Here is a 288,358-nt window from a genome sequence, read left to right as displayed (position 1 = left end):
TTCCTTCCCATGCTTTACCTATGCTTTGACGTTCCAAATTTTCTAGTAATTTTATTGATAAAACAAGTATAGAGAGAACAATTACTTAAAGAATATCAGTACTTCTCAACGAATAATATGTAACCGTTAATTTGTCGAGCAAATCTTCTAGTTTAATTTTTTGTTTGAATAAAATTTTTTATTAGTAGAGCCGTCAGTCAATAAAGCGATATATAACTTACTTCCTGCAAAAAACATAAATTTAAACACATTAAGAGAACAATTTGCAATGAAGATGGTAACATAGGAGCTACTAAACATATCTTATTTCTCTTACGACACGAAAACGGTCGTTCATGGAGTTGATCAATCTCCTTCATTTAAATGTACCAAACCTAAGCCTCGTCATTTATCTAAATTTATGCCCAATTATGGATTAAAATTTTGCTATTTAGATACCGAAGATATCAGGAATTTTTTCTGCAAAGTTATATAGATGCAAAAGTTTGCAGGATAATTGACGTGATTTTGGTTCGAGATTTTCATATTTTGTTGGATAAAGGCTCAGTGGCGCATTATTAGCTTCACGAAAGAGAGTGACCTACATAGATTATGATCGAAGACAATATAATGAAACAATACACTGATGAACGATATACAGAGAAAAAAGGAGAAGAAGCAAGCAGCCGTAAACAACAAAAGGGTGAATTAATATGAGAATATACCGACATACTATTAATTATTTTCGACGAAATGGATGAAGTGGTTACAGATATTATAAAAAAAATATCGCATTGAGAACGACGTTTTGTCCGAATATATGTCATCGTTCAAAAACTCCTTCACTGAATAAATAATTTAATATTTTATTACTCTATAAGTGTTTATTTAAATAATATATAAATAAACTATGTAAGTAATAAAAATAAGTAAAGTAAATAAGTATTATAAATAAGCTAAGTTTGTATATGAACTAATATAACATTTAATAAAATACTTGATCTTGGCGTTTGATCAGCCTTTGAAAGTTTCTTTAATTCTAATATCTTATTTATTGAAAAAGTTGACTTTAACACGCCTTTTTGAACATAAGATTCAATGAACATTATTTTAGGAAGTCTCGTTGTCTTCGTTAAGATTTGTACTATGAAATGAGCGGAGCCGATTTTCAAGAAAATTATATTTTTATATTTTTTAATCAGTTTTTCTAAAATTGAAAAGTATTTTTTCTTAATAAAATTTAAAAAATCGGTCAACAAATATAAAAAAATAATTTTTCTAAAAATCAGCTCAACTTATAATACTCGTATATCATAAGTCCTAATAAAGATGAGTCCTCTTAAAATGATTTCCGTTCGCTCTAACATTCACAAAGGTGTGGTAAAGTCAATTTTTTTCAAAAAATAAGATATTGCCCTTGAAGGAACATTCTAAGGCTACTAAATAAAATTTATTGGACTTACAATAAGAAAATAAAAGCTCATTCGAGTTCTTTAAAATGTAATAAGTTTTATAACGATATCTTTATCAGAACTACTATTATACATTGACAAAGAAAACTTTCAATATTTACTAGTAAATACGGGCTGGTAATAAGACATTTATAAAATAACCACATTATAAAAGTTAAGCAAAAAAATCAAAATACTAATTTTAAAAGGCTTTCAGAAGTATCTTAAAATTTTAATGGAAAAGAAATTGTGCTACATGTAAGGTATTTAATTAGTATAATTAATTTTCTATGACCTTTTCTATGTAATTTAATTAATTTTCTATGCTCAATTATTTGAGTTATAGCAAAGAGGTATAATCCATAGTGATCGTGTCAAATCTATTGACAGTGTTATTGGGGTTGGTAAAGTTGGTATTAGCTCCTCTGTCGGTAGTTGCCGCAAGCCGTCAGACTAGCTGGTAGTACAATGAACATATAAAGTACATTATTTTACGTAAATGATATCATCAACATTTGTATTAAAAACATAATATTGCAGTATAATTTTTCGATAATTTTGATTGTGATTGATGTCTCAATCATCTTCGTCAAAAATTGAATGTCATTATGCCGTAAATGAATAGGAGAGATTAATGTAAATATTTGGATTTTTGTAGGTTATAAACACAAATACAATAATACTGCTTGATTATGATGAGTTGTTGCGATTTGGAAATAGCACAGAATTTTGTAGAAATTTTAAAGATGACAAACGGTTGTTTGATATGAAACAGACTGTGACGGTAAAAGTCTTTTTTGCGCTACCGTCTCGATCACGCGGCTATCTACGAGGGCAGCACCTACCGGCCGGGAAAAGCGAAAAATGGAAACTCGATCCGATATGGGACGGAACGCGCGTGAAGGTTAAAGAACCAGTTGAGGATTAGTCACCCTAGAATTTAGAATCACAGAGGAGCCGGATCAACATACGCGAATACGGACATTTTAAAGAGTGCGGAAGCGGGACCATTGATAATTTCCGTTGTTGTTGCTGTCTGGAGTGATTGGTGATAACGCCATCGCAGGCCAACCATGAGGTCGCGGAATCCATCGGACAGGGTCAATACGACGACGGAGAAAACCCCGTTTCCAGTTAAGAAAAGCGGCAACCTGAGCTGTATCTTGAAAGGCGATACTAATCTGCTCCCCCTGATAGTGCGGCTATTTATATAAGGTAAGCTGGCCAGCTTCGCGTCACCATTTTGCGAGCATTCAAATGAATTACGCGAATGAGAGATTGTGAACGAATTGGCGATGCGTAAGATTGTCACGCGCGCCGTATGAACGTAAATGCGTGGGCCAAACGTATTGTAGATTACATAAAAAATAAACCAGCCTGTATATGATTGAAACATTAATCTATTGTTGTCATTGTTAGTAAGTTGATTGACTGACACCTGCCCTTCCTGCTCCCAGGTTAGCTAGCAAAATTTGATTATTTCAATCTCGCCGCGGGCATTCCGGTACGACTGCGCATTGTGCGAGACAATAAAAATAAAACGGAATTCCCGTTACAAGACATTAAAATGTAGTAGAACAAATAGTGTAACAAAATTTAACCTCGTTGCATTTTAAAAATAGAGTTAAAGCACATGGTTTGAAAAATCTGCCACATGAAATAAAAAGAAGCGTATTTATGAATGAAAAAATGTTGCATGTTACTGAGAAATACCGTATTAAAAATTATTGAAAAATTATGATAAACGACACATGAAAAACATGAATGTTTCTCTAGATTTTTGTTAAAAACCAAACAAATTGACTTAAGCGATGCGATGGAGTTAAAGAAAAATTTTTTGCAAACAAATAATTTGCTTTACGTAATTTTATTTTTATTTTATTTTTGTATTCGCGATTGTTTTTATATTTAGTTTCTTTTCTTTTCTTTTTTTATTTAGAGGTGACATCGGCGAACCGTTGTTTATTTTGTTTTTATGTTATTGATGTTTATTAATATAATTATGATTTATATATATATATATATATATATATATATATTGTGTAAAAACCTCGGCCTTGCGTTCGGGCGAGGGGAGTTGCGTGGGGTAACCCTCGGGTGCCTCCGGCTCCCGCGGCTTAGCGGGTTAGCGGGGGGTTGTGACAGGGTTGATAGCGATGTTCGCTAGCCCTATTCACGGCACTCTCCTTGCACGGATGTGGCAGCCGAGCATGGCTATGATTGACATAGCATTCACGCGCTCGTGTCGCTGCAGGGCCTGGAGAGGGGAGAGCGCGGCCGGCGGAGAATACGGTTGAAGGGAGAGCGAGAGAGAGAAGAGCGTGAGAAGGAATGAGAGAGGAAGAAGAAAAAGCGAAAACGAGAAAATCACGGCTTGCGCCGCGAAAAAAAGGGAGAGAAAGAGAGAGCCGAACTAACAAGTATTAATGAGCAGTTGAGGAGTGACGACTAATCAGGTCACGGCCCAGAAAAGATAGATTAACGGTGCACCGACCGAAAATGAGCAAGCGAAGGATCAGTTGGTGGAGTTTCGTGTATGGCGAATCTTCGGCTGCTTTATGTGGCCTTATCAGCCATCATCATTCGACGATCCAGAAGCAGATCCTGGTCACCAGCAGCCAACCAGCCGCCGCCGGTGATCCAGCGAGCCCCACTGCCTGCAGGACTGCGATTCCGCAGACGCCGACTCTCCACCAGCGAGCCGCGGGAGAGGATATATATACCCGGTGGGTCCGATCTCAGTATTTATTTCGCGGACTTTCTCTGTCGCACCAGCTCTCGTCCGGCGCAACGCCGCGAATTGATTAGTCGCATTTAATTAGTTGAGCGAATACGCTCCTAGCCGTCGCCTACTGTCGCGTCTTTATGGTTTGAGCGTGCGCGTTCACCATCTTAATTTGTAAGAAACTGTGTGTGTATCATTTTGATGGCGTAAATAAAGGGATCGCCTTTTGTAATTATTTCGATTTCTTCTCTTCACCTTCCCTATCCTCGCGGTAGATTCGCACCTGTGGAAGTCAGCGCCGGCTTCCTTCACCGAAACAGAACCCTTTAATAACTTGCAGGGGGCACAGCAGTGACGCATTCAGCTATGTTTGTAAGAATTTTTGCTCTCCCTTTGCAAAATAATAACATGAATAGATATTTAGGTACAATAAAATTAAAAATTTTCTAAGTACTACTGACATAGAATGTGGTATGACGTCCAAGAATTTATTATGTCATGCCAAAAGTACCAGAAGTAGAATATGGAACAGTAAACACCGAAACGGTTACTAAACAAGCGATTGGTGGAGGCAGTGGTTGCAACTAATGTGATTGAGTTGCCCCGTATAAGAAGCGGCTTAATTATTTAGTGATGTTCTAGGATTTGTTTAAAAAGTGGGTGGTGAGTGCCCTCTCTTAGTCCGGGTACAGGGAAGACCTTGGTGCAAGCGCTCGAAGAATGAATTCTTTTTTGACAGAAGGTTCTAACCTACCTTGTCAGTGATAATGGAAGAATGATTGCGTAGCAAATTTTGCAAACACGTTAGCCAAATGTAGGTTTGAGCAAGTGATCATCCTACCGTATTATCAACAAACTGATATTTGTAATCGAGCGATTAAGATACTCAAGATGATTACTTCAATATTCGTTGAGGATGATCATAGGAATTGAGATTAGCAACTTCACGAGTTTCACAATATGATTAATACGGCGACACGGTTGACCACCAAGGTGTTCCTAGCTTTTTTCAAGTTCGAGAACGACAATCCATGAAGAATTCACGTAAACAAATGGAGATGCACGGTTCCATGAGTTGGCTCTTGCCCGAGGCTTGAAAAGACTTAATCCAATGTCAAACTGCACTAACTTACCTTGTCGACCGTTGTGGTTTTCTTGTTATTATCAGTTTGTATTCACGGTTATCATCAGTTGCGTTCACGCAACCATTCAATCTAGTTCTAAAACTAGATTATTTCTAGTGTTTATTTTCGTATATTTCATTTTTCATTTATTACTTAATAAGTATTATCATTCATGGTTTTAGCTCCCCTACATAGTGACGACAAACACATAGTATGTGAGAGATTGTGAAGCCTCTTATCGTGTAATAGATTAGTTGCTTCGGAAGGGGGCTATAATCGGGTACTAACTCTTTAAATCGATTCCACCATTGTCCGCTTTCGATTGTTTCCACGTCCGGTACTAAACTGTGAGGATATGCATATGTAAACTTCTGGTCAAAAGTTTAAGATTACTATAAAGAATACAATGATGATCTATTGCTTTTGTCTACCCGAACAGAAATTTCTCAAAATTTTAAAGTTGAATGTGTGTGTATGCGTGTGTGTGTGTGTGTGTTAAAAATTTATATATAGAGATGTCAACTGAAACTTGCTTAATAAACAGAAAACAAATATTATCAGCAATCATGTTGTGAGTTATCCAGCAACATAATTCGACTTGTCATCAAACTATATCGTAGGGATAGGAGGATAGGATAAAGAGCCAAACATTTATACTTAAAGTTTGCCGAACAGTGACGTCATACATTGCTTGTCTTCGACAAACTGATTTAACAAGAAAATGGCTAAATTAGAGATTCATAGTAAAAAAAGAAGAAAAATGATGAGCTTTTTCAATCAGTGTATTCGCGTTATATGCGCTCCTTACCCAAATTGTTCTTTTGTACGCTATCTCTGCTATCGTCAGTAGAGATTTTACATCCTCAATCAATAGCCGAACACGTGTTCGAAAACTCTAGAAAACCCAACAAGTGTTACCGGGCGTATGACAAACAGGGCGCACGCTGGTATCATAAAAGCGAGGACTAGCCGATGATGGTGCCAGCTAATCGAGGGATCGTGTGAGAGAGAGAGTGAAGAAAGGTCCGAAGTCTCCGTGCGAACTGGGTGTAGGTAGGGTAGGACACCGTCCTCAAAGCTCTTGATTGGTCCCTGCATGAGACCCCGAACGAGGAACGGGAATTCCCGCGCTCTCGATACTGCAGAAAATCATAGGCAACCATTAGTTATCTCTGGAGAATGGACAAGTCTACTTCGCTCTCTCTCTCTGCGCCCGTTTTTTCTCGAACCAATCGTTCTAGACTCTTGGACCTGTGTATTAAGTTTGGTATGTGATTTTGTGTGTGTACGAATATGTATTTGTTCAACAAACTTCTGCGAAGCTGTATGATGGCGATGACGTACCTTGAGATCTAAAGACAAGTCTGCCTGCTACCTTGGGAGAGGACATGACGCATTCTCTGGGGTGTCCCTAACTACGCGGCTTTGCCTATTTTTTTTCTCGGCTACGACGTAGCGAGAGCTGATACCTTCCTAATCCATCGTGTGTGCGTGCGAACGTCACTCGGGTAAGCGTTAATCATTTGAATGGCCATTCAACTGCATATTTGTATAAGTTGATCGAGTCTTATTTGATTAGTCCCGTGATATTTCTCTGTTTTGCCTTTGTTCCTGTTTATTTTTATTATTTGATTGATTGTATTTTTATGATTGTTCAAATGTACAACAATGCATTTCTTATATAGCTGTTACCACAACAATTTTCCAAAAGAAAAAATGGAGATTGTTTCTCTTGACAAGTTATTTTTTAACAAAAATTATAAATTTACCTACGATTAATTATCAATAATATAAATTTGTAAAATAAATTATAGTAACACAATAATAATAAGTGAATATTAATAATAAATAACTTAGAACTTGAGAAGAAATTAAATATTACTTTCATCAAAGAGTCTGCTTTTACTTTTTATCATTGCACAGCATATTCTAGGCATTCTCTTAATAAGCTATTTCAGTGTAACTTCTGAAAGTTTCTTCCCTTTTCAAAATCTCATCTATTTTTACAAGATTATCAATATAGGAGCCTGCAAAATATCCCCACACCATTACCTTACCATTCCTCAAAGAAAAAATTTTAAGGAAAAAATATTTTATGTTTCATTAAAGCAATAAGAAAAAAATGTTTCAGGCCATAAAAAAAAAACATTTTTTATAACGTTTTTTGCTTTACTTTTTGTATAAGTGTTTGGAAAGAAAATATACATATACTGTGAGAGTTCATGATGACCAAATCACATAGTGTAATGGATTGGAAGGCTAAACTTTCAACGGAATAAAGATCTGCCATTATTGCCTTTCGGTATCATATACTTTTATACCAGGCTCTTTGTGATAAGTTAAGTGTATCTTACGGTGTAGTCTATTTAACAGTGAAAAGATTTAAACAAGGACTTTACATGTGGAATCATAGTCACGTAGACCGTCCTCGTAAAACTATTGCATAGCATGATTAAGATATTATTCTGCACAGTAAATTAGATAGTTTGAAGACGGTGCGATAACTAAGTAGTAAATTAATCCTCGTTAATCCTACTGTAGTTATGTCATCTTTAACTATTCAATGGCGTCTTGGAAGTGCTGGTTTTAATGGAAGTTCATATAGTAAGACATCTTTCTTGTGGGTAGATAACAAACGGAAGAGATGATTTTGTTAAAAAAGTACAAGGATTGGACGTTCTTCACTGAAGAGTCAAAATTTGTATTATTTTGGTCAAAGCACCGCATGTATGTACATCGTTAAGTACATGAAAAGATGAGTGCCCAATGTATAAATCCAACAGATCATGGAGAGATATATTTCTTCAGAGATGTCCATCCACTGTTAGATCCAGTATAGGAAGGTGGATTGATAAGTTTCCGGCGTGACCAAGAGATGGCGCCACTCGGCCTATCTTGAGGTGGCGTTCTATAGTACCATCCTTAGATAGCTTGTAGCTATAGTTTCAGCCCGATCGCCATGTTAGTTTAGGTTTGAGAGCACACTGAACAAGACGCGTCTGTATTTTTCTTAAAAATGGAAAAGCTGGAAAATCGTGCTGCCATCCAATACTTCTATTTGAAGGGGTTAAAGCCGAAGGAAATCAAAGAAGAGATGGACTCAACACTGAGAACATCCTCCCCATCATATTCAACCATTAACTAGTAGGTTTCCGAGTTTAAAAAGGGTCGTATGAGCACCTCTGATGAGCCTCGCTCAGGACGCTCTGTTAAGGTCACAACTCCAGATATGATCGAAAAAACCCATCAAATAGTGCTGGAAGACCGCAGATTAAAAATGCGTGAGATAGCTTGGACCTGTAAGATGTCATATGAATATGTGAAAAATATTTTGCACCAATATTTGCATATGGAAAAGCTCTGTGCAAAATGGGTGCCGCGTTTGCTAACAGTCGACCAAAAATTGATTCGAAAAAACATTTCTACCGCCAATTTGGCGTTGTATAAGCGTAATTCAAGCGAATTTTTGCGTCGATTCGTAACCGTTGACGAAACTTGGGTCCACCACTACACTCCTGAAACCAAAGAACAGTCTAAACAGGGAATTGGACCAGGGGAACCAACTCCAAAGAAGGCAAAAACAATTTTTTCGGCGAACAAGGTTATGGCTACTATTTTTTGGGATGCAAGAGGTATTGTATACATTGATTACCTTGAGAAGGGTAAAATAAAAATCACTGGTCAATACTACGCAGACTTATTGCAACGTTTGAGCCACGAGGTGAAAATTAAACGATCTCATCTGGCGAAGAAAAGAATCTTGTTTCATCACGATAACGCACCAGCGCACAAGTCAATCGTTGCGATGGCTAAAATAAACGATCTGAAGTTTTTTTTTTTTTTTTTTTTTTTTTAATTTATTAAACGGGCATAAACCCATATCAAGATACATATAAATATAATAATAAATATAAAATATAAACAAAAAGAAGTAAAATAAGAAATATAAAAAAAAAAAAAAAATAGAAGAATAATAATAGAATAATATGTAACGGGGGGGATATCTTGCAAAAATGGGAAATTTATTTATAAGCAAACTCCCTCAATGAAGAGCAAACCGCCGCTCCGTTAATCACGTATGTAAGTACGTGTATTCGCTTTAACGTCAGATGATTTCTCTTTGTTGTCTTCTATCAAACGGAGTTGAACTCACCTTAAGTCACATGTATCGTGACACTCGATGAGTTTGAAGTGTGAGCGACTTTACTCCTTCTCCGCTTAATCCCCTAGGCGTAATAGGATTAACACCTAAGCCTATTTCAATTTCTTAAACTATTAGGAAAATCATATGACGAAATCGGTGAATAAGTTAACAAAGTTTATTCATAAAAAATCTATACAGTCTTTGTCGGGCCGAAAGACTGACGCACGCGAATAGGATTTACAATTAAATAATTTTCCGGTGAGAAAGAGAGAGAGAGAAGATTCGAATATTGGCGCGATCTAACGCTCGGCGCGAATACAAAATTATCAACGCTAACGCGGCTGAGCAAAATAATAAATATATTTTGACACGCGATAATAAAGGGAGGGGCACCTACCCTGCGGTGCAATTACGGTGATCAGCCGTAATTGTTGATGTCAGCAAAATATCAACTGCCTCCGGTCCTAGGTTATCAGCTGTGCTGCCTCGTACCACCTATCAGCTGCAAATCTGCTGCTACCAAAACGCTGCTATCTGTAGGTCTCGTTGTTGCACTCACGCGCGTAATTATTATGGACCAGTAATTATTAGTCGGCGAGAAAAAACAGTGCAAATAACTTCGGCGATATCTACTTGTCACAACAGCTAAGACGTAACTGCTAATTTGAAAGATCGCGCGCCCCCTCTCTCTCTCAATACTTAGACCTAACGCGCGAAATTCAGAATCGCGAACGGTGCGATTAATTGAATCGACTACCGTTGCAAATAATAATAAAAGAATAATAAAAAAAGAAAAATAATAATAAAAAAATTTAACATGTAGATAATATACAAAATAATATACAAAATTTAACATGTAGATAGGGAGATGCAGCCAAGATAGGTGGGTAAAAGGGAAGAAATAAGTAAAGGTGTCACGTGACAGAAGAAAAGACAAAGATATAAGACACTAGCGAAACACCGCAGTATTCGCACGAACAAGCCTTTTAAAAGCGCCCAAGCAAACTGAGTGAACATCCAGCGGAGTTGACAAATTATTAATAATGAGGCATGATCGATCAATAATTGATAAATGGTTAAGATTCCACCTACGTGAACGGATGAAAAAGGTATGATTACGGGCACGAAGAGTGCGTGCTGGGACAATGTAGAGGATACGGTTAGAGAGTGAAATCGAATCGATGAAATTATGACATAATTTATAAATGAAAAATGCAGACTGGTAATTAATGAAGGATGTGATGGTACAAATATGAAATGAGTTTGCAATGGCAGAGTAGTCATGAGAGAAGGGATCCATACGTGGGCCGAATTTATTAGCTAAAAAACGCAGAAAACGATGCTGAACAGTCTCTAGCAACTTAGATTGCTGGTCAAAACGTGGAGCCCAAATAACTGACGCATACGTGAGACGAGAGCGAATGTTACCATTATAAAGAGCAATGAGGGAGGCCGGTCGCTTAAAGGCACGACATTGCCTAAACAGTAGAAAAAGTGACCGGGATGCCGTACGGCAGGACTGATTAATATGAGCGGTGAACGATAAACTCCGATCGAACAATACTCCCAGATCTTTAAACTCCGTCACCCGACAAATCGCAAGATCCATACAAAAATAGTCGAATATATACGACGCTGTACATCGAAAAAATGAAAGGACTGCACATTTATCCGTATTTAACAAGAGCCCATTAACTGAGCACCAATCAGAAAACCTCAGCAGATCCAGCTGTAACTCATCGGCATCATTCCTAGATGTAATAAGTTTAAAAATTTTAGCATCGTCAGCATAGAAAGAGATGAAGGAAGAACGAATAACAGAAAATGCATCATTCACAAATATAATGAAAAATAGTGGACCAAGGTGCGAGCCCTGCGGTACCCCTGAGGTAGCCAAATAAGATGAGGAGATGAATTTCAGGAGCTTAACAGAATAGGTGCTATGTGATAGGTATGAAGAGCACCAGGATAGAAGAGGGCCATGAATACCATAGAACGACAACTTAGCAGCCAGAAGTTGATGATTAACACAATCAAACGCACTGGTAAGATCAGTGTAAATCGTATCAACCTGCCGATCATCATCGAATGCGTCCGTAAGAAATTCAATGAACTCCGCAAGATTAGTAACCGTTGAACGGCGCGGAACAAAACCATGCTGGGAGACATTAATGACACGAAGAAGGAAACGAGAAAGTCGTATGGACACCAGATGATCACACAGTTTAGAAAGCACATTAAGCTTGGCAATTGGACGATAATTACAAACATTTCTCCTGTCACCACGCCTCTTATACACCGGAATGATAAAAGCTTGTTTCCAAGCAGTAGGAAAGGTACCGGATCGTAGAGATAAATTCATAATAGACATGATCGGTTGAGCTAAACAATTGGAACAATTTACAAAAAAAGTAGACGGGATTCCATCGGATCCGGCCGCAGATGACGGTTTCAGGCCAGCAAGGCCCTGAATTACCTCTTCAATATCAAGAGAAATGTCCGACAGCGTATTAGAATCAAACGTTAGCCCCTCGAAACCATTAAGTAGTGAAGTTGACGAAAAAACCGAAGGAAATCGCTCCGCAAACAAGTTGACAATATCCGGACCATCATGGGCATCGATACTATTATAATACATACTATCAGGATAGCCAGAGCCACAATCCTTAGGGTTAGCAAACCTCCAGAATTCTCCAGGATCAGACTCCAATGACTCCTCAACATCACAAATAAATCGGTTGTAATCGCGCAACGTCAGACGCTTGCAAATTATCCGGAAGTTCCTGAAGTCATGCAATGCCTGACCATCTCCTGAAGCCTTAAATATCCGGTGGGCAATCTTCTTCTGAGAAATGGCAGCTCTCAATTCGACTGACATCCAACTGGGGAATCTAGCAGTGAATGGGCCAGAAAGTGGAACGTTGCAGCTAATAATTTCGAATAATTTCCGGTAAAAACAATCAAGCGCCATGTCAACGTCCCACTCATGACCATCAAGGAGATCATTCCAATTTGTCGAAGCCAGAGCAGCGTTAATACTGCTATAATTAGCCTTTTTAAAGTTGAAGGAAGCAGAAGTATCAAATGGTAGAGAGCTCGGTGAAGCCACTGCAACACAGTTCAAATTAATAATGACAGGTTCGTGATGTCTGTCCGATGGTGCCAGAGGATCCAAAGCCGTGCAGAGAGACGCCGGAATACTACAAAATGCCAGATCAAGCGTATTTCCAGAGCAATTTGACGAACGAATCAACTGAGCGCACTTAAGAGAGCTCATACAACTCTCTAATCTAGATGCCGAATCACGAATAATCCTACTTGCCAGTGCATCAGATGAAAGCACACCATCACAAGCCGACCACATGAAGCGGGGAAGGTTGAAGTCACCCACAATTAGAACAGCACACTCAGGATATCTGGCAGCTGAATCCTCCAGAGAACAGCAAAAGGAATCCAAAGATGACTCGAATATCACTGGTGAGAGAGACGTAACTGGCGGTAGATAAGCAACGGAGAGAAGTAGCGGTGCACCATAGTCAAGCTTCAGAGTCACATGCTCCAGATCATAATTGAGGGTATGTACTGTTACAAAGGAGCATGCGCTCTCAATCCAAACGAGGATACCACCTCCCCTAGATTTGCCACTCCGAACCTTACAGCGATCCAATCTCACGAGCGAGTAGCCAGGAATCCTCAGCATAGCGTCCTCCACCGTGTCAAGTTTGAATTGATGCCGCACCCTCCCTACTCTCCAGACCTAGCCCCGACTGACTATTATCTGTTTCCTAATCTCAAAAAATGACTTGGCGCTAAGAGATTTAGGGACAAAAAAGAAGTAATCGAAGCTATAAATGGGTATTTTGAGGAGTTTGACGAATTAGTCTATAGAGATGGCATTACTAGACTAGAACACCGCTATGAGAAATGTATCAGCCTTGGAGGAGATTATGTTGAGAAATAGAAAAAAAAATTCTTAAAAACGTTGTTTTTCTTGGTCAGGCCGGAAACTTATCAATCTACCCTCGTAGATAGGAGGTAATTCGCTAAGCAAGAAATTAAACGAAATTTAAATAAAGATCGAAGAGAACTCCGACCATTTATTAAAGTCGATTCACTATCCGGGCTACGTGCAAGATTAGATTAAGAATGTTGTTTCTTACGGTTTAAGCGAGCCTATTTATATGATGAGTATGCGAATTTCTCCCCACCACCGGAATTATGAAAATCCACAATCAGCATTTTAAATTCGCTAGAAAACACATTTACAATTCAACTTTTTTATTTTTAATGCTTATAAAATGTTGAAATTTAATAAAAATAGAGTTTAAATGTTCTTAATGGAATGAATATTTGCTAATAACTTATACTTATGTTAGTAAACATAATTTTTATATGATATCAAGTTAAATTTTTTAGTTTCTTTAGAATTGTAAATTAATGATCTTATTAATAATTTTATTATATATAAAATAAATAAATTCATAGTGATAAAATATTAAACTCACATAATCATAGAGTTTTTTATAACACATTAAGATTTTCGTTAAGATTTTAAGTTCGAGACTTATTTACTTTGCAATCAATAATAAATTCCAATTCTCATTTTCTATAATATATTTTGTTAAATACTTTTTAATTTTTGTTTCATTAAGAATTTTGTATTAATAGTAATTCATTATTTCAATGGTTGATAATATTTGCAATAGACGTACTTAAAAGTACCCATTTGAATCATTCGTAAATTTGGTAAGTAAGTTTGATAGACCTTAAAATTTTTGTATTGATTTGTTTTGCTTGTGTTTATGATCTAGTCGTTCATGTTTATGATTTAATCGCTCTTGCGAAAGATGTTAAGCTCATATTTATATATTCGCGAATGAACGCTTAATCGATGCAGAGGCGAATTTGCGTGAATTTTAAACCGCAAAAAATTATATAAGACCGTTACACATGTCTTATTCCTTTAGGTACTTCAGTGACACATTTTGCACTTATTTATATATAATTTATTGAATTTTATTTTTTTTCAATCCTTGTTTACGTTTTGTAGAAAAATTAATTCTGTACTGACAAGGAAGGTACCCGAGGTGTACCTCACCGATTTTCTTGAAATTGTGATATGTTGTAGAACATCAAAAAATATTCGACGCGTATTTTTTTATACGTGCCCATAAGCCCATTTAAGGGGTGAAACCCACCCTTGAAGTTCACCCCTAAAAACAAATTTTTTTTAATTTCTCGAATACAATTCGTAATTTTTTACTGAAACAAAGTGGGTAACACTTGTTATTGAAAAGCACATATTTATGCATTGTTTTTAGTCATCAGACTCGTAACCCCCGTTTTTTATTAATGAAAAACTATATTTGATGACCATTTTTTTCACTATACACATTCCAAAATCTGTTAAATCTTGACAAAATTAATTTTTTTATGCACAATAATCAAAAATAAAGTTGACCTGTTCCGGCATTTTCAAAAAAAAAATCCCTTGAGGGGGTAAGCTACCCCTAACATTTATACTATTATATTTCATTATTCCATTACAATATCATGGTGTAAATCTCTTGGATACTATCAAAATTGTTACGTAGTTGATGTAGTTTGAAATTTTCTGAAATCAGCCCTTACAAATGAATTCATCCCTAAAACTCAATCTCAAGTATTATTTTTTCATTACTTGAAAATACCCTAGGACTATTCAGTGGCGTAAAACGTGTAATAATATTAGTTCACATCCTTGGTATTGAATTAGAATTCTTCACCCCACTAATGTATCAACCCCTATTTTTCAATAAAAAAATGACACCCTTTTCCATATGAAAATACTAGTTTCTTGAGTTTGACGAAAAAAATTTTGGCAGTATGCACAATATTCAAATACGAAATCGACTGTTCTCACCTTAATAAAAATAACCTATAATAAGGGGTGTACCAGCCCCACAGGAGATATTGTCGTATCTCTATGATTTTATTCTTTTTCCATGGGACTTTCAAAAGTAATAAAAAATTAATGATTCAAAGTACAAAAAAATTTTTAATTTAATATTTCAATAGTTTTGAGTTTTAATGTTACTTTTTATAATCCTGGCAATAATGATAATCATTAAAAAAATGTTTCAAGCATAATGATTTCTTACACCAAGAGCATCTTACAATTGCTGAGTTAGAGCAACCAGGAACTTCACAACGCTCATTACAATCATTACCAAAACTAAAATCTACGGGGTTATCAAACTTATCTGACTTTGATTCAACGTAGCCACTTTTATACCATGAATATTTGAATAGGTTATTGTATCGAGGAGATGACAATTGATTATGTACCAAGGATTGGAGTTTTATAATGTTATTTCTTTTATGAAGTTCTATATCCTCATTCATTAATGTTACACTGTCCTCGAAGCGACGGACGTAATTTTTCCACACTCGGAAGCCGAAAGCATCTAGTGGCTGAATTTTGCCTGTTGTTCCTTTTGGAATTATTTTTACATCAACAATTTTGTTTGGAGGTGCTACTTCCTTTACAGCATAAGGGCAATGCCCACTCCACGAATCAATTAATAAGACACTTGAATGCCCAACATTGGGAAAATACACATCCTTCAGCCATGTTTTGAAATGTTCTGTAACCATTGAAAAAACTCATTTTTATTCACATGACATAAGTTAAAAACTGTAATCACCAATAATAAATATCATACCTGAAGTCAGTTTGCCAGAAGCGGAAGGCATCACGTAAATATTTGATGGCTTGAATAATTTGGATTCTACTACCTGTTCAAAGGTTCCTTTACTTTCTTTTAAAACAATGAATAATGGGGAAAGCAGTCTCCTATCACCTGAAATGAGTGGTTGAATTGTGTAACTGTGAGTCGTCGAACTTACAGATTCTACAAGACATTCAATTTGCTTTTCGCCTTCAATAGCTAGTGTTCTTCCCGAGTGCATTTAAATTTGAAATCCACTCTGATCTGAATTGTAAATTGATTCCAAACCTTTGCTTTTAATTATTTTTTTCACATCTGAAACAAAATCATTAGCTGTTTTTTGTAAATATTCTCTCCCTTCAACAGTCTTTTTTGTTACGAATTTATTTATCTTTCTGCTGACTATTCTGTGAGCCTTTTTAAAATTTTGTAGCCAATGACGTGACGCTTTAAACCTTATATCTTCATGTCCAACGATTTTCTGAGCTTGTAATGCCCATTTTTGTAAATCTCTATCGTGAATTATATAACCGACATCGGAAGCCGACTGAAAATTATCTAATACAAATTTATTGATTCTTCCAATTTTTTCTTTATAAGTGCCTCCTTTATTCAAAGTATGCGCCCATAGTTTCAACTGTGTAATTGATTGGACTTTTCGAAATCTATGCTGCACAGTTTGCAGAGCGAGATTTTTCGTAACTCCGCTTCTCCAATAGTCCACAGCTTTTCGTTTGTAATCCCAAGATAGATCTTCTGTATCCGCTGTACATACTAGTGAGTGTTCATCAACATCCGCTGACCAGATTTTATCAATATCTTCAACAATATGCATTTCAGTATCCTTAAATGGTTCTTGAAAAGCTAATGTAGATTCCACAATGAATTCTGGATTCTCAAAGTTATTTATACAATCAAGTAATAGTTTTTCTATATTATCCTTCAAAGCAATTTCATCTTTAGTAATGGGACTTTCTTGTATATTCATAGCTTGAAAAGATAATAATAATAATTGTATAACATTTATAGGATTAATAGTCATTTTTCCAATACCTAGAAATAATAATTATTATTTGTTTTTTATATGATGAAATCCGAAGCGCATTAATTTGAATATTTTTTTACAAAGTCAGGCAATAATTTTTAATATCATTTAAATCAACATTACACTGACAATTACGTATCAATTTCATTTCTAATTTCTTCGAACGATAATTGAATATTGAAAATTCCAAAATTTCTTGTCCATCTTTGATCCCTCACCAATTCTGGAAAAAGACCACATAAAAATATGAAGTATTGCATTTTATAACTCTTTATAAGCTATATCTTAATCACTAATTAAAAAATTATTTTCGTCAAATACGATGTGAGTATGAAAATTTTTGAGCTTTTTTCTTCGGAAAAATATTTAATTCAAAAATGTAGAGTAAAAAAAATGATGAAAATAATTTTTTATGGTTTCTTTAGATAGGGCTTGTAAAGAGCTGTAAAATAGAGTACTTTCAATTTCTGTGCGTTTTTTGAAAAATGGCGAGGGCATGTATACAATATCTATCAATTACCGCGTTAAGAAATTTTACGCAAAAGGAAATTTTACTTACAATCAGGAAATAAGTATTGACCAAAAATTATATGGTAGAATTAATATGTACGAATTCCAAAATACTATGTTATACTTTGATGAAATTTGAAGTTTCAAAATTTGGTTGCACATTTATTGGATTCCAATGTAATTTCTTGTAAATTCAACAAACACTGCACTCACAATTAATATACTGATTCAAACGAGCTCGATGAAGCTCTGACTAAAGACTGATGATGAGAGGTAATATCGAGTATTCGAGTGTTGTTTTGGCGAGCTGATTGTGAGTTCAAGAGTGTGATCGCATCGTCGAAAAAGGTCTTATCTATCCAAAACATAGCAAGACGATAATTTAACCGTTGAGGTTTTTCCCACCGTCCGATCTCGACAACAACAACAAGAAAATGATAAATTTAATCTTATCTTGTTATTTTAAGCTGTTCACTTCTCTTAATTTGTTTTCCAAGCGTTTATACGTTTATTCTTCGTATGCATTTATTCGATAATTAGTTAGTTCTTCTTGCTTTGAATCATTAATTTTTTATTACTTTTGAAAGTCCCATAGAAAAAGAATAAAATCATAGAGATACGACAATATCTCCTGTGGGGCTGGTACACCCCTTATTATAGGTTATTTTTATTAAGGTGAGAACAGTCGATTTCTTATTTGAATATTGTGCATACTGCCAAAATTTTTTTCGTCAAACTCAAGAAACTAGTATTTTCATATGGAAAAGGGTGTCATTTTTTTATTGAAAAATAGGGGTTGATACATTAGTGGGGTGAAGAATTCTAATTCAATACAAAGGATGTGAACTAATATTATTACACGTTTTACGCCACTGAATAGTCCTAGGGTATTTTCAAGTAATGAAAAAATAATACTTGAGATTGAGTTTTAGGGATGAATTCATTTGTAAGGGCTGATTTCAGAAAATTTCAAACTACATCAACTACGTAACAATTTTGATAGTATCCAAGAGATTTACACCATGATATTGTAATGGAATAATGAAATATAATAGTATAAATGTTAGGGGTAGCTCACCCCCTCAAGGGATTTTTTTTTTTGAAAATGCCGGAACAGGTCAACTTTATTTTTGATTATTGTGCATAAAAAAATTAATTTTGTCAAGATTTAACAGATTTTGGAATGTGTATAGTGAAAAAAATGGTCATCAAATATAGTTTTTCATTAATAAAAAACGGGGGTTACGAGTCTGATGACTAAAAACAATGCATAAATATGTGCTTTTCAATAACAAGTGTTACCCACTTTGTTTCAGTATTTATTTTATATATAATAAAATTATTAATAAGATCATTAATTTACAATTCTAAAGAAACTAAAAAATTTAACTTGATATCATATAAAAATTATGTTTACTAACATAAGTATAAGTTATTAGCAAATATTCATTCCATTAAGAACATTTAAACTCTATTTTTATTAAATTTCAACATTTTATAAGCATTAAAAATAAAAAAGTTGAATTGTAAATGTGTTTTCTAGCGAATTTAAAATGCTGATTGTGGATTTTCATAATTCCGGTGGTGGGGAGAAATTCGCATACTCATCATATAAATAGGCTCGCTTAAACCGTAAGAAACAACATTCTTAATCTAATCTTGCACGTAGCCCGGATAATGAATCGACTTTAATAAATGGTCGGAGTTCTCTTCGATCTTTATTTAAATTTCGTTTAATTTCTTGCTTAGCGAATTACCTCCTATCTACGAGGGTAGATTGATAAGTTTCCGGCCTGACCAAGAAAAACAACGTTTTTAAGAATTTTTTTTTCTATTTCTCAACATAATCTCCTCCAAGGCTGATACATTTCTCATAGCGGTGTTCTAGTCTAGTAATGCCATCTCTATAGACTAATTCGTCAAGCTCCTCAAAATACCCATTTATAGCTTCGATTACTTCTTTTTTGTCCCTAAATCTCTTAGCGCCAAGTCATTTTTTGAGATTAGGAAACAGATAATAGTCAGTCGGGGCTAGGTCTGGAGAGTAGGGAGGGTGCGGCATCAATTCAAACTTGACACGGTGGAGGACGCTATGCTGAGGATTCCTGGCTACTCGCTCGTGAGATTGGATCGCTGTAAGGTTCGGAGTGGCAAATCTAGGGGAGGTGGTATCCTCGTTTGGATTGAGAGCGCATGCTCCTTTGTAACAGTACATACCCTCAATTATGATCTGGAGCATGTGACTCTGAAGCTTGACTATGGTGCACCGCTACTTCTCTCCGTTGCTTATCTACCGCCAGTTACGTCTCTCTCACCAGTGATATTCGAGTCATCTTTGGATTCCTTTTGCTGTTCTCTGGAGGATTCAGCTGCCAGATATCCTGAGTGTGCTGTTCTAATTGTGGGTGACTTCAACCTTCCCCGCTTCATGTGGTCGGCTTGTGATGGTGTGCTTTCATCTGATGCACTGGCAAGTAGGATTATTCGTGATTCGGCATCTAGATTAGAGAGTTGTACGAGCTCTCTTAAGTGCGCTCAGTTGATTCGTTCGTCAAATTGCTCTGGAAATACGCTTGATCTGGCATTTTGTAGTATTCCGGCGTCTCTCTGCACGGCTTTGGATCCTCTGGCACCATCGGACAGACATCACGAACCTGTCATTATTAATTTGAACTGTGTTGCAGTGGCTTCACCGAGCTCTCTACCATTTGATACTTCTGCTTCCTTCAACTTTAAAAAGGCTAATTATAGCAGTATTAACGCTGCTCTGGCTTCGACAAATTGGAATGATCTCCTTGATGGTCATGAGTGGGACGTTGACATGGCGCTTGATTGTTTTTACCGGAAATTATTCGAAATTATTAGCTGCAACGTTCCACTTTCTGGCCCATTCACTGCTAGATTCCCCAGTTGGATGTCAGTCGAATTGAGAGCTGCCATTTCTCAGAAGAAGATTGCCCACCGGATATTTAAGGCTTCAGGAGATGGTCAGGCATTGCATGACTTCAGGAACTTCCGGATAATTTGCAAGCGTCTGACGTTGCGCGATTACAACCGATTTATTTGTGATGTTGAGGAGTCATTGGAGTCTGATCCTGGAGAATTCTGGAGGTTTGCTAACCCTAAGGATTGTGGCTCTGGCTATCCTGATAGTATGTATTATAATAGTATCGATGCCCATGATGGTCCGGATATTGTCAACTTGTTTGCGGAGCGATTTCCTTCGGTTTTTTCGTCAACTTCACTACTTAATGGTTTCGAGGGGCTAACGTTTGATTCTAATACGCTGTCGGACATTTCTCTTGATATTGAAGAGGTAATTCAGGGCCTTGCTGGCCTGAAACCGTCATCTGCGGCCGGATCCGATGGAATCCCGTCTACTTTTTTTGTAAATTGTTCCAATTGTTTAGCTCAACCGATCATGTCTATTATGAATTTATCTCTACGATCCGGTACCTTTCCTACTGCTTGGAAACAAGCTTTTATCATTCCGGTGTATAAGAGGCGTGGTGACAGGAGAAATGTTTGTAATTATCGTCCAATTGCCAAGCTTAATGTGCTTTCTAAACTGTGTGATCATCTGGTGTCCATACGACTTTCTCGTTTCCTTCTTCGTGTCATTAATGTCTCCCAGCATGGTTTTGTTCCGCGCCGTTCAACGGTTACTAATCTTGCGGAGTTCATTGAATTTCTTACGGACGCATTCGATGATGATCGGCAGGTTGATACGATTTACACTGATCTTACCAGTGCGTTTGATTGTGTTAATCATCAACTTCTGGCTGCTAAGTTGTCGTTCTATGGTATTCATGGCCCTCTTCTATCCTGGTGCTCTTCATACCTATCACATAGCACCTATTCTGTTAAGCTCCTGAAATTCATCTCCTCATCTTATTTGGCTACCTCAGGGGTACCGCAGGGCTCGCACCTTGGTCCACTATTTTTCATTATATTTGTGAATGATGCATTTTCTGTTATTCGTTCTTCCTTCATCTCTTTCTATGCTGACGATGCTAAAATTTTTAAACTTATTACATCTAGGAATGATGCCGATGAGTTACAGCTGGATCTGCTGAGGTTTTCTGATTGGTGCTCAGTTAATGGGCTCTTGTTAAATACGGATAAATGTGCAGTCCTTTCATTTTCTCGATGTACAGCGTCGTATATATTCGACTATTTTTGTATGGATCTTGCGATTTGTCGGGTGACGGAGTTTAAAGATCTGGGAGTATTGTTCGATCGGAGTTTATCGTTCACCGCTCATATTAATCAGTCCTGCCGTACGGCATCCCGGTCACTTTTTCTACTGTTTAGGCAATGTCGTGCCTTTAAGCGACCGGCCTCCCTCATTGCTCTTTATAATGGTAACATTCGCTCTCGTCTCACGTATGCGTCAGTTATTTGGGCTCCACGTTTTGACCAGCAATCTAAGTTGCTAGAGACTGTTCAGCATCGTTTTCTGCGTTTTTTAGCTAATAAATTCGGCCCACGTATGGATCCCTTCTCTCATGACTACTCTGCCATTGCAAACTCATTTCATATTTGTACCATCACATCCTTCATTAATTACCAGTCTGCATTTTTCATTTATAAATTATGTCATAATTTCATCGATTCGATTTCACTCTCTAACCGTATCCTCTACATTGTCCCAGCACGCACTCTTCGTGCCCGTAATCATACCTTTTTCATCCGTTCACGTAGGTGGAATCTTAACCATTTATCAATTATTGATCGATCATGCCTCATTATTAATAATTTGTCAACTCCGCTGGATGTTCACTCAGTTTGCTTGGGCGCTTTTAAAAGGCTTGTTCGTGCGAATACTGCGGTGTTTCGCTAGTGTCTTATATCTTTGTCTTTTCTTCTGTCACGTGACACCTTTACTTATTTCTTCCCTTTTACCCACCTATCTTGGCTGCATCTCCCTATCTACATGTTAAATTTTGTATATTATTTTGTATATTATATACATGTTAAATTTTGTTATTATTATTTTTCTTTTTTTATTATTCTTTTATTATTATTATTCTATTATTATTCTTCTATTATTTTTTTTTTTTATATTTCTTATTTTACTAGATCATAGCCTTTAAGATTGATACTTTCGTTCCAATGTCTCCTTTTCCAACAGAGTTGAACTCACCTTAAGTCACCTGAATTGTGACACTCGATTTATCTTAGGTGTGAGTGACCTAATGTTTAGTCCAACTATTCCTTAGATAAAATCGGTTTAAAAAAATAACCGGTGATGGGTCCGTTAAACTAAAAGGGAACGAAATAATGTAATGCGGCAAATAAAATCAAGATCGTTTAACACTAAAAACCTACAGTCTCCGTTGGACCGAAAGACTTGCACACGCATATAGGATTTACATAGAGAAAGAGAGAGAGAGAGAGAGAGAGATAGAATTGAAAATTCTACTGTGAAAACTAACACTCGACGCGAATACATAAACGGTCGCGATTGACAAAATACTTTCGCTAGTATTTTGTCGCGCAGAAAAAGCGAGATGCACCTACCTTGCGGTGCAATTACGGGGAGTAGCCGTAATTGTTAGTCTGCAAAACTACAGGTGCTTACTACTACTTGCTGCGCTGCCTCGGTCACGAAGATCGCTGACAGTTGCACTTAATGCTGCAGTTCACTGCTGTTGTGATTCGCTGCGGCTTCTCTACTGCACCTCGTTACCACTCACGTACGTACAAATCCAGAGAAAAACTAATTTTCAGCCAACGGAAAACTAGCTTTCAGCAACAGGATGAAAATTTTGGCAGTTTCTCGAACAACAACTAAGGCTTCACTGAAAAATTTACCTTTCACGCGCCTCCTCTCTCTCTCTTAGTATCGCAAAACTGTTCTGTGTTATTGTTATGTGGGCAAAACTGTTGGACAGTTATTGCCAATGACTACGCAACGATGCACGCACATTATTACTGTAGCTTTTCGGAACATCAGCCTCAGTGTTTCCATCGGGAAAATTAACAGTTAGTCATGATTTGAGCTGTAAATAAATAAGAGTTCATATAATTTAGCGTCTTATCGATTTTCTGTTCTACTCTTCAACTGCTTGTGGCTTTTTTCTCTTTTTCTTTCGCGAATTCGTAGGTGTTGAAGTAGAGATTAGATTAGAGTAATTGATTAGACTTGCCTACACTCGCTCTCAAATAAAGACTTTTACTTTCATTACATTGATTGTCCTGTGATTTCACCTCCTCTGCAACTCCTGCATATCCGAAAGCATGGTACGTTCACTCCATACAGCACTCAGCGATTGGAGTATCTGCTTCCCTTGACCGCATAAATTAAATAATTAGTCACGTGAAGTAGCGGGCTAAATTTTACGAAAACGTTGATTTTTCCGTTACAATCTCATCATAGGTTGCTATGAAATATGGGCACTCATTTGTCAAGGAAATGAATTGTGGATTTATAAGCTTACATCTCTATCGTTTTGAGAAATTTTTTATAAAGAAAAGATAATTTTAATGAAAAAAATTAGTTTATTGGGTACATACTATAATTAGATAGAGAAATAAATATGAAATTTATAATTTAACAATAGCGTAAAATTTAAATTGCCCCTTGATTATTATTTGCCCTTTGGTTATTATTTTATTTAAAAAATCAACGAACAAAATAAAAGAATGTCAATTATTTTCCATACCTTTTGTAGTTACTAAAATATTTCTTTTTTGAGGACATAGATGAAATGCTCCATATATTATCGGATTCACTACACTGTTACTCATACCGAAAAAGAAAATACCTGTCTGCAAGTTTTCACTAAGCTGTAAACCAAAGAAAAATTTACTACTTTATTGTGAATAATATGTATTATATGTTATCAAATTCTTGAAACCATATTTAAAAAGTAACATAAGTATAGCTAACAACCACAGCCTCGTAAATCAAACTTTCTATAACCGATATGCAAATTGCATATCACTTCTTGGGATAAAATAGTTTGGTTTTTGTTTTTTTTTGATTTTTAAAAATTTTTCGTTTTAAATTATTTTTTAAATTATTCGTAATCACAAAGTTCTAATATTTAGCGGTATTTTATTATGCAATCTTCTGACGAGTAGGCATTTAAATGTTTCAGTTTTTTTCGTAAAATACAAAAAATAAAAACCATAAGCACATATATAAATAAAAAGATTGCATCAAAATTACTCTTTGCATTCATCTTCGCACGTGTGCTTCATTTTGGAACGTGTTTGGTGTATTAAAATACTGATTAGTTCCTACTAATCATTCTGTGATGAGCCAAAAACCGCGGTGTTGCACCTTTAAAAGACTTTATAGATAAGACAGAACAATTCGAGAGTAAGAATGTGATTTCATAAATAAATAAAGTTTTTAAATAGGGAAGATTTGTCGCCAATTATTTTTCACTGCAGTGGTAAGTAATATAGGGCAAGCAAACCTGGGCGAGCTGAACGGATAGAAATCGCTTATAATCAATGACGTGAAATAATGAACTTCAAGTGAGTAGTAAGACTAACTAAATTTTGGCTCGCAAATGCATGTTCTATACCACCTCGTCGAAGCTTACAAAATCATAGCTAAGATATCTGTTCAAATATTCAAATATTCATTGCTATGCGTAAACGCCGAGACATTAAACGGACGCCATATCAAGAGAAGAGTTGAGAGTACTTTTCTGTTAGTCACGATATTAGTGAGACCCAACGCTCGAATTGTTGATATTTAAGCAGATGAAAAAGAGAAAATAAGAAGTTTCTATCCAGGAGGCACGGAAGAATACCTATGGCCTTAAAAAGCAGGCTAGCTGTTACAAAAACCTGAAAGAGCCGAGGAGAAATGAGAGATAGCCAGGATAACATCATCAATGGTAATGGGCTTGAAAGCAAATTCCTCCTGTACCTCAAACTCCATGTCGACTATCTAGCTATCTATATCCTGAAGTGTTGAGACGGAAAATTCAGCGAAGTGGTCGTTTAGCTCATCCAGAATGAAACCATAAAGCTTCTACCCACTTAACTTTGGTAAAATACAGAGTTGTCGCATTTTCTTCCAAATATTTTTCTCTTCATCAAGAGCGCTAAGAAGATAGTTATAAAGAAAGTGAATGTGCTCTTTAAAAATTCGAAACTACAGTGAACATAGATGTACTGGTAAATTTAAACAAGATTTATAACAAGATATGTGACTAGAAATGAGAAATAAAAATGACCGGAGCTCAGCGTTACAAAACACCATGAAAATAAAATTAAACTTGGAAAAATAAGGATTCTTACGGAGTGATATTTACAAACGATCTACTTAATTAAAGTTCCAATGTTATTACAGATATACATTGCTAAATATGTTAAGATAACAACCACGAAGCTTTGTTTTGTCATAACGGCGCCGGTGTGTATTGCAAAAACAAGGATCATTTATCTTATAATTGCAAACTTGTAAATAAGAAAAAAGAACTTATACGTAAATTTTGCAATGCCTTGAAACGAATATTCCTCGTTTTTCGAATCGAATCGCGCGGGCGGTACGGCGTCGGCTCAAGGTTAACGAAGCGGCGTGATCGCGAAAGCGTAAGAGAAAGAGAAGAGAGAGAGAGAGGAACGGGACTCTCGTATACCGGGAATCTTTTCCTGTCCGTACGAGTTGTCACACTTAATTTTAAAACGAACAAAACATTCCATGATTTCGGCGTGGTGGCAGTTAGAGTGGACAAGATAAGGTAATTCGAGCGCAATATCCGCGCGTGACGAACAGTCAAAAAGCCTCTTTCGAATCGTTACGGCGAATTTCCCGTGCGATTTCGCGTATTGAGTTTTGTGTGACAATCTGCTAGTGAGACCGCGGCTCACTATCAAACACCAGAGTGGAACCCCAAGCTCAACAAGTTCGAGATCTAGCGCCATGCAGAGGACGAAGTCTTCACCGAGAGACGTCCATAATAGCGTGTCGCCGTCAGTAGTAGCAGCAAGCGCTAGGTGAGAAAGCTTTGTCAGGTTGCCAGCGGCAGAGCTAAGGTAGCGTTCGACTTGTGTTGTTTGCGAGCGAAAGCGTTCACGCGATTTTGCTTAGCTTTGCACATATTCTCTCTCTTGCACGTGCAGCGATTTCTTGATTGTGTGCGTCCAGCATGGCATTATCGCTATTGTTGAATCGTTTTGTAGCGGCCGCCCGACGGACGAAACGTATCTCTGAGCAGACAATTCAATAGAGCCGAGATGCTCAAATTCAAAAGCTAAAAGCTAGCTAGCCATCTTTTGCCTGACAATTTCCCGAACTCCCTCGCCGAACAAACTCACGAGCATCGAGTATATCGGTCGTGGTCGCATGAATTTTCGCGATCCTTCTCTTTTTAGCACTTGAACATCACCGGCTCCTCGACTTCTCGCGTTGGGAGAGCAATTAACGAGGTAGCAGCTGTATCGAAGAGCATCGCCGAGGCTCGAAGCCGGTTGAGCAGCAGGGCGACAAACCAGCATTTTCCCCGCGAGTGCGACCTTGCACGCGAACGCGGCACCCTTCGGGCACGAGTACATACTTGCGGTCATGTACACCGTGACGTTCCTTCGCCTAAATAGTCACTCCATTACAACCTAAAGACATGTTATTGATGGATAAAAAAATAAGTTAAAGGAAAATCATTGCTAATATTGCCACGTGATAAAATACACAGTTTTATAATGCCCATTTCTAATGGATTACGAAATGTATTGAGAAATATCCAGAAATCGATTATAAACACATATTTCTAAAAATATTATTCAATCAGTAGATTCCTGCAAAGTTTGCGACTCTATTAAACACACAATACGGATCTGCCGAAATATCACTTGCAAACGATTTATCTGGATTTTTGTTTTAATTTTTCAATTAAAAATTTTACATTTTACAAAACAAACATATACTTTAAACTATCACTTGAAATTATCTGATGAAAAGTTTACTTGAAATAGTCATATGTAAATTTCTTTTGAAATCTACGCATGGCAATTTTTTTTTCTAAGTGAACATTTTAGACTACAGATTTTTATGTTCACTTGCAATGTTTATATGGCAGGATTTTTAATAATGACGTTACAGGATCAAGGCAGATATAAATAATTATTTTATTTTTTTATTTTACCAAATATACGAGTAGTCTAGACCAACTAAATGTAATGACGAACAAATTTCCAGAGCCAATTTGATTCACAAAAATGTATTTGTATTCATTTAGGTAAGTCTATACAGTATAACGGGGTTAAATTTCTGCATGCTTGTATCTATGCCTCGATAGAGATATCGCACGTGTACCAGCTAATTCAAATGCTTAACTGAGGAGTATTAGAACTAAAGCGCGAAGAATTCGAAGACGAGCGATATTAACTAATCTAGAAGAGGGGAAGAAAGGGTAACAGTCAACCAACTAAATAACAAAAAAGGGAACGAAAGTAAATTATCGTTTTGATAGCACAGATTCGTTTAGTTCCGCTGTTCTTACAACGCATTTGGCCCGCGCATAAACATTTGCTCAAAATGTGCGACAGTGTTGCGCACCGCCATTTTCTTTGCCGTAGCTCATTCGAATTGTACACTCGCTCGCTTGCTCACTACCGATTTTGTAACGCTCACGCACGGCTTCGTGATGAGAGAGTTATAATATTACGTGTGGCTATTCGACATAATTATGACGCGAAGCTGGCCAGCTTACCTTAGTAATTCGTCGCGTTATTAGGGGGAATAATCTGTTGTGGTTTTCCGCTGCACAGTTCAGGTTGCCACTTTCGCCGTAAACGAGGCCTCCTCGACCGCCCTGCCACTTCCACCGGGTCGATTCGGCAACTTAGTAACCGGCCTACGATGGCGTATCGGCTATCCGGATGTAACGTTGTCAGCAGCGACGGGTCAGTTACAATTGATCAACTTCTATTTTTTTGTTTTCGAGGATATCACGCTCAAACACTGTCTGTTGCCGATGCCAGAGTTCACTCACTGATCCCTCTCTCTTCGCGTGCGTTCCGCCCCATCCCGGACCGAGTTCCCTTTTTCTTTCTTCCGGCCGACAGGTGTTGCCCTCGCGATCGAGACGGTAGCGCGAACTGGACGCTTACCGTCACAACAAAAATATTTATTTAATTAATCACTCATATAGTCATAAATATTAAAAGAATGTAATATATACGTGCTAAATTCAGTTGTCTTCGTAATTTTTCTATTTCTTGGATGTGGGTGTACTTGATAAGAAAATATAAAAGAAAATTTGTATGATAATAGATGAATTTGTCACTACTTTCCACTGTTGTGATCGACAGGGGAACCCTGAAATTTTTAAATGAAAGATCATGGCAGCAGAGACTGTAGGTATAGTTTTAGGTGTAACATGAATTTTTGTGAATTATTATTGAAATTTTAGTAAATATTTGTGCATTATACCAATTGTCCATTAAAAAATACGTCACGCTGAGAAAAAAAATTTGTAAAAATTATAAAGTCATGTATAAAAAAATTAAGCATACGCTAGTTGACCTCAAAAGCATGCTAATTGTAAATATTTTTCTTTATTATCCCTTAAAAAAAATGTCGTAATCTGATGGTAAGTTTCCGAGTTAGAGCAATTTTTTTTCCACGCGACCGATTTGAAGTGGCGCGTTCAGTTTTCGAGCGCATTCCTTCCACCACTGGGCGTTGAGGCCGCGTGGAAGCTGCGTCATAGTTTCCAATGTGTTTTCCATATAAATAAACACATTAATAAGTTTCAAGTGTAGGATATGTAATTTTAACATTGAAAATGTAGGTTAAAAATATTTTCATCTCTTAATCTCAATAATTAAACGCGCTGCAATTTTTTGAATCGTAACTTCGTTTCTAATTAAGCTATAAAATCCATTATAGGCTTAAACTATAATATGAATTATTTTAAATTGAAAAAATTTTATTACAAATTGCTGTGAAAAAATCCGGCAAAGATAAGAGGTTTTATACGTCGTTTAAAATTATTGCCTAATTGACATCACTTTCGCAATAAAAAATAAATAGAAATAACAATGTTTCTTATAGGATTCGGGAACTATAACTCAAAAGGAATCGGCCGAAACGCCGATGAGAATTGAACGATATTTATCAAAGAAAGTTATGGAAATTTGCAATTAAGCCTTTTTTATGTAAATAATATTATAGCTTATTCAATATTCAAAATTTTGAAAAATAAAAATTACACTTACTTCTATGAGAAGACCGCAATATTTGAACTTTTTTGAGTATAATTATCTTTTTTAATGGAAATGAAAAAAATATTGAAAAACATGTCATTTTTTATGGTTTTTTGTTAATAACTTATTATCTTATTTACCGATTTTAACAAGCAACGTCTTATTTGATTTGGATTTTTACTAGAAAAAAAGGGTTTGAATTATTTTTATCTAAATTCATAATCGGTTGAGATATTGTGATAAAACTAATTTTTCAATCAAAACGCATTATTTAAACAATCTTCCACACCTCTGCGATCGAGGATAAATTGACAATCTGTTGAGCATCATGAAATAAAATTGACTCTGAAAATAACATTGCAGAAATCTAGATTGCCTACATTAGAGGCCTACATTAAATAAAAACACTATTTATTTTTCAATATAATCCTCTTTTAACTCTATACATTTATTATAGCGGCGATCAAACTTTTTTATACCCTTTAAAAAGTAATTTTTATCAAACTACACAGAATGTCTATTTGTCCTACCAATTACCTTTTCATTGGATGAAAATCTAGTACGATACCATGTAATACTATGATTTATCAACGCGTAAGGAAAGGAATCGTATTCGATTCTTCTCACTAATCACATCCTAGACCAGTGCCCAAGCACCGTGTCACTAATTATTTTTAAGGGGAAGATGCCGGATTCGCTTCACTACAAATGTGACAATGAGCCTTGTCACGAAGTTGACGGGCTGGGTGTTAGCTCGAGAGGACAGGAATGACAGACACACACAGTAATGATTCTCAATCACCTTCGAATATGTTTATTCCGTTAATTCATACAAAAGTAGAGACGAGGCGGATTAACGCGTCGTTCTTAATGGCCGCGTGTCTTCGTCCGCGCGGAAGAATGTACGGGGTACGGTACAACAACAGCTTTGAAAGACGACGAAGGATGGATTTCGCCGTAATCGCCGTGCTCGCGTACGATCACGAGTACTTCGCCGTAGCGCCACATACTCGCGAATAAAAGAAGAGAAAGGGAGAGAGAGACGATCTGACCTGAAGAAGGCTGCTGGCTGGACTAATACTGCAGTTACTGGTAAGTTAATATCAGACTGGCTCGAAGTCTTCGTGCCTTGGACGATAATTTTTCCTCACCGTTCTACGTCTAGCGTCGTTCTCGTTCTTAGACCTTGTTGCTTGATGATCGGTGATTCTGGGAAACGATAGCTCTTTTCTCTAGCGCTTACACTCCTGACCGTCACGGTCGATACCCTCTGATCGAATGCCGAGCTCGAACTCTCTCTCTCCCCGCTACGCGCGTGACGGCTCGAGCAACGCCGGCGGCTTCGCTCTCGCTAGCGGATCGTCGTAGGTCGCTCGCGCACGTTCTCTCATCTTACGCGTCGTATCTTCTCTCTCTTTTCTCTACACTGCCACTCTTGCTTCCAATTAGTTCGCACTAACGATGCCAGTCACAGGTATTGATCCTGAATAAAAAAGCGTTGCAGGCATCGGTAATGGTTCATGGCGTTATCACGCTCGCCATGGCCACAGCGATCATCTCGCTCCTCTCCACGAGTGTCGAAAGTGAACGTCCTCATAAGGAGAAGGGAAGCAAAGTAATAAAAATAAAAAAAAACATATTCTTTCTCGCTAATACATGTCGAAGCTGCGCGTACTTCTGTTTACATTCAACCTTTATATTGATAAATATATACGCAGACATAGAGACAATCAAACAAACTAAAAAAAACAAAAAGATTTAACAAACAACACACTACTTACAACCACCGTACTACATTTAATTCTTGGAGGGTTTTGCTGCTGAGGGTTTTCCAAGATCGGGGCATCCTCGGCGGAGAGCGGATCGACTATCATCACCTATGACTCTAGTATGGGAGGGGTGCGGCGATGAGTCACCTCCTCATCCCTGCCGTCAGAACTTGATCTCTGGTGTTCTTCGTGAGCGTCGCGTCGCAACTGTACTATGATGGGGTCGTTTCCTGCCACATTTTCTCGCTGAGCGGCGAACGCTAGAGCGGTCTCTATCCGCGCACACTTCTTTTTTTCATCCTAACAGGCCTTCTTTTTCCTAGTAGGCTTCTCGTCAGTTCGGGCCATTCTTCAGTCGAGCGCGCCGGTTCAGCTATCGCCGTCGCTGTCACTATCACCTGCGGTTGATGAGCGTCGGGCAGGCCAGCCAGGTGTATGAACGGGATACTCAAGCTACGAGCCGCTTGTACTCAACTCATAATATAGGCTTGATATGCGATCACCCAGCTGTCGCAATTAACTGTTGCAGTTAAACCAGAGGTACGGTACGATGTCCCGCTCCGGGTCAAACGGCACCTGAGCCAAACTATGCAAGAAGGTGCCCGTTAGCCTGTTGCCCTTCACAGCCATCCACTATCTTGGCTTCTACGGTACAGCAGTACGAGCTGAGAATTGTGGTGGAGAAATCCGCAGCCTCGCTTGCCCGGTACACACAGGTATATACCGTTTGTCCTGGATATATCGCCGGGATCTTCTCTGTGAATTTCGCTAGCTCAGAGGCCTTCGCGGGCGCAGGCACCAAGGCGGGCTCACCAGCACGGCTGAACGGGAGCTCTGAATAAGACAGTCTCTTGTGGACCATCCCATTCCAGCTGGATGCCACATAGAAAGATGCCCAGAGTAGTTATCGCCCTATCAATGGTCCGCACCCAATGTCCCCAATGTCCTCCATGCAACAGAAGTTCCAGTTCCTCACGTCGTTCGGATGTCCGCTTTATGCCCACCTCTCGCTCAGCAACTCTTTCACCCTGATCGGAGTTCAGTGTCCGCCCGCACAGGCCTTTCCGGTCGTATTTCTTCGTCAATATTCCGTTGAGTTTCCTGCAGGACTGACGGCTTCGTTCAACCGCTGCCCGCCACCGAAATAGGCTTGCCTTCGAGGGTCTATTCTTACGTCCGACTCTTGAAATGGAGGCCACTTTTACACCCTTACCCTTCGGAGTCGACGAGTATATCAGGGTGCTGTCTGAGTTATCTTCTCCGGGCACCTCTGGCATGGTCTCCGTTGAGGCAGCTACAAGGCTCGACCTGCTATCCGTTCTTGCTCCTTCCTTGACCGAGCCACGTTGCGAGTTAACGCACTCCTGCGTCAAGCCAGAGGGAGTCGGGGAATAGGTTGCCGTCAATCTCTCTCGTACCACTGCTGTTCGCTCCTCCATTGATTCTTCATCATTCACTGGGGAGAACAAATTTTCCAAGAAGAAGTCCAGACCTCTGTGGCGCCGCCTTCTTCGTCCTGTATCTCTCTGGACCTCCGCAGTTTGACGCCAGAAAGAGAACCGCGGGTTCTGGGCCTGGAGATAAAGGGGCTTCCACTTCAACGGACCAGAAATGTGTTCCGCAGGCTTTACTGGGGCTAAAATCTTAGCTACTTTAGCGGGCTTTTGCGGGATCTCCTGCTCCTCAATAATATCCAAAAGCCGATTCGTAAATCCTTCTTCCGGGATTTTTGCTGGCACATGATATTCCGGCGCAGCTGCCAAATCAGTCGCACAAGTCGAAAGAGTCGCTTCAGGGTTTTCTGTTCGGAGGACAGCCCCAGCGGAAGGATCTATCGAACTCCGCAACAGGAGCTCCTCCAGCTCGACCTCTACTGCTACGCTGTCCACCTTCATTGCGAGGCATTCCTTGATAGTCAGGACTCCACCGGGGGTCATGAACTCCGGCTCAACACGGAAAACACGAAGCACAGAGAACTCGCCCACTATGATGATCAATACGGGTAAAATCAAGGATCTCGAGGATTCATTCTCCTCCTCCCGGGACTCTCCTCAAAAAGCACATTCTAAGGTGTCGCCCTGCGAGGAAGCGTTACTGGGAAAATTCTCGCTCGAGCGCGTCCGCCCAACTACTCGAAGTCAAACCATGTATATTTTTAAGTCCTTAACATGCACCATCGGAATCTGTCACTTGTCCTTCACTTCCAACTTGTATATGACGTCCGAAAGCTTATTAACAATTCCATACGAACCTCCGATCTCAGGCTCCAGGCTGAAATTTCGGTCCACCGCCGCGCTCGACAACGAATGGAACTTACGCCAAACCAAATCCCCTTTGCTAAACGTCGCATATCGGCGTTTTCTATTATATGCATTCTTCTGCCGTTCTTGAGCGCTCTCAATATGCCTACCCACTAAGTCTCGCAGAGCGTTTAACCGTTGTAGTCGATCTTGCAAAATCTCTGGACCCACCTTGATCACGGGCACTCTCCTCTCCACTTATCACCTTAGACTCAATCGCGGGTTACGTCCGAAGTTCAGGAATGCCGGGAAAACCTTTGTAGAGAACTGAGTACAGAACTGAACTTCTGTGATTGTTATCAACAAAAATAGCTATCATAGTCTCCAGTACCCTGTTCACTTGCTTTATCGGGTCGCTTTGTTGATGATAGAGGGAGAGGGGCAGAATACGTGTGTGCTGGAAAACCTTACTCTAATACGGTTTCGCGTTATCACTGACGAAATATTACGGTGTTTCCCATCGCAGCAATATTAACTGCTCGACGCGCGGGTGAGCGACTTTCCGTCCGCCGAACTCAATGGTTTAAGCTCTACCCATTTCGTGAATAGATCCTGAAAATCTACGATATACCGATAACGACTCTTGCTCCTCGGCAATTCCACCATGTCCGTCACGACCACCGCCCAACGACGTTCAACTAAGCACGTTCCCATCAAACCCTGGGGTGCTTGTTGATCGATCTTATACCGCTGGCACTCCTGGCACTGGTCGACGAAATTAATAATCGCCAATAATACTCGCGAGCCACGTGGTCATAAATTTTTTCCTGACCAAAATGCCCTGTGGACAACGCACAATGAGCGCCCTGTAACAATTTTTCTCCAAACTCGAGTGGAACCACGAGTCGCCAACTCTCTTCGCGATTGGTAACTGGGTCGAGCAAATGGTCTGTCATATACCGGTACAATACATTGTCCTCCACTTTCCAATTTCGATACTTCTCAGGCCGTTCGAGAACCTTTCGGTATCTTTGCAGGTACCAAAAGTCCTTGATAACCGAAAACTCATAGACCTCTGCCGCGTCCACGAATTGGCGCGAGAGTGCAAAGCACCATTCCTATGCACAATTTCGTAATCGAGCTATTGGAACTCCAGCACCCATCGCTCAAGTCGCCCTGAAAGGTCTCGGTTACCCAGAAGCCGGGTCAACGCGCTACGGTCTGTTACCACCACGAAATAGAACCCCTTAATATACGGCTTAAACTTTTTAACTGCAAAACGAAGCGCTAGAAACTCGATCTCATTAACCATATACCATATCATGCGGGTATAGCATGCAACTTGCATAACAAATCGGATGTTCACCAGCTTCCGTGAGCACATGCTCAACCGCTCGAACGCCTTCTGCTGCTCGTCGCCTCATATACACGGTTGCTCCTTTTTAATTCATTTCGTGAGAGTATCTTGGTATCGCTATCGTTTTCGATAAACCGCGCATACTATCCGACTATACCCAAAATCGACGTAACTGCTCTATATTTCTTGGCGTGGTAATCCAGAATTGGCTGAATCCTTTCCAGATCAGAGCTCAAGTCCTCGCAGTCCAATCGGTAACCAAGATAACTTCGGTTCAAAAAAAATTCGATTTTTCCAAGTTTATTTCAAGACCTACCTCTACTAACTTACGGAACACTCGACCCAACCAAGCCATGTGATCCTCGAAACTCGTATTCACTACCAACAAGACATCCATATACCAAAACATGTACGGCGAGTATTCCTGGCCAAATAAGGCGTCCATAAATCCCATGAATGTAGCGGAAGCATTCAGCAGACCGAACGGCTTTCTTTCTCTCGAACTCCCAAAGTCCCGATTCCGGTACCGTATAGTGCTTTCTACTTTCGTTCAACGGGATTTGCCAAAATACTCACCGTAAGTCGATCTTCGAGAAATAAAAACACCCCGCGTAGCCAGTCTAAAATCGAATCGAGGTTAGGCATCGGATCCCCATCGATTTTAGTCATTTTGTTCACCGGACAAAAGTCCAAGCAAAATGCCTTCCAAACGATCATCAGCGCGTTACTCCACTGACTGTCTGACGGTGTAATGATGCTTGCGTGCTACATCCGCATTGTTTCCTCCTGCGCAAAACTCAAATCGAAGGCGACATTCACCTGAGACGCGTCTTGATGGGCCCCGAGTTGCCGACGTCTATGATGTGTTTAATCAAGTTTGTCACAGGTGGCGCGGCTCCGGACTCCGGCACAATACTGTGCACAAGCACCAACACCTGCTCTCGCTGCGCATCATGGTATCCGGTTAGTCCAGCGCACTCCGCGAAGATATGCATCGACCTGTTCTCGTTACTTACGAACGAGATTCACGTTATCGAGCCTTCTAGCCTTCATTCGCATCTCTCGATACTAAATTCTTCCATCCATTGGTTTCAAAAATCGACCCCGAGTATAAGATCATGAGCACACCTGGTTGTAAAGGCTCCGCAAGTTCCGCCGATCTCCAGGTGCAGGTGCAAACCTCCAAGCACACCTGGTTCTGTTGAAATAAAGTATGAATGAAAAGTATTATTATTCCTTATAGAATAATTATTATTTAATATACACGGTGATTCTCAAACATTAGATGAAACTTATATCACTAGATTCGTCTTGAAAAATTATTTAAAATAAAATTATTTAAAAATTTTTTTGGTATTTAGGTAATGAGATAATAAACTTTAAAGAGTAGCCATTCAGCGGTCGGCTTTAGAATGTAGAACTCAGCTTGGCAAGCGCGGAGCGGAGTAAGAGCTGACATGCGAGCGCGGCAGTCAACTGAAAACGGTGCTCAACTACATTTACGCGCGTAATGAATTTTGCTTGCTAACTACAATTTTCAGTAATTCAACAATTACTTGAATTTATTTGAATTAATTTATTCGACATCAAGTAACGAACTAAGATGATGAATTTAAGTGAATTGAAAATACTAGCGTTTTTAAAAATTATGCTACATAGCGGAATACTACGCTATTCATATACAATTTGGAAAAATACCATATTTTTTCTTTTGCTATTTGCTGATGATTATAAAAATACTTTCAATAAATGGTTAAAAAATTTTAATTCTAAATATATTTTGTGTTATTTTTGATCATGATGTTTTAATAATAAAATAATGCACAAAAATAAACTGAAAAGCACAAGCTAATGAATGAAATTAAATTAAATGCACGATTTTGCTTTCTCGGTCGTGCGTAAATCGAGTCTTCGCGCACGGAACATCAAAAAAATACAAAAGCAGTACTTCAAACGAATATCATTTTTAGTTAGCAATATGACAATAGTACAAGTATAGCATACTATACTTTATTTACGCGTACGATTCACGCATATGTATAAATTATATGGTATGAATTGTGAGTAACTAACTAAAATTACAACTCGCTTTATTCTTGATACTGAGTTTATACTCTATCTACTGGTGAATGTGATAAATCTTCTAATACTTCAGTTTGTTAAAAACCTCATGCAAAAAGTCTTACTTTCTTTCGATTATCAGATTTATTTTGTGAAGACCTACTGTAAATCTATTATTTTTCTATTTTTAGGTTTTTCAACTAATTTCCGAGTTTTGTTTTTAATTAAACAGTCCATTTTTCTATTCATAGCATCTTTCATAAATCATTTTCGTGACTATTAATCGCTTCTTCGTACGTTGAAGGGCTGTCAGCACTTACAACATTTACATAAGTGTAATTTGAATTAACAAAACTTGCAGCATACCGATCAGGCATTTTTCTATCTCTTTCTGACCTTCTTAAAGTTAATATATTTTCATGGTTTAGGTTTGATATAGAGTTTTCGTCATTTATGTTACCATTGTTATTAACCCTTTGAAGCACAGTGTCCATCCCGATGGACACATTGATTTATTGCTTCTTTTGCCATTTTAGAACAACATTATGGATTTTAACAAGGTCTTTTGCATTCTTTCAGTTCATTAATAGTTCAAAAACATAATTTTGCAGTTGAAATCAATATATTGGGTTATTTTTTAATATTTTTAAATGAACAAAGAAGAAAAAAATTGAATTTTTGGGGAGAAATTCATTATTGACGCGAATAATGAGAGTATCCCTTTCAAATTTGGTATACAAAGGTTTTTGGGGTCGCTGAATAAGAATTTGACATCAGATTTCAAAAATTGTGTATCCAAGATGGCGGATCTAAAATGGCGGACAAGATTTCCTATATTGATACCAATACTCTAAAATTCATATCTAAAGGGTTTTAGGGGTCGCAGATAACGATTCTGATATCAGGTTTCCGAAATAATGCTTTCAAAATGGCGGATATGTATATTTTTATATTGGCTTGAATACTCTAAAGTGCCTCAATCTCAGTGATAATCAATATCATACTAGTTTTCTGAAATTCTGCAGCCAAGATGGCCAAAGGATATGATTGATGTACATGCTTATTTGCATGACTTGAAAATATAATATCTCAGAATAGTGGATACTTCTTTCACTCATTCTCGGCATTACCCGGAGCTTACGACGAGGACGTGATGAGTTCAAGCTCCATTTACGTTTTTTTTTGTATTTTTCATATTTTATATTTTTTTTGTATTTTTTATATTTTATATATTTTTTTTATTTTTTATATTTTATATTATTTTTTATTTTTTATATATTATTTTCTGCATTTTTTATGTTTCATTTTAGTCAATGAGTGTCAACAAATATATGGATGACTCCAGAAGCAAAGAGCCGATCATTATTTATTTTTCGTAGGTCGGGGGTTGAGGGCCTTTTGGCGATTTGTATGAGCACCAAACACTTTGTATTGAATGTATTCTCCATGGGGCTGAGGGCCATATATATATATATATATATATTTGTTTTTTTGAGAGATTCATTCACCTAATCAGAAAACAAAATACTAGAATATTTGAAACAGAATACTAAATTATATTATTAGATTTGTTATCAGTACGACCGAAAACCCTTAGAAATTACGTTTCATGAAAATGAAGTCCCTAAAAATGAAATTTGATATCCAAATTTTTGGATCCGCCATTTTAGATATATTATTTCGGAAATCTGATATCAGATTCGTTATCAGCGAGCCCTAAAAGCCTTTACATTGAATTTTGAAGTATTCAGGCCAATATAGAAAATAAATGCCTGTCCGCCATTTTGAATTCGCCATTTTGGATACATCATTTAGGAAACCTGATATCAGATTCGTTATCAGTGACCCCTAAAACTCATTAGTTATGAATTTTAAAGTTTTCAAGCGAATATAGAAAAAAATCTATGTCCGCCATTCTGAATCCGCCATCTTAGATGCAAAATTCGAACAATCTAATGTTAGATTCATGATCAGTGACCTCAAAAACCCCTATATATAAATTTTCATCTAAATATCCTGGAGAGAAAAATGTATGCTTCAAAGGGTTAACAACTTTTGACGATATTATTTGCGATAATTGTAAATCATACTAAAACGATCAATAACTACTTTTGTAAAGTTACATGTTTTAAAATTTAAGTATTACTGTTTATTCACTTATAAATTTAGAAAATTCATTTCTCATAATTGCGTAAACAATTCGAAGAGAGCTGTCCTGCGAAAATAGGCGGGAAAATCTGTGTATAAATATGCTGATTTTTGCACGGGCTAGCATTCACTCCTAACTTTGCAAAGTGAGCGCATGAAATTGAATAAACTTGGCTAATACCTAAGTTCTTCCTCTCATTGTAATTAACTAAGCAAATCCTCTCTTTTCCTATCGTAATTCGTGCTCGACTTATAGAACACTTCGCGCTATAAGAAACTTGGGCTGAATTACATTCTTCATAAGAAAGACTTAAGCTCTGCTTATGGGACAATTCGCACCATAAGAAACTAGGGTAAAGTCTGTCTTTTCCTTGAAATTTTATTTATATACTTAAATATATTATTTATTGCTTTATTTTAAAGTAATAATTAGATTCAGATGGAAAGAAACGAATTCTTACTCATTAACGCGACAGACCATGAGAGTACGAACTATAAAATAAATAATAAGTGATACGAACATCACATATCATTAAATAACCGAAATATGTACGTATGTAAATTCAAAATTTGTATATGTAGAACGCCATATAAAGATACAAATAACTTATTTGTACATGGATATTGTTGTACAGCGTTGTAAGCAAGAAAGAGAAATTTTGAAAAATGTACTTGCAATTGCTACTTAATCTCCCGATCAGCTTACCTATAATCTCATGAAAGGTCCCGAATACATGGCCGTGATAGCTGGAGAGGTGGTACATATAGTTAAATGCATACCTGTTGATGTAAAGATTCTACAAGATGAAGAATGTTACTATGAATTGACGGTGATACTATACATGGCAATCATACAAAGTTTTGATCTACCAAAACTCATTTTAAAAACCCAAGCGACAATAGTTGACTGTATTACATTGTTGGCTACATATTTTTATTTTTATGAAGACTGGTATAAGTTTTTGCCCAAAGCAGTAGAAGCAAAAGCCCCTACCACTCTCAAATCTTTTTCAGGGTTTACATGGAAATATTAGAACATTCCTTCACTAGCCACAAGTGGAATATATATAGAAAAGCATCTACAAAAATTAACGAAACATGTTTCCTTTGGAACCTGCCTTTACGTCCTGCAGTAATAAATGATAGAGCCCGAGAAATTCATGGACACACCAGAAAAGATTACGACGTAATAATTGGAAAAATGATGAACGAAAACGTAATGGAACAATTAGTTGTCAACACATGGAATAACATGTGAACGAAATTCAATCGTACTAATACAATCGTACTAATCATTCAAATCATCAAGAAACTCATAGACGTTTTTATTAACGGAACGACATTGCACATTATTTATGGATGGTCTTTACATTTGATTGGAGCTATACAGGGTGTCCTATTTTAAAGGAATCATCCCGGAAATTTTCGACGGTTGGCGTTGTACAAAAAAATTGTTCAGACAATAGTTGTTTGGGACAATGGGGGCAACCTTTCTGTGAAATCCGATTTGACCTTGAGATTCATTTTCAAGGTCATTTGAAGGTCAAAGTCATTTTTTGAATAGGAACCAATATTTTTGATCCCGGATTCGGAAAGAGCGGAAAATTCTACGTTTAGATAACGTATTATGTGTGGGGTGCAGTTAACCCCCCCCCTCGCCTAAGGTCATGTAGGGATCAAATTTATGATTTTCTTCATCTATGCACAGGGATGATCGGGCAAGGGTAAGGTTAATTATAATAACCCAATAACTCTAATACCCAATAACTCGAAAACCCCAATAACCCCAATAACCCAATAACCAAGAGATATTTTGACTAAGGACCCCCATTTTTTATCCCGGATTCGGAAAGAGCGGAAAATTGTAGATTCAGATAACGTATTATGTGTGGGGTGCGGTTAACCCCCCCCCCCTCGCCTAAGGTCATGTAGGGATCAAATTTATGATTTTCTTCATCTATGCACAGGAATGATCGGGCAAGAGTAAGGTTAATTGTAATAACCCAATAACTCGATAACCCAAATAACCCAATAATCCAATAACCCGATAACCCCAATAATTCAATAACCCCTATATCCCAAAAAATTGTAGAGTCAAACAACAGTGACCTTGAGCTTAAACTTCAGGTTGATTTTCAAAGTCGACTTCATGTATTCAAAGTCTTCATGAGAAGTGTCATTTTCCATTTTGTGAGATAACATGTTCTTTCTATTCTTTTTTCTGGTGTGATTCCGGACAAGCCTACAAAGTTTCAACTAAATTATTTAATAACACTTTTTTAGTATTGTTTATGACAATAGTGATTCGCGAACAGTCCTTCTCAGGATAGTTAAAATGTAATTTTCTTAGTCGACTTAAAAGGAAGGAATATACCGGATTATTCGAGAAACGAAATTGTTGATATTCTGAATTGGGGTTATCGAATTATTGGGGTTATCGGGTTATTGGATTATTGGGTTATTTGGGTTATCGAGTTATTGTGTTATTACAATTAACCTTACTCTTGCCCGATCATTCCTGTGCATAGATGACGCAAATCATAAATTTGACCCCTACATGACCTTAGGCGGGGGGGGGGGTTAACTGCACCCCACACGTAATACGTTATCTAAACGTAGAATTTTCCGCTCCTTCCGAATTCGGGATCAAAAATATGGGTTCCTATTCAAAAAATGACTTTGACCTTCAAATGACCTTGAAAATGAATCTCAAGGTCAAATCGGATTTCACAGAAAGGTTTCCCCCATTGTCCTAAACAACTGTTGTCTGAACAATTTTCTTGTACATCGCCAACCGTCGAAAATTTCGGGGTGGTTCCTTTAAAATGGGACACCCTTGTAGGGATCTACACACCCGACATACGCAAACTGGCGTTGCCGCTGCCGTAGCCGCCGAGCCGCCGTTGCGGTCGGCTACCGCAGCGTCACAGCCACTCGTCAGTACCGCTCTGCCCGCCGACTCGGCAGGTTGATCCTTGTACGCTACATACCTATCAGATAATAAAGTTGCTACCTCTTATATCTACTGCTGACTGTCGGTTAATCCTCAAGATCCTTTACCTCCTGGACGCACAATCGCTACATTTGTGACCCCGAAATTGAAGAAGCAGCCTTCAAAAACCTCGAGGCGAAAAATCCCCTCGAGACACAAGGAGCGGGAGAGTTATACACTTTCTCTGGGCGAGGCCCGCACGAACACTCGTGAGCGCTTTTCGGATCGCCGGCACACACAAAGCCGCGATCGACAGCGAAAGCTATTTCACACGGACCAACGGTGAAATGCCGGCGTGATGCCACTTCCCGAAGAGGGTACTCCCGACGCGAAGCCGCTACCCGAAGAGTTGAGGCGTGACGTCACCGTTGACTTTTCGCTCGACAACTCGACGTCGGAGCCGTGCCGATTTCATCAACGACGAGTTTCATCACAGCCCTGCTGCAGCAACGAGTAGCATAATCGCAGGCTGCAGCAGTAACAGTAACGAGCACAGACATTGTCTTCAAGGGAATCGGCATCAACTCCGAAAATCCAGCGAAGGTACGCACACGCCGCATGTGTCAAATGGCAAGCGTGCACCTACGCGCAAGCGAAAAAGCCCGCGCAAACGTGCACAACGCCCGCGTAAACATCCGATTCCGCGAATCAAACGACGGTTATACGCGCGGCAAAACACCTTCCACACTACTTTCGTAGAATTTGACTACTTTTGCAAACTTGAGCATTTTTATTTTTTCTCACACCGAGATTACAATTCTTTTTGAGTTCGAATTTTTTCATTTTTTCAAAAAAAAAGAAGAGGTTAGTTCGCGATCGCAGCGGCGTGTGATGGACAAACCATTAGTTTGCGTCATTGTGAGGCGTCTGTGAGCGCAGTAAGGGCAACTTGTCAGCTACTCACACGTATCGGCGTTCACTAGGTCGCGGGTCCACAGACAGTCCCGGACCACCCTCGATTGCACGATTCTCTCTCCTTTTCGATCACTTGTTCGAAACGGGCGACATGGCTGAGCAAGCACCGACTCGAGAGCAGTTCAATGACCTGCATAACCAACTCGCCGAAGCAACCGACGCTATCGCGGCATTACGCGCCTCACAACCACAACCACAGCAGCCCTCGGCACCCGCCAACGGAACGACAGTCTTTGCGAGCTATCGACAACCGAAGATCCCCGCATTTTCACGCGTGGATCCGAACACTTGGATCCTGCAAGCCGAAATCACCTTGCGCAATGCCGGCATCACCGCGTCCGCCACCAAGGTAGATTTTATCGCGGAAAAGCTTGACATCGAGGCGCTGTAGGTAGTTTCTGAACTCTTACAACAGAACCCGCGACTCAATGACCTTTATAACCTCGTAAAGGCAAAGCTTGTCGCAGCCTACAGTTCGTCGGCCGAAACTCGCTTGCGTCGCATGATGAAGGGTCAAGTTTCCACGACCGGTAAGCCGTCGGTCATCATCACGCGGCTGAAAGCTCTGAATACGGGCGCCAACGATGACATCATCCGCTCCATTTTTCTTGAGCAGCTTCCAGCCCCCTGCCGCGCAGCGCTAGCCGTATCAAATGTCACTGCCCTCGATACTTTGGGCACGATGGCCGACAAGTACGCAGAGTCAGCGGATGCGGACGCTAGCTACATCACAGCTGTGAACCGTCCAAAAAGCTCACCACCTCTCGCTAACCTCGAAAAGCAAATCGCTGATTTAACAACCCAAGTAGCAAAGCTGCAAGCTTGCTACAAAGCTGCCAACCGCGGTCGATCCCGGTCCCGTAGTCGTGGCTCATGGAACGCAAATAGTCAACAGTCTCCTACTTTGGAGCAGACTACAACACTTTGTCGCATCCACAAAAAGTACGGCGCGGAAGCTCGCAAATGCCACCCACCGTGCTCTTGGGGAAAAGATCACCCGCACGTCGCAGCCACCTGTGATAACAGTTTCTCCAATCGTTTCCACATCCAAGATCGCGCGTCGTGCCTGCATTTCCTCGTCGACACTGGTGCGGAAATTTCGCTATTACCAGTTCCGAACACAAACGCGACGCCCGGCCCACTCCGGTTGTTCGCGGCGAACAATACACACATCAAAACTTACAGCGAAAAGCAGCTCACGCTTGACCTTCGCTTGCAACGTCCCATCGTTTGGAAGTTCCACGTTGCAGCAGTCGCGGCTCCCATTATCGGAGCAGATCTGCTCAACCATCATGGTCTTGGCGTCGACCTTCGCAACCGTAGGCTGATCGACCCCATAAGAAAGGTGTCAAGCGATGGTTATCTCAAAGCATGTGACGTTCCTTCTGTCAGCGCGCTTGACCATAGCTGTCGTTTTGCGAAAATCGTGGCCGATTACCCAGGACTTTCGACCTCAACATCGCGGAAGCCTGTAACTTCGCAGGATATTTTTCACCATATCGAGACTACAGGCCCACCGGTTACCGAGCAAACCAGACGCCTCGATCCGGAAAAATACAAAGCCGCGCAAGACGAGTTTGACGAGCTTATCAAACAAGGCATTTGTCGTCAGTCTAAAAGTCCTTGGGCGAGTCCCATCCACATGGTGCGCAAAAAAGATGGTAAATGGCGTATTTGCGGTGATTATCGCCGGCTTAACGCTGCTATTCAACCTGACAAATTTTCCATATCCCACCTTCACGACTACTCCGTTAATCTCCACGGAAAAACCATTTTTTCAAGACTCGACCTCCACCGGGCGTACTACCAAATCCCCGTAGCTTCTACTAACGTGATCAAGACAGCGGTGACTACCCCTTTTGGTCTACTTGAGTACGTTTTCATGCCTTTCGGCCTTCGAAATGCCACCCAGTCGTTTCAACGACACATCAGACAAGTACTTCAAGGTTTAGATTTCGTTTTCCTTATCTTGACGATATTCTCATCTCCTCAGAAGATGCCAATGAGCATGAGAGACATTTGCGCATCGTTTTAGAGAGATTAGAGCTGGCAGGTTTAAAGCTCAACTTGACAAAGTGCGAATTTGGAAAAAGCGAACTCGTATTCCTTTCATACCTGATCAACAGCGAAGGCTCGAAGCCTACCGACGAAATGGTTCGCGCGATCGTCGAGTTTCCAAAACCAAAAACGATCTCCGCACTCCGGTCATTTTTGAGCCTCGTCAACTTCTACCGCCGTAACCTCCCGCACGCGGCCACCGTGCAAGCGCCGTTGTACGAATTTACACACAACGCGCGCAAAAACGACCAAAGGCCCGTCCAAAGCGTTCCAAAAGATCAAATCCGATCTCGTTAACGCTACGCTATTGAGCCATCCATCGGTTGACGCACCAATGCGCATCTTCACAGACGCATCGACCGAAAGTATGGACGTGAGTGCCGAACAGTTCATTAACAGAGTATGGCGACCATTTGGATCTTTCTCGCGTAAATTTAGTAAGGCTCAGCTCAATTACGACACGTACGATCGCGAGTTAACGGCCGTCCATGAAGGAGTCAAATACTTCAGGGATCATCTCGAAGGAAGGAAATTCAAGATTGTAACGGACCACAAACCCCTCGTTCACGCCTTCGTACAGCGCTCCGATAAGGTATCGCCGAGTCGTCGACGCCAATTCAACTACATCTCGCAGTTTACGACAGAAATGGAGTATATCGAAGGCTCCAAAAACGTCGTGGCCGACTGTCTTTCCCGAGTCGAGTCAGTCAATTCAGTTCGCCTTCCTCTCGAACTGGACATGCTTGAGTTAGCGAAAGCCCAAGCCGTAGACCCTGAAATCGAAGAACTTCGTAAAGATCCCACCAAACATTCTCTCAAACTCATCTTCCTCGAGTGGGGTCATGACCACAATCGCGTTTGCGTTGATCAGTCCGACACAGTACTCCGTCCTTTCATTCCCAAGCCTTTGCGTAAACGTGTGTTTGACCAGTTCCACTCGCTCGCACACGGCGGACCCAAAGTGACAGACCAAGTCATAAGACAACGTTACGTCTGGCCCGGAATGCACAAAGACATCAGGCTTTGGTGCAAAACATGCCTAGATTGTCAGGCATCAAAAGTGTCCCGCCACATCAAAAACAACTCAGCCCCATTCATTGCACCTGACGGTCGCTTTCAACACGTCCAGTTGGACCTGGTAGGACCGCTCTCACCATCTGAAGACTACGTTTATTGCCTCACGATGATTGATCGTTTCTCGCTCTGGACCGAAGCGGTACCGATCCGCGACAAAACAGCGCAGACGGTCACCCGAGCCTTTTATGACAATTGGGTAACCAGATTCGAAGCACCCGAACGAGTCACCACTGACCAGGGATCTGAGTTCGAGGTGCAACTCAATAAGGCACTCCTCTCCTTGATTGGTTGCGAGCGTATCTGCACGACAGCTTGGCACCCAAAAGCAAACGGTATGATAGAGCGTTGGCATCGCACGGTGAAAGCTGCTATCATTTGCCACAACGACGAAAACTGAGTCCGCACACTCTCGACGGTCCTCCCCGGATTACGCATACAAGTTCGAGAGGGTACAGGCGCTTCTCCCGCAGAGTACTTGTACGGCACAGTACTGCGTGTACCCGGAGAATTCTTCCTCGAGGAAGAGTTCAACTCCGACCCGCAAATTTTCGTCGAGAAATTCCGCGAGCACATGCGCAAGGTAAGGCCGATACCAGTAGCCCAGAAATACAAACCTCGCGCATTCTACTTCAAAGACCTGCACACTTGCAAGCACGTATTTTTGCGCACAGCTGCAGTCAAAAAGTCCCTCGAACGCCCTTATACCGGCCCTCACAAAATTCTCGAGCGCATCAATAATCTCGATTTTAAAATCGACGTCAATGGCTCTCCTAAAGTCGTGTCAACGGAACTGCTAAAGCCAGCAAGCCTTCCCACCGAATCGGAGACCGCGTTGACACCTGCATTTCTGCAAAAATCCGACACTGCTGCAAAAGCTCCCGGCAATGACTGCCACGTAACCCGATCGCTACTCATACACTCCTTTCCGAGTGCTTCAAAACAGCCTTCTCCACAACAGCTTACAGCAACCCAAACGATCCCTTCCAACGCAACGCAGCCACAAAGACTCAGCACCCAACCCGCCGCCCCGAGCAGCCCATCCGTGCGAGCACTTGCACCACCGCTACGATCGGCGTTGAAAACTTACCCTGCGAAGAAAACCGCACGTAAAACCGTTTCAATTGCGCATCCTTCTGCAAACGAGATTTTCTTCGTGCTTAGAAATAACTGCGCGCGTTATTATTAAGTCTATACATTGTACTTTTGTAAAACTCCCTTTTCAAAAAATATAAGAGCTTTCACCTCCGTACAAGCTTTTTCAGAGGGGGAACGTGTAGGGATCTACACACCCGACATACGCAAACTGGCGTTGCCGCTGCCGTAGCTGCCGAGCCGCCGTTGCGGTCGGCTACCGCAGCGTCACCGCCACTCGCCAATTCCGCTCTGCCCGCCGACTCGGCAGGTTGCTCCTTGTACGCTACATACCTATCAGATAATAAAGTTGTTACCTCTTATATCTACTGCTGACTGCCAGTTAATCCTCCAGATCCTCTACCTCCTGGACGCATAATCGCTACACCCTGTATAGAATAGTGTAACTACCTGGCAAGTGAGAAGAACTAGGATGGAAGTCATAGCTACGATTTTCTCTCTGTTCCCACTGGAAATAATTTCCATATGAAGCAATTAAAATCAACATAGCATACGGCATATGATTTAGGCCTATACTCCTTTTGTTTAGCTGTTGCTCTCAAATTAAAATCAAAAAGTCACAGTACATTAAGACACTAAAATATTGTAATTACTTTTAAGACTATCATAAGAAATTAAATAATATTTTATCGATCATTGTACTATAGTGCATATTTTTAACATAGGACTACAAAGTATAATTAAATAATAAGATAAAAGCTAACAATAGTCTAGATTAAACTGCAGGATAAACCAAATAATAGTATAACAATCAACTTTATAACTACTTAGATTAGTTTAGAGTTTTTATAAAATATTTTATAATAATTAGTCATGGAATTGCTGTATTTTCGCGTAATCTCAATTTATTATTGATTCTCAGTATTAAGTGACAATGTAAAATTACAATTAAGTATGTTGACTAAAATTTATTTGCGATAATTAACTTATAAACGATAGCGTCACTTTTGCTTTCAAAAATGACACTCTAAGAGCCGTCTTTGGAGAAAAGGGCACCAGTTTAGAAAGTACCGCCCTCTCTCTCTTTCTTTCTCTGAAAACTCACGCCCTCCGATCAATTATGTGTTCTGGTTCGTTCAAGAAAATTCTTCAACCAATGCGGAAAATCTCGACTTTGCCCCCCATGAGCCTGAAGAAGGGGATTTCCACCCAACCATCTACAAGTTATAAAAGCCTCTGTACAAGGTTCAAGGAAGTCGAGAAGTGAAGGAGTGAAGCAGTAAAAGAGTTCAAATAAGTCAAGCAAGTCAAGGGAAGAGTTCGTTCGTCAGTTCAAGAGTTTGTTTGGAAGTTCAGGAGTTCGAAAGTTCAGTAGCTCAGAAGTTAGAAGAAGAAGTAGAGAGGAATAGCCAGCCCGAAAGAAACTAGATAAGTTCCTAACTAGATCAGATCCTTCTCTGAAAATTCATTAAGCAAGAGTCTGGTGAATTTTCATGAGAGTCCCTTAAGAACACATTAAGCAAGAGTCTGCTGTGTTCGTAATAACATTTAGTTTTATATGAGGGTGGTCCGATAAGTACTTAGCCTCACCGCCCGATGGCGCCACTCTCGCAAAAAAAAATTCTATCATGTAATACAACCTTCTCGATGGTTACTGTCAAGATTTCAGCCGGATCGGAGTTGTAGTTTATTTTGAGAGCGTGTGAAAGCAAGTGTGTCCGTTGATTTTTGAAAAATGGAAAAAGAGCAGGATCGGTCGGTGATTCGATTCTTGTTTTTGGAAGGGAAATCGCGCAGCGAAATCAAAAAGCGCATGGATGCTGTGTACGATGACTCTTCTCCTTCGATGGCGACCGTCAAAAATTGGTTTAACGAGTTTCAACGTGGTCACACGTCGATTTTTGAAGAGCCACGTCCAGGTGCTCCGAAAACGGCTACCACGGAGGATAACGTGACAAAAATTCACGATCTCATATTGGCAGATCGACGATTGAAGGTGCGCGAGATAGCTAAGATCGTAGGCATCTCAAAAGACCGCGTGGGTCATATCCTGCATGAAATTTTGGGCATGAGAAAGCTGTCGGTGCGATGGGTGCCGCGTTTGCTCACTCCGGACAACAAGCGCAACCGTGAGACAACTTCAGAGCAATGTCTGACGCTGTTTAAGCGCAATCCGAAGGAGTTACTGCGTCGTTTCGTGACAGTCGACGAAACATGGATCCACAGGTATACACTAGAGACCAAGAAACATTCGAAACAGTGGACTTTACCCGGCGAAAGTGCTCCGAAGAAGGCGAAGACAGCCCCATTGGCCGGAAAGGTGATGGCCACCGTTTTCTGGGATTCACAAGGTGTGATCTACATCGACTACCTGGAGAGGGGCAAAACGGTCACAGGGCTGTATGATGCCGAATTATTGTCTTCCACCATGACAACGCACCGGCTCACACCTCCGCCGTCGCCATGGCCAAATTGGTCGAATTAGGCTACGAACTGCTGCCCCATCCACCGTATTCTCCAGATTTAGTCCCGTGCGACTTCTTTTTGTTTCCAAACTTGAAAAAGTCACTTGCCGGGCAGAAATTTGAGTTGAATGAGGAGGTAATCACTGCCACGGAAGCCTACTTTTCAGACCTCGAGGAAACGTATTTTTCAGACGGGTTAAATAAGTTGGAGCATCGCTGGGCCAAGTGTATCGAACTAAAAGGAGACTATGTTGAAAAATAAATCGCCACTTTTCCAAAATTTTCGTTTTTCTTTTGTAGGCTAAGTACTTATCGGACCACCCTCGTATATCACGTTAGCATACAGTTTTCTTTACGCAACAATATTGTTCATCCCGGCTAATGCGTTACGCGCAAGCCAAATCAGAGCGACCATGAGTCTACGTTTACTTCAAGCATACCTGAGAGTCACTCCGACGTCACAGATATATATTATAACGGGGTGTATATTTAATGTGCGTGCTACGCCGGGTACGGCTTGCGGGTTCGTTTTGTGAATGTGCGTGAATTGACTAGTAGGGATTCGAGAGGATCCATTCATTCGCGTTCTTATACCAAGACAGGATTGGTGGAGACATAATGTAACGCTGGTTACATTTGGGGATTAGATTTTATTATCTTAGCTTAGTAATGTGAAGGCTCTGCCCTCGAGGGCAGATGCTCTCAGGATCGATAGTCTGAAGGGAAGCCGGTCGCTCCCTCTTCACCCTCTTCATTAAGGCTAGGGCGGCCTCTAGCCTCCCATTCCAGCCTCTCCACCACTATCTGTGGGTGCTGTCAAACGCGGGGTAATGGCAGATGTTACATCCTTCCCATTGTGCCCGCGATATGGTTTCTCTTGGTAGTCCCCTCTCTCGTGGCGTTAATGTCAACCCGTCCCGACAGTTAGGTGCTGACCACAGTTAGTGTATGCGTTGTTCACACTTTTCCGTTTTGAGGGAGGCACAGCGTAATCAAACATTACCACCCCTCTCCCTGGGTGCCGAAGGTTGGCATAACCCACTGTCTTTTACTCCTTCGCTTTCAGATATACTTTGGAGATCCGGAAGTCAAGTTTGCTACGACATCCCTGACGCTCACAGGAAGTCGGAGCCTTATTAATCTAAGACGGCGACCTCCTCGAAAGGAGTACCGATCTTTTCAAGGTTCACGCTCAGAGAGAGCGGAACTAAAGGCTTGACCCGCGGTTTGGGCGCGACGGGACTCTAGTTGTCCCGACGTCTACCGCGTCGGAAGCGCGTGGCATACAAATCTTACGAGATTTACTTGACCTGGTACCACTACCCCGAAGAGGCCAACCCAAATTGGGATGTTAGAAGAGAGACCCAGCTAGGACAGCCAGAGGAAATTCCTAAGACGATCAACCAGCTAAGCCTCCCTTCCTGGGTTCGTTCAAAGCATCCCACCCTGCGTACCTATATTAAGGGATTGCTCCCACGACTCACAGGTCCCCCGCTTCGACATACCAGGGCACGTCTTCCGATTACTTTTCGGTCATTCCCACTCACGCTGGTGGGTATCCGTTATTCGAAAAGTTGTTTCCTCATTTTCGCCTCAATTTCGGATTTCATTTTCTATGGATAGGCTTTTATGACTCGCTGATGTTGATCTCTGCTCTTTCGATTAATATTTGCTGACTTTGGGTCAGGGTCGGGTTTTCGCTTAGCTGACAAGGCAGTTTTCAATATTCGTGCCAGACATGCCACTCATTCGAATCAATTTCCGAAGTTTAGGCTTAAATCAGGTGTTTAATTAACGTTCGAAATTAGCGTTCAAATTGTTATGTTGACCATCTGGCCTACGTTCTCATAGGAGAGCGTTGTGTCTTTTACCTACTGTCTCCTTGCGGAGATAGTGTTTTCAGCCCCACCACGTGAAGGTACACACATCCGCACCTGTGACGGCAAGTATTCTTTCAGTTCACATTGCATTCACTTCGAGTCGACTTGCATTTACTGCTTGTCGAGGGCAATCGGTGACGCACTTTGTACATCAGCATTTGCATGTGCCTGTACAGAAAGAGAAGTTTGTGACATTCTCTTCTAAAGCAACGAATTGTTTGTTTGAGAAATCTCAATTCTATGTTGAGGAAGACAATCATAATCCGCCGCTTTGACAAAAGATTTTTGCACAAAGTAACCTGGCCAGCCGCGAGGCTGGCCATAAGGTGAATTATGTGCATCGTCTATGTTTTTGCTAAGCGAATCGTAATTGAACTTCCTAAGAGCGTCCTGATTGCAACCGCCAGGTGCTGACCACAATGGCGGCTCGAGCAATGATTCCGCTGATGGGACCATCACAACGTTGATGTGGATCGGGCCCAGGACCTGGTTTACGTTGGTACCGCTGAAGTTCACCACGATGTTTACTCTCCCGCGACTTTGGTTTTGTGACACCGCCACCGTGGGCGTTGGCTCTTGTGTCGTCAGTAGTCGAAGTCGTTCGGGCGGTATCCTTCAGCCTCAAACACGTCGAATGCCTAGTGCACGGCGTATTGGAGATGACTGAGGGTGGTCCAGCCGATCTCTACCTCTTATAGGCCTCAGATAATTTCCGGTCACGATCGATGCTCGTTTCGAATAGATCAATCGCGGAGAAAATCAGGATGCCAGGTTGCGTTGAAGGCTTCATCGTCCATTTGAGTGAATATCGTGCAGGTTGGTGCGCGAGTTGGAATCGCCCCCGCGGGCGGCCCTCTTCAAGGGGTATCCGTACAGATGAAGACAGGGCCTGTGTCTTCTCGTCTCCAACCTTGTCGATCTGCACCGTTGATAAGCCCTCGTGGGCTCGTGACCGTTCTTGCTCCTCCTTTTTCTGAGTTTCGCTCACAAAGTGCAGGGCGGCGCGGACCACTCCATCAACGGCGAGACTTAAATCTAAAATGATCAGGGCGGCCGCCGCTTCTCGAATTGCTCTATCGCAATCTTCATCCTGCAATAAAACATTATATATGTCCTAGACATCAATAAACGAACTTTCACGATAAATATCGAAGGTGGGCGCCTTCTTGGCTGCCCAGTGCCTTCGTCGCTAGGAATGGAGGTGGAGTCCTTTTCGCCGGCCTCTCAGGGCCTCCGATCTCGGGGCGTCATGCAGTGATGATGAGTATTTTCAGGGGTCGCCCCCTTATTTTCCTCAAAACGGATGGTGGCGAACTTGGCGGATGTTGTAGATACGTTCCTCCTCGAACAGTTTGCACATTTTTGCGGGGTCGTCCGCGTAGACACCTCTCAACTCCAATCGCCGAAGTAGGAGTTATTACCTTTACCTTGTGTCTTTGGCGTTTCGTTCGTTTCGTCAGACGGAACTTTGTCGTGCAAATTATTGCGGGAACAGCGCGATCGCTTCAAATTTCTCTCAGAACTTTATGGAAACGCGTTCTTTTCGCTCTCGGCACAATTACCCTTGCTGGGCAACGATTCATTTGCTAGAGATGGGTCGCTCGTCACCTCTACTCCATCAATGGTTGGGGTAGTGCTATCCTGGGACATTCGAGTTGGGTCGATGTCTTCCGCTGGCGTGTCATCAGGACCATAATATGGTTTGAGGTCTTTGACATGTACCAATTCCTCAATTTCTTTCTGTTGGTTGGCGAGGCGGTAGGAGTTAGCTCTGAGTACCTCTACGATCACGTAAGGATCTGAAAAATTGGGTGCTAGCTTCACGGATATGCTTAGAACCGCGCTGGGTAGGACTCGATTTCTTTTCCACATCCAATCTCGTTCCTTAAATTCTGAGGCCCTTCCTCTAGCGTTGAAGTACCTCACCTGGCGCAACAATTCATCTAAGGCGATCTCTCGGGCCTCTTGTAGAGAGAAGCAATTGTTTTACATGTGTTTGTCCCATTACCTCAACCTGCTCAGGTCCTCGTCTTTAACCACGAGCTCGTTCTTCTCCCTTCGAAGGGTTTTAGGAGCTTCCGGCTGCCTGCGGTAGTTGAGCATAGTGAGAAGTTTCCGTAGAGCTATAGATAGCGGTATTCAGAGCAAACACGAACTCGGGTATGAACCGATCCCATTCTTTGTGATTCTCTTGAAGATATGACGTGATCATCGTCTTCAGCGCACGGTTAACTCTTTCCGTAGGGTTGGGTTGGATTGGCTAAGGTGTGTAAGTCGGTGTAAACATCCGGCTCATCCCTTACTCCCTCAGGTAACTGTCTACAATCTGGTTTTTGAACTCTCAGTGCCATTATCGGATAGGAAGACTTTGGGCGCTCCAAAGCGCATGATCACTCGTTCTCTGATTTCTTTCACAATTGTCTTACCGTTTGCGCTGCGTATGGAAACACATTCTACCCATCGCGTGAACAAATCGATGAAAGCTAGTACATATTCGTGTTCTCGAGGACTGCGAGGAAATGAACTGGCGATGTCGTCAGCTACTATCTGCCATGGTGTTGACAAAGTTCGGTCTTTCATCATCGCGCGAGGGAGCTGCTGTTCGACCTTGCACTGTTGGCATACTTGACACATCCTGACATACTCCTTGATGTCTTTATACATGCCTGGCTAATAGTGAGATCGAACGAATGTTTCCTCCCGTCCTAAATGGCGGGCTGTCTCAGTATAGTGATTCTCAAATAGAACCCTCTCACGGTCTTCAGGTGACACAGCTAACTTCCAGATATTCTCGTCGTCGTACTCTCCGTGGTGGTCACTAGTCAATTCCTATTATTCATCTTACAATTACTCGATAAGTTTACTATTACCTAAGATTACCTATTATTGCCATTCAGTCTTATTATACTTAATATTGAAACTACGGAAATTGCGTTGGGAAGTGTGAGTTACGTTGTTTCTGAGAAACACTACTCGAAGTCAGAGTTATACCAAACTCTAATTAATTCACGTTACACTAGCTTCTTTATGCTATAATTTCTTTGATTATAATTTATTTTTGAAAGAGACTTCGCTTTCTTTTGTAATTTTTAAAATAAGGAATTAATAATATAATATATAGTTTCAGTATGATTTCCAAGCTTTACGTCAACTAAAGCATATAACATTTCAATATCTATGAAAATTATGTAATTATTTTCGACGGAAATATATTTCGGTTTATTGTGAAGTATTTCAATATAGAAATAGTGATTATAGTTACAATTACAATGATTCATGCTTATCAATTGACATTATCATGAGTGAATTACACTCTTCCTTATTATAATAAAGTTATTGTCTTATTTTTTATTGATGATAATTGCGACGTGTTAGAAATATGTTTGAATACGTGTGTCATTTCATAGAATTGAAAATTAATATTATGTTCTATAATTTTAAATAGTTTTAATAAAAAGTAAAAATTTTCACATTTTATTGTAATGAATTCATATTTGATAAGACTTACATCTCGATCCGGATCCAAAAACATGAATATAATCATCATAATATAATATGGAGCCCACCACAGTAAGAAAACTATCACTATCACAACGCTAATACGCAGTGATTTAATTTTAGCTCTCTGCAATAATCTTTCACGACTCAAGTCTCCTCTATTATTGATTGTGTGGTTATACATTATTTTTGACTTAAAGACTCTTTCACTTCCTGTAAACCATGTTACAAAATGGTATTTATATATTCAAATCATATTTAATAATAATTTTAATTTTCAATAAGAACATAGTAATGATATCTATGATCTTTATAATGTTAGTTTTGTAACATGAAAATCAATTACTCAATAATGTCTGTGCTTATTTATTTGCTGCTGGTTTTTTTTGTTTGAATGAGACTCAACTATTTCGTTTAGAAAATTTACTTAAAATCATTTAGGTGGAGAGAGAGAAAGAGAGAGAGAACATACATAACATAAAAATTATACATACATACACTGCCGGTCAGTCACTTTTACTCCCCCTCGAGCAAAATTGCTTGAACTTGGAAGTTTCATATTTTTGGTCAGAATTAACGTACAGAGACGAGCGAAAACGCATTTGAAAACTCTTTCCAAGAGCTTTCGAATAGTATGCATCGGAAAATTTATGAAATCGGTTTTCTAATTTTTTCAATCGAATATTCATCAATGAAAATTCCGAAATTTTCAGTCTATCTTTGATAACTTGCCAATTCTAGGGAAAAAATCCCACAAAAATTTTAAGTACAGCATTTTCTTCCTTTTTCCAAACCCTATCCAAATCACTCGTCAAAAAATGTTGTCCATCAAATATGACCCTTGTATGAGAAATTTTCTTGAAAATTGACACGTTTTTTCAACTTTTTATAACTTTGTAAATAAACATCCTAGAAAAAAGTGTACATGAAAAAAAGTGTTTCTTTTTTCATGTAAAATACTGCAGAATTTTTTCAAATAAAAAGAAATATTTTTTTTATCCATCTTTCTATGGTCGGTCAAAAATAAAGTAAAATATTCATCCGCAACGTGAAATTGTCTTCTTGTAAAATAAAACTTATAGTTTTCAAAAACTTCTTGTTCCCATTTTTTTTCCTCACAAGAACGTTGTTTTTCAATTATTTTTCATCGCTGTTTTTATAGCCGGTGCAAAAAAAACTATATATTGTACAGGAAACGATAGTGAGTATACGTGTGTGTGTTCACACCCAGTAATCACAGGCTTATTTAGTAGGTACTCAACACGTTGTATACTCCGGTGTTTACAAATAAAGTTATATACGAACGCTCATCATATGAAATGTGGTATCTTCTTAAATATTTCTGTGTCTACGATTATGAGCAAACTAGTCGATCGCGAGCCTTTCAAGTGTGAACAACTGTTTGTGTAATGTGTAGTGAACATGGCAAAATCGAAGAAGTTGAAAATAGACAGGCGCACAGTGGCTTATAATATTAAAAATTTCTGTACATCTGGAAGTGTCGAAAATAGGCAACGTAAACCAAGAAGAAAAACTACTGCCAAAGAAGATGACTACATTTGTCGAACAAGTTTGCGTAATCGAAAAGTCACTGCCTCTGAACTTACCGCAGATGTCAACAAATATTTAGAAAAACCTGTAAGTGTGAGTCCGGTAAAGAGACGTTTGCGAGAGAAAGGACTTTTTGGTCGAGTTGCCGTTAAGAGGCCACTTCTACGATGTGTAAATAAAAAGAAACGCTTACAGTGGGCAAAAAGTCATAAAAATTGGACTATTACTGATTGGAAAAATGTACTGTGGTCTGAGGAGTCAAAATTTGAAACTTTGAAAGTAGAAAGAGAGTGTATGTAAGAAGACGGGTTGGTGAGAAATATACGTAATAGTGATTATTTAGTTCCAAGTGTGAAGCATGGCGGTGGTTTAGTTATGGTATGGGGTTATTTTGCTAGATTAAAAGTAGGCGATATTGTGAAAATTGATGGAATCTTAAAGAAAGAAAGTTACAAAAACATTCTACAAAGGCACGCTGTAACATCAGGAATTTAACTAGTGGGAGCACAATTTGTTAAAAGCAAGATAACGATCCAAAACATACATCCAATTTATGTAAAAATTATCTCTCAAATTTATAAAAAAAAAAAAAATTGAAAGTTATACAATGGACAGCCCAGTCGCCTCATTTGAATCCCATCGAACTGCTATGGGAAGAGCTCGTGGGATCGAGCAGTGAGAAAATCTTGCCCAAGCTCTGCAACTAATTTATGAGAAATTTTACAAAGAGAATGGAACAATCTCCAAGAAACCATATTGGACAAACTAGTCGCAAGGATGCCAAGAATATGCAAAGCTGTTATCAAGCATAAAGGAGGCCACTTTGATGAAAAAAAGTTTAATTGGTTTGATACAAGTTCTAATTATCGCAAGTTTATGTTTGTTAATTACAAAGTCACTATTATTACGTGTTATTGTTATAAGACGGTGCATTTATTTATTCTAATTTTATTTATTTCGAAGATATTTAGCAAAAAATTTGGTTCATCGTCCTTCCGTATTTGATTACTTTTGTCTATTTTTTGTTATCTATTTTTAAAATGTGTAGGGACGTAGTAAATCACAAAAAAACTAAAACGAAGCGTAAAAAAAAAAGTTAAATTCCTTTATTTTTTTAATGTGCTAAAAAACCGAAAAAAAATTTTTTCTCTATTTCTTTATTTTAACTTTATTTTCGTATTCTTGGACACAAAATGAAACTTTTTTCTCTATGGAATTTTTTTCCAAAACGTACGCAAGTCGAAGTAATTGAGGATTGGAAAAAAGGTTACTTTTTACAAAAAACGCCGTAACTCGTTTAAAAAACACCGGATGGAACCCCGCGGGAGCTCATTTTAAAGGGAAAGACATTACCCTCCGAACCCCTCCGGTCGATTTGCCCTCCACCGCCTGGTTCTAAATTGGCATTGATTTAAGTCGAGGTTAAAAAAATTGAAATTTTTATTATCAGTTTTTTTACTGTAAAAAACACATATTTTCATTTTTAAGTCTCTGCACGTCTTAAATGGAAGCTTTTGTAATTACCTTAAAATGCCCTGCGGTATTTTGTGATACGATGATTTCCGACCGAGATACAAAACTTTCAAGTTTGCCTAATTTTGAGGTAAGCATGGCAAAAGTGATTGACGGTCAGTGTATTTTTTAAATTAGAATCATGTTCTCTTCATCTACTTTTGATATGATGCTTTTCCGGTGTTTGTATCTCTTGATGTATTCATTGACAGTCATGTTTCTTCCGCCAAAATCTGTAAATAAGTTTGCAACTTATTTTAAAGACAGCCACTGAGTTTGAGTTGCTATATTTGCGAGTAGATATGGAACACCACTGCAATTGCTTATTTCTTCTTCCCGAATAGTCTCCAGTGGCTTACTATTAGTTGTCGGTTTATCTTAGCTTCAGGATTAAAAAAAATCGTCAATATCTAAGATCAATAACTCAATGTTCTGTGTACTTACTTGAATTATCTTTGAAATTATTCAATGTATATTCTTTCACGACGTTGAATTCGCTCGCTTCACTATTGATTTGTAGTTTATTAATTCCAAGATGAAATTGTTTGTCTTTTTGGGTATCTATTATCAAGTCCTGTTCGCCTAAAATGTCTCTAAAGTCACAAAATCAACCGTTATTTTCGAATTCGAATACATTGTTAAGATTAAGAGAAAAGTCTATTTTGCTCTCTTTTGTAACTTTCGAAGTTGCCCCAGTACGTATCTTTATACATAACGCTGCTAGGGAGGGCCTTGATAGCTTCGGACTCCTCTCATACTTAATGCGAGTGATAACAACCGACGAAACTATGATCAGACGAATCACCGCACATGTGTTGCAGGGATCTATCCTGTGCCTAGACTTCTGGAATATACTATATGACGCATTACTGAGACTCAAGATACCGATGGGGATGGTTCTAGTCACCTACGATGATGACGTAGTAGCAGTGATAACAGCACATACCCTGAAATTGTCAGAAATATTACTGAACTGCACGATGTTACAAATCAACAGATGAATTATTACACACGGACTAAGTCTGGCCCTGGCTAAACGGAACTGATCATTCTGACGGGGAGCATGGGTCAATGCCCTGGAGGGTAAGAAATACAACAGACAGGGAGCACTGAGGATCATGTGCGCCTATAGAATATTCGCAGCCGAGACTATTCTAGTATGGGGTAATTCCAATAGACCTGATCGCTAAGGAACGGAAACGCATATACGAACAAAACGTGGATGTGACGTGGACAAGCTGTGAAAGGTGACAGAAATAGAACAATGATGAACTGGAATGAACGATAGAGGACGAACACGGCTGGTGCGGAAACGAGATGTCTGATCAACAATCTGACACCGTGGATGAAAAAAAGATTTAGAGAAGTGAATTTTTTATGTGTGCGGTCGCTGGAATACGAAGAGACGAAGACTGGAGACGAAAATAGGCAGCATCATGCTCGAGAACATTGTAACAAAGTTGCTGCAAGGCAAGTATATGAGAGAAACAGCCGGAAGGATGTCTGGAAGTCGAGTGAATGACGAGAGAAAGTAAGCACGAATACGTATGAAAAATCGAATGAATGGAACGAGACAAAAGATATGATGAGCAGCCCAACCTGATGTGATTGATCACTCCGTCACATAGTCCATAGAGGATTTGCCTATTTTTTAACCACCAAAAAAAATTACTAATAACATTAAAGGGACAGTGTGTAAGATCTGTAATTAGCTATTCAGCTGTCACGTGCCACGAATCAACTGTTGAAAAACTGAGGTATCGTCGAATGCTTTGATTTTTAGACAAATTAAAATTGTTGACTTTGATAAACTGCATAGCTTATGTAACGCCAAAAAGTGACACATTTCAGAGCGTAATATTCGTAATATATGTTTCATATTACATGTATGTGTAAAGAGAATTCATAAACAAACGGTTCTAAGTTAAGGAACGACCTCTCGTCTAGGTTTGGTACCCGCTTTTATTTGCTCTCTTTTTTCAACGCTCGATGTGCTTCACATAGTTATTCTTCTATCTTCTAACTCATTGGTTTCGTGCTATTTCTATCTTTTACGATTTCGTTTAACTGATGTACTATACTCGTTCACTCTGTTTCTGTGTCTTTATAACTAGTAGACTATGCACACTCTATTCGCGTACTCTGTCCCTTTTTAACTGATTTACTCATTAACTACGTGCATTCTGTTCTAGCACTCAATCTCTCTCTTTGTCATTGGTTGCAAAAAGCAACAGCAATGCCATTAAAAATCGTATACTAACAGGTTTTGAACAGGATGTCACGGTGTTGACATCTTTGTTCAAATGCCAATCATGACATCAGGCTTTTAATGCTTTTATTTTTATAAATTCATCATGGCATGCTCTAAATCACTCGCGTTCCCGTTTTTCTACGAATAAATATTATTTTTATATATCTAATTCGGTATTCCAACCTTCACTCTACTCTAAATTTCTATCAGAAAACCCCGCAAATTTACTGTATCTTTCAATACGTGATTAATTAATTAATTCTTAAAATTAGTTCAACTAATTAATACGAATATACTCATGCTCTAATTCTATCGTTCATCTCGCATTCCAAATATTCAGGGAAAAATTACGACAGTCCATCAACTCTATCTTTCAATAAATCTAAAATTCTCTAGCTCTATATATTTTTACTTAATTATTATCTTCTACGATATTGTGTACGGGAAGTATGTCTCCGGTCAATAACCTATCGGAAGAAAACTCATAGTTGTAAGGTACGTGAATAAAAAAAAAGGTTGAAGAGATAAAGGCACTTTCCATTAATACAGCTGACAAATTTTTCTAAATAGAGACTAGAATGTGTCTCGTAGGATACTCACTGAGAGTCACAGCGAATGCGCTTGTTGCACAAAGTATACGTAATCGTACAAGCTATTTTAACACTTTGTATTTCGGTTGTAATTTTAATGAGTGCACCCAGTTGGTAAAAATTTGTTTTCCTATAGTGCCTCTATCAAAATAGAGTAGTACTTAGTTATTTTCTAAATAGTTGATATCCCTGTAGGTCATCCTAATACAGTGAAGTTGCTGATTAGGTATCCCAAGGGCTGACTCTGGTTTAGTCACTTTCGCTTCAATATAATTTTCTTTAGCTATTTTGGCTTGTAACGGAGAATCAAGGCCCGGCTGTTGCTCTCCGTTAAACTCTCGCAAAAGCCGCGCGCCGCGCCAAGCTGAGAGTGTGCGCAGGTTGAACACACTCTCATTGCTTGATTTTTCTGTTTGAGGTGCGACGGCGGCGACGATGAACAAGAGAGAGAGAGAGCACGAGACAGAAGATGACAGAGAGAGAAAGAGAAAGAGACAGAAGATAGAGGAAAGAGGAGAGAGTTGAGCACGCATCCTCGCGATGATTTTTTTGGTAGTTAAATCAACGCTGTTAAATAGGCCGTCACGCGCGTACCGTTTTGGAGAGCTTTTGTGTGTAAGTTTCCTGCTCCCTCGCCGATTGTTTGATAGTCATTGGATACGCGTCCGGTGAGAGGTATTCGAATGTTTTTATCTGTGACGTCGGCTGAGCGAGAGAGAGTGTTAGCAGCGTCAGCACAGTAACAGCAACAGCCACAACAATACTAATAAGACCAGTAATATCAACAACATCAACAGCACCAGCAATACTAGCAACATAGACACACACTCACGCATCAACACACACACACAGAAAGGAGTCCAGGGGAGCAGAAAAGGTCACCAAGCGAGGTCGGTGTTGTAAGCTCTCTTTCTTCTGTCTCTCTCTCTCTCTGTCTCCGTCGGCGCCAGCGAATCGGCTCGTAGCTGGCAGAACTATCAGCTACACAGTGGCTGCGAGTGTTATCGCATCGGTTTTTGTTTTATATATTCAGATTAGGCGACAAATCAGCGGCCAGATCTGCCACTAATTGATATCGCGTGCGCAAGAATTGTGTCGTTGCGAAGCATTTAGCGGTGGGATCACTTGTACATTGAATTTGTTTCTTTTACATTTTTTTCTTGCTTTGTTATTGTTGTTTTTGTTTCAAGTATATATTCTTTTTTAAGTTACGCCCATGTCACGATTCTTACTACCTGAGAGTCACTCCTGATCTCGAGTCCTGCCCTATATGTTTGACGCGTTTGCTCGGAGCGTCATTAAGTCGTGGGAACGTTCGCGCTTCCCTAATTTTCCCTATTTTTAAATAATTAGTGCGGATGGTCGCGAGCCACCCTAGTGGATAACAATTCATACCGTTACAGGCTTTTGTATCAAAAATCCTATAGATTTATCGTTAATTGAATTATTATTTGCTGTAGATTCTAGTCAGTACGTAGTATTTTTATGAATTATATATTTTTTAATCTTTTGTAAGCCATGTTATAATAGGTGTGTTCAAAAAGTAAGGTGAATTTTTATTTTTATGAAAAAATATTTATTTATTCATCAATATTTATGTTGTCCCCTTCAAAGTAAACCCCCTTATATATACGATAATATACTTGTGCCAACGTTTTTTCCAATCCTCGAAGCACTTCTGTTATAGCTTTCTCTTAAAGCCTTGAGTTCTTCAGCGATTTTTTCTTTATCTCCTGCATCGTTTCAAACCTCCGTCCTTTCATGGGTTTCTTAAGTTTTGGGAACAGGAAAAAGTTGCAGGGGGCCATATCCGGTGAATATGGTACCTGAGATATGATTGTGGTTTTGTTTTTGGCCAAAAAGTTCGACATAAGCAACGATGAGTGAGCAGGTGCATTATCGTGGTGCAAAGTCCATGAATTATTTTCCCACAATTCCGGACGTTTTTTTCGTATTAATAAACCACCCTCTCATACTAATAGTAAGAGAAATAGCAAGAAGATAAGAATAAGAGAAAACAGATAATAAATTAGAGCAGGCCCTGGAAATTTACGAAGTCTGTCCCAAAAGTATCTGACCTACGTTCATATCTTCGCACGGAGGGACTCAGGCGACCTCTGGAGGGTGGGAACGTCACCAGCAACTCTTACCCTTTTTGTCAGTAGCCTGAGATACTAACCAAACGCTTTAGTTCCCGCGTAATGTGTATTTGTTTACGTTTTTGCGTTCGTCACAATTCGTTTATTGCTAAAAATGGCAGAAAGCAGCGTAAGAACATAATGGTATAACTACAGATCAAAGGAAAATGAATCTGACCGGAAAAAATGTTAATCCGTACGTCTCAGTAATAACTAAGTTAGAACATAGACAGGAAGTGTAGCAAAAAATATCCAATGATTTACACGTCTCTTGACGAGCTTACCACGTTGGAAAACAAAAAAAGTTGTAAAAACTAAGCTGAAAGTTGTATGACGAGAGCGAGCATTGCGCTTGATCTCGTAAGTATTTTTCCCCATTTCTCCCTCTCTCGGCAAGGCATGGTGGCCAGCGTTGGGCGCATTTAGAATGCGCCTAATATGTGGCCTTTGTTTTTCAGCCGACGAAGTTCGCCGAGCAAGGCGAGCCGACCTGAAGCCGCTGGAGTGGACGACGCTAGGTGTGAGAAAGAGAGAGAGAGTGAGGGGCGTGCGTGCCCCACGCAGGATTAGGCAGGCGTGCGACGCGTAACAAATTACCGCTTTAGTCGCACGCCATCTAATAAGTAGGTCAAGTGGGGAAAAAGAAAGAAAAGTCATAGGAAGCTGTCGATTACAGTCAAGCGACTAGTAGGCAGGCAAAAGTCAATCAGCAGGGTAGAGTCAGCAGAGTCAGTCAGCCGAGTATGCATACGCCACCCCAAGGAACAAGGAGCTAAGTCGAAAGCTACGGAGACGAGGGAAAGCACGCCAAATACTAGTGCCCTCTACCAGCGAAGAACGCTACCGGGAAGAAGCCGGCTAGGAGTTTACCTAGTGACGGCCAGCAGCACCATCCGCAGGGCGCAGCCAGGCCTCCGCAACGTTCAGCACAGTAAAGGTCAAAGCCATTTTCTTTTATTCTTTCTCTCTCTCTCTTTGGCGATATGGCACATGTGTGTAAAGTCAACTAGGTGGCAAGGCGTTAAAAATGCGCCGGCTACCTGCTGATAATTACACGGCCAGCATAATAATGTAAGGTAGCGATCGGTCAAGGCGATCCTTTGCCAGGCGGTTTCGTTTAGCGTAATTAGACTAAGTCGGTTTGTCGCCAAGGCGGTTACCTGCCGGACGACACGTCCTGTTGATCGTTAAAATTTTGTGAAGGCGGGTAATTTTAGTTTATTTATCTCTCCATTTCTTTGTGTTGTATGCGATAATAATTCAGTTGCGTTCATGAGTATTTAAGGTTCATGTATTTGTGTTAATATAGTTAGATAAAATGATTTAATGGTTTTTTGAGACGCGATTGCAGTTTATTTCTTGATCCTTCCTTTATTTTCCCCGATTACTATGAACGAATGCGCCTCACTTGCACACCCAAAAATTAGTAACGATGCAATTTCGTTACATGGCATCCCTTTTGGGCCTAGTAATTGAGGTAATGGGAACGGAAACAGTCGATTAATGAATAACTAATTAATAAAATATTCTTTGTGTACTAAGGGAAAAGCACGCGCATAAAGAAAGAATTGCAATTTTCGTGTTTACTTTCCTATAAGTGTTTTGTCTCGAATTGCCAGTGGTCTTTTCTCGGTGGAGGAGACGGGTGACCGAGTATGCATCACTTATTCGCTTTGACACGGGACCCGAACTTAAGCATTGGAATTGGGCATATCTCAATTTTCTTTCTTAGGCTTAAGCCGCATGAACAAGAGCAGGCAACGCAGGTATTAAACGTCGCCGCTCCGCGTAGGCAAGCCCAGTCACTGGGCAGAGGCACGGGTGCGGCCGTTAACGAAAATGCGCTACCGTTGGGGGTCCAGCCACGTCGGCTGCTCGGTTGCATCGGATAGCGCGAACGAATGTGCGCACGAGCAGGAACGCCGAGACCAGGACGAAAGCAGCACTAGAGCGCTAGGCCAAATTTGGAAGACCCTTACTGCAGTATCGCTTTGGATTTATAGGCGCGAGGTTATACAGGGTATCACGGATGGTGCGAATGCAGTTTTTAGGGTAGAGAGTGAGGCGGTGCATATTAGAGCGGCTCAGGCCGAGCAGCAGGCTTCATTGCCGCCTCAGGCCCAGCCGCTTGGCGATCGCGCGGCGCTAAACGTGCCAGCGCTTGCGACTGAGTCACCGGCTCACGCGAGCGCACGAAACAATAGAGCAGGTAGTGCGTCCATCTACTCCGATTCAGATAGATCGGCGAGTACAAAATACCACGTGCCGAGGATAAATTCTTGGGTAAAAGATTGGGAGAGTGGGGTACGGACAGCTACTGTGAATGAAGCGCCGGTGCCAACCTCGTTAGGTAAAGCTCGGTAATCAATAAAGGTAGCGTAATCAGCGTAAAGCGGCCTAAGCAGAGACTAGCGGGAAAGATAAAGATTTTCGGGGTAAGCGATACGAGTACGTACCCGTCAGATACCGATAGTCACGATACGTGGACAGAGTGATCTCTTAAAAAAAAGGGAGAGAAACCGAGCAAAGAGAGCGGCCCTCCGCGAATAAAGTATATCAATGGTATACCCGCGGACTGGCTAAACGCACTCAATGCTTGTTTTCTCCGCTTTTCGAGTAAAGACGGTATGAACGTATTAAGTTTCCTATCGGGCTTAAGCGATTGCCAGCGTTATTACGGTATTCCCGACAAAGAGATGCTTATCGCGATAGGCACCACGTTCCGCGACAAAGCGCGTTCGTGGTGTGAAGTTAATCGCGGTATGTGGAAGACGATGAAAGTTTAAAAAAAGTTTTTCTAGTGAATTCTACCAGCGATTAAATAGAGAACAACTCTACGGTGAATTGTGTCAAAGAACACAGGGCGAATGTGAGAAAATAACGGACTATGTCGCGGCTTTCCAGACAATTTTGCCCCATTCCGATTCGTCGGTTTCGGTAAAATGTCAGCTAGCGATGATCATAGAGGGTCTACATTCAAGATTTAAGCGATATCTTGAAACTAAAACCTTCTCGGATCTAAATAGTTTTAAAGAAGCGGGTATGGCGCTCGAAGACCGCATGGCCGGTTGGAAAAGGTGGCAAAAGCCGCTGACGGTTGACATGACGTTAATTCCCGAATTGGCGTACGTAGACACGAAGAAGTTCCCCGGTAAACAAAAATCGGTAGAAACTGTTGACGGTTCAAACGACGCGATTGATGAAGTCCTAACAGTTAAACCTTCTAAAAAGAAAGCGCAACAGTAGAAGTTAGGTAAGAAGGGCAAGAAGGAAAACGGTGAAATTGTCGTGGCTATAGCAGATAGGCAACAGCCACAGGCGATGAACCAGCCTGCGAACGGAGCCGCGCCTGCTCATCAGAGCGCGTAGGCTTCGTGGGCCCCGGCTGCAGGTGTAACCCCTATCTTGGTTCCGCAGCAGCGTAATCAAAGAGGTAGCAATTCAATTAGGCCATTTACGGGAGCCTGTTTTAATTGCAACGCGTTAGGACATAGGAGGGCTCAATGCCCAGTAGCTCAGGTTAACTCGCGGGTAGTTGGCTATGTGGAGGTAACGACCACCCTCCAGCCGCCGATTTCTTCGGCGGCTGATGGAGAAAGGGCCTCAGGGATACGTACGGGCACCGCCGCCGAAAGGATAAAAGTGGAGCCAGTGGCGCCGGAACAAACAGCCCTTAGACCGGTACGACCTCTTCCGTCTTCCTCGGCGGCAGGCTCGGCCTCGCTCTCCGCATCCCTGTGTTGGGTGGACAAGACTGGATTTCATCTAGTTTGTGGTAGCTTCTTGCAGGTTCCCTGGGGCCCGGAGTTAGACGTGCCCTTGTCCCGCTGCTTTAATTGCAGAACAGGATCGCATTCAAAGTCGGCCTGAAGGGACCTGCCTCTTTCGCGTCCGGAATGTCAGAATTGCGGGCGACTCGGCGTCCTCGTCCTTGAGTGTCCGCGCTGCAGTGATGCCTTTAAGGTGGACCAGGCGCGCAGGGAGGTTAATAGAGGAGGAAAAGACTCGGGAGTGCCCCAGTGATCCGGTAGGACTCCAGGCTTCACAGTTGGAAACCTTGGAGCCGGAGGCAAGATATCCTGGAGCGAGGCCGGAAGTGGCTAGTTTTGAGTCCTCCGTCGGGGAGCCAGAGGCAAAGAAATGTCGACATTGGTGCGGTAAGAGATACCGGGAGAAGCTTGCGCGTAAATTGCTAGCGCTTGCCGCGAACGGAGCCAGCGCCGAAGTTCGGACGGAAAACGCGTCGTGAGTAGAAGTCGCGTCGCAGGCAGAAAACGTGTTGGTCTCTATAGGGACGTCCGATGTCAAGCCCTCTGGGGTTGTTAGGTCCGAGGCGACGGGGTCTGCAGGCTACCGACTCTCCACCTCCCTTATCCCAGCCGGAATGTTATTAAAAAAAAATACCAGACAAAATATCTCTAACTGCACCCTCCAAATATGCTAATAAATCAAAATGCTCCCTTATGGTTCATTAGAAAAAAAATTATGAATAATATGTCAATTACGGAATCTTTCAATAGCGATATCTTGAAAAACAATTGTTATCTTCAAAAAATAAATATCTGAAAAAAGGCAGGGTTCGGTTTGTATACATAACAATTTTACACGATTTGATTAAACACAAACTATTTGACTTTATTTATTAAACACGAAAATTATTTATTGAACACGATAAATAAAATATAAATTAAAAAAAAGTTAAATATTTTCCTACACGTAACTATTCGACACAAAATGAAATTGAAAATGTATTGATTTGAAATATTATACATGTAGAAATCATACATAATCAAAGTTTATTTGATTACAAAAGTGTTGAATTTTGAACACGTTTATTTGTTCATAATCAATTTAATATTCTACACGAATGAAATTTCGAATATTTTACATAATTCATTTTTCTACACATACTTTTTCAAATACATACATTGTAAAAGATTCTACACGTCACATTTGGATATTATCATATCAGATGAAAAACATGAACATTGTACACGTTTATGAATATTCACAAAATGTGTCAACTTTTATTAGACATAGCCTGTTATTAATTCTACATAACGAATGTTTTTAAAAATCTAGATAAATTCATTCTACACAATGAAAAATAAAATTTTATTTCGCAACAGTTATGTTTAAAGTTTCGACATGTACTGATTTGATTACCAGTAATAATATTCTACACGGTTGATTTATACACCAGAGTAAATCAGTTTTATTCTACACGAACAGTTTTTTATTTTACACAATGACTTTTTATTCTACACGATCAATTTTTATTCTACATAGTTGATTTTGTGTGATATGATAGCATACTTATATTATACACAAATGTTTTGTTATTCTACACGGTTAGTCTCACTCTTTCTCTTTATTGCAAAAAATCGAACGAATACTGTATTTCTCCAGGATGTTATGTACCTCTTCAAGTTTGTTTCCAGTGTCCTTTTAAGATTAAAAACCCCGTTTCATTTATTTCGAATAAACGTCAAGTATCGTTACAACAATTCACATTTTAAATATACTCGTCGGGCGAGTCATATTGCACTGACGCACAGTGTAGAGAATTGGACAAAAGTCCAGCCTCGACTCAATTCTCAACCGATTTAAGTAAATCAAAGTTCAAAATACTCAGAAGGACACCCGCTAACATACGTCACTGCTACATTTCACAATTTATTTATTTCCCACCCCTACAAACTACCCCTACCAATTTAACAATAGCCTAACCCGTCTGACCCTGGAAACAGTAAGTTCAATCGCAGATTTTTCTTGAAATAATTACATCCTATGCCATAACCGGGCTAACCTACTCACCCCTAACCCACCGAACTTCTATCAACTTACCCCCAACCCTTAGAAACCACCCCTACCAACCACAATCAGGCTAACTCATCTAACTCTTGGAAAAACTAGTGTGTCGCTTATTTTTTCTGAGATAATACAGCCTATATTATAAACGCGCTAACCTACTCATGCCTAACCCACCAAACTCCTATCAATGTACCCCCAACCCCTAGAAACCACCCCTACCAACCACAATCAGGCTAACTCATCTAACTCTTGGAAAAACTAGTGTGTCGCTTATTTTTTCCGAGATAATACAGCCTATATTATAAACGGGCTAACCCACTCATGCCTAACCCACCAAACTCCTATCAACTTACCCCCAACCCCTAGAAACCACCCCTACCAACCACAATCAGGCTAACTCATCTAACTCTTGGAAAAGCTAGTTTTGTCATTTATTTTGCTTTAAACAATTGAGTCTCACACCATAATCATAAGCGTGCTGATCCATCCACTCCCAACCCACCTTACCTTCATCTACTTACCCCTAATCCCTAGAAACTTTCCCTACTAAACCACAAGCAAACTAACCAACGTAACTCTAGCAATTAATCAGTTTAGTTCAGATTAGTTATTTATTTTCCTTGAAGCATAAACCCACAAATCCTATAACTCGTAAATCTTTAAATCCACAAACCGTAAAATCCATAAACGTTGTAACCCCGCAAACTCTTAAACTCGTCAAAGTACGTTTTTTGATAGTTATTCTTTTCTGTAAATATCATTTCTTCAAAATGAAGAAAATACTGATTTAGTACTATTTGATATTTCATATATGCATTTTATTCAAAGTGTAATTGCGTTTTATTTGAAGTTTCATTTGAATTACAGTTACACTTGGGTAACTTCGTAGCTGTAAAAAGCATATAAATTTTTATTCCTCTGTGACGGTGTAGGCCTGTCATGGCCTGCACCGTGTGCTTGCCTCCCTCTCCTTCTTAGGCAAAGGCGCACGGCCGGCATCAACCGCACGTTGTTATCACGTGCCTGATGCCTGCCCTTTTATTTTTCAGCAACGCACGAGAGTGGAAGGAGAAGCCGTGGACGCGACGACGCGATCGAGTATTGAGAGTGCGAGAGAGAGAGAAAGAGAGAGAAAAACTATAGTCTAAGTTGGGCTTGGCGCGCGGCACTTGTCGCGACCGGCATTGCCGCGTGCCGCCGATTAGGAGGCGAGTGGTAGGCGAAGGCGTGAGAAGCCGGCTCTCATGCACTCGCGACAGAGAGAGTTACGCGACGCACGCGAGAGAGAGTCGTACGAGAGTTGGTGACCATCGCTGCCTGCCCTTTGTTCGGGAAGAAGTCAGCATTCCTCAGCAGATCGGCCTGACGAGACTTCCTCTGCCAGCGACGCAGCAGTTGCCCTGCAAGAAGCTGTCATCGAGGCAACACCCGACAGCCTTTTCCTGCCAGGTCGCCGGCCACGCAGCAGCCAGGGGTTTTCCAGCCTAGCCGCCGGTGGGACATCTTCAAGGCTGCTAGTAACAGCGACGAATTTGGTCAGGTCACCGATTCCTCTCTCTATATATCTCTTCCTTTCCTCGGCGATTCTCACGGTTCGCGTTGCTACGCCAGGCTTTTCCGAGACGGCGTAGTTTTCGGCAGTGTGTAATTTAAGTAATTGTTTGAGCCGGTTAACGAGGTGACATGGCGCTAACGTGCCGCTCATCTCGTTTAGACTAAGTTTCGCGTGTTATTAGTAATAAGTGATTTGTATTCTCGTCGACACTCGAGGTAGTGCATTTGTAATAAACGGTTTGTCAACGAGTTGTGTGTGAAATCATTTGCCCGCTGTTCTCCTTCCTACTTTGCTTGGAGCGATATACCGCCTCCCTTGCCTTCCCCCTTTATAAATAATTGGTAATAGTAGTGAATATATCGGCGTTGCATGCCGACGCTATTACACCTCCTTTAGATTCTAAACCATTAAAAGTTAATTACCATTAAAATACATTTAAAACTATTCCTACAAATTTTGTAGATCTCAACATTTTTTGGTGCGTGCTATCCATACAACATTGTTTTTGAAATTTTAAATACATACTAGTTTTTGTAAGAAGATTGATCTATGTGCTGAACTAAATGTTTATACTATTTGAGAATTTGCTTCAATATTAGATGACAGTTTTAAAACTAAGTTTGTACCATACAGTAAAAAGTGATTTTTACTTATATTATATTGAACATACACCTACATATTTTATATTATAAGAATTTTTAATGATAATTCTGTACGCGTGTTTTTGTAATCTTAAAGCAATCGGAGTATGATTTAGTATTCGATGTACAACATGCAGTTTTTCGGTTTTTTAAAATAACTAAAAATTTTTGTTATTATATTAACCATTTAAAAATCATTAGAATTTTCGTTTGCACGTACATAAAAAAATAGTATTACAATCGGAATTTTTGACTATTTGTTTTCTTGAAAGACATTTAAACATATAAAGAATATTTTCTAATTTTCATGTATTGTATGTTTTCACTTATTGATATTTCCAATATACTCATTTCACATAAAGATTGAAGACATTGACATATATTAATTAATTTTTAAAATGTTATTACATTTAAAATATTCTGATTAATGTGAAACTATTTGGAACAGGACAGATGTTTGTGAATCTCATATTGATTTGCTTGTAAGTAGTTTGAAACGTAAATATTCATTTTCCAATTATAATGAAAATGAAGTACGAAAAAAATTGACTAGAACATTTATTTTCCAGTTTAAGCAAAAATGGGCATTAGCATCTCGTAGAAAAGATATTTTTACGACAAGGTTTAAAGATTTTCTAGAAAAAGAGATCTACATCTCTATTAATTTAGACAATGATTCTTCTACGAGTCAGTCAACATCATTTGATAATTCAAATTTATCTGCATCAAAGGGTAATCCGACTACAATGGGAAGGCCACGTGTATCTTATGAAGAAGGATCTTCAAAAACACGATATCGACGAGCTTTCGAGATAGCTAACATGTATACGAAAGCGGAACTAACTCTGGCATTAAAAATCAAGCTACAAGTAAGTACTACCGAGATTGTCTCTGATAATGAAGAGATATCTATCTCTGAATTAAATAATAAATCATTGGCTATGTTTTCAGACTTAGAGATGTCTTTTCGAAAATATGAAAAATTAAGATGTTACAATCAGATAATGTTTAATAATAAATTATATCCACGATATTTGACAATTGCTGAAGCTAAGAATGTATGCTACCCTGAACATGTAAATATAACTAATACTGGAGCAGAAGTTGATATTATCTCTCTTCTCGATCACACTTTACAACGGATTCTGGAGATGTTAAATGAAACAGAGCTACAAAATTGCAATAAAAATTTAGTTTTTTTAGGTAAGTATGGAATGGATGGAAGTTCAGGGCAGCAAACCACAAAGCAGCGTTTTATAAACGATCCTTCAGTTTCTAGTTCAAGTGAAAGTGAGAACAATACTTATTATCAACAAAATTTTTCTGATGAATCTGTATTTATTACAAATTTAGTTCCCATTGAAGTAAAGTCTGATGATGGTAAAATTTTGTGGCTTAATGAGAAACCTTCTTCTACGTTGTATTGTCGTCCCATCAGTTTCGAGTTTGTTAAGGAAAGCAACATTATTACAATGAACAACTATAAAAAAATTTTTAAATCATTGAGCAAAGTAAAACATTATATTTCAGAGTTTAAGGGTATGGAATTTAGTGTGACGTTTGACTTTAAGTGCAGCATGATAGATGGTAAAGTAGGCAACGTTTTAACAGATCAAAAATCCTCCAATTGTTGTAATATTTGTAATGTTGGACCCAAATATATGAATGAAATTGATTATATTTTAAAGCTTCACTGTCATACAAAGTTTTATAAATTTGGGTTTCCAATATTACATAGTTGGATTAGATTTATGGAGTATGTGCTGCATATTGCATATAATTCAGATTTCAAGCAGTGGTCAGCGTCAGGTTTAAATAAAGAATTGAAAAACAATCGTAAAAGATATATTCAGCAAGCTTTAAGAGAAAAAATTGGAATAACTGTTGATATCGTTAAGCAAGGTTCTGGTACAACAAATACTGGGAATGTAGCACGCACTTTTTTTTCTGAATATGAAGCTGTATCTGAAGTTATAGGTATTGACAAGGTTCGTTTGGACATGTTCAAGAAGTACTGTTTAGAAACAGCCAAAAAATGTTTACAAATTTATGGTTGGTATAAAATGCCACCAAGCGTGCATAAAATACTTATTCATGGTTGTGACATCATGGAAGCATTTCCAAAACCTATAGGCTTTTACTCAGAAGAAGCGCAGGAAGCCAATAACAAAGTTTTTCGAAAAGGTCGTAGTGCACACAGTAGGATGATGAACAGATTACAAACAAATGAAGATATAATGCATTATTTATTACTCATGTCAGATCCTTTGATCAGTTCATTAGGAATAATAGAAAGAAAAAATAATAAAGAACTAATTTCGGAAGCGAAAATATTTCTAAAAAATTAAAAAGAAATTATTTCTTTCTCCAATTAATTAATATTTTATAGTATTAGCTAAGATAACCTAAATTATAAATAAATATAAAAAAAGAAAAAAGAAATTAAAATAAAATAAAAAAAAGAAAAAAAAAATAAAAAATAAATAAAAAAAAGAAAACAAAAAAAAATTAAACAAAAAGAAAAAAAACCCTCTTTGAAGACTGATACCTTGCCGCGGTAAAGAGGCTTACATCGTATTATTATTAATCGATAACTAAAAGCAGTCATTGAAAACACAGGCTTACAAAAACAGTTATCTACACGAGACAAGTGCTTGGGCTACTTCTATGCTAAATCTAAATCTGATTTTAGAATTTCCCCTGCGCGTCCTATTTTTTGCAATGAAAATAATGAGGTGTATTAAGGGATATGCTTTTGTTTGATAATCATGATTCAGCATCACAAAAAAAAAACAAAGAAATTGTTTCCGTGACAAGATTATGTTATTCTCATGTTTTTGGAGTCGCTGAATCCAAATGAGATGTTAGCTTGTTGGTGAATTGGTAGAGGTGGTTTCTAAGGGTTGGGGGTAAGTTGATAGGAGTTTGGTGGGTTAGGCATGAGTGGGTTAGCCCGTTTATAATATAGGCTGTATTATCTCGGAAAAAATAAGCGACACACTAGTTTTTCCAAGAGTTAGATGAGTTAGCCTGATTGTGGTTGGTAGAGGTGATTTCTAAGGGTTGGGGGTAAGTTGATAGGAGTTTCGTGGGTTAGGGGTGAGTAGGTTAGCCCGTTTATAATATAGGCTGTATTATCTCAGAAAAAATAAGCGACACGTTAGTTTTTCCAAGAGTTAGATGAGTTAGCCTGATTGTGGTTGGTAGGGGTGGTTTCTAGGGGTTGGGGGTAAGTTGATAGGAGTTTGGTGGGTTAGGCATGAGTAGGTTAGCCCGTTTATAATATAGGCTGTATTATCTCAGAAAAAATAAGCGACACACTAGTTTTTCCAAGAGTTAGGTGAGTTAGCCTGTTTGTGGTTGGTAGGGGTGGTTTCTAGGGGTTGGAGGTAAGTTGATAGGAGTTTGGTGGGTTAGGGGTGAGTAGGTTAGCCCGTTTATAAATAAGCTGAATTATCTCAGAAAAAATAAGCGACACACTAGTTTTTCCAAGAGTTAGGTGAGTTAGCCTGATTGTGGTTGGTAGGGGTGGTTTCTAGGGGTTGGGGGTAAGTTGATAGGAGTTTGGTGGGTTAGGGGTGAGTAGGTTAGCCCGTTTATAATATAGGCTGTACTATCTCAGAAAAAATAAGCGACACACTAGTTTTTCCAAGAGTTAGATGAGTTAGCCTGATTGTGGTTGGTAGGGGTGGTTTCTAGGGGTTGGGGGTAAGTTGATAGGAGTTTGGTGGGTTAGGCATGAGTAGGTTAGCCCGTTTATAATATAGGCTGTATTATCTCAGAAAAAATAAGCGACACACTAGTTTTTCCAAGAGTTAGGTGAGTTAGCCTGATTGTGGTTGGTAGGGGTGGTTTCTAGGGGTTGGGGGTAAGTTGATAGGAGTTTGGTGGGTTAGGCATGAGTAGGTTAGCCCGTTTATAATATAGGCTGTATTATCTCAGAAAAAATAAGCGACACACTAGTTTTTCCAAGAGTTAGGTGAGTTAGCCTGTTTGTGGTTGGTAGGGGTGGTTTCTAGGGGTTGGAGGTAAGTTGATAGGAGTTTGGTGGGTTAGGGGTGAGTAGGTTAGCCCGTTTATAAATAAGCTGTATTATCTCAGAAAAAATAAGCGACACACTAGTTTTTCCAAGAGTTAGATGAGTTAGCCTGATTGTGGTTGGTAGGGGTGGTTTCTAGGGGTTGGGGGTAAGTTGATAGGAGTTTGGTGGGTTAGGCATGAGTAGGTTAGCCCGTTTATAATATAGGCTGTATTATCTCAGAAAAAATAAGCGACACACTAGTTTTTCCAAGAGTTAGATGAGTTAGCCTGATTGTGGTTGGTAGAGGTGATTTCTAAGGGTTGGGGGTAAGTTGATAGGAGTTTCGTGGGTTAGGGGTGAGTAGGTTAGCCCGTTTATAATATAGGCTGTATTATCTCAGAAAAAATAAGCGACACGTTAGTTTTTCCAAGAGTTAGATGAGTTAGCCTGATTGTGGTTGGTAGGGGTGGTTTCTAGGGGTTGGGGGTAAGTTGATAGGAGTTTGGTGGGTTAGGCATGAGTAGGTTAGCCCGTTTATAATATAGGCTGTATTATCTCAGAAAAAATAAGCGACACACTAGTTTTTCCAAGAGTTAGGTGAGTTAGCCTGTTTGTGGTTGGTAGGGGTGGTTTCTAGGGGTTGGAGGTAAGTTGATAGGAGTTTGGTGGGTTAGGGGTGAGTAGGTTAGCCCGTTTATAATATAGGCTGTATTATCTCAGAAAAAATAAGCGACACACTAGTTTTTCCAAGAGTTAGGTGAGTTAGCCTGTTTGTGGTTGGTAGGGGTGGTTTCTAGGGGTTGGAGGTAAGTTGATAGGAGTTTGGTGGGTTAGGGGTGAGTAGGTTAGCCCGTTTATAAATAAGCTGTATTATCTCAGAAAAAATAAGCGACACACTAGTTTTTCCAAGAGTTAGGTGAGTTAGCCTGATTGTGGTTGGTAGGGGTGGTTTCTAGGGGTTGGGGGTAAGTTGATAGGAGTTTGGTGGGTTAGGGGTGAGTAGGTTAGCCCGTTTATAATATAGGCTGTACTATCTCAGAAAAAATAAGCGACACACTAGTTTTTCCAAGAGTTAGATGAGTTAGCCTGATTGTGGTTGGTAGGGGTGGTTTCTAAGGGTTGGGGGTAAGTTGATAGAAGTTAGGTGGGTTAGGGGTTAGCCCGGTTATGGCATAGGATGTAATTATTTCAAGAAAAATCTGCGATTGAACTTACTGTTTCCAGGGTCAGACGGGTTAGGCTGTTGTTAAATTGGTAGGGGTAGTTTGTAGGGGTGGGGGATAAATAAATTGTGAAATGTAGCAGTGACGTATGTTAGCGGGTGTCCTTCTGAGTATTTTGAACTTTGATTTACTTAAATCGGTTGAGAATTGAGTCGAGGCTGGACTTTTGTCCAATTCTCTACACTGTGTGACGTAGCGGGCATCATAAAAATGTTCACGCTTACAATTTGACAGATAGTATTTTTGATAGAGACTGCAAGATCTTACAGCTGGTTATGTTTACAGTGAAGTCCCTTGACTACTTAGATCAGTGCAAATAAACATATAGTTCAACATACTCAATAAAGAATACACACTTAAATTGTATATTTCATGTATATTCCATGATCTTAAAGTATCATTCGTAGATCCTACATATCTTATCTGAACGTAGAATTTTCTGCTCTTTCTGAATCTGGGGTCAAAAATATACGTTCTTATTTTGAAAAACAAAGGTATACCTTGAAATAATCTTTAAAATCACATCCAAGGACGACGCTCAACTTCATTGTCAGTGGAGTCTTTGTGAACTATACAACTTTTATCTGAAATATTTTTCAAATGTCATCATTTAATAGTATACGTTTTTTATTTTAGAATGGCAGGTGAAAGTTTTGTACAATTACTTGAAAATGAATTATGAAGAAATGGAAAGAAAATTGAGAAATGGCACTCTTTCAATACCTGAGTTATCACTTTATAACTATCAGATATTGAAAGAGTTTCGAAGGTTACCCATGATTTTGTAATTACATTATATTTTTAATTTTTTTTACTGCAATTATCAATTTTATGTATTATCTTCAATTTTGCATGTAATATGAATATTTATAGTAAACAAATAAAATATATATAATCAGTTAATCAAAGCTTTCCTTAATTTTGTATTAAATTAATAACTTTAATGCAAAATCCTGTCTCGAAAATTTATTTGATTAAGTTATCATAACTGATTTTTGTCAACTAAAAAAATTATTTAAAATCTTCTTTTTTGTGTATTTATTTATTAAATTCAATGCATCATTCCACCTAGAACATGATAGCTTAGTGTATTATAAAACAAGTTTATGTGACAGAGTTTTTCTTCAGATTTAAGCATTTTTATCAGACATACACTATGATTTTGCACTATAGGTATGCACTAGCGTAATTAAGAGACCTATTGGTATCTTCTATAAAAAGTTCATGTATAAATTTTGGCCATAACCTTTGCAAGAGTATGCTCAGCACAATTAAATATTTTAATTGCTTTTTTTACTATGAAGCTGTCTTGCTTTTAGGAAATCCTTGTCCCTTACTATAGGTTATCCAGTTGAAAGACATATTATTTAATGGATTGTAATTGTAAATGTTGTTACCGCTCATGTTATAAAAGAGTTGCGTGCTGAAAATGATGAGTGAGTAATTATTATTGATATCGTTTTGTTTAACGGGTTATCTTAATTAGATGATGTAGATGAATCATTGATTCATTTCTGACTATTATTCTTGGCATGTTATGGTCATTTTCAAATCCAATCGCATGAAAATTATAATGTGCGGCATCAAAATGGATGTCTGTAAAGCTCGACGGCAATTCATGAATAAAGATTTCACATGAACCTGTTACAACGGCCAATTTTTCACGTAGTGAGTCTTTTGTAGTTTCAATGTTTAGAATAACACAGTTATTTTTCACCATTTACTGTGTACATTTATGTATATATTCTTTCATTTACGTATCTTAAATATACTGATCATGAAAAGCTTTAAACTAAGCTGGCATGTTACCATAGTAACATTATGATTAGTAAACTCGGAAAAAATGTTTCGATCTATTGAAATGATGATTGAAGTAGATGAGCTGAATTATAAATAGATGCACATAAGTATTAAAATCCTGCAGATAATTGATAAGAAGCTTGTATCTTTTGCTTTGTTGTTGAAATTTAAAGTATTAAAAGGCAGTTATATTAAAAGTGACAATTAAGGTGGCAACGATTGTGAAGATGGAAATTCACAATACTGGCAAGGGTCAGTCAGCCTACTAAGGCTCAAGAAATAGGAGGGTCCATATTTGGACTCAACCAACAGTGATGAATATAATTTGTGAACATAATGAATAGAATTTATTTACTTAGTGTAGTTTTATCCCGGATACAGTAAACGAAGTATAAGCTTTAACTGTCTTGTGACGCTTAAATTAAAGATGACTTAATGAATGGTTTGATAAATAGATAATAATGTAGATTTTTTATTTATTTTTTTTTTATTTATTTATTTGGATTATACATTAGGCATACAAATCTCGCATAGAAAGGAAAAGCCGTTTTTCCTTTTATATCACAATTTACACAATTGGAAAGCCGCTTATTCTACGCTGTTTGCATGCAATGAAGCAACTCGCCTCTTCTCCTGTCGAAGTCTGAATTATTCCGGGAAATAAATTTAAGATGGATAACAGGCATGTCCATTCCCTGAATTATACATACATCTTAATATTAATTATAACATATTTCGCTTCTATTATCAATCATCGTATGCTTGTACAAACACATTTTGAGCACTATAACTATAAAAAATGGCTTTGCTATTAGGTCTTATCTATGATTCTTCACTGAATTACGATATAAATTGTGCTGATAACCTTAACTTTCCAAAAACGCTCTTTACCTATTCTAACGTTAACGTCCACCTATACTATATTTTTCTTCATAACCATCAAATCCTGTTTCCTTATTAGAAATCTAAAATAATATATATGCACATAATATATATTTACTATACTGTAGACTGTATATATTTATGTGTATATTTATTCATTAACTTATTATCTTATCAGTAGATAAGCAATGTATGTTCTGGGACACAAAGGAGCCGACAAAGGATGCCGCCAATGTATAAGGATACGTGTATGTTCTGGGACACAAAGGAGCCGCCCGATGAAGGTGTGAAAGTAGTGACACCTTTTAATTAATGGTCAGACCCCATGGTGAGTGCCTAAAAGGGATTTGATGTACCTTTGACACCTTCCGCGTGCCAGTGGGCCCCATGCTGAGTGTTAAGGGGCATTTGATGTTGGTTTGACACCTCGCGCGCGCCGCCAATGTATAAGGATACGTGTATGTTCTGGGACAGAAAGGAGCCGCCCGATGAAGGTGTGAAGGTAGTGACACCTTTTAATCGCGATAAGGTGAGACCCCATGTCGAGTGTTGCATTTGATGTTCGTTCGACACCTCCCACGTGCCAGAGGGCCCTTCGAGGGGGCCAGTCCCCCCCCCCCCCCCCTTCGATAGTAGAACGCTTCACCCACCCACCCACCAACCCACCCACAGAGGTTGTTAAGGTAGGATGCTGTAGAAGTCGGTAGGGTGTTTGGTAAACTATATGCTTATGCTGGCTGAGTGAAGGACCCTCGGAGAGGGGGTAGCGTCTCTAGCTTGCTAGACGCGTACGCCGTATAGTGCGGATGCTGTTTTCACTCTCTCTCTCTCTCTCTCTCTCTCTCGCTCTATCCCTCTCTCTCGCTCTTCTTCAATAGTAGGGCGCTTCACCCACCCGCTCACTCACCTACAGAGGTTGTTAAGGTAGGATGCTGTAGAAGTCGGTAATAGTGCGGATGCTGTTTTCTCTCTCTCTCTCTCTCTCGATAGTAGGGTGCTTATACTAGCTGAGTGTGGACCCTTGGAGAGGGGGTAGCGTCTCTAGTTCGCTAGGCGCGTACGCCGTATAGTGAGGATGCTGTTCTCTCTCTCTCTCTCTCTCTCTCTCTCTCTCTCTATCCCTCTTTCTCACTCTCCTTCGATAGTAGGGCGCTTAAGCTGGCTGAGTGTGGGCCCTCGGAGAGGGGGTAGCGTCTCTAGCTTGCTAGACGCGTACGTCGTATAGTGTGGATGCCGTTCTCTCTCTCTCTCTCTCTCGCTCTCCTTCGATAGTAGGGCGCTTAGTAAGCTTATGCTAGCTGAGTGTGGGCCCTCGGAGAGGGGGTAGCGTCTCTAGCTTGCTAGACGCGTACGTCGTATAGTGTGGATGCCGTTCTCTCTCTCTCTCTCTCTCTCTCGCTCTCCTTCGATAGTAGGGCGCTTAGTAAGCTTATACTAGCTGAGTGTGGGCCCTCGGAGAGGGGGTAGCGTCTCTAGCTTGCTAGGCGCAGCCACCACCCACCCACCCACCTCCTACCTTTTGTCTGACTACTCCCTCTTCAACCTACAGCGCCGAAACCGCTGCTTTCAGCGCCACCATAGTGCTTAAAAGCCGTGCTCGATGGGAAAAGAGCGCAGTCTTTCGAGACAGCCCGCTTCACTAGCTTTCTTAGCAGTGACAAGCAGTAGTAGTAGTAGTAGTAGTAGTAGTAGTAGTAGTAGTAGTAGTAGTAGTAGTACTAGTAGTAGTAGTAGTATTACTAGTTGAACTACGTGCATTTTCATTACAATGGCTTCTATTGCTTATTTTGAAAATACAGTACGCGATTTATGGAAAGCCTATTACAACTCAGACGCTAATAAGGATGATTTTATTAGATGGAAAAATATAATAATTACCGCTTTGCATTCTCTTGAAGAATATATGTTACGGCCTAACTTAAGTAGAGCAATACGACAGAGATGTCAAACATGCGCTACTCATTTAAATTCAATCGAAATTAATTTAAATAATTCCATAAAAGTCGGAGGAAATGTTAATTCATTACGAGTCATTCCAAACCAAATTGAAGGGGATGGAGTTATTTGGCGTGAAATAAATTCAGCATTTGAAAAACGTATCATTACTGCATTCATAGCCAATCAAGAACATAGAGATATAAAGTCATTCTTAAAAGCAGCAAATAAATTATTACAACTACAAATACCAAAATATCTTTCAATTCATAATGCTCTAAAAATAAATATAGAAATGTCAGCTCAATTTACCGTAATAAAAGATAATGTAGAGGACATTCAAGTAAAGTATTTCAACACCGAAAATGTTTCTATTTATAAAACGACAGATCTTAAATTATGGTTTACAGAAAATATTGAAGATGTTATACTTAAAAATTTAGAAGAATTTCAAGAAAAAGATTCCGGTTGGACATTAAAAACTATCATCGGTATTACTGTTAATATAAATAAATTTAATCCTTTCAAACCTGGCTCATATATTCAACTACCAAAACAAATAGCAGATAAAAAAGCAATTATCAACGTTCAAAATACAGATAATGAATGTTTTAAATGGGCTGTGCTTGCCTGTCTTCATCCAGCTAGATTTCATAGCGAAAGAGTTCAAAATTATATGCCCTTTGCGAATGAATTGAAATTCGATGATATAAACTTTCCTGTTGAGGTAAAGAATATTCCTAAATTTGAAAAATTAGATAGTATTTCAATAAATCTATACATACTAAAAAAATACGGTTTGAAATTCGAAGTCTCACCATATTATATATCAACTTTAAAACAAGATAAGCATGTAAATCTTTTGTTACTACAAAGCGATTATATTGATGAGAATGAAACAGAAAAATCTAATAGATCAAATTACAGTGATAATTTCAAATTAAAATTCCACTATGTATGGATTAAAAACTTATCTGCTCTTGTTAGAAGTCAAGTAACGAAACATACTGCACAAATTTATCTCTGTGAATGCTGTCTCCACTATTTTAATAATAAAGAAAAATTGAATATTCATGAGACTGATTGTTCAAAATTAAATAAATATAGAGTTAATCTACCTAATTTTCCTCTTCTGAAATTTAATCATTATGATCGAAAAGAAATGGTTCCGTTTATTATCTATGCTGATTTAGAGTGCTTATTGAAACCAGTAAATAACGGACGATCCTTCCAAGACCATGAAGCCTTCAGTGTGGGGCTTTATATAAAATGTAGTTATGATGATTCCAAATCAGTCTTTAAGATGTATAGAAAAAAACTGAATGAAGAACAATCACCCGCACAATGGATTATCAAACAATTTCAGATTTTGTTAGATGAAATGAATCAAATATATAAGAATGCAATAGAAATGAATCTTTCATGGCGTAATCAAATGGATTTCAAGATGAGCAAAATGTGTCATATTTGTAGAAAATATTTTCAACCTGATGAAACAAGAGTCAGAGATCATTGTCATTTGACGGGTCGATTTAGAGGTGCTGCTCACGCATCCTGTAATTTAAATTATAAGAATCCTTATTTTATACCAGTTGTCTTCCATAACCTTACTGGATATGATTCTCATTTTATAATAAAAGAAATAGCTACTAGCTCTGATCTTGAGGGAAATGTGACTGTTTTAGCTGAAAACAAGGAAAGATATATAGCTTTCACAAAACATGTGGACGGTAGTACTATAAATTTTCGATTTATTGATTCGTTTCGTTTTATGCCATCATCTCTCGAAAAACTGTCTTCATATTTAACCAAACTAAATATCGTAGAGCATGAATTCAAGATAGATAAATATACAAAAACACAAATAGAATTATTGAAGAGAAAAGGCGTTTTTCCATATGAGTATGTTAACAGTTTTGAAAGATTAAAACAGACTCAATTACCACCTATCGAAGATTTTCATAGTCAATTGATAGATAGCAACATCTCTGAAGCTGACTATGAGCATGCTCAAAAAGTGTGGAATGCATTTAACATCATTGATTTAGGACAGTATTCTGATTTATATTTAAAAACTGACGTATTACTCTTGGCCGATATTTTTGAAAATTTTCGTAAAACGTGTATGGACGCGTATCAACTCGACCCGGCACACTATTATACTACTCCTGGATTAACATGGGATGCTATGTTAAAGTGTACAAAAATTGAGCTAGAACTTTTAACCGATATAGACATGGTTTTATTCATCCAAAAAGGCATTCGAGGAGGTATTAGTCAATGCTGTAATAGATACTCAAAAGCTAATAATCGATATATGGGCTCAGAATATAATGAAAAAGAACCTAGCAAGACTTTGATGTACTTTGACGTTAACAATTTATATGGATGGGCAATGACGCAATCATTACCATATAAAAATTTTAAGTGGGTCTCTAACATCGATGAGCCTCATTTTTTCAATGTTTCCGATAACAATGAAGTTGGATATATTTAGAAGTTGATCTAGAGTATCCAAAAGAACTACACGACGAACATAAGGACCTTCCACTTTGTCCTGAACACAACACACCACCTGGGTCAAGACAAAAAAAACTTTTAACAACACTGTATGATAAAGAACGATATGTCATTCATTATAGAGCGCTAAAGCAAGCTATTAAATACGGACTCAAAATAAAACAAATACACAGAGCACTTTAGTTTAATCAAAAGCCTTGGCTTAAAACTTATGTAGATTTGAATACAGAAAAAAGAAAACAAGCTAGAAATGAATTTGAAAAGTTATTCTATAAACTCATGATTAATGCAGTATACGGAAAGACTATGGAGGATGAAAGGAAACGAAAAGACGTTAAATTAATTAGTACATGGAGTGGTAGATATGGAGCAGAAGCACGGATCGCGCAACCCAACTTTCATAGTAGTTCAATCTTTGATGAAAATTTAGTAGCAATACAGTTATCATGGACGTCTATTAGTATTAAAAAACCAATATATTGTGGACTTTGTGTGCTAGATCTCTCAAAAACATTAGTATATGACTTCCACTATGGCTACATAAAAGAAAAACTACCTCATAAAGCAAAATTACTTTATACTGATACAGATAGCCTCGTATATGAATTTAAAGATGTTGATATATATGAAATAATGAAAGAAGATATCAATAAATTTGATACATCAGATTACTCAGAAAATAATCAGTTTAATATGCCGTTAGTTAATAAAAAGGTTCTCGGTATTATGAAAGATGAATGCAATGGTAATATTATGAGAGAATTCATTGGACTTCGAAGTAAAATGTATAGTATACTAATAGAAAACCATCAAGCAATAAAGAAAGCAAAAGGCGTAAAAACACATACTGTCATAAAAACAATAGATCATGAAGATTTTCGAAACTGTTTATTGGATTTAGAAATTATTAGGCGTGAGCAATGTAATATACGAAGTGTATTACATCAAGTAAGAACAGAAAGAGTGCAGAAAGTAGCACTAAGTCCATATGATGATAAACGATGTATATTCGATAAAAATCCTGATACACTTCCATGGGGTCATTACAAAACTATTGAAACGTCAAAGCTTAAAATCAAGAGTGCGGAAGAACGCAGGAAAAGAAAGATCATAGAAATGGAAGAAAATCCTCAAGAAAGTTGTAAGCTTCCTCTAACCTCCGACAGAAGTCTCTCAGAACAGAGTAGTATGAAAGAAAGTTGTAAGCTTCTTCCAACCTCCGACAGAAGTCGCTCAGAACAGAGTAGTAATAGTGGGGAGGAAGAAGGCTCAGTTAGGAAAAGACTAAGGATAGAATAGTGAGAGAGTGGGGACAACGGTAGAGTGGGGGACAACGGCAAACATGGCGACTGAAGTCTGAGGAGTATGGGCAATGGAATCATATGAGAAATTACTCAAGTGGGGATAAGGCGAAAAGAGAGGGAAATTACGGCGGCTCGAGTTCTCCGAGAGGGGACGCATGGTACAAAACGGAGAACACACCTCAGTCCGTCGCAGTTATTCAGCAGTAGGTTGAAGCAACAGCAGTAGTCTCTCTTCCTAGTTCTCCTATTAGACTTCTAGATTTTCTCTTAAAAGTAAGTTTCTTGTATACTAGTAGCTCTCTAACTATATATCCTAGTAGTATTAATTATTGATTGATTTTTTGTTATTGTAGAATGGACTTTTCATCAATTAATAGAATAGCCAAATCAGCATTTTTACCAAGAAAAACAATGACACAATTAGAGAATAATTGTACCTACATGATAACGAGATTAAGATGGCTTAATACTCGTTATGGATTTAGCGTAGTGATAACAATAGACGATGAATTTGAAGTATTTTTACCTAAGCGAGTAAGCTTAGCATTAGAAAAAGATGAAGCTATGCTGAAAAAATTATTCGAGACCGTGGAAAGAAAGGAGTTGTTTATTCACCATCGAGAAGGCTCGAATTTTGAATTTAAAAATTAATCTAGCATAATATGTAAATGTATAAATAGTAAATAAATTTATATTTAAAATTTTAATTATCTCTTTAATCCAAATTTAATTATTCCTTCAAATCCTTTTTTTTTTGGAGAGGTTGAAGTAATTCCTTATGCGTTCTTTCTGCTGAGTTTCGACTTAGTGTAAAGGTCTCATAAGCAATGTTAGTAGTGGAAGCACCTCACAGGTGAGAGCGATGGTTGGGGCTCTCACCATTCCCTAATAAAAAATAAGAAAGAGAGGGGGAGGGGGGGGGATTTCGGCGGCTTGAAAAGCGAAGTAGTGGGGTTATATTCTAAAATATCGATAAGATGTTAATAGGAATACCATTCTGTTCGAAGCATTGGTAAGAAGAAGAAGTAGTAGTAATAGTAGAAGCTTAGCCATGCCAGCTATAAGAGACAACAGGAGATCTCACTCCTCTTCTAAGCATGTATGGTTTGCGAAGAATGTTAAAATACATCATCTTCCATACGAAGAAAAAGACTCTAGAAAAGGTATTTGGGAGCAAATAGCACGAGATCACGAACGTTTCCAAAGACGTATTGCTGAATTGAATAAAGTTATATCACGAGTATTACTAAAGAAACGTATATTGATGATGAATAGAATGCTTGGTCCTATATTAGAAAATCATCACACTATATATATGTTAAATAAAATGGAAATCTAATTTAAAGTAGAGGGAGGCGGTTGTGGCGGCTCGAAAACCAAAGTAGTGGGGAAAGGTTTTAAAAGAGCTGTGAGCCTCGAAGAGCTTCATTCTGCCTCAAGAATCGAGTAGTAGCAGTAGTAGCAGTAGTAGCAGTAGTAGCAGCAGCAGTAGTAGCAGCAGCAGCAGCAGCAGTAGCAGCAGCAGCAGCAGCAGTAGTAACAGTACAAACAGTAGTGAGAGCAGTAGTAGTAGAAGTAGTAGTAGAAGTAGTATTAGAAGAAGAATACGTAACATTCTAGATTTCTTTACCTACAGCAAGATGAATTTTGAAATGTTGAATAACATTGGAATGAAGCTTTTCGATATACTTCCTGAAAAAAGTCATTATGAATTGCATGAAGATGAGAATTATCTAATAACATTCATGAGACAAGATGAATCTCGAATTATTCTTGAACTCGATTGTGAGTTCGAAATTGTTCTACCGGACCGAATGTCAAGAGCGATAATTCATCATTTGGATCTTTTTATTTATCTTTCTGATAGAGTACAAAAATATGCATTATTTATTCAATATTATGGATGTGATCGATTTCAATTTAATATTAAGTAAATGTATTTGTATATCTTATTAGTTCTCAATAAAGATTGTATTATATAAATTTATTTTCTGGAGAGGTAAATGAGTCATTAGTGTTTCTATCAAAGCAGGTTTCGACTTGTCTTAATGGACTCACTAGTGTCGAATATAAAAAATGGAAGTACCTCACAGGTAAGAGCGAAGGTTGGGGCTCTTATCCTTAAAATAAAAAAAAAAACAATGTAATATTTATAAATGAAAACAATTATTTATTTAAATACAAGCTAGATACATATAAATTTATATTTGTAATTCATTGTTGTATAGTCTCCTTATTTATCCAAGAATTGTGAGTATTATCAAAGCCAAGCCATTTTACATAGACTTCATTACCCCGTCTTCTGAGAATTTTTTCTACAAGATAAATATCAGGATACATAGCTTTCTGTAGTTCTTGCTCATAAAAACCCCCAACAATGGGATTTTCTTGATAATCTAGTAGGTGATATGTTACAGGTTTAGTTCTCGAAATACGATGAATAGTAAAAATTTCTGTAGACCAATTAGGCGTATATCCTTTTTCAAAAACGTGTTTAGACTTGCTTACTCGCACTTTATTTCCTACCTGGAATTTCGGTTTTTTGAAAAGACGTTGATCGTAAGAGAATCGTGTCAAGACCTGCATTTGATTTTCTTTAGTCACGTCTTTAGGCTTCATATTTATTGTACGGTGTTTTTGATTATTATAAGATTCTATTAAACTGGGGAGAAAGTCAATCCACTTATAATTTCCTATTAAACTAAATTTTTTCCACATAATATTTTTTAGTGTTCCATTGAAACGTTCACAAATTGATGCTTTAAGATTGCTATAAGTAGAATAAAGGTTTATTTTATATTTTTTCATTAAACTTTGAAAATTTGTATTGTAGAACTCTTTGCCTCTATCCACTTGGAGATTTTTAGGACTGCGTCCCTTTTTTAATACAGACTCCATTGCGTTAGTGACATCTGTAGCAGTTTTCTGTTTTACTGGAACTCCCCAAGCATATTTAGAGAACGTATCTATAATAGTTAACAGATAGCGAAAACCTTTATTCTCTCTAGAATAGTTTTGCATCTCAACAAGATCAGCTTGCCACGTCTCATCTATTCCGCGTATATCGACTTTTCCACGAGGATAGTTTCGACGTGCTGGTTTGTGTAACTCATCCACCACTCTTTGATGTTTCATTTTAAAGTTTTTTTTTTTTAATTTCAAACGGTCCAATATTTGTAAAAATGTCTAACGGTCCATTAGTTTTTTCTTTCACTTTCTCTTTCTGTTTCTCTTTATGATTACTAATATTATCTTTTTCTAACTTAGCAATAATTACTTGATGCTTTACTAATTCTAATCTTATTGTATCCAATGATTTTGAGAGATCATTTATCATACTCGTAAGCGTAGTAACGTTAGCTATAATAGTTTTTTGCAACGTTCGTAAGTTTACAGCATCGTTACTCTCCTGAGGATCGGCTATATAACAAATTCTTTTGTCATTCGCGTCGTATTGTCCGTCTATAGTGATATTATACCCTATACCAGGAGGACCTTGATTACCCTCCTTTTTTTTCAATGTACGTCCAAACACATCAACACTCATTTTATTACTGAGGAATATTTAGAATTGTCTTAATATATATAGCCAGCTTCACGTAATTCTTCAATGATTGAATGAATTTCATTAATATGACTAGGATTACCAGCGCTTTGTTCGGCGATAAGCAATCTCAATCGATCAACGAGCTCGTTTGGATCATCCCAATATACATAATCAAATAATGTTCCTTTTCTTGCTATTTTATAGTTAGGAAAAAGACCTCTTCCATCAATAGTCAATTTTCGCTTCTTAGCACTACCACTTAAAGATAAATTTGGACCAATATACTTTTTGAATTTATTTACATGCTTATTGCGATATTCTCCATTTGTTTCATATCTCTTACGATGAGCGTTAGTGATTTCAAGAATTTTTATATAATTTTCAATATCTGATGAACTGATTAATTTAGAATTAGGTTCTTTACGAAAGAGAAGTTCCATTAATCCAGATGTCTTGCTGAATGCTTTATCATTCACAGTCACATTATCGTTTTGGAAAGAAATTGGAGAATTGCCTATGACATATGTATTTTCATGCAAGCGAACGCCAAATGTCTTGTCTAAATTACTTTTCTGTTGCGGTTCATGCAATAGTCGAATATAGTTTCCTACAATCGAGTCATCCAATAGCTGTTTTTGTTGTTTTGAACTAACATTGTCTAAATTTATTGCGGTTCTATCAAGTGTTGATTCACTAGTCTTACTAAATTCATCTTCATCACCATCATCAGTAATAGACATAGCGGATTCAAATGTAGAATCAAGCGGATGTAATGTTGAATTTAAGTCATTAACAGTACTATTGAAATATCGAGATTTATAGGGAGTGTCAGCTGTTGTTTTTGACTTGAAAACTTTATCGAACGTAATTTTCTTCTCCTTGTTCGTTTCCTGTTCAGTATTATCGTTAGTTTTATCAATAGCTACCTCCACAAGTTTCTTCAATGGATCAACCATAGGTTTAAAAGTTTCATTCAATGTATTTTCTAAATCAGCTTTGTCACGTTTTATTAGTTGATACTTACGTCAGATGGCATCACGAGCCTCAGATAATTGCTCGAGCATCTTCTTTTCTTTTTCAAAATTAGCCATGTTGACGCTTGCAGTTTCTAAAGTTAAATAATCTTCATTCGTTCACTCCGTTATATTTATAGCAAAAGAATCGAATCCTTTTCTATACCGTCCATGATTGATTGGTCTATCTCTATCAATAACTATAAATCCATGATTATCGTCTCTCCAACATTTTGAACAAATTACTTTAAACTTCTCAAAAGTCATATCTGAGTTAACATGATCGTTATAAATATGTTTAATATTCACGTCATCTTGTCGAAACAAAACTAGTAAATTCACATTATCTCGAATGAGATGCTTCGGTATGCGAGCGTATGATTGACAGAGATAGAAACTATCTACCTTTTTATGTCTTCCCATACAGAAGAATGCTCTCACGTTGTCCTGCTTTTCAGTGGCTATATCGTCAAAAATCATGATGGAATTTGGATTAGCTTTATCCGGTGAAACAACTGCCTCATGCTCGCTGAAGGCATAATACTGTATACCATCAATCGGTTCCAATAAATCTTTTAAAAACTTATACTTTGGTTGATTGAGAGACTTTGAATAAACATAAATGTTTTCAAATCTAAGTCCATTAGGATGTGTGATTAGTGTTAGCAAACAGTTAGTTTTCCCACAGTTACTAGGACCACAGAAAACTGCTCGTATACTGTCAGGCAGTAGTTCACCATGTCTTTTTTCTCGTTTTTCCGTCTCAACCACATTATCAAAATTTATGACTTGCAACTTATGCGGTTGCTCTTTGAAGTCCATATTGTTTTCTAATCACCGATCGAAGGACGAATGAGACTACTAACTATAAAAAGACTGTTTATATATTTTTAGTTTCATTAAGACTTTGTCTTCTGATGAGGTATGATCATTTGTTACAAAAGAAAGACTGGTGGTGCTGGCTTAGTGAATAAGATCATTAATAACTTACCATTCGAAGCTCATTTGCCTGGTTATCAGTATTGCGGACCGGGAACTAAATTGAAAAAACGACTTGCTCGTGGTGATCCTGGAAAAAATCCGCTAGACGCTGCTTGTAAAGATCACGATATTGCTTATTCTCAAAATCGAGAGAACATTGAGGCGAGAAACGAAGCCGACAAAATTCTAGCTAAACAAGCCTGGGATAGAGTGCAAGCGAAAGATAGTAGTTTTGGTGAGAAAGTTGCTGCATTTGCTGTAGCCAACATAATGAAAGTTAAAAGTAAACTTGGTATGGGTGTTAAAATTTTAAAACGAGGAAAGAAACGAGGTAAGGGATTAAAAAATCGCCAACAACGACGACAGCGACGAAAGACACATGTAAAAAGGAAAAATCTATCAATTGCATTGAAAAAAATTATTAACGCTGCCTCGAGAAGTGTTGTTCCTAGTAATAAATCACTCTTTGTCATTCGTTCGGCTATAAAAGGCGCTAAAGAAGCTGTGAAGAAGGCTGGAGGAAGAAGAAAAATAAATGTTCCTCGTATTCTACCAATTCCTAGTAAAGTGGGTGGAGCTCTTCCTTTTTTAATTCCATTATTTGCCGCTTTGAGCGCTACTGGAGCTTTAGCTGGAGGAGCTGCTTCAATAGCAAAAGCCGTTAACAGTGCTAAGGCCGCTCAAAATGAATTGAAAGAGGCTCATAGACACAATAAAACTATGGAAGCTATTGCTATTGGTAAAGGACTTTATTTGAAACCACATCGTAAAGGTTATGGTCTTCATCTGAAACCATATTCAAGTGGAAAAGGTTTAAAAAAAAAAGCTCGAAATAACTTTACCTAATTGAGCACTGACAGATCATGATATAAGAAAATATGCTAAAATACTAAAAATTGCAAATTTTCGAGGTGTTTTTATGCGTGATGCTCTACCGACCGATGGGTTTCGATATCAAGAGACAGCTATTGTAAATTTGGATAATAAACGGGGGCCAGGTACTCATTGGGTAGCATATAAAAAGAAAGGCGATGAGGTTATGTATTTTGATAGTTTTGGTAATCTACAGCCGCCTATAGATCTATTGCTTTATCTCAAAGTTAATAGAATCATGTATAATTATATTAGATATCAAGATTTTAATACATATAATTGCGGCCATCTTTGTCTCAAATTTCTTTTAAACAAACTATAGAAAAGAGACTAGTATATAAAATACTCATGCAAAGAATGACTGTCATTTGATTTGAATCTGTCATGGAGAATACACTAACATTGAGTCTCTCGGGAACATCATCCGTACTCGAATCATATTATTTTCCACCGATCGAATTGATAGCAAACAAAAAATACGTTCTTGGTCTAGTTGAGCTATTGACATTTAATTCAATACCAAACATTGACGTTGGTTGTAATAAATTTTACATTGAAGGTCAAGAAGCTATCACTTTACCGACTGGTAGCTACGAAATAGAAGATATTGAAAACTTTCTCATAGACGAATTAGCACCTAAAGGTATATCGTTTAGCCTAAAACCAAATAATAATACTTTACGTAGTGTCATTCGGTGCAGTCAAAAAATACATTTTGAACCAGAAGATTCTATTGGATCAATTTTAGGCTTCACTAAACGCACGCTCGTTGAAAACGAAACACATAGTTCTGACTTACCCGTCACTATACTCAAAGTCAATGCTTTACGTGTAGAGTGTAATATTACTACAGGCTCTTACATAAACGATCGCAAAGTACATACTATACATGAATTTTTCCCAGCAGTCCCACCTGGATATAAGATTATAGAAGTTCCCTCTCACGTCATTTACCTTCCAGTCGCTGTGAGGAGCATTGATCATTTTCAAATTCGTATAGTTGATCAAGACGGAAACCTAGTTAACTTTCGAGGAGAAGTCATCACAGTGCGAGTGCATATAAAGACCATATCTTAGTAATGGGTATCATTTACAATATAAAGAGCGGCCGAGGCTATATTAAAAGACAAAAATGTCGAACAGCAATCAGTCAACAGCGAGCTATCAGACCGCTCACACCTCAGAACATTCAATTCCTGAAAAGCTTGAGACTAGAAGTCGTCGAAAATCGTGGAATAAAATATTGTGCATATTAGTGTATTGTATAAAACAACAACAACAACAACAATATGGAGGGAATTCTAGACATTCATTCAGCTGTCACTTTCGATGAGTCTATAGCTCATTATGAAGTTCATGCGCATCAGCCTTATTCGTTATCATATTTCAATAATAGCGATGAAATTCATATAGCAATTCAACATCAAGATTTATCTCTGCTTCCATCGCGCAGTATGATTCATATTTGTGGTAGGTTAACCAAGCCGGACGGTACTACGCCAGTGGAGAACACTTTATTAGTCAACAACGCCCTCTGTCATTTGTTCGAGGAAATACGATATGAAATAAATGCTATTGAAATTGATAAAGTGAAAAATGTAGGCTTAACAACTCTCATGAAAAATTGGCTTTCACTCAATCCATGTCAGAGCTCTATCGCTGAAAATGCCGGATGGAATGGTGATAACAATGAAGTTTTAATATGTAACGCTCAAGGTTTTTTTGATGTGACTATACCTCTCAGTATGTTGATGGGCTTTGCTGAAGATTATCGGAAAATTGTAGTCAATGTCAAGCATGAACTTATTCTCACAAGATCAAGAGATGATTTGAATGCTATTTTGTCTGCTCCAATTGGGAATCCTGCTGCTTCAGAAAAAACAAAAATTACTTTAACTAAGGTTGAATGGCTGATGCCATATGTGATGGTTGCAGACAAAGAAAAAATCAAATTACTCAATCAGATCGGACGAGATCGGGCAATTACAATGAGTTATCGTACTTGGGAAATGTATGAGTATCCAAAATTACCACGTACATCAAAGCATGTTTGGAGTGTTAAGACTTCCAATCAATTGGAAAAGCCTCGCTTTGTTATTTTAGCTTTTCAAACTAAACGTAAAAGTTCGGCGAGTGTTAATTCTAGTAATTTTGATCATTGTAATATTAGTAATGTGAAGCTATTCCTCAATTCACAATGCTATCCGTATGGAAATCTCAATTTGAATATCAATCAAAATCAGTATGCTGTTCTCTACGATATGTATACTAATTTTCAAAACTCTTATTATGGTAAAGAAAACGAGCCGTTACTCAATAAAAAAGATTTCATTAATAAAGTACCGCTAATAGTTATAGACTGCTCCAAACAAAATGAAACATTAAAAAGCGCGCCAGTCGATGTTCGCCTAGAATTTGAAACTCGGACTGATTTTCCTGAAGATACTGCAGCCTACTGCTTAATATTACACGATCGTATTGTACAATATAACCCGATTAGTGGTGATGTTAAAAAATTAGTTTGAAATTAACAAGACATTATGTAATCAATGTATACGATGCTTTTCAATAAAAAAGAAAATAAATTATATATATTGTTGGAATTTAATAAAAACTACCTATAACCATACTATATAGTGTCTATGACGCCCTATACTTTCGATTGGTGAGGTATGCTGACTATGGCGCCCTCTACTTTCGAATAGTAAGGTATAGGCTTTATATAGAACAAACACGTGCCTCTACTCTCATAACGGTTTTGGGAACTAGTAGAGTTCACATTAACTTCAGCATCTTTTCAAATGGATTTCGTAATAGATTTTCAAGGTTTTCAAAGTTTTAACGAGACTTTTGTTTGTAAAGAACTAGCATTTCTACCATTAGATATAGATACTGTTCCAACTGTGTTTTTCTTCGAACCACCATATCATTGGTTTCAACTTCCTATCAAGTATCGAAAAGTGAATCATTTCTTAGAAACGTGTCATCATGGTTTATTATGGAGATCCGGTCTTATTCCATATAAAAATTTAGCACGTGTACTAAACAATCATTTAAATAATTCTAGAAATATTTATGTAAAAGGATTAACAAAGAAACAATGGTTACAAAAAATTTTACCTGAAAAGTAAGTATTTTTATTTATTTATTTTTTTGTTAGAAATTAAAATCATTATTAATTAAAAATTTTTTCCTTTTTTAGAAAAATTTTAGAACTTGAAAGCGAGATGAGATGTCCGCCAATGAGCGCATTACCTTACCGATTAGAAACAATATGTACATATCATTATAATAAACCAGCTAACTTTGTATGTGCCGTTACGAATGCACAAAGATTGTTTTCATGGATAAAAGCTAGACTGAAGCAATCTGAAATGGAAGGTATTGATGAAGTGGACAATATTACCTATAAAAATTCAATTCAATATTTCAATATAGCGATGTCAACTACTGAAAATAAAGATTATAGACAGACTGTATTATATTCAATGTATAGTTGAATGAACAATAAATTAATAATTAAACGAAAATTCTATAAGTTTTATTAATTAATATTCGAATAAAATAATAATCGAGGTTGAAAGGTTCCCGAAATCTAATGAAAATACTATAGCGCTTGCTTAGAGAAAGAGAAAGAGAGCAGCATATAGCTTACCAAGCTATATGCTACCCTCTCTCCAAGGGCCCAAATACCCTACTATTAAAGGAGAGCGAGAGAGAGAGAGAGAGAGAGAGAGAGAGCAGCATCTACACTATACAGCGTATGCGTCTAGCTAGCTAGAGACGCTACCCCCTCTCCAAGGGCTATACGGCGCACCCTCCTAGCAAGCAGCAAGAGACGTTACCTCCTTTCCAAGGGCTATACTATGCACGCTCCTAGCAAGCAGCTAGAGACGCTACCCCCTCTCCGTGAGCCTAGACTCAGCCAGCATAAGCTTACTAACGAAGCACCCTACTATCGGAGGAGAGAGTGAGAGAGAGAGAGAGAGAGAGAGAGAGAGACACTTTGATTATATAATTTATTAATTTTTTTATTTATTTATATAATTATTTATTTACATGTATTTTTTAATTTTTTTTTTACCGTATGGTTTGGAAGGTTGTGTTGGCCTTCGAACCATTCCGGGATACATTATATTTACATATTCTATTTTTTTCATTTTTATTTTACTCTTGTTGGTGGCGGTGGTAGTGGTGGAGGTAGCGGTGGTAGTAGTGGTGGCGGCGGTGACTGTGGCAGCAGTGGTGGTGGTGAAGGCATTGGTGGTAGTGGTGGCGGTAGTACTGGTGGTGGTGGTGATGTCAGCGGCAGTAGACTTTACCCTTGTAAGGGTATTTTCAATACTACACAAGGACTCTTGAGCAACATCGTTTATCTGAAAAAAAATAATAATTTTTAAAATGTTAATTTTATATTTAATGATATGATTAATAAAAAAAATTATACCTTAAAAAATTTTTTTTTGGGGGGTAACGACGCAAAGGGATTTCTTCTTTTCCTCGCTGTTTCCACCATCACCTTTTCGGTTGCAGACTTTTCGGCTGCAGACTTTTCGGCGACAGCCTTTTCGATTGCAGCCTGTTCGGCTGCAGCTTTCTTGACTGCAGCCCTTTCAGTTGCAGCTTTTTCGGCTGCAGCTCTTTCGACTGCAGCTTTTTCGGCTGCAGCTTTCTTGACTGCAGCCCTTTCAGCTGCAGCTTTTTCGGCTGCAGCCCTTTGAAGAGCGGCTCTTTGGGCATCAGCCCGCTGTCTTGCCGAGCGCTCAGATAACTCCAATATCTGCTGCAACTAAAACCAAACAAATATTTATATATTTATATATTTATAAAAAGTAAAATTTATTACCTCGATCACTCCCTGCAGCAGCTGGCCAATCCTTAGTTTTTGAGCAGGATCAACCATGATTGAATGAAGCTGAAAAATACAATATATAAGACTATAATAATTAAAAATAAATATATAATAAAATTACTTACGACTGATAAAATTGATAATAATAGATGATAAAATGTTGCTGTCGGAATGCCCGCCAACAGGTTTGGAGGAGTCTAAAAAAAAAGATATATAAATTAAATTATAATATAAAGATTGATTTTTTTTTTACTTACATTCACCATAAATACGATCATAGCATTTAATGTTCGAATAATTTCCAACGAATTCATGATGCACTTTTTTAATCACTTAACTACTCACTTTTTAAGAAGTCTTCTCTTGGAGACCTAGTTTACTAATGAAAGATTTTCTGAAAATGAAGACGTTTTTATTTCGTTCCTCCCAAAAGTTTCCTACTCTCGAAGCTCCATTCAAAAATAGTGAAAGTATTGTTTTTAAACGGAAGAGGTAATAAATTTAGTTTTAGTTGCTCAGTATGCGATTCGTAATTAAGATACAAGATAACTTCAAAAGAAAAAAAGGTACAAGGGCATGTTGGAGGATGTTAGCGCAACTAAACAAGGCTAACTCAAAAACCTTATCTCTAAGGCAAAAAAAAGCAATAAAATGACTAACAGACGTCATTAAGATTACTCTATCTCCAATCACCTGCTGCGTACATACTTTCGATCGCATCTTCATTGAAAAAGGAACATCGAATGCGTTTTAACCCTCAGCATGAGGTAAAGCGTTATTGGAGAAAGTGCAAGCTGGTGTGGGTGGTCGAAAGTTTTCTAAATTATATGTGTGGTCCTGAAAAAGGATAGTGCACGCTGCTAGAACGCATCTTCATTTAAAAAGGAACATCGGTTATGCTTGAGACTCTTAGCAACGACTTCTACAGCAACCTACCTTAACAACCTCTGTAGGTGGGTGGGAGAGTGGGTGAAGTCAAAGGTACATCAAATGCCTTTTAGACACTCAGCATGGGGTCTCACTCTGTCGAAGGGGCCCCATAGCGCCCTACTATCGAAGGAGAGCGAGAGAGAGAGGGATAGAGAGAGAGAGAGAGAGAGAGAGAGTGAAAACAGCATCCTCACTATACGGCGTACGCGCCTAGCAAGCTAGAGACGCTACCCCCTCTCCGAGGGTCCTTCACTCAGCCAGCATAAGCATATAGTTTACCAAACACCCTACCGACTTCTACAGCATCCTACCTTAACAACCTCTGTGGGTGGGTGGGCGGGTGGGTGAAGCGCCCTACTATTGAAGAAGAGCGAGAGAGAGGGATAGAGCGAGAGAGAGAGAGAGAGAGAGTGAAAACAGCATCCGCACTATACGGCGTACGCGTCTAGCAAGCTAGAGACGCTACCCCCTCTCCGAGGGTCCTTCACTCAGCTAGCATAAGCATATAGTTTACCAAACACCCTACCGACTTCTACAGCATCCTACCTTAACAACCTCTGTGGGTGGGTTGGTGGGTGGGTGGGTGAAGCGTTCTACTATCGAAGGGGGGGGGGACTGGCCCCCTCGAAGGGCCCTCTGGCACGTGGGAGGTGTCGAACGAACATCAAATGCAACACTCGACATGGGGTCTCACCTTATCGCGATTAAAAGGTGTCACTACCTTCACACCTTCATCGGGCGGCTCCTTTCTGTCCCAGAACATACACGTATCCTTATACATTGGCGGCGCGCGCGAGGTGTCAAACCAACATCAAATGCCCCTTAACACTCAGCATGGGGCCCACTGGCACGCGGAAGGTGTCAAAGGTACATCAAATCCCTTTTAGGCACTCACCATGGGGTCTGACCATTAATTAAAAGGTGTCACTACCTTCACACCTTCATCGGGCGGCTCCTTTGTGTCCCAGAACATACACGTATCCTTATACATTGGCGGCATCCTTTGTCGGCTCCTTTGTGTCCCAGAACATACATTGCTTATCTACTCTTATCCATGAATTCATTTTAATATAGGAATAACGATGCTGAGGCTGGCAGGAAAACAGCCGGACTCTTGGCGGTATTTCCACGCAGGTTATATGTACTATAGAGACACTTCTAATTTGCGAAAGTATAGATGTGCTCGAAGGGATCAGTATCTATGCTCTGCGTATATTTATACACAAAATAAAATTTATGTCGAAAACGAAGTGATACAATTGATTAATGAACACACACATCCTAGCGATCCTAATTTATACTCAAGAGAAAAATTTGAGATTGACATCAAATTAAGAGCGAGAGAGCACGCCGATATCGATGAACCAAAAAATGTGTATGATTCCGTTCGTGCTCTTGATGAGTAAGTTATTAGAGTAATCTATAGGATTTTTTTTGGAAAATTCACTCTCAATACGTATAAAATTAACTGAAAAATCCAATTGTTAGAGCCATTCTTTTTTTTTGTTTCTTCCTTTTAGTCCACGAGATTATCAATAAAATGAATTAACAATAAACATTTTTATATGAAGACGTTTCATTGGATGATGACCGATCTCTTCCAATCTTTATTAAATATTAAAAAATACACATATATACAATAACTGTACAAAAAAAGCGTAGTATTATATTTAATCTAATCGATAGAGATTTACTGTTATCTGATAGATCTTTTCACTTTTTTAATATAGTGAAAAATATCTAAAGAGATAATGATTATCCGAATAAATTTATTGAGATAAGTATTTCTGATCACATTTGTAGACATAGATTCAATCATAATAAAAATAATAGTACTCATGATGGGGAAAAGCAATAAATACTAAGGTTCTTGCTTTACCTTTTCATAACAAATCTTATCAATGCAAATCAAGTTAGAAAAAATATATGATACATTTGTAATTTTGTTATATTTTGGTTTATGTATGCTGCACACATGGTCCATCTAATTCGGTATTGATAATTCTGTTTTGATTATTAGAGAGAGGATTGGGTATTCTTCTATTTTGTTTTTGATATATATGATTTTCAGCTTGACTAAGTGACTATTTTTATGGTTTGATTTGATCGCAATTCTATGAAAAGCAATAGAAAACCGAAAAAATGTATATTGGTAGGTAGCAATTATGATTAATTGTTGATATCTGTGTATTTTTTAAATATTTTATAAAGATCAGAAAAGATTGGTAATTATCCAACGAAACGTCATCATATAAACATGTTTGTTGACAGTTCAATTTATTGATAATCATAATCGTATGGACTAAAAGGAGGAAAAAGAAAAAAAGGATGACACTTAGAATCGGATATTCCAGTTAATTTTTATCTATATGAATTAAGTAAAGACCTTTTTTGAAAAGATACAACAAAAAATATGCTGATATCAGTAAGTTGAATTATAATATTGAAACGAAGCTCCTGTCCGAAGGTATTGGAAAAGGAGCTATACCGTAAAATTATAAGAGACCATCGTTCGCGCACCCCCAATTCACATTGTTATTCTAGATCAATTGTAACAATCATAACAAACTTACCTCTTACACCTTTGTTTCGACACATATTTGTCTAATTCAACTGAACTATTATGCTCTCTGTCTCTTTTTTCCGATACCAAAATTAACAAAAAATCTAAATATTCAAATTATTTGATGAAAATAGATATGCACCATTACAAGCTGATGACCATATTAGATATTATCCAAAATTCAAGCAAATAATTATACGTGTCTTTAATCAAACACTTCCGGGTACGCCGAACAATTTAGAGCAATTAAATGAAATGTTGATTGAATACCACCGAATAAACAATTTATACAGAGGAATAGCTGTAGCCACAGATACATCAAAATGTTTAATTTTCATCGATGATACGGCCTTGGAGGCGTTGAGGTTGATTTCTCAACTTTTCATAGATGGGACCTTCACAGTATGTATTAATATTATTGGAATAGTATGATAAATAATTATGACAAGAGACTTTTGGACATATGTTATGTATCATTTAGATATTATTTAATAATTCTAGTCGATATTCTTTTCGTTATCTTTCTTAGTACTTACTTTTGTTTGAAAAAACTATTTTTATGTGCCTTCGGTTTCGGTCCACTCATTTTTTATGAAAAAAATGAGTTAACTATAATATTTTTACACCCTTTCGATCCTGTGAAAAAATTAATATGTTCAATAATGATATACTAATACATTTATAGGTAATCCCTAGAAATTTAGGAATAGCGCAAGTGTACATAATAAGTTTTCGAAAGTTAGATACAGTAAGTTATTCAATTTATGTACTTACTTTAATGTTTAACTTTAATTGAATACTTAAAGAACTTTACAAAAATTCTCTCGATGCATAGCTATCCATCGTTACTGTTTGTTTATTTTTCATAGATAGCCTGTTCATCAACTTATATCAAATTGACAGCAACACTTTATTTCTGTCATAATTATCGCCAAGAAATCGAACTACTTTTCAGAATTTTCTTGTGATTGTCACTGATGAGGATAAGTGCAAGAATAATAATGTTACGTCACTCACTCAATCTCTGAACTATTTGCTCTTACATAACTGATTGTCTCTTTTTGTTCATTTCGAATGAGCATGCTTTTACTTTGCTATCAAACAAATCGCGACAAATTTTCCCGTCGTGGTCATATCTTTTAATCAGTTTAGTTAAGTATGTTAGTGTAATTTTGGTGGCTTCAAGAATGCAAGGCCGATATTTGTAGACTTCAAATAATATCCGTCGAGTTTTTTTTCAAAAATTGTTTTGAAAACTATGGAAGGTGAAAAAGTAGTTAAAATTCAAATAATATTGTTGATCAGCAAGTTTTTATTTTATTATTATCGTAGCCGTTCCATAGTCTTTGTTATATAGGTGGTTTTTGAAAATATATTAATTTCAAATCACTATTATTTCAGATCACACTCTTCAGTTTATCTATCATTTATTAATTTTGTATATGGTTGAACATATTCATCGTCAGTTCCACTGATACGTTAATATTATCATTTCTGTTATTTTTACTGATATTTTTATAATTCAAAGATACATTCGTATATCCATAATGCTCATTGCAAGCTAGATATATTGACAACCATATAGTAATTTATTTTCTCTGAAGTGTTTATCTTTTCAGGTTATGAATTTCTACTGATGGATATGTAATCTGCATTATTAATTAGAAATTCTTTTTTTATTTGCATTTATATGAACATCAATTCCCAAACAAATCGTCAAGACCTGAACTATCAATAGATACATATATTCAAGGTTTAACCTTGTTGTTGACAGGATTTTAATCGAATTTATTTTTCTATTATCTCTTGAATTAGTTTTTATAATAGTTACCTATAATCACACTGTTGGACACAGATGCTTGGTACAGAAATAAAGGCACAGGTTAGAGAAAACAAAATATTCATTAGATCGATCCGTCCAGGACTGAAACAAAGCTCTATTAGAGTAATGTCGTGTTGAGCATTCACGTAAGTTTACGTCCATCTTCACAGAAGAGATCGCAAGCACATACGCATGGCATCTCAACACGTACGTTTTAGAAAAATAAATATAGATTTTTGTTTCATCGAAATTTTTTAATCTGTAATTTTTCTGTTTGAAGAATTATAATTGAATATATTTATCAGTCGTATCAAATGAGGTTTTTTATTTGATAATTGAAGCTATATGTTGAATATTATCTATTGTCGTTACAATTCATTTTAGAACTAGATAAAACTTTTTTTTTATTATAGTTACTGATATAGTTCTAGAAATAAATCATATTTTTCACGTCAATGGTATATGTTTTTCGTTTATGATGCATTCAGGTTGCTTCTTGTTAAGTGGGTTAAGTTCAATTTCTTTATACATAAGTAAAAACACTTAACTTTTTATAAAGCTGAGTTTTTTACTTTTTTTCATTTTATGAAACTACTATAACTTTTATAGGGTTTTGCATCTATATTTTGTTTATGTTCATCAAGAACAGAAAGAATGTACGATGCAATGTGGGGAAAAATATTTGACATAATTCCAGAATTAAGAGATAATATCCGTTCCGTTATCTGTGATTTCGAACGAAGTCAGCTCAATAGTGTTATATCACACTTTCCAAATGTGACTATCACAGGCTGTTCATTCCATTACAGGCAAGTAAGTATACGAAAAAAATGTATAGGAATAGCTGCCAAATTATTCCATAAGCTAATGCTCTATCATAAGCTCGTATAGTCTTCGATTTCGGAACACTATTTATATACGGTCGTGGACTGCTTAAAATTGATTTTTCAATCGTGACTCTAAACATACATATGACTTACTACTGTGGGCAAAAAGTAAGGTGAATTTGTTTGTAAAATGAAAAATCTTTATTTATTCTTCTACATCAATGTCATCCCCTTCGAAGTAATCCCCTCCCGATAAAATACACTTATGCCAACGTTTTTTCCAATCCTCGAAACATGCCAAATAGTCCCTTTCCGGTATAGCCATCAGCGCCTTCTTCGATTCAGCTCTTATCTCCTCAATCGACTCGAAACGCGTTCCCCGGAGTGGTCTCTTAAGTTTTGGGAATAGCCAGAAGTCACACGGAGCCAAATCAGGCGAATACGGTGGTTGCGGAACGATATGCGTCGAATTTTTGGCGAAATGGTCACGAAGAACGAGTGCAGTGTGAGATGGTGCATTATCGTGATGCAAAAACCAAGAGTTGTTGGCCCATAATTCTGGTCTTTTTAGACGAATTACTTCACGCAAACGACGCATAACGCTCAAATAATATTCCTTATTAACAGTTTGGCCGGGTGGAAGGAATTCATAGTGCACCACACCACGAAAATCGAAGAAAACTGTCATCATGACCTTGATCTTTGAACGACTTTGAGGTGCTCTTTTCGGTCTGGCCTCGCCTTTAGCACGATATTCGCTTGATTGGTCGGTTGTTTCAGGGTCGTAAGCATAAATCCAAGTCTCATCTCCCGTAATCATGCATTTGAGCTTGTCCTGATAGTCAGAAAGCATTGTTTCACACACATCAACGCGGCGACTTTTTTGCAAGAAATTGAGCGTTTTCGGTACCAAACGAGATTTGACTTTTCGTAGGCCCAAATGGTCTTTCAAAATTGTTTTCACAGATCCTTCTGATATTCCGATCATATCAGTAAGGTTTCTAACAGTCAACCGACGATTTTCGAGCACTAATTCCTTCACTTTATTGACGTGTTGGTCATCTGTTGACGTCGATGGTCGTCCGGAGCGCTCCAAGTCATCAACACGTTCTCGACCCTCTTTGAAGTCTTTGTACCACTTATAAACATTTTTCTGCGACATGGTAGAATCACCAAAGGCCTTCCGCAACATCCTCAACGTTTCCGCAGCCGAAATTTCATTCGGCAAACAAAATTTGATGGCACTTCTTTGCTCAATTAAATCAGACATTGTAAAAATCGAAACATGCACTCTTGGTCGTTTGGTAAACACAAGCGTAAATATATTACTGATGATGACATTGACATGAAATTTGTCCCAGATGTCATTCGCAGTCCTACCAACTCAAGAAAAAAAGAACTAGCCCGAAATGTTAAGCCCGCGAAGTTTAAATTGAAAATTCACCTTACTTTTTGCCCACAGTAGTATATATATATTAAAATAAGACATCGTAGTTAATTTTTGTCATAAAAAGAACTGTAGTTGATCAATGACATTTATTTCACACGTTAAATATCTCGTAGTATTTTTATAAATATTACTTTATCAATATTTTAGAATCTTGCAAAGAAATGGGATAACTTTGATATAAACGTTCAGTACGACTATATCTTGGAAAATGCATATGCTCTGGTACACCTACCGTCAGATAAAATAGACGAAGGATACAGGCATATAGTATCTTTAATTGACCAAGCCGTTAATCCAAGATCTATTCAAGGCGAAAAATTACAATCTTTCGGAACGTATTTGCGGTAATGGTATACACTTTGCCTCTTTTTTATCTCTCTAATCGCTGCCTTAAATTCTGTGATTAGTCGAGTAATAATATTACGAAAACCATCTGTGATTTTTAAGTGAATCACTAAAGTACTGTAACATGCAACATTCCAATAGAATCTCAAAATCAGTTGTCAACGCATTAATTTGTAAATTATTTCTAGGACTACCTGGGTACCATTAGCAAATGTAATATCTGTTTACAATCAACCAATAAAAACAAATAATATTTCCGAAAATATAAACATGCACGCTCAAAAAATATTCGGAAAACATCCTAATATTTGGAAAATGATCAGTAAGTTTATTGGTAGAACAATAACTGAAATATAATATATCTAATGATTGCTTTTCTAGTCCTGTAACTGGTAATAATGTGTATGCTTGTGCGGGTGAGGTAATCGTCATCACTATTATTAATATGTGCGTCAGTCGATACTGCTTTATTGTGTGACGATCTTCATCCATCAGCAAATTCGATTATGCTCGTTACAGTACAATGATAGTATAAAAAATGTTCATATAACTTTGATATATTATAAGTAAATTCTTAGCTATAACATGTGTGATATGCCAAATACCTTTCTTTGAAAAAATTTCTTTGGTATTGATTATTTAAGCTACAATTACAATTGCATTACTAAAAGGTCAATAAATTTTATAGCAATTAACTAATTAGATAAATACATTTATAGAAAAACTTAAAGCGTATACAGCAAGTGTTGGAAAGGATATAAGAAATGCGATGAGAGGATTGAATGTCAAACCAAAAAGATCACTGGAATTAATTCAGTCTGATTTTGCTATTCGCCGTGCTGAACAGAATCTTGAATTAGGAAGGTCAGATAAATTTATGTACAAATTATTAATCAATACTGATTCATATTTTATTGACAATTAATAATACATTAACCTTACAAAATGTATATTCGACATCTCCTTGACGTTTTTCCTTTTAACCCTCGTCGGTCACACTTCAGTAGAATCGTATAACGGTCACACTGGGTGAGATTCACCGTCGAAAAAGTAATATTTTGCTTCGATAATGAGTTTTTTTATCTAAAAATAATTTGTATGCGTTTTTTAAGGATTATAAAAGATGTTTTATGAGTATCATTAATCAAAATTAATTTTTTATACATTAAAAAATTGTTTTTATTTAACATAACAAAAAAGTCATTTTTCTAATTAAAAAATTTATATCTTTTTACACAATTCATATAAAGCAAAAAAACCAATAGGAATCTACTCCTAAAACATAATAATTTCATTAAAAAATAATATAATATTGATTCTTTTAAAAAGTATAATTATTTTAAAGATTGAATGCACGAAAAATGTAGTTACATTGGGTGAATTTCACCCAACGATTTTTGAGGGTTAACTCTGGACAAATGCCAGACGCACAGAGAAGGGTCCTAAGCCACGCTAACTGTATAAAGGTATAAAGGGTACCTCAGACTAACAGTAGATGGCGCCTTAAGGGTATTTTCAAAGACTAAGGTATTTTCTGAGGAGTTAATAATTTTGTTTGGGTGAAATTTACCCACGGTGACCGATGAGGGTTAAATATAGAAGTTTATTATACAGTGCCGGTCAGCCACTTTTACCCCCCCACGGGCAAAATCAGTCTAACTTCAAAGTTTTATATCTCTGGTAGAAATTAACGTACAGAGACGTGCGTGCGTGCGTTTGAAAGGTTTTTCGGAGAGCTTTCAAATGATATGACTCACGGTTGCCATGGATTGTTTTTTAAAATTTTGCAATAATTATGCAAATCTGAAAATTCTGAAATTTTTTTATTATTTTTGACAATTAGCCAATTTTGGAAAAAAAATCGTACGAAAATTTAAAGTACACCATTTTTTAGCTATTACCAAGCCCTATCTGAATCACTCATCAAAAATTTATTTTCGTCAAATATGACGCGCGCACGGGCATTTTTTCCTGGAAGTGACAGTTTTTTTCAACATTTTTTATCTCCGTCAAATTGTAACAATCGAAAAAATTTTATAGGAGAAAAAATGTTTGGTTTTTCACGTAGAATACTGCAATAATTTTTTTTTTGGTTTTTCGAAAAATTTTTTTTTCGGTTTTTTTCAATTTTTTTTTCTCACAGTCGGTACGCTAAAAAGATGAGAAACCACAAAAAAAAATTTTTTTCCACCCATTCAATAATACTACATAACAAGTATCGTAAATTACATCAAAAAAAAAAATCTTTTTTTTTTCGACCTTGAAAAATAATTTAAACCGAAAAAAAAAATTTTTCGAAAAACCGAAAAAAAAATTATTGCAGTATTCTACGTGAAAAAACAAACATTTTTTCTCCTATAAATTTTTTTCGATTGTTACAATTTGACGGAGATAAAAAATGTTGAAAAAAACTGTCACTTCCAGGAAAAAATGCCCGTGCGTGCGTCATATTTGACGATAATAAATTTTTGATGAGTGATTCAGATAGGGCTTGGTAATAGCTAAAAAATGGTGTACTTCAAATTTTCGTACGATTTTTTCCAAAATTGGCTAATTGTCAAAAATAATAAAAAAATTTCAGAATTTTCAATTTTGCATAATTGTTGCAAAATTTAAAAAAACAATCGATGGCAACCGTGAGTCATATCATTTGAAAGCTCTCCGAAAGACTTTTCAAACGCACCCACGCGCGTCTCTGTACGTTAATTTCTACCAGAGATATAAAACTTTGAAGCTACCCTGCTATAAAAGTTCCATTGAAAACCATTGAAAAATTTCTGAATGGTTTTCAATCTTCGATCTGAACACTCCAAATGACCATTGAATATGATTCCTCATCCAACAAGAAATGTCAAGATATTAAATACTATTGGTTCCAATAATATAGATTACTATTGATTCCTAATCGAGATTAATCATTATCAATAGAAAAATATACTATGAAAGTAATGGTTTTCAATAGGATTCAATGAAATTTCTCATGTATGTTACCCAATCGATTTCAATGGTAAAATTCGTGGTCAAATCGAAGATTTGAAACCATTCGAATGCGATAATCAATTTGATTGAATTGATATCAATGGTTTGTTATTGCAACATTCAAGTCTCGTATCGTTGAATAATTTTCAATAGTTTTGAATATGAAAGTCCTAACATTTCAATCATATACGGAGTTTTTTCATTCATGACCTATATAAAATTATAATATCCAAAGCATAAGATACGATTCTTCAATTATAGTATCGAACAACTATTCAAATTTATAAAAAATCATTCAATCATGGAAATTTTTTCTTTCATCATCTAATGAAAAATTATAGAATAAAATTATATTTGATAAGTTTGTAGAATGAAGGATTATTCAAAACTATACAAACAACTTCTCAATAGAATACGATTGAGTTTTACTTGCATTTACCAATCATTAGATTTCATTAAAAAATATTCAATTGAAAATATTTGAAATTTTTTTGTTTGCCTTTCATAAGAAATTATAGAATACTATACCTCATTGAATGCGATTGGGTTATTTTTATATTGACCAATCATTAAGATTAAAAAAAAAAACTATTAAATGAAATATTGCTAAAGTTACAGTATTGCTTTTGCTCATATTGGCATATATGGAAAACCATTCTATAAGATATTATTGACCAACCGTGTAATTGGATAAAAATTAATATCCGTATAATATGATTCAATAAAATATGATTGGACAATTATTGTATCGAAAAATTATTAAAATTCATAGAAAGATATACAATAAAATATCATTGATTAATTATTTTATTGAACTGTGATTGATATTCATTCAATGCAATTGGATAGATTATCATTGAAACCATTCCTATACAAAGTATTATTCAGAAAGATTGAATTCTATTAAATTTAATGGTAAGTTTTACTATTAGTTATGCTTACCATGAAGTATTATTGAAAATCATTCAGTTTCAATCGTCATCGGAACATTGAACCATTCAGTTCATTGATTACCATTGAATATGAATGATCCCGAATAGGAATGAATGGAACTTTTTTAGCAGGGTAGACTGATTTTGCCCGTGGGGGGGGTAAAAGTGGCTGAGCGGCACTGTAGATTATAGGTTTTTTACAATACTTTTACACACACACTAAATTATTTATATAATATTGTTATATCGCTTCAAATAGTAATTTAAGATAAAATAAGTAATTAAACTGAACAATATCTTCACGTACGAAATAAACAGTTAAGTCTGTTGTAAGAAATATGCTTTTCATGAGGTTGGTTATAATTCCTTTTACAGATATGATGTTCAGGAATTTTTATTGACAGTAGCTGCGACTAGAAGACCACACTTTGCTAGAAGTAAGCTAAATTCAAAGTTAGAACTAATAGGGCATATGATAGAAAGTAGTGCTACTTATAACGGTTAATACATACAGACCGTGATTGTAAATGTAAAATCTTTTAATTGAATAAATTATTAGTCATTATGCAGAACCAGGAACGTAATACGATTAATAATATCATTAGCCTGGTAGATATGGATGACGTACCAGATTTAATACGTATCCTTCAGCACAACCCTGGTGCAGGTACAGTACTATTTCCCTTGATAAAATATACATTTCTAACAAAATAATTTGAGCATTCTTATGTGAATCTCATTTTAATTTCACTGTAGGTGGTGAATTTGAAAATGCCTATATACGTCGAAGGAGACGAAGAAACAATCTCGGGAGAGATCATAATCTGATGCCAGGTCCTGTACCGGAAGTACCACCGAGGGAACGAGTACGACGCGGAAGACGGATCGCAGCACCTCGTTCTAGAAACCGGGCTGCAATCATGAATGAAAATGTAAATATACTAATGTTGGGTGCAGTTGAAGTAATACTATGTATATTATACGATTGGATGAAAATTACTATACGATTGGATAAAAATATTAATTACAGCAAGCTGATGGAGCAATAGAAAACCCTGAACCAATGGCACATATTCCACGTCGGAGAGGAAGACCACGTCTTGTTCGTGCTGTTAATGAAAATCATGATCTGATAAGTTACTTATTAAATAACATTATTTGATAAATCTGCAAAAGGGTTTGGCCACTGCGCGCCAGGACCATCTTCTGTTGATATATTATAAGGGTTCAGCTCCGATCAAGAAAGATGGCATTGACTTCCACGGAGAAAACAACTCGCTATAGCTAGGAGAGTTATAATAAGGAAAATCGCGGTTCGCAATTACAAAAAGGAGGAATCTATTAAACAACGCCAACAAATGACAAATAAAATACTTATATTACTAGACTTTACATGGCGCGAGAGAGCGTATTTGCCCAACTCAAATAAGGGAAGTAAGTGAATTTGTAAGGTTATCATGATTGAGTGAAGGCTGACTCAAGTCACGGACGTGCGAGGAAAATACCACATACACATACACTGTCTGAAATCCATCATAAATATAGTTTTGTTCAAGAATCTTATTATTACGAAATAAATTTAAATATTTTAATTACAGCCAATAGCTGATGTTAACGTTGGACAGGGGCTGAATGAGGCACTCGGACAAGGTCAAATAGACGAACCGGAACTCCTTCCTGTTGAAGATGTAAATGACGATCAAGTAACTAAATTATTAAATTACACGATTCGATAAATTTATGATAAATATAATTCAAATCGTGAATTGTATTATTACGAAATAAATTTAAATATTTTAATTACAGCCAATAGCTGATGTTAACGTGAGGCAGGGGCTGAATGAGGCACCTGAACACGTAGATGAACCGATACGTCTCCCTATTACCGATTTAAATCATCATCAAGTAAGTGAATTGAATCAGATGTGAGTTAGCCATTTAAGCAACACATATATCAAGGACATAAATAAATATTTACATATAATCTTATTAATATAAATATCACATGTTTTTTATGAAAACAAGCTTTACTCATGTTCTACAACATAAAAACCATTGAAACGCTGCGGATGATGGAGAAATCACAGCCTTTGTCAACATAAAAAGCGCTATATACACGTAATGACTTGTTCAAGTTTGATTACAGTATACACCAACGCCAAAACATACTTTATCTAGCTTATTCAGCGCAACAATTCTCGCTGCCGAATTCTACGAGTTTTTATATCACATTTTCTCACTTAATTTATAATAATATGCATGTTGATTATATTAGTATATCCCTCTTCAATTCATATGATACACATTATCTTTTATAAAACTATATATCTATATAGGCTTTCGATGATGATATACTAGTGGACAGAAGACCTCAACCTGCACGTATACTAAAGGGTATAAATTATTCTTATATCTTATATTAAATTTATATCTTATATTTAATATTCTTATATTAAAAATATTATATTTTTGTTTATTTTCCATATTTATCTACACACTGACATTTTCACAAAGATAAACCTTGTACTATCGAAACGATAGTAATGTATAGTATCAATGTTTTTTATTATTTAAAATTATGAAAGAATAATATCTCAACAATATGTAAAAAGATGTTGTGAATATTGAAAAAGATTTTATTTTAAATCGTAAAAATGTACGTTACTAATATACACTATAATATCACATAATAATTTTTTTCATAATATTTTTTTAATTTCAATGAAATTTCTAATTATTACAATACTCTAATACTATATCTCTTTGAAAAAAGCTGCGAATTACATATTTTCATATTCTTGTAATAATTAATATTGAGTGCCAATTTTATTTTTTATTTATACAGATGGAGTTGATGGAGAAAGACCAAGGAAGAGGCGTCGTAGAGGAAAGGGCGGAAAGTCAGGTAGTAATATCATTACAACAACATTTATACATGTAAATGTTAAATTAAATAAATTTCTTGAAATAAAAAATTTAATTTAACTATACATGTATTGATCAGCGTTGTAAAAATTATATTACTAGGCATGCATATGTCATATTTAAAATAAGAGTAGAATATAGGCATATCTATAGAACTTTTGACATTTGAAGTTTCAAATAGAAGGTACACCTATGAATACAGAATTTAATTTAGCTTCTTTTTCGTTTCATTCAGCTTCATTAACCACAAAAAGATAAAGTAATTTATTTGTAAGGTTATATCAAGTGTTAACAGTGATATACTTAGCTTAAAGTATATCTATAAGCAGTTTTCATTGAATATAAAATAATAATAATGAAAGTTTTGGTTGATCGCACGACTGTCAGGAAGTCTAAAGAAGTTTATATTTAAATAAGAGGCGAGATAGAAAACGAGAAAGCACAAGGAAAAAATCAACACATGGAATAGACGCTTGAAAAATTATAAAGAAAAAACACAAAACTGAACATCGTTATTACGGATATAAAGGAAGATCTGATCTGGAAGAGGAAATAAGATGTAGAAGAGTGGCTGAAAGAAAAACTAAGGATAAGAGGCGAGATAGTATATGCAAGAAGAACAGAAGAAAGAAATGAATAAAAAGAGAGGAAAAATGAAAGAGAGTGTAAGGAAAATAAGATGATATAAATAATCAAATGCAAGTCGTAAGAGTAAAAAGAGGAAATCATTAAAGAAAAACATAATCTAGCAAGAAGAAAAGCAAGAGAGCTAAAATTAAAAGTGAAAGCAATAAAACAATGGCACAACGATGTCAAGACAGAAGAAGAAGAAACTAATTAAAAAAGATATAGGGGCATATCAAGAAGACTAAAAGAAAAGAAAAAAAGTAGGCTGCGAAGAAGGACAGAAAAAGAAGAATAAGAGTGACAAGATACCCTAAGGCAAGAAGTTGGTTCGATAAAGGGCAGTGCAGGAAAAACAAGATAGAATAGAAAACAAAGTAAAATTTGAAAAGACCGGCCGGTAAGATAATCAGAACAAGGAAGTGAAAGTATATACAACAAGGTGAAAGCAACGAACGAAAAATGGAAATCGAAGAATTAGAATGCAAGGTAAAGAGGAAAATAATGGAGAGAGACAGAAGAGAGATAAGAGAAGAAATTGAAGAGTGTCAGTATGACGAGTGAGGAAAGAAGAAAAAAAAAAGAAAAGAAAATTAATACAGAATTTTAAGTGCAATTTGAAAACAAAAGGAACATAAAGCAAATATGAGAAAGGGAAAGGAGCTACTGCGTGAGAGGAGTAGCCATAAGGATGAATGGGTAACGTATGAAGAGAGAAAAATAAGAGGAGAAATGCTGAGAATATAAGGAAGATTGAATGAAATAAGCGTACTAAAGTTAGAAGTACAAGTGGAAAATAAAAAGACAATAATAATGAGAGGGCAAAAGGAGAAAGGAAGATTTAGTAAGCAATGAAAAGAGAGGCGAAGGGCAAAAGAACTGGGAAGAAAGGAAAGAGATAGTACAGAAATGCGCATAAATAAATACACAAGACAACACAGATACGACACTTTCACATACTTACACAAATAAGTACACTCACACTCAAACTCGGAAATGCGAAAGACAACAAGAAACTTGTACACAATGAAGAATTGTAATTACAACTCAAAATAAAATATGTTACTAGAAGAATAAACATATATGTGTATGTGTATTTATTCTACTATACTTTATTCTACATATATATATATATATATATATATATATGTTTATTCTACTATATATATATATATATTATAACGGGGATTTAGCCCGGTTAGCCCCGTAAATATAAAAAAAAGAAATAACTAATGTTAAATGAGGAATGTCCGAGCGAAGTCTGGAGCCTCCTGGACTGTCCGTCTTCTCAGGTCCGGTGTTCGTCACGCCGGTGACAGGACAGCCGGATCCGCGCAGATTCGTAGTGTTGGCTGAAGAACGCAAAAGCCGAAGATTCGAAAGCGGGTGTAGGCGCGAAGGGGCGGAGCGTTTGAATAAGGCGTCGGGATACGATTAAATAAAAGAGACTCACGGTAAACAGTATTTTTAATCAGTAGAAGTTAACAAAGGTGGTCGGAAGGAGGGAGAGAGTACGCTGAGAGAACGGATAGAGAGAGAGTAAACCAACCAGCCGGTACTTACAATGACGGTGCTCGTCCTTTAGATACGCAAACGAGTCGCACAGTTTGCGTCAACGCACACGCACAAATTATCGGGCACCACGTGCACTCCGCGGCTCGTTTCCTCCTGACGAAATCCTGCTCTACCAGCTACAATACGCGAGCGTAGATCCTCTACTGGGCCAGGCGACGTCGCAATTCTTCTCTGGATAAAGGCCCAAGTTCCAAGATCGAAGAAGAGGGAAGCACCAGGTCACAACGAAGATGTGAGCAGGGAAAGTCGTTGAGACAATGGAATCTACCTGCCCGCTGACAAATCCGCACGATAGCCACTCTCTAGCGTGTTGCCTGCTCGGCTCTCGATTTCTTTCTGCTCTGCGTCTAGTCGATTAGTGCCCGCGGTCACTCGCTAAGGCGCGACTATGTCTCTCTCTCTCTCCGCGCCTCGCGGTCGCGCGCGGAAGTATCCCTGCGTACTCGCATCTCTTTCTCTCTCTTACCTTATATTCGAGCCGAAGGGTAATTACATATACAAATATTAATAATAAATGAATATAAACATAATAAATTCATAAATATATAGGATAAGTTCGGAGAAATATGTTATATTTACATATCATTACTAGGGAGAGAGAGATATAACGGGTTGGCAATCTCACTCGTTATAATATATATATATATATATATATATATATATATAATAAATTTTCTATGGATATGCCTATTTACAGAACTTTACGGTATGAAATTGTAATGTATATCTTTTAAATTTTATTAACATATAGATTTTGGTATGACTTAATCAAAGCATAATTAGAAAACACAATTGTACACTTAAGTTATTGAATAAGCTCGAGCTAATAATACATTTTAAGATTAAATTAAATTCATTGCCAGATGATAGTTACAAGCTATACAATTACAAGATAATTTACATCCATCTGGATAGAACTACTAACTTGATGGACACTTCGCCTAAGAACTTATTAAAAATACTAATTTTTCTAATTAATTTATCAATTTATCATTAATATATTTCCATACATTTTACTGTTCTTTTCACTACTATTTATTTCTATTTTTATTTGGGTATCCTTGATTACTTTATTGAAAACTTTCTTATGTTTCTTGTATTCTTCTTCGAATCTCTTATTAGTTGCCGTACTACACGATTTTTTATATAATTGTTCTTTGGGTTGGGTTAGGTTTACGAGAAATTATGATGTCATTAGTCATCTATGCTTTGCTCTATCTATTTGTTTTTTTGCTCTGCATAATATCGGTAACTACATTACTGATAACATCTTTGATCGTGTTAAATATCGCAGGATGCTATTTCAGGTTCATACGTTAATGATTCAATATTGTGGAACAATATTCCAATTCATTTTACAACCAAGAATTTTACAGTTTATTATAATTAATGTGTTTAAAATTAGTAATCTTATTAATTTTATTTCTGTCAATCTCTACATTGATAAGATAGTGATCAGAGTTAAGCATGTATTCATTTTAATAGGATTAACAGTGTTATTTGTTTTTCGAAAAATATATTATCACCACGTGATCTTTTATTTATGTTGTGAAAATTTCACCTCGTAATCTTATTAAAAAGTTACAAGTATAATGAATTTAATTTTCAGATCTAAGCTATTATATGATTCAGGGTTGACTCCATTTTTATCTACAAGGACGAAATCATGATTATCTTCCATCATTTCTGATCTTAATCACTTTCCCATCTCGTTTCTTGCTTTGTAATTCCAGTTTATTTGTCTTTGGTTTATTTGTTTGTGATGATGAATTAATGACAAATTTTGGCTTTTAACATTATTAGCTATTTTTGTCTCAGTGATATTGTAACTCACGTCATTTGAAACTATGCCACTCTACAACCGAGGAAAGTAGGTACTATAACTTTTACCCTTTAATCCGTTTGATTAATTCTTCTATTTATCCTGTGTTTTGGATAAACGTATTTACTTTATTAGAATCAAAGGAGTTTCTGATCTATGTGATGGGTCAAATGCTAGTGAATATAGAAGAACGTGTGAGCACGACCGTTTTCCTGGCATCGATATTCATGAGGTGACTATTGCCGTCCATCTTGTGATCGTCAAAGTATGCGAGCGCGACCGCGTTCCTACTTAGTCAATCATAATTTCGGTCGACAATTAATCACGTAAATTATAAGACTTTGAACTCGTACATTGAATTGTTATGATAGGAGTTTCTGATCTATGTGATGGGTCAAATGCTAGTGAATATAGAAGCACGTGTGAGCACGACCGTGTTCCTGGCATCGATATTCATGAGGTGACTATTACCGTCCATTTTGTGATCGTCAAAGTATGCGAGCGCGACCGCTTTCCTACTTAGTCAATCATAATTTCGGTCGACAATTAATCACGTAAATTATAAGACTTTGAACTCGTACATTGAATTGTTATGATAGGAGTTTCTGATCTATGTGATGGGTCAAATGCTAGTGAATATAGAAGCACGTGTGAGCACGACCGTGTTCCTGGCATCGATATTCATGAGGTGACTATTACCGTCCATTTTGTGATCGTCAAATTATGCGAGCGCGACCGCTTTCCTACTTAGTCAATCATAATGTCGGTCGGTAATCTTTCACATAACTTAATGATTATTGAATTTGGTGTTTAGAATTGTAGTAAAATAAGAACTGACATTTATAGTTTTCGTATGATTACATCTTATATATAATTAAAACGAATATGAATTATTTCATCGAAAATAATTTCGTTTGCCTCTCTTTGCTCCCAGATAGATATTTTTACTGCCTTGGTTGTAGTAATTATTTCGTTCACTCTACGATGAGTTGCGTCATCCTCACTCTTGTCCTAATTTCGCGTTTCCATTCTTGAAGGCAAATTGAACCAGCATGTAAAAGCGAGGTGGTCAGCGTTATACTACTGTAATACTTAAGCTGGCCATCTGACCTCTTGCAGTTAGGTGCCGTGTGTCCCGTGTCGTGGCACTCGTAGCAGCGATCATTTTTCGTCTTAATCACATATCATTAGCATCGCTTCACTTCTAGCACACTGTGAAGATCCATCTCTCTCTACTTCAGCTTGTCTTATCTATATTACAAGTTGATTATGTCTTATTCAAAATATTTCCGTCACGATTTGTAATCAGTTTGCTTTAAATAAAACACGTCTCTTTTCTCGTCTTCTATTAATTCAGATGCATTAGGTATATTATTATATTTTCTGATTAATTCTTCGAAATTGGTCCACCAGCTGAATGACGTATATTATTCATATCATGTCTTGATTTTTTGTTTCACGCCTCCAGGGCAGTAGTGTTCATTTCTCATCTCTTTCGTTCTCTTGTATTATTTTATTTATATTAATAATTTTTTACCTTCGACTAACTGATTTATTAAAATATCGCACGCATTGTACATTTCTTTTTCAATTGTTTCCACGTTCTTTTCATGATTTGTTTTTTGTACGGTGCTCGAATAACGGTTTATTAGATAGTTTGTAATCTCTTGGTATACTATTATCAGTATACGAAACATTTACTTTCGTAAGACTCGACTCATTCGATATAGATATATTTTATTGACGGCCATGTCTATTTCTTTATATAAACTACTAATTACTTTTTTTAAATCTTTCATCTATGTACTTTACAATTTCATCCTTGTAACAACTAGTACTCTTTTGGTTTCTTTTAAGGCCAATCTGAATCTTCTTCTCTAGATATTTTACTTTCCTTGGTATCGTCTTCCACTATTTTAACAAGAAGTCTTTCACCTCCGTCGTTTTATTTTTAACGAGATCACGTTTTTGTGATTCTATTTGATACATTGTATATATTTATTGTTTGTAATATTGTTGGATGGCGAGGCATGAAAAGTTTATCAAAGTATCCGTACTCGGACGGATCTAAGTGCTAAGTTAGCGTGCCGCGCAGGGCACTCGCGCATACAACAATAAGCGCTTACGCCTCTCTCCAAATCCATCAAATACACACGCATGGCATTTCAGCAAATATAGTATCAGTAAATGGATTTATTTATATTTTTTAGGCTTTTTATATGGTTTAGAGAAAACACAACTGAGCATATAACGTAAAGTTCTGTATTTTGCTAATTATTTAAGTACTAAAGTGTAAATATGTCATATGCAATGCCATCTCTTTTAATAACACAGCCACACAAAAAAAAAAAAAAGTGGCAAAACCCACAGACCAGACCATGCAGACTTTATGTTTTTGGGGTCGCTGAGTCCGAATCCGGGGTCAGTTTTGCCCCACCACGTCACAGTCAAGGGCAAATGAAGGTCAAATTTGCAAAAATGGAGAAAATCAATTTTCTCCAGTCTATATATACGTTTTTAGGGTCGCTGAATTCAAATCTGGGGTGACTTTTGTCCCACCCCCGCGAGGTCAAGGGCAAATGAAGGTCAAATTTGCAAAAATGGAGAAAATCAATTTTCTCCAGTCTATATATACGTTTTTAGGGTCGCTGAATTCAAATCTGGGGTTACTTTTGTCACACCACCTTGGTAGTGTAGTATTCATCAAAAACAAACAGAAAGTCATGCCATCTAATTTTTTCTGCTATACATTACGCGTTTCTCATCGAATGAACGGTGCAAAGGTTTTCTTTTACGTTTTTTTGCCGTTTTACAATCTCTTTTCAACATCCAACAGTAGTCAGCCAACATGCATGTATCCCATCTTCCTTGATAACGCTTTTCCATCACTTTCACATCCTGATGGAAACGTTCACCTTGTTCTTCACTATAATTACCACAGTTTTCAAGGAAACTATCCAAATGATTGTGTAGAAAATGTAATTTGTAATTCATGAGACAACCCATCACCCTAAAGCTCTCCACCATTTGAGATACAATTTCTTTGTAATTGGGGCTTCTACGATTACCCAAAAAGTTTGCGGTAACGTCCTTGAAGCTAAGCCATGCAGTTTGTTCGATGCTGGTCATGGAACTAATAAACTTATCATCAGCCATCATTTTTCTAATCTCTGGATCATCAAAGATACCTTCATTTAATTTCGCATCCGATTTACTTGGAAATTTGCTTTCCAAGTACTTGAAGCTCTGAGCATCTTTATCTAAAGCCTTGACGAATTGTTTCATGATACCAAATTTTATGTGCAATGGTGGAATGAGAACTTTTTTAGGGTCAACCAATGGGGTAGCTTTAACGTTGTGTTCTCCAACAGTTAGAGATTTTCTCTCAGGCCATTTATGATCAGTATAGTGCTTTGCTCGATCTCGACTATCCCATAAGCACAAGAAACATGGCGTCTTCGTAAAACCAGACTGCTGTCCTAACAATATTCCTGAAACTTTCAAATCACCACAAATACGCCATTGATCCTTGTCATATTTAATTTTTTGCAGTATAATTTTGAGATTACCGTATGTTTCCTTCATTGTGGTGGAGTGCGCTATAGGAACTGAGGCATAATAGTTGCTATTGTGCAGTAATACAGCTTTCAAACTTCTGTTTGAAGAATCTATGAACAATCTCCATTCTTCGTCTTTATACACATTAGGTTTAATTTCATTCATTAAACCTTTTACGTCTTTACGATATACTATTTTATCACCATCACGATTCATATCTTCAAAGTATGGTTCGAAACTTTTGCTTCTTTTTCTGTAAAAAGATACTCTAGTAGAACTTGCCAACTGATTCATATCTTTCAAACTAGGCTCTCTAACAAGGTCGTTCAGTTTACCTTGAGTTCATAACTTTATGTTATTTTTTTTTGATCCGCCGGAAGGAAAACATTGTCATCGTCATCATCGTCTTCTTTAGTTTCTCCATCGTTATCACTTTCGTAGAATTCAACCTTGAATCATCATCCGAGTCATCACTTCTATCCTCATCATTGCCGCCACTTACTTCGGCGTTATGTTCTCAACAATTTCAGATACTTCATAATTTGGGCTTCTGCTACCCCCCAAAAAGTTAAAAATCATATTTATTTCTTTCATATTTGTGAAATCGTACGTTCAACAATTTCCTAAATGCATTAGAGTTTTCTGTATCATGAGTAGAGAACTTTTTAGAAAACCAGCATGTATTTGCTAATTGTATAAATGTATGGTGACATGAATGAAAAGAATTCAAATATGAATTTTTCCTTCAAAGTTGCCTTAACCTGCTGCCTCGACAAAAACTGTGACGGTGACACTGCCCTAAATAGGGATGTGTGGGATGATCCGCTCATTAGTTTGTCGAGGTAACGATGCCAGTGGAAGCGCACTGCCTTGCAGGGGGGCGTTAGGGTGTGAGGATGAAGCTGTAGTGTGTCTGACGACGAGTTGACACTGTCCTCGTCAAAGTCGGAAAGCTCTTATACTTAGCCCTGGAGAGGTATAAGAGTTATCACCTCCGGGACAGCGGACTCACCTGCGATCGGACCAGGATCCCTAACGTGCGGGGTTATACTGTCAATCATGGAACATTTACCTTCTACTTCTCGTCATAATTGCGAAAAAAATCGTGATCTTTTTTGTTTCGTCTGTGGAGTATATACTCCTAAAAAATTTCGTCGTGATTTTAATGAACGCCTCAGAAAAATTCACAAATCATGTTTTCAATTAGAGACGGATGATATTATAAAAGAGTGGACTCCAGGTAGCATCTGCGAACGATGTCGTAAAATGCTTTGTAAATGGGAAAAGACAAAAAAACGTGATGATGTCATATTTATTAGTCCAATGGAATGGTATCAACCAGATGGAAGCGAAGATTGCTACTTCTGCAATACTGAAGTTTTAGGATTGAATAGTAAATCAAAAACAAAAGTGAATTACGCTAAAGTCACTTCTGTAAAAAAAGCTGTTGAAAAATCGAGTACCAATGAAGAGCTTTATGTGCTTGAGAAGTTATCCATTGAATCGGATACGAATGATGGAGATCATAATGACGAAGATTGTGACGACATAAGTGATGACAATAATGGCAATGCTACCAATGATGTAGGTGATGATTTAGAAGATGAATCCTATGAAAGTGATATTGATGGAAAAACTGATGATGATGATGAAGATGATGATATTTTCCTTCCAGCGGGCCAGAAAGACAAAAGCGTAAAGTTATGGTCTCAAGATAAACTGAACGACCTAGTTAGAGAGCTTAACTTACCTAAAGATGGAGCAGAACATTTAGCTTCAGCTTTGAAAGGCATGAATCAGTTGGCAAGTTCTACTAGAGTATCTTTTTACAGAAAAAGAAGCAAAAGTTTCGAACCATACTTTGAAGATATGAATCGTGATGGTGATAAAATAGTATATTGTAAAGACGTAAAAGGTTTAATGAATGAAATTAAACCTAATGTGTATAAAGACGAAGAATGGAGATTGTTCATAGATTCTTCAAACAGAAGTTTGAAAGCTGTATTACTGCACAATAGCAACTATTATGCCTCAGTTCCTATAGCGCACTCCACCACAATGAAGGAAACATACGGTAATCTCAAAATTATACTGCAAAAAATTAAATATGACAAGGATCAATGGCGTATTTGTGGTGATTTGAAAGTTTCAGGAATATTGTTAGGACAGCAGTCTGGTTTTACGAAGACGCCATGTTTCTTGTGCTTATGGGATAGTCGAGATCGAGCAAAGCACTATGCTGATCATAAATGGCCTGAGAGAAAATCTCTAACTGTTGGAGAACACAACGTTAAAGCTACCCCATTGGTTGACCCTAAAAAAGTTCTCATTCCACCATTGCACATAAAACTTGGTATCATGAAACAATTCGTCAAGGCTTTAGATAAAGATGCTCAGAGCTTCAAGTACTTGGAAAGCAAATTTCCAAGTAAATCGGATGCGAAATTAAAAGAAGGTATCTTTGATGGTCCAGAGATTAGAAAAATGATGGCTGATGATAAGTTTATTAGTTCCATGACCAGCATCGAACAAACTGCATGGCTTAGCTTCAAGGACGTTACCGCAAACTTTTTGGGTAATCGTAGAAGCCCTAATTACAAAGAAATTGTATCTCAAATGGTGGAGAGCTTTAGGGTGATGGGTTGTCTCATGAATTACAAATTACATTTTCTACACAATCATTTGGATAGTTTCCCTGAAAACTGTGGTGATTATAGTGAAGAACAAGGTGAACGTTTCCATCAAGATGTGAAAGTGATGGAAAAGCGATATCAAGGAAGATGGGATACATGCATGTTGGCTGACTACTGTTGGATGTTGAAAAGAGATTGTAAAACGGCAAATAAACGTAAAAGAAAACCTTTGCACCGTTCATTCGATGAGAAACGCGTAAGGTATAGCAGAAAAAATTAGATGGCATGACTTTCTGTTTGTTTTTGATGAATACTACACTACCAAGGTGGTGTGACAAAAGTAACCCCAGATTTGAATTCAGCGACCCCAAAAACGTATATATAGACTGGAGAAAATTGATTTTCTCCATTTTTGCAAATTTGACCTTCATTTGCCCTTGATCCCGCGGGGGTGGGACAAAAGTCACCCCAGATTTGAATTCAGCGACCCTAAAAACGTATATATAGACTGGAGAAAATTGATTTTCTCCATTTTTGCAAATTTGACCTTCATTTGCCCTTGACTGTGACGTGGTGGGGCAAAACTGACCCCGGATTCGGACTCAGCGACCCCAAAAACATAAAGTCTGCATGATCTGGTCTGTGGGTTTTGCCACTTTTTTTTTTGTGTGGCTGTGTAATTATAGAATGCGGAGTCTGCTATGTAAAAGGAAAAAGAATACAAAAATGTCGGCCATGCGGGCACAGATTTTGTACGATCTACCTTCTAAAAATAAGAAGGAGACTATGTCCTATGTGCAAGCAACCGCTTGAAAGTTACCTTCCTGAGCACATGATGGGCAGAGAAGAATATATCTTGAATCCAGTAAATTCAGATGATTCAGACGATTGAAAAACCAGATTATATATTTTTTTATATAAATCCACGTTAATAAAAAACAAAAAAATATATAATGATTTTTCTTTTGTTGATATTTTAATCTTTGTTGTGTGGTTTATAAATATCTAAATTATAATGTTGTGAAATATTTAAATATTTTTGACAGTTTAGCTCACGGTCAATTAGAATCGCACAAACGCATTACTAACAATCAACATTTACGATATACATACACATTTATTTATATATACTGCCTTCATTCTATTATATACATTATAAGCATATATACAAATATATAACTGTTGGGACTGGTATGGCTTATGATCTCTTGGAATAAAACGTAAAAGACGTAATAGTTTTTTTCGCTTAATACAACCGTCAATAAGTATATCGTGTAGAGAAAATAAAAAAATATTTAAAAACATGGCGACGCTAACAAAAGGTAAATCGTATGACTAAGAAAATGTATTATATTATATACTGTTCTCTCTAGATCTGACGATAAACGTTTATTTACTGTTTATTTGTATTGGTGAAGATCACAGGTAAGTTGTCACTGTCTGGTCTTGTTCGGCGATTTGTCGAATGTTCTCATTTACGTAGGCACTTGTTACTTCCTAGAAAAACAGTAAAAAAACTAATTTATATAGCACATAAACTTTATCACTTTAGTTATACCCTAGTTCTTTTTTGTGATTCTTTTGCATGAAGCTTAATTGTTATCTACAAGTATTACCTGAAAGTACTCCATATGAGTAGTACTTACAATTTCTTTTTCACAGAGATTTATCGAAATCAAAAAAATATGAATGATTTTTTCGTACGCAATTTTTCTGGGAGAAGCGAATCGACAATGAAAGCTTTTAACAATATTTGACTTTCAATAAACAATAAACATTAAACGTTATAATTGGGTGGCCAGATAAATTTATAAAATACACAGGAACTGTATTAATTAAAAAAACTGTTTATATTATATAAATAGATAAATAACGTCACGTGCATTTATAACAAACATAATACTTGTTTTTGTTATTTTTCTAACTCCTCCGTTATTTTAGATCAATATATTTGCAGAAATGTTTCTAGAATTTTAAAATTTCTTGCAGTTTGCCAAATGCAGTTTGAATTTGGAAATTTCAGGCAGCTTTGGAACGCTGTTGGTTTGGCAATGCTGATAGTTTCCTGCAGATAATCTGTTTATTAACAGACAAGCAGGAATCAACTCTGTTGATGTTCGCTCTTCTGTAGTTAATGAGAACTCGCATCTACTCGACAATAGCCATCTGACCATCATCTTTACACAAGAGTATACTACTACATTAACCTTAAACCTCTATTTCTCAGTATTCTTTTATTTAACCTATCCTGTGTTGTTCACACCGCGATTTTATCCCGAGAGACTTCTAATGGGAAGTTACGAGTTTATGTAAATATGGCAACTATGAAAAATCATCTGCTAACTAGGTACATATTTTAATGAAATTAAACAACATAATAATCAAAACAAATAAATTGTATGGCCAATATTTATATTTAAACATTGAAGAAGAGTTATATACTTATCTTCTGTCTCCGAAGCTAGATAATTATTAGTAAAAAAAATAAATTTATAATATATATAATACATTCAATTTAAAATACAGTGCCGGTCAGCCACTTTTACCCCCCCACGGGCAAAATCAGTCTAACTTCAAAGTTTTATATCTCTGGTAGAAATTAACGTACAGAGACGTGCGTGCGTGCGTTTGAAAGGTTTTTCGGAGAGCTTTCAAATGATATGACTTACGGTTGCCATCGATTGTTTTTTTAAATTTTGCGACAATTATGTAAAATTGAAAATTCTGAAATTTTTTTATTATTTTTGACAATTAGCCAATTTTGGAAAAAAAATCGTACGAAAATTTGAAGTACACCATTTTTTAGCTATTACCAAGCCCTATCTGAATCACTCATCAAAAATTTATTTTCGTCAAATATGACGCGCGCACGGGCATTTTTTCCTGGAAGTGACAGTTTTTTTCAACATTTTTTATCTCCGTCAAATTGTAACAATCGAAAAAAATTTTATAGGAGAAAAAATGTTTGTTTTTTCACGTAGAATACTGCAATAATTTTTTTTTCGGTTTTTCGAAAAATTTTTTTTTCGGTTTTTTTCAATTTTTTTTTCTCACAGTCGGTACGCTAAAAAGATCAGGAACCACAAAAAAAATTTTTTTTTTCACCCATTCAATAATACTACATAACAAGTATCGTAAATTACATAAAAAAAAAAATCTTTTTTTTTTCGACCTTGAAAAATAATTTAAACCGAAAAAAAAAATTTTTCGAAAAACCGAAAAAAAAATTATTGCAGTATTCTACGTGAAAAAACAAACATTTTTTCTCCTATAAATTTTTTTCGATTGTTACAATTTGACGGAGATAAAAAATGTTGAAAAAAACTGTCACTTCCAGGAAAAAATGCCCGTGCGCGCGTCATATTTGACGAAAATAAATTTTTGATGAGTGATTCAGATAGGGCTTGGTAATAGCTAAAAAATGGTGTACTTCAAATTTTCGTACGATTTTTTTTCCAAAATTGGCTAATTGTCAAAAATAATAAAAAAATTTCAGAATTTTCAATTTTGCATAATTGTTGCAAAATTTAAAAAAACAATCGATGGCAATCGTGAGTCATATCATTTGAAAGCTCTCCGAAAGACCTTTCAAATGCACCCACGCGCGTCTCTGTACGTTAATTTCTACCAGAGATATAAAACTTTGAAGTTAGACTGATTTTGTCCGGGGGGGGTAAAAGTGGCTGACCGGCACTGTATATATATACGTCAAATTGAAATAAAATATGACTTCTTTTTATAATAACAAGATATTATTGTTATATCAATGTATGACGAAAACAATAGTACAATTCTGATATAAATTGGAAATGGTAAATATCAATAGGACTATAACAAATTCTTGTTGAGAATCATTTTATTTTTTATAATTTAAGTTTTATAATGAACGATTTTGATTGTTTAAATAAGTAAAACCAACCCCGGGACTGCAATAATATATATAATTTATAAAGGTAGGTAATGTTCGTGGGCGGATGCCTGTCCTTGGATGGACTAACTCTTGGACTTGTGCTTCCGACAGGCGCAAAGCATGGATTGTTCCTCGGTGCTTTCGCTGTCAAAAACAATATTTATTTGCATTACTCTATTCACTGCAGCTATCAAAAATACTGTCAGTCAAATTGTAAGCGTGAACATTTTTATCATGCCCGCTACGTCAGTGCAATATGACTCGCCCGAGGAGTATATTTAAAATGTGAATTGTTGTAACGATACTTGACGTTTATTCGAAATAAATGAAACGGGGTTTTTAATCTTAAAAGGACACTGGAAACAAACTTGAATAAAACAACATACAAAGAGGTACATAATATCCTGGAGAAATACAGTATTCGTTCGATTTTTTGCAATAAAGAGAAAGAGTGAGACTAACCGTGTGGAATAACAAAACATTTGTGTATAATATAAGTATGCTATCATATCACACAAAATCAACTATGTAGAATAAAAATTGATCGTGTAGAATAAAAAGTCATCGTGTAAAATAAAAAACTGTTCGTGTAGAACAAAACTGATTTATTCTGGTGTATAAATCAACGTGTAGAATATTATTACTGGTAATCAAATCAGTACATGTCGAAACTTTAAACATAACTGATGCGAAATAAAATTTTATTTTTCATTGTGTAGAATGAATTTATCTAGATTTTTAAAAACATTCGTTATGTAGAATTAATAACAGGCTATGTCTAATAAAAGTTGACACATTTTGTGAATATTCATAAACGTGTACAATGTTCATGTTTTTCATCTGATATGATAATATCCAAATGTGACGTGTAGAATCTTTTACAATGTATGTATTTGAAAAAGTATGTGTAGAAAAATGAATTATGTAAAATATTCGAAATTTCATTCGTGTAGAATATTAAATTGATTATGTACAAATAAACGTGTTCATAAAGCAAGTAGCAACAGAAAATATTATTGTCGCCATACTTTTTTAAAATATTTTTCAGATAACGAGAAAGAGAATGTGGAATCGATAAATCTGTACTCCTGTTATTGTGCTTTGATAGGGTGTTATATTTTTAATTAATAAACTGTTGTTTATCAGAAATTCAAAATCGTCCAATCTTCCCGCCTAAATTTCGTAAATCACGCATGTGCACTGCTCATTACTATAGTATTAAGGAGAGAATCGGTTTTATCAATTACACAGGACCACAAATGGGAACCGGAAAAAGTCCTTCGGCAAAATTGATACCCTATATGTATTTCGACGCGCTGATTCCAAATCCGAGGTCCACATAACCCCAGCACGTCGTGTTCAAGGACATTTGAAGGTCAAACGCATTTACTACGGGAAAACATAAAATCTGACCACGGATTCGGAAAGAGCGGGAAATTTTACGTCCAAATATGTATTTTCTATTTTTTCCAACATGACCCTCCAAGGTCATCTGAGGGTCAAATGACTCACCGATAGATCAAATTCGTATTTCCCACATACATCATCACAACTAAAGACATGCGTACAAATGAGTCACGTATCTTTAGGTTTCTCGATGCGCTGAATCCAAATCCGAGGTCCACATAACCCCAGCACGTCGTGTTCAAGGACATTTGAAGGTCAAACGCATTTACTACGGAAAAACATAAAATCTGACCACGGATTCGGAAAGAGCGGGAAATTTTACGTCCAAATATGTATTTTCTATTTTTTCCAACATGACCCTCCAAGGTCATCTGAGGGTCAAATGACTCACCGATCGATAAAATTCATGTATTCCATATACATCATTACACTACAGATTTTTAACTATAATTTGGTCACGTATCTTTAGGTATTTCGACGCGCTAAATCAAAATCTGAGGATCCTCGGTCTCAAATTCAAATATGAGTTACGGTGAGAACTTAGTTCATGGTTGTGTTAGCTCTCTTTATGGTTTTCTCGCGCGGATATTGCCAATCGATTCCAGCAATTAAAATTCACCTAGCTTGATATATAGACTTGATTTCAGATAGTGATGTCGATCAAAAAGATTTACGAATGACGCGTTCTTCTGTCTCGAACTAAATCACTCAGCTCTTCTTGATTAAACCCATTAAATGTCTGGTCTTGCTCATCATCTTCTGTATCTTCCATTTTATCAGTGCAACCTTTTCTACTTGAACCCTCACAGACACAGGACTTTCAAAAGAACTTTCGGAACTATTAGCATCTAGATTGAAAGAAAAAAATTGTCTGGCTCCTGGTACTTCCATCACATTTTACCGAAATCGTGATCAACAATTTAGAAAATTTTTTTCGAAAGAATGCGATTTAGTTTATTGCAACGACGTTGCAGGACTGATAAATGAATTTGGAAACGTAGAGTATGAAGCTATTGATTGGCGTCTGTTTATTGATTCTTCTACGAGAAGCTTGAAAGCAGTTTTACTCCATAACGGTAACATATACGCCCCTATACCAATTGGTCATTCCATTGTCTTGAAAGAGGAATATAGTAATCTCGATTTACTGCTACGGAAATTGCATTATGATACTCACGGGTGGCAGTTGGTTGGAGATTTGAAAATAACAACAATTTTGTTGGGTCAACAAAGTGGCTTCACGAAATATCCATATTTCATTTGTGAATGGGATAGCCGTGCCCGAGATCAACACTATGTGAGAAAAGAATGGCCACTTCGACAAAATTTGACCCCAGGTAATAAAAATGTTTTACACGAAAGTCTTATACCTGCAAATAAAGTCATCCTCCCACCCTTGCATATTAAGCTTGGTTTGGTCAAACAGTTCATTAAAGCAATGAAAAATTCACAAGACGAAAGCAACGCTTTTATGTATCTCTTCGAGAAATTTCCAAAACTTTCGGAAGCAAAGATCAACGAAGAAGTCTTTGATGGTCCACAAATAAGAGAACTATTACGAGATGAAGAATTTGAAAGAAGAATGACGATAAAGGAACGCAACGCGTGGCAAAGCTTTAGAGAAGTTCAGCATAAATTTTTAGGAAATAATAAAGACGACGATTACGAAGATATAGTAAATGAGATGTTGGGTAATTACAAAATAATGGGTTGCTTGATGAATTTGAAAATTCATTTTCTTCATTCTCATCTTGATTACTTTCCTGAAAATTTAGGAGACTTTAGCGAGGAGCAAGGAGAGAGATTCCACCAAGACTTCAAAGACATCGAAAGAAGATATCAAGGCTATTGGGATGTGAACATGATGTCAGACTATTGTTGGTCTCTTAAAAGAGACACTACTACTCCACACAAAAGAAAAGCGCTCCGCAGATCGTTTGCTAATAAAAGAACGCGTCATTCGTAAATCTTTTTGATCGACATCACTATCTGAAATCAAGTCTATATATCAAGCTAGGTGAATTTTAATTGCTGGAATCGATTGGCAATATCCGCGCGAGAAAACCATAAAGAGAGCTAACACAACCATGAACTAAGTTCTCACCGTAACTCATATTTGAATTTGAGACCGAGGATCCTCAGATTTTGATTTAGCGCGTCGAAATACCTAAAGATACGTGACCAAATTATAGTTAAAAATCTGTAGTGTAATGATGTATATGGAATACATGAATTTTATCGATCGGTGAGTCATTTGACCCTCAGATGACCTTGGAGGGTCATGTTGGAAAAAATAGAAAATACATATTTGGACGTAAAATTTCCCGCTCTTTCCGAATCCGTGGTCAGATTTTATGTTTTCCCGTAGTAAATGCGTTTGACCTTCAAATGTCCTTGAACACGACGTGCTGGGGTTATGTGGACCTCGGATTTGGAATCAGCGCGTCGAAATACATATAGGGTATCAATTTTGCCGAAGGACTTTTTCCGGTTCCCATTTGTGGTCCTGTGTTATTTATTATTAGTATTAATATTTTTCGGAAAATAAAGTTGGCTCAATTAAGATCAGCCAAGGTACATTTTTTTCAAATATTTATTTTTTGAAGATAACAATTTTTTTTCAAGATATCGCTCTTGAAAGATTCTGTGATTGTCATATTATTCATAATTCTTTTTCTAATGAACCATAAGGGAGCAGTTTGATTTATTAGCATATTTGGAGGGTGCAGTTACAGAGATTTCGATTTGTATTTTTTTTTTTTTTTTTAATAACATTCCGGCTGGGGTAAGGGAGGTAAACTCTCCGGGGCTAATACCTCAACACCAACACTTGAAGAGCTTCAGGCACTAAGGCTCCGTTATTTGGAGGCCTTGTAAAGGAAAAACTGGTTACAAAGGTAGCTTTTATTTCTTTTATTTTGGCTGGAGTGACGATCGACGTCGCTGGGCATTGTTTCCTCGGTGGTGAAAGGTGTTCGGTTTTATTATCATTCAAGCTATGGTATATAATCAATAAGCGTTTTGCCTTTAGGTTTCTTGGATTGTTGTCCAATTAGAGATAAGGTTTTAGTTAAAGTAGACTAAGGCAATATTACGGTTTGATAATTTGATATGCGTTACGTGCTAGCTGCTGATTGCCTGTCGAGAGAGAGGGAGAGAGAAGAGGGGAAGGCCGTTTGCTCAGGTTCAAGCTTTGGCCTTGGAAGGGAATGTGATGAGAGTAGGCTGTTGCCTGTTTCTCGTCAGTTCCTCTGCCTGCCGCCTTTGCCCTCGGCAAGACTCAGTTATCAGTATTAGGCACACTTTTCTATGCGCCTAATATTGTACCTCTTTTTCAGCCACCATACGAGGGTCGTTTGAAAAGTCCGTGCAAAGTCAGAGAGATGGCGCTACTAGTGCATATCAAGGTTATTTTCAGTTAGTGGCATATCTTGAAAGAGCACACACCAAGTTTCAGCCAGATCGGCCAATTACTTTGCGTTTTACATTCGTTTCAATCAAAGAAATCGAGTCGTTGTAAAAAAATGGACGAAAAAGAATTTCGTGTATTGATTAAACATTACTTTTTCAAAGGCAAAACGCCTCAGGAGATTAAACAAAAGCTTGATTAACATTATGGTGATTGTGCACCTTCGATTAGAATGGTTTATAAGTGGTTTCAAAATTTTCGAAGTGGCCATATGAGCACAAGAGACGCTGAACGTTCTGGACGCCTTGTTGAGGTTACCACTTCAGAAATCATTGATAAAATCAATGATATGGTAATGGCTGACAGAAGAGTGAAGGTGTGTGAGATTTCTAGTACTGTAGGCATTTCGAGCGAACGGGTACGTAATATTTTGCACCAACATTTGGACATGAAAAAGCTATCCGCTAGATGGGTGCCGCGATTGCTCACAATTGACCATAAAAGAGATCATGTTTGCACCTCGTCCAGCAAAATCCGCACAACTTTAAGCGTCGTTTCGTCACTATGGATAAAATTGCTATAAATCACTATACTTCTGAAATCAAAGAATAGTCTAAGTAATAGGTTGCCAAGGGAGAATCTGCACCAAAAAAGGCAAAGACTATTCCTTCGGCCGGGAAGGTTATGGCGACTGTCTTTTGGGATTCGCAAGGAATGATCTTCATCAACTATCTGGAAAAGGGTAAAACCATTACAGGCGAATATTATTCATCGTTATTGGATCGTTTGAAAACCAAGTTGCTAGAGAAACGTCCACGATTGGCCCACAAAAAAGTCCTCTTCCACCACGACAATGCGCCAGCTCACGCCTCAGCAGTTGTGGCCGTAAAACTGATGGAGATAGGGTTCCAACTCGTTTCACATCCCCCCTATTCTCCAGGCTTGGCTCCGTCGGAATACTATTTGTTCCCTAATATGAAAAAATGGCTGGCGGAGAAAAGATTTTATTCAAACGGGGAGGTGATTGCAGAAACGAATGCCTATTTTACAGACTTGGACAAATCCTATTATTTGGATGGGATTAACAAACTAGAGCAGCGTTGGATGAAGTGTATAAGCCTAAAAGGAGACTATGTTGAAAAATAGAAAAGTATTGTTAAAAAAATCAAGTTTTTATTTTTGCACGGACTTTTCAAACGACTCTCGTAAATTACCAGGCCCGGTTACGATAGCCTAAGGAGAGCGAGACAGATTATTGCAGAAGGACAAACGTATGAAGACGCTGCAGTTGACGAAAGAGATAGATAGATAGAACAAACTTTATTTACTCCACGGTAAAAATTACAAAATTAGTTACAATACAAATGTAGTGTAACTAATAACAATAGTACAGTTATAACATGTCAGCAATTAAAGTCGTATGACATAAAATTTCCAGTAAGTCACATATCATAAAGTTTTGGTAGGTCACATACATAAAAATTAGAATAAGTCATACACATAAAATCAAAACCAGTCGTATAACATAAAAATTGATTAGTCATACAACATAAAATAAAATAAAACAAAGTAAAATCAGTCATATAACATACTAATTAACAGCCAACAGATGAGACGACGTGCTGTTCATTTGCTGATTTCTATCTAAAACTCCGGTGTTTGATGTTTTAAGTGCTGATTGCACAGTCAGGAGTTACATTAATCGAGGCTAAGTTTGCCGAGTCAAAAACACTAGTCGGCCCGTACGGCCACACCGTTGGCCACTCCACCCCGACCCTCCGGACCACTGTCTAGGCTCAGGATAGTGAGGCTCAGAGAGAGTGAGAACTAGAAAAGAGAGAGAGAGAGAGAACTAGAAAAGAGAGAGAGAGAGAAAGAGAGAGAGAGAGAGAGAGAGAGAAAGAGAGAGAGAGAGAGAGCAAGAGCGCTCGCGTGAGTGCACGCTAAGCGATTATAAGGCAGGCGGGCAACGCGCGACCAATTAGCGCTTCGTTGCACGTCGCCTAAAAATAGGCTAAGTAGGGGTAGTTTGGAGAAAGCGACTCTGCCCGTGCAGGAGTATTACGTGGCGTAAGTTAGTCATTCACTCTACGTCAACCAGCAATCGAGGTCAGTCGATCAAGGAATTAGTTCGCGTTGCCATCTTCTATCATTATTCCCTGGAAGAAGAGCCTACCATTCCGAGCGGCCCCACGCCCTGGCCTTCATCAGAGCGCGTACCACCTGCAGCAGCGACAACGATAACAGTTGGCCTGCCCTAGTTGCCATCTATGCCTTCAAAGGATCATCAAGGAGAAAAACAAAGGTCAGGTTATCTCTCTCCCGGTTATTCTCTTTCTGGCAGTGTTGTGCCGCCGCGAGAATTGTTAGTTAGCCAGGTGATCACTTACCGGCTACCTTTGTTTAATTCCTTTTCACCGGTAATTTGTATTGCGTGTTTCGTTTAGTTATGAGTGCGCGGTAGCCAGGCGATCACTTGCCGGCTACTTTACAAGTTTCTTTGTGTAGAATAAATCGCGTTATTATTCTGTTAAGTTACAGCATTTTATTAGGATAAGTCGCGTTTACTATTAAGATATTTAGATTTTGATTAGTTTCATATTGTAGACATATGAATTAGGTGTTCATAGTTAATTAGTTTTAAGCGCGCGTTTGTTTGAAATTATAAGATAATAAAATGTTTGTCATTTGGTATTAAATAAATTGATTTATTTTCCCGCCTATTCTTCTGATTACATCTAGAGCGAAAGCGCCTCTCTTACCTTCCCCTTTTAAAATAGGTAGCAGCACGTCAAAACTGTTACAGCATATTTACCAGTATATTCTAAAACTTCACCTACAGCACTATTTTTTAAACCTCCGCATCATTGGCTCAAACATCCTATCGAATATCAAAGTGTTAATAAATGGCTGGAATTACATCATCATGGTATTTATTTTTTATTATCGTTAATTAACATTGATTTTATTTCAAATATTTCACATATTTAATTTTATAGGTATATTTTGGAGAAATGGTATAATTTCATGTAATTTTTTAAATTTCACTATACGTAGTTATTTACATAATTGTAGAAATATTTCTAGTCACGGTGGCTCAGTGGGTAAGAGGTAGCGGGTTCGAGCCCCGGACATGTGAAGATTTTCAGAAATGAAATTTTCATATGTCTGCTACCGTGATTCCGATGGTTCGAATTCCACCATAAACTGTAGGTCCAATCATGATGCGGGTTAAACTTTATCCTCCTACACCATTTAAAAAATGATCGGGGAGGTAATTCTGCATATTCATAACTATAGGAAACCAAGACTAATGCGTTCAGGTAGTTATGGTAGTTTACCTCTGCAGCGTTCCACGTGGACGTAGTTCTTGAAGTAACAATAAAAATAACAATTTATATGAAAGGATTACAAAAGAAGCAAATGTTTAAAAAAATTATTTCTGAAAAGTAGGTTTAAATAATTTACAGTAGAATGTAAATATAAATTTGAATTTAATTTTTTGTTTTAATTACAGAATCATTGTAGATATCGAATTAAATTTGAATCATCATGCATATATCATAGACAAAATCGAGAGAATATAGTATGTGCTGCGGTAAATACACAAAAGATATACGATTAGATGATGGAAAGACAAAAACAAGCAACATGAAAAAGGGTCGATACTATACAGTCGAAAGATTTACAGACGATTACAATTTGTATAAAAATTCGACTGAATATTTTAAAACAGCTCTGTCGGATATTGAACATAAAGATTATTGACAAAGTGTACGAAAACTCAATGTATAATTAAAAATAATAAATATTAAATAAACTATAAAATGTGAACTTATTTAACTAATATTTAACTAATTACAATAATAAAATAGTCATGCATGGGAACAAGGTTCTCTCGTAATAGAGATGTTTAGGAAGAACATCTCAAAGAGGTGCCATCGAGCGACTGCGTTCGCAGTTTCTAGCATTCTCACGAAAACAGCTATGGTAGTAAGTGATACTCCCTCCGTGGAGAGAGAGAGAGAGAGAGAGAGCGAGAGAGAGCACGCATATCCTACTATAGCAGCGCATTCCCAAGCCAGAACTATATTCTCTTCCCTGCTCCTCCGCGCGCCGTGGTCGCAAGCCACGCTGAGCCAGAGCGAGAGATAGAGAGAGAGAGTGCGAGATCACGCGCTCCCCTCCTCCGCATGCTCAGGCCCTATACCAAATATATGTGTATAATTAATACACACAATAAGCATTCTCTAAGGTACATGTGGCATTGGCTATAGTGGTAGAGCGCTAGCCTGCCAACCCAGAGGACGCCGGTTCAATTCTCTAATCTGTCTCTTCATTTTTTTCACTTATCGCTTTCTATTCATTTTCAATGTAGCAACTAAATTATTAATAATATTTCTATTATTAGCAGGGTTCTACCTTGCGAAAAAAATATAAATAATTATTAACATTAATAATAATTAATATGGAAGGGTTAGGCCAGGGAACGAAAGGGCTAAGTCAGGAACCCCGGCAGATATTGCTAATAATAATTGTTAACATTAATAATTATTATTAACATGATAAGGTTAGACCAGGGGACCAAAGGATTACAGACCCCCCGCAGAGTGGCCTAAAACATACATTGCTATACTACTGCTGACAGAAGAGTGAAGGTGTGTAAGGTTGGTAGTATTTTAAGTATCTCAAGGGAACAGGTATGTAATATTTTGCACCAACATTTGGACATGAAAAAGTTATCCGCTAGATGGGTGCCGCGATTGATCACGATGGACCATAAAAGAGATCATGTTTGCATCTCGTCCAGCGATATCCGCACGACTTTAAGCGTCACTCGTCACTATGGATAAAATCGGTATAAATCACTATACTCATGAAATCAAAGAATAGTCTAAGTAATAGGTTGCCAAGGGAGAATCTGCACCAAAAAAGGCAAAGACAATTCCTTCGGCCGGGAAGGTTATGGCGACTGTCTTTTGGGATTCGCAAGGAATAATCTTCATCGACTATCTGGAAAAGGGTAAAACCATTACAGGCGAATATTATTCGTCGTTATTGGATCGTTTGAAAACCGAGTTACTAGAGAAACGTCCACGATTGGCCCACAAAAAATTAGCACCGCTACTTGCACTGCAATTCTTAAGAAAGTAATGTAACTACAACATCACCACTACTTTAATTGTACTATTGCAATTGCACTACAGTATGTAGCTACAGTAGTGCAAATACTGTAGCGGTAATACTTTCATTGTTGCTACTGTATTACAACTACAACAGTAGCGCCATTACATTACAATAGTTGCATTATTAGTACCACTACATTAAATTAATTGCATTATTAGTGCAACTATTATCTTTGTAGTAGCACTACTGTCATTTTTCAATGTTTATAAAACAATAAAATTTTTATTTTCATTAGATACTGTCTAGTTAAAGTGTATGAAAGAGAAAAAAAGATGAAAACATAAAATTTCATTTAAATCACATAATTTAATATCGTACTTTACGGGCATTTGGTTGCAAAAATCATGCATGTATCGAAAAATTTCAGTTTTTGATTGTAGTGTAACTACTTTATACTAGTAGTATCCCTACCTGTACAAAATTTTGTAGTGCGCTACATTATGTAGCGACACTATAGTAGTACAACTACATTATTTCAAAAAGTAGTACTGCTAAAATCAATTTTCTTTATAGTTGCACTACTCGTAGCCTTGCTACTCATGGAACAGATTATGTAGCGGTAGCGTAAGTCCGGACTTGCTTAACACTAACATATTCATTCGATTTTTTTATATTTGAATGAATAACATTTTGATTTTAATAGATTTTGTTGTATGAAAATTTATCAAAAACTGCTTCTTATTTTTGAAAAACTTATTCTCTCAATTTAGCTATTTGCTCATAAAAGTAAGAAGATGAATATGTTGATAATCAATCTTGTCTTGTTATCATTGTAATCAATTCTAACTGACAATAGCGATTAAATCTGAAATTATTCGTCAACTGATATCTTCTTGCAAGAAATCTTATGAATTGTTTAACAAAACTTTGTATAGTAATTGAAATTTTTATTCAATTATGAAATTTTTGTATTTCGATAAATAACTAATTATTTGCTACCAAATAAGCTTTTGTTTGTTTAAATAATATTTACTCATTGTTTGCTCGCATATCTTTCAGGCATCTAGTTTCTAAATTTAACAAATACTACAAATGAACACGATTCTCTTCTTTGTTTTCTAATTCTTCTAAATTTTCTTAATAATTTTCGTGTACTATTCTTGCATGAGTAGGATCATATATCATGATTGAATCATCCATGATTTTATTTTGTTGACTATAGATTTTTTCAAATCAATATTACTATAAATTAAAATTGGAGTGGGTTTCGACTCGCGGAAGAGAGTAGATGTGTCTTGACTGTGACTGCGAGTTTTGGTGAGAAAGTTTGAGAGGAAAAGTGTTTGAGGAGAGAGACAGAGGTGAAAAGAGCGTGGAGGAGGAAGAGAAGTGGAGTAGAGAGAGAGGCCTGGAGAAGAGCAGGAAAGAGCAGAGAGAGAGGAATAAAGAATAAAAGAAAAGTTAAGGTTAAGAGAGAAAATTAAGAAGCGGGAAAGGCAAGTAGAGAGGAGAGGCGGTAAGAAGTAAAGGCGGAGACAGAATAGGTAAGACAGGGAATAAAGGTTGTGTGAAAGATTTGTGACAACAGAATAATTAAGAGATAAAGGTGGAAGGATGAATAAGAGAGGAGGAAAAGAAAAAAAAAGTAAAGGTGGTGAGGGGGACAGAGAGCGGAGAGAGTCTGAGGGATAATATTAAAGGAGAAATGAGAGAGGCAAAAAGATACAAGAGTGAAAGTGGGGGGAGCGAGATGGAAGGGGAGGGGGGAGAAGGATTGCACAACACGATAAGAGAAGTGGGAAAAAATAATGGTGCAGAGGATATAATGGAAAAAATACGGGCAGATATAAGGAATTTAAGAGAGGTATGGGAGGAAGAAAGGAGAGAATGGACAGAATGTTTAAAGAAATGATGGAAAAAAATGGAAAGAATGGAGACAGAGGGGAAAAGAAGAGAAGAAAGATGGGAGAAAGAAATAGGAAAAGTGAGGAGAGAACAACAGAAAGAGAGAGAAGAAAGAAGGAGAGAGACGAAAGAAGAAAGGGAAAAAGCAGAAATTAGAGAAAAGAAACTGAAGGAAAATTGGGGAGTGAGGATGAACTAGTTGGAAGAAGCCTGCGTGAAATTAAAAGAAAGTATAGAAGGAGGAAACGAGAAGCAAAGAGGAACAGAAGTAGGTAATAAGGAAGAAATAGAATATTTGAGAGAAAAAATGGATAGAGAAAGTAGGTTAAACAATATAATAGTGACAGACTTAGAGGATGGGTTAAGATGGAAAAAGAAGAATGAGGTAGAGAACTGGTTAAGACAGGAATTAGAAATGAAAAGGGAGATAGTGAATCTGAGAAGAATAGGAGGGACAGCAGGGACGAATGATCGGAGAGAAAGAGGAAAAAAGATGTGACAAATTAGATGCGCTTCATGGGAACAAAAAGAAGGAATCATTAAGAGGAAAAAGAAGCTGGGGCAGAAAAAGATCTTTATAGATCAGGACTGTACGTGGAAGAAGAGGAAGATAAGAAGGAAGTAAGAAGGAAAGCGAGAGAAATAAAAGATAAAGGTAAAGTGGTAAAGATGTGTCATAACCGGTTGAAGTCAGAAGAAGAATGGTGGTGGTGCGAGAAAGAGGGAAAAATGGTAGGAAAAAGGGCGGAAGGATTTTGTAAACAATTGGGAAAAAAGAGATAGAGAGGAGGGAAGGGAGAGAGTGGGAAGAGAGGCAGTAAAGATATTATTCCGGAATGTGGCGGGAATTAGGAGCATGGAGGAAGACGATGGGAATATGTTAGAGAATTTGATATAATAGGGCTAACCGAAACCTAGGTGAAGAGGCAAGGGGCAAAAGCTGGGGTGAAGAAGCAACTGAAAGGGTATAACATAGAGTGGAGAGACTCAAGAAGAGAAGGAAGGAGACGGAGAGACATAGGGGGAGGAATAATGGCGGTAAGAGAGAGGAAAGGGATGAGTAAAGTAGAATGGAAGAAAGAAAAGACAAGTGCAGGAGCAATAAAAATAGGAGGGAGGAAATACATGATAGCAACAGTGTATATGCAACATGACAACAAGGAAAATTATGAATACTTAAGCGAAGAGATAGAGGAAAACAGAGGAAAAACAATAATTATAGGAGGAGACTTCAACGCAAGAACAGGAAATGAAGGGAGAGAATGGGAGACAGAAAAAAACCTAGAAGAAATAAAGGCCAAAGATAAAGTGTTAAATGCAGAGGGAGAAGAAATTATAAAATGGCTAGGGGAAATGGGCTTAGTGATAACGAATGGGAGAAAAGAAGGAGATGAAGAGGGAGAAATAACATATATAGGAACGAGAGGAATGTCAACGATAGACTATGTAGTAGGTAACGAGGAAGGTAATGAGGCAATAAAAAGGGTTTAAATAAAAGAGAGGGTAAAGTCGGGCCACTTACCTGTAGAAGTAGAATTGCGAGATAAAATAGCAGAAGAAAGAAAAGATGAGGAAGAAATAATGATAGACGACTGGAGTGAAGAAGGTATAAAAGATTATCAGAGATGGATAGACGCAATAGAGGTGTTAGGTCCTGAGACGTAAAATTAAATCATTTTGAGATCAACGGCAATCATGCGAATTGAAAGTAGCAAAATAAGCACAAAATGTATTTCACCTACTTTTTTTTATTTTACGAAACGCAAAAATTAATAAATCAAATTCAGCAGAAAACTCAATTGAGAAATTGAAACATCAACTTGATTACTCGACAACTAAATGTAAGTCAGTTAGCCAATATATAAAACAGCGTCTCAATTTTTTAGCGAGTTGATTCGCGACTCGCGACAATTCTACTGTACCAGTTGACTCTGCCACTCATTGAGTGAAATCCAATTATTAAATAAAGTGTTATTAAATATTATTAAATAAAGTGTATCAAGTTCATTTCTATAATTTCCATACGAAATATTCTCAATAATAAAGAAACCAATTTAAGAAGAAAATAATATAAAGGAACAAGGAGTAAGATAATAATTTATCAACATCTTCAACAATATATATATAACCCAGGTAAGTCCTGCCATTATACATATTATATCATAATCATACCGTGATAAAATAAATTTTACTCATATTAAACAAATACATGTCACGGCTACGGAGTCGCGATATAACAGAGGGAACAGAAAAATGGAAAGAGATAAAAAATAGAGTGAGGAATGCAGTCGTAAAAAAGAAGATAAGGGGAAAAAAAGGGATCGAAAAAATGCTGGTGGAGAGAAGAATGTAGGATAAAAAGGGCTAGAGTGATAGCAGAGTTAAATAAGGTAAGAACAGGGGAAGGAGACAGAGGTAAAAACTTAGAAGCAAAGAGAGAATACAGAGAGGAAATAAGAAAAGCGAAAGAAGCTGAGGGGAAAAGAGTGGCAGAAGAAATGAGAAAAGATAAGAAGCGAAGAAAATATAGGAAAAGAAGAATGGTTAAAGGACTTCAAGGGACAACTAGGAGTGAAAGAAAAGGAAGAAAGCAAAGGAGAAGAAGCCGAAGACAGCGAAGAAGAGGAAGGTGAAGAGGTCAAATTAAGAATAGTAAAAGAGGTAATAAGAAAAATGAAAAAGAAAACGGCGATAGGAGAAGATGGTATAGCGAATGAAGCGTAGATGGAAGGCACAGAAGGCTTGTTAAAAGATATGACAAAATGCCTAAACGGAATATGGAACGGAGAAGGATATCCGGAAGAATGGGGGAAGGGAATAATAGTACCTATATACAGGGTGTCCAAAAAGTAACGATACACCTGAGAAATTTTCTAAGCCGGTTATTTTTTTAACCGGGTGAAGGTTGTTCTTGAAGTAACTTTTTACGAGGAATCCGATGGTAACCTTGGATTTGTCCTTGAACCTCATTTTCAAGGATATTTTGAGGTCAACCTCATTTTTTTTAATGGGTACCCCTATTTTTTATGGCGGAATCGAAAAAAGTGAAGACTCTCACGTATGGATGAGTTGAGGTTTGAGGTTAATGATACCTCTAGGGGTCAGATGAAGGTTGAACTGTGGCTTTGTAATAGTACCGGGATTTTAGTGGTACAAAGAAGCAAATAAAGGTCATGGAAACCCCCATTTTCGACAGCGGCAATCGAAAGAGCGGAAAATTTCACATCCAAATATCTACTTAGATCATAAGTCAAGGGCGAACTTAAAGTTTAAGGTCAGTCGAAGGTCATCCAAACTTAAAGACGCCCTAAAATTTTTTAAAGTTTTTTTCATAATAGAGAAGGGTATTTATTTAGTAATTGCCCATCGGAGATCCGTGACCTTGAATTTAACCTTCAACCTCATTATCAAGGTTTTTTCAAGATCAATTTTTTTTACTTTTAGCGTTACCCAGGAACAACGACGTGGACGTAGTAAAATCTGTCCCTTTGGGGTGCTTTATTTTCGTGAGTTCCCCTCGCCTATCAGCAATGATTTTTTACGCTTATTTTCTTAATAACTTGATTAGCCGGTTAAACTTTTTAAGGTTACTATCCCATACCTATTCATTGAAAATCCACTAACAATTTCACTTGGTTCTATCCTTAGGAAATGTACTATGCCTAACTTTATCGTTTTGAGCTTATTCTTCGGGACAATTGCATTTTCAAAAATTAATATTTAAAAAAGCAACATATTTGAAAAGATTTTACCATTCGAAAATCTCCATAAAGCATTAGTGCATTAGTCGGACTGTAGTAGACCTTTTTTGTAAAAGTACTCAAATTATAATTTTCATTTTTTGAAAACATTTATTTGGGTTGCAAACTTTTTGTTTTTAATTCTGATTGATTTTTGAGTAAATTTCGATTCGCTGACTTAAAATGGAACGCCTCACTGAACGAGAAAGAATATCACTTCTTATGATGAGAGGCTGGGGTGGAGTAGAAAGATCTTACAGGGCAGTGAGAAATCTTTTTAATGAGACATTTCGGGTTAATAGAACTCCAATTGCTGTGTCTACTGTTCAGAATACTATTTCAAGGTTTGTAAATTTTGGCCATGTCAGAAATCTACCTAAGTCAGGCAGACCACGCTCAGCAACAAATGAAGAGAATTTATTAAATGTTCTATTATCATTCACTGAAAATCCACATAATTCCATCCGCAGAGTTGCTCAAGAGCATGACATAAGTACATCGTCCGTACATATCATTTTAAAAACAGCAAAATTCCATCAGTTTAAAGTACACCTGGTTCACAAGTTGAATGAAGACGATTTTGATCGTCGTGTTGAGTTTTGTGAAGATATGATGGCACGCATAATTGAAAATCCAAATCTTCCATCAAACATAGTTTTCTCTGATGAAGCAACTTTTCAACTTGACGGAACATTAAATCGACATAATTGCAGGTACTGGGCTGCGGAAAATCCACACTGGATGCGAGAAGATAAATCGCAATATCCGCTGAAGTTGAATGTTTGGGCTGGAATAGTGAATAATCGAATCATAGGGCCATTCTTTATTGATGGTAACTTAAACGCTCAAAATTATGAAGAGAGGTTTCGTAATCAAATAGTTCCAGCAATTAGAGAAATAGTCGGAGACAACTTCGAAAATACATGGTATCAGCAGGATGGTGCTGCAGCTCACTATGGACGAGACGTTCGAATTTACTTAGATGAGGTGTTTGATAATCGCTGGATAGGAAGGAGAGGCACAATTGAATGGCCAGCTAGGTCCCCCGATTTGACGCCTTTAGATTATTTCTATTGGGGTTATCTAAAGGATCGGGTATACAAAACTAAACCCCAAAACTTGGACGAATTACGTCAAAGGATCATAGACGAATCAGCTCTCATTCCCACTGAAATGATCCAAAATGCTGTTGATGCTTTTTACCACCGATTAGCTTACTGTCAAGAAGTGAACGGTGAACAATTCGAGCACTTAAAATAAGATGTGCTGATGTAAGATAAATCATACGTGAGAGGCCAGGGGAACTCACGAAAATCAAGCACCCCGATCGTGAGAGGCGAGGGAAACTCACGAAAATCAAGCACCCCGATCGTGAGAGGCGAGGGGAACTCACGAAAATAAAGCATCCCAAAGGGACAGATTTTACTACGACTACGTCGTTGTTCCTGGGTAACGCTAAAAGTAAAAAAAATTGATCTTGAAAAAACCTTGATAATGAGGTTGAAGGTTAAATTCAAGGTCACGGATCTCCGATGGGCAATTACTAAATAAATACCCTTCTCTATTATGAAAAAAACTTTAAAAAATTTTAGGGCGTCTTTAAGTTTGGATGACCTTCGACTGACCTTAAACTTTAAGTTCGCCCTTGACTTATGATCTAAGTAGATATTTGGATGTGAAATTTTCCGCTCTTTCGATTGCCGCTGTCGAAAATGGGGGTTTCCATGACCTTTATTTGCTTCCTTGTACCACTAAAATCCCGGTACTATTACAAAGCCACAGTTCGACCTTCATCTGACCCCTAGAGGACACATTAACCTCAAACTTCTACTCATCCATACGTGAGAGTCTTCACTTTTTTCGATTCCGCCATAAAAAATAGGGGTACCCATTAAAAAAAATGAGGTTGACCTCAAAATAACCTTGAAAATGAGGTGCAAGGTCAAATCCAAAGTTACCATCGGATTCCTCGTAAAAAGTTACTTCAAGAACAACCTTCACCCGGTTAAAAAAATAACCGGCTTAGAAAATTTCTCAGGTGTATTGTTACTTTTTGGACACCCTGTATAAGAAAGGGAGGAAAAAAGAAGTAGAAAATTATGGAGGACTAACGCTGATGGACACGGGATATAAAATATATGCGGAGATACTGAGGAAAAAGCTGGAAAGAGAACTAGAAGCTAATGAAACACTAAGCGATACGCAGATGGGATTCAGGAAGAAAAGAGGAACAATGGACGCAATATATGTATTAAAAACAATAATAGGGAAAGAAATAAGGGAAAAAGGAGGAAAACTGTTTGTATTCTTTGCCGACATAAAGGCCACTTTTGATAAGATAAAGAGGAAGAAAATATGGGAAATAATGAAAGAGAAAGGGATAAATAGAAAAATTAGGAAAAGAATAGAAGAAATATATAAGAAAACAGGGAGTAGGGTAAAAGTTGGAGAAGAAATAATTGGGGAGTTTGAGACTTTCAAAGGCGTAAGACAGGGGTGCCCTTTGAGCACCACGTTATTTAATCATGTCTTCGCCGACCTGGAAATCAAGATCAAACAAGTGCAAGAAGGAGGGGTAGTGATAGGAAGAAAGAAAATATGGACATTAGGATATGCAGATGATGTAGTGATGATGGCAAAAAGTAAGAGTGGAGTGAAAGCAATGTTGAAAAAATTAAAAAGGTACCTGGAAGAAAGGGGATTAGAGCTAAATGTAGGAAAATCAAAGATGATGAAATGCAGGAGAGGAGGATGAAGGGAAAAGAAAGAAGAATTTGAATGGGAAGGTGAGAAAATAAAGATGGTTAAAGAGTACAATTACTTGGAATATGTGATATGTAGAAATAACGGAAATAAAAAGCAGATAAAGAAGGTAGAAGGGAAAATAAATATGGGACTCAGAAGACTATGGGGGCTAGGAGAAAAACTATTTAAAAAAAATTGGTAGCTAAGGATGAATCTGTTCGATGCACTGGCGAAAAGCGTGATTATATATGGAGTAGAAATCTGGGGATGGAAGAGATATGAAGAAATAGAGAGATTACAACTAAAATGCATAAAGAGGGTATTGGGATTAAATAGAAACACGTTAAGTTACTTAATACGATGGGAAACAGGAAGACAAGAAATGAAAGAAACAGCATTAGCAAGAGTAATTACGTATGAAAATAAAATAAGATAAGAAAGAGATGGCTCAATAAAAAAAGAAGCATGGAGAGAATTAAAGAAAACGGAAAGAAATTCAAAGGATAAAAAGGGTTAGAAGGAGGAGAGAGAGAAAAGGCTTGAAAAAAGTAAAATATATAGAGAGAGGGAGGAGGGAGACGAAATGAGAGAAGAGTTTGAGGAAGAAATAAGAGAAGAGCTAAAGAACAAAGAAGAAAAAGAACTAGAAAAAAAGCTAGAAAAGTCAAGATATATAAACGAGTGGAAAGAACTAAAAGAAGAAATGAAAAAGTACAGATTATAAAGGAAATTCAAGGAGAGGGAAGAATAAAAGGCCTACAAATAAGGGAAAGGTTTGGGTTAGGTAATGAAACGAGAGGAGGCACGTGTTGAGAAAAAGAAGAAAATAAGAGATGCAGAATGTGCATGAAAGAAGAAAACTGGAAGCACATAGTAGAAAAATGTGTAAAAAGCAAAAAGGATGGGAAAGAATGGAAAAAAAATAATAATAGAAAGCAAAGAAAAGATAGCGTGCATGATGGAGCTAAAATGGAAAAGAAAAGACACGAAGAGGAGAAAGAAAAAGAAAAACAAGAAGACAAAATAATAAGACCCAAAGGACAGAAGGAAACAGAAGACAGAGACGTAAGACTCGCAGACACATCTATATACGCAAACATACACACAAACACACACACACATACAAACAGACACATACACACGTACACACACATACACACACACAAATCCGCCACCGCCGGTCCCAAGCCCGGGACCCTGCTACTCAAGAAGCAGGGAAGGAGGAGGGGGAGGAGTATCAACCTCGTTAAAAAACCAAGGCTCATCTGGCCCGGATGACAGCACCCTGTTAAAGGGTCCTCGTCCAGGGTAACGGACCCCCCAAGCTGAAGGTGTGAAGCGACCCGTGCCGATGTAGCCTGGTTGGCTCTCGGGGGTAACAGAGAGTCCCAAACGAAGCCTTGAGAGCACCTGGCGAAACTCCCTCGTATCTAGCCTTGTCCGACGCACGCGGGGCTCTGTGTGGGATCGACGACAACTTCCCTAGCTACTCGTGGGACCAACATGAAGAATAATCAATCAAATCAGAAAGAAAAAGACCGCAGTGAAGCTGATAAATGCTTCAAGAGCCTGGAGAGAAAGGTCAAAAAGCTGGTGGAGTTTATTCTAGAAAAGAAGAACCTCCACGCAGAACTGAAGACCAAGGCCAGAACGGCAGACTGTATGATAGAGGAGTACGTGAAGCTGCGCGTGCTCTCCTGCCAGGGGGCCAAAAGAAGTACAGAAAACCTGACGGTAAGGGACGATGAGACCCAAACATCGCCCATCTTTAGAGAAAAAGCGAAAAAGCGTGGAAATTTAGAGACGCAATCGCCGACGATCCCGCCAGCAACGAAGAAGGCCAAAAGCGACCAGGAAAAAACCCTGCTCACAAGGGAGAGCGAAGAAAGAAAGGAGATTGTCGAGAAAAAAGCCTCCGAATGGAAAGAGGTAAGAAGAAAGGGCAAAGCCAAGAAGAAAGAAGAGAAGAGAAAAGAGACCAATAAAAAAGAAGGCACTAGTGAGGGTAAAACCACTAAGACCACGAGCAGGAAGCCTCGCCCAGAAGCTATTAAGATCAAAGCACTGGGCGAGACTTCGTATGCCGACATCTTGAGGTCAAGGCAGCACCTAACATGAAGGAGATAGGTGAAAGAGTCACCCGAATACGGCGTACTAGAGCAGGAGAACTACTCCTCGAACTAGGGAAACCGGGAACCAAGTCCCCAAACATAGAAGAGATGGTCCTGGCCACACTTGAGGAGTCAGCAGAAGTTCACCTGAAGACCGATAAAGAAACCCTCAGGATCAAAGACATGGATGAGGCAACCACACCTGAGGAAGTGATAGAAGCTGTAGCTGCAGTTATCGGACCAGAGGCAGCTGCAAGTAGCAGAATAAAAATCAGAGGACTGTACAACGGCACACAAGCGGCACATATCCAGCTCCCGGTAGCAGCGGCCAGAAAGCTACTTGAAAACGGGAAGCTGAGAATAGGATGGGTGAACTGTAGAGTTCAGCCTTACACACCGACACAAAGATGCTACCGGTGCTTGGAGAATGGTCACATCGCAAAGGACTGCAAAAGCGATGAAGACCGCTCCAAGCAGTGTTTCAGGTGCAGAAAGGAGGGGTATAAGGCAGCGGACTGCACGGACGCAAAGACGGAGGGATCTCACGCTAAAAATGACTAAAGTCCTCCAAATCAACCTCAACCACTGTGCAGCGGCTCAGGACCTGCTGCACCAGTTGGTAAGGGAGGAAAAGGCCGACATCGTCATAGTTAGCGAAAAGTACCGTGATCTTGATGAGCCGAATTGGGTGAAAGATGCGACTGGTAGGGCGGCTGTCTGGGTATGCGGACACCTACACATATCGGCAAGGATGACCGATCCAACCTCAAACTTTACGTGGATAGAAGTGGCTGGCATGCGTATATATAGTTGCTATCTCCCACCTAGCGAAGAGATAAGCGAGCTTAAGAAATCCCTGGATGACATTGTTATCAGCGCAATGACATCACGCCTACCGGTGGTCATCGCAAGCGATTTTAATGCATGGGCCGTAAACTGGGGAAGCGCGAAAACAAATGCACTTCTAGAGGCGTTCGGAGTATTGGAGCTCGCGGTAGCCAATAGAGGAACGACCCCGACCTATTCCAAGGCGGGGAAATCGTCCATAGTGGATGTTACCTTCATAGATGCCAAACTATTGACGGAGGAGCTCAACTGGAGAGTCAGCGATCGGTACACGGGAGTAGTATAGCAATGTATGTTCCAGCACACCTGCGGGGGGTCTGTAACCCTTTGACCCCACCGGGCTTAACCCTTTGGACCCCCTGGCTATGTTAATAATAATTATTATTGTTAACAATTATTATTAACAATATTCGTGGGGGGTCCCTTGGTTTAACCCTTTGATTCCCTGGCCTCTATCCCTTCTATGTTAATTATTATTATTATTAATGTTAATAATGGTTTATAATTTTTGAGGAAGGTTTCTAGGGCTCCTAGTCCCTAGGGCTCCTAATCCCTAGGGACCCTATACCTAGTGCTCTTAGTCTAATTAAATTTAAATGTTTTTTCAAAGTTATAAATATATATATATTATTAATAATTTACTTGCTACATTGAGAATGAAACGAATATAGAAAATAGCGACGATTTTTTTTTGAAAAAAATGAAAAGACAGACCGGAGAATCGAACCGGAGTCCTCTGGGTTGGCAGGCTAGCGTTCTACCACTAGAGCCAATGCCACATGTACCTTACAGGATGCATATTGTGTATATTAGCTACACACGCATACATTTGGTATAGGGCCCGAGCGTGCGGAGGAGGAGGGGAGCGCATGCTGTCTATAGTTCTGGCCTGATGGGGATGCGCTACTATAGTAGTATTAAATGTATGCTCTCTCTCTCTAGCTCTGACTTAGCGTGGTCCACAGTGCGAGGAGGAGGGGAGCGCATGATCAGCTATGCTTATTAACTACCCTATTATCTTAAGTTAATTATGTCTATCATAAATGTAGGTCATAGCTGGTTTGAGGGTGATCAAGCTTCTCTACTACTTTCAGAAAGAGAGAGCATCTATGCTTACTACGTTCCCTCTTATCTTATGTTACCTATGACTATCGCAAATGTAAATCATAGACGGTTTAAGGATGGTCAAACAAAACTCATAGCGCGGACGCGTGACCTGCGTTTAATGTGTTTTTTGCGGATGACCATAAAGTCAGCGGGACGTCAAGATTTATAGTTTTTAGAAAGTGACAAACTTTCTAGCCTACATGGGGTGGGAAAGGGTACACTAAACGTCCTATCTCACTCAAACGTTTGTGTGTAGCGTTACATATATTGAAGAAAATTCGTACCTGATAATAGTGTGAGTGTTCGGTAGGATTTTCGTTGGTCAGTCTTAAAGGAAACTTCGAGCGGTTCACAGTGCAGGGCTAATTGTTTATTATTATTTAAACATTAGTAAGTTTTATTTGTGAACAAATTTTTGTTGGTGAAAAAGAAAAATGGAAAATATAGTTAGTGTTTGTCAGCTTATAGAAACCGTAAGTAAACATTTTAAAAATAAAAAATAATTTTTGTATATAATTTTAATAATTTTTATTTATAATTTATAGAGTACTAATGATATCCCACGCGAGCTGCTGTATCGGCTGCTCATTGTTATTTTCAACGCAGTAAGGTCTTTTTTATATTACTTAATATTTAATATTTGAATATTTATTTATTTATTTATTTTTAGTTGCTTAGGTGTGCAGGCAACGCACAACACGTTGCCCAACTGACTCAAATGATAGCGATTGTTCGTGATGTAAGTATATTAATATTATTATTTAATATACATGTACTTATACAGATTTTTCATTTTTCAGTGGATCAAACAAACAATGACGGAAAGACTGGTCGCACAACAATTAGCGTATCAGATTGAGAAGACTGTAGAAGAGCGAGTGAGGGCGCAGCTATGTCGCCAGAAGCGCGCAGAAATAATGAGGAAAAAACAAGAATTCTCACGATTGGAGCGCAAGAGAAAGGCTGAGCTGGCCAAGACGGTGCAGGATGAATTAGCAGCCAAAATAAAAAGAAGATTAGTTGCAGCAGAATCATCATCAGCATCGCCCTCAACTGCATCATCTTCAGTACCGGAGACGTTGTCATCTACGTCTGCGCCTGCAACATTATCGATGCCTTCGCTCGACATTTTACCTCATGATGAGGCAATTGATTTGTCTACTAAGGTAAGAAAACTATATTTTATAATAAATTTTATAATAAATATATAAAATATATTTATTATAAAATTTATATATTTCATTCGTTTATTTTAAACCAAATTAATTAATATTTTTAATATTTTACAGAGAACTATGCCGAAGAAGCCTCAAATCAAGAGTAGTGAGGCTATTCGGCGTAGAATCATTATGATTCCGGCTGAACCGACAACGAGAAAGCCGACTCGCCCCCTCAAGGTTGTAGGAACATATAAAAAGAAAGAAGACAAAATAAAATAATATTGTTTGTAATAATTAATATAAATTTTGAATAAAATAAATTAAAATAAATAAAATACTTAATTTTTTTAATTAGAGAGAGAGTGAGAGAACTAATGGTAGAGAGATAGAGAGAGGGAGAGAGAGAGAGAGAGAGACCTTCACATCATGAAGATCTTCACATCACCGCTAATTGGATCTGCCAGTGGGCCCTCCGACAGAGTACCTTCCCCAACCACCCATCCACCTACTCCACCCACCCACACCCGTCAACCTACTCTCACCCACCAACATTCACCTACATAGGTTGGTAAGGTAGGATGCTGTAGAAGTTGGTAGGGTATTTAGTAAGCTGTATGATGGTCTCTCTCCTTCTATAGTAGGGAGCATAGTAAGCTTATGCTGGCTAAGTTTGGGCCCTCGGAGAGGGGGTAGCGTCTCTAGCTTGCTAGGTGCGTACGCCGTTTAGTGTGGATGCTATTCTCTTTCTCTCTCTCTCTCTCTCTAGGATTATAGGTAGTTTGTATTAAATTCTAACAATATATAGTGTATATGTATATATATATATATATATATATATATATATATATATACAGGGTGGCCCATTTTAAGTGATCCACTCAGATATCTAGATTGGAGTGAGTTTTATCGAAAAAAGTTTCAGACAAAAGTTACTCAACTTTGAGGGGGCCATGTTTCTATGACCTTGGATTTGACCTTGGAGGTCATGTTCAAGGTCATTTCAAGGTCAACTTTGTTTTTTTAAATAGGAACCCCCATTTTTGACCCCGGATTCGGAAAGAGCGGGAAATTTTACGTCCAAAACGGTATTTTTAAATTTTTTTTCATGGCCTTGAGAAGGTTGATTTAAGGTCAAATGCTTGAAAAACTGCATAAAAGCGTTTTTTTAATTTTTAAGATATCGAAAAATGACCTCTACAAAATTTGTTCAGAACAGAGTAGGCCACCTAATGCACCAAAAACCTTTGACCTTTAACCTCATTTTGAAGGTCATTTCAAGGTCGAAGTGTTTTTTGTAATGGAAATCCCTCTTTTTAACCCCGGATACGCACATAGCGCGAAATCCGACGTTTGGATAAGGTATTGTGTTGAGTTCGACCTTGAAATGACCTTCAAAATGAGGTTAAAGGTCAAAGGTTTTTGGTGCATTGGGTGGCCCACTCTATTCTGAACAAATTTTGTAGAGGTCATTTTTCGATATCTTAAAAATTAAAAAAACGCTTTTAGGCAGTTTTTCAAGCATTTGACATTAAATCGACCTTCTCTAGGCCATGAAAAAAAATTTAAGAATACCGTTTTGGACGTAAAATTTCCCGCTCTTTCCGAATCCGGGGTCAAAAATGGGGGTTCCTATTTAAAAAAACAAAGTTGACCTTGAAATGACCTTGAACATGACCTCCAAGGTCAAATCCAAGGTCATAGAAACATGGCCCCCTCAAAGTTGAGTAACTTTTGTCTGAAACTTTTTTCGATAAAACTCACTCCAATCTAGATATCTGAGTGGATCACTTAAAATGGGCCACCCTGTATATATATATATATATATATAATTTTATTTTTTTATTGAAAAGCATTGTGTACATTGATTACATAATGTCTTGTTAATTTCAAACTAATTTTTTAACATCACGACTAATCGGGTTATATTGTACAATACGATCGTGTAATATTAAGCAGTAGGCTGCAGTATCTTCAGGAAAATCAGTCCGAGTTTCAAATTCTAGGCGAACATCGACTGGAGCGCTTTTTAATGTTTCATTTTGTTTGGAGCAGTCTATAACTATTAACGGCACTTTATTAATGAAATCTTTTTTATTGAGTAACGGCTCGTTTTCTTTACCATAATAAGCGTTTTGAAAATTAGTATACATATCGTAGAGAACAGCAAACTGATTTTGATTGATATTTAAATTGAGATTTCCATACGGATAGCATTGTGAATTGAGGAATAGCTTCACATTACTAATATTACAATGATCAAAATTACTAGAATTAACACTTGCTAAACTTTTACGTTTAGTTTGAAAAGCTAAAATAACAAAGCGAGGCTTTTCCAATTGATTGGAAGTCTTAACACTCCAAACATGCTTTGATGTACGAGGTAATTTTGGATACTCATACATTTCCCAAGTACGATAACTCATAGTAATTGCACGATCTCGTCCAATCTGATTGAGTAATTTGATTTTTTCTTTGTCTGCAACCATCACATATGGCATCAACCATTCAACCTTAGTTAAAGTAATTTTTGTTTTTTCTGAAGCAGCAGGATTCCCTATTGGAGCAGACAAAATAGCATTCAAATCATCTCTCGATCTTGTGAGAATAAGTTCATGCTTGACATTGACTACAATTTTCCGATAATCTTCAGCAAAGCCCAGTAACATACTGAGAGGGATAGTCACATCAAAAAAACCTTGAGCGTTACATATTAAAACTTCGTTGTTATCACCATTCCATCCAGCATTTTCAGCGATAGAGCTTTGACATGGATTGAGTGAAAGCCAATTTTTCATGAGGCTCGTTAAGCCTACATTTTTCACTTTATCAATTTCAATAGCATTTATTTCATATCGTATTTCCTCGAACAAATGACAGAGGGCATTGTTGACTAATAAAGTGTTCTCCACTGGAGTGGTACCGTCCGGCTTGGTCAACCTACCACAAATATGAATCATACTGCGCGATGGAAGCAGAGATAAATCTTGATGTTGAATTGCTATATGAATTTCATCACTATTATTGAAATATGATAATGAATAAGGCTGATGCGCATGAACTTCATAATGAGCTATAGATTCATCGAAAGCGACAGCTGAATGAATGTCTAGAATTCCCTCCATATTATTATTATTGTTGTTGTTGTTTTATACAACACACTAATATGCACAATATTTTCTTCCACGATTTTCGACGACTTCTAGTCTCAAGCTTTTCAGAAATTGAATGTTCTGAGGTGTGAGCGGTCTGATAGCTCGCTGTTGACTGGTTGCTGTTCGACATTTTTGTCTTTTAATATAGCCTCGGCCGCTCTTTATATTGTAAATGATACCCATTACTAAGATATGGTCTTTATATACACTCGCACTGTGATGACTTCTCCTCGAAAGTTAACTAGGTTTCCGTCTTGATCAACTATACGAATTTGAAAATGATCAATGCTCCTCACAGTGACTGGAAGGTAAATGACGTGAGAGGGAACTTCTATAATCTTATATCCAGGTGGGACTGCTGGGAAAAATTCATGTATAGTATGTACTTTGCGATCGTTTATGTAAGAGCCTGTAGTAATATTACACTCTACACGTAAAGCATTGACTTTGAGTATAGTGACGGGTAAGTCAGAACTATGTGTTTCGTTTTCAACGAGCGTGCGTTTAGTGAAGCCTAAAATTGATCCAATAGAATCTTCTGGTTCAAAATGTATTTTTTGACTGCACCGAATGACACTACGTAAAGTATTATTATTTGGTTTTAGGCTAAACGATATACCTTTAGGTGCTAATTCGTCTATGAGAAAGTTTTCAATATCTTCTATTTCGTAGCTACCAGTCGGTAAAGTGATAGCTTCTTGACCTTCAATGTAAAATTTATTACAACCAACGTCAATGTTTGGTATTGAATTAAATGTCAATAGCTCAACTAGACCAAGAACGTATTTTTTGTTTGCTATCAATTCGATCGGTGGAAAATAATATGATTCGAGTACGGATGATGTTCCCGACAGACTCAATGTTAGTGTATTCTCCATGACAGATTCAAATCAAATGACAGTCATTCTTTGCATGAGTATTTTATATACTAGTCGTCTTTTCTATAGTTTGTTTAAAAGAAATTTGAGACAAAGATGGCCGCAATTATATGTATTAAAATCTTGATATCTAATATAATTATACATGATTCTATTAATTTTGAGATAAAGCAATAGATCTATAGGCGGCTGTAGATTACCAAAACTATCAAAATACATAACCTCATCGCCTTTCTTTTTATATGCTACCCAATGAGTACCTGGCCCCCGTTTATTATCCAAATTTACAATAGCTGTCTCTTGATATCGAGGCCCATCGGTCGGTAGAGCATCACGCATAAAAACACCTCGAAAATTTGCAATTTTTAGTATTTTAGCATATTTTCTTATATCATGATCTGTCAGTGCTCAATTAGGTAAAGTTATTTCGAGCTTTTTTTTTTAAACCTTTTCCACTTGAATATGGTTTCAGATGAAGACCATAACCTTTACGATGTGGTTTCAAATAAAGTCCTTTACCAATAGCAATAGCTTCCATAGTTTTATTGTGTCTATGAGCCTCTTTCAATTCATTTTGAGCGGCCTTAGCACTGTTAACGGCTTTTGCTATTGAAGCAGCTCCTCCAGCTAAAGCTCCAGTGGCGCTCAAAGCGGCAAATAATGGAATTAAAAAAGGAAGAGCTCCACCCACTTTACTAGGAATTGGTAGAATACGAGGAATATTTATTTTTCTTCTTCCTCCAGCCTTCTTCACAGCTTCTTTAGCGCCTTTTATAGCCGAACGAATGACAAAGAGTGATTTATTACTAGGAACAACACTTCTCGAGGCAGCGTTAATAATTTTTTTCAATGCAATTGATAGATTTTTTCTTTTTACATGTGTCTTTCGTCGCTGTCGTCGTTGTTGGCGATTTTTTAATCCCTTACCTCGTTTCTTTCCTCGTTTTAAAATTTTAACACCCATACCAAGTTTACTTTTAACTTTCATTATGTTGGCTACAGCAAATGCAGCAACTTTCTCACCAAAACTACTATCTTTCGCTTGCACTCTATCCCAGGCTTGTTTAGCTAAAATTTTGTCGGCTTCGTTTCTCGCCTCAATGTTCTCTCGATTTTGAGAATAAGCAATATCGTGATCTTTACAAGCAGCGTCTAGCGGATTTTTTCCAGGATCACCACGAGCAAGTCGTTTTAGTTCCCGGTCCGCAATACTGATAACCAGGCAAATGAGCTTCGAATGGTAAGTTATTAATGATCTTATTCACTAAGCCAGCACCACCAGTCTTTCTTTTGTAACAAATGATCATACCTCATCAGAAGACAAAGTCTTAATGAAACTAAAAATATATAAACAGTCTTTTTATAGTTAGTAGTCTCATTCGTCCTTCGATCGGTGATTAGAAAACAATATGGACTTCAAAGAGCAACCGCATAAGTTGCAAGTCATAAATTTTGATAATGTGGTTGAGACGGAAAAACGAGAAAAAAGACATGGTGAACTACTGCCTGACAGTATACGAGCAGTTTTCTGTGGTCCTAGTAACTGTGGGAAAACTAACTGTTTGCTAACACTAATCACACATCCTAATGGACTTAGATTTGAAAACATTTATGTTTATTCAAAGTCTCTCAATCAACCAAAGTATAAGTTTTTAAAAGATTTATTGGAACCGATTGATGGTATACAGTATTATGCCTTCAGCGAGCATGAGGCAGTTGTTTCACCGGATAAAGCTAATCCAAATTCCATCATGATTTTTGACGATATAGCCACTGAAAAGCAGGACAACGTGAGAGCATTCTTCTGTATGGGAAGACATAAAAAGGTAGATAGTTTCTATCTCTGTCAATCATACGCTCGCATACCGAAGCATCTCATTCGAGATAATGTGAATTTACTAGTTTTGTTTCGACAAGATGACGTGAATATTAAACATATTTATAACGATCATGTTAACTCAGATATGACTTTTGAGAAGTTTAAAGTAATTTGTTCAAAATGTTGGAGAGACGATAATCATGGATTTATAGTTATTGATAGAGATACACCAATCAATCATGGACGGTATAGAAAAGGATTCGATTCTTTTGCTATAAATATAACGGAGTGAACGAATGAAGATTATTTAACTTTAGAAACTGCAAGCGTCAACATGGCTAATTTTGAAAAAGAAAAGAAGATGCTCAAGCAATTATCTGAGGCTCGTGATGCCATCAGACGTAAGTATCAACTAATAAAACGTGACAAAGCTGATTTAGAAAATACATTGAATGAAACTTTTAAACCTATGGTTGATCCATTGAAGAAACTTGTGGAGGTAGCTATTGATAAAACTAACGATAATACTGAACAGGAAACGAACAAGGAGAAGAAAATTACGTTCGATAAAGTTTTCAAGTCAAAAACAACAGCTGACACTCCCTATAAATCTCGATATTTCAATAGTACTGTTAATGACTTAAATTCAACATTACATCCGCTTGATTCTACATTTGAATCCGCTATGTCTATTACTGATGATGGTGATGAAGATGAATTTAGTAAGACTAGTGAATCAACACTTGATAGAACCGCAATAAATTTAGACAATGTTAGTTCAAAACAACAAAAACAGCTATTGGATGACTCGATTGTAGGAAACTATATTCGACTATTGCATGAACCGCAACAGAAAAGTAATTTAGACAAGACATTTGGCGTTCGCTTGCATGAAAATACATATGTCATAGGCAATTCTCCAATTTTTTTCCAAAACGATAATGTGACTGTGAATGATAAAGCATTCAGCAAGACATCTGGATTAATGGAACTTCTCTTTCGTAAAGAACCTAATTCTAAATTAATCAGTTCATCAGATATTGAAAATTATATAAAAATTCTTGAAATCACTAACGCTCATCGTAAGAGATATGAAACAAATGGAGAATATCGCAATAAGCATGTAAATAAATTCAAAAAGTATATTGGTCCAAATTTATCTTTAAGTGGTAGTGCTAAGAAGCGAAAATTGACTATTGATGGAAGAGGTCTTTTTCCTAACTATAAAATAGCAAGAAAAGGAACATTATTTGATTATGTATATTGGGATGATCCAAACGAGCTCGTTGATCGATTGAGATTGCTTATCGCCGAACAAACCGCTGGTAATCCTAGTCATATTAATGAAATTCATTCAATCATTGAAGAATTACGTGAAGCTGGCTATATATATTAAGACAATTCTAAATATTCCTCAGTAATAAAATGAGTGTTGATGTGTTTGGACGTACATTGAAAAAAAAGGAGGGTAATCAAGGTCCTCCTGATATAGGGTATAATATCACTAAAGACGGACAATACGACGCGAATGACAAAAGAATTTGTTATATAGCCGATCCTCAGGAGAGTAACGATGCTGTAAACTTACGAACGTTGCAAAAAACTATTATAGCTAACGTTACTACGCTTACGAGTATGATAAATGATCTCTCAAAATCATTGGATACAATAAGATTAGAATTAGTAAAGCATCAAGTAATTATTGCTAAGTTAGAAAAAGATAATATTAGTAATCTTAAAGAGAAACAGAAAGAGAAAGTGATAGAAAAAACTATTGGACCGTTAGACATTTTTACAAATATTGGACCGTTTGAAATTAAAAAAAAAAAACTTTAAAATGAAACATCAAAGAGTGGTGGATGAGTTACACAAACCAGCACGTCGAAACTATCCTCGTCGAAAAGTCGATATACGCGGAATAGATGAGACGTGGCAAGCTGATCTTGTTGAGATGCAAAACTATTCTAGAGAGAATAAAGGTTTTCGCTATCTATTAACTATTATAGATACGTTCTCTAAATATGCTTGGGGAGTTCCAGTAAAACAGAAAACTGCTACAGATGTCACTAACGCAATGGAGTCTGTATTAAAAAAGGGACGCATTCCTAAAAATCTCCAAGTGGATAGAGGCAAAGAGTTCTACAATACAAATTTTCAAAGTTTAATGAAAAAATATAAAATAAACCTTTATTCTACTTATAGCAATCTTAAGGCAACTATTTGTGAACGTTTCAATCGCACGCTAAAAAATGTCATGTGGAAAAAATTCAGTCTTCAAGGAAATTACAAATGGATCAACATTCTAGCTGATTTATTGAAATCTTACAATAATCGAAAACATCGTACGATAGATATGAAGCTAACAGACGTAACTAAAGAGAATGAAATGCAGGTGTTGAGACGATTCTCTTACGACCGACGTCTTTTCGTTAAGAGCCCTAAATTTCAAGTAGGCGATAAAGTACGTGTGAGCAAGTCTAAACACGTTTTCGAAAAAGGATACACTCCTAACTAGTCTACTGAGATTTTTACTATTCAACGAGTTGCGAAGACAAAGCCTATCACTTATCATTTAAGAGATTATAAAGGCAATCCAATTGTTGGAGGTTTTTACGAGCAAGAACTACAGAAAGCTATGTATCCTGATGTATATCTCATTGAAAAAGTTTTAAGGAAACGTGGTAATCAAGTATACGTTAAATGGTTGGGATTCGACAATTCACACAATTCATGGATAGATAAGACTTTATACATATGAAAGAATAAAGACGTTTATGTAAAGTAAATTTTATTCAAATAAATATCACAATAATAATAAATAATTTTTGTTTTATTTTAATGGTAAGAGCCCCAACCTTCGCTCTCACCTGTGAGATACTTCCATTTGAACATCATCACTTGTGAGTCCATTAGAACAAGTCGAAACCTGCTTTAGTAGAAACACCTGTGACTCATTTACCTCTCCACAATATATTTTATAATAAATTTATTGTACATACTTTATTGAAATAAAGATACATTGTTGTTACATTAAATAATAAATTGAAATCTACCAGCGCTATGATATTCAATCTGTAAACAATATTTTTGTACATGATCTGAAAGTAATATATAAAGATCATAATGTTTCATGATGGCTCTTGAAATTCGATCTGGTAAAATAAGTTGGAATTCACAATCGAGCTCGAGAATGATTCGATTGTTATCTTCTTCCTTAAAGTTTGTTACTAAATAACAACGATTTTCTTCAAGTTCATAATGATTTTTCTCCGGTAGTGGATCAAAGGGCTTCATAGCTATTTTATTTAACATTTCTAAGTCCATCTTGCTATCGAAGACTTGAGAATAGTGGAGAAGGAAGTGGATACTACTGGTAATGATTCTTCTAACAGAATGACGTTTTCCGAGCTCTTCTCTCTCTCTTAAGACCTTTACCCCACCTTCACTTTTTCTAGCCGGCACGGCCGCCTCCCTCCACTTGCTACTTCTTCCACCTCCACTTGCTACTTCTTCCACCTCCACTTGCTGCTTCTTCCACCTCCACTTAGATTTTTAGTTTGTTAAGTGTATATATTATACAATGATTTTTTAGTATAGGTTCAAGAATATGATTCATCATTATTATACGTTTTTTAAATAGTGCTCGCGATATTATACTACTTAGTTGCATAATACGACGTTGGAAACGTTCTCGATCTCGTGCAAGCTGCTCCCACACTCCTTTTCTCGAGTCTTTGTCTTCAATAGGAAGATGATGAATTTGAATATTATCTGAGAACCATACATACTTCGAAGCGCGAATGCTCTTCTTGTTTCTTCTAATAGGCGCCATGATGAACCACAAGAGGATAGTCTTGCTATAGCTATTTCTTCTCACTGAATGATGGTAAAGCAAACTATGCACTCTTCTTATAAATATATTAGAACTCGAATGACTGCCCTCTATCGGAACTTAAGGTTAATTATAGGAATAGTGAGAGCCCCAAACTTCGCTCTCACCTGTGAGGTACTTCCTTTCGAATCAACGCTCATGAGTCACCTTTACATTGAGATGAAATTCAATGGAAAGGGCTACATTAAGAACTTTTTTTTACCTCTCCACAAAAGGAAATAAGAGGATAGTTAAATAAAGGAAAAAAGACTATTTAATTAGATATATTTTTTTTTATTATTCATAGTGTAGCTATTTACATTAGTATTATAATACATTTAATTACTATTCGTTGAAAATACAATTATGTTTAAATTCGAAGTTTGAACCGACAATATGGTAAATAAATAATTCATCCTTCTCACTAGTCTGATGTAGGTTGTTCAACATTTCTTCATCTTTTTCGAGTACAATGTTAACCCTTTTAGGCAGGAACACATCAAATTCGTCGTCAACTGTAATAACAACGCTAAATCCATATTTCGTTGTTAATGATCTAACTTTTGTTACTTGGTATAACGTGTTTGATGTTAATTGGGACATCGCCTTCCAAGGAAGGAAAGTCGTCTTCGAAATTTTATTTATTGCTGAGAAATCCATTCTGTAAAATAAAAAATCAAACAATTATTTATTTATTTATTACTAAGGTATTAATAAACTAAAATTATTTAAACATCTTACTTGTTTCAATAGTTAGTGGAAGACGTATTAGAGGTAAGACTGTTGCTTGAGTGAGAGCTGAGCAACTGTTTGGAACAAGAGTGAGCTCTTAGTTTTATAAGTGGCATCCCCACTCTTAAAGCTCAAGCCACCGTCGCTGCTTCCCTCTCTTTCAGTCTCCCCTCTCTCATGATTCTTCATCTAAAACCATTCTCCCACTCTGTAGACTCGGATATCCATTGTTTCTCCCTCTCCATTACTAGTCATCAGCGCCATCTAGTAACTGTCGAAGGAGTAGAATTCTTTCGCTAGTGCTGCCCTCTAGAATTATTTTCTTCAAATCTGAATCTTTTCATATTACTATTTTGTTCTATCACTTCGTCTTCTTCTCTATACCTCTTTCTTCGTAGCTGTTCAACTCTTTCTTTCATTTCAGCAATTTCGAGAGTTTTATAATGCCCCCATGGAAGTGTGTCCGGATTATTATAAAAAATACATCGTTTATCATCATGAGGGCTTAGTGCTGTCTTTTCCTCTCTCTCTGTTAATACTTGATGTAATTTAGATCGAATATTACATTGAGTACGTTTAATAATTTCCATTTCGTTTAAACACCTTCGATAATCTGAATGAGTTATTGTATTTTTTACTGTATATTTTTTCACTCCTTTTGCCTTTTTCAAGGGATCCTTATTTATTATTTCAATACTGTATAGTTTACTTCGTAACCCAATGTACTCCCTCATAATAGCAGCATTGCACTCATCCTTCATAACACCAAGAACTTTTTTGTTAGCTAGAGGCATTCCAAATTGATTATCAGCAGGATAGTCCGATGTGTCAAATTTATCAATGTCTACTTTCATGATCTCATACATATCGACATCTTGAATTTCATAAATGAGGCTGTCAGTATCAGTATAAAGTAATTTACATTTTTCACCAATATGTTGCTTCATGTAACCATAATGAAAGTCATAGACTAATGTTTTTGAAAGATCTAATACACATAGACCGATGTATATAGGTTTTTTAATACTGATAGTTGTCCGCGATAATTGAATAGCAGCTAAATTTTCATGAAAGATGGAACTACTATGGAAATTTGGTTGGGCAATTCGAGCTTCAGCGCCATATCTACCACCCCATTGATTGATCAGTTTGACATCTTTTCGTTTTCTTTCGTCTTCCATTGTTTTTCCATATACTGCATTAATCATAAGCTTGTAAAATAATTTTTCAAACTCATTTTTAGCTTGCTTTCTTTTTTCAGTATTTAAATCAACATATGGTTTCAGCCATTGTTTTTGTTTGAATTCTAGCGCTCTATATATCTTTTTGAGTTTTAGTCCATATTTGAGAGCTTGTTTTAACGCTCTATAATGAATAACGTATCGTTCTTTATCATAAAGCGTTGTCAAAAGTTTTTTCTGTTTTGATCCGGGTGGTTTAGTATGTTCAGGACAAAGAGGTAGGTCTTTATGTTCATCATGCAGCTATTGTGGATACTCTAGATCTACTTCTAAAATATAGCCTACGTCGCTATCATCAGAGATATTGAAAAAATTTGACATATCCACATTTGAAACCCATTTGAAGCCCTCAAATGGTAGTGATTGAGTCATAGCCCAACCATAAAGGTTGTTTACGTCATAATACATTAAAAATTTGTTTGGCTCATCCTTATTGAATTCTTCACCCATATATTTATTGTTTGCTTTTGAAAATCTATTGCAGCATTGACTAATACCTCCACGAATACCTTTTTGAATGAATAAAACCATATCTATATCTGTTAATAGTTCAAGCTTCATATTTGTATATTTTAACATCGCGTCCCATGTTAATCCAGGAGTAGTGTAATAATGAGCAGGATCGAGATCATATGCATTCTTACAGGTTGATCGAAAATTCTCAAAAATATCAGCTAGTAAAAGTACATCAGTTTTCAGATAGAGATCAGAATACATTCCTAAATCTATTTTCTTCCAAATACTACCGAAAATATTCCATACGTTTTGAGCATGCTTATATTCTTCAGTAGGAATATCACTATCTGTCAATTGACTATGACATTTTTCAATAGATGGTAACTCTGTCTCAGTTAGTCTATTTAAATTTTCTATGTATTCATATGGGAAAACTCCTTTTCTTTTGAGTAAATTAATCTCTTCTAAAGTATAATTATCTTTCTGAAATTCTCTCTGTACAATATCTAGCTGAGGTCAATAGTATGCTAATTTATCTAGAGATGTAGGCATAAATCGAAAGGAATCAATGAAACGAAAGCTAATTCGACTGTTTGCAACTTCTTTTGTGAAGGATATGTATCGCTCCTTGTTTTCAGCGAGAACAGAGATCTTTCCTTCAAATTTTGAGTTAGTAGCAATTTCTGTTATAATAAAATGTGAGTCATAGCCTGTAAAGTTATGAAATACGACTGGTATGAAAGCAGCATTTTTATAATTCAAATTGCAATGAGTGTGAGCTGCACCTCTAAATTTTCCTGTTAAATGACAATGATCACGAACTCTTTTTTGGTTATCTTGAAAATATTGGTTGCAAATATGACATCTTCTTGCCGTTTGGAATGTCCGTTCATTAATAAATGATAAATCCATTTTTATTGCATTATTATATATCTTTTCTAACTCAATCACTAGGGACTTCAATTGCTTTATAAACCATGATGCTGGTGATTCATCTTCATTTAATTTTTTTCTATATGACTTATATATCGACTTACTATCATCATAACGGCATTTTATATATAATCCAATGCTATAGGCTTCATGTTCTTGGAAACTATGTCTCTTAACATTGAGATTTCTATTAGGATCTTCTATAGGTTTTAACAGACATTCAAAATCCGCGTATATAATAAATGGAACTTCCTCTTTATGTTTAAAATTTTTAAATTCTAAAGTAGCATCGTCAGGTAAATTAATCCGACACTTATTTATTTTGGAACAGTCAACTTCATGAGATTTCAAATTTTCCTTGTTAGTAAAATAATGAAGGCAACGTTCGCAAAGATAAATTTTTTCAGTATGTTGAGTAACTTGTCTACGAAGGAGAGCAGATAAAGTTTTAATCCATACGTAGTGAGTTTCTAATTTGAATTTTTCATCATCTATTGATATTTGTGGTCTATTAGTCTCATTTTCATCAATATATTCGTTTTGTATTAAGAGTAAGTTCACATGTTTAGTTTGTTTTAATTTCGTTATATAGCACGGTGAGACTTCATATTTCGATCCATATTTTTTTAGTATATATAAATTTACACTTATATTATTCAACTTTTCAAATTTAGGAATACTTTTTATTTTTACAGGGAAGCTTATACCATCAAAATTCAGTTCATTCTCATAGGGCTTGTACTTAATTACTCTGTTTGGATTTCTTGCAACTGGATGAAGGCATGAAAGTATAGCCCATTTAAAACATTCATTGTCTTCATTTTTTACATTAACACAGGCTCTTTTATTATCTATGCTTAACGGTAATGGTATATACGAGCATGGTTTAAGTGGATTATACTTATTTATATTAATAGTGAGACCGACAATAGTTTTTAACGACCAGCCTGAGTCTCTTTCTTGAAATTCTTCAATTTGTTTAAGTATAATATCTTTAACGTTATTTTGAAACCATCTATCAAGATCAGTAGTCTTATAAATGCAAACATTTTCTGTATTGAAATACTTGATTTGAATATCTTCTTCTTGATTTTTCTTTATGATAAATTGTGATGCCATTTCTGTATTTATTTTTAAGTTATTATGGATAGCAAGAAATTGAGGTATTTTAATTTGTAATAGTTGATTTGCGGCAACTAGAAATGTTTTTATATCTAAATGATGTTGATTAACTATACAGACTGTACTAATTCGATTTTCAAAGGCTGAATGAATTGGTCTCCAAACAACTCCATCTCCTGGAATTTCATCCTGAATAGCTGTTAATGGATGTATACTTCCGCCAACTTTTATAGTTTTACTTAAATTGACTTCAATAGAATTCAAATGACAAGCACAAGTTTGACACCTTTGTCGAAATGCTCTACTTAAATCAGATCGTTTCATAAAGTCATTAATTGAAATTATAGCATTAATTGTTAGATTTCTCCATCTAATACAATCGTCTATATCTAAATCGTCCGAATGATTATAAGCTTTCCACAAATTTTTAATTGTTTTTTCAAAATAGGCGATAGAAGTCATGTTGTTAGTCATCTAGTTTTTATTTTCTTGTAGAGTCACTTGTCTATAGTTGTATAAAGGATTATTATGATGAAAGGATGGAAAAGGTAGTGAACAGCTCTAAAATGAACTTGTTCTCAGTTGGTAATGAATATTGATTTGTTTAACAAATCAATAAGGATTCAACTAACTACTGAGGAACTACTTGCAAATGGCGTAAGGTAAGGCAAGCTTAGCTCGCAGGCTGTCTCGAGAGACTGCGCTCTTTTGCTAGGCCAAAGCTGCTTTTAAAGGTTAAGTGAGGGCGCTGTCAGCAAACTGAGGGCGCTGCCTACAAAGTGTGGGCGCTGTAGGCAGTATATGGAAGGGTTAGCTCAAACGAAAGAGTGGGGGTGAACCGACTGTAGCACCATCTAACTTATTAATTTAGTATTAAAGGGTTTATATATAGATCTTCAGAATAAAAATATAGTCATTATTGCTTTGAGATACGATTCAGCTCACATATCATAGAGAATGATGGACTATATTTTAGATATTCAAGGCTTTCAGAGTCTCAATAATACTTTTATTTGTAAGGAGTTTGCCTATTTACCAGTATGTTCTAATACTTCACCTACAGTACTACTTTTTAAACCTCCATATCATTGGCTCAAACTGTCTATTGAATATCAAAGTATTAATAAGTGGTTGGAATTACATCATCATGGTATTTATTTTAATTATCGTTAATTAACATTGATTTTATTTGAAATATTTAATATAATCAATTTTATAGGTATATTATGGAGAAATGGTATTTTACCATATAATTTTTTAAAATGTACTATACGTAGTCATTTACATAATTGTAGAAATATTTATGTGAAAGGATTACAAAAGAAGCAATGGCTTAAAAAAATTATTCCTGAAAAGTAGGTTCAAATAATATACAATAGTACAAAATTCTAAATTCGAATTTAATTAGTTTTTCTTTTTTTAATTACAGAAATATTTTAGATATCGAAACTGAAATGAGATGTCCGCGATTGGAAGATTTAAGTCTTAAATTTAAACCATCATGTATATATCATAGTCAGAATGGCGAAAATATAGTATGTGCTGCAGTAAATACACAAAAGATACACGATTGGATGATGGAAAGACAAAAACAAGCAAAATCAAAAGGGATCGACACAGTCGAAAGATTTACAGATGACTATAATTCATATAAAAATTCAAGTGAATATTTAAAAATAGCTATGTCAGACACTGAACATAAAGATTATAGACAAAGTATACTCTATTCAATGTATAATTAAAAATAATAAATATTAAATAAATAATAAATGTGTGCTTATTTAAATAGTAAAATAATCATAACGATTGTAAGAAAGGGTGAATGGATGGGAATAAGGTTCTCTCCTAGCAGAGATGTTTAGGAGGAACATCTCAAGGAGGTGTCAGTTGAGCGACTGCATTCGTAGTCTCTAGCATTCTCACGAAAACAGTTCCTTTCGTGGAGAGAGCACGTGTTGACTATAGACAGCATACGCTCCCCTCCGCACATCATGGTCCACGCTTAGCTAGAGCGTAGGAGAGAGAGAGAGACAGAGAGAGAAAGAGAGAGAGCGCACGTTTACTACTACTATAGTAGCGCATCCCCATCAGGCCAGAACTATAGACAGCATGCGCTCCCCTCCTCCTCGCACTGTGGACCACGCTAAGTCAGAGCTAGAGAGAGAGAGCATACATTTAATACTACTATAGTAGCGCATCCCCATCAGGCCAGAACTATAGACAGCATGCGCTCCCCTCCTCCTCCGCACGCTCGGGCCCTATACCAAATGTATGCGTGTGTAGCTAATATACACAATATGCATCCTGTAAGGTACATGTGGCATTGGCTCTAGTGGTAGAACGCTAGCCTGCCAACCCAGAGGACTCCGGTTCGATTCTCCGGTCTGTCTTTTCATTTTTTTCAAAAAAAAATCGTCGCTATTTTCTATATTCGTTTCATTCTCAATGTAGCAAGTAAATTATTAATAATATATATATATTTATAACTTTAAAAAAACATTTAAATTTAATTAGACTAAGAGCACTAGGTATAGGGTCCCTAGGGACTAGGAGCCCTAGGGACTAGGAGCCCTAGAAACCTTCCTCAAAAATTATAAACCATTATTAACATTAATAATAATAATAATTAACATAGAAGGGATAGAGGCCAGGGAATCAAAGGGTTAAACCAAGGGACCCCCCACGAATATTGTTAATAATAATTGTTAACAATAATAATTATTATTAACATAGCCAGGGGGTCCAAAGGGTTAAGCCCGGTGGGGTCAAAGGGTTACAGACCCCCCGCAGGTGTGCTGGAACATACATTGCTATACTACTCACGGGCAGTGACCATCAAGCCATAACGTACCGGCTCCAGTTGACCAAAAAAGCGGTATCCACCAGGACAACGGAAAACAAGAGGAGATGGGCACAAAATACCTTCAACAGAGAATCATTTCTCTACTCCCTTGAAGGAATATCAGTATTCGGAACTGCGGAGGAAAAGGCGCAGGGTCTCACACGAGCTCTCAACACTGCATGTGATGCATCCATGACTGTCAATAGCAACGCAAGGGGTAGATTACCGGTTTACTGGTGGAATGAAGACATCGCAAGCCTGAGGCATAAATGTCTTACAGCCAGAAGGCGCCATCAAAGAGCAAGGAACAAGCCCAACTTCCGAGTTCTGACCGAAAAATTTGAAGAGCTAAGATCACTGCTCAAGGTCACCATCAAAGCAGCTAAGAGACAGTGCTGGCGAGACTTCTGCGAGGAAGTAGATAAGGACCCCTGGGGCCGGCCGTATAAAACGGTCATGCGCAAGATCAAGCCCAGGAGTGGCGCACCACCATCTTGCCCATTATTCCTCGACAGAGTAGTGCGACATCTGTTCCCAAGACATCGGGAGAGACGCGAACAAACAGGCCTAATGGAAAGAGACGATGAAATCGAGTTTACACAAGTAACCCAAGCAGAACTGATAGTAGCCGTGAAGAAAATTCGAACCCGGAAAGCGCCAGGGCCGGATGGGATACCGGGAATTGCCATCAAGACGGCAGCACTGAACGCCCCGGAAATAATTCGCGATACATTTAGTGCGTGCCTGCGAGAAGGACATTTTCCAAACTCGTGGAAGCTGCAAAGACTTGTGCTGCTAGAAAACTGCTGGAAAGAGTAATCCATGCCAGATTGGAGGCAGCTATAGCCGAAGCAAGGGACCTGTCTGGAAACTAGTTCGGCTTCAGAAAAGGCCGTTCAACCTTAGGCGCTATTGGTCGAGTTGTGGACCTGGCCAAAGATGCCATTAGCGGAGGACGGAGCGCAAGACGCATGTGCGCTGTGATCGCATTAGACATCCGAAATGCGTTCAACTCGGCAAGATGGGACATCATTATGACAGCCATGGAAGGACTGAGGGTGCCGCTGTATTTGCGTAGAGCCCTATCGAGCTACTTAAGCAACCGAATCCTGCACTATAACACCGACGATGGCACACACTCATACAACATCACGGGAGGAGTGCCGCAGGGATCGGTGCTTGGCCCCTTGCTATGGAATGTCCTATATGACGGACTAATAAGACAGCAGTTGCCAAGGGGAATAGAGATAATAGCTTTTGCCGATGATGTAGCACTAGTGGTCACGGCAAAGAGCGTTGAGGAGATAGAATATATAGGAAACGTCTCCATCGAGGTGGTGGCTCGATGGCTAAAAGGACATGGGATCAGTCTCGCTGCGGAAAAGACGGAAGCGGTGCTCATCTCCCGCACGAAAGCTCGGAAGTACGCCACATTTACGGTGGAAAATAAGTGAGTACAGTCGACTGACACGGTGAGGTACCTGGGAGTTATACTAGATGCGCGGCTATCGTTTAAGGAACACCTCTCGAAAACAGGTGTCAAAGCCACTAACGTTGCTAGAGCGTTGGCAGGTATCATGCCAAACGTCGGGGGGCCAAAGCAACCACGCAGAACCCTCCTATCGTCGGTCGTAAGCTCGGTAATTCTCTACGGAGCTCCTATATGGGCGGATGCGCTAAGAAATAATACAAGCTACGGAGGGACATGTCGAAGAGCCTGCAGAGTAGCAACGCTACGAGTTGCCCGTGCATACCGAACTGTATCGGACATAGCAGTCTCGGTAATCGCTGGAATAGCGCCTATCGACCTACTAGCATGCGACAGAACAGAAATATACCGTGAAGGAGGTCGTAACGAAGAGAACAATGCTGATAGACATGTCCACAGTAAACGGTGGACGCAAAATTTAATGCGAGAATGGCAGAGAAAATGGGACAATGCAGTGAAAGATCGCTGGACTCATCGCATCATCCCGAACATTGACAAGTGGACAGGCAGGCGCCACGGACACCTCACCTTCCAACTGACACAGGTGCTCATCGGTCATGGCTGCTTCCGCATTTATCTCCAACACATCGGTGTATATGCGAGTGCCGAATGCCCAGCCTTTCCAGGCAATAACGAGGACGTAGAACATGTCTTATTTGTGTGTCCCCGCTTCGCTGAAGAGCGTATGCATTTCCGCACGGAGTGGAATGATCCAATGAGTCCCGAAGGGCTCGGAGCTTGCCTGCTCGGCTCGCCAGAGGGATAGGAAACGGTAGTGACCTTTGCCACGTCAGTGGTAAACCGGCTGACTGAAGTAAGAAAGGAGGAAGAGAGAAGACGCGACAGGTCTATCATGCATAGATAGAGCGAGGTGCCAGACTATGGGACTAAAAAGCGCTCCTAAGCTACCACAGAGTAGTTGGTAGAGCGCGGTTACCCCATCCGATGCAGAGGAACGTAGGCTCTGGGGTCACCTAAGTCCATAAGATAACAAGGCGCCAGCCTATCCAAAGCGCTCCCCTGCCTTTGCGGGAGAGCAAAGGACATTGGGTTGAGCCCAGACTCCCTCACCCGATGCAGAGGAACGTAGGTGTCGAGGTAGAGTCTGTCCAGAGGATGACCGGACGATGCCGTTGGAAGAAGACGTGTAAATCGATGCCGTAAGAAGAAGACGAGGCTAACATAGCCGAAGACGATGAAGATCGAAGAAAACGACACAGCCGAAAGGTAATGAAGAAGACAAGGCTAATATAGCAGAAGCCCCCCCGCGAAGTAATGCCTAGCGGCGGTTCCCGCGGGGGGATACAGGCAGGACATAGAGAGATGGGAGTTTAGTGGGTATACCATGCTTAGGGATTCCCACACAGGACGAGCCGGAAGGCCGTTACGTGCATAAAGCATTCTCCAACTCTCTTCAAAAAAAAAAAAATAAATAAATAAATAAAACACATACACACACACAAAACACAAGTACTAGCAACTACATAAGCGAGAGGAAGCAGGTATTGGATGTAGGAGCAAAAATGGAAAAGAAGAAGAATCGAAGAAGAAAAAGAAAAAGGAAAACAAGAAGACAAATTATAAGATACTAAAGAAAATAAGTGAGGTTGAGAAAAGGAAAGGCAGAGGGACCAATAGGAAATGAGAAAAAGGTGTCAAAGCCCTAACAAGGAAAAAGACAGATTAAATGATTAGCAAGAAAGAGAGCAAAAGCAAAGCAAAGGCAAAGGTGAAAAGATAAAAGAAAGTAACAAAGGAAGAAGTCGGAAAAAAATAAGCAAGAAAGAGAAAAAAAAGAGCGGAAAAGGCAGATCTCGGAGAAAGAGAAGAAGAGAAGATTAATCAATAGAAAAATGGGAAGAAAAGCTGAACAGACAGAAGCATAAGTCAGGGACGCAAGAATTGCAGACACACCTACAAACGTACACATATACACACACACATATGCATACACACACAAAACACAGACATTATCAATTACACAAACTGGACACGAGACACAATTGTAATATAAGAAGCGAAAGCCGAATGTAACATATAAGCTGTAAATAAATAAACTAACTAACTAACTATAAATTAAAATTGTTATTAATTAGCTCCTTGAAAATTTCTTTCTAAACAATATTTTTTTTTCATTAACGTTATTATTATTTTAAATAAAAATTTTTTTCAAATTTTTACTTCGTGATATAGCAACATAAATCATCCGTGAAAAAATAAAGATTCATGTATATGTAATCCAATACAATTAAAACTTTGACCTTGAGATTTAGTAATAATCATAGAAAAAGCAAGGACTACTATAAATTGTTTTCTGTATATCATAATTTTAATGGGAGAATTGAAGAATCACCTGTATTTGAAGTAGTTATGGTATTACCAACGATATTACCAACTTTATCACCAATTATAATTTCAGTTTCAATATTATAATTGTTTTAATTTTCAATCTTGTACCATTACACATGACATCGTCAACGCTTAAATTACATATGAACATTATAGTTTATCCTGTTTTAAATTCTAATTTATGTGGAGGTAAACGTTTACTATAATTATTAAGAATTTCAATAAAATAATTTAATTATATATCATTGTCAGTTTAATCCTGTATGTGTTACATAATCGATGCTATAGTAAGTCATAATTTCTCCATTAAATAATTGTAATACATGTTTATTAAGAATATTCACGTTATCATTATATGGACATAGTATTACGCGAGTTGTTTTTGAGATTAAGTTTCGTGAGTTGACCTCGACGAATTAAGATATATGTGTAAGAGTATATGGACTGGAGGATAAATAAAGAAAACTATTTGGATAAAAAATTATAAGGGATCGTAAATTTAACAAAGGAAGATGGGCATAAAAAACCTTCACTCGATGAGTGAAGGAAAAAGCCGAATACCAAAGGTTACAATAATTGAACTTAACTTAATGCACTTAGAAAACTATTACGTCTAGACGTTGCGCATGACAGTGAAAACTGAGACTTAATCCAGCGGGGTATAGCCCCGTGAAATAGAGGAGAGTACAGCGCTCAAACAATTCAATGATCACTCAAACCTCGCATGCGCAAGCAAATATAAACTTTAACAGACATTTAAGTAAAAGCGCGTCCGAGTAAACACTAACTTAGATTTTAATATCAGAACAAATAAACCGTATATCGCACTAACAGTGAGGCGGAGATGCCGTTGTTATTCCCGTAACAACTAGATAACAACTGACTTTCGAGAGACGAGCCTCTGCGCCAGACCCACGCACCGAATAGAAAAACCCGGGGAAAGGGAAGAAAGTCCGCCCACTCATTATCGAACGACCAATGAGGTCAGTGTCATCCAAAACTGGCCCCGTTGAGTGTATAGCCATTTCCTCGGACTGTCTCACAGCTGGACCCCACCGTAATTAAGCGGTTGGCTCCACGGCACGTGCGGGAAACCTCGTAGTGAAATACTTTCCCTGGTGTCTCTCACAACATCTGCGCGAAAGGCTTCTCGGGTCTCTTACGAAATCTGCGCTAAAGGCTTCTCGGGTCTCTTACAACATCTGCGCTAAAGGCTTCTCGGGTCTTATATCATAAATCCCTCGCGCACATGCCGGAGACGATCGAGATATAACCAAAACACGAGTTTCCCATTCATTACTATCTACTAATTTACATATTTTAGCACAGACATTTTTAGTTACCCATGAATTTGATATAGGAAAAATATCATATTCACCTTCACCTACTTTCAATAAAATATTTGATTGTCTTAGTACAAGAGTCTACATTCATGATCATATAAGGAGCGTCACGTCACAGACTTATAGATATAGATATAACAGTTTTTGTTATTTGTATAAAATATGTTAATTAGACGTAATTTTCATGTAACAAAGAATTTCTTATATAGATTTCAGTACATCGATTTAGATTATAATAATTCGAATTGCGTTCAATTATTAAATAATAATGAATTTTAATGTGCAAAGTTAATTTGTTTATTACACTATAAATATTAATTATTAGAAAAATGTGGATACTCCATATTTAAAATGAATATCTGAAAAACATGAGTAAGAATTGGTTTCATTAATAACAGTTTAATAATAACTGTTATTAATAAATAAATAATCAATAATTTATTTAAACATTAAGTTATATATAGAACGAAAGCGTTAATTTTATACATAATAATGATAGCATTATAATTTATAAATCTTAAATAATTAATCTAGTAGTTACATTATAAGATTATAGAAAAAACCGTTACAAATATAAAAATTTGTTATAACTCAAATGTTATTAACTAATTTGAGAATTTTTTTTTTTTAGAGATTGCTTCTAAAATTTATAAACGATAAAGTTATGTAGAAATTTAATATTGTTCTATTGTATATATTGTAATATTGCATTAATTAACTTTATTAGTTAATAACTTTTGACGATACTATTTGTGATAATTATAAATTACACTAAAACGACCAATAACTAATTTTGTAAAGTTTACATGTGTTAAAACTTTAGTATTAATGTTTATTTACTTGTAAATTAAGAAAATTCATTTCTCAAAATTTGCGAATATTTCTCGAAGATTCGAAAACTTCTCGAAGAGAACTCTCCTGCGAAAATAGGCGGGAAAATCTATGTATAAATACGCTGAATAATGCACAGGCTGGCATTCACTCCAAGCCTTGCAAAGTGAGCGCATGAGATTGAATAAACTTGACTAATACCTAAGTTCTTTCTCTCATTGTGATTAACTGAGCAATTCTTTTCCTTTCATATAATTCATGCTCAACTTATAGAACACTTCGCGTTATAAGAAACTTGGGCTGAATTATATCCTTTATAAAAAGACTTTAGCTCTGACAATTCGCACTATAAAAAACTAGGACAAAGTCCGAATTTCCTTGAAATTTACTTACATTTGTGTATACTAGATTTATTGGTTTTTTTCACATTAATTATTAGAGTAAATTTGAAAAGAAACGAATTCTTACTCATTAACGCGACAAGACCACGAGAGTACGAATTATTAATATATTATAAGTGATATGAACATCACAATAATAAATTCGGTACTTTGCCTGCAATCGTGCACAGAATTGAGGCAGATTTTATCATTTCAAGTCTACGGTATAGGTATTTTTTTATTTTTAAGCGACTGTGAAGGCTTAAAAAAGTTCATGGTTATATTTACTTAAAATATCAATTTGTTAGAAATTGGATGGTGAATTGGATTCTCGAAAATATAATTTGTTAGTTTTGGGCGTTATTAAAATAATATATTTTTTGCTGAGTAAATTGTAGGCAAGTAGTTACATTTTTATACTGTTGATCAAATTTGGCAATACCTGAGATTGAGTCATTTATAAATTTATGAAAAAGTCTTTTATTCTACTTTTTTAATGCATTAATATTGTGGCAAATCAAAAATAAAGTAAGTACAATTTCATATATGTAAGATGACACGAACAATATTTAAATAATTCAAATTTTTTAATCATAACATTCTAATTTATTAAGGTGGAAAATATGGAATAATTTCAATTCATTCTGTTTCAACTCAAATTTCTTAGAGCGCTAGCTTTTTTCTCGATATTCGTACGATTTCATATGCCGTCACGATCGTTTAATGGTTGTTTTATTTAAGCCAATACGCACCACCAAAAACGCACAAAACCTCATGTTATTTATACTACAGGAGAGTATACCGATATGGTATTGTGCCTTGGGTGGACTCGAAAGTATCGTCACTGTTTCGAGCACTTGCGGGAGAACATGCCAACAGCTGAGACTATCAGCAGAATAAAGCAGAGGTTATGGGTGACAGGGAGTGTTATCGTGACCAACCGAGATGGTGGGCGACCGAGGTAAATGAGGAATCGGCTCTATGAACTAATCGTCGAAACTTTTGAGAGGGACCCTACCACCAACTTACGGCGAGTCGCTACGGTAATCACGGATCCATAGACATCATTTAAACATACAGTATGGAACAACAGGTTATGAAGGACGATGGACAGCACACTTATCATTACAGACGCGTCCAAGAACTTCGTAAGTAAAAGATATAAATTTGCACTGATGAAAGAGAATGAAAGAGAGCGAAAGAGGTTCAAACAATGCCATTAGATGAATATTGTAACGTGCGAGTTTCATGTGCGAGTGAAATTCGCGCGCTTCCCGCTTCGAGTGAGGGCGACTCTGGCTCTGAAGTGAGAGGGGGATTCCACGATGTTGGGTTCTCGCGGCTGTTTTCCGGGCCCGGGTGTGGCCGAGCGAAGGAGGACAGAAGGAAGAGAGACTCGAAAGAGGACATTGGAGGTGAGCGAGCGGGTCAAGATTAGGAGTTCCCGTGTTGCCCTCCCGATAGTGTGACCAGTAGGCAGAGTCTGGAACGATCTTGGAACTTGCCATCACGTCGCTTAGAGACCGTCGGCGCGGAGCCCTCGAAGCCGGCATCGTCAGCAGGATCCCGCCCTATCAGGATTTGGTCGTTGGTGGCCACAGGAGGCCCCGCGCCGTCTACAAGGGTATCCGTAAAGCTCAAGAGATCCAGCCGGTCGGGACAGTGAGAGCGACGATTGGCACCGAAGGCAAGTTGATGGTGCATATTATCATCGTCCGAGAGTCTGTGCATTGTGAGGGATTCATTTATATGGTGAGGTAATCATCTCACTCTGGGGAGTGGCGTTTGAGGGCGAGAGTTTTTGTTATTTCCGCGTCTCCGCGACGAGGCGATCTGCGCGCGTGCGACAACCAATAGAATAGTGTCCGGGAGCTGTATGAAGTTGAACTGTAATAAAATTTAAACCTGAACGTAGGCAAGAGATTTTGCATTGAATTCTCCTAACCTGAACGGGGCTAGCGTTTGACGTACTCATGAACCGGGCATATCAAGATCGCTTGATCTTGAAAATAACAATGTATAGTAAAAAAACTTTACAATATGAAGTTTCGAATGTTCAAGATGACTGGAATAGTGGCGTTGAGGCGATTGAGATCTGTTTTTACTTACAACGTTATACCCATTAAATATCTTGCTATTGCCACTATTATGCGTAATACGGTAATAGAGTATGAAATATACTAAATATTTTAACGACTGTAATAACCGAAAAACCTATAATCCGGTAAAACAAGGAATAAAATGAATTTTATTCAAAAATTTTTTTATATATAAATAAAAAGCTGTTTTCAATAAATTTAATTATAAATTTAATACCAGGAGAGAACCAGGAGAGGAACTTAGAACCAGGAGATATAAAATTTAAGTTTCAAGAAGGATTATATTGGTTGTAGTTTTTGTGTGATAGAAATAATTTTCTCAGTAAATCAGATAATATGTACAACCTATTGACCCCAGAAAATGTTAATTTAATTCAATAGTAAAAAGCATAGATACTAATAACTCGATGACACAAAAATTAACTAATAAGCGAAGCGAGTAAATGGACATTGAAATTTAGTTCGACATTTAAACATATTTTTTCCAATGGATTTATACGCTCTTTACTAACATCTCACAAATTATAGACATAGTTTCTGCTTTCATTATAAGGTACCTTTATTAGAAATATGTTTTAAAATACCTAAGTAAGCAAAAATATTATAAAAATACAGTATTTTCAGAATGTTCATTCCAGAAACGTTTTATATCATAAAATCTTACATAATATGCATGTTATAGTATATGATGTGGAATAACATTCAAATTAGGGTATATAAATTTTAATTATTGGTCTATTCGGATGAAAAATTTTAACCAATTATACTTAGGCAAGAAACCCGGCAAGAATGAAAGTTATCTAAAATTTATATAAATTATTGGTTACTAGCATTTAACGTACAAGTTATACATATAATCATTATACAATTATTTTCATTTTTCCAAAATTATACGTATTCCAATATAATTGGAATATTTACATTAAAGTAATTGTGTTTTACATTAAAGTAATTGTGTTGTTCACTTAAATACTTAAATGATTATTTCAAAATTTATTTTTTAATATTCAGACGATATGGATGAAATGGTAAGATTTAAAAGTTAAATACATACTTGTGATACTTACAAAGAGCATTCGTGTTATTTTTAAGTTAATTTCATTTCGTTAACACGCAATAGAAACGCTGAAACATGGCACTGGCAAAGATATTAGAAATATTGAGTGAATCATTACTCGTCTGTAAGTTTTTACTTTTTTTGAAAGGTGTTTGGGATTGGGGGTGGGCTGATGTACTTGCAATAATATTAGTACACTGAAAATGTTAATAAATCGTAGCGCAGATGTTTCCTTTCAAAATGACAAAAATATGGCGGTTCTACACAAAACCATTGATTGCAAAAAGTTTAATTTTTACTGGTATAGACATAAATAAAAAGAATACCCTGAAATGGCAGGAAAAGTATAACTCATCTGAGAGAAAGTTGGTTCTCAGGTGTCAATTAATCATTGCACATGGATATATTTAGATCATATTTAGATCATCAGCAAGTTATAAAGATCAAAGAATTTTACAGTTTTTCCTGAGATGCCAAGAATGGAATGTAAATTGTTTAAACCAAGATGGTAATTCAGTTCTGCACCTGAAAAGAACACACAGATTTGTAAGAAGAAATGGTACCTCGATGTACTTGAACACATTCTCAAGGAAAATCCTATCAAGTTGGTACAAAATAAGAAAAGCCAATCTCCTCTTCATATTGCAGAAATTATAAAAGCATTTATGCAACTTTTTACTTTGTTAAAAGTTTTTATTTTTCTAGTGACGGTAAAGATTATTGTTTTTTTTGAGGGCCCTTAATCTATTCTAAGAATATTATGTAAATGTCTTTCGATCCTTTAGGCCATGGCTTTTTAACGCATGAAGAATCAGATACATGAAACCAGTTTGTCTCTTCGCGTAAAACATTGAAGTAATGTCCATGTTCCAAGTCTTTCCCACTATGGAAAATTGCACTTATTACTCTGAAACATTTATCACCGATAAAAAGTTTAGTCTTTGGTACTTCATTAATTCTAAATCTAGCTAATGTCGTTTTTTTGAAAATAATGGTAGTCTGATTATCAAAATTCTTTCGGGTTCAATACAAAGAGATACTTTATGTTGTTTTTCATATTTACATTTATTGTCACAATGTTCTTGAACATTACGCCATACATTAATATTCTCATTAATAATTTGTTGCAATGTATAAGCGTCATCAATTTCGGAGTTCAAATACAAGGTTAAAATATAATTTGATTGTGTAATAGGATCAGGTCTAAAATCACATCCCGGGCATCTAATTCCAATTGTTAGTTTATGATCAGTAAGTTTGCGTATTATTTCAAATTTTGTGCAAATATCTAATAAATAATCTGCAGCATCTTTTTGAATAAGCAGTGAATATTCAGTATTCAGATAATTTGCAAGTGGAACCAAATCAACTGATGTTTTTGAAATATATTTATTAAATATTTGTAAAAGGATGTCTTGCTGCTTACATTCAAGCAAACATTTTCTGATAAGTTGACAGTGAAAAAGACTTTGTATACATGATTTTGCATACGATAAGCTATTTTTATCTTTTAATGGTTGGATAAAGTCAGTCAATGGACGTTCAAGAATATTATTACGATTTTCGGCCTGAACCTGAAGGACATGACGCGAAACAGACCATATACTGTCAAATATCTTGTTATTTTTGTATGGATCCATGTCTGGTATATTATAAGTATTAAGATCTGGCCGATGTTCTTGTCTCAATCTATTATATTCTCATATAGCTGACTCGTCAGCTTTAATACTAGAAGGATCGAAATTAATTAAATGTAAACCTTCTAATTTAGTAATTCTAGATAAAGCTACATATGTTTGACCACAACTAAAAATGCTATTTCCTGCTTCTACAACAGCATTTTCTAAACTTAAACCTTGACTTTTATGAATAGTGATAGCATAACTAAGACAAAAAGGAAATTGTTCTCTAGTAATGAATACTTGATCCATTATTTGGAATTGGTATTCTAATCGTTTGATAGAATACTCTTGATTCGATTGAAGTTTAATGGTAACGCTATCTATCCCTGTTTTTCCTTTACTCACTGCAATAACTGTTGCTATAGTTCCATTAACTAATCCGATAGACACATCGATATTCCTTCGTATCATAATTTTGCAGCCTATTTTTATTGTGATCACTCGAGAAATACCACATGCGTTGTCATCATCTTGATTTAAAATTTTCAAAACCCTTTTTTCTAATCTTTTGGGGCATTTGTAACAATCATTGGCAATTAACTTTATCTCTTCTCCCTCCAGCTTATCCAACATGGTATTATTAAGTATCGAACACATATCTTTAGTCGGCATCAAGCACACTGTATTATTTGGCAAATTATTCAAATATTCGCACAGTTCATGAAGAGAAATTGAAGGAGTATCACTGGAACAAAGAATCTTTCTCTTTTGCAATATTTCTATATCAGAGTTGGCTAAATAACCCAATCTCAATTTACCTAAAATTTCTGAGTAAACTTTATCATTTTTCTGTCTCATATTTATAGTCCATTCCTCATATTCGAACAAAGTCCATAAATTAAATGACAACATGCCTTTAATATATTTTTCAATTTGCGATCTTGTTAGTGCAATGAAAGCGAAATCTTCTCGCACAGGTGGTAGTTGCAATAAATCACCAAATACTACAATATTTATTTTACCAAACCAACCGTCTTCTTTGTCCGATGTACAAAAAATCTCTGCCAGACGTAAATGAATATACATAAGGGGTATATTTGATATCATCGAAATCTCATCAATGATAATAAAGTCAACATCCTTTAAACTTTGTCGTAATCTTTTAAACGCATTATCGGATAGAGGTTTATATTTTGCTGTGCCTCCTTGCTCTACAGGTAATTGTAATAATCTGTGGATTGTCAGTTTCTGGATATTAAATGCTGCAATAACAGTTGGAGCAGCAACAGCGGTATTTTTGTTTCTCTTTAGTTTGTTCCATAAAACCAAATTTTCGATTAGGTAACTTTTACCAGTACCTCCAAATCCACTAATAAACATTCTTATGACTTTATTGCCAGATGATATTGCAGATGTAATTGTATTAAATATTCTCAATTGATCAGTATTGAAATTTTTGATAGATTGATCTATGTCAATATCGTCTTTTTTTCACAGACCTTTTCAATTAAATCTTGAACATCTGTTATAACTTGTAATGCATCAAGAGGATCAGCATTTTCCAGATGTTCTGATGTTTGGGTCTTTGCAAATTCTTGTTGCTCAATTAATTTATTAGCTTCATCCATGGCACTTTGAATCATCTGTATTTTATCATGATATTTAAGTGCTGCAGATAATTCATCTTTTATTTCAATAAAAGCATTATGATATGTGTCTTGTTTTCCTTTTAATTCCTCAGTTTTTCTCCAAGGTTTAAATAACATTAGTATAGAAAAATAATAGGGTTCAGGTTGTGTTTGAGGATTGTATTTCATATGAAGAATTAAACGTGCTTGTTTTCTTTTTCTACAATATAAATTTTCATCCATTTTATAATATTCAGCTTTGCGAATTGGCTTTTTTTTCCATATATCAAAAAATCTAGCAAAATCGTATAAACAGATAGTTTCTAACTCTTTAGAGCGCTTTGGACAGTACGTATCTACTAAATTATCACAAAAAATGTCAGTTGAATCTTAAGGCAATAGCTCCAACTCATCTTTCCGTTTTAATTTTCTCTTTTTCTCAAAACCAACATCAACCTATAGAAAAGTAGTATTTGGATCAGTTTCATGAAGTGGATGACCTAATAAAGTATCAGCAGCTTCGATAGCTCCACATTCTCTGTGAGTAAGTCCCCGTAGACCGACGGTCCGAAGCCTACTACCAAGAGATCTATTCAATGCTATATCAGTAAGATCAATATTACTTTTTTCACCTTTTGTTCCATAACATGTAATGTAATATGTCAAAAGAAATGTTGATTCGCCAATAAATTGAGCATCAGTATTTCCTTTCCATAAAACTAATATAGCAGGCATATAATCATTTGTAAATCGTTCATTGAAATTTCGAGGCAGATCATAAAGCCTACTATTATTTTTCAACTTTCTACGATTTGTTATAGCCATGATAACGGCGCGTAAAATAAACTCTTTTGTTATCTTTCGCGGAAATTCGAAACGATAAGTGCTCATAAAACCACTTCGTGTTTTAGTTTTACGCATACAGTAGTTATTATGTTTATTTTGTTGATATTCCATAACTCTACGATACATATCTGGAGATATATATTTATTAGGTATACGACATGTAATGTGTTGCATTATAGATGTCTTTACATCTTCATTCGAAGATATGCCGCATACTGGAGCATCTTTTATCCAAAAAATACAATGAAAATGAGGTAATCCTCGACCTTGATACTCACGAACATAAAGTAGTGCTCAATTTTTCCTATAGGTTTTGCGTCAGAAAACAAGTAAGCCATCATAGCTTTAAATTTTTTTTCGATAAAAATTGCAGCTGGCACAGGATAGTCCACGATGAGTTGACTATTAGATCTAGAATCATTATCCAATGATTGATAATTTCGTATGAATTCACCTAAATCAGGCCAGTTCCATTCTGCCGGACTTAACATTACGAAAAATGTTACTGGACCATATTCCTGCGTCATACAATTCAATTCTCTTCTTGGTCTTCGCCAGTATGCTTCAGTTCCCCTCAAGAGAGAAAATATAGAATAAAGATTTGACTCTAAAGCATTTTCATCCAATTGTTTTCTGAAATTTCCTGCAGTGTATTTGTAACGTGTATCCAAAACATGTAACATGTGATAAATTCCTGCATTGAGATTTCTCATATTGCTATCATGTAGATAGTAAAAAAGTAATTGTTTGCTTTTTCTAAATTGTGAATGTTTAGATGTTAATATATGCTTACTGAAGGGAAATGTATCAATTCATCACTTTCAAGCATTTCGTAAAGATGGTCACGCATATTTTCTTAAATATAATTTGTCGTTGTAGGGTTTTTGTTGAAAAATATAGATGTTGCAAATGCAATAGCCAAAACGCCGCAATCTTTATCATTAATTTGGTTTTGTACTTTTTGAAAAATAATTTTATTTCTGTTAAATTTTCTATTTCGTATAAAGTAAGGAAATAATTGTATCAAAAACTGTTCAATACAAGAATGCAAATCATTTTGATTAAGCGAATTAAAGATGTGTACAAATTGAGTATCGTAATAACAGCATATCCAATAGCCACCCACACATTTAGCACAATTATCATTGCAGCTATGTAATATTTGTAAGTGCACTGAATTTATAGGAACAGGCTCAATCCATTGTTTTTGTGGATCTTTCATAATTTTTTGAATGGCTAATGTGGTTCTCGGTTGAATTACTGGTGGATTTTTAATTGAACAATATTTCAAGAGATAATGAAATTTCTCTATGTGAGTGTCTATTAACAAGCATCCATTTCTTATAATTAATTTATCTGCACAACTCAATTTGTATTTAAAAATTGTCTTATCAAGTTTGAAAGTCATCATGCTAAGCCCAAGTTTTAATAAAATATTTTGGTTTATTTAACAAAACAAATTTTAGAATGCTTTTGAAAAATGAAGTTAAAAATGCAATAATTTAATTGTTATACTGCACAATTTTTTTATAAAACGTATGTTGTGGTTCAATGTTATGACTACGTTGTAGTTATTTACAATAAACAGTTGAATTTAAAACAATATGTATAAATAGTTAAATTTATAATTTAATAATTAATAATTAGTATAGGCGGTAATTATGTAGTATAACCGTGTGCAGTATGCATAAGTGCAATAGGTATATGTATACAGTGGTACAGTACAGGTGCAGTACAGGTAGAGTATAGGTACAGTAACGGTACAGTAAAGGTACAGTACAGGTACAGTAGTGGTACAGTGAAGGTACAATGTTGGTACATACAGGTACTGACCCCCCTTACCCTAGCCTGCAAAGTGTAATGGACAGTGAAAAAAAAAAATACCATTCAAAACATCTCTAATTGAACCCTCCAAAAATGCTCAATATTTTAATTGAACCCCTTCAGTTGTCCCAAAAAAAATTAAAAACTATGATGATTTTTTCGTTTTTTGCAACTGCGATATCTTTAGTAATACTTAATATTTTTGCAAAAGAAACAAGGCAAAAAATTGAACCTTTGCTCGTTTTAATTGCACCCCTCTCACTTTTTCAAAATTATTAATATATACCCTGCTATAAAAGTTCCATTGAAAACCATTGAAGAATTTCTGAATGGTTTTCAATCTTCGATCTGAACACTCCAAATGACCATTGAATATGATTCCTCATCCAACAAGAAATGTCAAAATATTAAATACTATTGGTTCCAATAATATAGATTACTATTGATTCCTAATCGAGATTAATCATTATCAATAGAAAAATATACTATTAAAGTAATGGTTTTCAATAGGATTCAATGAAATTTCTCATGTATGTTACCCAATCGATTTCAATGGTAAAATTCGTGGTCAAATCGAAGATTTGAAACCATTCGAATGCGATAATCAATTTGATTGAATTGATATCAATGGTTTGTTATTGCAACATTCAAGTCTCGTATCGTTGAATAATTTTCAATAGTTTTGAATATGAAAGTCCTAACATTTCAATAATATGCAATAGAAAATATCAATCTAATTGAATGGGTATTAATGGTCTTTTATCGCATGATCAACTTTTTTTCTGACGTTGAATAATTTTGAATAGTTTTTAATGTGAAGATCACATAAATCCATTTATTTACAATTGAAAAAAAATCGAATACCCATTAAAAATTATATTCGAATATGTTTTTACTTAAAAACTATTAAAATTGATAAAAGTCTATTCAATCAAATCATATACGGAGTTTTTTCATTCATGACCTATATAAAATTATAATATCCAAAGCATAAGATACGATTCTTCAATTATAGTATCGAACAACTATTCAAATTTATAAAAAATCATTCAATTATGGAAATTTTTTCTTTCATCATCTAATGAAAAATTATAGAATAAAATTATATTTGATAAGTTTGTAGAATGAAGGATTATTCAAAACTATACAAACAACTTCTCAATAGAATACGATTGAGTTTTACTTGCATTTACCAATCATTAGATTTCATTAAAAAATATTCAATTGAAAATATTTGAAATTTTTTTGTTTGCCTTTCATAAGAAATTATAGAATACTATACCTCATTGAATGCGATTGGGTTATTTTTATATTGATCAATCATTAAGATTAAAAAAAAAACTATTAAATGAAATATTGCTAAAGTTACAGTATTGCTTTTGCTCATATTGGCATATATGGAAAACCATTCTATAAAATATTATTGACCAACCGTGTAATTGGATAAAAATTAATATCCATATAATATGATTCAATAAAATATGATTGGACAATTATTGTATCGAAAAATTATTAAAATTCATAGAAAGATATACAATAAAATATCATTGATTAATTATTTTATTGAACTGTGATTGATATTCATTCAATGCAATTGGATAGATTATCATTGAAACCATTCCTATACAAAGTATTATTCAGAAAGATTGAATTCTATTAAATTTAATGGTAAGTTTTACTATTAGTTATGCTTACCATGAAGTATTATTGAAAATCATTCAGTTTCAATCGTCATCGGAACATTGAACCATTCAGTTCATTGATTACCATTGAATATGAATGATCCCGAATAGGAATGAATGGAACTTTTTTAGCAGGGTATGTCAAAAACAACAATCTAACTTTATTGTATGTTCTTTCCAAATAACCCAATAACCCAATAATCTATTTGAAAAGAACATACAATAAAGTTAGATTGTTGTTTTTGACATATATATTAATAATTTTGAAAAAGTGAGAGGGGTGCAATTAAAACGAGCAAAGGTTCAATTTTGTGCCTTGTTTCTTTTACAAAAATATTAAGTATTATAACGGGGGATCGTGCGAGTTGATCCCCGCGGTTATTTATCAAAGGATTGGCGACGAGAGGAATTGGGAACGACACGGTGCGGGCCTCGTCGAGAACTACTCGAAGTTCTGCCCGGTATCAGCAGCCTCGTCGTCCGTTGATCAGCGTGCTCGTCGCCGGGGTTCAGTGTGTGGAAAGCCCTTTTGGCTTTGTTGAGTCGGCGTGTTATTCGCGAGGGAAACGCGCAGGGAAAGGTAGAGGGCTGGGCGTGTGAAAAATAAGGCGTGAGTTAGAGAAAAGCAAAGTTTATATAAGCTGAGGTTTGAGATAACAAAGAAGCAGCGTAAGCGCGAGAGAGAATGCGGTGGCAAAAGCTGGGTGAGAGAGAGAGAATACGGGCTAGCACTTACAGGTAGGTCGCAGGCCCTGGAATCGCTCTCGGAGAAGCTGCGCTCGTCGCTCAAGGTCACGGTAGCCGGAGATCGCGGGATCGCACAAACTCACACAGTCCACGTTGGCACGAAGGTGACCGACGCGAGTGAAAAGCAGGAAGCAGGACGGAGTCGGTTGCGGAAAAGTCGAGTCGTCGCGGAGGCCTAACGGCCTAACGAAGCGCGCAGTACGGCTGTCCGGCAGCAATCAATATTCGACATCGGCAGCGGCTTTCTCTCTCTCTCTCCACGAATCTCGGCAAAAGTCAAGCACGCGGTGCGTAGCTAGTCTCTCTCTCTCTCTCTTTGTATATGTGCGACTCTCTGTCGCGCTTACCGCTATAGGAAGAAATACATAGTAATAAATATATATATGTATATGTGGTTATAATAGTTTGTAATGAAGGGAGAGAGAGACATAACGTTGGCTATGCACACGTTATAGTATTACTAAAGATATCGCAGTTACAAAAAACGAAAAAATTATCATAGTTTTTAATTTTTTTTGGGACAACTGAAGGGGTTCAATTAGAGAATTTAATGAGCATTTTTGGAGGGTTCAATTAGAGATGTTTCGAATGGTATTTTTTATTTTTACTGTCCATTATACTTTGCAGGCTAGGGTAAGGGAGGTCAGGTACTGGGGTAAGGTATATAAAATAAATTCAAAAAATTTCTGTTACAAATATATGTTTTTTAATTTATCTCAATAATACAATAAAGAAGTATAGAAAAAAATACTGTATTAAAAAAATAAGCAATCCGTAGATATAGTCCTAAGAATTCCTGAAAAAAAAGAAAAAATGTATAATTAAGTTGAAGAACAAATAAATATTTTATAAAATTGCTTATACTAAATTGATTTTAAAAAATGAAGACATTTTTTAATAAGAGATTAATAACAAATAGAAATTAATGAACACAGCAATATATATATACTAGTGGGGCTCCGCTTGGTTAATTAGTTGATAATAAAATAATAATGAAGTGATTATTCCTATATAAACATCATTTACTGTAATTGTAGTAATTGTAAAACTACAGTTTTTTTTTAATCTTTAAAATCAAAAATAATATCATTATAAATTTCTTTTTGTATGTAATGTTGAATTCCTATACCATAAAAGTATTTTTATTTCATAATGATTATATATAAATAATTTTCACTATTTTCAATAATAATACCTGAGTAATTATTGTTATCTTGGATAGGGCGGTAAATTGAACGATTTTGGAAAAATCGAAAATTTCTTGATATCTCATAGTATGAAAACTAATAATATTTGTTCCAAAATATATAAAAACTCAATATATAAATATCAAATTACGACACATACTTAAACGAAATATTTAATACCTATTTTGAACTGATAAATTGAGAATCTTTACATTTTTTATTTCAGTTATATTTGATTTCAATTTTGTGTATATTACTTTGGGAATATCGACCATATTATGCATAAAAACGTAGAACATAATGTGATTTTCAAGAGTACATGATAACAGTAACTGATTATTAAAATTTAGAATTTATCTGTCATATTGAGTAATGTCAGAAATAAAATAAAATTATATTTGTTTGAATGGAGCTTTAAGCAATTAGTATATACAACTTCAACGTACCTCTTATTAACATGTATCTTTGCGCATGCATCAATTTTGGTGGGACAATATTATTACCGGTGTCTTTATTGACATCAAAGATGTCTTTGATGATAAAATGGACCCAGTAATCCTTAATCTTAATCTAATTCTTAAAAATAAAAATTACATTTAAAATAATAAGATTGATATAATATTCAATTAAAATATGATGATTTACATACCACGTATACTTCAAAACAAAATAGTTTAGAGTATCCTTATAATAAGAACACTGGAATCTCTGAACAGCCTATATGTTTCTGGTTTACCAGATATATATAACCAGATATATATAATATGAGGATATGATGCTGGAAAAAACATCATAGAAATAATTAGTATGTCTAACACCAAAAACTGTAAAGAACTTTTTCAATTACATCAAACTTGAAATATACACTAAAAACCCCCAAACCAATGATAAATCCCTTGAAATTAAAAAACATATTTCACGCTTCTGCAATCACTCCTAAAATCCCTCTAAACAAGTCAAGTATCTTAGTTTATTGATAGATATATACCTTACTTGGAATAAACATGCTCAATATATAATCATTAGAGCAGACTATTAACATACTAAAAGCATTAACAGGTAAATGGTGGTATGGGCACCCTCAAAATCTACACATTAGTTATCAGAAGCCCGTTAGCATCGAATACAGTCTCTTTCTAATACACATCTCTACCATCTCAATTCCAAAATTGACATTATTTAAAATCAAGATTTAGGATATAGAACTTTAGGATATAGAATAGAACTTCTATCCCTCTATACGTTTTAGATAGTGAATCAAAAATATATAACCACTATGATTACCTCTCAGCCAAGTTTATACTATTAACAACTCTTCTTTAGGTGATAAAATCAATCAATAAAAATTATCTATATGCAGGTGAATTACCAAAACATCACATTATTTGGAATTGTCCTAACTAAACAGCTCAAGGAGACTTACTAAATTAAAAAACTACACAAACTATTAACACAAACTAACCCAAAAAAGCACAAATCAATAATAGAAGTTATAAAATAGCCTACGCACACCTCAGCAATACTACTAATCGAATTTTTTAAATAATTCTTGCCTAACAACATAACCTTTCAATCTCTGAATTTCGTCTCTAATCTTAAATACGCATGCATGTTGTCATATCAGCGTCTCAGATGGAGAACTACCGCCATCTAGTGAAAAGAAAAGATAATGGTATTGCTACCGAAAAACACTCAATTACGAATTAAAATTGTTTGAAATACAAAAACTAACTAAATATTCTTAATGTTGTTGTCAACCTTAAATTCTTAATGTTGTTGCCAACCTTAAATATAAATGTTTTTAAAAATAACCTTTTTTTTATATTACAATGTTTCTAATAAATATCAACGTCTGTTTTTAGAATTTTATTACATACCCTTGATTCAGTAGTACAAAGTTTCAGTGTTACAAGTTTTGCAAGTCTTATTTTTTTAATAAATTAAATACATTACATGTTTAACAAGTCTTAATTTTCTTTTATAATACAGTACGTAGTTTTACAAGTCTTAATTTTTTTTGTTTAACATAGTAAGTTTTACAAGTACTAGCTTTTTTATACACGTCTTCATTTTTCCATAATTATAGTACATAGCTTCTTATACATGCAGTGCATATCACATCAAATAAAGTAAATTGATACTACAATAACAGTACTCATCGATACCGAGTGGATACTTAATAGACTGGTAATCCTAATGCCAGTATTATCATCACAGACCTATGTATATGTATAATATCTTTATGTCACATAGTAACCAATATCAGTATTATCACAAACCTATATATTTGGTATATACATCTACAAGTCTTAATCTAATAGTCTTTAAGTACCACTAATATAATTCTTTGTGAATCAATACTGTCATAATATAAATAATACATAAGTTATTAAAATTAAATTATTCAAACTGTAATAATAAATATAAATAAGTTTTCGCATTCTAAAAAAGTATTATTTGAGACGTTTTCTTTATATAGCTAACTTTTTAGCTATAACGGTGCTGGTATCACCTTGTTTGGCACACCGTTTCAAAGGTTTATTTGCCTTGGAAACTTTATTTGTATCCATACAGTCTTCTTCCTTCAGTAATTTAAAACAGGAAATATCTGGACAGACCAACGTCAGAGGATCTAAAAATAAAAAATACGGATTGTCCACATATAAATTTTCAGACACACATAATTACTACTTGACATACAGAAATTTATTAAAAAAAGCTTACCAAATGTACTGACAGTCCCTGTCACCATAACGTAAGTCCCTTTGAAATGATCTACAGAGTCTTCAATTTTAAAAGATGTTATACGGACAGGCAATTTATGGATGCCTTCCGTAATTGAGCCTGTACCGAATCCTAAAGATCCATCTCTGTTATAAGCAGCGACAAGGATATCTAATCTATAAATTGTCTTGATGTAGGCTTTGACTGCTGAAAATTAAAAATATCATTGAACGTTAGTTTTATGAAATTAAGTTTATAAAAAAACGTACTTATTTTTCTAACAGCCTTTGGAATATCAATGAATTGTATCGTAGGAATTTCCACGTCCATTGGCACAGTGTAGATATGGTATCCTTTAAATTCTACTTTAGTTCCAGGTTGGATAATCAGTTCGTAATTTAGAACATTCTTTGCTTGCCTTTTAGTAACAACTTGCCCCTCAACTCCATCGATATAAAGTATCTAAAAAAAGTACATTTTTGAATTAATAATTATAATTTACAATTACTACATTAAAAAATAAATATATATATTATATATACCCGATTAGCAATTATCTCTCTCGCTAACTTATTGATTTGTATTGGGTCCCAAATTAATAACATTATATTGTACGTCCCATTAGTGATCAGGCACTTGAATAATTCAGTTTCTATTCCTCTTACTAGAACAGTACAACGCCCATAAACAGTTTTGATATAGCCAATAAATTCTCTGAAAATATAAAAAAAATCAATGGAACAACACAGCGTACACAGTCAATGAGAATTTTAGATTTATAACAAACAATAATACAGCGCACATAGTCAATGAGAATTTTAGAATGATGGATTTATGACAAAATTAAATAAAAGGAAGTGACTTACACATTCAAATTCTTTTCAGGTGATTCCATCAAGTAACCAACTTCCTCATCACTTGTATATGTTATTACTTGGTCAGAGTTCTCTTGCAATGACATTTTGAGTCCTGATGTTAGTCTATATTATATAAAAAAAATTAGTTTTTTAACTTATTGAAGATAAGAATTTTTCATTTTTAATGTGCATTAAAAAAAATATATATATATATATATTTTATATATTTCATTAATATCATAAAAATAATCATAAAAATATATATATATATTTATATATTTCATTTGATCAATTATTCAACAGGTTATCTACATAACCTGTTTATTCAAAATTTGTTCCCAGAAGTAACTATATTTTTTAATTATTATTTTTTAATTGCATGTAAATTTTACTGCTCTTGTTAATATTTATGTCGGTGGTAATTATTGATTGACAAGATTAATGTTGGGGGTCTACAAACGTAACATCACGGGCCACCCTCGTGTATTTTCTAACAACATTTCTATTTCTAACAAGTATCACTATACAATTCACTGCAATAATCAAATTTATATAAAAAACTGATACACGCGTACGTTACTTACCGTAATAGATATATTCTCCTGAAATATAAATATTCTATACTATATAAAAATAATCAACTAGCAGGAACAGAATATTATGCCGATGCCGATTGCACTGCCTGCATACATATAAAGAAGCGCGAACGCGATTTTTTTTGTAGTTACTATACACTATTGACACACATCTATACTTATATGCATGCACATACGTACCAGCGCTGATACGTACGTATACATACAAAGACAGACCGGACCTGCGCAGTAGAACAAAACTGAAAAATCTTAGTCTGAAAAATTGATGGCTGAAGAAGAATCAAAAGAACTGTACCATCTCATCATATTAAAATATTAAAAAAAGTAATATAAATAGATCTCATATGTAATTGTAAAAATATGATTTGGTTATTTGATTACGTTTACAAGAGTGAACAGAAAGAATATTGATTTGATGACAAATTTGACAAATTTTATGTACATTTAACATTTATGAACTTAAATTGTTGCGAAGTCATCGTGTATAGTGTCGCGTTTGAACCGACCTTCAGCATTCATGCCAAAGGTCGCTGCCGCGACCCTTGATGATGAATCATGGGTTTATGGTTATGATCCTAAAACAAAACAATAATCTTCACAGTGGAAGCATTCTGAATCGCCAAGACCAAAAAAAGCACGTCAAAGTCGGAGCAATGTTAAGTCAATGTTGATTGTTTTTTTCGATTGTGAAGGTGTTGTACATCACGAATATGCACCAACAGGTCAGATAATTAATAAAGAATACTACGTTTAAATTTTGAAACGTTTGCGTCATGCAGTAAGAACAGCCGCACTTTTGGGAAAGTGGTGACTGGCTTCTCCATCACGATAATGCGCCAGCGCATTCATCCAATCTTGTGCAGCAGTTTTTGAGCAAACACAATACCGCATTGCTTCGACAACCTCCATACAGTTCCGACATAGCCCCTTGTGACTTTTGGCTGTTTCCAAAACTAAAAAAAAACCACTCAAAGGACACCGATTCGATGACAAAACAACGGTTGAAAATAATGCGACGAGTGTACTTAAGGCTATCCCTAAAAGTGAGTTCCAGGACTGTTTTGAAAAGTGGAAACATTGATGGAACCGTGTTATTCAATCAAGTGGGGATTACTTTGAAGGATGCCACCCACCAGATGATAAAGAATATCGCTAGCACGAAAATATAAAGGTAGGCCCGATACTTTCCGGACAGACCTCGTACACCAGTGGAACGAGACTCCGATATAGCCAAAGCATTCCAATTTACTGATAAGAAGCGAATGGCTTACTCAATCAAATGCACTAGTTAGATCCATGTAGATAACATCCATCTGTTCAACAGCTATATCTAGAACATCAACCAGATTCTCAACAAATCCTGCCAGATTTTTTACTGTAGACAGAATAGAATAGAAGCCACGTTGAGCAGAGTTAATACCACAGAGAAAAAATGATAAAATATCAGTTGTAACCAGACCATTAAATAACTTGGAGGAAACGCACATCTTTACTATTGGACGATAGTTCATTACATCATTCTTATCACCCTTATTTCTCTACACAGAAATCGCTTCTGACTCCTTTCAGGCAACAGGAAATACACCCTGCGCAAGTGACTATATAGCAAGTATAAGGGTTCAACAAATACAATCTTAATCCGTGTAATAAAATACGCTGATAGATTATCAGGCCCTGGCTTTAAGGATTCACCAATACCATCCAGGCCTCTCACAATATCAAGCATACTAAGATTCATTGATAAAAGATAGTTATCATCAACTTTAAAACTCGGAGGACAGATACATAAGTTCGACGCCAAAAAAGCTGATAAGAAACGCTGCGCGAACAAATTTACAATATGCTAAGCACCGTCCACTACCTTATTACCGAGAGACATTGTTTGAGGATAAGTGGTCCCACCAATATTCCTCCTCGCAAAACGCCAAAAACTACCAGGGTCAGTGCGAAGAGGGTCCTCAGAGTTACTAACATATTTATAAAAGTCCGAACGCTGCAACCTCTTACATGACGAACGCAAGATACAAAACTCGATAAGAGCATCAACAATTCCACTTGACCTATAAAAAACATATGTAATCTTCTTTCTACGGATCATATCTCTCAAGTCATGCGACATCTAGGCTGGATACGTAGATATTATTTTCTTCATTCTCGGGGAATAACAACCAATCATCTTAAATAACTTGCCATAAAACAAATCAACATTAACATTCTACGGAACATGTTCATCTAAGAGTATACTCCAGTCCATCGCATTAATTGAACTCATGATGACCTCATTAGTGGCTAGCCGGAAGTTGGAAGAAGGTGGCATCACCCGTGCATTCCACACAATACTATGACATAATTCAAGTCTAGTATACAATAGATGAGGAGCATGGTGATCATCAGAAGAAGAGAATGTATCTAGTGAAGAAAGCATCAATATAGCACTATTACAAAAGACCAGATCCAGTGTATACTCAGCCAAGCCACTGAGAGCATTGGAGTGACCCCATACAGTAATGCAATTGCTCCGCATATGCACGAATAGTCGCATTTATTCTATAATTTTGCTCAAAACCCCGACCGGAGTTTTTGTGGCCACGTGCACAGAGGCAGATTAAAGTCACCCAGTATCATAATTGGTATATCAGAAGAAAAAAATAGATACTTTCCAAGGCATGACAATAAATATCCATAGATGTAGCAAAAAAGACAGCCGAAAGAGAACTAATTGGTGCAAATATGCAATTGATAGTAAGAGTTTGGAAGCGTAATCCAGCTGTAGAATCAGATACTCTAAATTAAAGGAAACATCCGATAACATATCATACGAGAACTGATTTTTTAACCAGATAAGCAATCCACCTTTCCGCACTGTTCCACTCTTCATAAAATCACAATCTTAACAAATATAACTATATCTTGAAATATGAAGGGCAGCGTCATGCACTGATAAAGACTTCCAACTTTGACTTAAGACTGCCTACTTTTTGATAATACTATGTGACAAGGCCTTGGCTGACACGGCCGACCCTGTCTGACTCGCTTTCTCTCCCGCGACTCACTCCTTCGCTGTGGCCATGGTGAGCGTGATAAAAATCAAGAACCATTACCGATGTCCACAACGCTTTATTTCAGGACCAATACCTGTAGTTGGCATCGTTAATGGGAGCCAATTGCGAGCGAGAGTGGCAGCGTTGAAAAGAGAGTGAAAAGATACGTTGCGTAAATGAGAGAACGAGCGCAAGTGACCCGCGGCGTTCCGCTCGCGAGAGCGAAGCCGCCGGCGTTGCTCGAGCTGGCATGCGCGCGGTGAAGAGAGAGAGAAGAGTTCGAGCTCGGCATTCGATCAGAGGGTATCGACGGTGACGGCCGAGAGCGCGCGCGCTAAAGAAGAGAGAGCCATTGATTCCCAAAATCGCTGATTGCAGAGCAGCAAGATCCAGGAATAAGGACGACACTAGGCATAGAGGGGCGAGGAAAGATTATCGTTCAGGGTACGGAGACTTCGAGCCAGCCTGCTATCAACCTGCCAGTAATTGCAGCATTAGTTCAGTCGGCAGCCTTCTTCAGGTCAGGCCGTCTCTCTCTTTCTGACCTTTTATTCGCGATTGTGTGAGACGACGGCGAAGTGCTCGCGATCGTTCGTGAGCACGGCGATTACGGCAAAGTCCATCCTTCGTCACCTGTCAAAACTGTTATTGTACCGTGCCTCCGTGCATTCTTCCGCATGAACGAAAGCATGCGGCCACAGAGAACGACGCGTAAATCCGCGTCGTCTTTATTTTTGTATGAGTTAACGGAATAAATATAATCGAAGATGATTGAGAGTCATTTCTGTGTGCTCCCGCCATTCCCGTCCTCTCGAGCTAACATCCAGCCCGTCAACTTCGTGACGAAGCCCATCGTCACATTTGCAGTGGAGTGAATAAGCCTGTCGCACTTTCCCCTTAAAAATAATTAGTAGCACGGCGCTTGAGTACTAGCCTAATGTATGGCTAGTGGGGATAATCGAGTACAATTCTTTCCCTTATGCGTTTAATAAATCGTAATCTTACGACTGAGCTCTACTAAAGAAGATGAAGTGGTTGCATTTATTGGTTTTCTTCAGAAGTAACTTTTCAAACGCCGTTTATTGTTCTTATCCTAAGATTTTTTTTCACCAGCACGCTGACGTGCATTCATTTCATCAATACATCTTTTCAGCTGCTCACGTTGTTTCATAGTCCGATCCGGACCACTCTTGACTCCTTTGATAACGATATTCCGACACATCATGTTGTAAAGACGCCATTGTTCAATAAATTCAACAAAATATATCACATACAATGTTGATAATATCGCAAGAAGCAAAAACACAAATTACATATTTAAAGCAAAACACAAATAAAAATAGTCACTATTAAAATTCACAATATGCAAATAAAGACAAAATTATTAGACAAAAAGTCAATAAATAATGTAAGCAATATTGTATCACCAATGAACAATTAAATAAAGTCCAAGATAAATTAAGACAATAAGGCATATTAGAGATATAGAATGAATTGAAATCACTAATTTCATAAAAATAAAGCGTACCGGTAGTTAAGTCATTTATTTTTCATTCTCGCTCATTAAATATTTACTTTAATAGTGTAATGCGGAGTATCGTGTGGTGTAGCCGCGAATTTGAAAATTACCTTATTTGTTTAATTAAGTTTAAATAGTTTGTAAAAAGAGCCTATACACTTAGGTAGACACATACAAAAAAACATAATCTTCTTTTGTACTTTTAACACACAACAGTTACATGTTTTTCTTTATTTAATAAATGGCTTATTTATTATCCCTAATATTGTCTTTCAACTTCCTTGGTCTATCTTGCTTATTTCTCATTGAACCTTGAGGCGGATATTATTTAAATTCGGAATCGTTTTAGACAAGATACGTTTACTCTCAATATTTAAATCCGATAATATGCTGTCGAAGTAATCTACGACCTAAAATAAAGAGGCTGTGTTAAACAAAGATTGGTTCTCGAGGATTTGATTATTTGCTTATCTTGATCCCATAGAGTAAATATACGAGATGTGTTCAAAAAGTAAGGTGACTTTTCAAATTTCACGGGCAACGTACTTTCGATTATCGATTTTATTGATTGTTATGTTGGTACACTCTTCCCGAACATCTGTACCAAGTTTCAAGAGTACAGCATTTTTTGTTTGGTTGTGAGAAGCGTAAAGGTTATAAGTGTTTTGCGTGCTCGGCGATTTCTTGCTATCGAAAAATATGGATCAAAGGATTTGCATCAAATTTTGTGTAAGAAATAAAATAAAGTGCTCCGAAACACTTGAAATGTTGACGGTGGCATACGGTGAAACTGTTCTGAGTAAAAAAAATATTTACAAGTGGTACAAACTCTTCTAAGATGGCCAGGAAGATGCCAATGACGAACCTCGCTCCGGACGCCCAAGCACGTCAACAACTGATGAAAACGTTCAAGCAGTGAAGAAAATTGTTCTGGAAAATCGTCGAATCACTATCAGAGAAGTTGCTAAGGATGTTGGTATATCGCTTGGCTCGTGCCATGAAATTTTTTCTAACGTTTTGGGCATGAAACGTGTGTCAGCGAAGTTTGTTCCGAAATTGCTAAATTTTGACTAAAAGAACCGTCGCATGAGCATCGCTAAAGAACTGTTGAATGACGTCAACGACGACCCAGATTTACTCAAAAGAGTCATAACTAGTGACGAATCATGGGTATATGGTTATGATATCGAAACCAAAGTCCAATCGTCCCAATGGAAGAGCCCAGATGAGCCAAGACCGAAAAAAGCATGCCAAGTTCGATCAAATGTCAAAGTTTTGTTCACTGTTTTCTTCGATTACCATGGCGTGGTGCATCAGGAGTTCTTACTATATGGACGTACGGTCAATAAACAGTATTATCTTGAAGTTATGCGCCGTTTGCGAGAAGCAATACGAAGAAAACGCCCAGAATTGTGGAAAAACAATTCATGGCTTTTGCATTACGATAATGCCCCTGCTTACTCATCTTTCCTTGTGAGAGATTTTTTGGACAAAAACAACACCACAATCATGCCTCAGCCGCCATATTCACCGGATTTGGCCCCATGTGACTTTTTCTTGTTCCTAAAACTAAAGAGACCTATGAAAGGACGGAGATTTGCAACGATTGAAGAGATAAAGACTGCATCGCTAGAAGAGCTCAAGGCTATACCGAAAAGTGCTTATGAGAAGTGCTTTGAGGATTGGAAAAATCATTGGCATAAGTGTATTGTATCTGAGGGGGATTACTTTGAAGGGGACAAGATAAATATTGATAAATAAATAAATATTTTTTCTTAAAAATACAAAGTCACCTTACTTTTTGAACACATCTCGTATTGTCGAAATTTGTCCTGAACTACGGATGACTATTCAACGGATTACTCGCGAATATTCTAATGCTTTATCTCAGAGTGCCACTCTGAGATTCAATTTATTTAATATTATAAAATAGTAGTGCCTGGCGTCCAACTTGATTTTATGATGATAGGAAACTGGTAGAGTCGCGTGCTTTCATCTATGGTTCAATATTTAAGGGGACCTATCAATCTGACAGTCCAAAAAAAATCGATTTTTCAAGAATTTTTTTCTCAGCAACTGCTGCATATAATCAAATGAACCTTTTTTCCTCTTAAAGGTATGATTCGAAGGAACAAAAAAAAATTTTTTTAATTTGATAAAATGTTTATTTATTTATTTATAAAATAATTAGGCAACATGGAAAAAAAAGTTGTTCGTTGGCGTGCATAATTCTGGCTGTTCTGGTCATCTGAAACAGAAATTTCAAAAAGTTTCTTAAATTGTTATGTAAATTGAAGGTAATGAACCTCTGAATAATTATTTTATAGAAAATTAACAAAATGGCGGCGTGTCTCGCAAAAGTGGAAAAAAAGGTCTTTTTTTTGTACGATTAATCGTGTGTAACTTTGGTTAGGTTCAAGCAAACATTTGTTAGAGATTCATTCCCTGCATTTTATAATTCTGAACATTTTCCAAACAGATTCAAGTCGATACGATCAACCGTTCTTGAGTTATCGTGCACGCCCGTTACAAAAAAGTGGTTTTGAGAAAAACGCGCGCTGGTAGCTCTCACTTTTGAAGCAGTAAAATCGGGTAATAAGGAAGAATTCGACCAAACCGACTGTGGGACATCAATTCTGGAGGTAAGTACTATCGAAAAATGCAAAAAAAAAATCGATTTTTTCAACCCGTCACATTGAAAGGTCTCCTTAAACAACTCGAACAATTTACTCGCGGTTCTCATCCTCACTGTACTGATATATATAAGCATATATCTGAACTAGCGCTTTAGTTTTGATAACACTATTCCTCATTTTCGGGTGTATGGCAGCTTGGCAGTAAGAAAAACTCAGAATGGATCATTACGAGTACAATAGTCTTATAAAGTTCTATGTCAAAAGCTATGTAGAACTATAAATGTTAAAGTTATATTAAAGTAAACGGACTGGAATATACTCCGAAACTTTTTCGATTTGAATTACCTTTAAAATAATATACTATACTTACGAGCAATAGTAATAACAGTAGAAACGTATGATGTGATTAAAATTAAAAGTGGTAGAATAAACATAAAAATTAGACTCAATGTAGTATACAACTGCTCTTGCCAAGACTCAGTGTAAAAACCATAAGTTACGCATTGCGAAAATTTTTCGACAAATGGTCCTTGAGCAACATGAAATATCACCACCTGGAATCATAAAAAAACTAAAGAATCATAGAGTACTCAGTAATGATATTATATCAATACTTAAAATAAGACAGTCGATTATCAGCAAATAGTCATAAATAGCATGATGAAATTATTTCAAATTTTAGCTTTCAAACACTTATTAGTATACAAGGTGGTTCTACTTAGATACTTTTTATTCTAAGTTTTATTCTTTCGTTTTAACTATACATCAATATCTTTAAAGAGTTTTAAGCAACAGAAACAAAAGATAAACAGCCCACGTATTATTCGAAGGTCTTCGCCATTTAGCAACACAAAATAAAGTAAAAACGTTATGCAGCGAGCAATAGTAGGGAAAAAGAGAATGAAAGTTGTTGAATTAAAAATTAGTAAGTTCGTTGCTCAAAAATAAGAAATGAAATAGCACGGCTGTTAAAGATTCTAGCAATAAAATCATTTAGGAAATAAATAGGCTATACGAATACACACTTATCCCCTATATTTCTTCGTTTCGGTTTGTCTAAATTTCTTGCATGTATGCAAAGTCTCTTGTTTCAATTTAAAAAAAAAAATACTTTTTAATATCACAAAATCACAACTGTCTGCAACAACCTGTTTACAAGGTACTAAAAAGATGTAGTTAGTAGTTGTGTTGCTGTCAACACTTGAATATCGACTGACTAATCGTAGCAGCTGACTACACGAGCATGACTGACTGTAGTTGTGTGAGGAGGTACAAGAGAGACGGAGGACGGGAAGAAACAAGAGAGGCTGAGAAAGGACAGTAACCAGAGAGACAGAACCAGGGAAAGGTCAAGAGAAATGAATAGAATCATCTTGAATTCACAGTTCTATCTGCTCATCACCCGCCACTATTCGCTGAACCGGCAGCGCGGGCCAGCGTATCGTTGCTATACCGCTCGAGCGTACGTATAGTCGACACTTTCTTTCTCCTACAAAAATCTAGCAGCTACTACACAGGCTCTGCATTGCATTCTAACTACACTGCTTTCCATACAGATACCTTCCACATAGAATAAAAGAAAGTCCACTTTAGATCTACACTTTACAATCCGGTGAGTATATCATCAGTAAATTATATCATAGTAGAGGCTTCTCTTTTGTATGCAGAATTGTACGCGTTCTGTTATGAGATCCTTGGTTATAAATCAAAATAAATGGTTGTCAAGTAATTTATCGTTATCTAAATCTGTACCAACGTATTCACTTTGCTTATTATAGGTTAGAATATTGCAGGTCTGCGAGCGCTCCTCTCACGAATGAACAACAAGAGTAAGAAATAGGAGACTACGCTATGCTACGCCCAATCGAGAGACCGGAATCTTTGCTAGAAAAAGCGTCTAGTTAAATTTCAGATCAGCAAGAGAACTTGTTCGCCACCCGGACCAGCACCTTCAACATAGACAAGGAGTGAGACCGAGAATGCAGTTCCAGTATCTAACAGTTTACTTTTCGGTGAGTCTGTAATTATATTTCTATCATTATCAGCCTTTTTCTTTATACCTCAGCTGTCGTGTACTTTCTCGAAACTTGTACATTCCTAATCTAGCCTCTCTCTCATATTTTACTCTAACTGTATGGAAAATTGATTGATTTTTCACTCTATTATATAATAGTAGGTCCACCATTGATAAATGGCCGATATAGTAGCGCGATATGTCGGCAACATATGGATCAATATTGTTTACCGACTGACGGTAAGGACGGAACTAAAGCTCGTATGGTAAGTAGCTTAGGATCTCCATAACTACTACTGCTATTATGCAACGACTCAGGGTTCCGCCTATAATTGAAAAATACTGGACTAGAACGAAGAACCTCGTGGATGGCAGTATTATAAGCAAAAGCAAATTCACCAATATGCTCATGCTACTTATTATACTTTTCAGCAATAAACGCCACAATCATAGTTTTCATCGTTCGATTTACTCGCTCTGTCGGATTGGATTTGAGGAAATAAGGAGCGCAAGTTCTATGACAGATACCACAAACTTATAAAAAATTACTAACTATGGTGTTCTAGAAAGGTGTGTGATTATCCGAGAAAAATCTATCAGGAATTTCAAAGCGTAAGAAAATTTCTCTGATGTAATGCTCTTTTAATAGTCTTAATATTGACTTTACGAATCGGAATGCACGTGATCCACCTAATGAATATATCCATGAAGATGAGCAGATGTTCTTAGCCTTGGGGCAATCTCGGGAAGGCATTATAGTGTCCACACAGATGATTTTCCATGAACGGGTGATCAGGTATTTGCCCATAAGTTCGGGAGGGGCATTTTACTCAACTTTAATTAGTTGGTAATCTAGACAGTTGCGAATAAAATGTGCGATGTCTTTATACAAGCTAGGCCAATAATAGCATAGGACTGCTCTTTTGTGGGTTTTGTAATCTATGTGGCCGGCCGTTGTCTCTTCGAGGCATTCGATAATGACCTCCTCGTCTTGTGTTCGCGGAACTACGAGCTTCCACGCATTATCGTCACCAATCAGATCGTCTACCAACGGGTCGGGTCGGTAAATAAACAAACGCCCGCCCGCAATTTTCTAGTAAGGGTACATTTTCGGGCTCTAGATGGTCAGCTTGTACCAGAAATTCTTAACGTTATCGTCGATGGCAAGAGAAGCTAAGAGCCAAAAGAGCTGTCCTCACCAGTCTTATACATGTATGATAGCGTATTGGGTACAATATTACCTTTACTCTTATGGTGCACGATATCAAATTCATAAGCCTAAAGGCGTAATAGCTGTTGACTGAGTTTGCCATTCGGGTTTTTTAGATTTTGTGACCACACTAGGCTATAGTGATCGCTTACTACAGTGAACCGGTAACCTTCAATGAATGTTCGAAACTTTTCGATCGATCAGATGACATCGAGGCATTCTCGCTCTGCCAATAATAGACGTTGTTTAGTAGCCGTTCAAACGTGACTAGCAAAGTACAAAACGCGATCCTCTCCGTCAATCTTTTATGAGTGATGTGAGAGGTTTGCAGAGTATATAGCATAGGTTTGCAGAAACTTTCTGTATCATGAGGTTATACCAACCCAACGGTGTAAATATCTTAAATTCCGTGGCGCCGGGAACTCCAAAATAACCTGAACTCTTTTAAAATCAGGATGACAGCCATATTTATTCACAAGTACGCCGAGATTTCGTAATTCAGACATACAGATCTTCGACTTTTCCTTGATTATGGTCAGATTTGCTACTTCTATTTTTCTCAAATTTATCGCGAACTGTATCACGTTATCGGCGAAAGTGTTAGTCGCGATAATCAGGTTACCTAGATAGGCGAAGGCATAAGGCTCCATTTCAGGCGTGAGCATTGCCCAAGAGCTACTGAATGACGTCAACGATGATCCAGATTTACTCAACAGGGTTATAACAGGTGACGAAACATGGGTATACGGTTATGACATCGAGACTAAGACTCAATCGTTCCAGTGGAGGTATTCTGGATCACCAAGACCAAAAAAAGCACGCCAAGTTCGATCAAATGTAAAGGTTTTGCTTACAGTTTTCTTTGATTGCAGGGGCGTGGTGCATCATGAGTTCTTGCCACAGGGTAGAACAGTAAATAAGGAATATTACCTGCAAGTTATGCGCAATTTGCGAGAAGCAATCCGCCAGAAACGTCCGAATTTGTGGAAAAATAAAAATTGGCTTTTGCACCATGATAACGCCCCTGCTCACACATCGTTGCTTGTGCGCGAATTTTTGGCTAAAACCAACACAGTAACGATGCCACAGGCACCGTATTCCCCAGATCTCGCCCCCTGTGACTTCTTCTTGTTCCCAAAACTGAAGAGGCCCATGAAAGGACGGCGTTTTGCCACGATTGAGGAGATAAAGACGGCATCGAAGGATGAACTAAACAAGATCACAAAAAATGATTTTTTGAAATGCTTTGAGGATTGGAAAAAGCGTTGGCACAAGTGCATTATATCCGAGGGGGATTACTTTGAAGGAGATAAAATAAAAATTGATGAATAAATAAATATTTTTTGAGAAAAATAAAAATTCACCTTACTTTTTGATCACACCTCGTATATGGGCCATTCTAATACTTTTCGAAAAAATCGTGCGCACTCATGTCACCGATTTTGACGCCAATTTTTTTACGTACTCTACATATAAAAATAAGACTACTTGAATTTTTTCAGATTTTTTAGCCCAATCTGGGGTCCCTAGAATTTATAGAAGCCCCAAAATTGAGCAAAGATTTAACGAAAAATGGTCATTTTCAGAGTGTCACAGAATCGCGAGTTTTTAAGTTTCAGAATCGCGCGATAGCTCATTCTCTTAGTCTTTCTGAGCAGTTTTCAATGGTTTATTTATAAATTAGTTTATCGAATCTAAAAGCTTCACAACAGCCAATAATGTAAAGCATACTTTATTCGAAATTTGCTGATCTTTGAAACCCTGTAGAATCGTCAATTTTTGAAATTTTCTTACGTATAAAAGCTCAATTTGTTCGTCTTGTTAAGACTAAAAAATTAAGCTGTCGCGCGTTTTTTTACGTTGAAAATTGACGAAAATACGTCCAGTCAAAGTAGATCAAAGGTACGAAAAATGACGATTTTAGCTAAATTCAGCCTCCTATAACTTTTTTGTCGCTACTTCAAATTGGCTGAAAATTCGACAGGATCTTTCCGAAACCTCCCCAAACAAAATTATATGAGTTTGGTTTTGTGTATCGGCCGTTTAATAATAGATCTATGCTATCATTTTCAGCCGTTTTATCGAATTCATGAAATCACGCATTAAACTATTCAATTGGGTATTGGTCGCAATTTATCTTTGACTTACCTATATTTTTAAGCTTCTCCCACGACGCAATTCAAACGTCCAATTCAATACTCATACGGCCCGCGTGCTAATAGTTGAATAAAAATTATATACGATAAAAATCATTTACTTTCAAGATAAAATTTATAGTAAATTATCAGAAATGTTCCATTTGGATTTTCCATAATATTGACATTTTAGTTTATATAAACTAATTAGGAGACATAGCATTTGGAATTTTTTGTGAAAAAAGTTGGATTACATACCTCTTTAAAAAATCTCATGACAAATTACGCATATAACATATAACGCTATTTAATCAAATTTTCCTAATAGATATATTCTAACAGTTTGAGTAAATTTACAAGATCGCTCGTAGATGGGCTAACAAATTGCAGTTGAGAAGCGATAGTTTTTAAAATACGATGTATATTTTTATAATATATCCAGTCATACTTTTAGAGCTAATTTTAAAGGCTTGCGCGCCGACACAAATGAGGCAATTGGTGGTTGGCTGACTGATCTTCTTTGTGTTAAATCTTGATTCACGACTTTGTTTTTATATTCCATAGGTTGCGTTCGATTTTGCTGGTGGGCAATTCTTGGCTATTTCAAACAGTTTAAAACTTCAAATCACCAATTTTGTTCAAAGTTGGTAGACTTGTTATCTATACAGAGGTCAACATCTGTGCAGAGTTTTAGATCAAAATATTGATAACGGGCCGACTTATCAACTGTTGAAAAAATATTGGACTTTTTTTTATTAATTCGGTTTCTCGGAGACTAATAAAGATATGGACATGATTCTTTTTTTAAAAGGCGCGGCAAGAGTTTCACTTTTAAAATGTAAATAATAAAATACCAAATCATTTATTTATGCCATTGTTATAAACAATTTTTTCAAAAAATCGACGATATCTCAAAAAACGATATTTTTTTTTTAAATTTTTGTACCATCGTGTTCCTTATAATTTTTGACATAAGAAACCGTTGAGAAAATCGAGTGCCCGCTATTAGGATTAAGATAGCACTAAAATGAACGGAAATTAAAGTAAAAAAAAACTTCATACTCTTCTGAATTTGAAATAAGACGCATAATTTAAAGGGTTTCTTTTGTAAAATTACTTGTAAATAACTTATTAAGAGTATTATGGTGTAGGTCCGATAAAAAAAAACATTTTTAATGCGGCCGCATTCTAAATATGCGTCGGTCTCAAGCCCGCTCAAACGCTGAGAGGAAATGTTTAATTTCAATATTATATCAGATTGTATAAAAAAATAGTGCTATCTTAATCCTAATAGCGGGCACTCGATTTTCTCAACGGTTTCTTATGTCAAAAATGATAAGGAACACGATGGTACAAAAATTAAAAAAAAAATATCGTTTTTTGAGATATCGTCGATTTTTTGAAAAAATTGTTTATAACAATGGCATAAATAAATGATTTGGTATTTTATTATTTACATTTTAAAAGTGAAACTCTTTCCGCGTCTTTTAAAAAAAGAATCATGTCCATATCTTTATTAGTCTTCGAGAAACCGAATTAATAAAAAAAAGTCCAATATTTTTTCAACAGTTGATAAGTCGGCCCGTTATCAATATTTTGATCTAAAACTCTGCACAGATGTTGACCTCTGTATAGATAACAAGTCTACCAACTTTGAACAAAATTGGTGATTTGATATTTTAAACTGTTTGAAATAGCCAAGAATTGCCCACCAGCAAAATCGAACGCAACCTATGGAATATAAAAACAAAGTCGTGAATCAAGATTTAACACAAAGAAGCGGCGCCATTGTCATCAGTCAGCCAACCACCAATTGCCTCATTTGCGTCGGCGCGCAAGCCTTTAAAATTAGCTCTAAAAGTATGACTGGATATATTATAAAAATATACATCGTATTTTAAAAACTATCGCTTCTCAACTGCAATTTGTTAGCCCATCTACGAGCGATCTTTTAAATTTACTCAAACTGTTAGAATATATCTATTAGGAAAATTTGATTAAATAGCGTTATATGTTATATGCGTAATTTGTCATGAGATTTTTTAAAGAGGTATGTAATCCAACTTTTTTCACAAAAAATTCCGAATGCTATGTCTCCTAATTAGTTTATATAAACTAAAATGTCAATATTATGGAAAATCCAAATGGAACATTTCTGATAATTTACTATAAATTTTATCTTGAAAGTAAATGATTTTTATCGTATATAATTTTTATTCAACTATTAGCACGCGGGCCGTATGAGTATTGAATTGGACGTTTGAATTGCGTCGTGTGCAGAAGCTTAAAAATATAGGTAAGTCAAAGATAAATTGCGACCAATACCCAATTGAATAGTTTAATGCGTGATTTCATGAATTCGATAAAATGGCTGAAAATGATAGCATAGATCTATTATTAAACGGCCGATACACAAAACCAAACTCATATAATTTTGTTTGGGGAGGTTTCGGAAAGATCCTGTCAAATTTTCAGCCAATTTGAAGTAGCGACAAAAAAGTTATAGGAGGCTGAATTTAGCTAAAATCGTCATTTTTCGTACCTTTGATCTACTTTGACTGGACGTATTTTCGTCAATTTTCAACGTAAAAAAACGCGCGTCAGCTTAATTTTTTAGTCTTAACAAGACGAACAAATTGAGCTTTTATACGTAAAAAAATTTCAAAAATTGACGATTCTACAGGGTTTCAAAGATCAGCAAATTTCGAATAAAGTATGCTTTACATTATTGGCTGTTGTGAAGCTTTTAGATTCGATAAACTAATTTATAAATAAACCATTGAAAACTGCTCAGAAAGACTAAGAGAATGAGCTATCACGCGGTTCTGAAACTTAAAAACTCGCGATTCTGTGACACTCTGAAAATGACCATTTTTGTTAAATCTTTGCTCAATTTTGGGGCTTCTATAAATTCTAGGGACCCCAGATTGGGCCAAAAAATCTGAAAAAATTCAAGTAGTCTTATTTTTATATGTAGAGTACGTAAAAAAATTGGCGTCAAAATCGGTGACATGAGTGCGCACGGTTTTTTCGAAAAGTATTAGAATGGCCCATATACGAGTACATATGGTTTATATATATGTATATATAAATGATATAAATAAATATAAGGGTGCATAATGGGAAAGAAAGAAACATAATAAGCTGATTTTCTTTCGTCTCAAACTCGTTACAATGTATATAATATTGTTAAAATATAAGGTGCGCCTCCTTTCGTACCTGTCATGCATCTTCTTACCTCCACCACCTCTGAGCGAAATATATAAAAGATGATCACATAAGAGACCGAGCAGTCAATCACTGCGCGTTAAGATCAAAAGCTTCATTTTCTATTAATAAAGTTTACTAGTGATTAACAATCAATATCGTAATTATTCCTCTGCCTGCCCCAAAATCCTAACATGGTACCAGGGCGTGGTTCGGAGTTATAGTGTGTTTAAGTGATTTGCAACAAGTGGCAGGCGAGCTGACTCGTGACAAAGAAAATAGCTCGATGAAATCCAACGGTGAGAGCTACAAATGCGAGGAAGAAGACATGAGTATGTTTGTTGATTCAGTAAGAGTGCCAAACGTGGTGAGCACTAAGGTGGTTCAAAATAGGTAAGTACATGTGTACGACAAGTAAGTTTGGTATAATATGGTGTGAGCACATATTAAGATAAAGGCGCGATGAAGGACGGATGAAATAAAGTTAACGTAATTTAAATTTTATGATCGCAAATTTTCATTAAATTTGATTGTTTACAAAGGTGATTTCGACTAAATAGTAAAGAATTAGATGCGAGCACTTTTTGCTTACGGTGTGATATAAAAGGGATAGCTGAAAAATTCAGTATTCGTGAAAAGCAATTTCGAAAATTTCTAAAACAAAGAGAGGTGTGCGCGTCGAGATAATTGCCGGCCGGTGAGTATGAGCACGTAGTACGTACTCATGAGAGAGAGAAAGAGAGAGAGAAACAGAGAGATTAGCAGCGTGCGCACTAAAGTAGACGAGAGAGTCAGAGAGATAGAAAAAGCTCGTCATGCTTTGCCTGGGCGATGGTGTATTTAAAAAAAGAGAATGAGAGAATCGGCGATATATTGAGCGGTATTTTTGAGTTGCTGCGCACACACTGATGTTTCATCAAATCGTCTAAATAAGTCAAATTGACGTATGCTCAGTCAACGATTACGTAACACAGAAAAATATGAATTTATAATAATGCTGCATTCATGTTCACAGCTGAAACGTCCTTGGAGAAAATCTGGATGCACCTTGAGAATTCGTTCAGCATGAACAAATTGGACAAAGGCGAGAACATATTTTTAACTGTGAAAAAGAAGGGTCTCAAAATTGAATATGAAAAAGGACAATTGTATGTAACTGGTGAGTTTCAAATAGATGTAAAGATATGAAAATGGGAGTAAAAGAGAAAGAGGGCTTGGTCTTGAACGTATAAATTTTCGTGGTAAATATAAATTGGATAGTAGAACCATTGCAATATACAGGGTGGTCCATTTTAATCGAGGTCCTCAAATTACTCCGTTCCTAAGCGTTATATAAAAAAAAAGTTCAGACAAAAGTTGCTCAATATTAAGGGGGACATCTTTTGGTGACCTTGGATTTGACCTTGGTTATGTCCCGTCAAGGTCATCACAAGGTCAATGTTTTTTTTAAATGGGAATCTCCATTTTTTATCATGGATTCGGATTCCTCGTGAAATTCTACGGTCAGATAACATAACATATCTGGGGTCAGGGTGACCCCCACCCTCAAATAACCCCCCCCCCCCAAATGTCATTTCAAAAATAACGTTGTTTTATTAATTTTAATCTTGATGTTTACTGCGGATTCAGATTCTACGTTAAATTCTACGTCCAGATGATGTTTAACGTACGGGGTCCCGATGACCCCCCATTAATCCCCGCCCCCTGAAAAGACGTTTAAAGGTGATCGTTATTTTCTAATGGTAACTCCTATTCTTATTACGCGTTTCCTCGTCTAATTCTACGTTAAGATAACGTGACATGTGTGTGTGTGCGGGGTAACCCACCCAAAGGTCATTTGAAGGTTAACGTTGTTGAATGGCACCACGATTTTTATCGTGGATGCAGATTCTACGTAAAATTCTACGTCCTGGTGACGATACAAGTGTGGGGTCCCAATGACCTTCCCCCCTCCTGTATTGTGTATGAGTATTTTTTTTACCGAAGAGGTAATGCATTGTAGAGATCCGCTCGATACTCCCCGTGTGTGGGACTCTCCATGACCATTAAATTCCCACTTCTTATGCTTCTGTGATGTTTTATTCCCCCCCTGCCCTTCCACCGTGTGTGTGTATGTTTGTGCATGTGCGTGTGTGTATTTTTTTTCTAAATTTCCCTAGCACTCCTGAAGCATTCTCCATTGCGACACTAACTAGGTTTCCTACTAGTGTGCTGGGCTGTTGTTGTGCGTACCATCACCTCTCCCGGATCCTAGTGACTGCTGTGAACTAGGCTGTGTATCTAAATTTTAATCTAAAGGGTTTGGGTTTTTAATTGAAGACGACGTTTTTATTCCCACGAGACACTGCTAGGCCTTGAGGGTCCATCCAGTCCGCCGACCTAGACAGGATAAGGCATTTCTTTGATCAACCGCCCTTGCCATCGACTCGGTGGGAAACCGTTTGCGGCCTTTCCGACCTTTCAGGTATGAGCACGGTTTGCTTTTACGCTCTTCCATAACGCAGTCTCGAAAAGACCACAATTGCTCGAGATCCCGAGTGCGCCAATACCCGTCATCGACGCAGCAAAGCTCACGTCCATGCCCTGGGACGTGTGTGTGTGCGTGCGTGTGTATTTGTGTGTGTGTGTGTGTGTGTGTGTATGTGATTACTTTATTTAGCTATTTAGTAAATGTTCAAAATTTCTTCCATTAGCAGCAATGCACAAATGAAGTCTTCTCTGAAATTGTCTCACCGTGCTCAACAAAATATTTCTGGGTATAGCAGCACACGCTTGTCGGATCCGATCCATCATATCCTCTCTTGTGGTTGGTGCTACTTAGTAAACTACGTTTTTTAGATATCCCCACAGATAGAAATCGGATGATGTCATATCTGGCGAACGAGCTGGCCATGCGACTGGCCCACGGCGACCAATCCATCTCTGAGGATATTCATTATCGAGGAAACCTCGGACTATGCCAGAAAAATGTGGTGGTGCTCCATCTAGTTGTATCCACATTCTCTGTCTAGTAGCTAGATCCACATTTTCTAGTAATCTAGGCAAATGATTGCGGAGAAACTCCAAGAAAATTTGTCCAGTTACGTTTCCATCAAAGAAATAAGGTCCAATCAAGTGACCATTCACAATTTCACACCAGACATTGATACTCCAGCGATGTTGATGATCTATCGGTCGATACCAGTGGGGGTTTTCATTTGACCAATAGTGTCAGTTATGCCGATTCAATTTACCATTACTTTTGAATGATGCTTCATCGGAAAAAAGTACGAATTGGAAAAAGTTTGGATCCAACTCAAACATTTGCAAGGCCCATTGACAAAACGAGTACGTTCTAACATATCATTAGGAGTTAAAGCTTGTGTGAGTGTAATATGATACGGGTGATATTTCATGACTCGTAAAATCTGAAGAACTGTGGTTCTTGGAATATGGCTTTCCCTGGCTATTTAACGCGAACTTATGTGAAGATTCATATGTACATGTGCTAGTATGACCAAAACTCGAACGTCATTTTCACCATAGTCATTGTGTTGGCGTTGGCGACGCAAATTTCCACCTTGTGCGCATAATTTTAGAGTCCTAATAGTATTGGCGTTAGGGTGACGTCTATTTTGGTATCTTTCTGCATAAAGTCTTTCAGCTGCGTTATAATTTCCCTGACACTCTCCCAAAACCAACAACATATCAACGATTTCAGCAGGAGTGTAGTCAACCATGTTCAGAATGGTAGTGTACAATGAACCCTGCAGTAAACAATAGTAATATAAAAATTTCGAATTTCTCACATAACAAAATTGTAATTACTTATAATTCTTTTTCTCTTTACTTACTTCTCACTCAAGTAAAAGCAAGTGAAAAATATTTTAGACAACTTAATCGTCTCGAATCGGCCGTAAATATCTTGAAAACCGTTGTGCCCAATATACCCTACAGTGAACACTAGGGCTCCGGGATTAAGAAATTTGAGATCAAGGACTTTGAAAATTAACGTTCTGGGCTTATCCTTATAGGTTATTGAGTTAGGGAGTAGAGGAATTGGGGGTACGGTATAAGGATTTAGGGTAATAGAGCTAAAGGATCAAGGAATTGAGGACTGTAAGACTGATGAACAAAATAAGAGGTCTTTTTTGGAAAATACCGTCAACCGTATAATGACTTCGGGAGGGGGGAGGGGTAAGAGGTCATAGGGATCCCACACTTGTGCCATCATAGCAGTACGTAGTATTTAACGAAGAATCTGAATCCACAGTGAAAATCGGGATTACCATTTAAATAAATGTCTTTGGGGTGAATTCAAGGGTGGGGGTCATCCCGATCCCAGACATATTAGGTTACCTGAACGTAGAATCAGACAAGGATTCCAAACCCGTAATAAAAATAGAAGTTACCATTAAAAAATAACGATCGCCTTTAAACTACTTTTCAGGGGGCGGGGATTAATGGGGGCGTGGGTCATCGGGTCCCCGAACGTTAAACATCATCTGGACGTAGAATCTAACGAAGAATCTGAATCCGCAGTGAAAATCGGGATTACCATTCAAAAAAATGTCTTTGGGGGGGATTTAAGGGTGGGGGGTCACCCCGCACACACACACATGTCACGTTATCTTAACGTAGAATTAGACGAGGAATCCAAACGCGTAATAAGAATAGGAGTTACCATTAAAAAATAACGATCACCTTTAAACGTCTTTTCAGGGGGCGGGGATTAATGGGGGGGTCATCGGGACCCCGTACGTTAAACATCATCTGGACGTAGAATTTAACGTAGAATCTGAATCCGCAGTAAACATCAAGATTAAAATTAATAAAACAACGTTATTTTTTAAATGACTTTGGGGGGGGGTTATTTGAGGGTGGGGGTTACCCCGACCCCAGACATGTTATGTTATCTGAACGTAGAATTTCACGAGGAATCCGAATCCATGATAAAAAATGGGGGTTCCCATTTAAAAAAAAACATTGACCTTGACGGGCCATGTCCAAGGTCGAATACAAGGTCACCAAAAGATGTCCCCCTTAATATTGAGCAACTTTTGTCTGAAAATATTTTCTTTTGAAACAGATATTATTTTCACATTTATAAATAAAAGATTCATTATTTTATCACAATATATTTGTTTTTCTTTAATGACTGTAAACTCTGTTGATTCACTGTAACCTACGTTAACTTGAATTACTCATTTTAAAGTAGTTATAAGTACTTCAGCGAAAATTTCATGTTCACAGCATTATTTGAGGTAAATAAAATAAATTCGCCTAATAATATTAACAATTCTTAAACAAAAAAAAAAAAATTTTTTATAGTCGGTCGATTTTTTATGAATTCACTATATACATTAGGAGCGTTTCCAACTACTATTATGCGATAACGCAAGCCAAGTGGATCGGTGATGTTGTTGCAGTTTTCTCTCATTCTCTCTGGAGGTTGCTTGAGATAATCTGTAGGACGTATTCCTCATTCGCTTCCAATTACGATACGCTTTACTGTTTAGAATTCGCCCGAGTCATTGTAACGTCGCCGCACCATTTGTAAGGCAGGTTATAATGCTTCCATCAATTATTATTATTTATTTGTATGTTACGCTACCTTTGTCGTTATTGTAATGTTGTATCGTTTATATTATTAAAGTTACACTACTTCCCAAGGTATTTTCATTGCCAATATCTTCATGCTCTTACTCTCTCTCTCTTTCATGCCATGAGATTTGATTTAATTAAACAAAAACAACAAAATAATAATAATCATAACCAAAAATACAGCCACGCTAGCGCAAATCTCGGCTTTACGATGAAAAGTTGTTTAAAACTTTGTCGATCTCGCAACTGGTTGACCTACTCACGTACTTACATATTACTTATGTATTTCAGCTAGATTGTGTCTTCAAATTAAAGAAACATATATATAGAAACGTATTCCTAAATTATGGGAACTAATATGATCTTTTTTCTCTCTAGAGAATTTATCATTATTTAAGTATATCGTCATCATCGCCAGCCTTGATCGTAAAGGTAAAAAATCTTCGTACATATTCTGTGTACATCATTTTGTAAAAAATGAATATATATTATACAGGGTGTCCCATTTTAATTTACCACCCCCTAAAACAGGTTAATAATTTGCTCTGAGAAAAAAATGTTTCAAATAAAATTTGTTGGGTTCGAAGGGGGGCATCTTTTGGTTATTTCAGCTGCGACCTTGAACATGACCTTCAAAGTCATTTGAAAGTCAAGACCAAATTTTCCTATGAAATATGCATATTTTATGGCGGATTCGGATTCTACTAAAAAAGAGAAACACTTTTTGTCTGAATCATTTTTTGATCATCAATAGGTAGGTAGCTCTCCCTTTAACTGAAAAGAGAATTTGTTCTAGAAATAAGATGTTTTAGATGAATGTTACTAGCTTCAAACAAAGACAGTTGCCTTAAGTGATCCAAAGGATCACTTAAGGCAAAACCTTCACGTCCAACCACTTAAGGCAAGACCCCTTCGTTCAGCTAGTCACGGAAATTTCAATGTCTCAAGTGCTCTATTAATTGCCCATTTTGTTGAATGCACATTTGTATTCTCTGCCGAAAACTTCTTTGGACATCTATTAATGTTTGTGGGGTTAACGCCTGGAATGCTGCAACAATTCTCTCCATCATATTTTGTGCCGTCGTCGGGGCTTCCGCGTAAACTCTCTGCTTCACGCCCCCCCACAGAAAGAAGTCCAATGGGGTCAAATCTGGCGATCGCGCAGGGAATTCACAGATTGGACTACCAATTCCAATCCAACTATTTAGGTATGTCGCGTTCAGAAATCTCCTGACAAGTAGTCGATGATGAGCGGGAGCACCATCTTGCTGGAACCACATGTCTCGCCTTATTTCTAGCGGAATGTTTTCTAGAAGAGGTGGAATTTGGTTCTCGAGAATATCTAAATAAAGCTCGCCGTTTAAATTACGGTCATAAAAAATTGGACCCACAACGTATTCCCCAACTATGCCCGCCTAAACATTAATTAACCACCGTCTTTGTGTACGGTGATCTCGCTGCCAATGTTGATTTTCTTCTGCATAATAATGCGCGTTATGAAGATTAACTCCTCCCATATTGTCGAACTTTGCCTCGTCTGTAAAGAGAGTCTGATCAAAGAAAAATGGATCTATGCGCATTCGTGTTTCCGCACATTGACAGAATCTAAGTCGCCTGGCAGGATCACCAGGCTCAATGGCATGTGTAAGGTGCAAGTGATATGGATGAAATCTAAAATGACGCAATACACGGGAAACTGTTGATCTGGGTACTCCATGCATTCGTTGAATTTGTCGCGTCGAAATATGAGGATCCTCGGCAATTACAGCACGAACCCCAAGCGCAATATGCTCTCTTGGGCCCGTCCGTCGCCTCTTCCTTCTTAAGTTACCTCCTTGAGCTCTTATCGTTAGAAGTTTAATATTCCTCCTAGTAGGATGACGAGCGTCCGGATACCTTTCAGCTTACAGCCTCGCTGCAGCCTTGTAATTGTCGTGACATTCTCCCAGAATCTTGATCATGTTAACTATCTCTACTGGCGTATAGTCAGCCATTATCTGTTGTAGGTAGATTTTTTAGGGAATATTTAATCTTAAATTAATAATTTAATTTTTATTTAATCTGAAATTCAGAAAGTCAATGAAAACCTAATGATGAGAAGCTTTGAGGAGCTGTAAGAATTTACAAGCCTTATCAATAGAACGATAACGAAGCAAAAAAATGTCTTTTAGCGAGAAATAAAGCATTTACGAGAAAAATATTCTAATTCTAATATTCTAATTCCTCGGATAAAATGTAATGGTTACCTGTAAATAAACATTTGACCTTCAAAAAATCTTGATGACCTTCAAATGACATTGATGGCTCTTAAGCAAGTTCGTGGTGAAGGTGACTACAGTATGTCCCTCATTGAATCTAGTAACATTCATCAAAATCATTCTTAACTGTGGGAAAAATTCTAACCTCAGTTTAAGGTAGAGATATCTAGTGATTTTTTCTACTTTTTTAAAGCCGTTTACAACAAAAATTTGGGATTTTTTCAAAAAATGATTCATACAAAAAGTGTTTTTCTTTTTTAGTAGAATCCGAATCCGCCATAAAATATGCACATTTCATATGAAAATTTGGTATTGACTTTCAAATGACCTTGAAGGTCATGTTCAAGGTCGCAGCTGAAATAGCCAAAAGATGCCCCCCTTTGAACCCAACAAATTTTATTTGAAACATTTTTTTCTCAGAGCAAATTATTAACCTGTTTTAGGGGGTGGTAAATTAAAATGGGACACCCTGTATATCATTTTTACAAGACTGTTTGAAACATTAATATCTATTTTTACAGATTAAGACGAACGTGTCAACAGAGATAATCGTGGTGAGCAAAAGATATAAAAAAAAATTTTTTCAAAGAGAAAACAAAAGAATAAAAAAGAAAACAGCAACATTAGCGATAGTATCTCATAGATGACACAGTGTCACTTATACCTGTAGTTAACGTTAATTTGAAAGGCAAAGTTACAACAACATAGAAAACTAATAAAGAAGATAATATCATGAAGATAGTAATAATTGTAATGCTGGTGATATTAATGTGAATTGTTAATGTATAACCATAAACTATAGTACCATATTTAAGGATCACGAGGATAACTACAGATACAGTGATTCTGAAGATGATCGAGATATTGTAAGAGAGAATTTAAATGAAAAGTCAGCTGAAATTATGTTACAGGAGTTTTGAAATATCTTTACAAAATGGGTACTTAATAATTGTATAAATCAAGCTGTAATGAAAAAATATTATAATCAAGTGCGGTTATAACATACATATGACATACAAAAAAAATACCATTGTTACATTTACCATTGGATCCGCATACACTTGTAAAATCTGATATAAAGTCTGAAATATATTTAATTATAGCTGGAGAATATTTTAACTTCGGTGTATTCAGTATTGTAAAAATTATTGTATAATATCCGTTAAAAGGAATTGAAAGTCAAAGTATAGATTTAATGACGGATATTGATGGAGCGCCAACAGGAATAGATACTCAAAAAATTTTTGGCCCATTCTAACATCGGATAAGACCGTGAATAAAGTATACATTATTGGTATAAATTGTATACAGTCTGAACCCGAAGATATTAATGAATTTTTGTTAAAGTTCGGGCCTTAGTCTCGTTGTCCACGGTGTTAAAATATCGGGGCTCGCATTTGCTGATGATCTGGTGCTTCTTATGAAGGACAGGGAGGAGGGGATGGAATTGATTGAACGCACATGGCGCTTCTTGGGGCGTATGGGGATGAAGTTAGCTCCGTATAATTACGTCAGCGTAAGTCAGACTATTGAAAGGCATGTTACATTTGCAGCCGTGTGTTACAGATGGTCTCTTATATGCAAGAAGGAGAGATGGTGGGCTGGGTGTTCTACAGCTGGAGAATCTAGTAAAGCATGCACGATACAAACATGGGCCAAATATGAACAAATCCATGGAACAGGTACTGAAAGGAATTGCAAATAGTACATTGTAGACGGAAGTTAGAACTATCGCTTTCTCTCTTGGCATCGCGTTTTCACCATCGATTGATGGCGTTAAGGCATCAAAAATAAAATATAAAAAGAATTTTGCTATAGAATGGGCGATCTCGTTTTCCAAGGAATACGTGAATTCATAGATACAAGTGTCTCAGCAATTTCTACCGGCTAAAACCGAATAGATTCTGTACAGCATTGCAAATCAGAATAATCTTCATCGACTATCTGGAAAAGGGTAAAACCATTACAGGTGAATATTATTCATCGTTATTAGATCGTTTGAAAACCGAGTTGCTAGAGAAACGTCCACGATTGGCCCACAAAAAAGTCCTCTTTCACCACGACAATGCGCCAGCTCACGCCTCAGCAGTTGTGGCCGCAAATCTGATGGAGATAGGGTTCCAACTCATTTTACATCCCCCTATTCTCCAGACTTGGCTCTGTCGGTTTACTATTTGTTCCCTAATATGAAAAAATGGCTGGCAGGGAAAAGATTTTATTCAAACGAGGAGGTGATTGCAGAAACGAATGCCTATTTTACAGACTTGGACAAATCCTATTATTTGGAAGGAATTAACAAACTAGAGCAGCGTTGGATGAAGTGTATAAGCCTAAAAGGAGACTATGTTGAAAAATAAAAAAGATTTATTAAAAAAAATCAAGCAGTTTTTATTTTTGCACGGACTTTTCAAATGACCCTTGTATATACAGTTGTTGGACTTTAACCTTCGTTAATTTACATCACGTCAACTATAAGAGCATTCGAAAGTCAAAGGTCACGTAAGGACGCAGCTGTATCAGCAGAAACGTGCAGAGGTGGCACAAAAAAATAAAAAATCCGCTCAATTAGAGCGAAAACGAAAAACTGACTTGGTTAAGGCAGAGCTGAAAGAACTTGCTGAGAAAGTGAAGCAGAAGCTTTCAAAGTTAAGCAAAGAGGTATCATCGAAGGTTGAATTGATTAAACAAGAAGAGTCTAGAAATATTCTCCAAATAGTTGGAATACCGCTGTCCTCATCGTCGTCGTCATCGACGTCGTTGACGCTGTCATTATCATCGTCGTGATCATCACCGTCTACATCATCAGCGAAGAATAATACAAGGCTAAAGGTAGTACAAGATGACACGCCGCTAGATCTGACTGTTACGGTAAGTGTTTATCATACTTAAGCAATAGTTAAAATAATATTAACATTAATCTCCTTTTTTACTGAAAACAAAAAATAAGAAGCAATGCTTATAGAGCATTGGAAATATTTCAAGTTAGCCAGGGTAACACGTTCGTTTCTGTTTTCCAATTTCGCGAATCGCGTGTCAGAAATAAGCCCAAATAGCGTCGTACTACAAATTATTTAAAAGGGGGAAAGTCCAAAAGGCGTATTTGCTGCGTCGCGAAAGGTGCCGCACAGTGGGAGATTTGGAAATTTTTTTGGACAAAATTGAATATCTTTTGATTGGAAAAAGATATCGACATCAATCTAAGGGCATTTTGAAGCTTAATTGGTGCTGAATAAAGGAAAACTATCAGCATTATCATTATATATATCTTTGACCTTTAAAAATAAGGTCAAAGTTGGCATTTTATGAAAAAATTTCATTCTTTCCAATTTTTAGCCTTCAAACGGATGATAATTTAATATAAATATATCGCATTTTTTTAGGATTTTGAACGAGAATTCCGAATCCGTTATCACAATTTCGATTAAGTATAGTAGTCATTGAGAAAAACGCGTCCGAAGCCAAGGAAAGCCCGGTTTTCCTTGTTATTTGTGGTTTATCTCCCTGCAAACTGTGGATATCGTCTTTAAAAAATATTGTATCACCATCAAATCTTTGAAAACAATTTATACGCTTATAAGCCAACTATTTTGATATTTTTATAATTACGAATGATATAAAAATTTTAATTCCCACTGTCAGAAATATAGAATGACACGTCTGATCCTACTATCAAACTTTATTTCATAATTATTCAGAATCTTAAAGACTTGGCTTTGCCAGCAGAACTATCGTTATAGTCCAAAATTTGAGCTTCATATAGATAAAACTTTTTATATTTAATAGTAACTTGATAATAACTTAACAATAACTAAAATAAATATGATTGCTATTTGACTGAATGGTCTACTTATTGAAGTAAATATATAACTTTTCTAAGCGTCTATCAAAATGGGAATCCCGAAAAGCACTCTGGATGGGATAATAGAATTGAAATCTACTATAACAAAGTAAAATCTAGAAGAGCACTACAAATGTGAAAGTAGAATAAAGAACTTTGAAAATAATTTCTCTTGATAATGTATTGTTGTAATAAAATAATTATATTTAATTATTATGGCGTACATTATAGTTGTCATTTTAGGTAATAGAATTCTTTATTTAGTATAGTCAATTAGTTAGAGAACAAGAGTCATGGAAAACCGGGGTTTCCTCGACTTTGCAAGTGCTTTTACCAATTAACAATATAGTTAAATGAAATTCTGACAATAAATTCGGGTTTCTCGTTCCTAATGAAATATATATTCGTTTTTCTCAATGACTACTATACTTAATCGAAATTCTGATAACGGATTCGGAATTCTCGTTCAAAATCCTAAAAAAATGCGATATATTTATATTAAATTATCATCCGTTTGAAGGCTAAAAATTGGAAAGAATGAAATTTTTTCATAAAATGCCAACTTTGACCTTATTTTTAAAGGTCAAAGATATATATAATGATAATGCTGATAGTTTTCCTTTATTCAGCACCAATTAAGCTTCAAAATGCCCTTGGATTGATGTCGATATCTTTTTCCAATCAAAAGATATTCAATTTTGTCCAAAAAAATTTCCAAATCTCCCACTGTGTGCCGCTGGGCTCCCGTCACCCGACAATCCTAAAAATTGCAACTATGGCTAATTAAGAGAGAAGACATAGATATGTGAAATAATTTCTTTTTATTCTCATTTACACCGTTTATTATTAAATCTTCCTAATTTACATATTCGATGCGATTTTACTTACGCATCAAGTGAAGGGCGGGCTAGCCTGTCCCGTGCGAATGAACGCACTGGAGATAAAGCGTCACCTTACATACTCTAACTATACTATTTTCATGGATGCGGTGCGAGTCAAACGAACGCACAGCCACTTGTCCGCGTCCTGCCGATACGATGCCGAGAGAGAAAAATCGAAGTGCGCACCAAAGAAAAGGGGTACCTGACCTTAAAGAGAGAGCGTCGTAGAAGGACGTCTGCGTCTATCGGCTCAGCTATTGTCCTTGAATCGCAGATGAAGGTGCCACAGGCGTTCTTGATCCTCTCTTTCGATATTCGGTGGAAAGACAGAGAGATAGATTAAATAGATTTCTTTGGCTTACGACTTCATTTTGCTTTCTTTTAGGCACGATCTGGTACTCTAATTGTAGCTGTCTCTTTGGCTTCTCAGTTTGTCACTTGCTTCTTGACGGCTTCTTGGTCCTCTTGGGTTCTTTTTGGTGGCTACACGAATGACTTTTTGGTCTCATACGGCCTGGGGATAGATGGGAGGCAAGTCTCTCTCTCTCGTTCCCTTATTTTGGGGAAGAGTGGAGCGGGAAGTCTCCTGCTAGTTGGCTTGCCAGGTTCTTTCAATTTTCCTTGGTTTGATTTCCGGGCTCTGATTGGAGCGGGGGTGTAGGAAAAATGTGGGCATGGGCATCGGAGTGCGGGCCTTGACTCAAGAGATGGCTCTTAGAGTATCCTTTGCGCGCATTAATGATGCTTATTATTTATAAATGTTTATGCGCAAGATTTTACAGTTATAATCTTAATCTTAACGATAATTATAAGCTATTTAATACTAAGGATAAAAATACAAACTAAATTCGTTGTAAAATACAGTTAACAAGAAATTGTTTATACAAAAATAATAGGGAGAGCTTGCAAACTCATAAGCTTGCTTACAAATCTTCACTACAAGTTATTGTTATCTTAAACATGAAATTTTTCTATTTATTAATCATATTGTTTTAATTAAATTGAATTTAAACGAAAACTATATTTCGAAATTTGCGCATTTCGATAGGATATTTATAGAATAATTTTTAACCTAATTTCCTAGGATATTAATCCGTCTAATCGCAGAAATCCCTATTCAAATAAAAAAATTCGGTTTTTCTTCTTTGTTTTCTAGTTAAACCAAGTCCCGGAGCGAGAATTCGATGAGAAGTTTTTGGGAGCCATAATTATTTGCTATATAATGTGTAAATTATATTTTTGAATTCAAACAATTTTTTATTTTTACTCCTTTCTAATGATAAATTTTTGAGCATCTTAAAAGAAGAAAAATTCGTTAGGAAAAGTACAGAACAGGATTTAGTCAGTTTTATGGTCCTATACTCTTATCGACATGTGTACGCTTACCAAATACGTGCATGGAGGCTGCATGCTCTGTGCATAAGAGCGAAGGAAAGGGACGGGCGAAGGAAAGTAAAAAGAGGGTGCCTAAGCCAGTACTAAGTTCGGTTTAGATTTTATTGCCACTTGGAAACTATATAGTAAACTTTTGGCTGTGACGCTCAACGTAATCCCTCGTTCTCACGGGCAAAAGATTCTTATTCCGTTCTTGGTTTTAATTCTAAGAAATAAAAAAAGTTTTACAATTAGAGTATTAGGCCCGCCGTCACATTCCCATACTAAAACGGTCACTTAAGGAGTGTAACGGGGAAGAGTAATCGTAATATAGTCACCGGGTTACACAGATTTAGGAAGATAATTTTTAAATTCGTTTACGCCTGATTGTACTTATCCTACAATCTTAACGAGGAAGCAGGCTGAATGATGTCTTGGCTGGTAGACATGGTACTTCTCTCGTAACCGCCGTATTTGGTTCACATTCTCCTCTTTGGAGTACCTTGTACTCGTTTTCAGCATTTAAGCAACTTGGTTTGTCTAAGGATTACTCCACGCCAGGAACTACCCTATCATTGGTTCTTGATACGAGATGAATGAGATAAGCAATTAGCCTGTTCCAAACAGCGCCGATCAGGTGACATGACCATCCATAGATGTTATGTAGGGCGATACCATTAATGAATACTTGGATGGCCTTTTTGATCATTTGTACGATGATTAATAGGGCTATCATCTAGCACTGAAAGTTTCGAAGGTCATGAATTTAGTCCACATTTTGTTCCAGACGCTATCCACCAGTTCTTCCACGGCGTTTTCGTTTAGTAGGCAACTAATGGTACCGTCGCTGTCCTTTACGACATGACCTCGTATTTCCCTTGCGACGTCGTTCATTACCGCCGATTGTTCAACAGGGAATATAATTCTGTTCAGTAATTCCTCGAGATCTTTTGTTGTGTAAATTCCATTGGTGACAAAGGTTGGAATATCTTGGTATTTCCAAGTCATTTGTGAGAATGGTTGCAGAATCGTTGGAACCTTTGTTCCTCGACCCGGGGCAAGAATTTGAACCAATCATCATTAACGTAGAAACAGGTAGTGTGACGGTAAACGTCTTATTAGCGCTAACAGCCCAACCATGCGGCTGCCGGCGAGGGCAAAATGGTTGGGGCGAAATGTAATGAGGGAATTCGGCACGAGACGTGACGGAACGCGCGCGTATGAAAACGAACCAGTGGAAGATTAGAACCCGCACACTCAGCTGCTGCTAATAAAGATCAGAGTTTTTCCCGAGTTTTCTTGGAGTGCTAAGAGGATTAGCTATCGATATCGCCTGACAGAGTCAACTGATAAGGATCGAGAGGAGCTGTGCCTGACCCAGACCAGAACGAGTGCGTGCTAGTGTGCGTGAGTGAGCAGTTTCGCCATCGAGGGCGAAACTGAAAACGCGAGATACCTCGTAACAAAGACTGAGTTTTCGGCAACTAGGGTGCGAACGTTTACTCTCGTGCTACCGTACAACTGCTAATAAGGTAAGCTGGCCAGCTTAATTCCGCGATTGCTATAATTGTTATTGACTAATCTTTCGTATTTCGTAAAAAGCGTGCATGTATTAACCCGGCGAATAATAAACGGTGATCGATCCGACACTGCATGTTATTGTCGTGCGCGCGTTTTGTAAACATAAATACGCGGGCCGAATACATTGTAGACTTGAGAGGGGCGGTTGCAATCACGACGCTCTCAGGAAGCTCGATTATAATCCGCTTAGCAAAAACATGGATGATGCATATAGTGCACCATATGGCCAGCCTCGCGGCTGGCCAGGTCACTTTGTGCAAAAATCTTTTGCCAAAGCGGCGGACAGTAATTGTCTTCCTTAGCAGAGAACGGAGACTCCTCAAACAAACAACTCATTGTTTTAGGAGAGGACGTCGAAAACTCCTCTCTTTTGTGTACGGGCATATACAAATGCTGAAGTACAAAATGCGTCACCGATTGCCCTCGACAAGCAACTAATGCTAGTCGACCCGAAGTGAATGCAATGTGTATTTGAACGAAGACTTGCAATCACATGTGCGGATGTGCGTACCTTTACGTGGTGGGGCTGAAAACGCTGTCTCTGTAAAGAAACAGTCGGCAAAACACACAACGCTTGCCCCAGGGCAATAGGCCAACCGGCCAAACAAAACAAACAACACGGACCATGACAATACGTGGTGAGGTGCGGCCTGTAAACGCCCAAACATTCAACGCGGAGTCTACCACACCCCAAGAGCTCAACTCGAGCCCAGAAAAGCCAAAATCCGGAAGTCACTTGAGGGGAAATCTCTTAGGATTGTGGTACCGCGCGCCCTCATAGAGGACGGGAGACCGCTCCGGGAGCTAGTTGCAGAGGACCAATGGTCCCGGCAATCCGAATTTAATTCGGGTAGATAATAAATTACTTCCTATCGACTGGCAATCGGTAGGTGCCACTACTGTGGGTAAAGAGTCGCGGCCGTGGTCATAGCAGCCACCCAAAGTTCTTTGCCTCGAGCTCCCGGAGTAAGGCCCGACACCAATTGTGCGAGAGAACAGTCCATTGGGCCGAGTAACTCTCAATGACTAGAACGCACTACGGATGTCAAAACCCTTAGGAAAAATATTTCCACAGAAGGGCAGTATCCTTTCTGCTAAGGAATTGTTTAAGCCCTAATAGCTAAAGCAATTTTGCAATTGAAAGCGAAATTAGTGGCTGTCAGCTCCCTTTGAAAGCGAAAACCATGCACTAAATGTCCATCAGATCCAGTGCTACTAATGGCGAACACAGGCTAAGATGATAGTAAAGGCGGAAACCCGACATGCTCACTCAAATGCTACTTTGGTTGCAATTCGTCTAACACCTAACCCGGACTTGACCAAACGAGGTTTGATTAAAAATCAAACCCAGCGTGAAATAAAAACACGCTGGTACACTCGTAATTAGTTTTAAGTTATATTATAATAAGTTTAGTTCTAAGCAGTTAACAGTAATTTAAGCAATAGCATAAGCAGTAGTACAGTAAATAGAAAATAGTTAAATAGTATTAAGTTGCGTTAAATAGAAATAAGAAAGTTACCAATTAAAGATTAAAAATCAAAATCAAAATGAAAGTTTAATTAAAAATTAAAAACAAGAAAATCCTTAAATCAAATCAAATCAAAATCAAAATCAAAACCAAAATCAAAATCAAAACAGATTAAAAGCTAGAAAAACAACTAACTAATCAATCAAATGTAAATAAAAGAGCCATGGGAAACCATGGAGAAACCCGAAAAGGTAACGAAGCTCAAGCTCAAGTCAACACGCACACGTCAAGTACTTACTGCTCGCACTCGAACACCACTCGCTTAATTGAACGCGCAAGTTAACGCCAGGACTAAAGTCGAAAGCCACCCTCCAAATCGCCAGCCGCGATTCCAAAGGAGGAAAAATATAACTAGACATTGCGTTGTACCTTGAAAGCGATATGGTCAACAATTCTAGGTATAACAAGGCGAGGAAACGTAAGCAGGAGGCGACCGTTGAGAAACCAGAGCACTGCTCTAATACTCCGGTGCCAACTCAGTTTCCCTCGCAACCAAACAATCTTGACGAAAGCGAAGACGATTGCCCACCAGTTAAGAGGTTCAAGTTGAACGCACAACAAAACCCTGAACTGGGCCTGAAACTGAGGATCATACAATTGAACCTCAACAAAAGGCAAGTAGCCAACGATGAGCTGGGAGAAATCTTGACAAACAGAAATCTTGATATACAAGTGGCACTGGTGCAAGAACCATATCACTGGAATAACGCGATTTCAGGTATGGGCAGCATCGCAGCTATTCATCGAGCCAAAAAGGGCGAAAAGATTCAAGCTACGATACTTTACTATCCGCACAAAGTCACCGCTACCAAGATTTCTAATCTGTGTGACTCCCATTGTGTTTGCGCACAAATAGTCGGAGCCTTTGGTGAAATTTATTTCATAAGCATCTACTGCCAGTTCAGCCACAGCAGGAAGACCTATCTTGACAAACTAGCTGAGATTCTAAAGCAATTGAAAGGCAAAAGAGTCTTAGTTGGAATGGATGCAAATGCCAAGTCAAAGATCTGGTCTAACACACAGGACAAGAATGGAATAGTTATTGAAGAATTCATAGACCAATTTGGGCTAATAGTGGCCAACAGGAGGGACCAACTTCCAACGTGCCGTAGTGCGAGGGGTGAGACGGACATCGATGTAACCTTACACACATCTAATCTGTCAAATCTCTTGACTAGCTGGGCGGTGAAAGAATGGACCACCAGTGACCACAGGCCCATAGTGATTGAACTGGATTTTGCCTCACAACCAGCCAGACTCATACGAACCAAAGAAATATTAGAACCAAGGTTTAACATGAGAAAAGCTGATTGGGAGAAATTCGGGAGACTTTGTAAATTCGAGAAAGAGAACCTTTCTAAACTCCCCTTGGAAACCTCTAAAGACATTGAAACATATTTCAAAATTTGAAGAGGTTCTGATAAGGGCAGCAAAGGACTCTATTCCATCAAAAATAAGAAGAACGCGCTCTCAACCCTGGTGGAATCCTGATTTGCGAAGTAAGAAGCGAGCGATACAAAGACAACAAAAAATCGCTGCTCTGAAAAACAAGGAAGGACCGAATATAAAACAAAGAAAAACCCTCCAGAGAATTAAGGGAATTACCCTCCTTGAAAAATTAAGTCAAATGAATTCCCAATATGCAACGGCTATTAAAAGAGCCAAAAGCAATAGCTGGCGAGACTTCTGCACTATTGAAAGCGAAAAGAACGCTTGGGCGTATCCATACAAACAAGCATCCAACGAAGTCAGAATCTCAAAAGCAATGTGCACGGTTATCTGTAATGGTTCAGTTACAAAAGACTGGAAAGAAACAAGCATGGCTCTACTAGAAGGATTAATGCCTGATGACGACCCAAGCTGCGAAAACGATGCACATGCAGAAATTCGCAGATATATGCGGGAGGTTCCAACAACCGGCGACGCAATGCCTTTCCTAACAAGGGAAGTCGAAATGGCCCTTAGAGCGAACAAGGCAGGGAAATCACCAGGCAAAGATAAAATAGAGTCAGAGATGCTTGTAAACGCAAAACCATTACACCAGGAACTGACGCGACTTTTCAACGCCTGCTTAAAATGCGGAGTGTTCCCCAGAAGATGGAAAAGTGGAATGCTAATCACGTTACTCAAAGGGGTTGAAAAACCCGAGAACGAGATTAAATCATATAGACCCGTATGTCTACTCCCTATAGCGGGGAAGACACTCGAGAGGCTTGTGATTCAAAGAATATCTAACATTCTTAACAGCTCGGACTGGTCTTCGGAAGATCAATTTGGCTTTAAGGCAAATTGATCTACAGAGGACGCCATTAGAAGACTACATGAAATAGTAGAAGAGGCAGAATCTGATCCGTCAACCAAGTACGTAGCCGCTATTCCACTAGACGTCTCAGGAGCATTCGACGCCTTATGGTGGCCAAGCCTGCTTTCCCAATTGAAAGAAAGAAATTGCCCGAAGAACATCTACAAGCTCCTCCAGAGCTACTTCAGTGATCGAGAGGTGGGCATATATGCTCACTTCGAAGAAACACTGAAAACAGTGACGAAGGGGTGCCCACAGGGTTCAGTATTTGGACCAGTAGGCTGGAATGTCATCTTTGACAAACCACTCCGGGCAATCAGGGACGCACGATACGAAGTACTAGCCTACGCAGACGATGTACTTCCTATCATTAAGGCGAAAACACGCATTGATCTTGAAAGACAAGCCCAAGAAATCATTAAAATAATGACGAACTGGTGCAAGTCTGACAAAATGAAGTTGACAGTAAAAAAGTCAGCACTAATATGGCTTAAAGGTCAGCTAAGCGAGAATAGGAACCCTACAGTCAAAATTGGGAAAGACAACATTAGAACGCACAAAACAGTCAAGTACCTAGGAATCACAATCTCGAAGGGCTTCCGATTGGAAGAACATATTCGAAACGTAGTTCAAGACTGTAATAACACCTATTTCAAGCTAAGTAAAATAGCAAAAGCGAACTGGGGCCTAAAATTCAATTCCATGAAAAAGATATATAATGGCTTCCTATTATCGAAAGTTACATATGCCGCTGCGGGCTGGTGGCAAAGAACTAACATCAAACAACAATCTGCTTTAGAAAGATTGCAGCGATCAGTTCTTTGCAGAACACTCAAAGCCTACAAATCGATCTCTCATGAAGCGGCGCATGTACTAGCAGCCTCTCGACCAATAGCTTTAGAGCTCAACGCGAGAGTTGCAAAGTACTGCGTCAGGAAAGGGAAGTCGATTAAAATGCACGGCATCCGAATTAAATCCGAAGAACTTCGATCGGGCAGACTAAAAATCTCGAAAGCCATACAACTCATCAACGATGAAATCGAAAGGGTATGGCAGGAGAGATGGCAGTCAGCCACAAATGGCAGGAGAACGTACTGCTACTTCCCAGTAATCAAGGACAGATTAAAGAAGAGGTGGCTAAATCCCAATCACTACACAGTCCAGTTTATGACTGGACATGGCGCTTTTAAGTCATACCTCCACAAAAGAGGACTATGCGAAGACCAACTGTGTAGCTGCGGTGAAATAGAAAGCGAAAGTCATATTCTCTTTAACTGCGAAGATATAAGGGAACTAAGGAAGCCATTAATAGAGGCTGTCGAAAAGGAGGGTCATACATGGCCTTGCCCGGAAACGGCCCTAGTATCTAGCAGGAAAATCTACAAAGTCTTTGAAGACTTTGCTAGAAAAGTCATAGAGCCCAGAGAGGGAGCACCTATAACAAAGAGAAAGCGCAGAAAAATAGTCACGAACTATGATAGAAAGACGCCGCCTCTTACAAGGTCCCTAACCAAAGGACAAAAACTCCCACAATAACCTAATTTTTGAAATTTTGAACCCAGACAAGCTTATAAAGCTTGAAATTTTTGAACGATAATTTTTGAACATCAACTTCAGAACTAAATTCTGAAGCTTGAATACTCGAACACAAATTGCCCCATTTGACCCAACGACGGAGTTTTGAACCGAATGCGTAGCATGACCGGCAAGAATACTGAAAACTGCCTGGGGAATCGCCTTGTCGGCTAGACGAAACCCTGCCCTGACATAACAAGTCAAAAACCAAATCGAAACAGCAAATATCAGTATCAGCCAAGTCATAAAACCATTCTTTAGAAAGCGAGATCTGATCTTGGGACAAACGGCGCAATAACAACCTTTCGAATGACGGATACCCACCAGCGTGAGCGGGGATGACCGAAACGCAATGGGAAGATGTGCCTCGGTACGTCGAAGCGATGGACCTGTGAGTCGTGGGAGAAATCCCTTAATACAGGTACGCAGGGTGGGATGTTTTTCGAACGCGAGCCCAGGAGGTGGTTGATCGTCTTAGGAATTTCCTCTGGCTGTCCTAGCTGAGTTTCTCTTCTGACATCCCAACTTGGGTTGGCCTCTGCGGGGTAGTGGTACCAGGTCAAGTAAATCTCGTAAGATTTGTATGCTGCGTGCTTCCGACGCAGTAGACGTTGGGGCAACTAGAGTCCCGTCGCGCCCAAACCGAGGGTCAAGCCTTTAGTTCCGCTCTCCTTGAGCGTTGAACCTTGAAAAGATCGGTACTCCTCTCGAAGAGGTCGCCGTCTTAGATGAAAAAGGTTCCGACTCACTGTGTGCGTCAGGGATGTCGCAGCAAACTTGACTTCCGGATCTCCAAAAATGTTTGAAAGCGAAGGAGTGAAAGACAGTGGGCCATGCCAACCTATTGGTGCCCAGTGAGAAGGGTGGTAATGTTTGATTACGCTGTGCCTCCCTCAAATCGGAAAGGTATGACAACACACAAACACTAACTGTAGACTTGAGAGGAAATAAACGCTCTCGCATGTGATATTAACCGTAATTCTGATATTATCATTTTGTGTTAGTAGAAAGTTGGTTGACTGACACCCGTTCCCTCGTGCTCTCCGATTTTTGAATTTGAACGTGTAGATAATCCCGTGCGCTCTTCGATGCGATCGCGCGCAGAATTAATTAAACGGATAGCTACCCCGTTACAGTAGGTAATAATGCGTTGCAATAGATAATGGTGCCATGATTCTTCAGAATATGAGTTTTAGAGTTCATAAAACTAGTCTAGTTGTTATGAGTGACTGAGTGACCTTGAGCTCAACGTAACATTCATCCCCATCAGCAATCTTGATGTCCGCGGGAAGTCATTTAACAATATGTACCACCTCACCAGCAAGCACAGCCATATAACTCGATTCGTTCATAAGATTGCAAGCGAATTGATCAGGAGAGAACCTAGCAATAGCAAGAGAATTCATTAAAATCTTTCGTTTCTGTCTACAACAATGAAGAACTATATCATGATACAAGTTATTAATTTCTTCAAATATATCTAAATTGGTAAGTGTTACTCCCTGAATACTGGAAAAATTCACATGGTAATTCGTTTCGAATATAAACAATTTAAAGTTTTCAGTCTCCTGTAGCTCATATCCACAAATATATCGTATACCTTTAGCTACTAAAGTAAAAGTAATATTCTAGGTAGTAAGGGAATAAATCATTTGACCATTTTTGTCTGTAATCTTATTGACCATACCCTCATACAGTTTGCCATAACGGTAAAAATTACATAAGTCTTGAAGTAATCGTTTCCAAAAGGAATCTACCCAGTGTTCATATAGTTAATTTACATTTGACTCCCGATCGTAAATACATCGGGTCGTCGTTTAGGTTAATCGTCGCTACATGTTCTGGCAAGGTTATTTTAACGGAACCTTGTACTACTAAATTGTCCCAGTTTCCATATGCATCTGAATAATGTGATCCCTGACATTTACCGTTAGTTTGGAATTGTCCTCCTAGGGTTATGGGTCGTATAGTAGTTTGATTAACCTTTATATCGCGGAATACATTAATATCTTCGGTTTCTATTCAATAAGTCCCTTGTTTGTATAGATTTAGACAAGTATCGTAATTAACATCTACAAAACATTCATGATCTCTAGTATTCAGATCAGCTATTTTGAATCAAATTAGAGGCTAATGATGGTTATTGGTCTACTATACGAGGTGTGTTCAAAAAGTAAGGTGACTTTTCAAATTTCACGGGCAACGTACTTTCAATTATTCGATTTTTTTGTTTTGTTATGTTGGTACACTCTTCCAGAACATTTGTACCAAGTTTCAAGTGTATAGCATTTTTTGTTTGGTTGTGAGAGGCGTAAAGGTTATAAGTGTTTTGCGTGCTCGGCGATTTCTTGCTATCGAAAAATATGGATCAAAGGATTTGCATCAAATTTTGTGTAAAAAATAAAATAAAGTGCTTCGAAACACTTGAAATGTTGACGGTGGCATACGGTGAAACTGTTCTGAGTAAAAAAAATGTTTACAAGTGGTACAAACTCTTCCAAGATAGCCGGGAAGATGCCAATGACGAGCCTCGCTCTGGACGCCCAAGCACGTCAACAACTGATGAAAACGTTCAAGCAGCGAAGAAAATTGTTCTGGAAAATCGTCGAATCACTATCAGAGAAGTTGCTGAGGATGTTGGTATATCGCTTGGCTCGTGCCATGAAATTTTTTCTAACGTTTTGGGCATGAGACGTGTGTCAGCGAAGTTTGTTCCCAAATTGCTAAATTTTGACCAAAAGAACCGTCGCATGAGCATCGCTCAAGAACTGTTGAATGACGTCAACGACGAACCAGATTTACTCAAAAGGGTCATAACTGGTGACGAATCATGGTTATGATATCGAAACCAAAGTCCAATCGTCCCAATGGAAGAGCCCAGATGAGCCAAGACCGAAAAAAGCACGCCAAGTTCGATCAAATGTCAAAGTTTTGCTCACTGTTTTCTTCGATTGCCATGGCGTGATGCATCAGGAGTTCTTACCATATGGACGTACGGTCAATAAACTTTATTATCTTGAAGTTATGCGCCGTTTGCGAGAAGCAATACGAAGAAAACGCCCATAATTGTGGAAAAACAATTCATGGCTTTTGCATCACGATAATGCCCCTGCTCACTTATCTTTGCTTGTGAGAGATTTTTTGGCCAAAAACAACACCACAATCATACCTCAGCCACCATATTCACCGGATTTGGCCCCATGTAACTTTTTCTTGTTCCCAAAACTAAAGAGACCTATAAAAGGACGGAGATTTGCAACGATTGAAGAGATAAAGATTGCATCGCTGGAAGAGCTCAAGGCTATATCGAAAAGTGCTTATGAGAAATGCTTTGAGGATTGGAAAACCCGTTGGCATAAGTGTATTGTATCTGAGGGGGATTACTTTGAAGGGGACAACATAAATATTGATAAATAAATAAATATTTTTTCTTAAAAATACAAAGTCACCTTACTTTTTGAACACACCTCGTAGATATGAGCCGCTTATTTTGAAAGTGGCCTAACTCCATTCATCTTCAAATCGAGATATTGAAAGTTTAGGCTATTTTCAAACTACACGGCTGAGTTATTCAATTAATTCGGAAAACTTATGTGTAAAAAATGTATTATTTTCTCTGAATATAAGCAATCTGAAGTCTGTCACTGATAAATAACATGAAGTTGTACATGTAACCATTGTAAGCGGCAGAAAATTGAAAAACGGAGTTAGGTCACTTTCAAAATAAACGGCTCATATACGATTTTAAATCTTTTATGCTTTGTACGATCGCTAAAGCTTCCTTTTTGTAAACCTCGTAGTTTAACTCCGGGCCACGGAAGGCTCTCGAAAAGTAAGCTATAAGGCGATCGGATCCCATGGGTCCCTGGGATAAAATTCCAGCTATAGCTATACCGGAGGCATCGGTTCGTATATTATAGCCTTTGTAACGGAGCATTGCAAAGCATCTGCTTTAGTTCAAAGAAAGCTTTCTCGGTTTTGTCATTTCATTCAAATTCAGTATCTTTACGTAATAGTTTGGTGTGAGATTTAGCTGTTTTGGCAAAATCCTTTATAAATCGTCGATAGTAACTTGCTAGTCCTAAGAATTAACGAACTCCCTTTACCTTTTTAGGCCGGGGAAAGTTCTTTACGGGTTCTACTTTCTTTAGGTAGACTTTTAAGCCTTGTTCGCTAATAATATGTCTGAGATAATTCACTCGGTGTTTTAGACATTTGCACTTCGAGATTTAAAACTTTAAGTCTGATTTTCTCAATCTTTCTACTAATTTTCTGAATTTGTGATCATATACTTCAATCGTAATGAACACGTAAATGACAATATTATCCAAATATATGAATAAGTCTCTCCCTTGTAATCCTCTCAATAGATTATTCATTAATCTTTGAAAAGTTGCGGGAGCATTTTTCAATCCAAATGGCATTCTTATAAATTCGTAGTGTCCAAACGGCGTGCTAAAAGCCGTCTTGGTGGAATGTTTAGGATGAATTTGAACAATGATAATAGCCCATGGCGATATCAGGCACGGTATAAAACCTAGCGCCTCCCACTTCATCAAAAATATTGTTAATATTTAGGATCGGGTAGGAGTCTCTTCATTGAGTTCTCGTAAATCGAGTACCGTCCTGCTCTTATCGTATGTGGCTTTATGCACTATCAAGATTGTACTATTATACGGCGAATTGGATTTTTTTTATAATTCCAGCTTGTAATAATTTCTCAACGTGGTAATTTAATTTATCTTTCATAGCGCGAGGAAACTGATATTGTTTAAAATTAATTGGCTTTTGAGATTTTGATGAATCTCATGCATAACCAAATCGATTCCGGGAAGCTCGTCTCCAGGAGGATAGAAAACGTCTTTAACTTCATTTACTAGGTTAGTAACATAGTCTTCCTCTTTTTTATTCATATAACTCATGTCCAAATACTCTTCTAAACTTGTCTCGATTTCGTTATTTTCTTCGAGAATAAGATCAGCTAGATTATTTTCTTTTGAGTTCACAAACTCTTCTACATTAAGATCTTCGAATATTTCTTTTTGCATAATATTATGAGTATGGTGGATAGCTAAACTATTCTATTTTTGTTTTATCAATATTTTCGTGATATCAATATTTTCAATATTGATTCATTCAGTGGTATAAGCTCACTCAACACTTTGTCGAAATCAAAGTCAGAGCTTATACCCGTGGTCTGAGTTTCATATTTAGGTTTCATTCTACCATCATTTTCCAATATCATAGGTACAAAATATCCATTTGCGAAGACTGAACTGTATTTGAAATCAATTATGGCTCCTGAATTTTCGAAAAACAAAGAACTTAAGATTTCTTTATGTGGTATTTCAAAATTTTTCGGGTATCATCATTTTTATTGCCAGGGGCAGTAAATGTACTTTAATTAGGTTCACTTCTCAACCTGTGTTGTGGAGTAAAAAATATTGTACTGTGTCATTCGGTGGATTTCGCACTCTAATTCTAGGTATGATTTTTTTCTTTTGGGTTAAAGCATTATGAACGGAGCAAAATCCCACATGAACATAATCGTCCGCTTCTCGAAATGTAATCCTGTGAGTTTGACCAGAAGTTTCTTGTCTTGGTAATTTATTTCGATTTCATTTTTTGAAAAATATCCTGCGCCTAACAAGGCTTCACAAGGTATGGTCAAGTTATTACTAACGAAATAAAATTTTGTAAGGGCTCCGAATACTGATATTTATAGGAGCCTATGATAGGAACGGATTCAGGACCGACTCCCACAAGCAGGCGGCATTCAGATTTAGAATTATCGACATGAACTAGATTATTCCTCGTTACCCTAATCTTCATGATGTGAACTTCAGACCTTGTGTCTATCATTAGTTGAAACTTTATGTCGTCTTAAAGGTTCGCATTTATCACTGCTACTTTTGTGGAAACATTTAGCTCATTTATTACGGGACTAGTGGCAAAGACATTTATTTGGTTTGGGGCGCTTGTAGCTTCCGCGTCCTCTGCATCGCGCTGATTTGCGAAAACCGCTGTTCGTTTCCCTAATTTTGTTCTAAGAATGCTTTTCGATGGAAATAATCGGCCGTAAAGTGATCGCGACTATTGCAGAAATGACATTTTCCGCTTACCCTGTTCGGAGGATTGTCCGACATTTTTTTGCTGTGTGACCAATTCTTTCGCATAGTTGGCATTTTAATTCGTTCATTGCGCTGACTTGGGCTTTATACCTGCAATCTTTGGCTACGTAACCAGGTTTTTAACAAGTCTGAGATATCAAATGAGCCCTGCAATCGCGAGCTATATATCCCTCTCGTGCACAAAATTGATAAGATTCCATGATTTTCTTTTTACAATGGCTACAGGATTTCTGAGCTTTCGTTAATATACTGTATTTTATAACTTCGTAGCCATTTTCTTTACAAATTTGGCATATCCTTAAAGGTTGTGGGGGCGATCGTAATGAAATCGAGATTTTGTTTATTAGCGAGTTACCTAACTCTATTTCTCTTTTTATTTGTATGGCTTCTTTTACTGTTGTTGGGTCGGTTGTGCGAGTAGGGAGCAATAATCGAATTTCTTGTTTTAAACCTCGTTTAAAACATTCAAACGCATTTTGTTCGATGGCATTCCAATCTATGCAGATATGGAATCAGTCTTATTTTGTTTTATTTTGGCTTCAATAATTTTTGTTGTTAGTAGCCTTATTTGGTTAGCGAATGCCAATACCTTTTCGTCATTCCGTTAAAACTTATTCCCAAGCTCGCCTAAAACATGATTCACTGTTTGAGTGGGAGCAAAGATATCGGCTAAATGGTTAATCAGCCCATCTGTAGAAGTAAAATTCATTCCTATAACGGAATTTCTTGCTTCATTTTCTAATTTTACTTTGATCATCTTTACGTGATCTTCTTCGCATGAATTTGGAGACATCCCTTTGGCTTTAAAGCATCCTTCCATGAATGCCATCCATTTATCAGGGTTACCGCCAAACGCGGGTACTACCTACATGGCATTTTTCAAATTTATTATCCTGCCGGAGAATACTGGGATAGATTTCTCTATTTCGGATCTAAATTTAATTCCGGATTATAATTCCACTTTTTGTTGCATCGATCAATGAGGAAATAGTTCGGGCTTTTTCTAGGTCGTAGTCTGGTACATTGACAATAGCGTCTTCTATTGATTCTAATAATATCGAACTATTAGGGCTAGTTTTCGCTTCTATGTTATCTAAATCTTTGTTAAACTAATCTAATTTTTCTAAGTATAGGTGTAATTGTTCTGTTAGATTTTATTTGGGTGTTACAGTGTTTCCATGATCTTTGTTATCAATAACAAATTCATCTGAATGCCTAAGTTTATTTGTAGGTCCTCCTATTATTATCCATACCAAATTTCGACTTTGGCTGCGTGTCAAGCGCTTATTGTTCATGAAATCCAACTACTGGCTATCTTGATTAGGCAAAGTATCTTTTATTATTTTATGAAATCAGCATTATTAAACGCGCTTCGCGTTTTGTTTTTTTTATTTATTATTTCTCAATTTCGAACTTAGACTAAAATGCAAATATTTTATAGAGAATAAAAAAAAAACTAATGCAAAAAAGAAATTTCTTAGTGTCAATTGATTATAACACCGAATATTGGCGACTTAGTCTTTTAGGATAGGATTTTGATTTTCATCCGGACTTCATTTACATTTCGGATACTGATTCATATAATCCGTTCCCACTCCAGTCTCTTTCGGCGGTGGCGGTTGGCGGCTCGATTGATATCATTCCCAAGGCTTCTATCCCCTTTCTTTTCACCAATGGAATGTCGTAATGACTCCAAGGAATTATACCGGTGGTTTCAGGTAGTAAGAAGCGTTTACCGTCTTGCGCGAAAACGATCTTTGTCTCTCGCAGTATAACTGATAATGACGTGATCTGATAGACTTTTGCTGTCGACTTAGAATCACATTTTCTCGGAGATATTTAACGTAGTTCTTGAATGTAATCGTAGCATTCGATACAGATTTCTTTATCCCTTTTGCCTTCTTTATTAGATTTTTATTCTGAACTCTCACATACATTTGGCTTCCGAATCCAACAAACTCGAGCATGAGCATTCCGGCGTTCTCTTCTTTCATCTTACCAACCATTTTCGTATTGGCTCTTGGACTATTGAACTGATTTGGTTTCAGAAAATCCGATGAATCGAATTCGTGAATATCATGACGTATGATGTCATACATGTCTACATTGGTGACCTCATACACTAGACTGTCCATGTCGATGTACAGAACGATCTGTCTCTCGTGGAATCGATACACGAGAGTCTTGGACAAGTCGAGAACAACAAGATCTATTTAAATAAGGTTTCTCACTGTGATTTCCGTCCGCAATAATTGAATTACTACCAATTTGTCGGCGAAAATGTCACTACTGTAGAAATTTGGTCGATTTATCAAAGTTTCGACACCGTATCGCCCTACCCACTTATTGACCAATTTAACATCGATGCTTTTCTTTTCGTTTTCCATAGTATTGCCGTACACTGCATCGTTGAACAGTTTGTATAGCATTTTTTCAAATTTCTTTTTCGCTTATTTATGCATCTCACTATTCAAATCAATGTATGTCTTGAATCATGGGCTCTGATTAAACTTTAAAACCCGATGTATCTTCGCGAGGTATAAACCATGCCTTATTGTTTATTTCAGACCTCTGTATTGGATTACGTACCTAACGCTCCTTATCATCGAGAATTGTCATGAGCTTTTTCTGTTTGGATTTCGGAGCAGCTTTGTGCTTCGGATAAAATGATATATCTTTATGCGCATCGTGAATTTCTTTTGGACACTCCAAATCCCTATCGAGTATCAATCCAAAGGGTGAATCACCGGGACTATCGAAAGAAAAGTTTGAGTCAATGTTGCACCATTCAAAATCACCGAGTGGAAGAGGCTCAGTCATACTCCATCCATAAAGGTTATTGACGTCGATAAAATATTTCTTAACTTTCTGTGGATCATAGTCGTTTCCCATGTATGGATTGTTCGCAGCAGGGTACCTGTTGCAGCACAGGCCGATTCCACGGCGAATGCCGCGCTTGATAAACACGAGCATGTTGATATTCGTCAAAAGCTCCAACCTTACACCTGTATATTTCAAAAACTTCGGCCAACAAGAGAACGTCCGTCTTGAGATATAATTCAAAATAGTTGCCCAGATCGAACGTTCTCCAAACATTTTCCGCATGACTGTATTCCTCGTCACTGCTATCTGAATCGTACAGACTGCTGTAAAAATCTTGTTTTCGTGGAAGAGTTGTCTCTTCAAGTTTTGTAAACGACGATACATAGTCATACGGAAATAAACTTTTTCTTTTCATATGCGGCAGTGTGTATCCATCAACTTACTGAAAATTACTCTTTAGAAATCGTGTTTTTCCAAGTATAACGATAGTTTGTCGAGAGAAGACACCATAAATCGAAACGAATTAACGAAACGTAGATTTACATCGGTACTTCCCACGTACTTGGTAAAAGATATGTATTTTTCCTTGCTTTGAGGAATGAAGCTCACTCGACCGGGAAATTCGTTCGTAATTTTTCTGACTATGAAAAAATACGGGTATGGTCCTCGATTTTTGATAAGCAATGTTACACATGCTGTGAGCAGCTCCACGATACTTTCCAGTAAAGTGACAATGATCGCAAATTTTTGTGTCTCTTTTCTTGTCAAAAGGCTTATTACATATATGACACATCGTAGCACGAAAAAAGCTAAATGTATCTTGGAAGGTTAAATTTTCCGTAGGCTTTGGGCATTTATACAACTCATGCAGATACATGGTCAAATCATGAAGATTGTGAACAAACCAACGTTGGCTGGAATAACGTCATCGACGGTATTCTGTCAGTAGCTTTGGTAACACGAAAGAGAGTCATCATAGCTACACTTGACGAAAAAACTAACACTGTACGGTTTGTGACATTGATAGATTCGTTCATAATTAGACAACGCTTCCAAGAGACTCAAAATTAGCGTATACAGCAAACGATACAGTGCACTCATTTTTAACATGTTTAAATTGTACAAATTTATCTTTCTCACTAGAAAGCACAATTTTATACATATTCACATTTTTATAGTCGATCTCATGCGTTTTCAGTCTCTATTCAGTTCGAAAATAGTGTAAGCAATGATCGCATATGTACGACTTACATCTACGAAATGACAACTGTCAATAGATCTATCTAAAGATATATCCATCTCGATAAGTCTTTTATCCAAACATAGTGCATTTTGTAAGGTATACTAGGACGTTCCATTTGCTTTTTGTTCATATCGGCATTAACATCGATATAATAATTTTGCACTAGAAGAAGGTTCACGTGCTTTTCTTTTTTCTCATCTGTCAAATGTTGTGTAGGACCCATTATGCAAATTTAAAAAGTATACGTTTATTAAAACGTCGTTTTAAGGCTCAGGAGGATAGATTTTTGAAATTATATTTATCTTGATGAGCAGTATATGCAATGATACAACATGCATTCTTTGCGACTGGATGTAGCGCCGAAAGGATGGCCCATTTGAAACATACGTTGTCGTTGTTCTGCACATTCACACAGGCTTTCTTTCTTCTAATAGGCTCGGGCAATTCAACGTAAGAACTAGCCTTCATAGTATTGTACTTGCTGACATTTACGGTCAAGTTCAATATGACACAAAGAGACCAGCCCGAGTCTTGTTCTTAAAATTCTTCCGTGCTCTTACTAATTGGTTCTAAAACGTTTTCAATGAACCACTTCTCTATATCTGTAGTTAGGTATATCGGTGGCATCTTAGTATTGAATTGCTTCATATTGAGCGTTTCATCGCAATTATTCTTTTCGATTGCATACGGCAACTAGTATAGAATTCATTTTTAAAGAACTATGTTTCTTCAAGGTCTTCTTAATTTCAGCACGGGATAGTGGCATAGTATACCTCAAAACGTATTAAAATCCAGATGTTTCAGATTGGCTATTACACCAATCTTTATTTTGCCTTTGAACGCACTATTGATGTAGTTCCAGCAAACTGTTGAGTCTTGATCTGGATCGACAACAGCCGGTGTAGTACTAGCCGATTCGAGACCTTCACCAACTACATTCAAAATAACAAGAGGTTCGTATATCGATTGTTTGCTATATTTGCTCACAATAAGTTCGGCAATCGATTAAGTGACAATGTGCCAACAGCCTACTCTTGTATTCGTTTAGCAGATGTAAAACGCTTCTAATCATTCACATATTGGCTGCAGCTTCTATCTGCCAGCCACGATCAAGTTAGGCGAATGAAAAAGCTCATCCGCTTTGCGCAAAACCAATGAACCCACTGTCAACCATCTTTCGATGTCTTCGACACTAGCATGACCAGCCTTCACCAGACGATGTGCGCGTAAAAGCAACAAGACTATGTTTTTGAAATACTGAGCCATGATACTAATTACTTAACTAAGCAGATTTAACAAATCCATCACGTTATATTCACTACTCGTCAATGCTGATTGGTTAGCAAAAGTATGGAGGGGGTGAACGATTGTGATTGATCGAAAAATTATACTGGTGGTAAAAAAACTGTTATTTTAACCAGAAAAGAATCTAATTGGTTAAAAAAAAACTGGTGAGGAATCAACAAAAGCATGCTCAGCATAAAAAGGTATCCATTCGACTGTATTAACGCAGTCGTCGATTCCTTAGTTATTACGATGAATTTTGTTGCAGACGTACAGGTCTTCAAAATTTCCTTGAACGAATTCGTATTCAGGAAAATTGTTGTTTGTCCTCTGGAAAAAGATCAAACTCCATCGGTGCTTCTGTTTAAACCATCTTACCCATGGGAGTGGTTATTAAAGAAAAATCAGTGCGAAAATCGGTGGTTAGCGATACATTTTCATTCTGTAGGAATCTGGCGATTTACCGTATGACAACTTTCGAAAAATTATGAAAAAAACACTTTATGGAGCAATTATTTTTGTCAAAGGTCTTGAAAAAAAAATGATTAAGAATTGTGTTGACCAATGCATAGTAAGTTTCTTTTTGTCGTGTATCATCACGTAAAAAATGATATTTATATATATAATGATTATTTTTGCATTTTCATTTCTTCTATAGAACGACTGTGGTTAACGTTGAAGACTTGGGCTGTCCATCACTCAAGAAACTTGATTCAAACGATAGTATTTCCGTATGCAGCGACAAAAACGCGTATCTACCAAATCCACTATGTGCCTTTAAAAACGCGCTGGTTATTAAACCATAGCACAGATGGATGCTGGCTCGCAAAAGTCGTGATAATATTTAATTTGATTTTTATATCGAAGTATGAAATCAATAAAAAAACAAAATTAACGTATCGATTAATCATTGCTTTTTTACTCACTAATATATATATCTATATAAAGAGTGGGTTTCGACTTGTGGAGGGATGTGGACGTGTCTTGGTTGCGAGTGCGAGTTTTGGTGAGAAAGTTAGAGAGGAAAAGTGTTTGAGGAGAGAGATAGAAGTGGAGAGAGGGTGGAGGCGGAAGAGAAGTGGAGTAGAGAGAGAGAGAGGTTTGGAGAAGAGTAAGAAAAAGCAGAGAGAGAGGAAAAAAGAAAAGAGAAAAGTTGAGGTTAAGAGAGAAAATCAGAAAGTGGGAAAGGCAAGTAGAGACGAGGGGTGGTAAGAAGTAAAGGCGGAGACAGAAAAGGTAAGATAGGGAATAAAGGTGGGATCACGCACAGAATTAGAGAGGCGAATTAAGGCAGACGGGTTAGTGAAAGAAATGATTGTGACAGCAGAAAAAATGAGAGATAAGGATGGAAGAATGGATAAGAAAGGCATAGAGGAGGAAAAAAGAAAAGAGTAAAGCGGGTGAGGGGGAGAGAGAGCGGAGAAGGGCTAAGGGAGAATATTAGAGAAGAAATGAGAGAAGCAAAAAGATACAAGAGCGAAAGTGAGGGGAGCGAAACGGGGGGGGGGGGAGAAGGGTTCGACAACACGATAACGAGAAGTGGGAAAAAATAGTGAGGTAGAAAATATAATAGAAAAGATACTGGCGGAGATATGGAAATTAAGAGAGGCAAGGGAGGAAGAAAGGAGCGAAAGGACAGAAACGTTTAAAGAAATAATAGAGAAAATGGAAAGAATGAAGGCAGAGGGGAAAAGAGAGGAAAGGTGAGAGAACGAAGTAGGAAAAGTCAGAAGATAACTAGAGAAGGAGAGAGAAGCGGGGAAAAAAGAGATGAAGAAAGAAAGGGAAAAAGCAGAACTTAGAGAAAAGAAACTGCAGGAAAAATGGGGAGAGAGGATAAATTAGTTGGAAGAAGAGTGCATGAAACTAAAAGAAAGTATGGAAGGAGGAAACTAGGATCAAAGAGGAACAGAAGTAAGCAATAAGGATGAAATAGAGTATATGAGAGAAAAATGGAGAGAGAAAGCAGGATAAACAATGTAATTGTGACAGACTTAGAGGGTGCGTTAAGATGGGAAAGGAAGGGAGAGGCAGAGGATTGGTTAAGGGAGGAACTAGAAATGAAAGGGGAGATAGTGAATCTGAGAAGAAGAGGAGGGACAGCGGGGACGGAGGATCGGGGAAAAAGAGGAAAAAAATGTGACAAATTATATGCGCATCATGGTAACAAAAAGAAGGAATTATCAAGAAGCTAGGACAGAAAAAGATCTACATAGATCAGTACTGGAAGTGGAAGCAGAGGAAGATAAGAGAAGAAGTAAGAAGGAAAGCGCGAGAAATAAAAAGTAAAGGTAAAGAGGTAAAGATGTGGTATAACGGGGTGAAGTCAAAGGAAGAAGAATGGTGGTGAAGCGAGAGAGAGGGAAAAATGGTAGGAAAAAGGTTGAAAGGGTTTCGAAAACAATAGGGAAAAAAGAGAGAGAGGAGGGGATGGAGTGAGTGGGAAGTGAGGCAGTAAAGATACTATTCTGGAACGTTGCGGGGATTAGAAGCATGGAGAAAGACGACTGGAAATATGTTAGGGAATTCGATATAATAGGGCTAACGGAAACTTGGGTGAAGAGGCAAGGGGCAGAAACTGGGATGGAGAAGCAATAGAAAGGGTATAACGTAAATTGGAGAGACTGAAGAAGGGAAGGAAGAAGAGGGAGAGAAATAGGGAGAAGAATAATGGCGGTAAGAGAGAGGAAAGGGATGAGTAAGGTTGAATGGAAGAAAGAAAGAACAAGTGAGGTAATAGCAGGAGAAAGAACGATCGGAGAGAGGAAATACATGATAGCAACGGTGTATATGCAACATGAGAAAAAGAAAAACTATGAATACCTAAGCGAAGAGATTGAGAAAAACAAAGGAAAAACAGTAATTATAGGAGGAGACTTCAATGCAAGAACAGGAAATGAAGGGAGAGAATGGAAGACAGAAGAAAACAGAAGAAATAAAGACCAACGATAAAGTGTTAAACGCAGAGGGTGAAGAAATGATAAAATGGTTAGGAGAAATGGGTTTTGTGATAACGAATGGGAGAAAAGAAGGAGATAAAGAGGGAGAAATAATATATATAGGAGCGAGAGGAGTGTCAACGATAGTTTATGTAGTAGTTAACGAGGAAGGTGATGAGGCGATCAAAAGGGTTTAAATAAAAGAGAGGGTAAAGTCGGACCATTTACCAGTAGAAGTGGAATTGGGAGATAAAATAGTAGAAGAGAGAAAAGAAGAGGAAGAAAGAATGATAGAGGACTGAAGCGAAGAAGGTATAAGAGAGTATCAGAAATGGATAGACGCAATAGAGGGAACAGAAAAATGGAAAGAGATAAAAAATAGAGTGAGGAACGCAGTCGTAAAAAGAAGATAAGGTGAAAAAAAGGGATCGAAAAAATTCTGGTGGAGAGAAGAATGTAGAATAAAAAGGGCTAGGGTGATGGCAGAGTTAAATAAGGTAAGAAAATGAGAAGGAGACAGAGGCAAATACCTAGAAGCAAAGAGAGAATACAGAGAAGAAATAAGAAAAGTGAAAGAAGCTGAGGGGAAAAGAGTGGCAGAAGAGATAAGAAAAGATAAGACGAGAAGAAAATTCTGGGATAAAGTCAATTGCAATAGGAAGAAAAGAATTGGAATAGATGAAAATATAAGAAAAGAAGAATGGTTAAAGCACTTCAAGGGACAACTGGGAGAGAAAGAAGAGGAAGAAAGCAAAGGGGAAGAAACCGAAGACAGCGAAGAAGAGGAAGGTGAAGAAATCAAAGTAAAAGAAGTAGAAGAGGTAATAAGAAGAATGAAAAAGAAAAAGGTGACAGGAGAAGATGGTATAGCAAATGAAGCGTGGACGGAAGGCACGGAAGGCTTTTTAAAAGATATGATAAAATGCTTAAATGGAATATAGAACGGAGAAGGATACCCGGAAGAATGGAGGAAGGGTTATAGTACCAACATATAAGAAAGGAAGGAAAGAAAAAGTAAAAAACTACAGAGGAATAACGCTGATGGACACGGAATATAAAATATACGCGGAAATATTGAGGAAAAAATTGGAAAGAGAACTAAAAGCAAAGGAGACGCTAAGCGATACGTAGATGGGATTCAGGAAAAAAAAGAGGAACCATGGACGCTATATATATATATATTAAAAACAATAATAGATATGGAAATAAGGGAAAAAGGAGGAAAACTATACGTTTTTTTTTGCCCACATGAAAGCCGCTATTGACAAGATAAAGAGGAAGAAAATATGGGAAATCATGAAAGAGAAAGGGATATATAGGAAAATTTTGAAGAGAATAGAAGAAATATATAAGAAAACAGGGAGTAAGGTAAAAGTTGGAGGAGAAATAATTGGGGAGTTTGAGACTTACAAAGGCGTAACGCAAGAGTGCCCGTTGAGCATCACGCTATTTAATCTTGCCTTCGCAGACCTGGAAGCCAAGAACAAACAGGTGCAAGAAGGAAGAGTAGTGATAGGAAGGAAGAAAATATGAAGAAAATATGGACATTAGTATATGCAGATGATATAGTGATGATGGCAAAGAGTGAAAGTGGAATGAAAGTGATGCTGAAAAAATTAAAAAGATATCTGGAAGTAAATGTAGGAAAATCAAAGTAGATGAAATGCAGCAGAGGAGGAAGGGGGAAGGAAGAAGAATTCGAATGGCAAAGTGAGAAGATAGAGATGGTTAAAGAGTACAACTGCTTGGAATATGTGATAAGCAGAAATAACGGAAAGAAAAAGCAGATAAAGAAGGCAAAAGGAAAAATAAATATGGGACTCGGAAGACTATGGGAGGCTAGGAGAAAAGCTATTTAAAGAAAATTGGGAACTAAGGATGAACCTGTTCGATGCACTGGCGAAAAGCGTGATTATATATGGAGTAGAAATCTGGGGATGGAAGAGATATGAAGAACTAGAGAGATTACAACTAAAATATATAAAGTGGATATTGGGATTAGATAGAAACACGCCAAGTTATTTAATACGATGGAAAACAGGAAGACAAGAAATGAAAGAAACAGCATTAGAAAGAGCAATGAGGTATGAAAACAAAATAAGAGAAGAAAGAGATGGCTCAATAAAAAAAGAAGCATGAAGAGAACTAAAGAAAAGGGAAAAAATGAAAAAGATAAAAAGGGTAAGAAGGAGGAGAGAGAGGAAAGGCTCGAAAAAAGTAAAGTATATAGAGAGAGGGAAGAGGGAGACGAAATGAGAGAAGAGCTTAAGAAAAAAGAAGAAAAAGAACTAGAAGAAAAGCTATAAAAGTCAAGATACATAAAGGAGTGGAAAGAACTGAAAGAAGAAATGAAAAATTATAGATTAAAGGAAATTCAAGGAGAAGGAAGAATAAAAGGCCTGAAAATAAGGGAAAGGTTTAGGTCAGGTAATGAAACGAGAGGCAGCAAGTATTGGGAAAAAGAAGAAAATAAGAGATGCAGAATGTGTCTGAAAGAGGAAGAAAATTGGAAGCTGATGAAATGCAGTTCATTTTTTATTGAGATTTCTCCCTCCATCGTCCATTAAAAAAAATTCCATAGATACCATACATTCCATACATTCCATTCATTACATACATGCCATACATTCTATAAAAGAATTCATTTAATTTGTCATAAGCTATACATACACGTGCGCGCGTGTATGAATAGCATACAACTCGTGGCGAATTGACTCAACGGTCTATAGAAGTGACGTCATTCAAAGTTGTTGTATATACGCACTGATTTTAGAGACATTTTTTATTGTTGTTGTTTTTAATAATGATATTTCAACTATTCTAATTGACAAGAACTTATTTGTCCTTTTTGTTGAATTTAATTGTTGATATATGTACATATAAATAATTAATTGTCTACATCTAATACTATATAAGAAAAAAAAATTAGTAAAATTATTTATCGGTTTTTTCTCCTAATAATCTTTTACTATAAAATATGTCACTTATCGTTAAAATTCACTTAAGATCAAAAAATTAAAAAAAAGAATAGACATACAGGAGAATCGAACCTAGCCTCCTTTGCATCTACACCGCAGTGCTCTACCGTTTAAGCCATTGTCGCTCTTTCTAAAGATAGTGCGTACTAACTATATATTACTTTATGATTTAGGAAAAAATTATCATTTTTAGTATTATTTTGTACACTGAATTAAATGAACTATTTTAATATAGTAAATTTTTAACTAATTAAAAAATACTTACATTATATTTACTTATTTCACTAAAAATTGAGTAGAAATAAAAAAAACACAAGGTTATTTCATTCGTAATTTGGAATTTTTTTTTAACGTTTTTTTTTAGTACTTACCTTTGCGGCTACAATATATTTGCACATACGTTTGAATAGCACTTAAAAGTGCTGATTTATAAAAATTATATAAGTTTCTTTTATTGAACAAATAGTTTGTCTAAAATTGAAATTTAGCACTGAAAAGTGCTGTTTCAAATTTATATTAATCGATGATATCAATTAACTGTCGGGATTGTATAGCTTCGCCAACTTGAAAAAGGTGACCCTGAAATGGGGCGATCGTTAGCTGCAACTTGCCATTTCCAACGACTTGCTACCACCTACGATTCATTCGTTGTGTGAAGAAAAGCGCACGCGCTATTGCGATCCTGTATTAATACACATTCGCGTCTCTTCTCCGCACTAATCTCTATTATTTTAACTATTCCCACCATTAATTATGATCTTCTTATGCACGCGTCAAAACCAGAGCAGTCACGTAGTCTCCTACTCCCAATTCTTCGACCAATGATCGATGCGTGACCAGTTTTTGCATAAAAATTCGATCGCCTCGCAATGATACGTCATTGTGATTTTTTTTGTCATGCTAAGTCAGTAAATTGAAGTGAAGGAAATGCAGCCTGAAGACGATAGTGTAGTGCTTAATGAATTTGAACAATTGTTTTCGCTGGACACTGTGCCGTGGCAAGATGCTCTCAACGAAGCTATCGCAGCACTTGACAATGACGACTTTGATATCTTCGAAGATTATATCTTCGGAGTGCTGATGTCACCGAAGGAAACAATAGTGGACGAAGTCGCCGAACAGTCTCGAACACCGTCACAGAGGAGAGACGACATCCATCAAGCTACGACTATCCGGATGCTGCTGACACCTCCACCATCAATACGTATTGTAAGTACTTATTTTCATTCTCTTTTACTCTCTCTCTCTCTTTCTCTCTCTTTCTCTCTCATTCATTTTTTATAAAATAAAGAACAGAATAATTTAAATGTAAGCAGATATGTTCTTATTATTGTAAAATTTATATATAATTAATACCATTATACTAATAAAACAATTATATTTAAGTTTTATTAATTTATAATATAATGGTATTAGTTATACATAAATTTTATAGTAGTAAGAGGATATATGTTCTTTATATCAAATAAAGAATGAGAGGGTATGATAAAGCAAGTGAGTAAACTGACGAAACCGAGGTGTCAAATAGACAGTCAAAAGTAAAAATAATACGAAAGAGAACAAGATAAATAAGTACAAGAGCGTAAAATTAAATTTGAAAGAAAATCGTCTTAATATAATGACTAGATGTGCTCTTATTATTAAAACTTTATATATTTAATAATATTGTATTAATAAATTGATAAATTAATAAAATATTATATACAGAATTTATCAATTTACAGTCGAACCCCCGGCACTTCTCGCTCTCGGGAGTAGCTCGCTCCGGCACTTCTCGGTGAGCGGCAGCCAATCAGAGCGTCCGGCCAGGTATGGGCATACTGTAGCTTGCTACGTGGGCCCTTTGGGGCACTCAAAAATAGTTAGTTCGAAATAAGTAGCTGCGCCTTGAATTAAACAAAATTCATACGTTAACAACAAAGTATAATTAATATGATAGTCAACTTTTTTTTGATAATTTAAAAAATTGAACGCAAATAAATTTTATTTATGATTTCTACATATGTATAGGCAATAATTAGTTATTTAATTTCTTTGTAAAACATGAACGAACGAAATACTTCTTTTTTTTAATACCATATTTTTTTATATTTTTGTTACTTTTTTATTATAAAAATAAATCGCTAAAAATTTTGTTTATTATAAAAATAAATCGGAAAATTTTTTTTTCTTTAAAAAAATTAAAAGCATTAATTGGTTTGATGAGAAAATCTAAGACATTCTCTATCGCGTATTTTTTTGTTAGATTCTAATTTGTTAGTGTAAAATCATTATAAACAATTCAAAATTGTTTAAAAAGTACCGATTTTGAAAAACTAATAACACCAATGGTTTTTTTTAGTTTTTATAAATAAAAGATCTATTAATTCGTTTAAATAATTTTTATAAGTAATTGCAAATTACATACTGGTATTTTTTTTCATCATGTCTCGTTTTCAATAAAAATCACAATACACAACGCGTTTGGTAAAAAATCAATAAAAATCTATTTTATTGTCATTGTACAAACTAGATATTTTTTTATCATATATAGGAACTGAGAAATCACATAAATATCAAAATTAAATTATGAAAAATTCAAATTGGCTTATAGTTAGTAATAACATGATCTGCAAGATTTTGGATATTTTTGATTTGGCCTGGCGTAGAATCCCAATCATTCTCAAGAAACTTTAAGAGTGTCAGTGCAGTCTTATACGCATCTGCGCGTGAAACCTCTTCTTCTGGTTGGCATACACGATCGCTTTCTTCAATTTCACCTTCATCCTCTCCTTCTTCTTCTTCTTCTTCTTCTTCTCTTTCTTCCGAGCCATTACTAGATGCTGTCATCCTAAAAATAAATTATAGCATGCTTTAATACAACGTATCATGAAATTTTATATATATATATATATATAAATTTATTTATTGAAAACATCTTTACATACCTCTCATAAATTTCAACAACATTTGAACGCTCCCAGGCGTTTTCTTGAAAATCAGCTGCAATCCAAGCTGCTGCCATGTCAAAAGTACAATCAGCGTACTCTGGAGCATCTCTGAGAAGGGCAAATAACTGATTGACTTCTTCTGCAGAAACTCGTTGCTCTCGTGGAAAATCAGCGACATCAAAAAGCCGATTCCAGGCATGGGAAATATCTCGGTCGTTGATGTCATTCCAAGAGTTCCAAACTCTATAGCAGCAATCTTTCATATCTTGTTTTTGCGCTAATTTGTGAATGCTGCCTTTCGTACTGCCTCCACGTTGCTGCAGGAAAAGCTCTTTCAACAGCTTTTTTCGGTACATCTTTTTCATTTTTTCTATCACTCCTTGATCCATAGGTTGAACCAAAGCCGTCACATTCGGCAGTAAAAACTTTACTTGGATCGTCTTGTCGATTTGGTTCAGCTCATCAGCAGAAGGGTGAGATGACGCATTGTCGAGTAAAAGAAGCACTTTCCTATGCACTGGATGTTTTTCTTTTACTTCTTGAATAAAGACGTTCTCGAACCAGTCCAAAAACAATTTTTTGTTCATCCAGGCTGATTTGCTGCTAGTATACTTCACTGGTAACAAAATATTTTCTCCTTTACACTTAGCGAAACATCTTGGTTTTGCAAATTTTCCGATGACTAAAGGCGTAATTTTATGCGATCCCGTCGCATTGGCGCAGCACATGACCGTGACTCGTTCCTTTGGCTCTTTAAATCCCGCTGCTTGTCTTTCGTGGCCTGCAGCTAAAGTTTTCCGTGGCAGCGATCTGAAGTATAAGGCCGTTTCATCTGCGTTGTACATTTGGTCCAAAGAGTAGCCTCCTTCTACGATGCAATTCTTCATTTCACTTTTGAAGTCTTCTGCTCCAAAACTATCAGCAGACAATTTTTCTCCTTGCATGGATAATTCTCTGATACCATAGCGCTTCTTGAAATTGTCGAGCCAACCGCTGCTCGCCTTGAAATCGCCTTCGAGTCCTTTCGCTTTGTGGAGCTCCAAAGCCTTTTCTTGGAGGTAACTACCCGAGATTGGTGTTCCAGCAGCACGTTCGTCCTCGAACCAAGAATATAGCGCTGTGTCACGGATGTTTTCTTCTGTACGAATTCTTTTACTATCTAATGGTTGCTTTGATTGCTTCAGCGCCAAGCTACGCTTCAATATATCTGATTTTGAAGATCTGGTATTTCTGATAGTTGAAGAATTGACGTTATAGAACTTTGCCAAATCATCCGTCGATTGTTCTTTCTCAAGCTTGGCGATGATGTCCAGTTTGTCTTTAATCGACAAGTTCACCTGGTGCTTCCTGATGATTGGGGATTCTAGGCCTGTCTGCTGCTGGCTGTCCATGTCCCTCACTCTCCCGATTGTCCTTGATGATACATTATATTCCTTAGCAAGACTGGCCATCGACTGCTTTTCAAACAGTTTCTGTTTGATATCGAAGATTTGCGCTGCTGTTAAAGACTTAGACATGGCAATCTGAAAAAGAAATTTTTGTAAATAAATAATACAGTAAACAATAGTATATATAAATGAAACATAATTAGTCATTTATTGTACATATAATAAAAAAATAAAATATACGTATTTTTTCTTTTGTAGTTTTCAATGGTTTATAAAAAAATTATTTAAAGAATTTAGTGGAAAATTTTTGATTTTCAAAAAATAAAAGCATCAATCGAAGCTACGAAAAAAATCAAGGCGAAAATATCTATGATGTTTTTACGTCAGATTTTGATTTATTGTCATAATTTTTTTCCATAGAATCGATTGGCATAATTAATTGTCGAAAATCACAATAATTTTAATAAATTTCAATTGCTTATAAATATTGTACACTGACAAAAAAACGTCATAGTGATTTTCGTCTTGGATTTTGAATAGAATCGATTGGTGGTTTCAATTTTTCACGAATGAAAATTTTCATTTTAAATAATTTTTTTCAAATAATTGAAAGTTCCAAAGTAGAAAAAATACATATGATTTATTTTTAATTATACGATGAAAATCGTAATTAATTTGTCGCTACATCATCCATTTTCTACATGGGCCTTAAAGGATATATACATATGTATAAACAATTTATAATTGAATTTTTCTACTGCAAATAAACTGGATAAAAATTATAAAACTATCAAATACTTGTTTTTACAAGTTTTTTAATAAGTAGAAAGATTCTTAAATTTTGATTTATTTTAAATTGTTAATTAAAATTTACTTATAACTTTGTTTTGATAAACAAATTAATTAGCAGATATTGCAATGATTACCGAAAATCGTTCGACTCGCGTAGGTCAACAAGCGGCTGAGCGGAATAGCCGCGATCGGTTCGCGAGAGAGAGAGGGCGCGTAGGGGCAATGACCGGGAGGGGAGAGTTCGGTAAGCAGTATGACTGTGTTACTCAGTCCGGTGAGATCGTCTCTACGTTTTGTGCGCCAAAGAACTGAACATTTTTTATCGCCAAGTGAGATCCAGGGAGCAAGGGTTTGTGGAAGTGAGTTGAGTGCAGAGCGGACGTGCGGACAAACGTACACGCCCACGGCAGCTACAGCAACAACATCAACAGAAGCAACAGGATAGCGAGCAGGGGAGCAGCGAATCTGCGATTTGTATATCGGATACGGTTGGCCACCATATCCTCAACAATCTCGCGGTAGGAGCACCTCATCCTATATTGTTGGTTGCGTGCGATCCCGCGCAGCGTGCGCGAGGAAATTATTTATAGCGTGCGAGCGGTTAGTTCGCGGCGGTCGCGAGGTTTTCTCTCTCTCTCTCCATCCGTTGACATTGTCAATTGTATTTGCGTGCGCAAGTCTCTCGGCAAATCCCCCCCGTGTAATTGATTCATTTAAATAAAGTGAACGATAGTTATTACTAAATCAAGTCATCGTTTTGTCTGTCCTTTGTCCGGAGTTCGCGTTTGTTTACTTTCGATTCGAATAAGCCGGTAGCGTAGCACGGATCACGCGGAGATCGGTAGAAGCGAATCGCCAACCAAGTTTCCAGCAGTGGCCGTAGGAGCGCTGCTAGGCAAGAGCGACAGCGCCGCCAAGTGGCGAGTTGGGGAACCCAACTCGGATTGGCGAGGAGACTCTGCGCAGGCGCACTCCCGGGCAAGGTAGGTTGATGTGCTTTCGGCACGTAGATAACAAGGCGTCGTTTGACCGAAATAACAAATAGGTTTAATAGGTCAACGGTTAAACGGCAGCCTGTTACAATATATAAAATATGTACTTTACGGATTAATACAATATAAATATCAAATTAAAAATACATTCTTGCGTTATTTTGTGGAGGAAAATTATAAAATTATTAAAACGTAATACACTTACCGTTCAAATATTCACTGCAAAAAAGTCACTTCAAAAACGTCAATCAACGTGTACAAATCTATAAATATATACGTATATATGTATATATATAGTGTATACAACTGTATACAACAAACTGACTGACTATGTAAATATAATCAACAGGAAACTAAGCAATGCTTCGAGACAAAATTTTCTGGCACACAAACAAACCTACGACTGGATAGATTCGAAAGTCAAAATAGACTGAAGTCAGAAATGGAACACATCTTAGTTCTAGAAGTAAGAGAGGGCAGGTGAGGCCTGCCGGTGAGGCCGTAAGAGAAAGAGAGGGGTTCATAAGTTTAAAATCGGATTATCTGCATCCATAAAACTAAAAGTTTAAAGTCGGATTATGTATGTGTATCCATAAAACTAAAAGTTAGAAGTCGGATTATCCATACATATTCGGAAATCTATTGCAATTATAAAGAGGGAAGAATAAGCCTTCCAATAAAGCCGTAAGAGAAAGAGAGACCCCCTGGTACGCAAGGGGCAGTGTACGGCCCTGCCCCTTGAGAAGTGCCGCGGCGTAGCCAGCGAGAAGTGCGGGGGCGCAAGAAGTGCCGCAACGAGAAGTGCCGGGGGTTCGACTGTATTAATGTAATAGTATTATTAATTTGTGACAGTAAACGTCTTGTTTGCGCTACCGTCTCAATCACACGGCTACCTGTGAGGGCAGCACCTACCGGTTGGGGAAAATAGGAAAAGGGAACTCAGGATGAGACGGGATGGAAGGCGCGCGAATATGAAAGAACCAGTGGAGGACTAGCAATCTGAGCTTCCAGCTGCAGATAACAACAATACAAGTTTCCCCGAGTTTTTCCGAGAGTGCAGAAGCGAGCCAGCTGAGTTATCGAGACAATAACCGAAAGTTGTACTTCGTCACTACCGTCACGAGTGTGAGTGTGTGAGTGTAAAGTTTCGCCATCGAGGGCGAAACCGAGGATGCGAATAGCCTCCTTCAAAAAGACTGATATCCCGAGAGCGGATAGACGACCTTGTTTCTTTCCCCCTCTAATAGTGCGACCGATACTAAGGTAAGCTAGCCAGCTTAATATCGCGACTTTTCGTATGACTACGCTTAATTAATTGCTAATCCTTCGTACTCTGTAAGAATCGGTAGCGTGCATGTAAGCTAACTTTGCGAACAAAGAGCTGCGAACGATCCGGCGATGCATGTTATTGTCGCACGCGCGCTTCGTAAACATAAACACGCGGGCCAAGTATTATGTAGAGTATAGGAAAATAAACTAACTCGCATGTGATTCAAACGATAATTTCACTGTTGTTATTTCTAGATAGTAGTAAGTTGGTTGACTGACTCCCGTCCCCTCCCGCTCTCCAATTAATAAATTCATAAATATTTTTCAGACAAAAGTTGCTCAATTTCGAGGGGGGCAAATTCTTATGACCTTACCTTTGACCTTGGAGGTCATTCTCAAGGTCATTTGAAGGTCAACTTTGTTTTCTTAAATAGGAACCCCTATTTTTGACCCCGGATTCAGAAAGAGCGGGAAATTCTACGTTCTGATGATGTAATATATGTAGGTTCCGATTCACCACCAAAAGGTCATATGAAGATCAATTTATTTTTTTTCTTAATTTTTCTACCCGAATGACCGGGTAAAGGTAATGTTAAGCGAAAAATATTTTAGACAAAAGTTGCTCAACTTCGACGGGGCCACATTCCTAGAGCTAACCTTGTTTCCCGAGCCGTTTGAGTTTTCGTGTGGTGGTGCGAACTTAAAGGTGCGAACTTTGGTGTGGTGCGTTGGGTGCGACAGCAGCAGCAGTAGCTATAGCAGCAGCAGCAGCAACAGCAACAACAGCAGTAGCAGCAGCAGCAGCAACAACAACAGCAGCAATAGTAATCACGGCGGTGCGGCGAGCAGAGAAGCAGCGCTTCAACAGTTGGTTGTTCGGATACGGTTGGCCACCGTATCCTCATCGTTCTCGCGGTAGGTGCACCTTCCCCTTTTTACTGTTGTAATTGGCGTGCGATCCCGCGCAGCGTGCGCGAAGAAATTGTTTGTTGCGCGCGAGCGGCTAGTTCGCGACGATCGCGATTCTCTCTCTCTCTCCTACAGCGTGTATTGTCATTCGCGCTAGCGTACGCAAGACTCTCGGCAAATCCCCCGTGTATTTGATTTGATTGAATAAATCGGTCAATCGTTATCATTAAATCAAGTCATCGTTATTTTGTCTTTCCTTTGTCCGGAGGTCGCGTCTATTTGTTTTCGATTCAAATAAGCCGGTAGCGTAGCACGGATCACGCGGATACCTGTAGACGGGAATCGTCAACATAGTTTCCAGCAGCGGCCGCGCGAGCGCTACTAAGCAAGGGCGACAGCGCCGCCAAGCAGCGAGTTGGGGGAACTCAACTCGGAGTAGCGAAGAGACTCTGCGCAGGCGCACTCCAAGACAAGGTAGGTTGATGTGTTTCGAGCACATAGATAACTAGGCGTCGTTTAGTCATTATATAGGTACGTTCAAGAAATATTATAGGCTAAACGGCAGCCTGTTACAATAGATATATATCAATTAATTTTTCATAAATAATTTTTTTACAGGTCTGATTGTGATGATGATGTGGAGGTTTGCGAGGTTACTGTCTCGCGTCCATCATCACCATCACCACGACGCGTGACGCACGTCGAGCTGGTGACGCCTCCAGCACCCTCCTATAATAGACCTCGCCCGTAATAGACCTCGAGACGCCTCAATCGCTCTTGGTGAATTTAGTTTCACCAGAGCAGCAAGAGCTGGGAGAGACGTCCTACCAACAAGGAAAGGTATGAATTTTTTTTTAATACAAATAATACTTTTTTTTTTCTAATCGAGGTAGTTTATTATAAGTTTCTTTTGTATCTCTGTTACATTTCAACGAACACGATGACACCATACCCGTCTATGAGGGCTGGGAGTGCGTATACTGCGCCGCTGGTCGCTGTAGCCGGCAGCCATAGTGGGTGAAATCTCCACCATAGCGCGGAAGCAGACGGCACATAGATCGGACTGAACCCGTCAGGCATGTTGGGCGTCGATTACTTCAATCGAGGTCGTCAACTCCTCAAATACCCCCGCAGGACCATCCACATATAGGAACATCCCAAATTTACTGTGCGACCTCGTCATCGCGGGGAAAAAAGATTGTCGCTCATGGACGATGCAGTCAACGGCGCATCACGTTATAAAATAGCAAAATTTTTACCGGCAGATAACGATGACCACGACCACGACGATCACGATGACGACAACTGAGCGTGTACTTAATATTTATATTTATATTTTATATATTTGTATATTTACTGTTCTTTTGTATTTTTGTATTTTTTAAGTTCATTATAATAATTATGTTCATATATATACTAATAAATGATGAATAATAATATATCTTTTATTTCAGTGAACACATACATACACACACACACTCTCTCTTTCTCTCACGAATTATAATAATAGAATTATTAGTTAAATATATGAGCGCACCAAAATGAGTTAATAATATATACACAATAAGAACTGTCCAGGGTACTTGGCAGTGGCTCTAGCAGTAAAGCATCGGCCTGCAGATTTAGAGGACTCGGGTTCGATCCTTCGATCTGTCCGTTCGTTTCTTTTCGATAAAAATTTACTATTTTACGTCTAAAAATTTAACACACACATATACACACACACGATGAACGGAAAGCATGCGAACGCACGGGCATCGGCTCAGAAAGCACATCAGCTCATTAGGAGAGGGAGAGATAAGTCGACAGTGCTGAAGCACCTAAAAGAAGGGGAGGGGGTGAGTTGACAGTGCTGAGCTGAAGATGCATGGGCATCAGCTCAGTGAGCTGATATCACCCTGAGCTGAGGCCTCTCTAGTTTACCTACTATAAAGCGCATATCACCATGAGTAAGCGGTGGCACGAGCAATAAGTCATTTAGGCCCCGCTCACTTCTATTAAAAAAATGTAGCTGTACTATGTGCTAGAATTGTATACATGATCAAAAAAGAGGTTGCACCTGAATGATCTGGTTGTTAGAAGACTCTGGCCATCATGACATGGGCTTCACGGTATAAACGTTCAACAACAAGACCGTACTATAATAATCAAATTTTTCTGTCCGTGCAATTACCTCTTTCACCCTCAACCAAATAATAAATATTTCTATTATAAAGAATTTAAGACTTTTAAACACAACTTTTCAAATTTTTTGAAACATTTCATTACCAATATATATTTCAGCCAACATATACATCACATAAATACGTACAAATATACAGCATCTTGGCTCTCAGAAACCGCCAAATAATTCAGCAAAAATGAAATCGGAGCTAACATTATTAAGTCAGGTGATTGAAACAGATCCCGAAGATGCTGAGAGCCTTGTGCAATTCTGTCAGTTTCTGTTCGAGAAAATTGGAGCAAATCTAGAATATATGAATAGGATATTGTGGACTGACGAGTCGACTTATGGACGGATTGGAATGTTGAACCACTACAACAAGCATTCTTGGGATTATGAAAATCTTTTTATAATACAAAACGATAAATAATGCATATCTTGAGTGAACTATTTTTCCAAAATTAAAAAAAATATGGTTATTGAGATTATGAAATCATGTAATATTGAAATATATAAAAAAATTCGACACCATCTACATAATTTTTATAATTTGAGTTTTCAAGTTATGAGATTTTGAAATCATATCGATAAAATCAAAACATCTACACAATATATAAAACTTTGATTCTTTAGGTTCTTGGATTATAAGGTTGGGTAATTGAGATATTGAAATAATATAATATTAGAAAATAAGAAAAATTCTAATTATTCTATAAAACTTTGATATTTTAGATTATTACTTCTAAGGTTGAGATTGGGTTATTACGAGTAAGATTTTTGAATCATTTACTATCGATAAATATAAAAAAATCGAAAAAATTGCCATGAAAATTTTAGATATTGTGTTATAAGGCTGGACTGTATTATGATCTGTTGCAATCTGTAGAGGTAATTAACAAAAACAACGATGACAGCGTGAAAGACAGAGCATTTCAAAAGTAAAATAGTTTTCGAAAATAACTGATGAAAGATAATTTTCTGAATTGATAGACATTTTCAAAAAATGTTTTTCTTTCAAAAGTGAATGTTTAAAATTCATAAGTTCATCAAAAGTCGATAGATATTTTATAAAATTCGTTAAGTTTTTATGTTAAGTCAACTGTTAAGTTTTTATTTATAAGACGCATGTTATTATGTAATTTAGTTTCATATAACTTTTTTGTTTAAAAAATTTCAAAAATGTTATTAATTATTTCCAGATAACTTTCAAAATCGCTTCTTAGCAAACCTTAGGACAGGCCTACACTGTGATCGCATTATTGAACCCTTTGAACTTCCAACTTCACTAACTGCTCAGGGTTACCTCCATTTTTTGCTAAACGATTTTCCAGGCTTGTAAGATGATCATAGAGAATAGAGAAAACTGATATTTATGCAGGATAGAGCAATTGTACATACTGCAGTAATTGTTTAAGATCACTGATCGCGGTAACTCTCAATTTGCTTTAAGGTTTAGATTTATGATTTTTAGAAATGAGACAAAAAAATTAAATTCTACTGAATATTTTAAGATAAAAGTTTTCTTCTAGATATTTTTATAATGACGATTTTTACAAAATAACAAATAAGACTGTTAATTTTCTCTATTTAACTCGATTTTGTTTCCTTACATATGATTGAACTAAGTGTGAAGCTTAATAATTTAAGAACATTTTAATATTTCAAGATATATTTCGATCATTGATTAGGTAACAACGAGCCTATGCCATGGCCTGCACGATCACCTCATTGTAATCTGCTCAACTATTTCTATTTCAGGATTACGCCGATCACTTAGAACCGGAAGTGATCTTTAAGGTTACAGGTCAAAATGAACTAAATTGTGTCATAAACAAAGGAGAGATAATTTTGAGCAGTGTTTAGATGGTGATAGTGATGAGGATGATAATGATGATATTAATGACAATGATGGAGATGATGAAGATAAGGATGAAGACGATAATAATGGAGATGGTGATCCTGATTAGCAGACGTAATTTGTTCAATATGAGTGAGTATGGACATTGTGTGTGTGTATGTTCGTGTGTGTAAAAATGAAAATTGATTAGTGTAAATATTGTTAAATTTCTTTATTTACATAATGATTTTTAAGTTGTTTTTTATTAAATTGTTTTTTTTAATAATACTTCAAATATTTATTTCCTTCATCAATATTGTTAATACATATTTAGTTTACATTACTCTTCTCTTGCTCTTTATCTTTTCTGATTACATAACCTTCTCATCATTACGAGTTCTTCAAATACTTTAAAAACATACGAACATAACCGAAAAAGTGACGAAAAAATTACCCGAAATAGTAAGTGAAAAAATAACCCAACCTAAAAAGTAGCTAAATCAATAATTGAATGAGTAACCCAGAAAATAACGCAAAATGTATACTAAAAAAGTGCCCGTAAAAGTAACCGGAAAAGTAACCGAATTAATAACTGAAAAAGTAACTGAATAAGTAACCGAAAAAGTGACAGAAAAAGTAACCGTAAAAGTCAACAAAAAAGTAACTCCAAAAAGATACTAAAAAAATTACGGAAAAAGTAGCTCGAAAAAATAACCCAAAAAGTGCCCGAAAAGTAACCAAATTACTAACTGCAAAAGAAACCAAAAATAACCGAAAATAAACCAAAAAAGTTACCTGTTTGGTAAACGTCCGCGCACGCGCCATTCCTCTTCTTTTCTTATCGAAAATTGTCCCTCTGTTTTCACGATTGGACGAGAACAGCGCTATCTGCTTCCTACTGCCTGGTCCACTTACTATTCTGCTTACTTTCAGCCGCATAACCGAGCTCCACGGTCCACAAGTATAAACATCAAAAGTACTTTAAACCGCGAGAAAGCTCAGAGTAATTATTTTTCGTCATCTATCCAATAATATCCCTTCTCGGTACGTAATCGAAAAAGTAACAGAAAAAGTATCCGAAAATATACCCTAAGATATACCAAAAAAAGTGCCAGAATAAGTAATTGAATAAGCAACCCATAAAGTAACTGAAAAAGTGTCCAAACAAGTAGCCGATGTACTAACCGAAAAAGTAACCGAATCAGTAACAGAAAAACAAAACGAATAAGTAAACAAAAAGTAACTATAAATAGTAACAGAAAATAACCGAATTACTAGCCGTAAGAGTAACCGAAAAAGTAACCATAAAACTAACCGAATATGTAACCAAAAATGTAACCCAAAAATAAATCGTAGAGAAAGTGCTCGAATAGTTAACTGAATTAGTAACCGAAAAAGTAAGCGATAAAGTAAACAAAAATAGAATAAGTAACCGAATAAGTAACTGAAAAAGTATCGAAAAAGTAACCGAAAAAGTAACCAAAAAAGTTACCTATTATGTCAACGCCCGCGCTCGCGCCATTTAACGCATATAATCCATCTCATCCTCTTCTTTTCTGCTTTGTTTTCACAATTCGACCAGAGCATCGATGCCTTCTTCGCACTGTATTGCCAATTTACTATATTCTTCGCTGCCAGCCGCATAACCGAGCACCACGCTTCACAACTAGATACAGTGAATTAAACTATAAGCAGTGAGAAAGTTCAGTGTAAGTATTTACGAGTACCATCACCTATCCAATAATAATATCCCTCCTCGATACATAATCAAAAAAGTAATCGAATAAGTACCCGAAATAGTAATCGAAATGGAAATAGAAAAGTTACCGAAAAAATAATTAATCAGGTACTTGTTCGGTGAATTTTTTGGGCATTTTTTTTGGATATTTATTCGGTTACTCTTTCGGCCATTTTTTCGGTTACTTTTTTGGATACTTGTTGGGGCATTTTATTTGCGTACATATTCTGGTACATTCGAAAATATCTACGAAAAAAATACTCAATTTAATACTGGGTAGTCTTCAAATAAATTCATAAATAAGTTCCCTAAAAAGACTTTGACTCGGGCGATTCTCAGACTATTGGGCACTCCGGCCCCCTTCTCATGTCAATAATAATATTACTATTATTCGAATCCCGGGCTTCGATATCTCGATTGTAAGCTAATTTATTGAATGTTTACTTATAACCGGGAAACATATGTATAAACTTAGTCTTGTATGTGTATTTATAATTTGTATTTTAACTACACAAGCCGACAAGGAAAAAAACCCAGAAACCAGACAGTACGTTCCCAAAGGTTTTTGATGCGCTGAAACCGAATCTGACCTCAGAATTGCTCCATCACCCTAGGTTTTCGAGAAATCCTAACCTAAAAGTTCAAAAAACACGATTTTTCACTATATTTCGCGTAGTATTACGTCGTAAGCCAATTTTATTTTAAAAAAACGAGTAATGCTATCTCAAAGTACTACTCTTACCCTTCAAAACCCTTTTTTCAGATATAAAAAATCTTCTTTTTCCATCGAGATATCGTAGATTGAATTTGAGTGATTTAGCGATTTCGTTACAGCACGAAATAGTGGCGAATTTCCGAATAAGGAGTTATAGTGTAATTATATGTTTTTTGGATCACTGAATCCAAATTTAACGTCAGAATGACTCTATAATCTCAATTCTCTTAACCCTAGAGCCCCATAACCTGCGACGCTGTAACCCCTGACCGACATACTCCAAAGTCCTTAACTCTCGAGCCCTTTAACCTGCTGCGGTATAACCCCCGACCCTCACACCCCAATTTCCTTAACCCTCGAGCCCTTTAACCTGCTGCGGTATAACCCCCGACCCTCACACCCCAATTTCCTCAACCCTCGAGCCCTATTACCGCGACGCTATAACCCCCAACCCTCATACCGAAATTCGCTACGCAGAATACCTCAAGCCTCCAAATTATATTCAACCCCCGAGCCCTGCAAGTCTGCAACCTCTGAATCCTTTGCCAGAATTTTCTCAATCAGCACTTCAAGCTGCTATCGTATAACCGTATGTCTCTACATTTCAATCCCTTCAATATCCAAGCCTTGTATTCTACGCAGCTTTCAATTACGCGTTTTAAATCTCATTTATTTAGTTTGTAAGTGTTGTATCTGAATATCTGCAACCCTACAGTTTTTCACTTCTTTTGTTTATGAAAACGCTGCTGTTTATCTTGAAATGAACGTTGAAGAGATTTGCGTCTATGATGATCTGTCAATGTATCGTGTCGGTGTAGAGCCCAGCAATAGTCAGCCATCATGCTCTCATTCCATCTACCTTGATAATGTTCCTCTTTGTCTCTGAAATCTTGATGAAATCTTTCACCCATTTCTTCACTGAACGCCCCAACATTGTCCGGAAAGTATTCCAAATGTGGAAACAAAAAGTGTATTTTCAGGCTCATCAAACACCCTAATTTTTGAAAATTCTGTAGCATTGTCGACACAATAGTTTTGTATTTAGGGTCCCGGTGGTTTCCGAGAAAATTCTCGGTGACACTTTTGAAACTTATCCAAGCATTTCTCTCATTAGTCGTCATTGTCATGAGGAATTCATCATCTTTCATAAGTACTCGAATGTCTGGCCCTACAAATATGCCTTCCTTAATTTTCGCTTCAGACAATTTAGGAAATTTGCCCTGACGATACTTGTAACATTCGCCTTCCTTATCTAGTGCCTTGACGAATTGCTTCATCAAGCCCAGTTTTATATGGAGTGGAGGTAACAAGATATGTTTAGTATCAACAAGGTTCTCATGGACGACATTGTGTGATCCAACAACCATTCCGATTCTTTTCGTCCATTCTTTCCGAACCCAATGTTCTTCTCGTGCACGACTTCCCCAGAGACACAAAATACACGGGTGCTTCGTATTTCCAGATTGCAAGCCAACTAATATATTGATCATCTTGAAATCGCTACAAACAAGCCATTTGTGTTTATTGTAATTGATTTTCTCAAGAAGGAATCGAAAGTTATCGTGAGACTCTTTCACAGTGGAATGAGCAATGGGAATAGCTGCATATTCATTCCCATTGTGCAGAAGTACTGCCTTGAGACTTTGTACAGATGCATCCATGAAGAGTCGCCACTTCTCTGGATTATAACCTCCTTGCACTCCATATAAACTGATGAGATGCTTTATATCGTTGCAGTAAACATGGTTATCCACGCAAGTAAAATATGGCCGAAATTTAATATCTCTCTTCCTGTAAATAGAAACTTTTGTTTCAGGTAATAAAAGATTTCTTTCTTTTAGTCTTGAAGCTAAGAGTTCTGAAGAATCTTTCGGAAGATTCAAATCACGGATCAGATCATCCAAAGAATTTTGGTCGAAATGTTTGGGCTTTTCTGAGTCAGATAAATCTTCTTCATCACTACTGCTGCTTTTGTCTGTTACCGGAACTTCTATTGGTTGAAGTTTTTTTGGCTCAGAATCAGAATTTTTTTTTCTTTCTATTTTTCCATACTGAGCTGCTGTTACACTAGAAACGTTCGGATAAAGGAGAGAAGCTTTGTTATTATGATTAAAACCTAAAGTATCACATTTACAAAAGTAACAGTCATCATGGTGATTTTTAGATTCACGCTATATTGTTGGTTGGAGAACAACTTCGGTTTTAGTTTTATTCCAGTTTTTCAAACTTCGGCGACAGTCTTCACAAATATATTTAGGAACCCATGGTTTGTCTAAATTCTTCATAGGACTCTCGTAACATTCTTCAAACTGATCTTTAATGATATCAGTGATTGATCGACGAAGTCGAGCTACCTCAAATTTACCGCAGATATTACAAAAGGAATCGATTTTTCCTTTGCATGGAATTCTACATGCCGACATCTTCAATAACTTATAAGTTAATTGGAAATAACGAGTAATATTATAAACTTATTCTAATACCGGAATGGGGTAATGATAAAATTTCTGAAAAATGAAGTTATAATAAAAATCGATAAAAGTACTGCACGCAGTGTTGTACGAGAAATAATACCAAAAATTCAATTCCAGTGATTTATCCGTTAGCCTGCCGCTCAAACACGATCCCTAACACGGATGAAGAACGAAGCACAAAAATTTGTAGTTTTTGAGCAATGTCATACACGGTTATCCTCAAGTAAGGAAATGTAGGCCCTAAGTGAATCCGATATCTGCTAACGTAGATACTTTCTTCATCTATAGTAGACCAGAAAAATGTAAGATTAAAAATCCTAGCTGATCGATTTCGCAAGTTATAGACACTTGTATGTAAACGTAAATTGTACTTGTATACGTAAGTTGGATATGAATTTTCCTATCACAGACACAAATTCTTCTACCTTCTTTTACCGCAGAAATGACGTCTATCGTTGTTCCATTGACCCAGCGGTATTCCCCGTCCACCAAACCCGAATTTCTTTAACCCTCGATAAGGCCGGGGGTTATAGCTTCGCAGGTTAAAGGCTTGAGGGTTTAGGAAATTGGGGTGTGAGGGTCGGGGGTTATACCGCAGCAGGTTAAAGGGCTCGAGAGTTAAGGACTTTGGAGTATGTCGGTCAGGGGTTACAGCGTCGCAGGTTATGGGGCTCTAGGGTTAAGGGAATTGAGATTACAGAATCATTCTGACGTTAAATTTGGATTCAGTTCACCCAAAAAACATATAATTACACTATAACTCCTTATTCGGAAATTCGCCACTATTTCGTGCTGTAACGAAATCGCTAAATCATTCAAATTCAATCTACGATGTTTCGATGGAAAAAAAAGATTTTTTAAATCTGAAAAAGGGTTTTGAAGGGTAAGAGTAGTACTTTGAGATAGCATTATTCGTTTTTTAAAATAAAATAGGCTTACGACGTAATACTACGCGAAATATAGTGAAAAATCGTGTTTTTTGAACTTTTAGGTTAGGATTTCTCGAAAACCTAGGGTGATGGAGCAATTCTGAGGTCAGATTCGGTTTCAGCGCACCAAAAACGTTTGGGAACGTACTGTCTGGCTTCTGGGTTTTTCCATTTTTTAAATTTTGTCGGCCTGTGTTATTATTACAATAAAATGAAGTACCAAGTGGAGACAGAGAGAGAGAGAGAGAGAGAGAGAGAGAGAGAGAGAGGGATAGATATGCAAAAATTTAGACGCGTACGTTTCACCATGTGTAGTCTATTATTTTTGTTACATCAACATAAGTAGTACTCACTGCGTAATTATGATATTGGAATGATTTGGTCCTTTAGTATTATTATATCGATACGCAATTATGGTCTTCCTTCGTTTTTAATAATTTTATTGGTCCAAAATAGATTTCTGTTTTTGTTCGATTTTGCAGCTTCAAACAATCACTCTCAGCTCTTTTTTAATATTTTCAATTAAATTGATCTTCGGTAAATTTAGACTTAATCTTTTATAAACACAAACTTCAATCAAATCGATCTTCGATTAATTCAAACTTTAATATTCTAGTAAATGGAAATTTTAATATAACTAAATTTCAATTTAGGCAGACTCTCTTATTGAGTTAATAATTCTAACAAATTTAATTATTATATCGTAGCGAAAGAATTGCAGCCTACTTACTTGGTCGCTCACTACTAACTGCCGGGTCTCGCTCTCACAGTTCGTTTCTGCACTTTTGTTTCCCTCTCTCATTCCTTACACTCTGTCTCTCTCTGATTTACGCGCTTCTGCATGCTGCAGCAGTATGCTCAGCTTCTCCCACTCATTCCCGCCAAGGCGTGCACACGGGTACTACTGGCTATAGTGTTTTATCACTATGCCTTGGTGCGACACGAGTGGGACTCCCGAAAGCGAAATTCTAATTAGACATATTATAACAAAGTAAATAAAATGGTCCGTCACGTAACATCGATCTTGATAATAGTAACACTCAAATATGAAGATTCCGATGTTAACTTAATTTCCATACAAGTGTCGCGTATTCGGTCCTGCCGAGCAGCCATATGTATATACACACACGTATTTATAGAATACTTTTTTGCTGCGTATATGTAGATATTTACAAACAATGCCTATTTTCTTTCATCGCAGTCAGTGCCACGATTTCTCGCGGGCGAGTTGCACATTTCGTTGTGAGTCAGTTGCCCATTTTTTTTAAACATTAATTTGACTATTATTCTCAATACTGCTTAAATAGTTATTCCAGTATTCAAACCGTTTATTTCTTGTAAGAATTCGATGGAAAGAAAGAAAGGTTGAGTTGAGAAATTGATTTGCATGAAAGTTTTGGAACAAATAAGTTTTGTGTAGAATTCTGTATCTATACTTATACAAAATATAGATTTTTCGCGCATTATATTATGATTCTATATGAATACGTATAACAAGCTTATTTCTTTGTATGCTTACAAAACAGTTTTGCCTAAAAGTATAGAAATAGAGATAACTTTTTACTATTTAAAATTGTCAAAGAGCATAACACGTGCATCTACGATTCTTCACAAATCAATTATGATCATTTCTTTCTTAAGTCTAAAAGATTTTATCAATATGTATCCACACTTTTATGAACACCTTATAAATTTTTAGCATTGAAAATGAAAGTTAATTCATTAAATGTGATAAATATGTTTTTGGCTTACTTCCAAACTCTCTCTATCCAAGAAAGTCATTACAATCTCAAGGAAATTGAAATCAAAGATCATTTCCAGATGACACTATTAGATTTGCTAAAAACAGATGATAACATAGATATGATTATGGAAGAATCTTTAGATTTTCAAGAAGAGTTCAAAGACTCTAACGCATATATTGTCGAGTATGAGTATCAGCTTGAGTATGAGATTGAGTATTTATGCTATCGCGGATCCTGATCCAGCCTTTTTATACCATAGGCTGATGTGCCCCTTCCCTTGTTTTTGCTAAATTAATATGCGGTGAGTAATATTCGTGGAAATATTATGGGGAACATGCTTATCCTAATCTATCTCGCTAGATAGATTTACAAATGTTCCCGAACGGGCTGATACGACAGGAAGTTAAATTACCGATACCCGATTAGTTATCATAACCCGTCATGTGTGTTCTCGTGACACTTAATTACTTATCATGGTTCGTCACGTACGTTTTCTTAGTGTCGACATGACACTCTCGTTATTTCTATGCTTAAATATTCTTTAGATTATCAAGTCTTTTAATTAACTTTATAAATTATTTAATTTATCTTTCATTTTGAATACAGAATCCAAATGGTATTTGACTTCATTAATTTTTTTAAAATTATTTCCAGTTAATAGTATATCATCTACATATATAACGTGTAACGGGGTTACAACCGTTTAATTATTTTATTCGCACGATCGCGTAGATGAGCACGCGTAATCACCTATATCAGACACGAAAGTCGAAGAGCAAGAGGGAATGGGTGTCAGTTAACCAACAAATCTACAGGAGTGGAATCAATACGAAATAAACACGTCGAAAGCACTGGTTAATATCGCGAACGAAAACTCTTTATTGTCCTCTCTGAATGTTACACTAGAATTGGCCCGCGTGTTTATGTTTACAGTGACGCTCGCACGACGACAACATACAGTGTCGGATCGCTCGCCGCTCTTTGTTAGCAGAGCTATTACATGCACGCTTCGCCTCGAGCACGGAAAATTGATTATCAGGCATGCAATCGCGGTCGCGAGATTAAGCTGGCCAGCTTACCTTTATTTTGCAGACGTACGAAGATGAAGGGAACGATTCGCACTCTCACTGCGGGAAAGTCTGTCCGTTTTATGTCGCTGATCGCGAATTCGCGCGCACGTGGTTTCGCCCTCGATGGCGAAACCTCACACACACACTCTGGATTCCACAGGAGACGACGCTGCTTCTACTGTCTCGGGCGACCCTCCGGATAACTCGGTAATGACGACAACTCGATCTCTCTCGTGCGCACAGGTAATTAGCTTGTCAGTCTCGATTTTCGTGGCCTCCGTATCGGTAGCTAATTCTTCACTGGTTCGTTTTCAATCGCGCGCGTTTCGTCTGCTCGCGTGCCGAATTCCATCGTTACATTTTTCGTCTCCCGGTAAGTGCTGCCCCCGCAGGTAGCCACTAGGTTAGGCAGTTAGCGCTAATTTGACGTTTACCGTCACAAACGAGTATAATTAATATATCATTTTTCATATAAATAAATAAGCAAGGTTCATTCATATCTCTTTGGAGACCTAGTTTCTCAATTTATATAGAAAATTTTTGATTCCATTTTTTTGGACTAGTCTTTAAACTATATATAAGCAAATCCCTAAAAATTTTTAAATTTATAATTGAAAAGAAAAATTTTGTTTTCCAGGCACAGCTTAAAAATTCTTTTTTTCTCTTTCAGTTTTAGCCTCGCATAAATTAAAAAATACCCGATCATGTTTTTTTAGAATCTTTTTTTGGTAAAATACGTAGCATAATTGACCCAAACTTAAAATTTTGTAGATATCGAAAAAAAAGTATATCAAATGATTTTTATTAACATGTAAACTTTATTTTGTAACGGGGTTGCTACCGTTTAATTAATTTCTATTCGCGTACTCGTATCGAAGAGCGCACGCAATTATCTATGTTCAATACGGGAGTCGGAGAGCAAGGAGAACGGGTGTCAGTCAACCAACTAACTACAAATACGGAAAGAACGCTCCGAAATTACTGTAAATATCATGTACGAAAACTTTTATTATCTTTCAAATGCTACATTAGAATCGGCCCACGTTTACATCGGCGCTCGCTCGACAACAACATGCAGTGTCGGGACGCTCGCTGCTCTTTATCCGTAGAGCTATTACATGCATGTTTCGCTTCGAGTGATTAGCGGAGTAACAATTGTATCGCGACCGCGAAATTAAGCTGGCCAGCTTACCTATATTTAGCAGACGTACCGAGACAAGAAGTATGATTCGCACGCTCACTGCGGGAAAAAGTCTGTCTTCCGACACTCGCGGATAGCGAACGCGCACACGCGTGGTTTCGCCCTCGATGGCGAAACACCTTGCACGCTGACGTTCGGCTTCGCAGGCGACGGCACCACTTCCACTGTCTCAGGTCAGCACTCCGGACAACTCGGTAACAGCGGTCACTGGTATTCGGCTCTAGTTCGGACACTTTTGTTGCGAATTTCGATCTTGGCGGCTTGCGTATCGGTAGCTGGCGTCGTAACCACGGGCGAACGTGATGATGGTTAGTCCCTCACTGGTTCATTTTCAATCGCGCGCGTTCCGTCTGCTCGTGTGCCGAATTCCGTCGTTACATTTTTCTTCTCCCGACAAGTGCTGCCCCCCGCAGACAGCAATTAGGTTAGAAAATTAGCGCTAATTTGACGTTTACCGTCACAATTTATTATATAAATAATAATATAATCAGTTATTGAAAAAACTACAACAGTTACAAACATTTATTATAACAACAATATTCAATCTGGTTATTTTCAAAAATTCATAAAAGTTAATTATAACAATAATACTAAATTTAATTATTTTCAACTATATTTTTTTTGGTTGCTTTTATCTTTTGTTTTTTTAGCTTTCGAACTTTTTCATCGACTAAATTCCATTTAGATGGTTTAAGTGGAAGATAAGTGCATGAAAGCTTGGTGAAACATGAATTGTATGCGAGGGAATTAAGAACAATGCATTTTGATATTCTGCATTCCAAAATAACTGAAAAACTTTGTTAGAATTTGGCGCAGATTTTAAATTAAGCTCAACAATCTTATCAATAGTTTCTATTTCATCAAGTGTAACTTTGAAAATTTGAATCTATTTCTTATCAGATTTATGAACGGCAGTAATTACATCATCTGCGACATAATATCATTTCCAGCTAGAACAAAGTTATCACATAAATCTTCAACTGCCCTCCCCCCCCTCCCCAGTTCCGTCAGCCCTATTCTTTCCATGCCCTGAAGACGAAATATTCCATGGAGCATATTTCAAATGAAATTTTTCACAATCTTGTCTAAACAAATGGAAAATTGTTTTGTTTTTATACTGTGTCGTGGGACCATCACTGTGAATATGAATTTTTTATACATTTGGTACAGTTAGCTGAATAAGCTTGAAAATTGGTTGCAAATAGGCCCAAATAGCAGTGGCATCATGCCTTAAATTTTCCGACACAGTACAAAAAGAAACGCACTCCGGTTCATCGTACAAACTTTTCTTGTAATAGAAAACTCCCGTGTGGAGGCTTAACTGTTTTTGAAAAGCTCCAAAATGTACAGCTTGGATTTCTGCTGCGTATTTACATACGTAGTTCTCTGAGAAATCAATGACTATTTAGACTTCGTTTAATTTCAAATTACACTTGTTATCGTGAGAAAATGACAACTGGTAACTAATATCATAAGAATGTTTCAAGAATAAGTTTAGGGATGAATTTAGTTCTTGGATCATTTCTGAAATAGTAGAGAAAATGTTAGTTTTCAAAGTGATAGAAACGTCAAAAACTTTATTATTTTTGCCGATGAGATGCTCTTTTGAAGTCACCTACTTATAATAATATGTTTTCATATTATATTTAGTATCTTCTACGGCTTTTTTATCACATTTTGGACATACTCTGTACATACCTTTTTTATTTTTATAATCACAAACAAACTTATATAAACTTCTAGCTGAAATAATATTCAAATGTGCAAATTTTTGCAATAGAAAATTTTTTATGTATATTATCAAGTGTATCCGTTAGATAGCGTTTTATTCGGTAATTCCACTTTTAGTTATAACGTCTCTGACATCCAGTGCTACACATGAATTTTCGTCCCTCTCTAAAAACGCAGTGATCGCATCAGATAATGTTTTCCTAATTAGTATTCTTTTTCTATTAGAATCCAATGGATATATTTATTGACCTTTTTATTATAATAATAATTATTAATTTTAGATAATTTATTCAGACAACGATGTTTCTTTACAATTTTACCTGATGTAATTCGCGCAAAAATGGCTTTTTCAATTTCTGTATTCATATTAGATTTATTATCAGTCAACTAAGCCTGCAAAACTTTTCCAATTAACAAATGCTTCCTAAACTCTATTTCACCTTTTTTTTTTCAATTTCTTTCACTTTGCTCAAAATTTCATCTTTTACTGTGTGTACTACTTCTCTAAAATATTGAACTTTCCATTTATCACGCTGTTTATTCTTATTTTTAATAATTAAGTTCAATTTTTCTGCGTAGCCTCCTTTCTCTATTATTCGACAGGCGTAAAGAAAGTTCCACTGTTTTAATTTGTTTTCGCGTTTGTTCCAAAGAGTTATATTCGTACCCTTCTTGACTATTGCTTTCAATTGGAGCACCTTCAAGGTATGGCTGTAAAACAATACCTGGGGAGGCTTCATTGTTTACTACGTCACCATCGAAAACATCGTAACTTGAGTCGTCCCTGTCAAGGTCACTGGCCTGGCTGTCAAGAAGTATTTATTTAAGAGGACTTTCTGTTTCATTTACTTCTTCTTGTGATATTTTTATGTCAGCTATTGCTGCTATCAACAATGATTTCATTATGCAATGATTCATCCAGGTCTTCGGAAACATCTATATTTTTCACACTAAAATACACAAATACATTAAATGAACAAAATTATGTAAATCAGATCATTTGATCCGTGTATTTTACGGGTGTAATAATTATATTAGTAATCTTGATCTTAGGAGTCGTCCCTATACGGGTGTAATTATCACAATTATTAATATTACGGGTGTAATGTTCACTTTCGAAATTTTCACACTTACTGTCCATCTGAAAGATGTTATTGTCTTCTTTCTTCGTTAAATTCACGAAGGTCGTCTACACGTTTTTGCCGTTTTTGTCATTCTATTTCTCTTTTGGCATTTACTTTTTCACGCTTCAATAGTTTCTTTTTTTCTTTAGCACTAATGTTATCCATTATAAAGATAAAGTGAGAGCGATCGCTGTGCTAATATTACATACTTATTTTCCGCACGACTTTCAGTGTTTGTTTACATAGTAAACATTTTTATATCAAATGATTTTTATTAACAGGTAAACTATATTGATTTTTATAATTGCAAATTTTTCTAATTGCATTTTACCAGTCAATGCAATGAATATGCAACTTAAGCACCGTTTAAATCTCAAATAAAAAAAATAAATATAAATTGGCTTTAGGTTATACATCAATCTAGAAGGTATTTTTGTTGTGCCAATAAAAAATGTCTTTTTTCAACATGAACAGCGCACCGACTACTCTAAGTCTTAAGTGTTTAACTCAGAGAATTGACAAGGCATAGGTATAAAAAAAATTGATTTATACATTGGAGTAGAACACACTAATTATTTATATATATATGAGTTCTATCAAACGTTTTCGAATTTTTATAAAGTGAGTTACACTAACATTAGAATTTATTTTGTACCTGATAGAAGCACATTCATGGAACTGATTTATCACAATAATGTGATGAAAATGAACCCAAAAAAAAATTTAAAGCAATTTGTTTAAAACTTTTTTTTATACAATACAAAGAAACGGATTTTTATCGCGACTTACATATAAAATCCTTGCAAAAAGCATACATTTTCGAGTTATAGCGATGTAGCTATAATTGATGGTCTAAAAAAAATTATTTGGAAATTTATGGTCATCATTTTTCGAACAAAAAACCGTTTTCTAATTTCCATTTTCTCTTAGTATAGCCCGAATATCATGGAGTAACTTAAATTTAAAAATTGTGGGAATTTGCTCATATACGAGGGTGGTCCGATAAGTACTTAGCCTACAAAAGAAAAACGAAAATTTTGGAAAAGTGGCGTTTTATTTTTCAACATAGTCTCCTTTTAGTTCGATACACTTGGCTCAGTGATGCTCCATCTTCTTTAACCCGTCTGAAAAATACGTTTCCTCGAGGTCTGAAAAGTAGGCTTCCGTGGCAGCGATTACCTCCTCATTCGACTCAAATTTCTGCCCGGCGAGTGACTTTTTCAAGTTTGGAAACAAAAAGAAGTCGCACGGGGCTAAATCTGGAGAATACAGTAGATGGGGCAGCAGTTCGTAGCCTAATTCGACCAATTTGGCCTTGGCGACGGCGGAGGTGTGAGCCGGTGCGTTGTCATGGTGGAAGAGCACTTTTTTCTTCGCCAAATGGGGCCGTTTTTTCTGCAATTCGACGTCGAATCGGCCCAATAATTCGGCATAGTACAGTCCTGTGATCGTTTTGCCCCTCTCCAGGTAGTCGATGTAGATCACACCTTGTGAATCCCAGAAAACGGTGGCCATCACCTTTCCGGCTGATGAGGCAGTCTTTGCCTTCTTCGGAGCACTTTCGCCGGGTAAAGTCCACTGTTTCGACTGTTCCTTAGTCTTTGGTGTATACCAGTGGATCCATGTTTCATCGACTGTCACGAAACGACGCAGAAACTCCTTTGGATTGCGCTTAAACAGCGTCAGACATTACTCTGAAGTTGTCTCACGGTTGCGCTTGTTGTCCGGAGTGAGCAAACGCGGCACCCATCGCGCCGACAGCTTTCTCATGCCCAAAATTTCATGCAGGACATGACCCACGCGGTCTTTTGAGATGCCTACGATCTTAGCTATCTCGCGCACCTTCAATCGTCGATCTGCCAATAGGAGATCGTGAATTTTTGTCACGTTATCCTCCGTGGTAGCCGTTTTCGGAGCAGCTGGACGTGGCTCTTCAAAAATCGACGTGCGACCATGTTGAAATTCATTAAACCAATTTTTGACGGTCGCCATCGAAGGAGAAGAGTCATCGTACACAGCATCCAAGCGCTTTTTGATTTCGCTGCGCGATATCCCGTCCAAAAACAAGAATCGAATTACCGACCGATACTGCTCTTTTTCCATTTGTCAAAAATCTACGGACACACTTGCTTTAACACGCTCTCAAAAATAAACTACAACTCCGATCCGGCTGAAATCTTGACAATAAACATCGAGAAGGTTGTACTACGTGATAGAATATTTCTTTTGGGAGAGTGGCGCCATCGGGCGGTGAGGCTAAGTACTTATCGGACCACCCTCGTAGCTCTATGTAATTTCAAACTTTATTTTCTTTCGTGTATTCATCTACTTGTACTCTCTCTGGTATTTCAATATATATTTCTTCCTCTAATTCTCCGTTTCAAAATGCTGTTTAACAACTAACTGCGAAACTTCGAAATCTAGTTTATTAATTATTGTAATCACGGCTCTAATTATGGCAAATTCTTGATACCGGAGCATAAGTTTCTCTAATTTCATATTCATTAGTACCTTTAAATTCCCTAACCATCAATCTAGGTTTAACTGTAATATTTCCATCAGAATCTACTTTCTTCTTTAGTACCTACCTACTGGCTATTATATTCGCTCTATTACTATTTGTCGTCACTTTTGGTCTATTTACTATACTCAAAACTTCATTTTCTCTCATAGACTCTAACTTATCATTTATCACTTGGTACTAGCTTTGTTTATCCTCTCTTTCTATGGCTTCTCTAAAGTAAGTGGGGTATGAATTCACTGTGTCCATTAAACTAAATTATTTTTCATCTTCACCTACCACTTCAACTTCGCTGTACCGAGTTAAGAAAGCAAAACTATTGTCTACTAGATTCGCCTTTTCTTTCAACATTGCTTTATAATCTCGTTTTACCTTGATACCTTTCTTAGGTTTGTAACGGAGAATCTCGGCTAGGCCGATTTCATCCGTGTGACTCTCGCAAATGTCCGTGCGCCGCGCCAAGCTGAGAGTGAGTGCGTGTGGTACGCACACTCATGCTTGGATTTTTGTTTACGAGGTGCTATACACAGGCTGAACTGACGGTTGGAGCGATCGAGATGGGGCAGAAGAAGAGAGAGAGGGAGAGCGCTCGAAAATTTGGGAGAGTCTCTGCTAGGCTATGTGCAGAGAAAGTCGCACGCGCGGATTAAGCCGAAGTGAACGGTTTTTCCGAAGTTGGCCCCGCGACCTCGTCAACGCGTTCGTTTTCGGAGACACGCCCGGTGCGCGGACGAGTATTGGAGTGTGTGGCTGGGTCGCGCCCAGTCGTGTCCCGAAGGATACCAAGCATCGGTACGTGTGGGTAACCGGCGAGGTGCGCGGGTGCGCGCGCGAGCAGTATCGACGTTGCTGCAGTACCTAGCAACCGAGAGGCAGTGAAAACAACAACAGCAATCAACGAGCGAAACAACGGATTGAGGTAGCAGTCTTGTGGAGCGAGGGAGAAGACGAGTAAGAGGACAAACAGCGACGACAGTAAAAACCAGCAAGGCGGTCAGCGGAAAGGAGCGCACCAGTGACATCACACTGCAAAGCGCTCTAGCCGTCGGAGAGGCTGAAGGTCGAGGTCGGTGCCATGATCTCTTATTTCTCTCTCTTGCATGTTTGGGCGCCAGCTGATAGGTGGTAGCATGGCAGATCTGCTGGCTACCCCGTTGACGAAATAATGGCGGAAAGTGTTTTGTTGGGCATTTGTTGTAATTTTTAGTTTTAGACAGGGAATTGGCAGGCTGACCAGCCACCGATTTCCCTTCGTATTCGCGTTTGTTATTGTGCCGCTCGTAGTACATAAGCGCGAGATCACCGTCTTGTAATCGATTGTTGACAAGTAAAGGATTTGTGTGTTAATCCGCTGTTGTGTTTATTCGCCGCTGTATCACTCCTTATCCCAACGTGTTTATGCTCGACGCGTTATTCAGTCGTGGGAACGTCTCTGGGAGCTACCTAGATGGGAACGGTCTCATATTCTCCGTTACAGGTTGTTAAAAAATATTCTGAAGGAATTTAAGTCACTGGTTTCCTTTAATATTTTTTTTCTTATTTTCTGAAAAAAGCCTTTTTGGTATAAGATATGAATTCAGAACGCCTAATTTTCATCTACGGCTACTCCTAGCACAATATTCTATAATGATTTTAATATTCCTGAATCTATCATTAATCTATCATTATCTCAATTTTTCCAATATTGTTCTGTTGTACCATTCAGCAATAAAGTTGTGAGAAGGTGTATGGAGATTTGAAAAATTCGATTCTAATTTTTTTCTGTTCCATGATTTCTTGAGATTTATCTCCAGTAAATTCTCTGGCATTAACGATTCCATTATAATATGCTGAAAAATTTTTTCTCACCAGTTTCTCATAGTCGTTAAGTAGTTTTTCAGACAGTCTAACTTCTTTGAAAGGTTGTTTACTTATCTTAGACATTATACAAACTTCGTAGTTTTAAATATTTTCATTAAATGTAACATTATTAATTTCTTTACTTATCTTTTGCAATTTTAGTATATAATTATAAGATGGATGACCTAACCTAACATCTCATAACATTCCTTAATCTAATTTTTCTGAGTATCTTTTTTCTAATACACATGGAGCAAATAGATCATCAATGGGTTTGTCATTTTTTAGGCCATCTAATGTGTAATTTTTGAAGTCTCTATATTGACTGAATTTGGGTTTCGGAATTCGCTTGAATTTAGCTCCTCCCAACTTCTGAATCTATATTTTCAATACGGTTCTCTACTCCTGAATATTGTTATTAATTGAATATTTCTTCTAATGTAATCATTTGCGCTCTACGCGGATATGTATCATAGATTTGGTTATCTGTATTTCTGCTTTGCTTTTAACCTCTAGTTGAATCAGCCAGTTAGGATTTTCATAATAGCCAGTCGTAAATACGGAATCATCGTGTTTCTGGTCATCTGGTTCTTATAATTTAAATAGATACCGAATCTTGCATCCGCGAATTTTCTAAGGATACTAGACCAGCGGGCAAGTGTTAGATACGTGATCAACATTGTGTTTGTCACATCTTAAAACAATTGTTGATCCCACCGGAAACAGCACCAGCCGACCCGTCTCTTACCTTGCTTGCCGATGCCCCCTGTAGAATGCCCGAGCTTCTAAGATCTGACTCTAACTGTCAAATAAAGTTTTTCATTTAATCTAACGTCATTCCTCTATTTTTGATTTTTTTATCATTATTTCCATTTCTCTAATTCGGGGCTATATAGCTTCGCATAATTCATATTCTCTTATGATGGAGTCGAATTTGTCCAAGAATTCCGAAACCTTTTCCTTTTTATTTAATTTAATGCTATACAACTCTTTTCTCACTTTTGCCTCATCAGTGTTGGTCTTTATCTTTCTCTGCTCTCTAATTTTAATTATTAATTCTCTATAGTTATTTATATTTAGAATTATTTTGTGATAGTTTTCATCTATGTAATTAATAATGATATCTGTAACTAATCTATTTCATCTATTGTAAAAATTCTTTCGACTCTAGTATTAGGGTCTACTATCACATATAATAATTTTTTTGTAGACAATTCTGAGTTCAGTATGTCCAACCACACATTAATATTAGCTTCAAGTGTTATAATATAGTTCCTTTTAAAGAATGCCTTAGGGATAGAATTAGTGTTCTCCAATGTTTTCGCCAATGCTCCAAAAGTTTAATGTAACTGATTACTAATATCAATAGTGAGATTATTTCGACCGTCGTCAGGATTTAAAGACTCTACAATAACTCTAGGACTAATTGGATTTTCTATATATCTTTAATTTTCTATATTTCGATTATTATCTCTTAATATACTACTGATTGAAAAGGGGTTGTCTCTAGTATTGCTTCCATTATCGACCTGACGTTCTTAAGTACCTCACATATTAGGTCCAGCGCGAGCCTGGACGTCGGCTACCTCTTGCACCGTGGCCAGAATCTTGTTCGTCCTGACCGCATTAAACTCACTCCATTGGTTTTCTCGGGTCTCTGGTGTTATTGCAAGTCCTCGAGTTGTATGACTCGAAGGCGTGGGTACGTTTACCCAACCCGATGGCGTTGTACCACTACTAGCGGCAGCTAACTCGGTGGTGATGGTATTTGTGGGCAGCGCACTGTGGGTAGACGTTGTCAATGTCTGGGAGAAGCCGTTCGACATAAGCGTGGGCTCCAATGAAACCACACTTGTGGTATTTGCGCTGAATGTTGTTGGCACTATAGAATAGTTTTCTAATTCATCATTTGGTTTTTTCTCTAATTGAGCGTTTAAAAAGTTACGAATCCGTACTCTATTTCTCTATTACTATTATATAGTATTTTTAAACTTGAAATAATATTTTTCTAATACATTTATACCTGTTTCATCGATAGCCCTCACGTTTTGACTGATATTCTGGTCAGCACCGACGATTGCCTCCATCTTCTCTACAATATCGTGATTGATTATCTAAAAGAATAACGTTTACCGAATGTTACATTTATTTTAATAAGTTGTAGTTAGATTTCTTCCTGATATTTATTAGATATATCCGGTAGATACAGTTCGAAACCGACAAATAATTTTCAAGTCAATCAGTACTGCTCCCGTACACCCTCCTTTTCTTATGACCACACGTAACGCAAAATACTCGGGAGGAGCAATCGCTCACGTTTACAATAATAAGTCAATCATCTAACTGAATGTCAAAGTCACATGGATTGTTGACCATACTTAACGCAACAATCTCGACTTTTATAGAAGACAGCATTAATATTATTTTGTTTTTATCAAAATTTTATGTATGCTCTAAATAATAAATTTAATTATATTAGACCTTAATCATCTCTAAACTACATGCTGTAAGTCACTGAAAGTATTTAAATAAGTTTGTAAATTTAGAACACATATATACATACATACACACAATTATTGTTATGATTATTATATGTGATATAATTATATTTATATATTATGTAAATATTCTTCGTATTAATTTATCATATATTGATATTAATTATTATTACTATAAGTATATTATTGTATATCAATTGTGCTCTAACATGTATGTATATTCGATGTCGACACGTGTTTTTAGCCGGGTGTCATGGCGTCGAATCTTTTGTCTAACTGTCACTTATGACATTAAATTTAACTGTCACTTTTCATTAGAATTACCCTGTGTCACTCCTAAATTATTTGCGTTCATGCTCTATTCTAATTCTACGATAATTTTTCCTTGCTCTATTTCACTCCCGCTCGCAAGTTTTCCTTGTAGTTTCGCGACAGAAAATGCGCACATTTCTGTTTCCTTATTTCGGTAGTGATTCACCTTCATCTATCTCTAAAAATTGCTCTGCTTAACCATCTAATAATTCTTCACTCTCGCACCACTCTAATTTACGAAAAGATTACACGAAAATGAAGAAAAAGATAAAGCTGTGTATTTTTTGTTCACGAATACTCTATTCTATTTAATTCTTTTTACAAATACCTTGTTTCTTTTCGACGCAGTGGAAGCGTGTCATAGACCAATAACCTGACGGACTAGGTGATTTAAATGAGAGGACAGAACACGATATAATTAAGCTTGAACTCTTAACTTTATTAAAATAAATAAATAATTCCAGCGATATAAAGATATTACACTGCTACTGCTGCGGGTGCTGCTTGACGAGTGCCGCGCTCGGCGTATCACCTTGAAAAAACAGTGACGATGGCATTGGGAGCATGCATACGCACACAAGCACATCTATCAGAAACAAACACAACCATGGGTATTATTGAAAGATTTCAAAATAATGCCCTAAGATCTATCGTGAACCCATAATTTGTTACCAATTATGATCCTCTGGAGCAAATTTAGATTGTTACAAATAGAATTCAACAGCTCTTTAGCAATATTGATACGATGCTGTTTTTGGTAGAAATTGAATTGCACGAACTAACTTATATGTTTTAGTTCTAAGCATTCTTTCTAACGGTGATTTGAGGATTAGTGAATACTATTTTCTTCAATTTATCAACGTCTTCATCTATAGTGCTGGGGTGTCTGACACGTTCTACGTCGTCCATATCTCGGCCCTCTGAGAACATTTTGTATGACGAATAAACATTCCTTTGATCCAAGATAGCTTCATCATATATTACAAATATGATGGACGCGGTTGAATTTTAAATTCTCTCTCTCTCTCTCCAAGTATTATTGTCATAAGTTGCTGATCCTATTAAAACCTATTTTATACCAGCTAATTCACCCCGTTACCTGGGGCCCAACCGGTATTAAGACCCATTTGATGCTAATAAGATTTTGCGTCGAAGGTAATCGACGCACGGGAGAGAGAGACGATTGCGCGAGAGCACTTAGGAAGGTTTAGCGGGTGTTAGCGTGAGATCTTGAGCGGTGCGCATTCTGCAGGGGGAAAAGAGAATCACGTCGACCTTTTTTTTTTATAAATTGTAGATTGATTGTAAATTAGGGCCGAAAGCGGTAATAATCAGTAGGTCGAAGCGATCCCAATCGTTATTAACAGGTGCTAGTCCGTTTGAGTCACAGTTTAGTAGATAAAGGGGGGTCGGAAGCATCTGAGCGACGATAAGAGCAGAGAGCGCGAACCAAGCGTGCAGCTCAGAAAATATTAGCCAGGCGAGCTCCAATCTATAGATAGGATATTTTATCTTATAATTAGACAGTTTTCGAGGACTGCACGTGCTCATAATCTCGCGAGTTTGTGCCTTGAAAAAAAGGCAGTAACGGTAGTAACACTAATTAGTGTATACCCCGCTTATACCTTGGGTGATAGGAAGCGGTAGTGGTCGAATAGACCGAAATTTTAAACTTCGACCGCATCCTACATATGTGCGGAGGTAAGATGGCTCTGTTGTCAGCCCAAATCGACACGTGGGCATTAGAGCTAACCTCCGCACAGCGCGAACGCTACTTGGCTGATCTAGAGCTGCGCAGGGACGGAAGCGTCATCCAACAGGCGGCTAGGCTAGGGACACGGTTGCTGGGTGAGTACAGAGTCGCAGATTTTGAAGAGAACACGCGTAGAAAACGGGTGGCGGGGCGCAGAAGGCGCAGTCAACAAACGTGGCTCGATACAATCTGCGACGAATTGGAAAACCTCAGTGCAGAGGAGCATAGCGACCATCCTCTGAGACTCATCAATATGAAGGGAATAACCTTGACAAATATGTCAAGGACATTCGCCTGTCTGGATGAGGACTCGGAGGTTGAAGCCAGCTACCACGAAGAGGATGATATCATTCAGAGAGTCCTCCACATCCAGGAACAGGTGGAGGGGGAGAGGAGACACAGCAACCCGGATCTAAGGTCGCAGGAATTCTGAACCCGGAAGGAGCCTCAAGAAGAATTATCCTTGAGCGAAGCCTTCCGGGAAATAGAGTACCTGAAGGAGAGAGTCGACCGCAACCGCAAGCTGGTCGGGCGGATCCTAGAGACCCTTCAAACTCTCCAAGGCATCAGGTGTGTGCAGAGCGGGAGGCGCAGGACATGCGCCAGAGAATATGAGAGCTGGAGGATGGCATGCATGAAATAGCAGATACAGTCCGTTCATCCCAGCGTGACTCGATTCAACCGCGCCCTAGATGCAATGTGGATTTCCAGGACACATTCCCCTGCCACTACGACTCAGAGATTCCGGGAAGCACACTGGCTCCTCCGAGACCCGTACCCAGGAGAAGGGACGTCACCCCACCGGAAGCCCTCCAAAGAAGAGGAGTACGGGAGATCCTCACCAGTTCGACAAAGAAGTTGAAGCGGATCGTCTGGCACCGTTTCCTATTTATCCCATTTGTCTTACGGTCCGCGTCCACGCGTATTCACGGACCCAAACTCGACGATCTTCCCTCAGCATGCATACTAGCCGAGCAAAAGAACGGATGGTAATAAATCCCAAGCCGCTGCAGTAGCCAGCGAAGAGAAGGGACGTGTTAAGAAGGAGGGAGATCCGCAGCGCGGACAGGGCGTGGAGAACCCTACCAGGAGACCTACCGAACAGATAACGGTATCGGCTGCGCAAACTTCCACTTCTGATAAGAAGATGGAGAAGCGACTGAAGGGATAGAGAGACTCCTGCGTAAAATGTCCACAGAAAGGCAGGACAGCCTTCTAGAACAGCGCAAAGACCGATGGCGTGGGAGAAGGAGGAGTTAACCTCCTTCCAGATCTCCTGGCGAGCAGCGAGAAGGACAGAGGCGGAAGATAGACTTCACGAAGCCTCTTTAGTGTTCCGCTTCTGGTAGGCTGGGGTTCAACCGTAAATTCTGCCCAGATTACAACAAGAGAAACGGCAAGGAGAGCTAAAAGAAGAGGTCATCTTCTGGCCTCCAGTGAATTCGACCTCTCGCCGCGGGTCGTCGACGGGAAAGAGCAAGTTGTCGGCGACCCAGGGATTCAAACAGGTCCTAGGAGTGCATAAAGAGAGCCTGGAACCTAGCAGTACAACGGAGCAGAAGGCGATAGAGCACGATGTCATCCCTCGGCAGAGTAGGGGGGTGGTTATCCTGGAAGGACCAGGCGGTCGTATACAAATTGTAGAGGAGGGAGATGACTCGATTGTTAAGAGGACTGCTCGATTATTATCCAGCAACCTGAAGACCTGAAAGGTTCGGGCCCCTCCACACAAAAAGTTCCCCTGCCTAAGGAGTCCACGAGTACGAACAAACCCATCATCGTAGCAGCAGGTGAAAGGAAAAAGCCGCTAAAAAGCACGAAAAATGGAAGAGAGGATGAGACTCGTGAATCCGACCCAGAGGATGAGACCAGATGGTGGTTGCGGGTAGACATAGGTGACTTTAAGATTAGAGCACACTATGATACCAACGCCTCATCTACAGTAATGGGTCAGTTAGGGCTGAGATTGTCATCGAAGTTGAGGCTCGGACTGAATGTGACCAGGGCGGGCGATGCAAGGCTCGCCGACGGGCGCGTATGCTCCATCATTGGTCACGTGATGTTCCCCTTTAAGGTAGGGGAAATCACAAGAAAGATAAGAGTCGCCATTACGCCACTGCTTACAGATGTGTACGATGTACTGCTACGTAGGCGCGAACTTTATAAGAGAGTTCCGCGCAGTTTTGCCTCCCGATGAATATGAATTATGGCTGAAGGATACTCAGGTAAAAGTACTTATGGAAGTGTCGGGAATTGATGGTTTGGCGTTTTTCGCACCGGTAGGACTGTGGGAGGCCACGGAAACACAGCTTGAGAAAATCGAAGACCTCGTCAGAAGATTGATTCCTGATGGAGGAGATGTTTTAGGCTGTGTCGTGGGGGTTGAGCATGAAATAGATGTTGGAAGTGCTCGATCCATCAAACAAAAATACTACCTAGTATCCGACAGGATGCGAGAGGAAATACACGCGTTGTTCAAGGATATGATGGAAAAAGATTTAATCGAACCAGCGACCAGTGGGTGGTCAAGTCCAGTGGTGATGGTAAAGAAGACTGATGGAAAATATAGGTTCTGCGTAAATTACCAAAAGATAAACGCAATAACCAAACCAGATACCTATCCTTTACCATATATGAGCGACATCCTAAGACGGATAAGGGATGCCAAGTTCATATCCACTTTGGACTTAAGTAATGCGTACCATCAGATTCCCCTAAAGAAAGAGTCGCGTCCGATATCGGCGTTTACAGTACCAGAGTTGGGGCATTTTCTATTCAAGAGAATGCTCTTCGGACTGTCATACGCAGGGGCGACCTTCCAGAGGTTGATAGATAAGGTGATAGGCCCCAATATGGATCTGTTCGCTTTTGCTTACCTAGACGATGTAATTGTGGTTTCGTCGTTATTTAAGGAACATACGTGGTACCTGAAAATAGTATTAAAGATGATTCTGAATGCGGGTCTAACCATCAACAAAGCCAAAAGCTACATCTGTAAAACGGAAGTAAGGTACTTCGGAGTTCTCGTGAACCAGGACGGAGTAAGACCAGATCTCGAGAAGATACGACCGATACTGGAGTATTCAACACCACAGACAGTTAAACAGATAAAGCGATTCATGGGTATGACGTCGTGATATAGACGTTTTGCACCTGACTTCGCCATGATCGCTGAACCTATAAACTGCCTAGCGAAAAAGAATGTACGAGGTGTGATCAAAAAGTAAGGTGAATTTTTATTTTTCTCAAAAAATATTTATTTATTCATCAATTTTTATTTTATCTCCTTCAAAGTAATCCCCCTCGGATATAATGCACTTGTGCCAACGCTTTTTCCAATCCTCAAAGCATTTCAAAAAGTCATTTTTTGTGATCTCGTTTAGTTCATCCTTCGATGCCGTCTTTATCTCCTCAATCGTGGCAAAACACCGTCCTTTCATGGGCCTCTTCAGTTTTGGGAACAAGAAGAAGTCACAGGGGGCCAGATCTGAGGAATACGGTGCCTGTGGCATCGTTACTGTGTTGGTTTTAGCCAAAAATTCGCGCACAAGCAACGATGTGTGAGCAGGGGCGTTATCATGGTGCAAAAGCCAATTTTTATTTTTCCACAAATTCGGACGTTTCTGGCGGATTGCTTCGCGCAAATTGCGCATAACTTGCAGGTAATATTCCTTATTTACTGTTCTACCCTGTTGCAAGAACTCATGATGCACCACGCCCCTGCAGTCAAAGAAAACTGTAAGCAAAACCTTTACATTTGATCGAACTTGGCGTGCTTTTTTTGGTCTTGGTGATCCAGAATGCCTTCACTGGGACGATTGAGTCTTAGTCTCGACGTCATAACCGTATACCCATGTTTCGTCACCTGTTATAACCCTGTTGAGTAAATCTGGATCATCGTTGACGTCATTCAGTGGCTCTTGGGCGATGCTCATGCGATGTTTCTTTTGGTCGAAATTGAGCAATTTCGGAACAAACTTCGCTGACACACGTCTCATATCTAAAACACTCGTCAAAATTGATTGGCACGAACCAAATGAGATGCCAATATCATCAGCAATTTCTCTAATGGTAATTCGACGATTTCCCAACACTATTTTCTTCACTTCTTCAACATTCTCATCAGTTGTTGATGTGCTGGGGCGTCCAGAACGAGGTTCGTCGTCGGTATCTTCTCGGCCTTCTTGGAAAAGTTTATACCACTTGTAAATATACGTTTCTCTTGGGAGGAGGAGCAAGAGCAAGCTTTTACGAGGTTGCAGGAGGCGACGACTTCCGCCCCAGTACTGCAAGCACCCGATCCTAGCGGTCAATTTGTACTACAAACTGACGTCAGTGACAGTGGGATCGGGGCGGTTCTCACGCAGGATGTCGATGGAGAGAAGCGTGTAATCGAATACACCAGCCGATCGCTCAACAGTGTTGAGAGAAATTATAAAGTCTCCGAGAAAGAGTGCTTGGCAGTGGTATGGGCCATTGGGAAATTCCGGCCGTACATTGAAGGGCATCACTTCAAGGTCATCACGGATCATAGTTGCCTAAAATGGCTCTATAGTATGTGAAATCCCACGGGAAGACTAGCGCGTCGGGCGCTAGCATTGCAAGGTAATGTCTCCAATTTTGTGAATATCGAAGGGGAGATCTCAATGTGGTGCTGGACGCATTGTCTAGGGGCTATGAAGAGGAGGGGACTAAAGTGAGTGCCATAAATTGTTGGCCGGAGACTACTGATGCTTGATATTTACAGCAATACCAAGACCTACACTCACACCCCACATGAAAGGTAGTTGGTGGGAAGCTGTATCACTATCAGCGTGATAAGGACGGTGAAGGATCCATCGAAGAAGCGTGTAATCTTGCGGTACCTAGAGAGAAAAGGCACCAAGTGCTCGAGGACGTCGAGGATGCTCCGATGGCAAGGTCTCAAGGACGAGAGCGTACGTTCTTCAAGTCCGGGGTACCCCAGATGTCGGACAGTGCGAGGCAGTGCCTTAGATCCAGGGAGACCTGTGGGGCACAGTACCGGGTCTGCAAACACCCCCGTATCCCAGAGCAGCAGACTCTCCTCCTCGATTTCAGACATGTACGTCTGGGGCTCAACGAGGTAGAGAGTGCCTGGCGATTCGTAGGAGAACTCCAGTCTCAGCTGTATGAGCACCTGAGACGTTTTCTGAACCGCCAGAATGCAGAAGAGCTGCTCGGGACGTGGACAAAAGTAGGTCAGCGTCATGGGGTCTATGGAGAGGCTCTGCTGCAAGTGAAAAATGGACAGGTGACCCCCGCAGCGCTCCCAGCGACGCCTCAAGAGAAGAGAGTCCCGGAAGCTACTGGTGCTGGGTCGATGCTCACGGTCCACATGGACGAGCGCGTGGCTTCCGACACCACGATCGTGGTTAGGTCGCAGGCTGGACGTGCGACCGCCACGGTGGGAGGCGTAACAATCACCGCCTCTCAAAGAGTTAGCGCTCGGCAGTTATCGGTCTATGGAGCAGACTACACAGGATCGGGAGGCTGCTCAGTCTCGTTCGCAGCTGAGGGGCTGCTACATCTGCGTGGAGCCTGGGGTGACCAAATCTCAGCGGTGCCTGAAGAAGGCTATACACTGGCGGTACCCGAAGCACAGATCATCAGGTGTAGCCAAGAAATAGTGTAGGCCCGGGAGGGCCATAAATAAAGTAGCTCTTAAAAAAGAGGAAAGGGTTTTTAGTTATTTGTTTCCTTTTCTCTATACTTTTCCAGGTTCCTGATGACGATGAATTGTGGGTATTCATCCTGTCCGGGTTATCAGGACTTGGAGGGGGGAGGGGTGCAACGGTTGTCGATTTGATCAATCAATACGTTCGTGATTCGGTAGCACTCGCGATATTAGAGTGAATATCTAAGAGAGAGAGGGGGCGCGCGAGAGTTCAATTTTTCAGTTAAGGCTCAGCTGTTGCTTGTAAGAGTACCGCCAAATAGTTTTCCACTGTATTTTGCCGTTTGATAGTTGAAAGTTTTTCTGTTTTTTTGGATTTGTGCAAGCAGCAGCATTAAGTGCAGCAACAGCCAATTTGCAGCGAGGAAAACCAGCACAGCCGTTCCTGGGAAAGAATTCGATTTTCTTCAACAATTACGGCTGATCACCGTGATTGCACCACAAGGTAGGTGCACCTCCCTTTTTCTACGCTACAAAATACTTACGGTAGTATTTTGTCTATCGCGACCGTTTATGCGTTCGCGCCGAGCGTTAGTGTTCGTTTTCGCGGTTGAATTTTAAATTCTCTTTCTCTCTCTCTCTCTCTCTCTCTCTCTCTCTCTCTCCACGTATTATTGTAACAAGTTGTTAATCCTATTCGCGTGCGTAAGTCCTTCGGCCCATCGAAGACTCTAATTTATTAGTCATAAACGATTTTGATTTTATTCGCCGCATTACTTTATTTCGTTTTCTTTTAGTTTAGCTGATCCATCAACGGTTAATTTTTAAACCGATTTCATCTAGGGAATAGATGGAGTAAACATAAGGTCACTCACACTTAAGATAGATCGAGTGTCACAAGTCGGGTGACTTAAGGTGAGTCGGAACGAAAGTATCAAACGTAAAGTCGAATACACGTATACTCATACGTGTTTAACGAAGCGGCGGTTAGCTCTGCATCGTGGTAGTTTGTTCTTTAATAAACCCATTTTGTACCAGCTAATCCACCCCGTTAGAGTATAGAAGTAAGCTAGAAATGAGTAAATGAAAAGAAAATTAATTTTTCACGTTCATTTTTAAGCCTATAATGCATTTTCTCCTTGATATTAATTCCGATACAATTTCTTTTTCTCTTATAATATGAACATATGAAGATATATTTTTAAAGTTTGTTTACATTAAGAAATCAATTTAAACTAACCTGAGGAATACTAAGTATTAATGAGAAAATCCAGATTGATGCAATGATTTGAGGATATCTTAGATCACTTTTAATATTTTTGATTGGATACTTAACAACAATAAAACGATCTATACCAATAAAAACCAGTATAAAGGTACTTAGATAAAGGCTGAACATTTGGAAAAACTTGAAGGCTTTACACGCAGTATTTCCCCAAGGCCAGGATATAGTGTAGCTCCACAGAGCTTCACCTCCAATACAAAAAACAGTTACAAAAAGATCGGCAATAGAAAGCTGTATAATTAGAAAATTAATTGCTGTATAGCTATGCTTTCTTTTTTTGTTAGATAAAATTGACCAAACAGTTAGACAATTTATGCATAAGCTTATTAAAGCTATAAGTGATAAAATGATAGTTTTAGTACAGCCACTAGTACTCAATTGAGGAGCGTGTTCTGAAAAGCTTTCATTATACTGTTTTATACTTATAAACATTACTTGCACAAAAATATTCTATTCTTGACTTATAAATTAATGAATGTCTTATAAGATTCTAGAAATATTATTTTTAAGACACTGAAATAATGCGATGGTAGTTTTAACTTATTAGCCTCTGCCATATTTTCGAATCAATAGTTTTGATACAGCAGTAGTTTTTGAGAAAACAGTGTAAATCCTATCAACTTGAGTAATGGAGTTGCAAAAAATTCCTGAAATCAATAAAAATATTTCAAAAAATTATATACGATTTATCATTTTTATGGTAATGAAAATAAATAAGACTTTAAAATAATTTCATCATATATTTACATGTAATATTATACTTTTAATAATTATATGGTTTATCACTCGGTTTATACATATATCTATCTTATTTTGTCGGTCTCCTCCCATCAAAGATGTAAAAAGTACACACACAATTAGTTTGTAGTCGCAACATTGCCGTCACTATGTTATCTTTTTCAGGTGTTACTTTAGTGGAAAAACATTTTATTGAGTATTGTACAATAGCCAACTCAAAATATAACATAGTCAGTATTTAAAATACCTAGTACTTGTTAATAATAAATATGCATAAAAAATGAAGGAGGTTCAAAACTTATGTCAATGAAGGTTATGATGTTGTCTAAAGAAAATGCTAAAAATATCGAGCATAACTAGAATATAAAGCTATATACAAGTGCACTAAGAATTCGGGAAGGATTAAACCGCATTACAATTTGGGAGTTCTAGCTAATCAAAAAAATTAATTTTATTTTATACGAGAGCTGAGTATACGAGGTCTGTCCGGAAAGTATCGAGCCTACGTTTATATCTTCGCGCCAGAGTGTTCGAGCGACCTCTACCAGATAGAAACGTGAACAGTAAAGCCTCATGAATCTATCGGTTACTTACTGACACCTGCTGGACGTGTAATAGAGTCGGCCTGCAATGCCGATAAATTCACCACTATTACCAATTATTTATAAAGGGGGAAGGCAAGGGAGGCGATGTATCGCTCCAAGCAAAGCAGAAAGGAGAACTGCAGGCAAAATAATTTCACACACTCAATTTCGTTGATAAACCATTTATTATAAATGCACTACCTCGAGTGCCGACGAGAGTACAAACCACTTATTACTAATAACACGCAAACTTACTCTAAACGAGATGACCAGCACGTTAGCGCCATGTCACCTCGTTAACCGGCTCAAACGACAACTTATATTAAACACCGCCGAAAATTACACCGGCTCGGGGAAGCCTGGCGTAGCAACGCGAACCGTGAAAATCGCCGAGAAAAAGGAGAGATATAAAGAGAGAGAGAGGAATAGATGACCTGACCGATATCGGCGAACGTCGCTGTCGCTGGCAGTCTAGAAGGTATCCCACCGGCGGCTTGGCAGGAAGACCCTTGGCTGCGGTGTAGCCGGCGATTTGGCAGAAGAACCTGTCGGGTACTGTCTTGATGATGGCTTCTTGCAGGAAAATCTACTGACTGCTGCGTCGCTGGCAGAGAATCCGTCCCGGCCAATCCGTCGAGGACTGCCGACTACTTCCCAAACAAAGGAGCAGGCTTCACATCGATGGTCACCAACTAATGCGGCCGATTACTCTCGCGTGCGTGCGCGTCACTGTCGCGAGTGTCTGAGAGCCGGCTACTCACGCCTTCTCCCACCACTCTCCTCCTAATCGGCGGCACGCGGCAATGCCGGTCGCGACAAGTGCCGCGCGCTAAGCCCAACCACTAGACTATAGCTTCTCTCTCTCTCTCTTTCTCTCGCACTCTCAATGTTCGATCGCGTCGTCGCGTCCATGGCCTCGCCCTCCGCTCTCGTGCTTTGCTGAAAATAAAAAAAAGGGCAGGCATCAGGCACGTGATAATAACGTGCGTTTGATACCAGCCGCGTGCCTTCGCCCGAGAGAGAGAGAGAGAATACAGGCATACACGGTGTAGGCTATGACCAGCCTACACCGTCACAGCCTCTCCGAAGGCCGAAGCTCTTCCTTGGAGACAAGGCCTTACCTCTCTTTAAGTCTTTCTCTCTCTTTTCCGGCAAACGGCTCACGGCTCGGTCAAACGCTACAAACTAAAAATAGCTTATACATAAACTTATAATATTTAAACTAGCTTAATCCAAGTTTCATTATTTAAACGAAGATTCGAATTAATGACCGATCTATACAAGCTAAGTCTTACAACATCAAGCACAAGAGCAATGCGTGATTTAAACGATTATTCTAAAAAAAAATGAATCCAATAAAGAACTTTTAATTAACGCACAACCCGATCGAATCAACGGCGCACCAAGACGCCACACGCACGTATCCGCCTCTTAAAGAATACCATACCTTTCATTCGGAGACTAATCTCTCCTCTCCAAATACTTAAGGCGGTGGGCTCTTAATTCCTCCGCCACCGGGGTAAGAGAGCCAGCACCATTGAGCCGTTGACCGCTCGCGACAGCTGCTACCGGCGGGGTCGCCTCCGATGTTTCCATCGGGGAAACTTCCGCTGGGAGCGAACTCGACCCGTTGGGCGACCGAGACTCAACGTCGCTCGCCTGCTGCCGAGAGCTTTTACGGGCCAGCCTTTCGCGGTACGCCTTTCCCGAGCGGTGGCGTTTCTTCCGAGCCACTCCCGTCGCGACTGTCGATGGAACCGAAACTTGGGGCTCCGGTTCTCGAGGAGCATGCTGTGGCGTGGGCCTGTCTTGTGGGACAGACACCACACTCGCCGGCGGCTTACTCGAGACCGAGGCCGGGGCGTCCCGAATCACTCGCAACTGCGCTTGCTCCCGTGAATACGCCTGGCTACAATGCAGACAGCTATCGACAATTGTGTCCAAACGGCCACAATTCCGACAGAAGTCGCGTCTGAGTAGCGGCCTCGTGCAGTCAGCCCTGCGGTGGGAGCCCGTCCGACAGTTGAAACACCGGTACGGTGGGAGATCTAGTTGATCGTCCCACGGCACCGAAGCCAACCCGCAGAGAAAGACTCCTCTCGCAAGCCTGACCTCAGGATTCGAGGCGCCTACTCTAGCCGGCGTATTCATCGGCAACGACCTTTCCGAGCGTGCACCCTCGCGTCTTACTGGTGGGCACGCCTCTGATGATGTCGAGGCGCGCTCAACAGTCGGCACGGGGAGGACCGGCGACGGCGGCGGAGGAGACGGCGAGGGCATCGACGGCCCGTCCACCTCCATAGCGCCGACACCACTCCCGCAGGGCCCAAGCCTTCGAGCCACAACGTGACTGGCCGCTCGACTCGCCGAAGCACCGGTACGTTGGTCGGGGTCAATTGACGCAACGTCCGCGATCAGGCGAGCCGAAAACGGCGGCATTGGGTCCCGCGAGTGCAGCGGCGATTCTATGTTGCACGAGGATAGGTTGAGCCGGCCCCGATTTCGCCTCCGCCCCGCGTTCACGCGCTCCTCGTGTTCGCGCCTTCTCTCGTCGGCCGAGTAACCCGCCGGTGCGAAGCCACCCGGGCCACCAGTTCTTACGAACTAGTAGTCCGGGTCGAGCCTCTGAAGCTCGAGAGGCTTCCACGGCAAAGGTTCGTGTACGTGCCTCTGAGGCGCCACCTTAGGCGCATCAGCGGCCCGCGCACTCTTCCCGGCCGAACTACCGTCGTCGTCGAGCATTTCAAGTACCCCATTCGTGCCCGTGGAACGTGCCAACGAAGATGGCAACGGCGTACGGCCAACTCGTCTTCGCGAGATCGCGCGCGTCTTAGCGGCTCTCCCTATAACCGGTCTAACGGCGCAATTTGCCGCGGGGAGTCGTCGGTCCGGCGACGAATCACTCCGGGAGTCCTCTCCAGCCGGTAG

At 37.4% G+C, this 288,358-nt stretch overlaps 2 protein-coding genes across 2 annotated transcripts; one reads left to right on the top strand and one right to left on the bottom strand.

The window, feature by feature from the left end:
* The first annotated feature begins 19,780 nt into the window (after positions 1-19,780).
* Positions 19,781-29,803, top strand: LOC131675288 (uncharacterized). Its single transcript, XM_058954216.1, has 2 exons — positions 19,781-21,211; positions 29,711-29,803. The coding sequence occupies exons 1-2, from the start codon at positions 19,781-19,783 to the stop codon at positions 29,801-29,803; spliced, it is 1,524 nt and encodes a 507-aa protein (XP_058810199.1).
* A 25,509-nt stretch (positions 29,804-55,312) lies between these two features.
* LOC131675287 (gonadotropin-releasing hormone receptor) lies at positions 55,313-287,869 on the bottom strand. The gene is made up of 5 exons (XM_058954214.1): positions 287,543-287,869; positions 284,064-284,519; positions 196,743-196,926; positions 55,425-55,627; positions 55,313-55,345 (listed from the first exon to the last, which is right to left on the bottom strand). The coding sequence occupies exons 1-5, from the start codon at positions 287,867-287,869 to the stop codon at positions 55,313-55,315; spliced, it is 1,203 nt and encodes a 400-aa protein (XP_058810197.1).
* Positions 287,870-288,358: the final 489 nt, after the last annotated feature.

This window comes from Phymastichus coffea, unplaced genomic scaffold, assembly GCF_024137745.1.
Source record: "Phymastichus coffea isolate CEN01 unplaced genomic scaffold, Cenicafe_Pcof_1.1 PCOF00018, whole genome shotgun sequence".
Classification (NCBI taxonomy): Eukaryota; Metazoa; Arthropoda; class Insecta; order Hymenoptera; family Eulophidae; genus Phymastichus; species Phymastichus coffea.
The sequence above is the reverse complement of the archived record's forward strand: the minus strand, read 5'-3'. Positions and strand labels throughout refer to the sequence as shown.

What these genes read in the sequence shown, in the direction of transcription:
- LOC131675287 (XM_058954214.1), bottom strand. Translation starts at nt 287,869, where the DNA reads ATGCCGCCGTTTTCGGCTCGCCTGATCGCGGACGTTGCGTCAATTGAC. An exon ending in TAATACTTAGTATTCCTCAG is followed by an intron (nt 196,927 to 284,063) that starts GTTAGTTTAAAT and finishes TTATGATTCCAG; the next exon opens with GTGGTGATATTTCATGTTGC. An exon ending in TTTTGGATCCGGATCGAGAT is followed by an intron (nt 55,346 to 55,424) that starts GTAAGTCTTATC and finishes TTAAAATTATAG; the next exon opens with AACATAATATTAATTTTCAA.
- LOC131675288 (XM_058954216.1), top strand. Translation starts at nt 19,781, where the DNA reads ATGCTGAGGATTCCTGGCTACTCGCTCGTGAGATTGGATCGCTGTAAG. An exon ending in GGCGTGGTGACAGGAGAAAT is followed by an intron (nt 21,212 to 29,710) that starts GTTTGTAATTAT and finishes TGTTTCTTATAG; the next exon opens with GATTCGGGAACTATAACTCA.